At 50.9% G+C, this 218926-nt stretch overlaps 6 protein-coding genes across 14 annotated transcripts; 4 read left to right on the forward strand and 2 right to left on the reverse strand.

Moving 5' to 3' along the window:
* The first annotated feature begins 13063 nt into the window (after positions 1-13063).
* SYT2 (synaptotagmin 2) lies at positions 13064-18353 on the forward strand. The gene is made up of 8 exons (XM_041422582.1): positions 13064-13229; positions 13369-13538; positions 14855-14971; positions 15194-15361; positions 15496-15663; positions 16078-16195; positions 17378-17511; positions 18147-18353. The coding sequence occupies exons 1-8, from the start codon at positions 13064-13066 to the stop codon at positions 18351-18353; spliced, it is 1248 nt and encodes a 415-aa protein (XP_041278516.1).
* A 4720-nt stretch (positions 18354-23073) lies between these two features.
* Positions 23074-157160, reverse strand: PPP1R12B (protein phosphatase 1 regulatory subunit 12B). 8 transcript variants are annotated; one of them, XM_041422565.1, is made up of 26 exons: positions 156788-157160; positions 122713-122843; positions 121107-121225; positions 118100-118259; positions 114190-114334; positions 111809-111883; positions 109041-109120; positions 108321-108460; positions 103223-103332; positions 98179-98376; positions 97339-97421; positions 95093-95218; positions 89557-89742; positions 88848-89033; positions 75547-75637; positions 74412-74564; positions 73505-73688; positions 72856-72968; positions 71527-71571; positions 38852-38862; positions 38236-38389; positions 37557-37661; positions 37238-37291; positions 35828-35878; positions 29938-30118; positions 23074-26174 (listed from the first exon to the last, which is right to left on the reverse strand). In XM_041422565.1, the coding sequence occupies exons 1-25, from the start codon at positions 157073-157075 to the stop codon at positions 29984-29986; spliced, it is 3123 nt and encodes a 1040-aa protein (XP_041278499.1). In that variant the 5' UTR covers positions 157076-157160; the 3' UTR covers positions 23074-26174; positions 29938-29983. The 8 variants fall into 8 exon arrangements, with proteins under 8 accessions (XP_041278499.1, XP_041278498.1, XP_041278502.1 ...); XM_041422564.1 differs by having other exon boundaries at positions 38236-38383; positions 38846-38862; XM_041422568.1 differs by lacking the exon at positions 29938-30118 and adding an exon at positions 35454-35494 and having other exon boundaries at positions 38236-38383; positions 38846-38862.
* A 5118-nt stretch (positions 157161-162278) lies between these two features.
* Positions 162279-175914, reverse strand: LOC121345519 (serine/threonine-protein phosphatase 4 regulatory subunit 3B-like). The gene is given in 12 exon segments (XM_041422532.1): positions 162279-164277; positions 164604-164773; positions 164934-165031; positions 165033-165200; positions 166300-166310; positions 166398-166529; positions 166723-166839; positions 168121-168234; positions 168771-168848; positions 169963-170518; positions 170602-170645; positions 175834-175914. Coding segments are annotated over 12 exon segments (1713 nt in total). The 3' UTR covers positions 162279-164133.
* A 1673-nt stretch (positions 175915-177587) lies between these two features.
* CSRP1 (cysteine and glycine rich protein 1) lies at positions 177588-192066 on the forward strand. The gene is made up of 6 exons (XM_041422737.1): positions 177588-177742; positions 184496-184608; positions 188853-189021; positions 189370-189496; positions 191291-191384; positions 191669-192066. The coding sequence occupies exons 2-6, from the start codon at positions 184497-184499 to the stop codon at positions 191743-191745; spliced, it is 579 nt and encodes a 192-aa protein (XP_041278671.1). The 5' UTR covers positions 177588-177742; position 184496; the 3' UTR covers positions 191746-192066.
* Positions 192067-193627: 1561 nt separating this feature from the next.
* On the forward strand, positions 193628-198785 carry PHLDA3 (pleckstrin homology like domain family A member 3). Of its 2 annotated transcripts, none has more exons than XM_041422753.1 (2): positions 193628-197740; positions 198133-198785. In XM_041422753.1, exons 1-2 carry the CDS (start codon positions 197417-197419, stop codon positions 198445-198447), a joined length of 639 nt encoding a protein of 212 aa, XP_041278687.1. In that variant the 5' UTR covers positions 193628-197416; the 3' UTR covers positions 198448-198785. The 2 variants fall into 2 exon arrangements, with proteins under 2 accessions (XP_041278687.1, XP_041278688.1); XM_041422754.1 differs by having other exon boundaries at positions 193628-197768; positions 198133-198388.
* A 7642-nt stretch (positions 198786-206427) lies between these two features.
* On the forward strand, positions 206428-213529 carry TNNI1 (troponin I1, slow skeletal type). Its single transcript, XM_041422690.1, has 9 exons — positions 206428-206465; positions 208932-208960; positions 209686-209689; positions 209788-209829; positions 210528-210659; positions 210743-210832; positions 211300-211476; positions 212774-212884; positions 213182-213529. Exons 2-8 carry the CDS (start codon positions 208950-208952, stop codon positions 212879-212881), a joined length of 564 nt encoding a protein of 187 aa, XP_041278624.1. The 5' UTR covers positions 206428-206465; positions 208932-208949; the 3' UTR covers positions 212882-212884; positions 213182-213529.
* The last annotated feature ends 5397 nt before the right edge of the window (positions 213530-218926 follow it).

Consider the following 218926-nt stretch of genomic DNA (forward strand, 5'->3'; position numbering starts at 1 on the left):
TGCTCCCCTCAGCCTAGTTTTAAAGAGTGATCCCAAAGGAGCTCTGCAAATTGCGCAGGGGACAGGCAGCGTTGCAAGGTGACTGTGGCACAGAGAGGGGGGACACAAGTCTGTGTCACCCATTGCTTCGTGGTCTTCAGCTGTATCAGTGCCTCTGTATTTCTCTCTGCACGGGCGCTCCTTGGCGCAGCGCTCTTCTGTCCTCTGAGAGAGAGCGGCCGGGGTGCTGCGGGGTGTCACCCACTGCAGAGTGTCCGACAGCACAGCCTCTTGCGCTGTGGAGCTGCAGGGCGCTGCTGGACTCCCCGCCTGCTCCTCTGCTGCAGCAAAACTTCAGTCCTGAGCGCAGGCTGGCGGTACGCGAGCTGCTGCTGCAGCGGTGTTACTCCTGCACGCACCGAGAGGCAGCGCAGCCACCGGCAGGAGTCCCCAGCCTGCTGCATTATTGCTCGCTAGCACAGTGCCTCGGCCGCACGCTGCCGAGGGCTGCCGGACCCCCGGGGCACCCCTGGGGCATCCCCGGGGCTCTTCGCCCTTGCTGCCTGCGGGTGCTTTTGGCCGCAGGATTTGGGTGGGAGAAAGTGCGGTTTGCGGTGGTCTGTGTGCAGGTGGAGTGTGACATCGAGGGGGAGGTGATACACCCAAGGTCATCGAGGCCAGCAGTGGCAGCAGGAGTCGCCTGTGCTGCTCGAGAACAGCACAACCCAGCGAAGCACCCCAGTGCCCCCAAACCTGAGCGCCTCTCAGAGTGATGCTGTGTCTCCTCCTTGCTTATGGGTGTAGTGCAGGAATGGGTCTGACCTTGCCCGATCCCCTGGCACCTTGCCCGGCCTCCCCTGGTGAGCACCCCTGCCCTGCTTGCTGGGAGCCAGCCTGAAGCCCTGGTGCCCCCGATTCTGCAGGGCGAGGACATGTCCCTTGCTGCCTGTGAGCCAGGCGGTGGCAGTGGCACTGAGCACCACCAGTGGCACTGAGTGCTGGCTCTGCACCCTACTGCCCACAGCACCCACGGTCCCAGAGGAGGGAGGACACACAAATAGAGTCATATAGACCCTCTATATACATGTACATGGATATATATTATATATCGATGGCAGGGGGATTTCCAAAACTAGCCACTGTGGTGTTTGCCTCCGACTGCTCCCATGGGAGCTGCCTCCTGCTCCATAAGCCCCAGGGATGGTCACTGGGCTGGAGCTAGAGGCCACGAAGTGAGCTGGGACTCCCACTCCCCCGCAGGTCCTTCCTCCAGTTCACCATGGTTTTGGCAAAGTCCCAGCTCTGGGAACCGGATGACTGCGGCTCCTCATTACGACTGGAATTTCTCCTTCCCCAGGCTGCGCAGAGAGCTGCGAGCTGGCAGCCGTGATGTCCTCCAGCAGGATCAATGCCCAGTGTACAGATGGGACCCAGTGCCCACTGGTTTAAAATCCTGTATTTTTTAATTCCCTACTCCCGGCAGTGCAGCTCGGCACTGTGCCCGGCCGTGCTCCTCCTCAGCCTGGTGGCCCCAGCCCCTTCCCTGTGCCAGTTATCTGGAGCCGCTGGGAAGTGCAATCGGCAAAAAGCTTTTGCCCTTGGCTGCGGTCGGCCTTTCCCTCCTGGATGATCAGCCGGCTCTTCCCCGGCTCATGTCCTCAGCTCAGCTCCTGCGTGAGCCTGCGCTCCCCAAAGCGCTCTTTGATTATTAGCCCTAATAATTGTGTTATCGCATTGACTGAACTGTTTCAGATGCCAAAGCTAATTTTGCTTTTCATGCCTTCCTTCATCAGTAATGGGATTTTGATAACATCACGCATCCAAAAGTATTGGATAAACTTGGCATAATTCCCCATTTATTAATTAAACCGTAAATTAGGCAGCGTGCGTCTGGAATCTGAATGCCCCAAACTGGTGTAATCCTGCTGCTGGGGATGGTGCTGGCCCTTTCCTGTCAGCCCTGGGGTGTGGGATCCTGGCGTCTCCTCCTGAGTTTGGGGGCTGCCACATCCCAGTGGGACCACCTGCTCCATTGCTTCCTGCGTGCTGGAAGTTGTGATGTTTCATCAGATCTGGTGTTTGGAGTAGGAGTTGTGTTGTCCCTGAATTTAGCTGCTGGTCAGCAGTCAGAGTCTGGCAGGGCTCCCTGTTCCCCCTGGGGTGATTCTGCTGGTGCTGGTGCTTTGGGAGGGGTGACTGCAGCCAGCTCTGGCAGTACATGTGGCAGTGCTGGGCTGTGTCAAATTCCTGCCATCTGGAGCCACATCCCATTCTCCCACACAGGAAGTTGTCTGACTGTTGCACTAAACCCATCCCCACTGGCTGGCTGTGCCCCCATTGGCCTGGAAGGTACTTCTGGCACTGACAGGGTGTCCTTCTCCTTGTGCATCTTAAGGAAAGTTGGTGTGTTTTAATTAATCTGGGGTGTTTTCTGCTCCCCAGCTTTTCCCAGCCCTGCAGGGTGCAGTAGATGTGGACTGTGGGCTTGTGCATCCCTGGGGATATGGGGAGACCAGGAGTAAAGTGGGTGCTTGTGGCACAAGATGTAGGTGGGTGCTGTGGGATGAGATGGGGTAGTCCAAGCCCTGAGTCTGGACTGAGCTGGAGGTGGCCTAGGGGGACTGTCCTGCTGCCAGGCACCAGGGGAGCTGTTTGGGGCCAGGCTGAAGCCATGGGCATTGGGAGTGCCTGTGAGCAGCAGACAGTGTGACATGCCTGTGTGCCAGGCTGGTTTGGGATCAGCAGAGCTGATCTGGTATCTGACATTCTGGCAGTGCTGGCATGGGATGAGGCATCCCCGACTGCTGTGAGCCTCATGTGGTGCCTCACACCACAGCAATTCCACCAAAACACCATGGAGCCTCCAAACTGCTCAGCATCATCCCAGGGAGATGCCTCCTACCTTCTCCTGCAGGACACAGGGTGTCCCTGGGGGCGTGCTGGGACTGAGGGCTGCTGCTTCTGGGGAACCCCAAGTGGCACCCCATCTCCCACTGGCCTCCAGCAGAGGATTCAAGGAAGAGAACAACCCCGAATTTCAGAGCCATGTGTGGATTTACAAGCTCCCTGTGGGCTCTGCTGCTGTATTTCTCTTTTCCCGGGGCAGTCCCAGGGTTTTCTCCTGGAGCTGAGGCCTGGCAGAGCTGGGTTAGTGCCTGGGATGAAGGTGCTGGCTTGTGCCCACTGTGCCCATGCAGCATTGGTGGCACCACTGCCAGCAGCTTGGCACAGCCCCTGCCGGGTTCTGCAGTGAGCTGTGTGGGGCTGTGCCAGCTCAGGCACTGCTCTGTGCCACGGGAGAGCCGAGCAGAGACCTCCTGGTGGGGTAGTGTGGGCCTGGCCATGGGGAACCCTTGGAAAGGATGGTGACCACCAACACCAGATCAGGAACCAGGGTGCTTTGCATCTGGGCTCTTCAGGTTTTTCCGGGGAGGAACAACCTTCTCCAGGATGCACTGGTGAAGCAGCTCCTCTGTGCAGCCCTCAAAGTGTGTGCTGTTGTGCTTGTGCTGACAAAACACTTGGAGTCACACAGGGATGCAGTTCAGAGGGGCCAGGCAGGGACAGACAACCCCCCTGTGGTGTTCAGGGCTGTGCTCATCACCCCAGCTGCGCTCCCAGCTCTCCCAGTGACATTTCTCCGTCTGCGCAAGGTTTATTCATGGAACTCAGTCCTGTGTCCTGGCCTTGGTGGGGCTTTGTGCCACAACAAAATCCCCTGGGCTGCTGTGGTGGTGTGTCCTTGCTGATCCCATTATTGTGCTTCCTCCATTCCCTTTGCCACCCCAAATGCCACAAGGCTGGAAGACCCTGGGGACACAGAGCTCTACTCTGCCTCTGGGCTCTCCATGCCTTGGAGCTGGGAAGCAGCACCAGCATTGCTCCCACAGGCATCCAGTCCTGGGGGACTGAGCCCAGGCTGACAGGGAGGAGGGGAATGAGCATTGCTGGGAGCTCCCCAGGGATGGGAGATGGTTTCCTGGATTCTAACACCAGCCCATCAAGACCTCGTGCTTGGCTGGGAGCTGTGGAGATTTCCCTGGAGCCTCCCCCTGGAAACGGCCCCTCGTGGCTTGTGTCTGGGTTCAGCCCATGCTCTGAGCTGGGGAGCAGCACAGGGTGTGCACTCCCTGCTCCTGTCTGGGATCGATCCACCGCGTCTCAGCTTGCGCCTGGAGCTGCTTCTGGCTCTTCCCCAGGAGCTGACCTGGCTCCTTTTCTCTCCTCCCATGCTGATCTGGAGCCATCAGCGTGGCACGGAGCCATGGCTGGGAGTGCTGGCAGTGTGGCTGTGGTGCCAGCAGCATGATGCCCACCCGGGAGGGCAGAACTTGGAACTCCTGGCTGTGTGGTGGCTTCCAAGTGCCAGGGCAGCTCAGCCCATCACCATCTGGTGCCCTATTTAGCTGCTCTCGTGTTGCCTTCAGAGCAAGACACTGCTGCCATGGCATCACAGTGCTGGGGAGTGGGCTGGGCTCTGGCAGCACCTGGAACCTATTTGTTGGGAGGCTTCTTTGGCCATTCATGGCTCTGTCTGCCAAGGGTGGACTGCGTGTGCTGCCTGGGGTTGGGTGAGCCTGGTGGTTTGCTGTGGCAGTGGTCAGTGCCATATGGGATGTTCCACATGCCCTGCTGTCCTTGGCAGCAGCTGTGTCCCCACAGCTCAGGAAGTGGTGTCCAGCATCCCCAGCTGCCTTTTCTACCTGTGCCATGGTGGCACATGGCATGAGCCAAAACCCTCTGGAGGAAGTGCTGGTGGTGAATGGTGCCTGCAGCCCCTGCAGCATTCCTGTGGGATGAGAGAGCAGTGCAGCAGTGATGGGAGACACTGGGAAGCAGAGAGCCACAGTGGAGAGAGGGACAAGGTGCTCATTGGTCCCTTTGCTGTTGGCACCTGAATTTCAGGTGGCAGTGCCTGCCCTAGCTCTGCAGGAGCCCTGGCACCAGTCCCAGCTCAGCTCCCTTCTGCCCTTCCTTTCTGGGGCAGCTGCAAACCAGAGCCAGGGCCTGATCCCTCTACAAGAAGTGGGCTTTGGGGGGATCAGCACTTCTGGGTGCCAGGCAGGGCTGAGTGCCCAGCACTGGGTCCTTCTCTCCTCTCATGTGGGCGCTGGTGTTGTGGGCTGTCACTGCCCTCGTCCCCCATTTCTCCTTGTTGCTGTTCTGATTTTAGAGGCAAAGGCACAGAAAATCCCTGAGCTATCTCACTGGGCACCCTGGCACTGGTGGGTGCCAGCAGTGGTCCCCATGCAGGGAGGTGTCCCTGGGTAGGGACAAACCTGAGTCACAATGCTTTGGGGGACCGTGCCATTGCTGAAAAGCTCCCCAGTACCTGGTAGGTGTTGGCTGGGGGATTGCTTTGCAGAAGGAGATGCACAGGAGCAAGCAGGGCAGGGTGGGATCATCTCTTCCCCACATTAAATTTTAGGTGTCCATCCAGAGGGAGACTTCTGGCAGCAGAAGCTGATGGTTTGGCTTGGGAACACCAGAAGCCATCAATCTGGAACCCAGATGATGGACAAAGGCTGCCTTAAGGCTGCATTTTCTGCTAGACCTTGCTTGGTTTTGCTGTGAGTAACACAGATCCTCTCTCATAGGCAAGCACTGGCTGTGAAACCACCATCAGTTTTAAATTTTTTATTTTACAAGCTCGCCCTCATGAGCTGGGGCTGTTTTCTTTCTTGAGGCCAGGGGCTCCATGATGAAGAGCTCAGATTCCAGCTGTGAGGCAGTGAGGCAGCAGCTCATCAGCTGGGCAGTGTGGTGCCCTCCTTGGATTACTCATCCCTGGGGAAGAGCCTGTGGCTGGGGCTGCTGAACCCCAGCAAGTCGTTAGTTTTAATTAGGGAGCTGGCGGGTGAAGAGGCCATGAGTGGAGTGTGCCCTGGTGGGAGGAGGGTGCTAGCCAGCTCTGGTCCCACCCAGAGATGCTGCTGGAGCCTGCAGGATGGGGAAGCAGTACTGGGGGTCCCAGTGAGGTCTGGTGGCTGTCACTGGCCCACTCAGAGATGGGGGAAGGCTGAGCTTCAGCCCTGCTCTGGGATTTCCTCTCAGGACGCTGCTTCCCATGCTGTGCCTCAGTTTCCCTTGGAGTGTGGGGATGTCTGGCCAGCAGCGCCTGCTCCTACATGGGTTTGGGGACAGGAACACGTGTCCCTGAGAGGGTGATGTTTCAGCAGCTCAGGTCCTCTGGTGCCACTTGCTACTGGAGTATCCTCCCCCCATCACACCCCCCAGCTGTAGGAATACCCTCCCCTGAGAAATGTGGAGCTGGGGGAGCAGAGACTCCCCTTGCCCTCAGCAGAGTGGATCAGGGTGGGAATGTGGGAGGATCCTGGGGGAAAGTGCTCCCCAAGCCCTGGGATCTGCTCCACCATCCTGGCTGCTGAGGGTCTCATCTGGCACTGCTGATGCAGCTGCTGTAGTGTTGTGCTGGAGCTGGGGAAGGGGAGCAGGGATGAGATTCTACTGTTTTGCTCTGTTGCAGAGTCCCTTTGCACCAGGGTCCTGCAGCATCTCCCCACCCAGCTCCCCCTCCCCTCCTTCCTCCCTGATCCTTTGGTATGGTGCCTTCACACATCCCTTGCCAGGAGTTCTCTGTTAATTAAATGACCATTAGAAGCCAAGTCATGTTTTTGCCTTAATTAGAGTCTCCTGTCTCACCACTGTGAGCTGAAACTCTGGCCCAGCATGTCCCTTCTGTGTCCCACTGTGGGCTGACGGGAGCGCTGGGGAGCCAGGGCCGCCGTGCCCGGCCGAGGGATGCCCAGGCATTGTGCCAGTGCCTCCCCAGAGATGGGATCTCCCCCTCCAGCTCCTGACCCCAGAAGCAAAACATCTGTTGGCATCAAAATCCAGATGGGGCACTGCCAAGTATCTCAGCTGTAGTCTGGAATCTCTGCTTGGCCCCGGGCTGCGCTGCAGGATTGTGTGGGCTCTGTAGGGCTCAGGCTTCCCGCTGGCATCGGGGTGGGAGAGGTCTTCCCTTGAAACTGGCTCGGGATTTTCATTCATGGTCATCCAAGCCCAAGCCCTGGCACATGGCAGCACAGTTTTGGGGTCAGCTTCTCGTTTGTAGAGGTCTGGGGGGTTCCCACATCCCTGTCCCATCAGGACAGCTCAGACCTGGCTTTGCCATCCCCTAAAGGAGCAATAACTCATCCCTCCGGCCCACGGCCGCCCTTCGTTAGCTAACGAGCCTCCTCCAGATCGGGGTCTCCCTGGGACACTTCATCCCTCCGGGCTGGGGGGGCCGGAGCTGGGACCCCCTGTACCTGCCCGCCCACACCCAGCCCATGCTCAGTCAGCGCCGGCTGCTGCTAATTGCTGCCTCAGCCTCATTAATCTTCACTGCTGCTGTTCCTGCTCTCCATCATCCCCGCGGCCTTCACCTTCCTGGAGGGGAGAGGTTCCTGCTGCTGGAGCGGGGAGGTTCCTTCTGCCCCTGCAGAGGAGCAGCTGGATTCCCCAAAAGCCCTCACCCTGACGGGGACTGAGCTCACTGTGCTGCCGTGTCCAGGGACATCCCGGTCCTTCTGTGCATCCCCAAATTCTCACCCCGGGTCTGGTCCTTTGCAGAACATCCTGGCTGACGAGAAGTCCTCAAAGCCCCCCAGCCAGTGAATCCCCCCTCCATCCTTCCCCATCCCACCCAGACAGGGAGCTGCTGCTGGGCCAGTGGATACCCCTGATGGGACTAGCTCTGGAGAAAACCCAAATCCCCTTTTTTGTGCCAGGTGCTGCAGCAGCGTAGGTGGGGGGTGGTCTCTGGGATGGAGTCCTTGATGGAGGAGGAGGAGGGATGAAGGGCTCAGGAAGAGGATTTTTCAGTGTCTAAACTGCTTTTCTGTACACAAGGGATGCCCTGGGGATGGATGGGGATGGGATCGCTGGCTCCAGCCTGGGATTTACATCCCGCCAGACCTTGGGGTGGTGCCGGCAACAGAATGCAGCAAATGGAATGGGAGGGGGACACCCCACCCCCTCTGCTCCCTAAAGTCAGCGATGGAGCCAGGGGGGTTTGAAGGGCTGCTTTGGAGCTCAGTGCAGTTTCTCGGGGTTCAGTATCAGCTTTACCAGGGGGAGGAGGGATGGACACCTGGGGCGAGTCTGGGGGCTGAGCCTGGAGGGAGCTCACTGGATACAGCCCCGGGGGGCTCCTAGGCCAGATGTTTGCAGCTGGGGGACACTGCCTGAGGGGTACAGGGTAACACAGTGTGGGGTGCAGCAGGGTTTTAGGGGCTCTGAGGGTGGTGCAGCATGCAGGTGCAGGCATGAAGTGGGGCTGGGGTGACAGATTAGGGGGTCTGGGAACTGCTGCAGGCACAGGATATGGGATGTCCTTGGGGGGGGGGTGCTGCAGTGGTGGATTTGGGGTGCTGCACTGAGGGATGCAGGATGAGGCATTGGGGGCTGCAGGGGGGTGCAGTAGGGGAGAAATGCACCGTGAGGGTGACGGGTTTGGTGGGATTCAAGGTTACACACTTTTAGGGCTGGAGCAACACGGAGCAAGATAAAGCACTGTGGGGGCAGAGGTGGCAGCTGGGGGGCTGTGGGGACCCCCACACGGCAGGGGCAGTGTAAGGGAGGTGCACGGGTGATGTGCCACCCTCCCCACCCTCTGCCCCTGCGGGGTCTCTGCAGCAGCTGCCGAGCTGAAGCCTCTCCTGCTCCATGGGGAGCTCCTGGTGGGGTTTTTTTTTGTGGGAGGAGGGGTGCAGTGGGTCCTACCATTCCCATTAACCTCATCTGATGGGTGCTGCACCCCACGGAGGGGCAGGGGGATCCCCAGGGACCAGCAAGGCAGCAAGGGGTCCCTTCCTAGCCAGAATTTATTCACGATGCCATAACCCACGCTTGTTCTTCGCGCAAGGACTGATAGAAATGGTTAATTATAACCCTCATATTTTCTTTATGTCCCTAACCTGCGATCTCGCCGGGGGGTGACGGGAGCAGTGGGGGTTGGCGGGGAACAACTCCAAACCAGGCAGGAAAAAAGAGGAAACTTGAAGAACGGCAGCGAGTGCTCGGCAGGGGCAGCCCAGCAGGGTTTGGGTGCGGTGGCGATTGCGGGGGCCGAGCTCCCTTCCCACCCGCACCGCCGGCCGCTCGGCTCCTCGCCAGCGGCTGCCGCAACTTGCAAAGAGGAGGGAAAAAAAATTGCAAAAGGAATGAGAGGAAAAAAAAAAAAAAAAAAAAAAAAAGAAGCAGGCAGCGGAGCCGGAGCAGGACTGCAATGCAGTGCCGCAGCCGTGCCCGCACGGCCCCCGCCCGCTGCCGGGGAAGGGGCTGGGGCTGGGACAGCGGCTGGCACCGAGAATCCGCGCCCTGGGTGCACTCAGCTCTGCCCCCACAGCTGAGGGGATGGGCTGCCCGCCTGTGCCTGCTGGGGACACGGGGTGTGCCCGGGGACACCCAGTGAGGCGGTGGCACAGCGGGGACTGGGCCCCGGAGGTGAGGGGACATCCCCAAAGTCACACTGCCCCAAAATCACACTGCCCCACTGCTCTCCGTGCCCCACAGAGTGCCCCGCTCCCTGCCCTCCCCGGCTGCCCGTGGCACTGCCCCGCCCTGCCCGCGCAGGAGGCAGACCAAAGCCCGGTGCCCTGGCCTGAGGGCAGGATCAGCCCCGTCCCCATGGCAGGGCCTGTAGGGCGCTCGGCTGGGGGGACAGCAGCAACAGCGGCGCCATTGGTTGGCTCCCCGCAGGCGCCGTCCGGGCCTCAGTTTCCCCCGGGCCTCAGCTCTGCCAGGGGCCGGTGAGCACCACAAGGGAGCAATTAGTGATGCTAATTAGGTTGCCCGGTTCAAAAGCAACCCCTCCAGCGAGGCCTGGTGCTGCCTGCAGCCGCCAGCCCCGCGGAGGCCCCCCAGCAGCCCCCGAAGCAGCAGTTCCCTGGCCAAGTGTCTGTGCTGCATCTCTGCCCCACAGCCCCCTGGCACCCCGCTCCTGCCCGCTGGCACTCGGGGCTGGGCGGGTGTGTGCCAGCCTTGCACGGACTGCGGGCACTGCCTCGCAGGTTGGGGGCACGCACAGCCACGGCTGGCTGCTGGCAGAGCCACACGGGCCCTGCTCGGGCGGACAAAACACAGCCCGGGCAGGGGTGCACAGCCCCGGGGAGAGCCCCGGGGAGAGCCCCGGGCACTCACTGCCTGTGTGTGCACTCACACACAGCCCGGGCACGCACTGCCTGTGGGCTCACACACAGCCCGGGCACACACTGCCTGTGGGCTCACACACAGCCCGGGCACTCACTGCCTGTGGGCTCACACACAGCCTGGGCACACACACACAGCCCCGGGCAGGTGTGCTCGCACCTGTGCATGGCCACGGGCACATGCCCAGGCATAAACATTCACACACACACGCAATGCACAAGTATTTACATACCCTGTGCACGTTCACACACACACACACACACACACGCGCGCATGCATTCATACCCAGTGCATATTTACACACACACACACATTTCATACGCTGTGCACAGTTACACACACGCACATGCACAGATTTCATACCCTGTGCACATTTACACACACCCACACACACACACACATTCATACTCTGTGCACACAATTTGCACAAGTGTTCTCACCTTCACACACTTGCATGTCCCATGCACTCCTGCTTGCACAAGTGCACGGACACGCTTGCACCTCCATTTCCACCCGTGTGCAGACACGCACAGACACTCTCCGTGCACATGCACGGCCCTTGCACACTGACGCCCACCCCAGCTCGCTCACAGGTGCACAGACACCCCCGGCACGCCTGCCTCTGCCCGTGCCCACCTGTGGTACTCGGGCGGCAGGGTGTGCCCGCTGCGGGCGCTGGGCACTCCCCGCTGTACCGCCATCCCTGCTGGATGGTGCTGCAGGAGCAGCACTGAGATCATCATCTCGCGTCCTGGATCGCAGCGGGGCTCTCCTGCCCCCCGGCAGTGCTGGCATCAGCGCCCGAGGACTGGGAGGACAGGTGGCTCAGCCAGGTGCCCCCTCTGGGTGCTGCCCACCTTGTGTGGCAGCTTTGGGTGCAGAGCGGGTGCCTTGGGGTGTGCTGTGGTGGGGTGCAGCTCTGGGGTCCCCACCTCCTGTTTTCTGGGGAGCTTGCAGGGGGTCAGTGGCCTGGAGCCCACACCCTTTGTCCCTGGGTGCAGGGCACAGCCAGGACCCCTGCTCCAGACCAAAGGGGCAGGATCCAGCACTCGGAGGTTACCTGCAGCAGCCTTTGGTTTCCAAATCCTGTCTCTCCTCCCACCCACCCTGGTGCACATGGGTAGTGATGGGGACAAACCTCTCAAGTGATGGGGACAGACCCAGACACACATCCAGGTCTCCTCAGCTGCTGGAAGCTTTGGGGAACCTTTGAGGCCCTCAAGATCAAATAACCCTCAGCTGGGAAGGGGTTAAATGCAGCAGCTCCTGGTTTATCCCAGGAAGGATGTGGGCTTGTAGGGAACCTCCAGCATCCTGCTCCAGTACCCCAGTGCCAGCTTTCAGGGCTAGGTGATGCTGATGCTGGTGTTTGGGCTGTGACAGCCCCTCGGTGGGGTGGGAAGGTGGCTGTGGCCAAGGGTGACAAAGCTGCAGGCTTGAAGCAGGGACTTTGTCTAGGTGGGAGTCACATAATCACATTTTGTTGTGTGAAGGGCTGCCTCTGCCTCATGGGGGGCCCCCCTAGACCCCCACACCACATTCCCCCAGGAGCAGTGGTGCAGGAAGAAGGTGTCCAGGTGTGGAGCCACACTCTGGGTAATTCAGAGCTTGGTTCACCTGTGAGGTGGCTGGAGACACATGGCAGTGTCAGTTTGGGGCAGCAACATCCCCAGGTCTCTCTGGCTGCCTTTTTTGAGGTGAGAGCACTCCTTTCTGAGTTCTGCAGGAAAGGCAGAGGAGCACCTGGCCCCAGGGGATTATGCGCTGGCCGAGAGGCTTCTTGAGGGTGAGGAGGAAAGAAGAGATGCAAGGAAGGGGGTGCACTCAACCACAGCTCACCTGCCCCCAGAAACTCCTTCCTGGGTTATCTGTGATCCTGCTCGTCTCTGCTTCCCCTGCTGGAGAGCCTGGTGCTCTCCTTAACCCCACTGGCAATGTGCATTCCCTGGCATTCTTCCCTGCTTTGGTCTTCTCTTGCAAGTTGCTTTCTCATGGGGTTGTGGGGGTACTTTGTACAAGGTTTGCCTGCTGGAGTCAAAGCCACGTTTACAAGATGATGGCTGTCCCCATCCTTGGCGGGTGCTCAGACCCAGCTGGGCTGGGGAGGGGGTGCAGAGCGTGTTGGGCTGTTTTGGAGGCTGTGACCTGAACACCTTCCCTGGCTCCATGGAGGAGCAGAGCTGGCCAGGGGAGCCCTTTGGGGTTGGGAGGTGTGGCACCCAAGACGTGGTACCTGTGACATGTGAGTTGACCCATTGACCTGCACACTGACCCTGCCACTGCTGTGTGGAGCCAGCTCTTCCCTGCTTCCATCCATCCTCAAAATGTGCCCTGCCAAAGCTCTCTGGGGGCTGGAAGAAGAGCAGTGTGTTACTGCTGTTCCCAGACTTGGAAGCTGCCCTGGGGCTGGGAGCAAGTCCTGAGGGTGCCACACCAGTGCTGGGTCCCCGTGGGTGCCTCATGCCTGGGGTCCCTGCCTGAGAAGAGGAGGAGATGGGAGGGCTGGATTTGTCCCAGCTGACCTCATTCTTCTCTCCTGGGGATGCAAACCCCCTCCCCTCATCCCAAGGGGCCTTGCAGCTGAACTCCTCCCAGGAGTGTCCCCATTGTCCCCAAGAGGCTCGGAGCTGGCATCATCATTGATGCAAGGCTGGGTGATGCTCCCAGTGGCTTTGGAGATGTCAAGGACCAGGAAACCCAGGGGCGGACCAGGAAACCCAGGGGCCAGCTGGGCTTCCCGTGGCTTGTGAGGGATCCGGGTGGCCTCTCACAGACATTGGGTCTGTGCCCCTCTAGCAGAAGATGAGGTGTTGTGGTGCAGCCCTGCTGCCCACGCAGGTGCTGTCCTGGGGACACTGGGGAGCAGTGGGGCAGCAGGGAGCTGTGTGACCCACCATGATATGTTCCAGGGAGCCCCTGACCCACCATGACGTTCAAGCAAGCATCCATGATGGCCCCAGAGGCCACGGCCAGCACGCTGCCCATGAGCACGATGGAAAACTCCACTGAGGCTGCGGGGCCGGGCGAGAGCAAGGAGGACATGTTCACCAAGCTGAGGGACAAGTTCATGAATGAGCTCAACAAGATCCCCTGTAAGTAGCTCCTTTCCCAGGTGTTACCCTCCTGATGACCTCCCCACCACACTGGTCCCAGTACAACCTGTGGAACGAGGTTTTTGGGTGGCTGGGAGGAAGCTACAGGGCTGACCACGACACTGGCTTTTACCCACAGTGCCACCCTGGGCCCTCATCGCCATCGCGGTCGTGGCTGGACTCCTCATCCTCACCTGTTGCTTCTGCATCTGCAAGAAGTGCTGCTGCAAGAAGAAGAAGAACAAGAAGGAGAAGGGCAAAGGCATGAAGAATGCCATGAACATGAAGGACATGAAGTCAGGCAACCAGGTGATGTCCTCCTGGGCTGCTTGGCCAACAGCCCCTCTGGCTGAGTTATGGACTGTGTCAGGGCACCCATAGATCAGGCAGCAGATTGGGATGGAGCCACCAGGACCCTGGGATGGGACAGTGGAGCCAGGACCTGAGACAGCAGCACTGTCCTCTTCCAGTGTCTGGTGGCCCAGATGGACCAGGCTCAAGCTGGCCTGGACCTGCCAATGCTTCACCTGAGCCAGGAAATGTTGATTTAATCCTATCTCCCTCTGGGTCAGACTCATTTCTCTGAGCCTTTAGCTGAGAGGGGAGGCCCACCAGGCCAAAACACCGGGCACTTTGGGATCCCCAAAACGTCTGAGGTGAAGTGGCAGGTGCTGGTAACTCATCCTGGTGGCCAGCCCAAGGCAGGCTTTGGTACCCACAGGCTTGGGGCCACCCCAGCCATTTCAATGGCCTTGACCCATGGCCATTTGGAGGGGGTGGGGGAATTTGGGTATCTGTGCCTTCTCTTCAGAGCCATGTGGGCACCATGGGCATGCAGACAGGGCTGGAGCAGGAGAGGGGGCAGGTGTGAGGTGGGATTCCCCACTGGAGAGCGGGGGCTGCGTCCTGTGGGGCTCTGCAGGTGGTACAAGCCCTGATGCCCCACCCTGCCACGGTCCCTCAGTGTCTGTGTAACGTGTCTCTCTTTGCCCACGGTGCCCTCGCTGTCCTGCCCTGGCTGCCTCTCTGCTTGGGGACACCCTCCACGTAAGTGGCACCATGAGCCTCCTTCTCCATCATCTGCTTCCTGGGTGGGATGGGGGACTGGGGACACGTCAAAGAGGGGGCAAGGAGCTGGGACTCCCACCCCCTGGACTGTGCTTGGAGAGGCAGGAAGAGGGGTGGATTTCCTGGGGACAATCTATTTCTGAGCCTACAAAGCCTGGAAATGGCCCTGATAAGCCCTTAGCTCTGGCTGTAGTGCTCCTCCAAGCACGGGCTGGGGGGCACAGGACCCACCACCTGCAAGCACCAAACCTCTCTCCACTGCAGTCAATTCCTTGTCCTGGCACCCCTGGCAGCCCCCCTGTCATTTTGGCTGGACCAGCAGTGGGGCTCCCTGGAAGCTGCGTGGCTGTGGCACAGCCAGTGCCTCCCCCAGCCTGCTCTGTCCGTGCTTCACGTCCCCAGCACGTGGGTCTCCTTTCCTCTGGTGGGGAGAACCTGGGTGTTGAGATGCCAGGAGGGTTGGGGTGCTGAGGTCCCCAGAGCTTTGGGGCTGGGGCTGCTGGGCTGTGACCGTTCTGCTGAGCTGGACACCTTGGCTGCTGTTGCAGGACCAACAGGACGATGATGATGCAGAGACGGGTCTGACAGAGGGGGAAGGTGAGGAAGAGGAGAAGGAGCCAGAGAACCTGGGCAAGCTGCAGTTCTCACTGGACTATGATTTCCAGGCAAACCAGGTGATGGAGGGGCTGGGGCTCAGCTGAGGAGTGGGGTTTGCCCGGGGTGGGAGTTGAGAGGAGGACAGGTCTCTGTGCTGGACCTGGGAGGCACAAGAGGGAAGGAGGAGCTAGGTGGGTGCTGTCATAGGAAGTCCTGCCCCATGCTGGACTGGAGATGAGCCCTTGGCAGCTGCACTGCATGGCTGGGCTGTCTCACTGAGGACTCCTCTGCCCTTCCAGCTCACAGTGGGGATCCTCCAAGCTGCCGAACTGCCAGCTTTGGACATGGGTGGCACCTCAGACCCCTATGTCAAGGTGTTCCTGCTCCCTGACAAAAAGAAAAAGTATGAGACCAAAGTGCAGAAGAAGACCCTCAACCCTGCCTTCAATGAGACCTTCACTTTCAAGGTGAGCCCCTGCATCCATAACACTCCACTCCTTCCACCTGGCTGTAGCAGTCCCGTGTGCTGACTCTCCTTTCCAGGAGCAGGTGTCCTGGCTCAGGGTCTCTCTTGCAGCCTGGTTGTTGTCCCTTTGTGCAGGTGCCCTACCAGGAGCTGGGTGGGAAGACGCTGGTGATGGCCATCTACGACTTCGATCGCTTCTCCAAGCACGACATCATCGGTGAGGTGAAGGTGCCCATGAACACAGTGGACCTGGGCCAGCCCATCGAGGAGTGGCGGGACCTGCAGAGCGGCGAGAAGGAGGAGGTGAGGGCCAGCCTGCAGCCAGCTGAACCCCTGGCTGGGGGCCTGGGCTGGGGGCTGGCCATGGGGTGAGCTCTGCTTTAAGGGCCATCCCACAGCTCAGGGTCCTGATCACGGTGGGGTCCCACCAGGGCACCATGAACATCCTGGCAGTCATTACTGGGATCTAACCTGTTGTTCCTCTGTGTGAAAATGTTTCTATAACAAAAAAATCAAGACTATAAAATATCTCGAGTGCTGTGCTGGGCCTAGCTTGTCCTGGACCCAGTGATCAAACTCTTGTGTTGATGCATGGGGTGCCAGCTTGTGCCTGGACTGAGCAGGGTTTGGGGAGACCTGCATGTGTGATTGTGTCCAACCACTGGAGTCCCAGGCACTGGAAAGGCTTTGATCTCCCCTCCTTGGTCTGCTTGGCAGCCAGAGAAGCTGGGAGATATCTGCATCTCCCTCCGGTACGTGCCCACGGCTGGGAAGCTCACTGTCTGCATCCTGGAAGCCAAGAACCTGAAGAAGATGGATGTTGGGGGCCTCTCAGGTGGGTGTCACTCAGAGGCAGCCTCCCCCTGCCCTGCTGGGGGCTCTCAGCATCCTCTGTGGGAAAGGACTCTGGGGCCACCTGTCTGGCAGAGCTTGGGAAAACCCCCAGTGCCTCCTCATGCCTCGGAGGCAGCCCCAGGTCTGGCTGGGGGGTGAGGGGAGATGGGTATGGGATGCATCCCCAACTCTTGGGAAGGACCCTTCAAATTTGGTCCCCCAGTATGCTGCAGGACCTGGGTGGTGAAAATGCTCCTCTGCCATTTGCTCCTGGTTCTGCTCCTCTTTGACCTCGTGTTGACAGCATGTTTTGAGCTTGAAGTGTTTTCCCAGTCCCATCCTGGGACTGAGCTCTGTGCCCAGGGGTCCTCAGCTCTCTCCAGATGTGCTTCAACCACGACAAGAGCAGTACCTGCATGGCTGGAAGGATGCAGCTTTATTGTGGGCTTTCCAGCTCCAGAAACAGGGGTCAGGCCAAAACCCTCCCAATGCCACTCACCTGACAGGCCAGTTGTCACTCTACTGTCCCCTGCCTTCCCCTGCTGTGTCCACAGCACAGAATCCCAGAATCGTTACTGTTGGGAAAGACCTCCAGGACCATCAAGTTCAACTTGTGCCTGGTCCCCACCTTTTCACCCAAACCAGAGCACTGAGTGCCATGTCCAGGCATTGCTTGGACAGCTCCAAGGATGGGGACTCCACAACCTCTCTGGGCAGTTCCAATGCCTGACCATCTTATCCATAAACAAAGTCTTGATGTCCAACCTGAACCTCCCCTGTCTCAGCTTGAGGCTGTTTCCTCTTTTCCTGTCCCTTGTTCCATGGGAGCAGAGCCTGATCCCCCCTGGCTTCCCCCTCCTGTCAGGGAGCTGTGGAGAATGAGAAGGTCCCCCTGAGCCTCCTTTTCTCCAGCCTGAGCTCCCTAGCTCCTTCAGCCTCTCCTCACTCTCCTTGACTCTCCAGATCCTTCCCCAGCTCTGCTGAATGCAGAAGAGCTCCATCCCTTGGCCGGCTCCCACAAATCTCCAGCCCAACTGTTTTGTCTTTGGCATCCATCCACAAACCTCAGACTGTCTCAGGGCAGTCTCTCCCTCACCCTGAGCTACCTCCTGGAACCAGGAGGTATCCCAGGGGTATCCCCAGGGCACCTCAGCCCTGGCTAATGCCACATCTTGACCCCCAGATCCCTACGTGAAGATCCACCTGCTGCAGAATGGCAAGAGGTTGAAGAAGAAGAAGACCACAGTCAAGAAGAAGACCCTGAACCCCTACTTCAATGAGTCCTTCAGCTTTGAGATCCCCTTTGAGCAGATACAGGTTTGTCTGATGACTCCTCTGGGATGGAAGATGTCCTAAAGCTGCCTGAGCCCTCATCCCAGCCTTCCCATCAGCCTGAGCTGCTCCTGTTGAGCTCCTGGTCTGGTTACCCAGGAGATTCCTCCAGTCTCATCTGGGGCTGGGGCTGATGCTGAGGGCAGCTGGTGTGGGGGCAGAGGTGGGAGGCTGGGCAGTGCCCATGGGAGATGAACCCCAACCCAGATCACAGCTGAAATAGGGCTTTCCTCTGCTCCCGATCCTACAGTGCTCACCCTAAGCATAACAGGGTGGTCCTGGGGGCATTTTGGACTCTTGGCCACTGCCCTCTTCCCGTCCATGTCCTGTGCAAGTCCCCGCACATGCCCCTTGCCCCTGCCCAGTAGCCCACAACTCTTACCCAGCCACACACCACACCTTGGTGATCCTTCCCAGGTGAATCAGCTCAGGATGAGCTGGGACCCCACTGAGCTCTGCACTCCGCAGAGAAGGACATGAAGGAAGCAGGGAGGAGGCCCTGCCCCAAAATGGGACACAGTGGGGCTCATCCTTGGGGGATCCCTGGGGCACCCTGGCACTGTGGACCTGTCATGGCCACTGCACCTTTCCACCCCTCTAAAAAAGTTTTCCTCCTTTAGAAAGTGCAAGTGGTCATCACAGTGCTGGACTACGACAAGCTGGGGAAGAACGAAGCCATCGGCAAGATCTTCACGGGCTTGAACTCCACCGGCACGGAGCTGCGGCACTGGTCCGACATGCTGGCCAACCCGCGGCGGCCCATCGCCCAGTGGCACTCGCTGAAGCCAGAGGAAGAAGTAGATGCAGCTCTCGGGAAGAACAAATAGGCAGCTCTGCCGGCCGGCGCGGCGCTGCGGACAGTTGACCCAGAGCTACTGATACCTCAGTTCTGCAACCTTCCTTTTGGTTTTTGTTCTAAGCTGAAATGCCCTTCGATGCCTCTGGAAGGGTATCCAGGCAGTCCCAATAGCTTCCAGGGGAAGAGGTTAAAGACATGGATGGTTCTTTTTGTTCTTCAGCATCGCTCCCTTCTGCTGCATGTCCCATTGCCTCTGCTCGCCATCCCTTCCCAGTGCAAAGCCAGCGGCATGCCTGGGACCTTCCCTGGCAGCTGTGTCACCAGCCTGCAGCATTGCTGCCACCATCCTGCCCTTGGGATCACGTGGGGAACTGTGGAACGTTGCATGGAGGTGATGCACTGGAGCCTGATGGTGCGAGATGACCAGATCCACTGTGCTTGGTTGGGGCATGACCAGCAGTGAGACAGAAAAATGGTGCAGAACACCCTCTGAAGAGATCTGGGTGCCTCCCCCGGCCCTCCCCAAGGAAGGCTGAGTGCCCCTGGCCAGCTCCAGGTTTGGGTTCTCTGAGGAGAGGCTTGCAGGGGCTGTGGATCCTGCTGGGGTGGTGGGGTACCAAGCCCTCAGTGTTGCAGCAGGAGCTGTGGAGGCCAGTGTGGGCACAAGGATCCTCAGGAGGGCTGCTCCAAGGAGACACAGGGGGAAATGTGGATGCACCAGCAGCACTGTGTGGATCACCACCAGCAGCAGCACCACGACCTCAGAGGGGCAGCGCTGGGTGATTTGCATCTGTGTCCCACCATGCTTGGTGAATCCCATAGATCAAAATGCTTCCACAAGGCAGGTTTACAATGAGAGGTCTCCAGATGTGATGGGGGCAACCCCCCAGAGCTGCAGCAGGTGTCTCCCCAGAGACCGTCCATCGCATGTCCCATCATTGCTGTGGGCACCTCAGCCTCAGGACAGCCAGGGGGCCATGGGGAGCTCCAGCCCCACTACCTGCTGCAGGTGGGGATGGCAAGAGCAAGCCTGGGGCCAACAAGGGACCAAAGCCCCTGACCCCCATGAGCTGTTACTCCCCACCAGGCCATTGGCTGTTAAACCCACCGCGTCCTGCTCCCCTTGAGGGTATAAGCCATATCCATGACCCTGACAGTGGCTAAGAGCTTCTCTAGGCTACTTCTCCCACTGTCCCAGAAAAGCCCCTGAGCCAGAAAGCCAACACAGTTCTCTGCAGCTGGGAGAGGGTCCAGCAGCCCTGCCCAGTTCAGTCCAGTCTGTACTGGAGCACTGATGTTAGCTCATGTCCCTGTCCCAGCTCCAGCTCCACAGCAGCCTCACACTCTGCTCCCTTTGGCTTCCCTGGACTCAGTGTGGGGGTTCCAGCACCACAGCAGTGAAGGGTTGAGCCCCAGGGATGTGCTGGCACTGGGGACGCTGCTCTGGGCATTCAACACCTGGGCTGGGACCCTGGTCCAGGGACACAGTGCCAAAACTGAGCTCATCCCAGTGCTGTCGAATGCTTTAGCAGCTCCCACAACTCTGACTTCCCAAAGGGCATCCTGGCCCTCTCCAGAGGTGGGGTGATGATGGGAAACTTGGTGGCAGTCACCGGGTTTGAAACTTGGCTCAGGGGGTTCAAATGGACATGGGGACCAGCCCCTGTCCCTGGAGGGCTGTGCAGCTCTGGGACAGGTCCCCAGGGCAGGCCATCTCCATCCGTGGGAGGTTTGGGGCTCGGATGGCCGAGCTGCAGTGTGGGAAGGGGATGTTGGACAGGGACCTCTAATGACCACCTCCACCACCACTGCGGCTGCGCTTGGCCCATGCCCTGGTGAAGGTGGCACCGGGGCCATGATGGGTCTGCAGGGGTCATCCAGCCAGTGGTCTCTCAGGGCCATCTCCAGCTTTAATTAGTCCCTTTTCCTAATGAATGTGTCAGTGTCAACGGAAGCGGGGGTCCTGCCCTGCCCTGTAGCCAAAGGGAGAAGAAGTCTTTGTATGCTTTTAATAATGGGGAGCTGGAGGGGGGCCGATGCCCCATGGTCAGGAGCACTGGTAGGACTCAGTCTCATTTTGGGGTCCATCCAGGTGTCGGGGGCAGGGGGGTGTGGGGTGTGTGGGGGCATTTGCCTTCCATGGGTTAAAAGAAGAGGAATTAGAAAAAGCACTGAAATTCTACTGTTTGCAGCCAGCGAGTGTGCATGGCCCCGCAGCCTTCCCAGGGAAGCAGGTGGAGGTGTGTACACCTGCACATCTGCACACCTGCATATCTGCACATCTGCACACCTGCACATCACACCTGCACACCCCAGATGCACCCCCTCCTGTGTGCTCCCCTCCACCCCTCTGCCCCCAGACCCACCGCATCGGCCGGGGTCTGGGGATCCAGGCCAGGAGTGGCGATCCCACCTGGCTGCTTTCCATTCAGACTCTTTAAGCCTTGGAGGGGGAAGACTGTGACTTTAATACATGATTTAATTTTTTTTTTAAATAAAAAAGGGAAAACCAACCAACATCCTGAAGCCATCTGCGCTGCCTCTGACCCGCCCCTTAGCTGTGTGTAGGTAAATTATATGGAGACATAGCTGTATATACCACGAGCAGTGCATGTGACGCAGCCACGTAGCAGTAGCAGCATGGCCCCAGCCCGGCGGCTGCCACCCTCCTGGCACTGCCGTCCCCATCTCCGGCCTCCCGCCAGGGAGGAGGCGGCCACTACCAAAACCCATCGCTGAGAGCTCTCCACCGCCCTGATTTTTTTCCCCCCAATTAAAATGAAAATCCCCAATTCAATCATATAAAAGAAAATAATGCCAAGAAGCAAAGCATGCCAAGCCCGACCCGCCAGCGGAGAGTGAGCTATCACCGACGCGGCCGTGGTGTCCATGTGTGTCGTGTTCCTGTGTCTTGTCGCGTTTGTCCCATGGCCGGGTAGCAGCTACATCGTGGCTTCGGTGTCCTGTGTCGCGTTGGTGCGTTTCACTGTCAGAGCAACTTTAGAAGCCATATTAGAGCACGGTGCACCGGGACCCCACGGGGACAGGCCCACGGTGAGCCGTGACCCCCTTCCCCCCATGTGTCCACGTCCCCCCGGTTTCGTGGGGCTCAGGCTGCCAGGAGCCACAGCGGCCACCGCCCTGCTGGCCTTGGCTGCCGCTGTCACGCCAGGTGAGGGGACGGGACAACGCTGGGCACAGATGTTGGGGTCGACCTGCTGGTGGTGAAAAGGCTTTTTGGAGCAATTTGGGTTATTTCTGCCATGTCCAGTCGGTGGTTTCTGTTTCGGGGATGAGAGCTGGCACTTCCCTCTCCTGGTGGCACCGTGGAGCAAACCCATCTGTGTCACAGAGATGCTCCCGGGGTTAAGGAAGTGAATCCACGAGCCTTGGCAACAGGCTCGGGTTCCTTTTTTCTCCCGATCTGGGATGGAGGAGCCAGCTCCTTTGGGAGTCGCAGGCTTGGCCACTCTTGGAGCTGCAGTGCCGGCCCCGCTCGGACCGTCCCAGCCCCGCAGCGCTCGGCTCCGGCGGAAGCTGCTTTTAATGCCCCTTCCCCTCGTGTGGACTCTGTTGTTCCGTCTCTGATTGTTTGATGGTTATTTTGTAATTATTTACGTCTCCTTATTAAAGAAACGAGCTGAAAGGAGCCGATTCCCTTCTGGTCTTGCTGCTGGGGCTCATGGGGCATCCGTGGTGAGGGGCAAGAGCCAGGGCAGTGAGCCCAGGGATGATGGAGGGATGCAGGTGTGGGTGGAACCCCACAAGGGCCCAGGTTCCCCAAAACACGGAATCATGAAATCACTGAGGTTGGAAAGGCCCTCTAAGATCGTGGAGTTCAACTGCTAACCCAGCACTGCCACATTTACCACTGAATCATGTCCCAGGTGTCACATTCACACACCATTTGAACACTTCCAGAGATGGCAACTTCACTGCTGCCCTGGGCAGTTCTGCCACTGCCTGACAACCTTTTCAGGAAAGAACTTCTCCCCAGTCTCCAACCTAAACCTTCCCTGGCACAACTTGAGGCCATTTCATCTTGTCCTGTCCCTGTTCCCTGGAGCAGAGCCCGACATCACCCAGCTGTCCCCTCCTGTCAGGAGCTGTGCAGAGCCACAAGGTCCCCCTGAGCCTCCTTTTCTCCAGGCTGAGGCCCTCAGCTCCCTCTGACTTGTGCTCTGGGCAGCCTTGAACCCCAGATGAGCAAGGCTGGACCAGACCTGGGGCACAGGTGGGAAATACCAAAGGTCCCCACAGAATTCTTCACGCCCAGCACACTGAGTCTGGTCCACAGTCACATCCTGCTCCACCAACCCTAAGGGAAGAACTCAACCTGCACCAACCACCTCTGAAGACTGCAACATGTGGAGGTTCCAGCAGCCTCACCTGAGACAGAGGTTCCCAGATGTGACACCACCTCCTGCCCGTGCCACACTTCGTGCTGACCAAACTTCTGAGCAGAGCAAAAACAGGGCTTGCAACCAGACTGGGAAATGGGCCAGTGTGGTGCTGAGGAAGTGATGGGACCCTCTCCTGTTTTATCTTCCCACTGGTGGGTGCTTTTCAGGGATGTCCATCCCAGTTCCTTCATTTCAGCTTCCCCTAAAAAGGTACCTGTTTTGTAGCTGCAAAACTTTTGTGCTTTTATGGATGATGGATATTGTTATGCCATGAGAATTTTGGGAGAAACGGAATTTTAGCACAGACAACTTGTAATTCCAGAAAGATGGAAGCAAAGTCAATGCTTCTATTTTATCAACTCTTACTTTATTCATTTATAAATACTGTTGTGTTTACAAGCATCATAGCTGTGAATATTATTCCCAAACTTTCAAACACATAATACTTATAATACTATATAACAACAACCAGTAAAACAAATCATTCATCTCAGGGTTTGAAAGGCCACTCAAAAGTTGCATAAAAATACATTCTCTCCCCATCTCATCAGCCAGTCCTGCTTCTCCAAGGAGTTTATTTACATAGAGCCATCACCAAACTTGCAGCCACAACAGGTGGGTTCATCCCAAGCAATAAAAATTAACTCACCCCAAGCAATTGCTTAGGAAAAAAAGCTCATGTTCCCCAAGGGAGACCACGTCTGGCAAATGCTCTGGTTCCAAGAGGGATCAATTTTAAAAACCTATTTGCTCTGCACCTTGTGCCAAGCACAGGGTTTGAGGTGTCCTTTTGTCACCTCCTCAGTGCACTGGTTATGTCAGGCATGAAGTGAGACAAAAAAAATCCATTCTCAAGAATTTGATTAGCAGTTGCGCCGTCACCACGAGACGCTCACAGCTTTGGCTGATCAGGGACACTGAGCTGTGGGGGCTCAGAGAATCCAGTGCTAAGCAGACACTTCAGCTAAAGTGGTTTGGCTTTGCAAGGTGCCACTCAGAAGGAGCCTCCCGCAGCCTTTCCACTCTGCTCCTTGGGAGAAGGCGCAGTGAGTGTCCTGGTAAGAAGGGGCAAAACATCAGTGTGGGATGGATTTGTCAGATTGGGTTGAACCCTCTCCCTAAAACAGACATCAGGCTTCTTCCTGCTGCCAGGAACCTGCCTGTGGGAAGGACAGGATCTTGATTCTGAACTCTCCTCCTGATCCTGCCGGGATGCACGGCCCGAGGCGCTGGCCCAGCTGGGGAGTGTCCCCTCCTCCACGCGGCACAGAAGGGACAGGGCTCCTGATCCCCGATCTCCTGACCAGAGCTGAGCCCGAGGCTGAAGCGAGGAGCGGTCACCAAGAGAGAAAACATCAAGAACGGCAGAAATACTCACAGAAAGAGTGCACCAAGAGGGAGCGGCGTGCAGGGGAAGCATTGACTGGATCTCAAGACTTAAAGCTGTTAAATAGAGCAGGGTTAAAATCAAGGAATATAAAAAGGATGCCTGGCTTAGGCAGTGCTCTGCAGAAACCCTGATGCCTTTACCAGCTTTGGTGTCTTCCTCCCAAAGCTCAGCAGCAGAGGCAGGGTCTCAGTACCAGGAGAAACGGTGCCTCAGCTGCACAAATGGCTCCACCAGCTGAAGAGCAACTTGTGGTCAGAGCTGCCTGGGGAGACCTGGCAGCTCCAGGAAGAGCAAGAGAGGTGGAAACAGGCAGGACAGGGAGGGGAAGGGAGGAAAATGGAGAATTTGAAAGGGGAGGGGGAGGGAAGAGAAGAAAACAGAGATGCTTTCTGAGGCAGTAACCAGCAAAAGGTTTGAAAAAGCCCAGGATTGCCTGATAGAGATAAGTTTTACCCTGCTGAGCAAGCTCAAGTATTCTGCTCATGTTCAAGTATCTCATCTCTCTGGTACTGGAGAGTTCCCCCAGCCAGAGCCAGCAGAGCTGCTCAGGAACATGGTTGAGCTGCTCCATGGCCACCTCCAGGTTCAGTGACCAAGAACTGCTGCCCTTGGCCAGAGAGAGAATGGGGAGTTGAAGGACAAAGGAGATGAAAGGACATGGAAGGATGTAGGAGATGGAGATGGGAGAATGTTTTGGATGCAGCTGGATGTCTGAGAGGGAAGGTACTGTTTGAGAGGAGCCAATGTCTAAATGCCCGTGGGAGAGAACAATTCCAAACTGTTTCGAGTGCATGTGTATTGAAGAGGAGTATTTCTGGGGTTTTCCTTCAAGGTCAAAGCTTATCAGAAGTTTCTGACAGGTCAGAAGACTTTCATCATGGTGATTCAGTTACCAGCAGCTCCTTGTCCCTCTGACACTGACACACCGACTTCTCCAAGGTGTGTAGGACAGGATGCTGGCATTCTCTGTCTACAAATCCTACTGCAAATCAAAGGGAGGGTACCTGAAATACCAGCCAGGCTCTGCTATGGGGCTCTGCCTTCAGGGAGGCAGCAGGAGAATGTCCCAGATGGCTTTTGGGAAGGGGAGGCTGGTTTCTGGCATTGGCACAGCTCCCTGCAAGGTGATTGATGCTCACACACAGGTGAGAGCAGCAGAGGCTCTGTAGGGGTTCAAGTTTGTCCTTCACAAAGCTCAGCAAGTGCCTGGGATATATCCTGTCCCAAGGAACAAGTGGCCAGGTGGCAACTGTATGCTACCAACCACAGAGACAGGAGCCCTGGAAGGACACATGACACAGGATCACCCAGGCTGTGGGGGAAAGGGAGGGTGAGGGATAAGGGTCTGACACCAAGTGTCAGCACTGATGTTCCTGTACAGGTTCAAAATCTTATCTAAAGTAGAAGACTCAGTCTATTGGGGCAAGAGGAGAAGGTGTCTGTGCAAAACAGCTCATCAGCCTGTGACAAACGTGAGCTCTGGTGGCTTTCACAGCATCACATTTAACCAGAGTCCCACATCTCAGTGGGCTGATGTGCATCCTCAGAGTCCCAGTCCATGTGCACACTTCCCACCTGTAAAGGGGTTGGATATGCTGGGTTAGTTCTTCAGATGTCACTTTTTACAGTAGGAGCTTCCCATTCCAGGTCAGAGTCCAAAACCAAACACTGAGCTTTTGGAAGAAGTTTTGGCAGCTCAAACCCAGTCCTCACATTTCTCCCTTGAATAAAATGTCCGAGATACCACAACATGCATAAATTAAAAAAAAAAAAAATGGCAGGGGATGTGTTGGGGGGAAACAGGGATAGAAAGGGAATGTACAGCAAAGGGCAGGGCAAGGCAGGTGTGACATTGATCCCACGGCTGAAACACTTGCTGTACGTGATGGGAAGGAAGGGGGTAGGGCTCGGTGGGGGGTTGGCAGCTGGTGTAGGACACCCCTCCTTGTCCCTCCTTTGCTCTGGATTCCTATTTGGAGAGTTTGCTGATGACACGAATGAGGGCTCCGTTCTCATCCTTCAGCCTTTGGTTGTCCGACTTCAGCTCTGTCAAAATCTGTGGAGAGACAAAGACCAGGTGGGATCAGAGGGGCTCGGGGGGCCAGAGGGGACACTGCATCCCCTCCCCCAGCACACCTCCGTGGCTCTGCAGCATCTCCAGAGCTTTTACAAGCTGGCTGCCAGGCGTGAGGGGTGAGAGGGGCCTCGAGCACAGCACTGACAGGGAGCCCCGAGCCAGGCAGCCCTGGTGCGAAGCAAGGCCACAGCCCCAGCAGCAGGTCAGGACCAGACCAGCAGGGCAGGAACCATTTCTGACCTGTTTCATCCCAAACCTCTGCCCAGAGGCTAAATACAGCTCAGCAAACAAGTAAAGCTGGTTTTTCTGATATGCTTTTTTCATTTTTCCAGACTAGAAGGGAAACAAAAGGTCTGGAATCTTCATTTAGGACTGGACCTTGCAAAATCTCTTTAGAATACCCACAAATCTCCTTGGGACCCTGAAGATGTGTAATACAGTCACAAGTGCTGAGGCCAGAGGACTGGCAGAACACACTGACACTGGAGGTGCCTCCTGGGTGCTCACCTGAGGTTGCAACAGACAAAAGCCTTTGGAAACAGAGAAGAGATAGCTTCAACAAGACCCTTCCAGCATTTCCCATTGGCATAAACACTGCTGGCTTCCTGTGTGCAGTCAGTGACCTTCCCTGGACTGTTCCCGACCTCTGGCACCAGAGGGAGACCCCTGCTCCTGCCGGGGGTGTGACACACAAGGGGCACTCCCAGCACAGCTGCCAGCAGATCACAGAGTGACCAGCCCCAAGCCTGCAGGGCACTCAGGGCAGAGTGGGATCACACATATGGCACCTGTATGAGCTCAGCCGTGACTTCTGTCTGCCAAGGTGCATCTTGGAGGAATTCCCTCAAATTAAAAGTCTGCATTAAATCTTCTCCTTCCTCCTAACCTGGTGTTTCAGCTTTGACCACAAAGTTCAGCCCCCCTCCATCTTCAGTCCCTCCATGATGACCAGCTCTGAGTGTGGGCAGCTCCTGGGGCAGTTCCAGCTCCCACCAGAGCAATTCCCTTCTTCCATGGTTGGACCAAGCCATGGTGGGCCCCAGCACACCCAAGTCCATCCCTGTGGGCACTGCTGGTGGATGTTTCAGGTGAGAGGTTTTTTAGAGAGGGAGAAGGGGCTGGTGCAGCATGGTGGGATATTGTGGGAAGGGTAAATCCATGTGCTGGGCTGGCCAGAGCTCCAGCCCGTGATGCTGAGTGTGCCTGCCTGGACCCAGTGCTGGTGTGACAGGTGCACCACCATGGCTGGGCTGTCACCAGAACAGCACTCATGGCTCCTTGTGCCATTTCTCATGGCCAAAGAAGAGGCATTGCCATCACCATCACCAAAGTGATCAGCAGCTCAGAGATGCAGCAGAGCTCTTGATATCTCTGCGCTCCTCTGTTTCCCCCTGAGCTTCACCTCCCACTCACACCAGTGCCTCCCAGTGCCCTGCAAGAGCCCCAGCACCCACTGGGCAGTCCTGTCAGACCCCTGCCACTGCCTGGGGTGGCTCTGCAGTGCCCACTGCTGTGACAATAGGCGTGTGAAGTCCTGACACTCGTTTTGGTGGAGAGAACCTGTCACAGTTCCCAGAAACGATGCAAGAGAGAACCACTCCAGTCCCAGGGCTCAGCTGGAGCCTGACAGGGTTGTGCCTCACGGGGGGCTTCGTGCGACCTTGTCACTTATTTGAAAATGAAGGAGTGTAGGTACACGTGCAATAAGTGCCTCTGGACACGTTTCCTGGTCATAACCCAGCTCCACCAGTGCTCAGTGAGGCTTCCTGAAAGCTGCACATCAGCCTCAGACAATACAAGCCCAGGCGTTCTCCCTTTGAAGCAGAGTAGTCTCCAGTCAGGTGAAATGAGCCCCATGGGAACAGGCTGCAAGGGCTGGAAGTTCCTAGCAGCTTTGCAGAAGTCCCACAGGAAAGGTGAGCAGGGATGTGCCCAGCCCCAGGGAATGGCAGGGCTTGCCTTGATGCAGTCGGTGTCACCTCGGTTTGGGCTGGAGGCTGCTGGAGCAGCAGGGCTGTGTCACCTGGGGCACTGCAGTGCACGGCTCCTCAGAAACCACGGGCATTCAGAAAATGAGGCTCACTGAAAAGCACTGCTGCCAGAGCATGGTACTTCTGGCAGAGCTTAAACCAGTGACACCACTGCACAGCTGTGATGTCCACAGCCACCACTGAGGCAGAGTTTACACATACCAGCAACATCCTGTGTTAGACCTACTAAAGGAGTTGAAAATGAATCAGCAGAGCTCACAGACCATGGCTCTGGGCACGGGCAGGGAACTGCAAACCTGTAAGTGAGGAGGGAAGCATGAGCCTCAGCCAGAGCAGAGGGGGATGGAAGGACAGAGGTAACATGGGCACGTCCTGGGAGGAGGAGAGGTGACTTTCAGGTTGTGAAACATCAGTTCTTTGTCTGGAAATAATTTTGCCCAATTTTCCCTCTCAGATCTCAAAGCATGTGGGGAAGGAGAATGACTTAAACTCATGGTTTATGAGAAGAAATGAGGCAGGGTCAGGTTGGAGGATAGTTCCACAGATTAAAACCAGAAAGGCTGTGAGATCATTTCACCTGACCATCTGCACAATCCAGGGCACACAATGTAACACCCGACTCTCCTGGCCCTTGTGGCACACATGTGGACTTGAGCTGAGACTCCTGGAAAGGGGAAGCCACAATTCCCCTGATTAGTTTGTTTCTATGGTTAATCAGCCTTGATATAATTTGTGTGCTAAAAATAGGTTTTTTTATTCTGTGGTGCCACTTCTAGCCCACAGGAGCACACGACTTCTTGTGTCTCAAGGGATATGAATATCCCTACTAACCTGCAAAGGACAGGTAGGCCCCCAAGAAAGGAGCATTTACAGCTTTATTTTAGCATTGAACCAATGAAGTAGCAGGAAGAGATGTAATTTAACTGTGTGATGTGTGAAGGCAAAGCTTAGGGAAGACTCATCCTTGGGTTTCCACCATTAAATGTCCTGGATTTAAAACAGAAGATGAAAACACAGGCAGCTCCTGCTGCATCCCCCACCCTGCACCAGCCCACAGGAGGCAGGGGGATGCTGAGCCTGTGGACTCATACTCAAAAATTTCAATTTAAAATAAGGAAAGGACCTTGTCTTTTTTGTTTAAGTGACCAAGAAAACCTGCTGAGGACAGTTCACTTTGTAGTTTTTCTAAAAATACCCTTTCTGTCTAAAATGTTCACTTTTCACAACATCCCTGAAAATTTCCTGACTTTGGATAATCTGATTTGCTGAGTGCCAGCTTCTCCCTGAACTAAATCCAATTAAAAATAATTATATTATAAGCAGACATGTAGCATAAACCACCTATTTTCAAGTGTCCAAGGCCAGGCTAGACAGGGCTTGGAGCGACCTGGTCTAGTGGAAGGTGTCCCTGCCCGTGGTAGGGGGTGAAATGAGATGAACTTTAACACCCCTTCCAACACAAACCATTCTGTGGGTCTGTTTCAAGGCAAAGTACCAGGCAAGGAGCTGCTGACACTGCCAAGCCACCCCAAAGCCATTCCCCAATGCTAAGCTGGCAAGGGCAGCAGCATCTGCCAAGCAGAGCAAGAGCCAGGGGTGAGCAGAGCTCCAGCAAAGCCCTGCCCTGGCAGCAGCACCATGCTCTTGGAATTCAGAGATCCTTTGCCACAAGCTTTTGAGCCAGAAGCTTCACCAGACACCCTGGAGAGCAGAGGCGAGCGGGAAGCGCCCGGCCAGGAGCGGAGACCTGCCTGGAAGAGTGGAAGAGGGAGGCAAGATGAGCCGGAGGGAAAGCAGCTACAGCTCCTCTGATTCCGAGGGCTTGGAGGGCAGAGAAAGTCTGGCTACGACCCGGGTCAGAGCCCTGTTCTCAGCCAGCAGTTGCTCATTCATCTGCCTCAGAGTGTGAATCTGTTTGAGCTGGTGGAGATTCTGCAGAGTGAGAGGAGTGGACAGAGAAATACAGAGAGAACATCATAGAAACGAATGGGCACAGAAATGGGAGTTTAGTCCATAGGCAGTGAAAGAAAAAAGAGAATAAAAGAAATTAGTAGCAGTGAGTGCTGGATGGGGAAAGCCTGACAACACACCAAGGATATTTTGGGAATCAGCCCTTTCTCCAGGGACCCAAAGTCTTAAAAAAGGTCAAATACAGGGATTTCTTACTACAAAGCAGGATTGTATTCTAGTTTACCCAGACAGCACAGGGACTTGGGAACTGCTGTGAGACCTATCATCAGTGACTTAACACCTAGACAGGCTCTGAAAGCACTGCTGGGAACTCAGAATTTCTTCAAAACTCCTTTTCTTCATGTATCTCTAAAAGCCAAAGCATCTGTTTGGAGCAAAGAGGAATCAGAGCTTCCTGGAAGATCCCAAAGACTGAAGCACCTGAAAGTGTCACTGTCCCACAGCAGATCACCAAGACAGGTACTGTGTCTGCTTGCATCTCTCATCCTGGGTCTGCTCAGGCTCAGTCCTGCCAAAACCTCCGGGGTTTGGTTTCTCATCCCTGCCCAGATTCAACGCTTCTCTGTCTCAGGGCTCAATTTATCTCAGACCTTCAGAGGGGACAAGTCTGAACCTTAAACTGCATATTTTAGGAAGAGCAGTCTGAATGAGAGCATCTCCCACAGTGGGGATGTGCCAGGAGGGCAATCCTGGTGACAAAGGCAATGAGGGGCACAGGACAGTACAGAGATCAAGGAGATCAAGCCCCACACTGGGGCTTGCACAGGAACAAACTGGGCATGGGTACAAATTGTGCATGGGTACAAACTGGGGCTTGCACAAGTACAAACTGGGCACAGGTACAAACTAGACATGGGTACAAACTGGGGCTTGCACAGGTACAGCAACAACGGGAGGTTGGGAACAGAAGAGCCACAAGGAAGCAGAACAGGGAAATGGTACAAGCCATGCAGACACTCCAGTGCCACAAGCATGACACTGTTCCCAGCAATGGCAAGGTGAATTCACGTGCTGGACATTTTCACCACTGTGGGTCCAGAAGATGCCAAGAGCTGCAGAGCTGCTTCCTGAGCAGCATCCCTGCCCCCTTCCTCCTGAGAGGTTGGGCAGCTGGGCCACAAGAAAACAAGAACCCCTCCTGAGCAAGAACCCATCCTGCATGATGGAGGGAGCCCCAACACTGGGCAGAGGCAGACAGGAAACATCCACAAGAAGAGTTGTAAATTCAAGTGACAAAATGCCAGTCCAAAACCAAAGCAGTCCCACAAAGCACCGTATTCCTCCCCATGTCCACTTAGTGGCAGGAGAAGACAGAGGGAAGGGTCTATGGGGAAGAGGGTTCCTTTCTACATTTTCATTAGCAGAAAGCACTCAAAGGGAAGTGCTGTCTGTCCTGAACAAGGAGCACCATGAAAGAATCTACTGTGACACAAAGACAGTGACTGTCCATCCAGCCTGCACTACTCAGGTTGCCCAGAGAAGCTGTGGCTGCCCCATCCCTGGCAGTGTCCAAGGCCAGGTTGGACAGGGCTTGGAGCAACCTGGGATGGTGGAAGGTGTCTCTGCCCATCTCGAGAGGCGGAATAAGAAGGGCACCTTCAAACCCAAACCAGTCTGGGATTCTGTATGACCCAGAGCTGACTGCAGCTGGCAAGGAATCTCCTGTGTCTCAGGACATTTTGTCCAAGGACTCATTCCTGTACAACACTGAAGCACTTTGTACCCCAACCATCAGCTCCGTTCTTAGCTCCCCAAAAGCACTACATTTACTCTCCATGACAGAACGAAGACACCTCTTTGGAAAGCTTTGCCAAACGAAGGTAAGCAAGACAGGAAGGCAGGGAGGCAGCAGAGGATGGGGTTTGAGCCCCTGAGATTATCAAACTGACAGAGCAGCTCCTGGGACACACAAAGACAGTTCTGACACTGGATAATCAACAGATCCCAAGACAGAGCTACACCAAACTGCAGGAAAGCTGCAGTGACACTTCGGCAGTGAGATCCCTGCTCACCATATCCCATCCATCCATCCATCCATCCATCCATCCATCCATCCATCCATCCATCCCTTCACAGCCCAAGATTCACTGGCTGGCACTGTGCTTATTGAGGATAGACAGACATGGCACAGCTGTCCTGTGATACATCACAGCAGGAGCTGCTGGAAGATGGTTGTACTGGAATAGTCACTTCTTTTGATGGCACCAAAAATGGTTGAGGATACTTGGTCTGTCCACCCTGGAGAAGAGGAGCCTGAGGTCAGAACTCAGTGGGGGCTGCAGCTCCTCCCGAGGGGCAGCTCCGATTTCTGCTCTCTGTGAGCAGGGACAGGACCCCAGGGATGGGCTGGAGCTGTGTCAGGGGAGATTCAGACAGGATATCAGGAAAGGCTCTTTCCCCAGAGGGTGCTGGGCACTGCTCAGGCTCCCCAGGGAATGATCATAGTCCCAAGGCTGTCAGAGCTTCAGCAGTGTTTGGACAGTGCTCTCAGGGAGGCACAGGGTGGGATTGTTGGGGTGTCTGACCAGGCCAGCAGTTGGACTGTGGGTCCTTTTCATTTCAGGATATTCCATGATTTTATGATACACAGATAATAAAGACCCTCTGTTTTATAACACAGCTCACACCTGGCAGAAAGCATCTAACATACATAGTAGGGGCATTGTGCTATGTGAGGTGGAAAGGACTATGATCATTTCAGAGACCACCTTTGTTTTTCCACACCAGCACAGCACAGAACCTCAGCATGGTCCCATCGCCCGGGCCAGCCTCCACATGCTGCACAGCCCACAGAAAGGATAATTTATGTAAACATGTGTGTGTGCTGCAGGTAGGCCAGGCTCCTGTTTATGCACCAAATCCAGCAAAAGCTGGGAAGCTGGGACTGAAGCCAAGGGCAAAGAGCAGGATCTGGATGATACCGCTGTGATTGCTTATCACTCTGCTTGATACTTGGCTTAGCAAAAGCAGGTTTCTCAGTTCTCTGGACCTGCCTTCAATTAACAGATTTTGTGCCTGCAACACTAAATAAAAATGCCCAGAGCCTGCACGATGGCTGAAGCCAGGAGCTGCATCACTGCTACGGAATAAAGGAGCTTCTGTGACCTTCAAGAACAATTGCTGTATTAAGTTGGGACCTCGGGCACTTGGCATTGAATTCAGCTCAGTGCAAATGTTAATTTTCTTTCTCCTGCCTCGGCCAAGGTTCTGGATCTCCAGTTGAATTGTGCAGTCACTCAGGGAAATGCTGCACTGCTCTGTCAACTCTGCAAGAGCAGGTCTGAGGAGCAGCTCTGAGGAGCAGCTCTGTGGCTGCCTCCTTGAAGTTATCAAGCCTGTCTTGCTCCTCTTCACTTCTCTATGGCTTTGGTAGAAGGGGACACACTCCAGACAGGAACAAAGCTCATTCCCTCAAACACAGCCTGAAGTACTGCACGTTTCTGTCACCTCTGTCTCCTCTTCCTCCGAAGTCAGCTGCAAGGAGAGGACAGCCCTGGCCAGGACATCTCATGTGCACAACTGGACAGACACCACTGGATCCAACAGCTGGATGTGAGTCTTGCTGGATTCAAAGATTAGTGTGAAGAATTCCTAAAAACAACCTGAGACCTAATCACCTGAGAGGTTTGGTTGCTTCTACTTGCTGCTTTCCACATTAAAGGAAATTGGTGGATTTGTCTTTTCCTTCACAATTCCTTACTTATTCCTTCTGACTGCACAACAGCTACTCAGGTAGTGCAAGGAGCAAGAATGAAAGTCCAGCCAGAATTAGTAGATTTTCCTGGCTCAACTCCCACACTAGTGACTAACAGGGATGCTCTGCAGAGGTTATCTCCCTCCAGGCAAACACAGCAGGGCTGTTTCTCCCACTTCAAGGCACCATGAAAGTGGACACAATAGTTTCCTTTTGTAAAGGTCCAATTCCTTCTTTCTTAAGAGATTTTATATTCCTTTTTTTGGAGTAGATGTCAAACAAAGACATGTCACAGTGCCCTCAGGTACTCACTACATGCTTAAGGTTTTGCAAAAACTAGTAAAAATGGTAGCACCTCAGAAGAGAGATTTTCCAAATTCTTGTCTATTTGTTCTATTAACAAAAGGCCACTTTGGTTGTCCCACACAGCAAGAACAGGCAGAGAGCAGAGTCAGCACCTCTCAAGGACCTGAAGCTCATTTTCAGCTGGACCACAGGTTCCTTCAGCTCATGTCTCTCGAGGCAGTGTGAGAACATGTCCAACCTCCAGCAGCGCTTCTCCTTCTGCACTCCCTTGGCTTCCATGGCTCTGCAGCTCCAGACCACCTGAACTGGAGGTGCTCTGGCTGTGTCCAACAGACCCTACAGGCACCTTCCCTCATTAAGTGCTTTCCAGAGCACTATGCTTCCAAACTGAGGCCACTAGAGGCCACCACCTTGTCTTCTTACTCCATGGGCTGAAGTTGCAGGTTTGTGATCTGCAGAGCTGAAGGACCAACACAGCCTGCTCATGCCTGTATCTCTCTTGAAGACCACAATTCTGTAATTACAGGGAAGTCTCTGTGCAGTTAAAGCTTCCTACCTGCTCACTGAACAAAGAGTTTGGAATTTAGACATATTCAATCCTTTCTCCTTCTCCTCCTGGCTCACACATCCACACTTATTTTCCCCTCTCTGAGAGAACAAGAGCCTTTATAGCAAGAATCCACCATATCACTGTGCTACTCATCCGCAGCAGAAGATGCAGCACAAGCCTTTCAAAGCTATGTGCTTGGTAGAAACAAAAACTTCAAATAGAAACAGAGCTGGAACCTCCTCCAGGGTGGCAGGAAGTCGTTTCTGTCAGCACGTGGTGCAGGGAGAGCTCTCAGGTGGGTCCTTCCTTCTGAGAGCAGCTTGGTCCCACCTGCTCGTGTTGAAAGGGAAGGAAAGCACGGGGCAGAGCAAAGGGGACACTCTGTGAACACGAGCACTGACATTCAGCAGAAAGAACGTGATGCAGCACTGCCCAGCCGGGTGAGGCTTTAGGGGTGTGAGGGCAGCCACACGCTGCCGGGCCCTGCAGGGCTCCCCTCACAGACACAGCTGTCCTGAAGCCACACCATGGGAGCAAGGACGTGCTGGAACACCGGTGGCCATGGCTCGTGACAGCAAGCCATGCTGCACATCCCATCGGGAAGCAAATTCCTCTTTGCTGGAATTCTCCCAGGCTGCCGTGGCCTCCCAGTGACATGCTTTGGGAAGGGAGTATAGGAACACAACCACTCTGTGCTTTATCCTGGCCAGTGTGCGTGAGCTCAAAAGCCAGCTTTGTCTTCTTACCCATCCGGAGAGAACCTCAGGGGCTTAACTTGGGCTGCAGACTAGTCAGAGCACAGGGGGTCAGCACACTGGAACTCAGCGATGCCACAAAAAGTTAGTTTGGGAAGGCATTTAAGGAGAACAGCTTTCACCATTCTCGGATCAAACAGCAGAACAAATCAAACATTGGAGCAATCAGATGAATGAGAACTAGGACAGTTTATTAGCATTTCATGTTTGGAGAACAGGGCCATTAAAGCAAGATCTGACTGCAGAAAGGAAAATGAGATCCTTCCCACGGACACCTTTAACATCCTCCTCCTGGGTGACAATCCCCAAAGACATCAATACAAAGCATATAAAATGGAATAGACACAGTGAAGATTATTTCTTACCTTCATTTCCTCTTCCATTTCAGAGAGTTTCCGCTCCAGGGCTCGCTTCTCCTGTTTACAAGGATTCATGACAAAGAAGGTCACAAGGATTTGGAAGAAAAATTTACAGTATATTTTCTTTTAAAGGAAAATAGGAGTCTTGTGTTTCTGTGGCAGCATTCCCTGAAGAGGGGAATGCAAAGCAGAGGTTACAACCAGGAGCTGATCAGATGGGAGAGGGCAGCTGGCAAACCAGCAGGGATATAACCTGGGCCTGTTTGGGCAGATCACAAGCTCTATTCATATCCCTAATGACATTATTCCCCATTTTCAGTGATCCCAGTTCTCAGGAGCTGCTGATGAAATGTGATTTTGAGCTCTGTAGGTGAAGCCATGGATTTACTTATACTCCACTAAAGGTGGCAATGAGAAAAGTCCCTGAGCCACTCAAACAGGAAACAGAACAAGGAAATTCCCTGCCTGGAAATCCTGTTTCTCACAGATAATCCAGGGCTGCAAAGCTGACTGCTTTCAGTGCATTTCAGAAAGTGAGGATTAGACTGTGCTGTGTGAGTGGCCTCAGCTACACCTGTGCCAAGGTGGGGAGAAGTGGACTCCTTCAGTGACTTTCCCAACATGAAGGGGCTCAAACTACTCCAGGGACATGCTCTGAGAAGGGGGAAGTGGAAAATATGCATCAAGAACAAGATTTACACTCTCTGCCCTGCTCCTTTGCCCTATGCAAAGAGCCATGAGGCCAGGAGAGTGAGGAAAAGGCAGCTTCTGAGTGTGCTGTGGATCATGAGTTCTGGGTCACTTTTTGCCCACAGCATGGTTCATCCAGGGATTCATCAATGCAAAATGCATGAGCCATCCTGGAAACAGTTAATACATCTTCACTGAAAACAGCTGGACATGTTTTTACTTTCTAACCCATAGAATTTGTGGCTGTTGTGATCCTAATTCAACAGAAGTTATACAGGATGTTGCCCTGACTTCAACAAGGCAAAGTTCAAGGTCCTGTCCCTGGGTTGAGGCAATCCTTGGTATCAACCCAGGCTGGGGAAAGAAGGGATTGAGAGCAGCCCTTCCAGGATTTTGCCTTGTTCCCCCACCACCCCAAACCAGTCTTTATTTGTAAGGATCAATAATGTTTTAAAGCATAATGGACCAACAGTCTCTCAATGTGATACAGTCCGTTGGTCCTCAGCTGCTTAGAACCAAAGAGAGGAATCAGAATGAAGCTGATGTGCAAAGAGAGCAGCAGAGTCTCAGGCCCTGCAAAGGTCAGAACACAATTATCATTGTGCACTGCTCCTCAAGGCAAAAATACAACTTATCTTTTAATTAACACTTCCCTTCTAGACATGACTGCCCTGCACAGCAACACGAGGCACAGGCTGTGACTCAGAAGAAAGCAGAGACACGTACCCTCTTCTCCATCTCCAGCATGCTGGACCGGTCAGAAGTTTTCTCCTGTTTCTGCTATGGAAATTAAAAATAGAAAGTGATTAAATCTGAGAGCACTCACAGAGTGCTGCACAAAGGCCAAGGCAGCCTACAGATGCTCTTGCTTGGGATGCAATATCTTGATTTACAAAATTACTTTCTTATTTCTGTTTCCTCTATGGCACCTTCCCTCCCAGGAACATCCTTTCAGGAGCTTCCCTCCCTTTCCCATTCAGGAACAAGTTTGGTTTGTCATGGCCAGTTCTCAGTTTCTCCAGTCAGGTCCTGGATTTTCCCTTACCTGGGCTGCTTTTTCCAACTTTGCTTTGATATCAGCCAGCTCAAGCTGGGCTTCTTGCAGCTTTGACTTCAGCTTTTGATTTTCAGACAGGGCACTCTCGTATAACTGAAATGCAAAACAAGATATCGATTAACCAGGTTGCTCCTGGTTAATTAACCCCATCCTTCCATGCTGCTCTGAGCAGACATGTGCCCTCAGCACTGAGCTGAGGGGTTCACTTTGCTCTCACACATCAGCAGATGAGAAGGGAAAACAAAACCAAATTGGATGCTTTACTTATGTTTTCATAACTCATTAAGCTGTTGAATTTTGTAGGGAGTTTAAACACAGCCAAGAGGGGACAGTTTTAATTTAGGTAATGCCTCACTCACAGGGTGGTCAAACCCTAGCACAGGTTGCCCAGAGAAGCTGTGGCTGCCTCATCCCTGGAAATGTCCAGGTCCAGACTGGACAGGACTTGGAGCAACCTGGGATAGTGCAAAGTGTCCCTGCCCGTGACAGGGGTGGAATGGGATGAGCTTTAAGGTCCCTTCCAACCCAAACCATTGGATTCTTTGAAACAGAGAAAATGAACATCAACATCTTCTCTTTCTTCCCACTGATTCTTGGGGCCGGTTTCTGCAGCAACAGGCAGGTTCTGCAGTGTGTGCAACGACAAGAATCAGTTTAAAACCCCTACTTTCTTGTAGTCCCTGTTGCTCTCCTCCTCTGCGCGGCTGCTGAGGGCGGCGAGCCGGTTCTCCCTGCGGCTGTAGGCACTGGAGCGGCCGGAGGCGCGGTCGCTGTAGGACGAGTCACTCGGGGTGGGGTTCGTAGCTGCTTCCAACCTGGAACAGGAGCAAGATCCAGCACTGTGGAGCTGCGGTAACTTGGAGCAGCCAGCAGAGAGCCCAGCTGGATGGGACTGGAGGGTGTGGCAGACCCAGCTGAGCCAGGGCTCTGGGGTCTATGGGAGCACCCTCCACTTGGCCCTGGGGATCGCTGCCCAGAGCCTGGCAGCCACCACCACCACAACAACTGGAAAAAATCCCAGGGTACCAGCCCAGCCTCCCATGGGCACTGACTTCCCACAAACCTCTCATCTCCATGGTGGGAACCAGCTCCATTTCTAAGAAGGCACTGAGGTAAGTAATTTGGGGAGTGAAGAATAGAAGCAAACAGGTGCCCAGCTAAGCTCAGGAAAGGACCAAATAGCCAGTACCAGACTGGATCTGAAGCACAGGGAATCCCCAAAGGCATACAAAAACATGCTGCCAATAAATATTACACAGAAAAAAAAAAATTCTTACCTGGAAAGTCTTTCATGCTGAAGGGAAAAAAAAAAAAGAAAGAAAGCAAAAGGTAATTAATAATGAGAATTAATAATTCAATACAAAAACTGCAGAGCTTCCAGGTAGCAGCAATTTCCCACCTCAGATACCAGCACCAGCTCATGCCAGGCTACACAGAAATTTCCAGGCTCAAATAGGGAATCTCCAATCTTTGCCTGAATCTTCAACTGCTTCAGCTCCTCTGAAGCACTTATTTCACTCACCTAAGAAATCCTGAACCTTGCTGTTCAAATGCTCATTTCCAGAACTGAAATGCCTTCCTTGAATCCAAACTAATCTATTGTTTCCCTTTTCCAGTGAAGTTATTCTTCCTGACTACGATCACTGTGCTGTGTGATGTGGGTGAGGGGATTAACAGACACAGGGATCTCCCAGTGTTTGTGCTGAACTTGAGAAAATCACAAACACTCTTCTCTCCATGGGCAAGCAGCTCCCCATGGAGAAAAGCTTCACGGTGGCAGACAGAGACACAACAGCAGCTGCAGGAGGGAGGGAGAAGACCCTTACACCAGGGTGTTTGGAGCCTCTGTTGGGTTCTTCCTTCCCCATCAACACCCAAACCTCTGCTGTGCTGTCCTTGGCTGCCTTTGGACATTGGGGGCTGGAATGTCCAGAGAGGTGAATGGAGCTGGGGAAGGGGCTCAGATGTACAAGGGAGGACCTGGCTCTGGGCCCAGGGAACAAGGAATAGGACACAAAGAAAGGCCTCAAGTTATGTCAGGGGAGGTTCAGGCTAGGTGCATATCAGGGAAAATTTCCTCCTTGAAAGGGTGGTCAGGCCCTGGCACAGGTTGCCCAGGGCAGTGGTGGTCACACTCCCTGGAAATATTCAAAAAATGTACAGATGTAACACCTGGGGACATGGTTTAATGGTGAACATGGCAACACTGGGGGAAAGTTTGGGCTCAATGATCTTAGAGGGCTTCTCCAACTTAATAATTCCGTGATTCTATGAACATCCTACAAAGGCTTGATGTGGTGAACAACCATTTCAATGAAATTTTCTGTATTGAACAGTTCCTCCCTACAGTTGCATAAATCCAGTGGTGACAGCATCACTATCCTGCAGGACATGCCACACTGACAGTCACCTCCTCCATGAGGTTTCTGTCTGACAGACATTTACTCAAATTCCAGGTGCATTCCAACTCTTTATGGTCCCTTGAACTGGAAGTTGAGCCCAGCATTCCTCTGCTGGTTTATCAGTAGCATCATTGTTCTGAGTGAGCACAAACCTCCCACAGGCACTTCCATCCAGCCAATTCCCTCGGCTCTTTTTAAAAGAGTCAACACAAAGGACATCACAGAGCAGAGGAGAGGTCAGGCTTTTTGTGCCCAGACATCTTGCACTGCTTGTGCTGTCAGCTACACCAGTAAATCCAGTGCTAAGGCCTTACTGGGAGGCAGATTTGCTGCTTCTCTGGCACCCTGGTGCTTGAAGACTTCAGACCACCCGCTCTCACCTGGCACCCAGACAGTGCCTCTGATCCTGGGCAGGGATCTGGGAGTACACTCCATGGAGGGTGGGATGAAGTCACCCACTACACGGAGGACAGTGGACAAGTGACCCAGCCAGCCCTCCACTCCAAGCCACAGGAGCAGGGGGCAGTCCCAGAGCATCCTGCCCCGTGCTCAGCCCTGCCTGCTGCTTGCCAGGACATGGCAATCCATTACCTGCACCTGGCTGCTGAGTTTTTTAATTCATCCCAGCCTAATGTGACCCTCATTTGGCATCCTGATTGAGGACAGGAAGGTGCCTAGGGAGTCTGCAATGCAGCACAGCCTCTGACACGCTGTGCTGTGTCAGAAAATGAACGGCCTGGACCCTGCACGTGGAGCCTCGAGGATGGACCACAGCTCAGACAAAGCTGCTACCTGCAGAGATCAAAAGGACAAACAAACCCTGCTATGAATTAGCACATTCTCCCTCCAGCTGTGCTCACAGGGCCATCCTCAGCCAGGCTCTTGGGCAGGTCTAGTGCCAGCCTGTCTTAGGTTGCAAGATGCAGCTAGGGGTGTGTATTCTATCCCCATCTGTCAGAGCTGGGGCAGTTCTCTTCTGTTCATTGGGCAATTTTCTTTATCCCTTCCATAACCAATCCTCCCTCCAGGAGATCTCTGCTGCTCATGGCCACTGAGGGTCACTGCAGGGCTGATCAAATTCCATCATCCCATTGGGAGATGCTCTGCCCAGGGGAGGAGCCAAGCATTCCTACCTGGATACAATCTGAGCCTGGAACAGCACAGCAGCCTTTGCCCACTGCATTCCCAGAGGAGCAGCTTTCTTCTGCCCTGCATTCCCAGAGGGAGAGCAGGTCATCTCCAGCAGCCCTGGAGCTTCAGAGGAAAACTGCAGCCTTGTGCAGGATCCCTGCTCCAGCAGAAGCACAGCTGGCACTGCAGGAGGGCTGAGCCCCCATGGGATGGGACTGTGCCACCACCCTGACCCACAGCGGGTCAGGTCATATTCTGACTCTGTCAGTGGAGTTTTTTTTGTACTATTGCATTTGTGTTTTAATTTTCCTATTAAAGAACTGTTATTCCTGCTCCCATATCTTTGCCTGAGAGCCTCTTAGTTTCAAAATTATAACAATTCAGAGGGAGGGGCTTTATATTTTCCATTTCACAGGAGGCTCCTGCCTTCCTTAGCAGACACCTGGCTTTTCAAACCAAGACATAGCCCCTGTAGACACCACAACCAAAGCTCCAGGAGGCCCTGAGCCACAGCAGTGGGTCCAGCCTGGTACTATTTTATTTGCTCTAATAAAATCTCTTTCTTCTTTTCATGTTACAGGTGACAAACCTCCCAGAGAAGATAACAGATGCATTTCCACAACAGCTAAGCCCTACTGCCCCTCCACAAGCCATGTTGGATGCTGTCCAGGAAGCATCTCATGCCACTCAATGCCTGGCAGCTGCCTGATGTTGTGACAGGGACACAGCCCTCTTGTCAAAAGACCTGGCTCAGGCCATGCTCTGTATGGAACCTGAAGGTAGCAAGTTGGGACAGTTTCTGTACAGATGGCCTCCAGCAGATGGCTGTTAGAAAGAGACCATAAATCCAACCACATCCTGGGCTCATGCAGGGGAGGGGGAGATTCTGCCCCTGTGCCCTGCTCAGCTGAGACCCCACCTGCAGAGCTGCCCCAGCCCTGGGCTTCCAGCTCAGGAAGGATGTGGAGCTGCTAGAGCAAGCCCAGAGGAAGTCACGGAGATGCTCCAAGGCCTAGAGCCCCTCTGCTCTGGAGCCACGCTGGGAGAGCTGGGGGTGTTCACCTGGAGAAAAGAAGGCCCTAGGGAGACATTAGAGTCCCTCCTGTGATTGAAGGGGCTTCAGGAGAGCTGGAGAGTGACTTTGGACAAGGATCTGGAGTGATGGAACAAGGGAGAATGGCTTATCACTGGCAGAGGGCAGGGTTACTTGTGACAGCAGGAAGAAATCCTTCCCTGTGAGGGTGGTGAGGTCCTGGCACAGTTTGCTCAGAGAAACTGGGCACAGCTGCCCCTGGATTGCTGGAAGTGTCCAAGGCCAGGCTGGACAGGGCTTGGAGCAACCTGGGCTAGTGGAAGGTGACCCTGCCCATAGCAGAGGGTGGGACTGGACGACCTTTGATGGTCCCTTCCCATGCAAACCAGTCTGGGATTCTAGGATTCTACAAAGGATTTCCCAACTTCAGCCACACACATGCTGGTCTCTCTCTTTGTTGGCTGAGCTTTCAACATTTGTTTCCTAAACCCCTCGGCAACCTGACATCTCCTTTTGAATCCTGGCCCAATGACCCAACCTCGCCTGAAGGGAGAAGGAAGAGAAGGGAATTACAGTGATGAACAAGGCTCTTGTCGAAAGTTATTTGCGCACTTTATGCTAATCCCCTTCAGTGATGACTTTTGATATGATGACAAATGGCTGGGCAACTAATCCACTCCTTAGCAAGCCTGAATTTACTTCAGCAAATGCACCTGCTAATGGATTTGAACAGTGCTGGGAAACACCACGTGGCTGGGCAAGGTGACACGGAATCCAGGCAATGAACCCAGGCAGGTCCCCGAGCCAGCCAGGGCACTTGCAGCAAGAGGAAAAACCACTTCTGTCCTTTTTCCATCTAAGAAATGAGAATTTCCATATGCAGGGGGAGCAGGGGCATGCTTCCACAAAGGAAGGTTGGGGTAAGAAAGGAATCACCTTAAGCATACACAGCAAAAAGGGGGGAAACCCCTGAGGTTTACTGTATTTATGACTTTCCTGTGATGGATACAGCAATGGATTGGTTCAGACTGTGACTGTCTGTATGAGTTTAAAGAAAAGCAAAGTGCCAGATGAGAGGAGAAGCATTCCTGCTGCTGTCAGCATTGAGCAGAGCCACCCTGCAGTAACCTGGAATCATGGAATGACAGCACCATTAAGGTAGAAAAAGCCTTCTGAGAGAAGAACGATGAAGCTGGGGAAGGGTCTGGAGCACCAGGAGTGGCTGAGGGAGCTGGAAAGGGGCTCAGCCTGGAGAAAAGGAGGCTTGGGGGGACCTTCTGGGTCTGCACAACTCCTGACAGGAGGGGACAGCCAGGGGGGGTCGGGCTCTGCTCCCAGGGAACAGGGAGAGGAGGAGAGGAAACAGCCTCAAGGGGAGGGTCAGGTTGGATAACAGGGAAAATTTCTTCTGTGAAGGGCTGGTCAGGCCCTGGCAGAGCTGCCCAGGGCAGTGGTGGGGTCAACATCCCTGGAAGTCTTTAAAAAACATGTGGATGTGGCAAGTGGGACATGGGCTAGCAGTGAACATGGCAGTGTTCACTCAGTGATCTTAGAGGGCTTTTCCAACCTGTGACTCTGTGATTCTATGATTCTATGGAACACTGGAGGAGGTGCTTAACTGAGACATCCCTGCCATTTGTTCAAAGAGAGACAAACATCTTCAGAGGCCACTGGGATGTCACACTGGAGACAGTTTCAGCAGAAAACAGCTCCTTTCCTGCTCACTTCTGCCCAGTGTTTGACCATGGCATCTTTGGAACCCTCTCCATGTGCTTCCAGCTGCACCTGCTCCAACAGAGCAGCCCCCACTGGCCCTGCCTGCACTGCCCTGTCCTGTCCAACAGCCACCAAATATCACTGGAATTCCAGCACTGGCTGGCTCCCTGTGCTGCCCATGGCAGTGAGGAAGGAGGTCGTTTGTTCAGAGACACCATCCCAGAGCTGGAAATTCCAAGGTGAGAGTGAGAAGGTGAAGGACAAAACTCTTCTTCCTTCATTGCTGGGAAGAGAAGTTGGGAGTGAACAGAGGGAATGAAGAGCTGAGGCATCACACGTGCACTTGACTGAGCTGGTGCAAGAAGGGTCTTTTCCTTCCTGACTTTCCTGAAGGGAATTGTTAGGGTTTGTGAGAGGATGCTGAGAAATTATGACTCCAGTCATTATCAACAAATGCACTGGAAGCTTCTTCCTTTCCCTGGCAAATTTGGAGCAGCACTGCAGTTTTGCCCAGATTAATTTATTTCCCTTGGGATCAAAATTCAACTAAAAACATCAAGAGCCAGGGAAGCATCGAGTGGTGAAATTATCCTTCCATAATCTAAACAGGGTCAGAGCGCTGCAGGGGTTGGGGTGGGGGGAACACGGGGGGCTGGAGGCGGCTGCCCTGGTTCAGAATTCAGCACAGCAGCCGAGCTGAGCCCTGCTGCTGCTGCTGCCCAGACACCCAAGGGGGTGACTTCTGCAGGAAAACTAAAAAGCACAGAGCACTTGCAGACATGCTCACAAGCTTCTGGTAATCCTCAGGTCTTAGAGCTCTCACCAGAGAGATCTCATCACCTTCCCTCCCATTCATCTCACGGCGGGCAGTACATCCAGGTAGTGCTGAAGTGGTGGAGGACACTGAAGGGGTTCAGCCCATTTTGCCAGCTCAGAGATCATCCAACTCAGGTGGGCTGGAAAATCATCAGGATCTGAGATGGGACCCAAGGAAAAGGGCAAAGAACACCACAGAATCATGGAATCAAAGGACGGTTTGGGTTGGAAGGGACCTTAACGCTCATCCAGTTCCACCCCTTGCCATGGGCAGGGACACTTTGCACTATCCCAGGTAGCTCCAAGCCCTGCCCAACCTGGCCTTGGGCACTTTCAGAGATTCTCAGGGTGCTCACTCTCAGGGAAAAGACACAGCTGGGTACCAACTGTGGCTCCACCTACCCAGAGTGCTGGGATGATGCCTTTTGCCAGGAATACCATCCAGGCCTGATTTTAAAAATGTACTTGGACTGTGGAGGGCAGGAGCCTTCCCTCAAAACCAGAAAATTTTGCAGCTGTTGCGAGCTCAGTGATGAATAATTTAAACCAAATTCCTCATGGAAGGTTTCAATAAAATACAGCCCTGAACTGCAGTGACAAAAGGGGGATTGGCTGTTGCTTTCGCCAAGGCAGAAACTGCCCTAATTGCTTCCAGTTGCATTCTGTGGCTGAGGTTGGAGCCAGTGAAGGCACAATTCCCTGCTATTTACATTTTTTCAAGAAAAAAGAGAAAAAAAAAAACAAACAAGGAAGAAAAGAGAAAAAAATAGATGCTTTGGGAACATTTTATGCTTCTTTATCTCCAACTGGCCAATGTCAGGACAGAGTACACTATTTTAAGAGAGTTGTCAAGGAATTTATTCTGGTGTGTTTTGTCTCAGAAATCCTGACCAATGCCTACGATTAATTAACCACCATGTAATGAGACCCAGGGGCACAGCTCTAGCTCTGTCCTCCTGTAAGCAACTGGAGAAGTTTTAGAAACCCCTCAAATTTTATTCTTGTGCTGGCAAATATCCTCTTGATGTGCTGTGTTTATTTTAGAAATTAAATGTAAAATAAAGCCAGCTGGTTTTGGGGTTCTTTCCCTTTTATAAGCAAAGTCACTATGTTCCTGCAGTTACGTAGCTCAGCTGCTCCTACACGAGCTCCAGTGTTGGGCCAGGCTGATGTGTGTTCCAAAGGACAATGGATTGGTTCAGACTGTGCTCTTAGGAGCATCGAATCCTGAGCTGGAAGGGCTCCATGAGGATCGAGCCCACCTCGTGGACCTGCACAGACACCCCAACAATCCCATCCTGGCATCCCTGGCAGTGCTGTCCAAACACTCCTGGAGCTCTGGCAGCCTCGGGGCAGTGCCCAGCACCTTTCCCTGATCTCCAGCCTGAGCCTCCCCTGGCCCAGCTCCAGCTGCTCCCTCAGGTCCTGTCCCTGTCACACAGAGCAGAGGTCGGAGCTGCCCCTCATGAGGAGCTGCAGCCCCAGTGGGGTCTGACCTCAACCCCAGGGTGAACAGACCAAGCGCCCTCAGCAGCTCCTCGTGTGGCCCCTCCAGACCCTTCCCTATTTCTGTGTCCCTCTTTTGGACACTCTCCAATAACTTCAGATCCTTCGTACATTGCAGTGCCCGAAAGTGTCCCCTGGACTTGAGGTGAGTCCATGCCAAGGCAGAGCAGGACACGGCTGAGGGCAGGGATCCCCCAGGAGCCAGTGCAGCCAGAGCTGAGCTGGAAGGAAGAGAAGCCAGGAGGAGGCTGCCTGGGACACCTCAGACCATCCCCAGTGGGTACAAGTCAGGTCGGTGCTCCCCTCCAGCTGCATTTGTCATTCCAGTCAGGAATGGCTGGGATCAAGTTTAGTTTTTCAGTGGGCGCAGAATAATTCGAAGGTCTGGCTGAACTCTACTTTTGAGAGTTATTTTGAGGTCATTGCCTCCCTCAGTAAGCTGCTCCTCTGACCTGATAGCTGTGGTTTGTGCAGCATCCTGTTAGCTCCACTGGCGTGATGGATGTGCTGCTTCCAGCTCCAGCCTGCAATCGTGCAAATGCAAGGATTCCAAAATCCCGTGGAAATGATTAATAATCCAATGCAGCCAAACCACCTCCATGTAACCTCCAACTCCCCAAAGCCTGATGCAAAATATGTTTTCTCAAACTATAAATCAATAAACTTTGCTTAAGAAAAACTGCTATTACTGAAGCATAACATTAAAAGCTTCTCCAAGATGGAATAGTGGCTTTGGCAGCTGGCTGCAGCAGATCCCATAATTTTCAGTACAAACAGCATGTATTTAATCAGAAACAAACATCCAGGGCTGTGAGGGACTGATGGCCACATCTCCTGCCATCCCAAACAAACTGCAGTCGGATGCTGGTCTGTGTCATGTGTGCCATGGCCAGCCTGTGGCTCTGTGCTCCAAAACTCTCTCATGGACCATGGGCTTTCCAGCAGCTGCAGTTTATTCCCAATGTCTCTTGGGGATAAAACTCACCATGTAAAACATCAGGCTGGATAGTATTTTAATTTAGGAAAGGCCATAATTCTGAAACCCAGGGTTCATTGCCCTTTTTCCCTTTTTTTCTAAGGGATCAAATTTTATTGGTGAAAAATTTAATTTCACAAAGCGACGTGATCTTAGACAAAACTCTCCAGACGTGTGGAAATAAAAACCAAGCAGCCAAGTGACATGAGAGGAAAAGATTTCTACTCCTAATTTCTTCCAGATGAGAATGCCACAGGTCTGCAGGAACCCCTTCCCTGCCCTGCAAAAACTCTGGCAGGATGTTCTCAGATGTTTCATTAGGGACTTAAATACCTCTTGAACCAGCAGTGAGGGTGAGAGCTGCCAAGAACCAACCGGCAACTTTTCAGTGTGAAGTTCACTCCAAAATCCAGTGAACAGCTCCTGAGCCAGCAGCCACATTCCCACAACAGCACTGTGGGCACAGGCAGCACGTGGCAGTGAGACTGGAATCATGGAATCACAGAACTCTGAAGACTGGAAAAGCCCTCTAAGACCATCAAGCCCAAATGCTACCCCACACTGCCATGTTCACCACTAACTCATGTCCCCAGGTGTGATATTCCAGGTGCCACATACACATGTTTTTTGAACAGTTCCTGGGATGGTGACTCCATCTCTGCCCAGGGCAGCCTGAGCCAGTGCCTGAGCACCTTTTCATGGAAGAAGTTTTCCTCAATATCCAACCTGAACCTCCCTCGGCACAACTTGAGGCCATTTCCTCTTGTCCTTTGCTTTTCACCTGGGAGAAGAGAATGATGCCCACCCAGCAGTGCTGGGTCAATGTTTGGACTCAGTGATCTTACAATGCTTTTCCAACCTTAATGATTCCATGATTATATGATTCTATGCACCACCTCCCATGAATAGCACAAGTAGAGCAGCCAGTACACAGGGAAATGGATGAAATGGGCTCTGTCTCTCTTCCAGCCCTATTTTTGATGGGTTTGTGTTCATTTCATGAAAAACACAACTCTAGTGGGCTCCTGCAGCGAAGCAGACACTGGTTTCCAGCTCAGCAGGATGAAGTGGTTTGCTGCTCACAGAAGTTCCACCCACTCTCCTCATCACTCCTGTGGCTGCTCATTCCCATCCTGCAGCACTTCCCCCTCTCTCTGTCCCTGGTTTTGTGGCTGTACCATTAACTGACCCAAATTAAGGGCATTGTATTCCTACTCCTCCCTTCATCCCTTTTAAAGTCTCAACTGATTCCCAGCTCCGGTGGAACCTCAAGCTGCCCCTGACCTTGTGACCTCCTGCAATGAGCCATGGTTTCCAGGCTGAGCTATCTTGAGGGATTGCTCTCCAACTGCTTAACCAGCTTTTGCAAAGGCAACACCTCTGACCAGGCAGCTGAGGGTCAAACGGGAGCTTTAAATGAGGCTGAAGTGTTAGATCAGGTTCTTTCCAAATCATCCATGACCACTCAGAGCCTTTAGTTAACAGACTCCCTGCTCCAGCTTTGGCTTGGATCAGTTCTGCTGCTCGGGAGGGAGGGAGGAGAGCTGAAGGAACTTCAGCCTCAGGGACAGAAGCTCTTCAGCCTACAGGTCACAGCACATGCCCCGACCCATCTTGTTTATTCATGCACATGCAGGAGCATCGTCTGGCCACTGAGTCACAGCAGGGAACATCTCATGGGTGGTGCCCTGGGAATTACCACAAGTTCCTGGTATGCTTCCAGATATGGACATTTACAGAGAAGAACTCAAAAAAAAAAAACCCCAAGGACAAACAATGCAGAAGGATTTCATCCCGATACCCATCTGGGAAACACGCTGCTTGAGGAATAACCAGAGACAGAACAAAGCAGGGTGCTGGAGAACCCAGACAAAGGTTAATTGTCTGAAAGTTCAAGTTTCAGTATCCCACATTTTTTGTTGGCTGCTGGGGGAGAAGGGAATAATTTCCACAAACAGTGCGTAACTAGCCAGCAATCCAGAAATTAGACAGAAACTGTCATGAGACAACTTATTTGATCCTGTTTCAATTTATGCGGCATCACTTTTATCACAACCCAACGGGTCCAAACCACTAAATGGAAACCCAGGAATGTAAAGGTTTCTGGAAAAATATTTCCGTAACACTTTCTGTTCTCTAATACACTGGCAGTGGCAGCACAGCAAGCTAAATGATTCATAGCAGAAAACCCCATGTGAGAATAAACCTGTGACCAGGAATATCTGAAACGGATGGAACCTGTTGCAAAAACACCACAGAGCAAAAACTGACCAACACATTTATATTCCAAACTCAAGGAAGGCTGTAATCCTATCAGGCATTTCTAATGACCTCCCAGCACTCTGGGACATTGACTTTTTACATGGGCAAGTGAGGGGACAATTTCAAAGTAAGAGAGGAAAGATGTACATCAGATATCAGGAAGATATTCTTCCTTCTCCATCCCTGGAAGTGTCCAAGGACAGGCTGGACGTGGCTTGGAGCAACCTGGTCTAGTGGAAGGTGTCCCTGCCCATGGCAAGGGTGTGATGAGATGAGCTTTAAGGTCCCTTCCAACCAAATAATTCTGGGATTCTGTGATTCTGTGACCACTTAAACATTAACACCAACCCTGTCAGTATGATTTGCATGCTGATGGCTGATGAAGCTCAGCCACTCACATTTTTGTGCATTAGCTTTTCTTTTTGCTGCAAGATTCGCTTTGCCTTCCCGCCGTACATGTGCACAGACCGTAGCCAGCCTTGGTGCATTTGCTGCCATGGCAATCAGTGCTCAGAGCCCTGCTCAGAGCACCACGGGCTCAGGCTCGTGTGGGGGCTCGTTAACAGGCGGAGATTTGGGAACGGCTGCTTTTTATACTCAAGTATTACTATCAAGTGACTTGCTGCAAACATACAGCCCATAAAAGGTGATGCTCCTACATCCCATATTTCACCCAGCACGGCTCCTTCAGAGGCTCCAATGAAAGGCAGAATAAAATAAATCAGTGCAGACCACTGCGTACACTTAGAGCTTTATTGCTGAGCTCTTCCTGATAAAATTCAGCTGGAAAGCTCAGGTTATGTATTCTGAAGGTGGCTTAACAAGGGAGCAGTCTAACATCAGAGAGAAGAGCCTTGCAGTGAAACTGTGAGCATGGACAGGACAAGGAGAATTATGCAGAATCTCTTGAGGAGTGAGTATCAACCATCAAGCAGCTACTGCACAACTGGGCCAAGCAGAGAAGGGACAGAGAGCAGCCCTGGGGAGGAGGACATGGGGGTGTTGGTGGATGAGAAGCTCAGCGTGCCCCAGCCCCGTGCTCTGGCAGCCCAGAACCCCCCTGTGCTGGGCTGATCCCCAGTGTGGGCAGCAGGGCAGGGGGGGATTCTGCCCCTGTGCCCTGCTCAGCTGAGACCCCACCTGCAGAGCTGCCCCAGCCCTGGGCTTCCAGCTCAGGAAGGATGTGGAGCTGCTGGAGCGAGCCCAGAGGAGAACACAGAGCTGCTCTGAGGGCTGGAGCCCCCCTCTGCTCTGGAGCCAGGCTGGGAGAGCTGGGATGTCCAGCCTGGAGAAGGATCCAGGGAGTCCTAGAGCCCTTTCCAGAGCCTAAAGGGGCTCCAACAGATCTGGAGAGGGACTTTGGACAAGTGCCTGGAGTGACAGGACAAGGAGGGAATGGCTTCCCACTGCCAGAGGGCAGGGTTAGATGGGATATTGGGAAGGAATTTTTGGCTGTGAGGGTGAGCAGGCCCTGGCACAGGTTGCCCAGAACAGCTGTAGCTGCCCCTGGATCGCTGGAAGTGTCCAAGGCCAGGCTGGACAAGGCCTATCTGGGCTAGTAGAAGTTGTCCCTGCCCATGGGACAACATGGGCTTTAAGATTTCTTCCAACCCAAACCATTCTGGGAATCTAAGTGATGGCAGCCACACAGATGCAGCCACTACTGAAACAGCACATACACCGATGACAATTTTAAATTTTGATGGTCTTTCTGACAGCAAAACATATCAGCTAATAAATCAAGAAGGAGCAGTTTATAAAAAGGGGAAGGTTTGACAAACAGGTGCAAAACAAATAAAAAGCTGCAATTGGAATCTCTGCATAAAGTTAGAAGTATGCATTCTCCTTAAATTTTGTTTTCCCTCCTAACCAATAGCCCATAGAGAAGCACAAAGGTTACAAAGTATCACAACAAACAGGTGGATAAGCCTAAACACAAAGTACATGGTACTCCTTCCCTATGAAAAAAATGACCAGCCCAGCAGTAATAGGAATTAAAAAAAAAAATCACTCCTTGACTTCACTCTCACTCTTCTAGTCCTGTCATTTATTTGCTTAAATGCACACAACAGGTTTCATGCCACTGGATGCCTATTACATTCTTGGAAGTGAATACTATTTTTTTCAGGAGGAGAAACCTCAAGCTAAATCACTATGGTGCAAAACACGATGACAAGGCACCCACTGCCAAACACTTGTGCCAAATAACGGGACCATCTGAATTGATTTCCAAGGGGTTTGAGTTTCCTCTTTTGAGGAACATCCTCATTAAAGCAACATTTACCCTGGGGGATTTAAAAGGATTTGTGTATTTTAGCTTGTGGCAGTCCCAGGGCTATGGGACAGTGCTGACCGGGCACAGGGACCCCATCCCACTGTCACAAGAATCTCCTGTGCAGGGATATTCCCTTTCTTATGGATTGCACGAGTTCACTGCCAAGTGCCCCCTTCCTTAGCTGTGCATCTGGGGACTTCCCATCTGTCAAAGGAGGAAAAACCCCAGGCAATATTACCCTAACTCCTAAGGAGGAGCATTCCAAGCAGCAGTGCAAGTGCAGAGGGAACGCCACAGGAAACTGCTTGGCAAATGACACGTAATGTAGCTTTTGGCACTGATACCGTGACGAGTCAAACCTCCTTTGCTTTGCCTGGCTCTCCAAGAGTTTTCTCCCTGTGTGCACCATGTGTGAGGCTCCTGCCTGCTCGTGTGTGCTCACACCCCTGCTCAGCTGGGAGTGTTTAGAGCCCACAGCTCTGCTGGTGTCAATGGACTGGATGGAAAGATAAGAGACTCCAAGATATCACATTCCTACCCGGTTTATGAAGGGTGGTGGCTCCTCATGGCACAGGCCTGTTACTGTGGGCATGGGGGAGTGGGTGAGGATGAATAAACACATGGAACAAACCCAGAGTAAACCAAACTCCCTTCTCTTGCTCATGGCAAAATTACATTGTCTTGGAGAAAGAGTTAACTCAGATCCTTATTTTAGCCCGAAGACAATGCTTCCCTAATCAGCCTTCAAGGCATGGGCTATTTCCATAACCCAGATAGCACCAGGGCTTTTTCCTACACTGACTGAGTCGATGCTGCTGTATTCCCCACCTGGTTTTCCCTACAGATGCTGTGGAGTCACAGCTGGCACTGCCTTACCACTGCAAGGATCTCCATGCTCATGTGCTGGTTTTCATCAAAACCTCACTAACAAAAACCTCACTCTTCTCCAGACCCTCTCATTCCCACCTGAGAACTCCCACCCACTTCTCCAATACTCAGAGCTCCCCAGGAGCCTGCAAATCTCACTGCGGTGATGGAGAAACGAGCACCACCTCTACCCACCTGGGAGTTCCCACCTGAGAGTTCCCAGCACTTTCTCCAACACCCACGGACCCTCAGGAGTACTGCAGTCCCCCCATGGCTCTGGACAGAGAAACCAGCCCCTCCTGTCAGTCTGCTCCAGGCACAGCTCAGGGCTCTTGTGAGATGTTTGTCACTCACTTGTATGCCCAGATGCATAAGAGGGAGGAATGAGTCAGTCTGAACATGTCTGACCTTAAAAACTTGGGGTTTGAAAGAAATGAAACCGTTTCCAGCACACTGGGATGGTTCCCCACCTGTTACCAGGCTGGTGATCAACAGAGCACCCTTTAGGGACGAGTGGTAAGCACAGTGCTTGAACTGATGAGGGAAGCCCATCCAAGCCCACGGGGGATGGTTTTAGATTATCTGAACCATCCCAAAGACACTCCAGCTGCAGAAGGATGAAACCATCTGCTCCTGATTACAGTTAACAGCCCAGGGCAACCAGCAGCCACAGAAGCCTCAAGGCTGAAGTTCTCTAGGTCAGGAATTGCTTCCATTAATGCCACAGCAGTGGATTAAAACTCAAATATTTTGGGCAATACTTTTTCCAGACTAAGATCTGTCCCTTCCAACAGAGCAGGCAATGCATATCTGATTTGAGCAAATACCAGTGCTGGAATTAATTTAATGCTCCCATCTAAAATTAGCCCGGCTGTTAAAAACTAATTCCTCCAGGCTTTGACTCCAGCATGATAATATTTCTTGATGGTGAAGAGGCTGCCTGTACAATGATATGGACCCAGAGGGTTTGTGACAGCTTCTCCCATGACTCTGGAGCTATCAGCAGTACTGCTGGGAAGCATTCCCAACTTTCCAACACCTTGGGAGAGGAGGATACCAGCTCTGGTTTGGGGAGTATAGGGAGTACCTTGACTTGCCTCCTGCTACAGGTGGTCTTATTCAATTTTTTTGTGGTGTTGAAATTATTAAACTGCAGCACAGGCCAGCTCAGCCCCAGGGGTGAAAGCTGAACACAAACCTTGTTTCACCAGCGATATCAAAGTGTTTATGAAAAAAGTGCAGTTTAACAAGCTGGTCAGGTTCTGCCTCGTTTTTACCAGGAAGGTTTTCATCCAGCAACAGCCTACCAGGAGAGCCATGTTCCAGGACAGGTGGAAACTACCATCCCAGCAATTCCCTACACCACTAACACAGCTAATCCCAGTGCAGGGACTCTGGCAGCTGGTTAAAACCTGTTGCTGCAGAGGCACCATCCCAAGTTTCATTTAAACCATCCTCTTTCCAAAGGAAACCACAGGCACAGGTCTCCAAGGGTAAGACAACAAACCGCCACCACTGGGCTCTGCTCAGAGCATGTGCTGAGCAGGGTAATACAGAAAGGAAAAAGCTGCTTACTCTGAGCGTCTTTGCGATCGGGGAAGGAGAGGACGGGGGAGAGTCTGACTGAGCCTTCCTGCTGCGAGTATATTCCTTACTCCTGGTGAACAGGGACGACATGGCCTCGCGGGCTGGCTGTGAGAAGCAACACCAGTCTTGCTCTCCTGTCGCTCTACGGTGCTGGGCAGGTCCTTCTTCCAAGGTCAGAACAAACTAATTAAACTATTCACAGCTCTGGTAATTAAACCCTCCTGTTTAGGGTGTATAATTTTAGGCATTAATCTGCTGCAGGAAGACCTGAGGCTCCACAAGGTTTCTTGTCCGAGCAGAAGCAGAGAAGGTGTCAAGGACTCGCTGTGCTCCAGTGCCGGGTGCTGCTCTGTGCCAGCCTCACTGCCTGGGCCCCGTCCCGACTTCTCCGCAAAAGGACATTTCCCCTCGTCCAGAGCGTGCCACAGGCCCAGAGGGATCAACCTCTCCCCAGAAGTGCAGGAGGCAGAAACTCCCGGCTCAAGGAGAGAGCTGAAAACTGGCTGGGTATATCTAGACACGAAGCTTTTGCCAAAAAAAGCTAAAAAAAGGAAAGGAAAAGCAAACCCTGATTTACTCCGGAGCGCGGCCGCAAGCTCTGCCCCTGCTGCATGGAGCTGCACGTTTTAAGTGAAACACAAAAGCATTAATCAGGAACAAACGCTGGTTTGGAAAGGGGCAGTCCAGCTGAAGTTGAGTTTTGTTCCATTCTCCTCCTCCACCTCCTCCTCCTCCCCCCTCCGGCGCCCTTACCCACGCACAGGCTTCTCCCGTCCCTCCCGCTGCCTTCTGACATTCTGACATTCCAGATCCTGACTCGCTCCAAGAGGAATGCTGGAGGGCAGCCAGCAGCAGCGATTCACTTTCAGCTTGGGATTTGGGCTGCCAAATTGGGTTTGGGATTGGTTTTGGGATTTGGGCAGGAAAAAAAAGGAAAAAAAATGGAGAGAAGAGAAAATCCCTCCCAAGCTTCTGAGGCCTGGTGACCTGTGAGTGGGATGCTGGAGGTGAGCTCTCAGCACTTTGCAGAGGCTAAATTCCAGAAGTTGTGTGTGGCTGCAACAAAGGGAGATGATTTAAAGGCCATGGAGCAGCTTGTGCCATGAAAGGGAGGACACACTTGGACAGCACAACAAGATTTTTGTTTGCTCATAAGCCTGTTTGAGCTGTGGAAGGGCGGCACAGAGCTTGTGTAATGTCCACTGGTTCAAGGGAGCGTCTGGAATCAAGGACGAGGGAGAGCACCTCGGATGAAAGGACAGAGGGTGTGGAGAGCACGTACCTCTCCCAAACTCCCCTCTCTCTGCCAAGCTCTGTTGCTGCCCAAGCTCAGTGGAAGTGGCGAGATGGCTCCCTGTGAAGGTGAGCGTGTGTCCCCCACGTCCCACTGCAATAGGCCCGTGGGATGTTTGTTTGAAAAATGCCTCAAACAGCTCACACAACCACAGAGAATCACAGAATGGTTGGGGTTGGAAGGCACCTCTGGAGATGACCCAGTCCAACTCCCCTGTCAAGGCAGGGTCACTTAGAGCAGGTGTCTGTCCTGCCATTGCATCAGCAGCATCTGTCCTGCTTCAGCTTCACATCTGCTTAATATCAAACATTTCCTACCAAGTTCCGGTTGGAAGGGGCTTGGAGCAACCTGGGATAGTGCAAGATGTCCCTACACATGGCAGTGGAATGGAGTGAGATGAGCTTTAAGGTCTCTTCCAATTCAAACTGTTCTGTGAAATGCAGAATAGTATCTATATTAAAATATTTTAAGACTCTTTTCCCACTCTGTGTTGCTCTGAAATCTTGTTCCTTTTTGCACCCTGCTTGGCACCTGAGTAATTTAACTGGCACAGAGCTGGGGAAGGGACTTGGAATAGCAGCTCCAGTAATTCTTCCTGCCATCCAGCATCTTCACTTTTCAGGGGCAAAGCAGCATCACTGTGTAACCAGGGAAAGCAGGAGGTGGGGCTGCCAGATTTTCCTGCTCTGAGAAAGTCACAGTGATATCAGGTTTCTCGATACCTCTTCACAAGGAATGAGGAGACTAATCATCCACTGACTGCAGGAGGGGGGAAAAGGGGTTTGGAGAGGTCCAATTCTGCCTGGTAATATCTCTGCATTCCCCTTTCAAGGTAAGGAAATGAAGTCCAGACACACGAGAAGGCAGTGACAGGCACCCCGCTGCTCCAGAGGGCTGGGGCAGGGCCTTGATCTTCCCAGCCTGCATCTGCTGCAGTGTACCTCCAGGTACAGGGGTACCTGGAGCCCAACTCTGCTCTACAACAAGGTAATCCAGACGCTTCAGAGGCGTATTTATAGACCCTGCACACAGGGTGATCCTTTCACACCAGACTCAGTTTCTGGAGTTTCAAAACAGTGTAAGCGAAACTGGGCGAACGAGCTGGTGGTGCACTGGAGTGTCCCAATCCCAGCTCCAGGGCTGACAAAGCACAGTTTAATCACCAAGGTGGAGCTACACAGCTCTAAATTGCAGTGTTTGGCTTCCCCTCTCATCCAGTCCCAAACAAACCTCTCTCACATCTCTCCACAGTAATGTTTCTGCTGAGGAGGGGCAGGAAAGCTCCAAAAGCAACATTTTGGTACAGAACTCACAGCCCAAATCCAAAATACACCCTGAGCCATTCCACACTAATTATTTAGTGACCCAGTGTAGATCTCACACAGACTGATTAATACAGCTTGGTGGACAGTAACTCAATTTAGAGAGAAGGGGAGGCTTGATTAACCAGGACACATACAGCAGCAAGAGATGCAATATGGCAAAACACACCAGGTTTCAGCATTATTCCAACAAATGCCTGATTTAGGGGTTTCTTCCTGCTGGTTTGTACAGCTTACTTTCAAGTAGTCCCCAGTGGAATTATGAAACATGACTCTCCTTCACAGTGCTGCTATTCCTCACAGCCTCAGCTCTGTCACGTTCAAGGTCATTGTTTAGATCTGACTGTTCCTGTCTGTTCAGGAGATTCCTCAGTCAGTACCAGGCTGGTCCATGCTTTAACTGTGGTGCTGTGTACTTTATAAGGAATATTTATACAACTTTCAGAAAGACATGCACAAAAATCATCTTCCATGACCATTTCCACAACCAATGCACACAATCCCTGTCTGAATGTTGACCTCATGCTCTGGCCTATTTCTGGGCAAAATCACCTTGAAGTTTCTTCTCACCTTGGACTATAGCAGCACAACTATACCACAGTATTGTGTCTTTCCCATATCCATATGAAAGAGTGTTTTCCTGTAGTTAGAGCTGTGGTCTTGGCTATGATCACTTTTCATACACCTTCACCCAAAAACTGGTCAGGTTTTTGGCCCAGAGGGTGCTGGAGGCACTGACCAGGCTTCCCAGGGAACTGTCCCAGCCCCGAGGCTGCCAGAGCTCCAGGAATGTTTGGACAGCACTGCCAGGGATGCCCAGGGTGGGATTGTTGGGGTGTCTGTGCAGGGCCAGGGGTTGGACTTGATGGACCTTGTGGGTCCCTTCCAGCTCAGCAGATTCTGCTACTTCCTTTTCCATTCAGATGTCTGTCCTCTCCCTTCCTTTGGTGATGATGCCTGTGTTTGTACTCCATTTTCAGAATTAGTTAGACAGGAGAACTCATATGCAGGAAAATGATGTATCAGAAATAGGATAAAACCCTGAGCTGAATATTTGAGAGGAAAATACACACACCCTTTTTATGCGTGTTGAAAATCTTCACCTACAGAACATCATGCTGGTAAGTCAGCAGTGCTGCAACATTCCAACCTGCAGCAGACAAAAATGGGAAACAAATCTGGGAGTTAAAGCCAGAGCTGCAGTGATGCTCAGGGGTGATACAAGCCCACGGCACATTCCCTGAGTGCAGAGGAGGAGAAGCCCTCTTGGGAGACCAGAATTCTAATACAACTTGAAGAATGAGAGTAGTTGGTATTTTTGGAACAAATTATCCCAAAACGATCTCCTGAAAGTCCTAGCTGTCATTTTTCACACCAGATTTACCACGTACCTCACTGAATTCCTTTCCATCCAGCTGAGTTCCTTCATCTGCAGCCAAGCCTCCTCTATCTCCCAGTGCAGGCACGTCCCAGGGAGCACAGTGGTGTCTCCAGCTGCACAGGGCTCAGCTGGGGCAAACACAGACTGGGCCCACACAACAGCAGGACCTTCTCAGCACTGTGACCTTCCCCCAGGGCCTCCCTGCCTACATCTGCTAAATTAATCACAGCCAGGGACCCCCCTGCCCCAGCACACAACCCTGTGATCTCCGAGCAGGGGGAAGGTCTCTGGCACCATCTTGTCCTTGGCCAAGCAGGGCTCCTCTGGGTACCACTGGGCACTCCTAGGGACCATTCCCAACAGGCATCCTGGACACTGAGCTGGAGGGAGGGAGGGAGGATTCAGTCACATGGATGAGCCTTCCTTCCCAGCTGGCCTCAGGGCTAGCAGCAGGTTGAGATGGCACTGTGGTACTGTGCCTTTGAGGATGGGTTCTCAACACTGGCCCAGTCCCTGCTGTGACCCCCTCCTGTGCTGGGCCAAGTGATGCAAGAACATGGGGGGGCACAGCTACCTGTGAATTACAATCCAACTGGAGGAGCAGAACAGGGAGAGGCAGGCACCAGGCTTCATGTTTTTCTTTGAATCTGTCACAGAATCATCAAGGCTGGAAAAAATCTTTAAGGTTAAGTCCAATCACTCCCCCATGCACTGTCATGTTTACCATGAAACCATGTCCCCAAGTGCCACATCCACACATATTTTGAACATTTCCAGGAATGCTGATTCTACCATTGCCCTTGGAAGTCTATGCCAGGGTCTGACCATCCCTCCAGGGAAGAAATTTCCCCCAGTATCCAGCCTGAACCTCCCCTGGCCCAGCCTGAGGCTGTTCCCTCTCCTCCTGTTCCCAGGGAGCAGAGCCTGACCCCCACCTGGCTGCCCCTCCTGTCAGGAGTTGTGCAGAGCCAGAAGGTCCCCCCTGAGCCTCCTTTTCTCCAGGCTGAGCCCCCCCAGCCTATCACTGAGCCCACTTTGCTCACTTTTCTAGGAGAAGCAGAGAACCTCCATAATTGCTCCATGCCACTCCAGACACTTCTGATAGCTGCTGGCACCTCCTTCTGCAGAGTTCAGCTGTTTGCTCTTCAAGTAAACAACTCTTCCCAATCCTCCCCTTCTGGGTTTCCCACTGCAGGAGCAGAATGTGCTGTTTGTCTGTAGAGTTATGTGCTGGTCCAGGGTATCACTGAAATCTATAATTTTATGCAGTACCTAAATCAACTGTAAAACTGCATTTATTCTCATGACACTTCTTTGAAGAAATGGAACAAAATAATCTGGCAGTTGTTTCCAAAAGTTAGGCTACAAAGTCATTATAAGTCCAGAAAATAATGTTTCTAGGTATAAAGCAGTTCTGTAAAATATCCAGAAAAAAAAGAGAACCTTGGAATGGTTTGGGTTGGAAAGGACCTTAAAGCTCATCTTGTGTCAAGCCCTGACATGGTCAGGGTCACCTTCCACCAGACTGCTCCAGTCTGGGCTTGAACACTTCCAGGGATGAGGCAGCCACAGCTTCTCTGGGCAGCCTGTGCAGGAAACTCAGTTTAAACATAAAAAAAACCATTTATCATCGAGCTACCCTCATGGATTCTAGAGAACAGAGTCAAAATTTTGATTTCCCACTGCTTCTATGTCACTGGACTGGCCCACCAAACTGAAATCCAAAGCGCCACAATCCTGCACCTCCCCTTTGCAACAGTGTTTATATTAGGGGCAAAGATTAATAATCCTGTGATTGGCATCACCACGGGATGTCCTATATGGGTGGACATCCCACTTCAGCCCAAAACAACAGCCATTCTTTGAGTCCCCCTTTGTGCCTATGTCTGCTTTGGTCCTGGAACTTACACTTGTCTCCCACTACATCCAGACCAGACCAAGAGCTGTCATCTGCAAAGGACAAGCTGTGACCAGCCCGAAAGTGGCTCCAACAGCCAGGAACAGTTCTGGCTGAACACACAGGGCTCCAGAGCCAGAGAAAGGGTTACACCCAGGGGGCCATTGCACCAGGGAACCAGTCACTGCTTTCTCCACAAGGGATCTTGCAGTAAAATGTCCCTATCCTATCCTATCCTATCCTATCCTATCCTATCCTATCCTATCCTATCCTATCCTATCCTATCCTATCCTATCCTATCCCATCCCATCCCATCCCATCCCATCACTAGGGAAAGGAGTTCACCTGGAAAGAAAAGGCTAAGCCTTGTTAAGCCTCCTGCTCTCACCTCTTTATTTACTGCACCCATCGCATTCTGTGCAAAGAAATTCTGCTGGTTCTGGAGAGAAACTTCTCATTCTGGTGGATAATGAGTGAATTTGGAACTGGTGGCACAGACACTGTCCCAGGGGATGTGACCAACAGCCAATCTTCAAAAGTGATCATAGAACCCAGAAAATCACAGCGTTGTTAAGTTTGGAAAATATCACAAGTCTTCTCACCTGTTCTGTGTTCTGGGTGGTGTTTGTGGTTTTCTTCCTGAAAAGGACTTTCTGATTTGGTTATTGAGATGCTTACGGAGCAGGAGAAGGACTGGACTCCAGCTCAGGGTTTGATGGCACTTGGTTGGTTGTTTTTTGTGTTTAATTGGTCTTTTTCAACCTAAAAAATGTAGTAACTCAGCTCCACTCTTACCCTCTGCATTGCTTATTAACAGTCACGTTCTCATGACACTAGGTAACCTGAGCAGGTAATTTTGACCAAGTATGTCTTTGTACAGTGACAGAACTAAAACTGGCTCCAAAATACAGATTTTTGTTCCTGGGGTATAGTCATGGGCAGCTGAAGAGCTGCTGGATTACAGAAATTAATGTGCTATACAGCAAGTATAGCCAAGGAACTGTGTGTATAGAAGAGGCAAGGAACTGTCTGTATATAGCTATATAAACACATATGTATGAGTTCCTTTAGCAGTAACAAGGCCAACACCTATTACCTTTAAAATAAGTTATTAAAGCATTACTTGTACTCTAGTCTACTATTTGTACTTCTGGGCATTTGATTTAGCTTATTTAATGGAACTTTGTATAGCAAGATTTAATAATTCAAATTATTAATATTATTATTATTATTACTACTGCTACTGCTGTACAAAAATTGTACATGATATATAAACCCTACTGTAAATAAATGACTTTTAAATCAACCTCAAGCTTCACCAGGGTCAAATGGAGCTTGCAGGGTTTATTTAGCACTGCAGAAGGCAGGCAGGGTTATGCTGGGCTGCAGGACTGGAGCAAAATAACATAGCCAGGCAGTAGCTGTTCTGTAAATGGGATGTGCAGGCTCTGCTGGAGTTTTCCATAAATGGAATCTGAATCAGAGGAGGGAACACTTCCATCTGCAGAGCCCAGGATTCCCAGGAGCAGATCTGCTGGGGTGCCACATAGATAGGGAGCAGAAGGAAAGGGTCTTCCTTCCTCTCCTCCAGACACACACAACAGCTGGGAGTCTATAACTGCATCTATAGCATTATTCTTCTCCCACTTTTTATTCCCATCTCAAAATTTATCACAAAAAAGCTGGAAGCACCATGCCTTAGGCATACCTGGATTAGCACTGAGCAGCACATGCAGATCATTTAGTGGGGGCTGAGAATAGACATTTTAAATATAAAATTTCAGAGTTTTTTTCTTTTTCCTTTCTTATAACTAGAGGTAATAAAGAGCAAAGGTGAAGACAGTTCAAAAAGCAGCACTCTCAGCAGAGAAACATCATTTTAGCACCTCCAAGTGCCCCATTCTGCATGCAGGAGAGACATCTTCCAGCAGTTCTGTGGAGCAAAGTTGAGTTTTTGGAAGAAGAGGTAAGGTGTCTTAGACACTTAAATCCAGCAGGCACAGCAGGATGAGAAGCTGGGATGTTCACTGACCCCTATGGGGACATCCCAAACTTCAGAGGGAGAGAACTGAATCTAAAGCAAAGGCTGCAGAGAGGGAGATGGTTTCACTGTCTTGAGTTCATCATCATTTGAAGATAAAGCTCAGGACAAGCCCAGTAAACCAATCTACATCTGCACTTCTACAGCAAAGGCAGAGGGAACCTGAGACAGAGCTTGGAGGGGGCAGTTCGAGAGCATCAAAGGCAGAAATGCTTCTGAGAGAGCCAACATGTTCACGTTCCCTCTCTGAATGTGTCATTAAACTGTATTTCATAGAATCACAGAATATCCTGAGTCAGAAGGGACCCACAGGTACCATCCAGTCCAACCCCTGCCCTGCACAGACACCCCAACAATCCCACCCTGGGCATCCCTGGCAGTGCTGTCCAAACACTGCTGGAGCTCTGGCAGCCTCGGGGCCGTGCCCATTCCCTGGGGAGCCTGGGCAGTGCCCAGCACCCTCTGGGGGAAGAACCTTTCCCTGATATCCAGCCTGACCTGCCCTGACACAGGCTGATGGTGAGAGGTTACAGAAATGCGTGGCCACAGTGGCAATAACCAGAAACAAGAAACTAGCACCACAAAGGGCTCCTGTTGAAGGCGACAGATGTGTGAGCTTTGCAAAATAGAAATGTCTCTAAGATTACAGACAGGATCCTGTTCAGGCTGTAAATGTAGCCATGGGCACAAGCCCTGAGGCAACCCCAGCACTGCCTATTGTCATGTCATAATCCTGGCCAGGTCTGTACACCAGAGACTGGTCCGGTGGCCATGGAGAGGTTGCTTCATGTCCACCCAAAACCTGGCTCTTTCCTGAACTCAGTACCGTGCTTCGTTCGAAAAAAGCATCACAAGAAAATCAGAGAATCACAGGTTCAAGGATTGTTGGAGAAACCTATGAGCCCAACTGTTCCCCCACCACTGCCATGTTTACCACTAAACCACGTCCCAAGTGCTACATCCACATGTTTTTTGAACACTCCCAGGGATGGTGACCCCACCACTGCCCTTGGCAGCCTGACCAGCCCTTCAGGGAAGTAATTTTTCCTAATAAGCAACCTGAACTTCCCCTGTCTCAACGTGATGCCATTCCCTCTTGTCCTGTTCCCTGGGAGCAGAGCCCAACTGCCCCTGGCTGCCCCTCCTGTCAGGGAGTTGTGCAGAGCCAGAAGGTCACCCCTGAGCCTCTTTTTCTCCAGGCTGAGCCTCTCCAGCACCCTCAGCTGCTCCTCATCAGAACTGTGCTCCAGACTCTTCTCCATCTCTGTTGCCCTTCTCTGGACAGGCTTCAGCAAATCCAGAGAGATGCTTTGCTCTGTCCACTCACAAGTCCAGTTTGAGCACTGCTCATGCAAAAAATCAATTGATTTAATCCAGTTCCAACCATTAAAGGATAAAGTAGTGTTGGAACATAATATTTTCCAGGGGAAGCTGTCTGGCAGTTGCACTCAGCAAGTTTCCTGACAGGTTCCCTCTACCCACCCAGGTTTCTTACAAGGAGGAACACAACAATTTGCACAGCTATGAACAGGCCATGCCAGAGAAGCTGAGAAAGCAAACAGAAGTACAAGAACCAGATGGAAACAGCTATTTCAAGCTAAGGGACTTTCCAAAATATGACATAGAGAAATAAAAATCTCAGGGCCCTCACAATAGTCACAATCCATTCTGTCTTTATCTACATTGATCAGATTCTCAGCATCCAGCACAGCCTCTCCATGGCTGTAAAACCTGTGTGCCAGCTCAGCTGTGGAAGTGAATGGCTGACACACAACAATATCCCAGTGTCACTGGCCAGGCAAATCTGTAACTTCAACACACTGTCACCTAACTGTGCTTCAGGCCTATTTCTGACCATCCCTCAGCAGCAGCACATTGTGGTGCAGAGGGTTAGGTCCCCTGCCAAGGACGAAATCTAAGATCAATGAAAAGTCAACCTATGTGGTAGAACAGCCACTCAAACCCACCGACAACAGTGCCTAGCACTGGGTACCTGGTAGGTACCTGCTATAGGATCACAAATGGCCTGGGAAGGGACCTTTGAAGGGACCTTAAAGCTCATCCTGTTCCACCCCCCACCACGAGCAGGGACACCTTCATCTGTCCCAGGCTGCTCCAAGCCCCATCCAGCCTGGCCTTGGACACTTCCAGGGATCCAGGGACAGCCACAGCTTCTCTGGGCACCCTGTGCCAGGGCCTGCCCACCCTCACAAGGGAGGATTTCTTCCAAATACCTGACATAAACCTCTCTTCTGACAGTGGGAAGCTGTTTCACCTTGTTCTGTCACTACATGCTCTTGTAAAAAGTCTTTCTCCATCTTTCTTATAGGTTCCATATAATGAGCAATTAACTAGAGCAGGTGGGAAATTCCTGCCAGAAGGAGTTTCGCAGCTTAAGGATTCAACATCTTGACACATCAAACAATGAAGCAGCTTATGCCACATAATGTTACTTTTCATAGGGCAAGTCCATGTCCAAGAGCAGAAAACTAACAATGACTTTCCAAACATGAGGCTTTTTCTGAAGAGAGACATGTGGGAGGATATAAACTCCGAACAAAAAGTGACCTTTTAGAGACACAAGGGACAAACCACATCACCACTTATATCACAGCAACATACCATTTTTCCTAGAGTGGTTGTTTCCAAATGATATATTATTGCCAGAGAATCTGACTCCAATTTTCCAAACAAATTTAGATTACTCCTAAGTTCTCTGCTGGCCATGAAGCAATACAGCTTCTGCTTTTCATTCCTTCTGAACACGTCTGGGAGATAAATAATTGTCTATATAAATGTGTGATGGCACCAGCCTGCACAGGATGGCAGGAGACGAGGACAATCAGCTTCTGGCTTTGCCAGAGAGAAGCAGCCATAGAATACTGGAATCACAGAATGGTTTGGGTTGGAAGGGACCTTAAAGCTCATCACATTTCACCCCTGCCATGGGCAGTGACACCTCTCACTTGCCCAGGTTGCTCCAAGCCCCATCCAGCCTGGCCTTGGACACTTCCAGGGATCCAGGGGCAGCCACAGCTGCTCTGGGGACTCTGTGCCAGGGCCTGCCCACCCTCACAGCCAAAAATTCCTTCCCAATATCCCATCTAACCCTGCCCTCTGCCAGTGGGAAACCATTCCCTCCTTGTCCTGTCATGCTATGCCTCCTCCAAAGTCCCTCTCCACCTCTCCTGGAGTCCCTTTAGGCACTGGAAGGGGCTCTGAGGTCTCCCTGGAGCCTTCTCTTCTCCAGGTGAACACCCCCTGCTCTCCCAGCCTGGCTCCAGAGTGGAGAGGCTCCAGCCCTCAGAGCAGCTCCATGGGCTCCTCTGGACTCATTCCAGCAGTTCCACATCCTTCCTGTGCTGAGACCCCAGAACTGGATGCAGATTCTCATACTGGGGAGAAGGGCCAGAGATTAGAGCCTGAGCATGGCACATCCCAATTCCATGTGCTGCAGCCCCCTCCCACTGCCCCCAATCCCCTTCTCCAAGGTAGACACCTGTGTCACCACGACACAGCTCACCCAGATATCTACTGCTCTAGGCAGGAATTTTAATTCAGCAGATCACATTTTTTGGAGGATGACTTCAGTCATGTCAGGAGAGACATCCTCCCCCAGCCCACTGGATGACTGACACTGAGGTAGGATCATCAGCTCCCAGAGGGGCCCAGAACCTGCTCCAAGCAGTTCAGCAGTCAGATACATTTCTCCTTTCCATAGTTTTGAACATGTCACAAGGAGACAGATTTTGACAGTTTCCCACAAAAAGTGATGGGATGCTCTGTTACATGTATAAGCACAACCATATACTGTTAACCTTCAAAAAGTAAAAAATTACAAACATAAATAGACATAAAACAATAGTGAGATTTATTCTGTCTCTAGGATGTGGGGCAGGAGCAATGCTGCTCCTCAGGCTAGTGGGTCTGGGCTAACATTCACCCTGGAGTGAGCACTCCCATTTCCTGGAGTGCCTGTGCTGTGTCCACACAGCACTGGAGAGAAGCACACACGTGTCATGGATCCTGCTGCCACCCTGTCCATCACACTGCTCCCAGCTCCTTCGGGGAAGAAAGCAGGAGAATCCCGAGACCCTGTGCAATAGCTGCCATGGGCGCAAAGGAAAAGGAGCCTGGGGTGAAGTGGGATCATCTGAACTGACTGCTCAGGCCTCCCAGCAATGCCACCAGCAGCCAAGGGAGCTGGGGGTGGCTGCTGCAGGGCCAACCCCAGCCCCACGGCTGCAGGGGAATGACTTCCCAACAACTGAGAAAGATCAGTCACCTCACACTGCACCAGAAGTCTGACAGCAATCTACTAATCAAGATGCTACAACATAAAGTTACCTTAAATAGTTACGAGTTTGTGACCTTGGGAATCACTCCTGGAGGACTGGCTGTTTTGCTTCATCTTCCCAGGACTCATAGATTGGATTTTAGCTGGTTTTGTGTTACCCATCCCCATCACTGCTTCACATTACACCTTCCTAATTCAGCAACTTGGTGAGTTAGAGGAATGCACCTGAAGGCATTTAGCTGTAACCCTGTAGTCACATAACCCACTTGGGTCACTTGGCTTTAGGCACAAACAATGTTTTCCCAGAGCTGTGAACTGGAGCTCAGAGCCAGGCTGAGGAGTGAAGCGCTGTACCAATGCGGAGCGCAGCCACCCAGGCTGATGTCCTTCTCCACATACTGAGGTTAAGAAAAACCAACACAAGCACATCAGGCTGGAGATTCACAGGACAAATCCTCTGTGCAGATATGAAGCATTTTTGTAGGAATATTTGCAGAATTAATTTTAATTTCTCTGCTGTCTGCCCCGTTCACCTTCCAGAGAAGCCAGGGCACTCTGAACACGATGAGGATGTTCTTCACCACATTCAAGCTCTATGGCAAAGCCTCAGTTCATGCTCCTTCCTACAGCACTTTGCTGCTATTTCATATTGCTATACATATTAAAGATCTTTCCTTGAAGCATACACAGCCTATTAGAGCAATTTGTTTATAAACAGGACTAAACAGAGCCAATCTCTCCCAGCCTTATGTTACACAGAATTAAATGCTCTCTAATTTAACTACATGATGCAAATGACGCATGGTGCCATCTACGTGCCCTTGGACAGGAGCCAGATGGTTTCCTTCCCACATCACACCACATCTCTTCTAGAAATAAACATTCAAGGGTAAAACCAGGGGAAAAGACTCATATCCTCAATCCCCAGAAAAGACCCTGGGCCAGCAGCAATGAAGCATAGGACGAGCACCACCATACAGCACTGTCCGCATTGAAAGGATTTTAGTTTCTTATCAGCTGGCCAGAAGCTCACCTATTTTGCTCCTTTTCCTGGTCAACTTTCCCTTGTATCCCAGCAAAACAGCTCAGCTCTTGCAGACATACCTTACCATATTAGGCAATGTGAGCCCTGAAAGAGGAGGACTCTGAGCCTTCCTTGGCTTCCAAACACAGTCCACAGGCACAGGGTTGGCTGCATGACACAGGGAAAAGGGCAGTAACGACTGGGGACTCCCAGGGCTCACAATAAACCCAGTGTGGCCACAACAGGACATTCACAAAACACTTAACAAAAGCTATTCCTGATCTTCTAGTTATTCATCACATCCATCTTTCACAAAAAGGCAAACAGCATGGTGACACAAGCTGAACTGAAGCCTCTGTGGAAGGATAAAGTGGCACTAAAAACAAAAATATAGGTGAAAAATAGGACACATCAAAATCAGGACTCCCAGGTCATAGCTCTGAATCAGCAATAACATTAAGACATTGAATTGAACTTGTGGAATTAAGTTTAGAAATTCAGCCCTTCTAAGACAGAGATTTAATTTATACTGGTGTCTAGTTGCATCTGGTGATTTCATGGTAACAGTACAAGTAGGCAGAACACTTATTTACAAACCAGAGTGAGCCTGGTTCATTCCATAAATCAAAGCTCAGGGAGACAGGAATGGAGCCTATTTAATCCACTTACTGCAATTGTAATTCACAATCAAACGTTTCACTGCTATTCCTCCATAAAACTTAATTCCATTAGTGTGTCTGGGGTTTATACTGGGCTATACAGACTGTCCTGAAGGCAGTTCATGACAACAGACATTTTGTTTGATACTTTTACTGCTCAGAAATTGTGATTTTATGAACATAACGCTCAGTGTCTTCCTCTGAATTTAAAGTTTTCCTTTGACAAACTCTTCTGTGGGTGAGGAGCATCTGTAATGCTCCAGCACAGAACTGCAAGGAAAAACAATCCTTTAAATGATTATAAACATTTTCTACTTGTTCCCTATGTTCTGTCATTTAAAATATACTTTTTCTTCAAAATTTGTTCCTAATTGTCTCTGCTGTGCAATAGTAATAGCAGAAGTTTCCCAGAGAAGCTGTGGCTGCCCCATCCCTGAAGTGTCCAAGGCCAGGTTGAATGGGGCTTAGAGCAACCTGGAGGAGTCGGGGTATATGACTGCATGGGGTGGAACTGGATGGGCTTTAAGGTCCCTTCCAACCCAAACCACTCTGTAATAGATTCTATTATTTTAAGTCAGGGTCAAGTCAAAGCCAGCAGAGTCAGGGATAACGAAAACCTGCTCTGAAATGGAACACTGGAACATTCTCTTTAGTCTTCATCATTATCCTCCTGCTGCATCCCAGACTAGCCCATTGATCCCTACCCACACTGACTCTGCTGCATGTGTCCTCACTGGCCTCACCAAGACTGGAATTCCCACTGGTATTCCACAGCCATTGGCTTGAGGGAACAGGGAAGGTTTCCCAGCTCCAGCCTCCCCCCAGCTCAGTCTGGGTACAACACAAGCATTCAACTCTCCCAGTTTTTATTTTCTGAGAAACAGAGACAAGATTGTGGCCAAGCTTCTCCCCCACCTCTGCTCTGAGCTCAGGTCTCCCCAGACCACACAAAAACTCCTTCCTTTGCAGCTCCTTCCCACTGGAATCACGGAAAAACTTCTCCTAAAGCTGCATCCCCAGAGGCTGTTTCCAGCTGAAGTCCTTGTACCCTTGAACATTTATTCCACAATAAAACTTTGTCTGCTCTTCCAACTTTCCACAGTGCATCCAGGCAGTCTGTGTCCCAAGGAGGCAGCTGGGGTGGGAGCAGAACAAATGGAGGACACTGACACATCCCACTATGAGACCTCTTAGCTGCCTAAACCTCAGCCAAAGCGTCTGGGCTGGTTTCCCACTCTGGTGCTCATGAGCTCAGTCAAAATAATTCATCCACTTCTGAGAATTAGAACAACATGTATTTGCTCCTTTTGTTCCTTCTCAAAACTGCCTTTACCTTTCCTGTGCTAGTCTCCAGCACTGCAGAGCTTGGAGGAGGGATTTCAAGCAAGTCCTGTTTTCTGGCTTCCATGAAAATCATCCTGGTATCAGCCAAGATATAAACACTGGAAGAAAAATGTAACCGTTCCCACAAAATCAGATTCTTTGGGGTTCTGCTACTAACATGGGACACTCCAGACTGTTCAAGTTCACAGCCTGGTGACATTGGGCAACTGCCATTCTAGAACTATAGTTACTGAAGAATTAATGATTATTAACTGTACTTTCTTATTGGCACTAGAACTGAAAACAGAGAGCTGTTCCATGATTCCTGCCAAACTGATGGCCAGTTAGGACAGAAATCTGATTTGGATCTCAAATTAACCAGGGAAGACTGACCAAGTGACATGATGCTGGAGGCATGCATTCAAGAAAATAAACTGGGAACTGGATAAAAAAAGAGGACTGGGAAAATGGGAATAACAGCTCTAGCAGAGTGGGAGGAGAATCTAACCCAGGTTGAAGGTACGTTGGGTGCATAAGAAACCATGGTACTGGTGCCCTAAAGCACCTGCACAAAGGGGATGATGGAACTGAAGGGAAGTTGCTCTGCTTTTAGATGGATCCCACAAGAAAATCATGTGAAGTGTTAGACAAAAGGAATCCTTGCTGTTAATTTGGGGAAAACCAGCATTATTAATTGTAAGAGACTGGGTGACCTTGAATTTTTGGGCAGCTGGATTCTCCCAAAGTGCAGCTTGTCCATTTACATGAGCATTGAGGACGGTGCTCAATAAAATCTTCAGCAATTTTAGAACTAGACTCCAGGAAGCCTCCAAACCTGCAGCCTCAGCTACTCCTTTGTCTTAATTTAGGTAATCTGGGACAACTTCCCAGAAGAACAAGACATTCCCAGCAAGTCCCAAACATGCCTGCTGGAAACAAGGTGTCCCTATTATGATTATTACTCTTACACATTACAAAACTCCCCTCCTTCAGTCTTACTGTGAGGCAGCAGAAATGTCAAAACAATTTTAATGACGATAAATGGCCAAATCTTTGCTGCAGGGTTCAGTGAAGACTTCAGGAAGCTCTGCACTGTGATGAGCAGAAACTCCTGGGGGAAGAGCTGGCCTCCTTGAAGCAGGTGATGCTTCTGTGAGCAGGAATATCTCACATTTCAAGTGGAGTAAAGTGCAAAGTAAGCATTGGGAAAGCAACGGCTGGCATGGAAAGATAAGGACATACTAAACGCCATCCCAGCACCACGTGAGTCTCTGGCCCCAGCAAGGCTTTGCCGCATTCTGGCTGAATATTGCAAGAATGAAAACAAAAACGGAGTCTGAAGAGTGTTATCGCCAATTTTCAGCAAAGAACCAGTTAATTCCAACTAAATGATGCTTCAATCACTCTACTGCATTGCAAAGTATAGGGAAAGGCTCCCCCAGGTTCAATGTTTCCCAGCAAAAATGAAACATCCCACAAGCAGGCTGACCCCTAGGCAACCTTACATTTGCTATTTCTCTCAGGTCTTCCACATTGCACTGTAATAGCTTGGAAATATATTAAGCTTTGACATTGTCAGAGTCAGTCATGTTGTCAGGCTCAAATGTGTTTCAGACAAAGACAAACAAAACCAAAGGAAACTAAGGTGATTTGGAAAGACTCAGTAATTATTATAAAATGAAAGAAAGGACCTCAAAGGATGAGACTATTGCAAGAACAGGGCAACACTGAACAACCTCTGCCGTGCTGCTTGCAAAGGCCATTTTCCGCAAGAAAAGAAATCCATGAGACAGAAGAGCAGATTTCAGAAATACAAAACATCCTGTCCAAAACAGCAGTGATTCCAAGATCCAAGATCACGCCTTCCCCAGGACACACGGGATCCCACTGTCCTGGCAGTGCAGCCCCACCACTGCATTCCCTCCAGGCTCCACCACCCCTGTGCAGCTCTCCAGGAGAACATTGAACTCAGGCCACTCTGCGGATAAACCTCATATTTCAGAAGAGAAATCAGTAAGGAAATTGCTGCTTGGAACTATCTGCCAGTTCATACTCCTGAGCAGAGCCTGAACTCTCTTTTAGACAAGAGTAAAAGCCACCAACACCCAAGAGTGACACATCAGTGATTCAGATACATGGTCTCACTTACCCGAGTTTCCTTCACTTCCTCATTTCCATCAACTTCATCTTCATCCTAGGAGGAAAGGCAAACAATAAAATTAGGCAGCTCTGGAGACAACAAAACTTTATCCCAAGAAGATAATGTATTGTTTATAGAATCACAGAATCATTAAGGTTGGAAAAGACCTCCAAGACCAACAAGTCCAACACTTGACCGAACACACCATGTCAACTCCACCACAGCACAAAGTGCCATATCTATGTGTTTTTTGAACCCTACCAGGAATGGTGACTCCACCACTGCTCTGGGCAGCCTGTGCCAGTCCCTAACCACCCTTTCAGTGAAAAAATTATTTGATGCTAATGCTAGGAAAACTTCTGTCAAAAGAAATGCCTGTCCAAATGCTTTTGGCTAATTATCAGATCAGGTTTGGTGTCCTAATGGCCATTTAGAGGATCTTGGTATTGAGGACAGAATTACTCTCTTGAGATGGCTCCTGCCATTCCAGTGTTTCTGAGGAGCTGAAAGGAAGTCCCTAATACACTGAGGAAAAAATACTTGGAAAAACTGCACATCTGAAATACTGTCATAATATTGACTTCCAAAAGTATCTCCAGTTCAGTTAGACTCTAGGTGGAAAGACTCATCATCCCAGGTATCTTGCACTTGCATAGCCTCTCTAAGCCACTGCCCTTTGTAACTGCTCCAGGATTTCATGGAGCAAATGTGAACTACCATGGCATCCCGGCTGACTCTGGACTCAACTCATTAACCATGATTTCATAATTCTTACTCTCTCCTGGAAAAGGTGATCTGTTTTCCTAGCTGAGGCTCTAGCCAAAGTTTGGAGGGTTGGATCCCTTCCCTCAGACTGAAGAAATCCTCTGAAACCAGGACTAAGAGAAATGACCATGACACACACAGCTCTTCTGCACTTATGCTGTGAGTGTTCCCTGGTGCTGGGAGGGGACCCAAACATGAGTTTTCTTCCTATTGTCTTTCTTTCAGGGGGCTTAAAGAGCAGACGAATTTGGGCTTGAAGAAAGCTGAAAATACTCCAGTTGGCTTGTGACCTCCTCCAAAGGAATTAGACTTTGAATCTCTCCTCTCCCATGCGGGCCCTTTCCCAGTCCTGCAGGGTTCCCATGATATGGCTCAGGAACAGGCTGCCCAGAGCCTGCTGCTCAGTCTGACACAGGCCAAACAGGGCGTGAGACCTTTGGATATGCCAGTCTAGAAGACAGCTGCAGAGGGAAGAACTAAGGGGAAATCAATGGACTGGGAAGAAAATCATGAAGCTTGGAATTGGAAGAAAATTCACCCTGGAGTTTGTCTTTCTAAGGAACTCAAACTTACATCTTGTGTTGAGAAGATGATGCCAGTGCCTCTCCGTCTCTCTTTTGGCCGTCGCCGCTCTCGGATCGACTGTTTGTTCAGGGATTTGTCGTCTGAATCCTGATCTTCACACTCTGGCCAAGCAAAGAAAGACTGCTTTGGTTTCAGTGATTTACATCTGTGCTTTTGCTAAGGTTCTGGGGTTCTTTTCAAGCTGACCAAGGTCATCTTGCCTTGTGTTATATTACAAAGAATGAAACCGAATGAAATGGAATCTCAGTGTCCTACTACAGCTGGATACTCACACTCCTTCCTTCATCAGAGCCAGGGAAGTCACCCCAGCTGCCAGTTCTCCCCAGGTCATCCTGATTTACTCCTGTTCTGAGGACAACCTGTACTAGGGGAACCTCTTTCCCCAGCTCTAATAGCTAAATGCTCCATGATCACTGTCTCATTTATTTATCCAAAATTAAAAATATCCTTTTATCCCTTTGTTACAAGCAATAGGAATTTGTTTAACTTCATTTAAACAAGTAACATTTGTTTTGTGACGTGGCAGCTTCCCTCAGAGTAACAAGTAAACGTGTTCTCTCCATCTGTACACACTGGAAGTTCTAATCCACAACAAAACCCTTGAGCTTTGTCTGTTCTTCACTCTCCTGGTACCTACCATTTTTCTCCATCTCTGTGCCTGCCGCTCTGAAATCTGCTGGATTCACAGAGTCCAGCCCTAGATATTTATTTGTTCGAGTCAGGTATGAGCTTGTATAGAGCAGAGGTGCTGCTGTGGAAGGAGACACAGGTGTCGTGGGTTTGTCGGGCTGTGCGGGGCCCCTCAATCGCCGATAGACGGTCTAGAAACAAAGAGCCATGACAGAAAAATAGTACAATGACAAGGAAGTACCAGATTTTGGATTTCAGGGAATGCAGTAATTTTTCAGAGTGCAATGTTCTCCTCACTGCTGCTGGAAGTGATCACCTGCACTTGCTAGATCAGGTCCATTCTATCAGATAAGGATGGATTTAAAGTCATTGCACAGCTACAGTGTAAAAGCACCCTCCACAGCTGGGAGATCTGGGATCAATCCCTTTGTCCCTACAGCTCATGGCAGGAGACACAAGTTACCTAACAGAAAGATATGATTTAGAGGGGAAAAAAACAGAGGTGGTGGCAGGGTCAGAAAACTGGTCTCTCCAGCTTTCCATTACACACTGAACATCTGTGGAAAAACATGAACACAAAGCCTCTGCCTAGACTGCGCAGCAGGATGGATTCAGGCCACATTTCTATCATTAGCCTTCTCATTACACTTTCTGGGATTTACACCATTTTATTTTCTGGCAAGAGACAGAAAGGTGAAATTCCCAGAGGAAAGCAAAGGCAGAGCTAAGCTCCAGCACTTCCACATGCACCTCCCTCACGCTGAACTGCTGCTCGTCAGTCAGCAGCGCCTCTTTCCAGCTAGCCTGTCGCCCTCAGAATAAAAAGATAACTGCCTTTGAATATCTCCTGATGTCAGCTCTCCTAAATGGGTTTGCCAGCTCTCAGGAAAGGGGTACAGAGGCAGAAGGATCACCTCGTCGTCCGTGCTCCGTCCCCACCGCGCGCGGCTCTCCGGCCTGTCGCCGCTGTCCTCGGCTCTGTCCCCCTGCGGCTCCTGCGCCTGGCGCTCCACCCGCGACCGGCTGAACGTGCGCTCGGCCTCCTGCAGGTCCGTCAGGGTCACTCCCTGCAGGGAAACACCAGCCTTCCATTCATGCACAGAATCATAGAACCCCACACTGGTTTGGCTTGGAAGGGACCTTAAAGCCCATCTCACCTCACCCCCACCAAGAGCAGGGACACCTTCCACTAGGCAAGGGTGCTCCCAGCCCCATCCAGCCTGGCCTTGGACACTTCCAGGGATCCAGGGGCAGCCACAGCTTCTCTGGGCACCCTGTGCTAGGGCCTGCCCACCCTAATAGCTAAGAATTCCTTCCCAATATCCCATCTAACCCTGGCAATCGGAAGCTATTCCCCCTTGTCCTGTCCCTCCAGGCCCTTGTTCAAAATCCTTCTCCAGCTCTATTGGAGCCCCTTTAGGCACTGGAAGGGGCTCTAAAGTCTCCTTGGAGACTTCTCCAGCCTGAAATTACATTTTCAGTCTTCCATGTCAGTTTAAAATGCCACAGACTCACATCTGGTCAGGCTCATGTTTCATCCCTATGGTAAGAGAAAGGGAAGAATTCTGTTGCCTTTACTGTATTTCTCAGCCTACTGACATAATCACTGACTCAAAGCAACCCAAATATATGTGATCACACTACAAACTAAGAGGCAGGCACATTGCAGAAAGCAAAGCTTGAAAATCTATCTCATGTATGTCTGTGGGAGGGTTTTCTAATAACTGCTTGAAGGAAATTTTGCCAGAACCTCTCCAAAACAGTGTGAGTGCAGACAAGTCCCTTGTCCTAAGAAATAACGTAACAGAAAAGAAAATCCTGCCTCTTTACAGAATCATGGAATGGTTTGGATTAGAAGGGACCTTAAAGTCCATCTCATTCCACCCGCTGCCATGGGCAGGGACTCCCCCCGCTATCCCAGGTTGCTCCAAGCCCTGTCCAACCTGGCCTTGGACACTGCCAGGGATGGGGCAGTCACAGCTTTTCTGGGCAACCAATTAACCAGCTCTCTTCATCCTACACATGAATGTGAACATTTCCATTCTTTACCTGGGTAGACCTGCGAGTCTGCCGGGCCTGTCTGGATCGTGCCTTCCTCAGTGATTCTGCTTCCTCATCCCGCACCGGAGTCAGATATGACCTGGAAAAAAAAGAAGGTGCAGAAGAGGTTAAAGTAAAAGCAGATGATCTGCCTTCCTGTCTCTGTAGACTCCTGAGCTATTATTCTCCTTCTCATGGACAAAAATTAATTTTAGCTCCATCTGCTATTGCTGTTTCTTTGGGACAACTTCCCCATGAGCACACAATACACACGTGTTCACAGCACCTTCTCCCCAGAGCCTCTCAATAAACCCTTTAGTGTTGGACATGTTCTGTTAAAAAGGTGCACCTATTCTCTAGATTATTTGCTCCATTCCAAATCATTGCATCATTAGGAAAAGAACCCCACTCCTCATAAACACCCTCTCACTCAGACAAAAATCTCAGAACAGAAATCCTGCACTGGTGCATTCCTCAGACCCTTCTTCCTGTCATTATAGTCACGATCATATTCCTGCAATCTGCTGCCTTCATCAATATGAAACCCATCACACCAGGAGCTACTGAACTGCAGGCATCACAGAGACACACGCCTTGGAAAGAGCCATGGAAATAAAGAAATGACCTTCACACTCTGTGTAAACCAAGATCCTTCACACTGAAAAACCCACCGTTAAACACAGACTTGTGCACAACTAGATTTCATCAAAGCTGGGAGAATTCGAAAGAATTATTCACATGAAAATACATGAACTGCAGCCTCTGCCCTGGCATTCACTGGGAGGAACTGGTGAGGAATGGAGCAGTGCTTTGAGTCAAGGAGTGCACAGCAGTAAATGATTTCCATGCTGGAGGAGAGGCTTCACTCTTATGAACAGTTAATTAAACTTCGCTCTTCAGCCTGGTTAATATGGAATGATTATTCACACTGTCCCTCTGTACAGGGATGAGGGTGCTGGAATGCTCTTTGCAGATCTATCACTGTCAGGTTAACACTGTACCAGAGATCTGCATGTGTGCAAAGGCCAGTGAGCTAAGCGAGGGATGAAGGTGAATACACTTATTTTGTCCTTGGACTCTTTTCCTGGTTTTAGTCCACCACCTTCATGGGAAAGGTAATGGGCTGAAGAGGATTTGCATCTGATCCAGTATGTTGACATTTATTAGAAAGTTCACTACACTGCTGCACTGTGACAAAACCACAGAGAATCCGGAAATTTGGATCATTCTACAATAATCTGCCATGGTGGGTTTATCCACCTCCAGGACCTGTGTTCAGTGCTGGTTCAGCTGTGTAGGAAAACAGCCTGGCTTCCAGAGAAGAATCCCCTTTACAGGCTTTCTTGGCTTGCAGGAGGTACAGTCACTTCCCAGCTCCTTGGATGTTGTGGGGCTCATGTGAGAGCTTCTCACTTAAAAGTGGTGCAAGGATTGACCTGATATATAATGTGCTGAACATCCCTGATCTCCAGAGGCCAAGGCAAGTGCAAAGGATTGAGTCTGTGCCAGGGATGCTGCACTGGAGACTCCTGCAGGGGCAGGCACTGATCTCTGCTCTCTGTGACCAGGCACAGGACCCAAAGGAATGACATGAAGCTGTGTCAGGGGAGGGTTAGGCTGGGTATTGTGAAAAAGATTCTTGCCCCAGGGGCACTGCCCAGGCTCCCCAGGGAATGGGCACGGCCCCGAGGCTGCCAGAGCTCCAGGAGCATTTGGACAATGCTCTCAGGGACAGAGTTGGATAGTTGGGGTGGCTGTGTATGGCCAGGGGCTGGACTCAATGATCCCTGAAATTCTTTCCCACTCAGGAGATTCCATGATTCTTTGAACTGTGCCCTGGGAGCTGCCTGCAATGGAGACAAGGGCTTGCAGAGCTGCACTCCCAGGGTGTGATTTATCACCTTCACAAGGAGCCTCCAGCACAACCCATGTGCATGCACTGCAGAGGAGCTCATTTCTTCCCATTGATTATCCAGACAGACACATGAGCTGTGATGGATATGCCAACACGGGAAGCGCCTACACTTCAGAGGGATGACTGTCTCTCAAGGATCTGCTGTTTCATGAACAAAAAAAGCTGCTGTTTGATGAGTGAAAGCTGTGCAACTCCTAATTTTGCAGAGCAGGAGCTCTCCTGCTCTCTCTGCTGCAGTGTGTGCACTGTCCAGGTAATGGCACATTAAGGAAACAATAAGCGTTTTCTGCAGCTTTTGACACAAGCAGAATCACTGCTGTTTGCCCAGCAGTCAGAAGCAATAAGCCACCTACAGGAAGAAGGCATTTGCAAAATATACTGCAAATGAAGTTCAGAGCAGTAGTAAAATAATATAAATTCCTGAAATGTATAAACCAAGTAAATTTGTAGCTCAGTACAGCAGGCACTTTGCTGCAATGGCTTCGACTCACTGGAATTTAAATCAGTGGAATTTACTCTGCAATGAGGATGCAGGTATATAGGAGCTACAGGTATAGAGAGGACAAAACAGGTTTTCAAATGAGTTTCAGGAATGGTTTGGCAAATCCATGGGGACCAGGTCAGCCCCAGGCGTGGGGAGGGGCTCTGCAGAAGGGGCAGCCCAGGCACTTGCAGGAGGCTGCTGGATTTCCTTGGGGCAGTTCAGCCACAGCTTTGCTTTGGGTATGGCAAGAGAAAAACCATTTTGGGTCTTTCACCCCATCATCCTCTCAGGCTTTTTCCCCTCTGCTCCCCCAGAATTTATATAAAAATACAGACATCTTACAGCATCATTAGCCATTCTGGGAGTCCAACCTGTAAGAGGAACTTGATGTTCAGCTGAGCACATCCTGCAGGTCATCATGGCTCAGCCTGGGCCACAGCCGCAATCATTCACCAACTTTTGGGTTCTTTCCACTTACACAATTCATCACTTCCTGGAGCTCACCCAAAGCCATTTACAGCATGAGATAACTGAATTTTCTGAGGCAAGTCAGCAGAACCACTGCACAGTGACAGAGCTGGTTTCTGCAAGGGAGCAGTCACAGCCCGCTCTAGGCACCAAAGGAGGGGCTCTGCTGTCAGTACCTGTAACTGCACACAGCAGCCTGGCAATGCAGGCCCAGGTGTGTCCTGCTTGGGACCCTGTGTGCTTTGCTTTTTAATTTTGGGGGAAGGCAGAGAAAAGACAGATTTTACAATGTGTCACTTTGCTTACAAACTGAATTTTGAGAGACCTGAGTGTGCTAAATGGGCTGGAAGAGAGAGAACAAATGCACAGGAAGGAGACGGCGAGTCGGATGCAGCTCAGGGCTGGGCTGGGCTGGATGGCACAGGCAGGGCAGCACGCTGCTCTCCAAAGCAGAAACACTGCAGAGCACACTGCAGGCTGCAGGGCACAAGCACCAAATGGGGTGTGAGGCAGCCTCTGAACAAGCCACGGAGTTTTTAATTATGTTTTAAAGGAACATGCTGCTGCCTCAAGTGCAGAGCCTGTGTCACCCTCTTAATTCAAGCAAATATCTCAGGGTCAAAGCAGATCTTCAAAGGAAAGGCCCGATGTGTTGTGTTTCCTTGCAATAAGCTTTCTCTGAGAAATACTTGCAATAAGAGCAGCCATCACACCAAGCTCAAGGCATGTATAAAGCAGAACAGATTTTTACCAGAGTTTTGGCTGTAAGTTCAAGGAGAAGAAAAGAAATTGTTCAAGATGTGTATACGAGAGCTAGCAAAACCACTGCAGAGGTTTACAACTCCCACAGACAGAGAAAAGTGTGTCCTGCTGCCCTGAGAGATCTACAGGCTTCTGGTTTGTGTATTACCCAGGAAAAAATTTGGTAACTGACTGATGAACTTGGCTCCTACTTAATTCTGCCTATTTTCAAGAAAACACCTATTTTCATCTGTCAACTCTTGCATCAAGGATAGTGTAAAACTCAAATGGATCCCAACTACTCATCACCACACCAAGGCAAAAGGAGCTGCAATACAATTCTAACCGAAGGGGAGATTCAACTCAGGAAATAGGAAGGCTGGATATACAGGCTAGTAAACCAGGAATACAGGAGCAAATCTGTATGTTAGAAAATGCTGGCCAGAAGGAAAGAAAATACTGTGAGGAGAAACACCTCCCAAGTCAAGGGTTAATGATGCAGAAAAGAGAGGTACAATGCCCCGTTGGTTGGTGCATGGGTAACAAGAACAGAAGATTGGTTTCTCCAAGAAACACACAGTCTTATGACAATCCTTTTTATGACACTGGTCTCCATCCTGCCATCCTGAACTCCTTCAGGCACTCAGAGCTTTAAATGTTTCTGGCAAACCATTCACCACCATGGAGTCCTTTGGCAGAACATCACCAAGTCCCAGAGGGAACAGCAAGAATGTGCAAAACCTGGAGTTTTACATCACTTACATGTGGCAGAGCAGCTGTGGCTGCCCCATCCCTGGAAGTGTTCAAGGCCAGGCTGGACAGGGCTTGGAGTCACCTGGTCTAGTGGAAGGTGTCCCTGCCCATGGCAGGGGATGGAATTAGATGAGCTGTAAGTTCCCTTCCAAACCAAACCTTCCTGGCATTCTACGAACACCTGGGAACAAATTTGGAAGTTAAACATTCACCAAGTTCTACAGCTACTCTCTTCTCAGAATTTCTTCAAGGAATTTTGTTCTGCTGTCAGGACTGAAAATTGAGATACACCCCCAAAACAAGCTGCATTGGGCCATGACAGGTTCCCTCAATCCCTGTTAGGTCTTTCTCCAATAAATCCAGGTCCTGCAGCCAGCACAGTAAGAACATGAACTGCACACAGTAACTGGTTCATCATCACAGTTTTCCCCAGTCTCTGGAAATGAGAGTCTGCTGGTCATGAACTGGAGCTGGGCTTGATGGGGCTTTTCTGACGTAAAGCTCTTCCTAGGCCCTCTCCAAATCCTCTCACCTCTTTCTAGCTTAGAAGTGACTCTGAACTACACACATTAGACTAGAACCAACAGTGACAGTCTTCTTGGAAGCCAGGACAGACTTTTGGCTCTTCCAAATCCAGGTAACACAGGTAAGGGGAGCCAGGCACAGGTTTGGCTCCCTGTCCACAAGGAGGTGTGTTCACCACATGGAAAGCTGTGTGGCTACTCAGACTTAAAATGTCTGAAATTTCTCTTCTTAAGAAGAGTATAGTATCCCTATTCCAAATATGGAGTGATTTAAAAAGTCTTCGTCACACATATATCTATTTCTCAGGCATACACACACACACATATATATGTTTATATATACATGTATGTATATTTAAAAACTCACATGCACTGCGAAAAAAGGAAGATTTAAAAAAAAATGTCAGCAAAAGCCTCAAGTACAGATACTGTTCTCCTGAAACAACTGGAAAAGTACAGCATCCCAGCAATGCATTCCTACAAACTGGAGAGCTGCCATTAGCAAATAACTGTCCGTAAGCTGGAGGAGGGAGGAGAAGCAAGTGCAAGTTCTGCAGGCAACAATGCTGACAGCAGTTCCCAAAATACAATTCCTTAAGTTAGAAAATGAACTATGTCCCCAGAAGCAAGTCAATCATTGGCAGCTACATGGAAACAGTCAGAAAAAGAAACTTTCGTGCTCTCTTATCCAAACAACAGGTTTTGGTTCTTCCCTGAATTTATCCCTGTGCTGACAAGTTCTGCCCATCAGCCCACTGCAACTGGAAATAGTCATTAGAGAAACTGCCAGAAGCTGGATGTGCTCTGAGAGACCCTTCCAGGCAGGAGAGAAGGACAACACATCAGACTGTGAGTGCTGGAGCTTGCAATGAGGGGGGAGACAGCCTGACAATGCCGAGTTATTAAATAAGCTGAAGACAGAAGGATAACAAGATCATGGTCCTAAAGCCTTTCACAGCTGGCTCAAAAAGGCTTGGCTGAGAATTCCCCATTTTCAGGCTTTTGCTGCTGGGAGCTGTTGTGTTTCAATCTGGACAATGAATTCTCAGCTCCTGCAAGTTTCAGTGTCTGAAACTTTGGTTACAGGTTGATTAGCAGGTTCACTAGCAGCAGATTAACTTCTTTATTTCCCACAGCTCTGCTTTGCTCAACATATTCAGGTGCTGATCTAAGAGTTTAAGAGACTTGTGATCTTTGCTGCTTGTTAATCACAACAACCAGCTCCCTTTATACCTGCAGAACTCCTCTTTCCATGGGACATTTACAATGGGGTGAGGTTAAATGTACAACAGCTGAGGCTACAAGAACATTTCCCACCAGGGAGTTCAGGATAATTTTGGTCCTTTCCCATGCCCAGTCCCTGGAAGTGTGCAAGGCCAGGCTGGATGGGGCTTGAAGCCACCTGTTCTAGTGGAAGGCATCCCTGCCCATGGCAGGAGTGGGATGACATGAGCAGTAAGATCCTGACCAACCTCCCAACCCAAACCAAAGCATTCCACGGTTCCATGTTCAGTTCTGTGTGTGCCCCTCAGACTGCAGAGCTGCTCCTTTTGTGCCGTGTCCCCACGGCAGCTCCTTGTGCTTCCCTGGCAGCCTGGATGGCTCCAATACGAGGTGAGGAGTGCTCAGGTTGCAGATCCAGCTGGGAACACAGCCCTGCAATCCCTCTGCCAGAGGAATGAAATACAGCATTGGTACTCCTGAGAGCTCACCAAGTTTGGGGCTGGAGGAGTCAGCACATGCATGAGGATCTTTTAATAATCTATGTAATCCCTTCACATTAATTAATGTCACTCAGCATTATGGTGAAGAGTGAAAAGGCAACAAATATCACAGTGATTACATTCCCTAAACTGGCTGCAGTAAACGCTGCTGTGAACTCCAATGTTTAAACTTCTGCCAGAAGAGGAGAACACTTACTTTTCTAAAAACCAAGAACAATCCAGGAATTATTTCTGTAAGAGAAAAGCAAAGAGTGCTGCAACCCCAGAGCAGAGACAGCCAACAACACCTGAACTGACAGTATGACCCTGTCACTGAATGGGTCAGCTGTGACCATCACAAGCACAAAGCTTACCAGGATGGAATATTTTGGAATTGTTTGTGTTCAGCACAGGACTTCAGGTGTCAATACACAGCACTGAGTGGGTTATCACCGCGATAGGGAACAAGGTGCACCGTCTGCAGTTCTCAGGAGCTGCATCCTTGCATTAAAAATCTGCTGCAGGAACTGGAACAGGATGGAACTTCCTGACACTGACAGAGGAAACCAATGTCCTGCCTCTGCCAGCATCCCTCCCATTTGCAACTGAACCAATACAATTTGACGTTTTAACAACTTTAAGCAGACCTGTTAGAGCTTTCCCAAAAGCTAGTTTGCAGTCTGAAACAGGAAATCTTCCAGGGCAGAAAATCCCTGGGGAAACAAAAAAAAATTAACTTGGCAAAACTCTGAGTATTTGGGAAGTTGTCTTCTGCAACTAAAAAATAAAGCAAAAACAAAACTTGACGGTGATCAAATTCAGCTGCTGAGCCAAATAAGCCCGAGGAGCGATGTTCGCCTGCCAGTGCATCCCAGCAGCCTTCCACTGCCACCTTGTGGGAGCAGGAGATGCTTGAGCAGCTCCAAGCAACAGGATCACAGATCAGCCTCAGCTGAATTATGCAAAATATCACTGAATATTAATAATGTATCAAAGATTTCCATTTCCTACTGAGTTCACATAGCAATTTCTTAGCCAGTAGCTTTAGTTCAATTTCCAGTGTCCATTATTCTCAGGTACAGAAGATTAAGTCTGCACAAAAACTTTTCAAATAGAAATGCCAGGGAGGTTACTGGCTTCTTTGGCTCCTCCAGCTGTCACATCTCCAGGTCAATACCATGGAGCAGAGAATTTAACAGACTAGCTGATTTAGTGCTGAACTAGCTCTCAGCTTTAGTGACACACAGGATCTCTACAAATATTTCAGGTACATCCTTGGCTTTAACAGCCATTTTGGGCACAGAGAAGTAGCTGAATTTGTCAAAGTTAGTAAAGCCCAGCCCCTAAACATCCAGGCAGTGGCACTGGGATGGTACCAGAGCCAGAAGGTGCCATTTTTGCTGTTAGACCGAGGGTGAAGCACGTGCAGCAGGGCAGTGGTTCCCATTAGTAAGCCAAGAGGAACTGCACACACACTGGGCATGGACAGGGCTGGGGAAAAGGCAGTTTTACCTGCTGCTTGCTCCACGCTGCCAAGCTGCAGTTCTTTTACAATGCTTAGCTCAAGTGGTCCCTGCTTCCTTTCCTTGACTATTCCTGAAGGATCTTGCATGGATTCCTGCTTTTGTTAGCAGGCCAACCTACAGCCTGGGCTCCCCCGCCCAAAGCAAATGCCAAAATATCCTCCCCCCTTCCCCTGAGGCCGGGGTGGATAAAGCCCTGCTGGCTGAGCATGCAGCACACACCTGCTCGCCGCCCCTGCAGGAAACCGCACTGACCCCGGCCCACACCTCGACCTTACTCAAAATAAAAATGCAGCTTGATTTCTGATCCAGCAGGAGCAATCTCGCCTCTTCCCAACATGGACAATCCCAGGCCAGCAGAATTCCTGCCCTCCCACGTCAGCCCATTTCAAAGGCTGCACCAGCAGCCTTTGAAAAAAGGGACAACTTTATCTGAAAGTGATTAAGTGCAGAGACAGAGGCAGGGAAATGCTGTCACAGCAGGTGCCAGATGATCGTTCAGCTCATCACAGGAGACAGAAACCTCTTAACTTCTTGTTGTCCACTGTGTAGTGTGGACAAGAATCCTTCCCTTGCCTTGTAGCAGCTCCTTGCATGAGCATCCCACTGCTCTGCTTCCCCACGGACCTTTCCCAGGAGATTAAGACCACTCAGCTTTACATCAGTCAGTGATAAGGATTACAGAGTCAAATGCTATTAAAAATATGGCAGCAGCGAGCTATTGTTTGCAGCCCTTTCTGCCAGCTCCTCACAAGCAACATTTAAATACTCCTTGAATGCAAATCTTATAGTTTAACTTTCACAGAGATCAGGGTCCTTTATTCTATTTGTCAGATCATAAGGGTTAAGGGACATATCAGGTGACACATCCATGCTCTTCCTAGAGGAGACATAATCAGAATGCCCACAGGACAAGAACCACGAGGAAAAGGACTGGCCAAAAATTGTTCATCTAACAGTACTGGTGGAGGAGGATTCAGTTATTAATATATTAATAATATATGCTACTATAATTAGCAGCTGGATCCTTAGAATGAAAAATAAATTCCTCTTGGGAATGAAGCAGGAAACAGAAGTGTTTGTCAAACACAGTTACCTGGCATGTCAGTGAATTTCCTTCAGCTGAAAAGTATTTCTAGGGGAGTATTTAGAGGGCAAGAAGGCATGCGCTGAGCAGAGCCACCAGCCCCAAAGCTGCCCAGAAAACCAGTCCACCTCACTCCTACTCTGGATTTGTCATGGAATCCTGGAGTGGTTTGGTTTGGAAGGGACCTTAAAGCTTATCTAGTTCCACACCCTGCCATGGGCAGGAGCAGCTTCCACTAGACCAGGTTGCTCCAAGCCCTGTCCAGCGTGGCCTTGAACACTTCCAGGGATTGGACAGTTACGTGAGAAACTGGTCAGAATAAATTAAAAAGTAAGGAGAGAGAGGAGTTTCCTGTCTCAAAATGTATGTCTGATGGCAAGTGCTGGAACCACCCTGCTGGAACCTTCCTGAGGAACAGGAAGAACACACACAATGGCAGAATTAATTTGTATAAACCAAGTGGTGGTGGTGGTGGTGGGGGGGAAATCCTAATTCTTGGCAAACCAGGAGAGATTTCAAATTCAAGAGTCCTTTAAAACTGGCCACATAACTGAGAGCAGACTTGCCTTTCAGAAGTTTTCAGGGAAAGCATGTCTCACCCCACATGCCAGCTGTGAGCTACATGGTCACATTTCCAGCTGTTCTGGGAAGTAAAAGTTCCATAAGAAGAGTACGAAAAGCTTAAGCCAGATCTCCCAGACTTTTTCCAGCACAGATATCTCATGGCTCAAGTGACATTCCAGTCTAGCAGGATCTCCTGCAGCCCCTTTCTAAACCCAGGGGATACAGCTCCAAGCAGGCCAGACCTGTGACACCAGGAATACTCTGCAGTGCACAACTGTCAGGAGAAGCCGTGACCAGAACCCTGCAATGAATCTGCACAGACAGGATGCAGAGAACTTGGGTAGGAAGCTTTTGGTGGCACTAGAGGCCGCTGTCACCCTGGATGAAGGTGGATAATCCAGCACTGGGCTACAACCAACAGGAACCCCCATTCTCCACCATCTACGGGCACCCAGCAGAAATGAGGAAGCTATTAGTTCTGCCCTAGGAAGAACCGGGTTTGTGTGAGGTACTGCAGGCACAACACCCACACAGCTGACATCCACCCCAGCAGAGCCAGGGCTGTTTGAGTTCAGTGGACAAACACACTGACAACGGGAGACAATTTGCTTTTGGCAGGAGATCATCCAAATGGCCAGACTGCACTGATCATCAGCAGCTCCAAAATACCCAGGAAAAAAACCCAAAAGAAACTGCCTGGCACAAGCACTGGCTGTGGGAGATGGCATTTTTCCAGCTTACAGCATTAGCACACTGCAGTGCTGCAGAGGAGCACTGGGAGGCTGGGACGTGCAGCAGGACACACAGAACACAGGTGGCAGTGTCAGGAGGCTGGGATGTGCAGCAGGACACAGAGAAGGCTGGGATGTGCAGCAGGACACACAGAACACAGGTGGCAGTGTCAGGAGGCTGGGATGTGCAGCAGGGCACACAGAACACAGGTGGCAGTGTCAGGAGGCTGGGATGTGCAGCAGGACACACAGAACACAGGTGGCAGTGTCAGGAGGCTGGGATGTGCAGCAGGACACACAGAACACAGGTGGCAGTGTCAGGAGGCTGGGATGTGCAGCAGGACACACAGAACACAGGTGGCAGCAGCTGAGCCCCAGCTCTGACCGGGCACAGTCCAGCCGGCACCATGTGGCGTCACACGCCCCAAATGGATCTCTGCTCCATTGCCCTTCTGCTGTTTGTTCTTTCCTCCCCCCTGTAATTTACACTATTTCCCAGCATTTACTGGAGCCTGACCAATTCAGCTGGAAAACAAGGAGCAGGTGATCACCATGGGTCAAACTGTGGTGGGACAGGTTAAGGCTTATTGGCCACCACAGGATGCAAACCAGCACTCCAGAGCACTATGCCAGTCGATCATTCAGAGTCCTGAGCAGTCTCTTCTGCTTTAAGCTTTTGGCTTCACACAGATAATTTTAAGGCCACAAGTTCGGAGATATCCCTGTGATCTAAAATTAGATGATCAGCCTGTTTATGTTTTTGTTGCTAAGAGCAAGCTGGTGCTTTGGAAACACCGAAGCAGCCCAAGCACTCCTGCAACAGCTGCCACTGGGAACTGAAATCCATACAGCACTGCCCTGACAACTGTTTGCCATTTGCCTTTTTATTTTACTGGAATTGGTCTCCTTCCCTAATAAGCTTTTCCTGTTTAGGTGACTTCGCCTGTCTCCCTGGGTCCATGTGTCCTAGTTCCAATGTGCAGGTAGCTCCCAGTCACTTTATCCCACTGTGAGGACATACATTCATCAGTAAGGTTTCCTCCCCCATGAGCACAATGTATAATTTCTGGGCTTTTTTTCTCTCAGTAGTTTGAAAGCATCAATTAAAGGTGGGAGGAATTTTCTGGTGTTTTCTCTTTACATTACCATAATTCACAGGAGATGGTTCTCTAATAAAAATGCAGGAGACAAAGAGATCTTCTGTATTATTTATAGAAACAGATTTGGCAGTAAATGCCAATGCAGTAATATTAATGGATGCTTTTTTGGACATCTACAAGTAACTATCCCAGTCCAGTTCTTTGTCTGCAGACAGTGCCAGAAGTCTGGGGGACTATGAGCAGTCCAGTTTTGCAGTGAAAAACCTGCTTCTGCAACTTGATTCTGGGCTTGCCAAAATGGAGAGACCATAGTGAAAGGTCTTTAGTGAGAACTGAGAGCACAATACTCACTCTGTCCTCTTGCACAACCCCACTGGGCACTGGTAGTATCTTTTGGCAGCTCATCTCGATTCAATTGTAAATGACCCCAAGCCAAGTGACCTCCAGCAATGCAATAGGAGCACACAGAGGCACTTCCAGGGTTAACCCCAGTGTTTTCACACCAAAAATACCCTGCAGTGGCTAGTGCAAACTGTCCCTGCACACAAAGCTGATGTTTTGATACCTTCCAAGCGCTCCCTGTGCAAGCTCTGGGAAAAAAAAAAATCCCAAGCAGCATTACAAGTTTGAGTATTTTCCAACAGCACAGCCCACCTTGCTTGGATGTGCTGCAAGTGAAGCTGAGCAGCAGCTCAGCCCCACCACCACCTTTAGTCCTGCAGGCTGATAATGGCCGTTATTAATTTTGCCATTCTTCAGCCTCAGACCATTTAAGATGTGTCAGAGTACTATCTGCACTCAGGAAGGGTTGTATTTCAATAAGTCACTATGACAGTTTGGAAGAATCCAAGCACTGGGTACTCTGCATGAACTCACTGCTGGTTAGAAACACCCAGTTCATCGCTGCATTTTATTTTTTACTATTTGCTTTCACTGATGCCATTAGAAGAGACAGGTTTTGGAAAAGTTAACCTGTTTGCAGGAAGAATATATGGATCATTTAATATTCTGTAATTAATGCACAGGGTAGAGCTCCTTTGAAAAGAGCTCTGCCTCCCCAGGTTTGTATTTCCCCAGTCTTAAAATAACACCACGTGATAAGAAAGAGATACCACCAGCTGGAGTCAGAGTCATTCCCACTGCTGCTACTGCTGGAACGGCCTCAGCTGCACATGGCAGCCTCCTACCTCTGGCTTTTCCAGTCAATCAAAGCCATACCTGCTGCTGGAGTCCATCTCCTACTGTGTAACACACCTACACGCCCCAGGAATGTTTGTTTTCTCCCACTAACTGTAAAGGGAATCTGGGGGACCTTTGCAGCATAGACATCTCCATCAGGGCATAAGTAAACACAGCCGAGCTGAATCACAGGGACAGATTTTATCTGAATGTATCTCAGTGCAATGGTCTTTTTAGGATGGGATTCATTTTACCCACTGCGAGTCTTGCTCTGCTGTGTGTCCCTGCAAACACACTGGGATGGGCTGAGATTAGCACTGAAGAAAAAGGCTGAGATGCTGAAGAGACATGTAGAAAATTAGGAAACTAAATTTAACCTACAAGCCAGTGACCATTCAGTTCAAAACCTTCAGAGAGGGTAGGGACAGCAGCCTGGGAACTTCATGGAACACCTAAAAACCAGTTCTTACGCCCCCGCCATCACCACCACGTGAGAGCTGCCCACGCAGAGGGCCACCAGAGCCCACTCCTCACTGACCTTCTGCGCTCCCTGGCCTCCTCAGCCGAGAGGTCCTTCCCCGGGGCGGAGGCAGCCCCGGCATTCCCGGTGCCGTTGGCAGCGCCGAGCACAGCATGGTTTGTGATTACACCTAGAGGGGTGCTGGCACAGCTGCCCTCTGTGTTTTTCTCTACAGCAGAATCAGTTTGTTGCCTGAAAGGGGCTCTGAAATAGAGAAGACATATGGAAAGCAAAGCAAGTGAACTCCAGTGCTGACCAAGTCCAACCTCCTTGACAGAGCATGGACAGCTCGTCCTCCTCACTTGACAGTCATGTGTTTGTAGAGAACAGCCACAGCAAAATCAATTTTACAAAACTTGGAGAAGAATGACCATGAGGAATTAATAGCCTTCACATCCCTGTCAGTAGCAAAAATGATCAGAAAAATGTACCTGGTGAAAAAGAAGAAGAAAGGAACTCCAAGAGCTCCACTGAGCACCTGAGGGCAGCCTGAGCACGCGCTGTGTCACAGGGACAGAGGGTACAAGGGACACACTGTGGGCTGTCACCTGCCTGCCAGTCACATCCACCACTGGGACTGTCCAACACCACCATCCTGGGATTGCTTATCATTCTGGGATTGCTTATCAGCACGTCCCATGTGGAAGCACACATCCAATCCCTAATTCACTCCAGGACTTCCAACCGAAACGCTGACTTTTGGAGCATTGTCTCTGGGAGCCATTACCTGGTGCTGTGGCGGGCTGAAGCAGGAGTGTTCACACCGAGAGATGTGGGGCAGCAAGAGACAGGTTGCCACGGGGTGCCCGGGGAGGTAGATGAGCCAATGGCAGTGGGTGAGGTAGCTAGAGATGGACTGCGACTGGCTGAAATGTAGGGACTGCTCAGGTCACTACTTCTACCAAATGAAGCACTGTAAAACATCACAAAATCACGTCCTTCAGAGCACAGTAAATATTCAACAGCACATGCCACAGCTGGGCTGGCAGCTGGGAAGGGAGCAGGTACCACAGGGCAGCAAAACATGTGCGAGGAGATCAGAGAGCAGTAGAGCTGTCACTGGTTGCCCACACAGGCCAGTGCCAGCAGAGTCCTGCTTAGCTAAGCCCAGCTCAGTTCCAGCAAGAGAATAATGGCATAGGGGTGAGCTGGGGAGGATCAGGGAAAGAAAAAACCCTGCTGCAGTGAAAGTAGGGTATATGGAGCACTCTGTGCCCTGGGGAAAGGCAGGTGCAAGGATGAGGATGTTTAAAGCAGGAGAGGAGAGTGACATAAGCTGGTCTGGCTGCATCACCCCGAGAATGTCCAGGACTTCCAGTTTTAAGAACTTATTTCCAGTGGCTTAAAGTTTTGGCAAAGATGATCAGTTCAGGCTTTAATTTTCTTTAAGATATGTTTGGCACAAACTGTATTTCTGGATAATAGCTAGCACAGCTGTCCAAAAATATTCAAGATTGAGAAAGGGAAATAATATTTTGCCAGTTTAAAGCAAGTCCTGAAAACCAATCTTACTGAAAAGCTGTGTTTGTGTTCATATTTTGGAGAAGATGAAGGAGGAAACAAAAAGGGCTCTTATACAAGGATAGACCCTTTCACTTTTTCAAAGAAAATCCAGCCTAAGGGGAGAGAAAATCCACCCTAATGGGACAGAAAATCCATTCTAGTGGGAAAAGCTGCATATCTCTGAAAACAGACTTGATGAAGTCTGGCAGAACCTCCTTCTCACAAATGTCCAAGCCCTGCACACAAGCTGCTCACTGCCTGCACAGAGCAATCCAGTGGCTCCTAGGCCCTGCCACACCTTTCCCAGCATCTGGCATGCCTGGTTGCTACTGGTCAGACTGGACTGTCTGAAGGATCAAAGGCTAGGAAGGCTGGAAGGCTGGCTCTCACCTTCTGCATCCTAATGGCTCCCATGGCAGGGCACATGGACCAAAGTGGTTACACAGGAATAAAAGCTGACCTAGAGCAAAGAAGCAGGCCAGGACAGAGCTGCAGGTTTTAGGGAAAGCCAGGGACAACAGAATGAAACTGGAAGTCAGCTCTAGAGTAAGAATCCAGAGAGCAGCCTGAGGCTGAAATAACACTGGGAAGGGGCAGAACCGTAGCCAAGGACAGGAGGCCAGAGAAAGGATCCAGTCCTGTTCACCCAGGCACCCAATTTACAAGCCAGTTTTATATGCCAAGGCCCCCAGCAACCCCAGCATGACCAGCTGGTCCCTGGAGAGCCAAACGGGACAACAGAGCATCCTGGAAGGCCTCCACAGGGAAGAACCTCCCATTTGGGCTCCTCAGGTGATGGCTGCCTGCCATACCCAGGTCACACAGGAACAAGCAAGTCATTGTCAGCAGGTAGCAACCTCTGCCAGACCCTAAACAGAGCTTTCTCTGGAATGCTAGCCCTGCCTGGAGCATGCAGGAGCAGGAAGTCCCTCCCTTCTTGGCTCTCTGCTCCAGAGGGAAAAGCCAAGCCCTGGAGATGGGCTGGGAGGAGGGTGGGAGTGGGAAGAGGAGCCTGGCTGGGTGGGCGTGTGGAGCAAGCGGTCGTGGAGTCGCATAAATGAGTGTTGTGAGGAGAGGAGGGCAGTGGAGCCTGTGTCTGGGGAGGGAAGGAGAGGATCAGCAGGGGAAAAGGTGATGGCAGCCCTGAGGGAACAGAGTTGATGTGGCACCATCCTAGGAGAGCCCAAGGCAGAGAGGCTGGGGCACAAGGGTGGCTGCAAGAGAGAGAAGGAACTTGGTCAGGAAGGGAGGATGCAGGAGGATTACCAAAAAGCCTTGACAAGGATTCTTTTTCAGAAGGGAAAAGCAATGGGTGAGGAGGATGGAAGCAGCACCAGGTGCCTGGGAGAGCAGTGATGTGGGGGACAAGAGGAAAGGAGGAGGGGGAATGGAAGAAGAGGACACAGGGATGGCATTACGCCAGCTCTAACACACAAGGGCAGAGAAACGTGGTGCTGGGGCACCAGGCACACACTCCTGCTCCAAAGGGAGCCAAGGCACTGCCATCTCTGTGGGAATCCACCTCCCAGCCTGTCCTGCATGGGTGGCACTGCACAGTGTGAGGAGCACTCCAAGGCATTTACTCCATTGTTCACATTTGATCTGAACTGGACCAGAAAACTGCAATATAAAGGTTAGCCAGGGAATCCTGTTAATTAACAGCTGTGTCCATAGGAGTCTGTGCAAGGGAGGACTATGAAATTATGCTGAATAATTCAACACCAGAAATAAAAAAATGCTGTGACATGACACACTGCTCCTCATTCTCTAACATTATCACAACAGAACCATCAGGGAATGAGCCATGAAATGTAAAGCAACATTTCAAAGCAATAAAAAAACACTTCTGACTTTAAGAAATACTTTAAAGGCATTAAAAACTTTTACTTAAGAACCTTCACACTCCTAAAAAGCTTCCACATGTGGTAATAAAAAAGGTTTGCACAAAGCACATAACTGTTTTTTTTAAACACACTGCCATGAGGTATTGCAGAGATCAAACTAGGATTTGGGTATGGAAGTTGGCTGCAGTGGTGGCTACTAAGAACAATGGTTAAATATAACCCCTGGCTCCTAAATTCCTGATTGCTGGAAGCAAGGAGAGTGTGGGAGGTAGCAAACTGCTCTGAAGTTATCCAGGCTTTTGCAAGTTCTCCTTCAAAACCAGCTGCTGTCAGAAACAGTCTGGGCTGCAGGGACTGCTGTCCTGGCTCACTGCAATGGCTTTTATGTTACCAGAACCAGCAAGGAGGTATTTGCATAAATGTGAAATGAAGGAGAAACTGTGGCTGAAGGATTTCATTCCAGGGTGAGCCCTTCCTGGGAGGCAGCACTTCTGGCTGATGTCTGAGGCAGGATGCTGAACTAATCCAACCTGCTATGCCAGTTTTCCTCCACATCCTTTCATTCACAGTCAAAGTGACCTGGATTTTTGAAGGCCAGTACGCACTAAAATGGACACCAGGATATTAGAGCAGGGTTCTGTAGATTTCTGGGCTAGTGGCACACGCAGAGAAAGCAGGACAACTGCCAGTACCATGAGAGAGAGAGCATCAATATATGCTTCAACTAAAGCTGAAAAACATTTGTAACATTGCTACAAGATATTTTGTTCCCAGAAAAAGAAAAACCCAGCTCTTCCCCCTCTTAAGATGATCTGCTGCTGTTGTTCATTCTATGTTTGGGGCATCATGAAGAACATAACTAGGGGTTAGCAGGAATATTGGGAAGGAATTGTTCCCTGTGAGGGTGGTGAGGCCCTGGCACAGATTGCCAGAGAAGCTGTGGCTGCCTCATGTCTGGAATTGTTCAAGGCCAGGTTTGTGGAAGGTGTGCCTGCCCATAGCAGGGGGTGGAAGGAGATAGGATTTAAGGTCCCTTCCAACCCAAACCAGACTGTGATCTTTATGGAGATTAGGCAAATGCTGAGGCAGAGGGGAGCTGCAGATGTATACAGTCATCCCTTCAGTGACATCCAAGCATGTCATATTCCCTTGAATTCTTCCTCTCTAAGACAAAGCTTTCACCTTTTGGAGTTGGGTTGAGAGTTTTGCTAATACTTGGAAATGACAAAATGCTTATGTCCTTTCTTCCATCTTAGGGGTGGATGCACAAGGCTGGAGAAATCAAAAGTTCAATACAATTGTATTCAATTTCTCTGTGCTCTCCTACACAAAACTATATGGGACAAAGTTCTAATTGATTATGGTTTTACTGTTTGTATATGAAATGCAAACTCATTGATCTCTCCTTTAAAAGCACATTTATTCCTACCTGATAAAGCTATTCTCTGTACCTGCATGTGAGCCAGTCATTCTCTTATGAAAGGTCAGAATTCAGCCTTTGTGACAAGAACTCAGTATTAGTGACCTCCCAATGCAGCCTAAACCTTCCCCACTCCCTGTACAGTGTAACCAAGGAAATACAGTGAGTGTGTGCAGTGCAACACTAAATCTGGTGCAGGATTAGCTGGGATAAACCAGCAATGTTTGTAAGATTGCCTGGGGGTGACTGGGCTGTCCCTCAGCTCAGGGAGCAGCACAGGTGTGCCAGCTGCAAGGGACAAAAAAGTTTTCCAATGTAATCAGCTGCAGCTTGTCAGACCAGCTTCAGAGAGAGACAAGCCACGGAGGCTGGGCTGTCATCACATCCCAGGATAGCTGTGAAGTCACCAGAATGGAGCAGCAGAGCAGAAGCTTCTGCTTGAAGGGGCTGCTTCACCTTTTGTGGCAATGGATCTGTACATGCTCAGCAACTGGCCACACTCCTCCTTGAGCACCACTTACCTCTACATAAACACAGCATAAACACTGGAACAAATTGCCTCTTCCCAAGTATCTCAAGCAATTGTTCTGACTTCAGGACAGTTATTTAGTTGAGGGTGTAGAATCTTGTGAATCTCAATCTAAAAACTTAAGCTATTGCTGCTGTTTTCCTTAAGCAGAAACACAGTGGCTTTGCAGTGTGACATGGTTACTACAGGCTGTTTTGATGGTCTTCAGTATGGGCTGAAATAAAGGTGAGGTGCTGGCACTATTGGCCTCAGCAGAGCAGGGCATTGCTTCAGCTCACTCAGAGAGAGCTGTTAGGTGGCACCTCAAGGACACCGAGGCTCTGCCTCCCAAGGGGGTCCATGACACTGCAGTTACAGGAGTTCTGCCTGGAATTGCCTTCCTGGCTTCTTCCTGGCTCCTTTACCAATAATCAGCCTCTACAACTTCACACACACTGTGAACAAACTGCTTCCTTACTGCCTTACAAAACGATGGTGGAAGAATCAATTTTACTCCTTAGCAAGTGCTATACATCATGCATAAGATCACTGCCACTTTCTGATAATACTATAAACATGGACTAATATAAACCAAAATTAGAGACAAGCTATAACTTACTCACCAAGAGCTATCTGAACAATGCTTTTGGATTCTTATTACATTAATCTGTTTTTATGATCAATTTTGGTTTTAATCTCTAACCATAACACCAGCATTAAACAGAGAAAACTTTGCATTTGAATTATGTGAAGGAGAGTATTTAAATTCAGTCCAGCAATTTGCAAATTAATTAAAAATTATAGCCTTTAAAAACACTATTTAGCATGACAAACACCAAAAATCTTTTCTTTCCTGCTCTCAGCCGAAGATGGTCCCAAGGCCAGTTACAAGATGCAGGAGGCAACAAGCAGGAGGCTGAGGTGTGGGAGGCATGCTAAGAGTGGTTCTGACTGCCTGAGAACCCATGGAAGACAGACCTGGACATACCTTTTCAAGTAGGTGGATACATAGGTAGTGGGTGCAGCAGAGTGGGGAGCCTCGTTTCCCTTTGGCTCATCCCTCCAGGGCTGCCGCGTGTAGGAGCCGCTCCGCACCAGGTTCACAGCAGATTCCCTGCAGCAGGACACAGCACAGGCTTTGCTTAGAAAAACCTCTGCTTTTGGTTCTTTCACAGTTTCACAACACAGATCCTTCCCTTACACCTACGTGCTTCATTGTTCAGGTGACACAGCTCAGAGAAACACCTGCTCTGGCCTTAACATCAGCTCCTGCTCTTGCCAGCTCACTGAAGAACCACAGATGATGTAATGTTTTGGATAAAGAGGAACAAGATCCTTTTTAGTCAGAAAATTGCAAATGAAATTCAGATTGTCCATAAAAGTTATTTAACATATTAAATAGTGTAATTTAATATTCCCACTGTTGTTTGTATCAAACAACAAAGTATAAATGGGCAGATATTTGAACTACAGGGAGACTTTTATTCTTCAAGGTATCCAGGCAAAGACAAAAGCAATTCAGCCCAGCAGAGCCTTTCACAAAATCAATAGGCTTGGAAAAGTCCTCTAAGATCATTGAGTCCAACAATTAACCCAGCATTACCAGGTCAACCACAAAATCATGAAGCAGAAAACAACAAACAAAATATTTACAGTATCTAAAGCTACTTGACAAGTTATCAAGAAATTCCTAGTAGTCCTGTTTACCCTGGTTATCTGAAAACAGGGCTCTTTCCCTAATGCTAATGCACACTCTGGCAGTGTATCCTGCTCTCTGCTGGTGCTGGAAAGGACCTGGAGCTTGCAATGCAGCACTAATCCATTCCCCTATCAGCATGCAATTATTTCTCATTTCCAGTTGTCATGCCTAGACTGATGATCTCTCAAGACACCTGTGGGTTCCAGAAAGGAAAACCCAAATGTTTTGAAAGAAAAGAATATTGGGAAAAAATCTGTACTACACAGCATGCCTGGGCACCATCTGCTCCTGAAGGCCAGTACTCCTCAGCCAGTCCCAACTCCACCCAGAAAAGGGCACTCGTCAGCTCCTACGGTGGGATGTGCTACTCGATAGCAACCTCTGCCAAACCTTCTTGAGCTGATCAACAGCCACAAATTGTCTGCAAAGCTCTGGATCTCAGAGACTGCCTGAGAGTGAACAAGAACACAGCGGGGAGGTTCCAGCAAAAGATCAGTAAAGATTCTCAAGCTGTGCTGAAATTCTCTCAGGGTGTCATCTGCCACAGCTCCTGCCCAACAAGTACAGTTCACAGCCACTGCTCTGCATGTGCCTTTCCTCCTCTGTTGGGGAAGTAGCTGGAATTGAGGCTAAGGTCAAATTTTACTCCTTCCAGTACAAACTGAATCACAGAATAGCCACGTTTGGAAGGGACCTTAAAGCTCATCCTGTCCTACTACCTGCCCAGGCAAGGACACCATCCACTTGCCCAGGTTGCTCCAAGTCCCATCCAACCCGGCCTTGGACACTTCCAGGCTTGGGGCAGCCACAGCTGCTCTGGGCAACCTGTGCCAGGGCCTGCCCACCCTCACAGCCAAGAATTCCTTCTCGTTATCCCATCTAACCCTGCCCTGTGGCAGTGGGAAGCCATTCCCCCGTGTTCTGTCACTCCAGGACCTTGTCCAAAGTTCCTCTCCAGCTCTCTAGGAGCCGCTTTAGGCTCTGGAAGGCCCCTGAAGAAGCTGCTAGTAGAGACCAGCTCCTCAAATACATCTGGAACTCCTGGACATACACACACCATTTACACCATGGTTAGGACCAGGGGCATTTACACACACCGACTGTAAAAACAGCCATGCAATGAAACAGTTCCTACATGGGAGAGTTCACAAGCTCCAGTGAATCTCAAGTGACAGAGGTGTGAACAAAGGGATTGAAGGTGACTGCTGAGCAAGTGACAACTACAAGTGCAGGTGGCAGCTACAAAATGAGGCACTTGCATATTAAAAGGAAAAAGGATCCATAAATCTGGTTGCCTGAATGGAGCCTGTGCCTGTGTGAGTACAGGGGTGGAGGAACCAGTCTGCTGATTCCTGCTCACCTAAATGAAAACCAACGTACCAGAACTTTTATACACAGAGCTGGCTCTTGATGTTGTGAATTCCTGTGTACTTGAGACTGCTGAGAAAATATACAGAGCATGACTACAGAAAAATTATATTCCAGAAGTACTATTGACAGGATGGAAGCTGAGCATTAACTTCAGCCAGTCTCACCTGTTTTCTTTTTCTTCTGTATCACTCGTACTGCTCAGTCTTCTGGGGACTATGGTGGCAAGATAACTCTTGTTGTCTCTGTCCTGGTGAAGCAAAAGAGGAACTTCAGCTACACATCTCTTACCCTTCCAGCACGTTCAGTGGTAAATAAATTAATGTTCAAATTTCTTCAACTAAGAAAGCATTGTTCTACCAGCTGGTTTAAAGCAACTTCTTGCTTCTCTTATATTGCTTAAAGCAACACACCACAGCATAGAAATATAATTTCTGAAAGGGATTTCCTGACGACCATGGCAGTGAATAAAAGCATCTTCTAACTTAGAGAATAACTTGTCAATCACAGAATCAGATAACTGGTTTGGGTTGGAAGTGATCTTTAGTCCACTAGACCGAGCTCCATCCAAGCCTTGAACACCTCCAGGGATGAGGCATCTACCCATGGGCAGAAAAGTTACAGTTACTGAATATGTGAGATGGGATTTACAAACGCAGCTGGTAGATAGAGGAGGAATCCATATAAATGATGGGGAAGGAGAATCTCCACTGCAGGTATGTGCTGTTGTCTGGATTTTCTGGTGAAGAACAGGCTGTGCCAGACTGGCAGCCCCTGTTCAGTGGCAGCCCGGTCCAAAATGAGTAGGAATTAGGCCAAAGGGGCATCGAACTCCAGTTCTGGAGAAACAACTGACAGGAGGAAAATATTTTTCAAGAGAAAACGAAGGTAAGAATGAAAGAGACCATTTGTTATGGACACAAACCCCAGCAACAACTCAAAGGGAAAGGAGTTTACACCTGTGGGGTAAAGTGGATACACTGAAATATCCTTGCTGAAAGCCAAACCTTTTCCTTGTTGTCCAACAGTGCAGATATCCGAGGGCTGGACGAGGAGCGATAGATAGAAGAAGTTTTATCCCTCTGTGCCTCACGAGTGGCAGCGACTTCACTCAACATGTTGTGGCTGCCAGTCTTCCTCAGGCCCAGCCGCCACGACGAAGGAGACTCGTCCTTCTGCTCGTCTGACTTGCTGAGCCAACTGAACTGTGGAGAAGAAAATGGCACATTTGGAGAAAGGAAGAGCACTGCAAGGCCCACTCTAAGTTCAGAAAGTGTTTCAAAAAGCCCCAGTTTTTGCTGGGCTAGACTTGTAAGATAGAATGACTTATTTCCTGCTTAACTTTAATTACAGGACAGAGCTCAAGGTGAACTCACAGGGATGCAAACTGCTGTAGTGCCTCATCCCCAAGGACAGATGAAAGGAATCTTCTGTCACTGTGTAGGTCTCTGCCTACACAATGCCCTCCTCCAGCTTTGAGGAAAGAATATAAGGAACACTGAAGCTTTTATTATCACCCATTTAGGAAGGGCAAATTATTCAGTGAAGGCAGAATACAAAAAACAAATACTCAGGTCTTACGGAACTAGCTGCAAATAAACCCCTTACACCAGTGGAGTCCAGAAGAAGCCATTGAGATCACCAGGGAGCTGTAGCCAACAACACTGTAAAGGAAGAAACTGAGGAAACCTGGATTGTTCAGCATGGAAAAGAGAAGGCAAAGATAGGATTTAGTTGCTCTGCTACTTAGGGGTGGGTTTACAGAGGACATGGAACCAGACTTCTCTACAATCTATAGTGAAAGGAGGAGAACAGACAAGTTTCCACTTGGGAAATCCCAGCTGACATGGAGACATAACTCCTGGCAGAATCAAAGCTGCACTGGGACAGAGAGTAAAGGAGTAGAGCATCTCCATCCACAGAGACCTTTTAATCTCAGCTGAGCTCAGGTAGGATAAAGCAACATGACATGAGCTTAATCCTGCTTTGAGCAGGACGTTGGACTTAGCCTCACTAAGGCCCCTTCCATGGGCAGATAACTGTGCACAGCACACGGGCCTTTGTGCTTTTTGTTACATGAGGCACTTCTGACCTGCATATATTAGTCCTTGAAGACACAACTGCTTAAATGTACGACTTTAGCTACGGTGATCAAGTCTTTCAAAAGGCTGCACACTGCCGTTCAAGAATGGGAGCCTGAGCACCACAAGAGATACTTGTGCAGGGCTAAGCACCAAGTTGTACAGGAAATAAAGCAAACAAATTATTAGGAATTTTTGGAAAAGTACAGAATACAAAACGCACAACCACTGTGGCTCTGTATTACTGCAGAGTACAATCACACCTTTGGTACCACACACAGCTCAGGGTTCAGCTGCAGTTGTCAAGAAGGGAAGAGTTCAGGGAAAGGCAGCAAGAATGAGCAGAGCAAGAGAGGTTTTGCATGAGGAAATATTTAGTATATCAGTAGTCTCCAGGCTGAGATATGACCAAGGCACATGAAACCCACAGCGGCACACAGAAGGGTGAGTAAGGAACAATTATTCCTTGGTCCTTCCCATAAAGGAACGAGGGACAGCAAACAAATTCAGTGTGTGGTTGGTTAATGGGACAGGGAGCTTTGTAGAGTTTTTAACTAAGCTGAAGGATTCTTTTTACCACTGACATTAGAGGAACCCAGTCAAAAAGTGACTGCATAAAGTAAAAGTCCAGCAGGGACTACTGAAGACAAAAAATACACCAGGTTCAGCGAGTTCCTGAAATGCCAATTGCTGGACTGTGGGAGGGAATTCCTGCAAGACTGTGTTCTCTAGTAGCTTCTGATGGTCACTGTTGGGCAGGACACTGGGCAGACAAGACTTTTGATCAAAGCTGAACTAAGCATTATTATACCATATTCTGTCTGACACAAACCATCTGACACCATTCAGAATAAATGGAACTACTGGAGAGCTCTGCCCCCAGACTCACTGTCTGAAGACTGCCAAGCTGAAATTATCCCTTCAGTATTTGAGCAATGTTTTCAGCTTGTGTCATTTCAATGCAGATGCAAAGAGTTAATCTGTACTCCACCATTTCCAGCACTGCCAGTCTACTGAGCTACACAGCTCAAACATTTTCATGTAGTTTTGATGCTTTCCTCAGAGAATGCTCAAAACCACAGCAAAAGCTGCCATCTATAAATTCTGAACACAGGAACAGCACATACTAATAACTCCCCTAATAGAGGGCAACACAGTCTAAAGCACAGCCTGTCAAAGAGAACTACAGAGAAATCAAACAGGTAAGAGAAGGTATAAAGAAGCTGATCTTAAGTGACTGAGGTCAAATCCATAATTTCTCCCCTCACAGGCCAGCTTCTTCACTCTAACACCCTTATTCTGCATTAAACAGCTCAAAGGAGTGAGAGACCAAACTTCTGCAGCTGGGAAAAGGTTAACTGAAGTACTCACACTTCCCAGCACCCTTCTACCTCTAACAGTTCCCCTCTAAGCCAGCCTGAGCTGAACAATGCCAGAGGAGCTCTCTTTCATTTGATCTTGGTTACACTCTGTTAAATTTGAAAAATAAAACATTGTGACTAAGCAAGAAACACTTTCTCTCGACAAGCACCTAGCGCTTCAGCCCTGGGCCAGGTGTCTGTGTTGTTTTCTCCATAGTATGGTGCAAAAAGAAAGCAGCAGCACACAACAGGAGTCCTGTGCAGAGCAGAGTCTCCTGGTGCCATCTAGCTCAGTGATCTGAGAGCTGGAGGATTCACATAAGATTTCAGTGACCACTTCACCTTTCAAAGCTTTTATAGCCCAGCTGGCCAGTCACATGCAAACTGTCCTCTGCTTGCTGGGCAGTAACATCACACCACTGACTCAACTGGCTTTGGCAAGTCAGAGGCACTTTGGATGATGGTGCTGAACTCACCACTGGCACACAGGCAGAAATCAGCTCTGGTGACAGATCTGCTGAGAAGATATTGGCACCAGCCCCCTCAGAACTGACAGCATGCAGAGCAAGTGCAGTAGGCTGGCTTTCTTCACCACAATTGGCTTTGGAGGGTCAGAGATTCAAGAGGAACCATATTGTCCCTACACTGCTGTTAACACACATCTTTATCAGAATTTCATACTACCAGGCTTTTCTAAATTCAAGTCTTAAAGTCCTCTGAAGACTGGTTTCAGAGCACCCATCTCCCAGTTAACACCTTCTGCTTCTGAGCACTACTGGAGTCCCCACTGATTCCAAATTCACTTACTCTTCTGGCAGATGCAGTGAAGGAGTTGGGCTCGGGTGGTGGCATTTGCTCAGTGATGCTGGGCCTGGATTCACGGCTGGAGTGGTTGGCAAAGGGCTCTTCCTTTCTCTCTACAATTTTAAACAAGAAGAGAAACCAAATGTTTCAGTATTGCACTTCTGAGGCCCTTCTTTACACAGAGTGTGGTCTGCACTCCAGTTCAGTGCTGTGTGACCTCCTTGGACCACAGAAATGTCAGTGCCGTCTGCACTGTCAGATGTCAGGGCTTTCTGCAAGGAGCTTCCCACTTCCTGAAGAATAGGATAGACACATTTGCCAGGCAAAGCTTTTGTACTTTATCCTCACAGACAAGCAAAATCTTTGCAGAAAGCTCCATGAAGAGGACACACAGGTTTTTTGTTTTTCACAATTTTGTTTTCTGTCTGGGAATTTCTTCCTGGGATGAAAAGGGGCACATGCTGTTCCTCCTTCCTGAACCACAAGCATGGTACAGCCCACAGCCCTGAGTGCACAGTGCTGGGTTTCACTGCACAGTTCTCTGCACTTGCCTGTGCTGCTGGGCAGAATTTCTGGTCTTCTGCAGCAAAATCCATTTTTTTACAGGAAGCCAGGACTACTGCCCAACAAAAACCCTTACTTGGGCTCCAAGCAAGCCAAGCAACCCTTGTCCAAGCTCACAGCTGGCTCCCTGCTTGTTAGATAAGAGCAGCTGTCCAGTATCACATTTGTTTTTTGTATCTATGCACATGCTTGACAGAAGAACATTCACCAGACATTACCAGGCGGAGAGTAAGCAAAAAGTGTGACTCAGGCAGTAGGTTCACTTGACAGGAGAGCACAGGCTGGAGACAGACTATTCATCATAAACCCAGGCATATGGAACCTGCCTGAGAAATGATGTACCTACACGCACCAATCAAAGCTTTCCTTATAGCTATGAGTGCTCACAAAATCATGGCTTGGAAAAAAGAAAGCAATTTTAAGCATAAGCACCCAAACAGTCCCAGCAAATAACCTATGTGCAGGGAATACATATCTGCTGTTACAAATTTGGAGCTGTTTGGGATGGAGCATCTGGGAGGATAGCACCTTGGAGCATGAAGATCAATCTTTCTCTAACAAATATTCTCGGTACTAGAAAAATAAGGATTCAAAGGACACAAAAACCAGAAAAGAGCAAGCCAAGAGAAACATTTTAAAATAACAGGAAGTTATCAGGATTGACAGAGCCTGAAAAAAAGAAAGCAGCAGCACACAACAGGAGTCCTGTGCAGAGCAGAGTCTCCTGGTGCCATCTAGCTCAGTGATCTGAGAGCTGGAGGATTCACATAAGATTTCAGTGACCACTTCACCTTTCAAAGCTTTTATAGCCCAGCAAACTATCCTCTGCTTGCTGGGCAGTAACATCACACCACTGACTCAACTGGCTTTGGCAAGTCAGAGGCACTTTGGATGATGGTGCTGAACTCACCACTGGCACACAGGCAGAAATCAGCTCTGGTGACAGATCTGCTGAGAAGATATTGGTACCAGCCCCCTCAGAACTGACAGCATGCAGAGCAAGTGCAGTAGGCTGGCTTTCTTCACCACAATTGGCTTTGGAGGGTCAGAGATTCAAGAGGAACCATATTGTCCCTACACTGCTGTTAACACACATCTTTATCAGAATTTCATACTACCAGGCTTTTCTAAATTCAAGTCTTAAAGTCCTCTGAAGACTGGTTTCAGAGCACCCATCTCCCAGTTAACACCTTCTGCTTCTGAGCACTATTGGAGTCCCCACTGATTCCAAATTCACTTACTCTTCTGGCAGATGCAGTGAAGGAGTTGGGCTCGGGTGGTGGCATTTGCTCAGTGATGCTGGGCCTGGATTCACGGCTGGAGTGGTTGGCAAAGGGCTCTTCCTTTCTCTCTACAATTTTAAACAAGAAGAGAAACCAAATGTTTCAGTATTGCACTTCTGAGGCCCTTCTTTACACAGAGTGTGGTCTGCACTCCAGTTCAGTGCTGTGTGACCTCCTTGGACCACAGAAATGTCAGTGCCGTCTGCACTGTCAGATGTCAGGGCTTTCTGCAAGGAGCTTCCCACTTCCTGAAGAATAGGATAGACACATTTGCCAGGCAAAGCTTTTGTACTTTATCCTCACAGACAAGCAAAATCTTTGCAGAAAGCTCCATGAAGAGGACACACAGGTTTTTTGTTTTTCACAATTTTGTTTTCTGTCTGGGAATTTCTTCCTGGGATGAAAAGGGGCACATGCTGTTCCTCCTTCCTGAACCACAAGCATGGTACAGCCCACAGCCCTGAGTGCACAGTGCTGGGTTTCACTGCACAGTTCTCTGCACTTGCCTGTGCTGCTGGGCAGAATTTCTGGTCTTCTGCAGCAAAATCCATTTTTTTACAGGAAGCCAGGACTACTGCCCAACAAAAACCCTTACTTGGGCTCCAAGCAAGCCAAGCAACCCTTGTCCAAGCTCACAGCTGGCTCCCTGCTTGTTAGATAAGAGCAGCTGTCCAGTATCACATTTGTTTTTTGTATCTATGCACATGCTTGACAGAAGAACATTCACCAGACATTACCAGGCGGAGAGTAAGCAAAAAGTGTGACTCAGGCAGTAGGTTCACTTGACAGGAGAGCACAGGCTGGAGACAGACTATTCATCATAAACCCAGGCATATGGAACCTGCCTGAGAAATGATGTACCTACACGCACCAATCAAAGCTTTCCTTATAGCTATGAGTGCTCACAAAATCATGGCTTGGAAAAAAGAAAGCAATTTTAAGCATAAGCACCCAAACAGTCCCAGCAAATAACCTATGTGCAGGGAATACATATCTGCTGTTACAAATTTGGAGCTGTTTGGGATGGAGCATCTGGGAGGATAGCACCTTGGAGCATGAAGATCAATCTTTCTCTAACAAATATTCTCGGTACTAGAAAAATAAGGATTCAAAGGACACAAAAACCAGAAAAGAGCAAGCCAAGAGAAACATTTTAAAATAACAGGAAGTTATCAGGATTGACAGAGCCTGAACTAAAGAGACAAAGACAGAATCATGGAATCTCCTGAGTTGAAAGGGACACATAAGGATCATCCAATCCAACCCCTGCCCTGCACAGACACCCCAACAATCCCACCCTGAGCATCCCTGGCAATGCTGTCCAAACTCTCCTGGAGCTCTGACAGCCTCGGGGCCGTGCCCCTTCCCTGGGCAGTGCCCAGCACCCTCTGGGGGAAGAACCTTTCCCTGATATTCAGCCTAACATCCCCTGACACAGCTCCAGCTGTTCCTGTGAGTCTGCAGAAGAATGGATTCTCAGCCGCTTTTCCCTCTCTGTGAAGCAGTAGATTTCTGCTCTGGAGCAGAGCTTTCACCCACCCCTGGGGAAGGGGCAATGGGTCCCTCATTCCTCCCTGCAGGCCCAGCCTGCCACACTGAGCATCCAAGCCCACGGAAATGCCCATTTGCTGCCAGATGCTCATTGTTGTAACTGCTCTGTAAAACACAGAGCACTGCAGGAAGGGAAGGTGGCAGCAGCTTTCCAGGCTGGGCTGGATGGGCACTGGGAGCCTGTTCTGGAAGTTTATAGCACACAGGACAGCTTTTAAGGTCAAGCCTAATTAGAAGGGCACAGGCTAAAGTGGTAATGACAGGCTGGGAAGGACTAACTGTGAGCAATGTGACTGGAACATTCTGGATATCTTCTGTGACTGCAGAAGAGTGACAAGCAGAGGGGCTCTGTGCTGGCAGGGCTGGCTTTGGGCAGGATCCCACATTTTATTCTACCAAAATCTCAGTAATAAACATTAAGAATTCCAGACAAGATAAACTGGAGAGGATTAGTTCAATCTCCTCAAAACAAATTTGGTAAGAGTAAAAATTTAGGTTTATAATTCCTTTTCTGTAAGGGTTTTTGGATAAGTGTTTTTGTTTGATTGGTTTCTAAACAAAACATTAAAAGCTTCCTTGGCCTGCTTTAATTCCCAATAATTGCATATTGTAATAGTTCCCAGCACAGATAATCACCACAGAATTTTATACTGATCTTTCTCTTGTTTACAAGAGGTCAATGCCAAATTAATTGTCTTCAAAATTAATAAAGTGGCATGAATGCCCTTAGTTTCCTTCATCTGAAGAACAAAAATTCCTTACAGATTATAAGAAGCATACTACTCTGAAGCCTTCCAACAATTTCATTGCTTCCCTCATCCAATTTCTTCCTCCCAGAGTCTCTGCAAATTCAACAAATTAATCGCAACCTGAGACTCTTCAAAACACACCTCAAAATAAACTTGTGTGTTACACTGCCAGCTTCTACATGTCCTGCTTTATGCTCAGCTACCAAAGGGGTTGGAATTTTTAGGTTTAAAAAGACCACTCAGAATTTTTTTTTTCATCTGGACTTCGAACACTTTAGAACAACAGTCATAACCTCTGTGTCCAGCACAGCTCAGAATGATAAAGGTATGGGAATATTACAGAAAATGAAGAGGAATAAGGGAATAATATTCATGTTTTCATACCCCTGCCTCCTGTACAATGCAAGCATGTAAAATGTTGACCAAATAAACACAGAACCACAGAATTCCAGACTGGTTTGAACTGAAAGCAACCTTAAAGCCCATCTCATTCCACTCACTGCCCCGGGCAGGAACACTTTAATCTATCCCAGGTTGCTCCAGCCTGGCCTTGGCCATTTCCTGGGATTCAGGGGCAGCCACAGCTTCTCTGGGCAACCCCAGGGCCTCCCCACCCTCACAGGGAGGAATTTTTTCCTATTATCCTATCTAAACCTACTCTCTGTCAGTTTGAAGCCATTCCCCTTTGTCTTGTCACTCCAGGCCCTTGAAAGCAGTCTCTCTTCATCTTCCTTGCAGGCTCCCTTCAGGTCCTGGGAAGTCACAATGAGGTCACCCCAAAGCTTCCTCTCTCCAGGCTGAGGAATCTCAATTCTCCCAGCATTTCCTCACAGCAGAGCTGCTGCATCCCTCTGATCCCCCTGGTGCCTCCTCTGGGCTCACTCCAGCAGCTCCACATCCCTCCTGAGCTGGAAGCCCAGGGCTGGGGCAGCTCTGCAGGTGGGGTCTCAGCTGAGCAGGGCACAGGGGCAGAATCCCCCCCGCTCTGCTGCCCACACTGGGGGATCAGCCCAGAACACCACTGTCTGTCTTTGAAATCAGTAATACTGTGACATTTATTATTTTTAGTACCAAAATGAAAAATCCTACTTCTCTTTGGAGGCCCCCTACAATGTGGGCTGATGCTGTTACCTTCCAGAATCTTTCTTTAAAAAGAGTACCAAAGATGTGACCCTCCACTCACATATGCAGCAAGTGATAGCTGTGTGTCCATCCAGCTGGCCAAGTCCACACTCATTTTACCAGAGATTTCAGAAGTTTACAAGGTGGGGTTTAAATTCTGATGGAAATTTCTCAAAGGACCCAATAATCTTCCCAGGAAAGGAGAGTAGAGCTAACACAGCCTGAAGCTGAATCACTACCTGAATACTTGTTGTCTCTCATTTCTATTAGCTTCAGTGGTTTAACATATACTCCTATAATGTGCTTTGCTCAGTGAATTAATGCAATAAAAAGACCTGGTCTGGCTTTAAACAAAATTTAATGCTGAGTGCTGTAGACCTTTCCTTGCTGAAGGATCTTAGGCTGTTCCTGACTCAGTTAAACCCCACACAGCTCCAGGTCTTAGAGATGTGCAAACATCTGAGTTGTTTTGGTCAAACTACCACCATGTTTACAAGGATTACAAACACTAGCACCCAGCTAGACAGGTATAATTTATATTTATATAAATATGCATATAACCAGCGTTAAGCCCTGATTTATGGAGAAAATATATGTGACCTGTACTGTGTGTCTCTTTCCACCACTGACATGTCCACTAGAATTGCTTGATTCAAAAGCCCCAAGATCATTTCCTTGTGCTACTGCCATGCCCACCCAGCTGGTGCAGCAGTAGCTCTGAAGAGCCCAGCCAGGATTTCCAACTCCTCCCACCCTGCCCCAACAGCATTAACTGATACAATCCTAACACTGGTGACAATTTCACTGGCACAGAAGCACAACAAAACTTTAAAATACACTTCTCCTCAGGACCTATTTCTTAGAATATTGGATATAGACCAAATAAGTTGATGTTAAAAGTAGTTTAACCATTAAACACATCATAGTCCAAGATCCATCTGTGTTTGCAGAATATTAAGTACAAATAAGTCTTGGCTTACTGTACAATTAAGTATCTGTATTTAAACCTTCTGTGCTGCACATATACACTTTTGAAACTAATTAAGGTAGCCAAAGAAATTATGCAAAAGGAATGGGAGTAAGATGCCAGCAATATACTATAATGTAAATGCTACTGCGATTCTGTGTACTTAATTCTTATTTTCCACTATCTTTTGCAATCATTAATTCATCACAGCCTAGAAAAGAGGAGTTCCTCACCTCTATAATCAGTCAGAACAGCTTCAGCCCTTCATTTCAGACTGATCCAAACACAGACTATTGTCTTCCTACAACTGCACCTGCTTCCCTACCATCCTGAAGGATTCTTGAACTGGGTCAACAAGAAAAACACCCTGTTTGAGAACAAGCTATGGACAGTGTGTTATTTTCAATACATGTGAGCTGGAAGTTGGAATTAAAATAGGATCTGAAGGATTTTTAAAAATAATTATGCTGACCTGCGAGTCAGCATTTGAATCAACTTTTTTAGCACAGTAGCTCCCGGTTTCTCCAAATTCTGTACATATAGACTGGAAGTAAAACTTTCAGCATGTCCTTAACAACTAATTATATAATTAGTTAACAACAACAACAACATTAATAATGGTAATAGCTAGGCTAGTTATTAAATCCAATGCTGTACTAAGTCTTACCTGACTCCTTTTCAGCGTCCGATTCTGAAACTTCATCTTCAGCTTCTTCCTCTTCAGAACTAGAACTGCTCGAGTCCTTGTTCTCTTCCTCAGTTTCCACGGACTTCAACGTGTCTTCCTCATAAAGAATCTTCTCTTTGCTGCAAAATAGGAAATTTTTAGGACTAGGCAAGCAAGTTATCTGAGTTCTACCTCTCAGGAAGACATAGACACTATTTACTATATACAGAAGAAGCAAAGGATAAAATGCATCTACAGACTGAACACTCCAGCACTTCTATCATGGTCAATTTGCCATGGATTCCACCGCCAGTCTCACATCTTCTCACATTTTTGCAAGCATTTTTCCATCCACAAAATTGTGATCTCTCCTTTTCTAGGGCCACACAACGCAGCAGCTGGGCTGTAGGGCTTTGTGCAACAAAAAGGTGCAGTTCTCAGCCCAAAGATCTGATTGATCCCCAGCCAGAGCAGGAGCTGCAGAACCAAACACCAGCCCAAGCCCTCGTTCCACCACTCACTGGGTATGTTAAGACACAACACAAACTATATTTGACACAACTAAAACTGTATTTGAGAGTGTTCAAATTAAAAAAAAAAAATGCATGAAATAAACAGCAGTGAATTGTTTTTGACCCAGCTGAGGCCAGCTGGCTGTGAGAGATGAAGCTGCTCTCCCATTACTTTTTGGGTCTTTTCAACTAAGAGGGAGAGACTTACTTGGTGAAGAGTCTGTTTTGAGGCTTCCCATTCATGTCAGCTTCAATCAGCTTATTCCTTGTCTCCTTCTCACTCCGCAGCTGGTCAAAAGTCCAGGAAGATGGGAGAGAGAGAATGAGGACAGACATTAACCAGCCCTGTCAGCACAACCCAGTGAGCACCACAGCACAAGGTCAGCCCGGCCTCGTTAGACCAAACCACTGCACATTTGTGTAAGATGCCACTTGAACAGCAGCACATTGCCACGGCACTGTGAGCCTTGGACTGGAGCTCCACCAGGCACAGCACCCAGCATGTCCTTGGAATGCAGCTGCCATTTAACAAAAACTTCAAAGGCACCGGCAGCTGCCTCTGCCATGACCAGGGATGAACCTTGACTGCTGCCCAGAGAGGTTGTGGGCTCCCCCATCCCTGGAAGTGTCCAAAGCAGGTTGGATGGGGCTTGGAGCAACCTGGGATCGTGGGAGGTGTCCCTGCCCACAGCAGGGAGTGGAATGGGATGAGCTTTAAGGCTGCTTCCAGCCCAAACCATTCTGGGATTCCCCTGGAGGTCTGTGCATGTGTGTGCGCCCATGAAATCAGGCTAGATTCAGCAAAAAAACTGATGCCTTTTTGGCTGTTATTTACTTGCTGTCAGAGAAAAGCATTCAAGTCTGCCCTGTACAGGCAACCAGGGAACTCCTATGAGGATGGATCACTTCTTAAATCTCTCAAATGCACAAAGTGACTGCATGGGAATACCTGGGATCACACAAAAATGGAAAGATTTTGTCTAGAGAGCTGCAATATTAATTTTACCACTATCAGTGACAAAACAGTACCCAAAAATTGTTTTAGTACCTTCCAGAAGAACAGGAACAGCTGAGGCAGAAGTAGGGAGGCAGTTAGGGGTTCAATTTAAGGCTGACTCTGCTGTATCATGGCTCATGGTTATTCTTTTTCTTCTGACAGCAGTTGACACCAGGAAAAGGAAGTAAAAGCACTGTAAACTCTGAATCATAGAATCCCAGAATTATTTGGGTTGGAAAGGACCTTAAAGCTCATTCCCCTGCCATGGCAGGGACACCTTCCACTGTCCCAGTAGCTCCAAGCCCCGACCAGCCTGGCCTTGGACACTTCCAGGGATGGGGCAACCACAGCTGCTCTGGGCACCCTGTGAAGTGGGAAAAGCTGCATGGATTCCAGTGAAGAGCAAAAATCTGTGCTACAACATTGTTAAACTGACCAAACTGCTGGAGCACAGCAAAGGGAAGAGCAGGAAACAGCCTGCTTCATTCACAGTTAATTCAGTAACAGGGAAAAAAAATCCAAACCCAAACCAAATTAATTGCTTCCAGCATACAAAAATCCCCCCTGCTTTCCAGTAATGGCAGCAAATCTTTCAGCAAGGGTGGCACAGTGTTCTGCCTTAGACTGAAAAACATATCTGATTTGAAAGCCATTTTGGAAGAGAAATAACATCTTGGAACTGCCTGCTTTATCCTTAACAAATACAAGTTTCTGATTTTAAGTGATAAAAGTGGTACATGATAAACACATGATAAACTGGCTTTTTCACTAAAAAAACATATCCACTAAAAAAAAGTGTAATAAAATCCAGATTCTTCTGCCCAGCCTGAATAAATGGAGAAGGCCTTTACATAGTGCTTCTATATAGAGAACAGGGGGGTTGTAGCCCCTGCAAAGCATCCCTAAAAATGGGTGAGCAATCACCCAAAAAATTCTTCTTTTTCTTTTCCTTTAAGAAGTTCAGTTATCCGCAAAATCCTGGGTAGTGAAAGAGAGGGGAATCCAAAATACAACCCTGATAGTATTTATCAACACCTCATTTAGGGACAAGCTGATTAATTTTTAAGAAGTTCCTGTGAATACTAAGGCTGCTATTTGAGGATGGCAGCAGCTGTGTTGTGATCAGAGCTGGAGTTCTAACCACCCACACTGTCAGTTCCTGAAAATCCATTCCTGGGTTTATCAGCAGTGTTCCCATTCTGTCTGTTTCTGAACCCAATGTTTTAAGTGATACTTACAGATTTTTAATTCTTTTTGAAAGAAGGTTAGCTTGTGTTTTGGAAGCACCCAAATGAGATAACTGAGTAGACCAGATGAAATAGGAAAAAACTCAATCCAAATCCAACTTTCTAGCATGACAACTGCCCTTACTTTGAACAAGATATGTTTTGCTTTCCTTTTTTTATGTCAACTTTTGGCTTATAATCCCTTCCAATCTCTTCCACTGCATTATGAAATGGCAATTTAATATAATTTTGAAACCACCCATTTTTTTCAATCCAGAATTTCCTGAAGTTTATACTTTTTCTTCCTCAATCCAAAGCCTCCCTATTGTAAGAAAGGCAGACATAGCAACAGATCTATTTCTCAACACTGACAGTACAGTGTACTTCCCTGGATGCAAACACAAAGCTGACTTGGGTAATCACTCATTAGGAACAGAGCACTTTGATGCTAGAGAGCCTGCCAGCCAACAAAGCAACTGCAGGACAATAACAATTACAAAGATGAACACAAATTCCTTACCAGTTTCCATAATTCTGCATGCCATCATATTACTGACCTCCTTGCTGCTGTCATCCAGTTATTTAGATTTCTAGCTATTGAAAATATTGCTGTGATTAAATATTGCAAATGAGTAACTAAAGAAAAGAGCTAGGCCTCAGCTTCCTGCATCTGTTGGCACCATGTCTTGGAGAACACCTGTGTGTGAAAAGGTAATTGGAGAGGTAATTGGAAAACGATCTCCAGAAACTCACCACAGTCTGTTTCTTCTGCAACATTTCTAAATGCTCCACAAGTCCCTCATCAGCAACATCAAAGGGCGTCTGGCCCTGGTGCAAAGAGAGAACACAAGAGGATATCTGAGATGGCACACTGGTAATATTCCAAGAAGTCCTATTTACCAGTGCATATGCTCCACATCCTCCCTCCCCAAATGGTGAGTGACACTGTTTCACTCCAGAGCAAGGAAACTCATGTGACAGTGATCATGGAATCACAGAACCATTTTGGCTGGAGAAGACCTCTAAGATCATGTTTATGTTCAGTGAGCAGCTTTTACCAGGGCAGTGCAGGTCCCTGGCTGCTGCTGCTCAAATCCAACAGCCAGGACTATGCTTGAGTTTCCAAGTTTCTAAAAAGAACACTGTTGTATTGAGAGGGAATGTGATCAACCTCTTCTTATGTTGGATATCAGGGAAAGGTTCTTCCCCCAGAGGGTGCTGGGCACTGCCCAGGCTCCCTGGGGAATGGGCATGGCCACTCCCTGAGGAGTGTTTGGACAATGTTCCCAGGGATTACCAGGGTGGGATTGTTGGGGTGTCTGAGCAGGGCCGGGGGTTGGACTGGATGATCTTTGTGGGTCCTTTCCAGTTCATTATATTCCTGATTCTGTGTTACTTTACCATCTTGTATTTAAACGTTCTGAAAGGCTGCCAGCAAACCAAAAAATTTGGGATCCATTTCCACGTCCATGGGCATGTATAAAATAAAACAAACCAGAAAAAGTACTCTAGTGTACAAACCAAGAAATTGGTTACATTTTCACCAAACTAAAGCTCTAAATGCCATTAACAACCTGAAACCATATGGCTACACGTCAAAAAATAAAAGGAGGCCTTGTCCATCTGACCCAACAAGGAGACAATTCTAGACTGGAAGGAGTGAGTAACACAATAAATACAACTGTGGCTGTTCCAAGTATGGCATGACACAAGACCCCATATGCATCCTGAACACTTTGGAAAAGCACCTGATGGCATTTAAACAGAAAAGATTCCCCACATTTTGGGTGCCAAAGAGCTCACCAGGCTGAAAGGGTTCCTCGTGGGGCATTTGAGTTCCAGCAGTTTCCAGCACAGCTGGATGCACTTGAACACACATGGCCCTCTCTTATCACATCCTCCTGCCTGCCTCCATCCCCTGGTGCTCCTCCAAGCACATTCAGCCTTCCCTCCTCCCCCAGAGGCAGCCACAGCACACCCGGTCCAGTGGGAAGCAGCTCACAGACCAGTGTGGACATCCCAGCAGGGACGGGAACACCAAGAGCAGCCCTGGACAAGCCTTGAAAATGCAAGGGCTCTTCAAGGAAAAACCTCCAACTGTTAGAAAGGAAAGGTTTTTGCTCCTTTTCTTCCATCCTATTTTTCTTTGCTTATGTCTCACAAATCTTACATTTCCTTTCTTATCACCAATACATAGAAGAGGGAGGATTTAAAACTGCCAGTTTCTCATGGGTTCACTTGTTTTCAGTGCCTTCAGTACCTTAATATTAGTATATTATTCTGCACTCCAAGATTGTTTCTTTGCTGTCATTTGATTTCTCAGGGTTACACTAACTCAGGATGGCACAGATCAGCTCCTATCCCTTCTTGCAAGTTCAGTGTTAATCAGGTCACATTTGCCATAATATTTGAAACCTTTTCTGTCTTCTGCCAGTCAAGATTCTTCATGTACTGATGTATTTAAATTATCCAGTGCACAAGCAAGGAGGACTGCTATGACTTTGTCATGCAGGTGGATCATGATGTTGGATCTCCTATGAGACCCCACCTGGACCTCTGTGTCCAGCTCTGGAGCTCCTATCTCAGGACAGACATGGACCTGCTGGAAAGAATCGAGAGGGGCCCACTAAACTGACCACAGGGCTGGAGCCCCTCTGCTCTGGAGCCAGGCTGGGGGAGATGGGGGTGTTCACCTGGAGAAAAGACAGCTCCAGGGAGAACTCAGAGCCCCTTCCAGTGCCTAAAGGGGCTCCAAGAGAGTTGCAGAGGACTTTGGACAAGGGCCTGGAGGGACAGGACAAGGGGGAATGGCTTCCCACTGCCAGAGGGCAGGGAGAGATGCAATATTGGGAAGGAAATTTTGGCTGTGAAGGTGGTGAGGTCCTGGCACAGGTTGCTCAGAGAAGCTGCTGCTCCCCCATCCCTGCAGGTGTCCAAGGCCAGGCTGGATGGGGCTCGGAGCAACCTGGGCTAGTGGAAGGTGTCCCTGCCCATGGCAGGGGGTGGGATGAGATGAGCTTTAAGGTTCCTCTGAATACAAACCAGTCTGGGGTTCTATGATTCCATGATCAAGCAGAAGGCAATAGTTACTATTAATGTGGCTATAGAATACCCTGCATTAGTTGTGTACTGACCAGCTTGTTCCTGATGTCCATGTCACACAGAGCCTCAGCCAGGATGGAACATGCTTCCTTCACTCCCCAGTGAGCAGCAGCATGGAGTGGAGTCCAGCCATCATTGTCCTGGACGTTCAAATTAAACCCAGCCTGGATCAGGAGCCTGAGGAAAGCAGCAGGATTGATCTCTGCCCATTGGGAATGACTTCCTGACACCGCAGTTTCCCCTGTTAGGCACCAAGTGGGCAGCCTGGCTCCCTAACAGTCAGGAGCTTCTGGACTTGTTTATTAACCAAAGCAACATCCCACCTGATGTGCTCAAAACTGTAATGGAAAGGGCAATGAACTTCAATGTAAAACCTGCTGGAACACGGCAAACTGATAAGGTTCCCTTTCAGCATGTCCTGAACTGGGAGAACACCTTGACTTCTCATCTGGCATTGGTGACCCAGTCTGAACTCCTGCTCCAGCAGAGGAGAGAGTCTGGACTGGCTCAGTTGCATCCCTGCACTGTCATCCCTGTGCTAGGGAGCCAAGCACAGCACCTGCCAGGAGAGGGACATTTGGGAACTGGAGCTCGAGCTTGGCTCCCCGAGAGCACAAGGCCACAGTGGGGGGTGGCCCCCAAAGAGACCAACAGGACTGCCAGGGAAGCACCAGTGACAGAGGTAAAATCTGTTTCTAAACAACCCTCATTTGGATTAAACAACCCCAAATGCATTTTTTCAGAGTAGCTCTTGGACAATTCAAGCAAATCTCCACAAGTGAACTTGCCTGGGATCTCCTTTCCTTACCCTCACTGCTGTGCTCCTTCCACCCTCCCTTCTCCATCAGAGGAGAACACTGGTGTTTCACAGCACCTGGAGCTTGAATATTTAATACCAAAACAAACACAAAAGGTTTGGGGTAGTCTGGAGCTCCAGAGCCATGCGCACACTGATGTGGCAGTAATCAGGCAAGAGCACTGAGCAGCTCCTGTATCAAAACTATTATCCAAACTGCTTAAATAGTGAATAACATCCTATGGAAATTCTGCAAGTCTGATAAAACTGCTCCTGAAAATTTCCATTGCAAGAAATTCCCCCATGCAAAGCCACCACTGCACAGCATGAGGGAAATCCAGCAGGACCCCCAACATGGCACCAATAGCTTGGAAACTCCTGCAGCTTTACACCAATGTGCTACTGTGCTAAATAAAACACAGTCACAGCAGAGCAGCTGTGGGCTTCTCTGTGAAAGAAATTGTAAATTAGGTGCTGAGTTTCTGTTGATTTTCCAGTTGGCAGAAGGGAGAAACAGAGCTGCTAAGAGACTCAAGGTCACAGACAAATTCCATGTGTCATTTAGAGTTAGCTGGCTCCTGGCTGTCAGCCCCTTTGGTTTAAGTCACTAGAGCTCTGGATTTGAACTTCAGCACAGCCATCATATACACAAGAGTGAAACAATGTCAGCTTGCTATGCGATGTGTTTATCATTACAACAATTAATGCCAAGTAGAGGCTGTCCAGAACTAAGTCATCCTGCACACAATGAACTTCATCAAGAGCACTGGATACACAACCCTCTCCTGACAGTGAGGGGACCAACACCTTAAATTCAGAGATACTACATTTCTATTCACATGTGCTGTGTCAGATTGCTGGTCTTGGGCATGGTACAGGCACAGACAGCTCATCACTCAATTATAAATTCTAATGACTGAATACAAATCAGAAACACAAAGTACAATAAAATGCTTGAGCTTGATATGAAACAGCTCTTCGACATCAAGTCATGTCACTTAAAATTATGAAACTTAGGATCGAGATAGATGAACACTTCCAGAATGGATTTTAACAGAGGCAATAGAGTAAGCTTGTGTGTTGGTTACACACAGCCTGGCTTTTGGTAGCAGGCAGGCCACAGAGGTGGTTTCTGTGAGAAGTTGCTGGAAGCTTCTACCATGTCTGGCAGAGCCACTCCCTGATGGCTCTGAAGATGGACACGCTGCTGGCCAAAGCTGGGCCAATTAGAGAGGTTGGTGACACCTCTGTGACAATAGATTTAAGAAGAAAATAAAACAAAGTGGGCATGCACAGTTTTTTTCTTGTCACAGAAGAGGAGGTGAGAACATGTGAGGGAAACAACATGGAGACACCAAGAAGAATGAGGGGGAGGAGGTGCTCCAGGCACCAGAACCAAGATTCCTCTGCAGGCTGTGGTGATGACCATGGTGAAGCAGCTGTGCCCCTGCAGCCCATGGGGATCCACAAGGGATACAGAGATCCATGGACAGCCCAGGGGATCCACGGGGGATGCAGAGATCCACCCACAGCCCATGGGGGAGGTGCTCACACTGCAGAGGGTGGATGCCTGGAGGAGGCTGTGATCCAGTGGAAGACCCTGTGGAGAGAGGGGTCCCTGTTTCCAGGCTGGAGCAGCCTGTCCTTGGAGGACTGCACCCCGTGGAAGAGACACCTATGCTGCAGCGGTTTTGGGAGGACTGTGAGCCTGTGGGGGGAATTCATGTTGCAGCGGTTTTGGGAGGACTGCTGCTTGTGAGAGTGAACCCACACAGGAGAAGTTCACAGAGAACTGTCTCCCGTGGGAGTGACCCCATGGTCTCACAAGTGACCCCAAGGTCTCACTTCCTCTCCCAGAGCAGTGAAGAAAATCTCGGTGCTGGACTGACCCAAACCCCCACACCCTGTCTCCCCTCCCTGTGCTGTCAGTGGGAAGGAGGGAGGGGCTGAGGGTAAAAGGTGTTTTAAAGGCTTATTTTACTTCTCATTATCCTCCTCTGATTCTGTTAGTAATAAATTCACTTTGCAACTTTAAGCTGAGCCTGTTTTGCCCTTGAAGGGTTTTCTCTGGTCTTTATCTCACCTCAGGAACCCTTTGTTAATTTTTTGCTCTGCTCTGCCCAGCTGTGGGAGGGGAGGGTGAGTGAGTGGGTGCCTGGCATTGGGCAGTGTCAAACTACGACACTTTATAAAGAATATTTACAAGTGCATGTAGTAACAACGCAAACGGGAATTCACATGGATAGAGGGCAGGATTAGATTAGATATGAGGTAAAAAATCCTCCCTATGAGGGTGGGCAGGCCCTGGCACACGGTGCCCAGAGAAGCTGTGGCTGTCCCTGGATCCCTGGAAGTGTCCAAGACCAGGTTGGACAGGGCTTGGAGCAACCTGGGATAGATGAAGGTGTCCCTGCCCAAGGCACGGGGTGGGACAAGACAAGCTTTAGGGTTCCTCCCAGCCCAACCCAGTCTGGGATTCCATAAGCTCTACGTTCATGGGCAGCTCCAGCCACACATAAAGAGCAGAGAAGAAAGCTTTATTGGTGGAAAGCTTAATTTGACATTACCTGTAGCAATATTAATGTTTTTTACCAGGAAATGCTACACTGGGCAGGTTTATGGACATAATAATCTTGTTGGTGCCAGGACAGCAGAGCTGTCAGGTGCTGGAATCCCTCTGTCACTGCAGGAGCAATAGCATGAAGGGGCATAGGACAGTGAGACAGGGGTGGACACTGCACTTTCCCACAAGACTGGTCATGTTTGTGACTGTCATGCAGTATGTACTGTCACTTTGTATGTCAACATTATACTTTTATCCCCTAATACTGTTTAACTTGCTAGTCCTGAAGCCATTACTCTAACTGTGAAAATCATACCTTGTGATTAGAAAAATTAGAGACCTCCTAATTTATGCCTCATTCTTCAAAAAGCTTTCATTACTCCAAAAAAGCCTGGAGGTATGAAAGGGAATCCTCCAGTCCCTGTGTATTTCTGGGTGAACCACTGTGGTTGTACACATAAAACCACGGAGCCTTTTGAGAAACAGCAGCCTGACAATTTCAGTATGGAATAAATTTCTCTGAATGTAAAGCAAGATGTCTTCAGCCTCAATTTAATGCATCATCCCTGGAAGGAGCTCCTACCTCATGACTTCAGAATATCCCTTGGCTGCAGCCACATGAAGAGCTGTGGCTCCTGTCCGAGGCTGCTTTATATCCTCAATTCTCCCACTGTTCAGCCATTGCCGGGCATCCTGGAGCATCTGCTGCTCCTCTTCTTTCCTTGACAGCTCTAGATCTACACCTAAGGGGGTGAAGCACAGAACAAAAGACAAACAAGAGTTGAAAGCTCTGAAGTACTTGTTACACTTAACCTATGGTCCATTTGCTATAAAATATTAGTAAACTATTTCTTCCACAAACATTGTAAACTATTTCTTCCACAAAACAATCAGCAAAAGCCTCTTCTGTGTCATTGATAGAGACTTCAAAAACTGCCTAAGTTAAAAATTTTGAAAGCTGAACCAGTGGTTGCAATCCAGTCCAATTAACTAAAAGCTCAAATGTGCATTAAGGGTAGAAGGACTGAGTTCTTGGCTGTATCCCAGACTGAAATAACAAAGTCACGAACAACAGCTGAACTGACTCACTGGACCTGCAGCGAGGGTATAATCTACAGGGAAGGTCTGAGGACCCTCAGATGTCTCCTGCAAGAGCACGGTGATGCCAGCTCTTTGCTCACTGCGTATTCAGGACACTGCATATGACACACAGAGGAACCTGCACTGCTCCAGAGGCATCCATGACAGGCATGCTGAGAGAAGCACTGAGTTATCCCACCGAGCAGCATACCCCCAGATTCTGACAAAACACAATTTGAAATAATTTTGGCATTAGAAGGCCAGAAGATATCTATGGCAATGGCCTAAGTGACTGCTTAGGGGCAGGTGGGGTGTGGAGAGGCAGGGGGATGATGTGGACAGGGAGGTGTGCCTGGCTGACAGACTCATTAAACCAATGAGAGGCAAAACTCCACTTGTTTTCCTAATTGGAGTTTTCACAGCAATGAGATCATAGAAGGACAATGTATCAATCACAAGTATTGATACCAATCCAAACAAGATTAATCAGAACAGAACTCTCCAACTCAGGAAAACATAAAAACTAGAAGATGACAAATCTCAAAAATCAAGAAGGGGCCTGAAGAGCAAGTGTTCCTATGGATTAATACTTTCAGTACAAGAATGACATGACTGCCAATTAAATTACGTTTAAAACAGAACCAAGGAAAACACTTAACTCAGAGTCTGAGCTGTGAGACCCACTGCTGCAGGATTTTGCAAAGATCAGAAATAAACTGGCTTCAGACCAAGGACTAGACAAGTTTGTAGCTATTACACACAATTCCTGAACATGTTGGAGTTCCCAAGGAGGGCTACACGAGCTCGGGAAACAGAAAATCACGGGGCACTCACAAATACACAGAAAGCCAATTTGGTTCAGGAATTTCTGGAGGCATAATAGCTGGAGGCTGGGAGGGCAATTGTACACACTTGAGCTGTTGTTACAGTCTGCAGCAGGCATCTGAACACAGCCCCTGCTGAGGACAGGCTGTGGAGCTTGGACAGATGCTTATTTAAAGTTCAACCCCATTTCCTCCAGCAATATGATCCTTTAAACTGTGAAATGGGAATCTTCATCTGGAGACAGATGGTTGTTTCAGGGTATCTTAGCAGGATGCCACTAATATGGTGAGGCAATGCAAGCAGAATCCCAAAAAGTGTCAGGCAAAATACTTGCAGGTAAGGCAGAACCACTGCCTCAATGTCCTGCAAGATTTCAACCACATTATTGTCATTCAAAGAACCTGAAGGTGCACAAGTCCATAGAACCTGGTGAGAGGCATCCATGGGGCCCAAGGGAGCTGGTAGAGGAAGTATCTAAGTCACTCTTGTATTTGAGAAGTTGTGGCAGTCTGGTGAACTTCTCATGGACTGGAAAATGGAAAACAGCACCCATTTTTAAACAGGGATAAGAGAAAGACCTGGGGCACTACAGGCCAACTGGCCTCTCCTCTGTGCATAGCAGGATCATGGAGCAGATCCTCCTGGAAACTATGCTAAGGCCCATGGAAAATAAGGAGGTGATTGGTGACAGCGAACCTGGCTTCTCTGAGGGCAAACTGTGCCTGACAAATTTGGTGGCCCAGGAACATTAACACAGGTGATAAAGCACCGAGGGACTGATTCCTTCCTTAAAAATAAAGTCACCACCATGTGTCAAAATATATCTGACAGAGGGACTGGATTCAATCCAGCACACAAGCAACCCCCCCAAACCTGCAGGAATAAAATAATCCAGACCAGAGTCTTTGGGGGTCTGTAGCCCAAACACACACTCCAAGGAGAGTAACTTCAAAGCCAGATGAACCAGCTCAGACACGAATGCAGCTGAGCTCTGACTATGTCCAAGGATAGAAGCTCCAGGAATTCCTTGGGTTCCTTTTCCAACACTGTTGATGAAATTCATAGACATGATTTAAACTTCTCACACACACATGCAGACATTCAACCACTCCCAAATGAATTCCATGAGTATGAAGAAAATTTTAGCCTGATAAAGTAATTCTTTATTTTAACATCAGTCCAAAACTATTCTTCAGCCAGGGATGTTTGTGCAGGGACAGCCTGGAGAGCAGCCCCTCTCAGCCAGGCACACCTGATGAGAAAAGGGATATGGCAGAAGAAATCTAGGGAAAGATGAGGATAAAGCATGACACTTCCAGGCCTGGAATATTCATTTCCTGGTCCCTGCCTGTGGCAGTCCCATAAATCTCAACTAGGTTTTATCAGGCCTTAGTGAAACATGACCTTTCATTTATATCAGAGGTCAGAACTAAATCTCACTTTAAAAGTAACTAGATCTGATGAATCAGATTTCAGGACTGTGGTGCTGTGCTTTGAAGAATCCCAAGGACAGAGACCACAAACCTCCTGCATCTGCTCCACTGTCCTGATAGCAAAGCAAAATTTGCCTGCTGCTTCCTGGGCCAGATCTCAGATCTCTTCACCAACACACAGCAAGGCAGCAGAATTCTCATACAGAAACGCTTAGGGGTCCCAACTCTCACCTATTCAAGCCCTTCCTTTACCTTGTTTCTTGACTTGCTCCAGAAGCAGGTCCTTCATGGCCGCCTCCTCGGCGATGTCGGACGGGACCTCCCCCTCGCTGTTCACAGCAGCCACGTTGGCCCCGTGGCTGATCAGGTACCTGCAGTGGGGACACCAGGCCAGCACGTCACACCTCTGTGCTTGGCACCAGAGCAAGGACACAGGCAACCAAACAGCACCACAAAGTATTTGTCTTTCTCATGCAAGTTAAATTACCAAATGAGGACCTTATTCTTAGCCAATTTCTAGACTAAAAATGTTCATTGTAAGTGCAAGGTCCTTGCTCAGGAGCTCAGAGTTTTTCTTTCTCCATACTTAAACACCCCTATTATTACATTAATCTGGTTGATTATCTTTTTTTTTATTTAAGAAAAGGAAATTTTACTAATTTTTAAAAAGCCTTATCAAGTATCATCAACTTTTAAATTTATCCTCTTATAACTTTACAAAAAGTTCATTGAAGAACAACAGACATCTTCTTTGGCTTGTACATCTTTTAATGAGTAGAATTCTGAGAAGTAAAAGAAGATCTGTTTAAGCACACAAATATAGGAGGGTGAGGTTACCTGGTTTTATAATTTATTCTCAATTCATTTAAGAAATAGTTATCTTAATTAAAATTTTGGAAACTTTCTGGTAGCCGTGGTGGACTAAATATATAAGCACAGTATGACTGGCAAAGAATAAAGGATTGGTGTTCAGCCTGAAGAAAAGGAGCTCAGGGGGGACCTTCTTGCTCTGCACAACTCCCTGACGGAAGGGTGCAGCCAGGTAGGGGCCGGGCTCTGCTCCCAGGGAACAAGGAACAGGACAAGAGGAAATGACCTCAAGCTGTACCAGGGAAGAGTTAGGTTGGAGATTAGGGGAAATTTCTTTTAAGAAATAGTGGTCAGGCCCTGGCATAGCTGCCCAGGGCAGTGGTGGAATCACCATCCCTGGGAGTGTTCAAAAAAGGAGTGGATGTGGCACTTGAGGTTTAGTGGTGAACATATTGGTGGTGCTGGATTGACAGCTGAACTTGAAAGTCCCCACTTAACCACAGCACTGCTCACACCAGTTTGTCTGTGGTAAGGAAATGTACTCGTGGAATCTCAGTCTGGTTTGTGTCAGAAGGGACCTTAAAGCCCATCCAGTCCCACCCCTGCCATGGGCAGAGACACCTTCACTATCCCAGGCTGGTCCAAGTCCCATCCAACCTGGCCTTGGACACTTCCAGGCACGGGGCAGCCACAGCTTCCCTGGGCAGCCTGTGCCAGGGCCTCACCACCCTCACAGGGAGGAGCTCCTTCACTACACATCCCTCTAGCAGCTCTTCCATTTTCCTTTTTCTTGGCATTTTAGCTAAAGTATCTAATGAATCATAAGACAGTCTCATGGCAAGAGAAAAAGGCAACCAGTTGAAGGCTTCACCTTAATCCTCAGAAGTTCAGAATTCAATACCAAGAGAAAAGCACCTATTTTCAGCATTGCTTTCCAAAGCACTGTACAAGGCTTAGAGTATTCATCACCTGTGTAGCTGCTCTGAATAGACAGGCACAGGGAAGTGTTAAATAGATAAACACCCGGAACAGCCCCAGACTCACTCACTCTGCTATGTTCAGGTAGCCACACGATGCCACGGCATGAAGAGGGGTCCAGCCCTCGTTGTCTTGCTGGTTCACATTGGCTCCATTTTCCACTAGGAACTTCACCATGTCCAGGTTCTCATCAATACAGGCCTGAGGGAGGATGGGAGGGGATGTCCGGGGGAAGAAGGATTGAAGGGAAAAGGAAGAGAGAGAAAAAAAAATTGTGTTGGTGTTAAATCAAACGTACAACCTCGTTGGCAGTTTACTGGCAGCAGGCAATATCTGGGTTGAACTTCCCATGCTGTGAGCAATCACACCTTAAAGCTTAAGGTAACTTCAATCTGTCAATGAAAACAAATTCCAAAACTTTCAAAAATTAACTGTAACCCAGAGTTCCCAGATGGACAATCTCTGAATTTGCTCAAACTTCACTTTTCACCAGTGATCTCCTTCCGCTCTCCCACAGTGGGGACGCTGAAATGATGGATCTGTGGTAGTTTTAGGTACAGCATCATATCCCTCTAAGCAAGGCAGGCTGTGTATTTACTGAGATTATACTGGTCCTCAAAATGTCAGTGAATAAAGGTTGTAACAGTGAACACAATGAGGCCTCACTAGGGGCAGGGACGAGAAGGGAAAGCAGCAGCTCCAGGAGCCAGACTAAAGCAGCTCAGTTACAGAGATAATCATTACAAAAGCAGAGTTCTAGGGAACTCAATAACTTCTTTATTCAGCAGTATCTCTTTGTTTTCCTAACACAGGAAACTTTCCCTGTTTGTTCTACAGCCCCATGAGCTACTGAAGAGAATGACAGCCCTTGATTAGCTGCTGTAGTCATTCCTGAGCCTGCATTTACAGAGAGCTCCCTGCTTTGAAGTTGCCAGAAGAAAACCTAGCTTGATTTTCAAGTCTCAGCAGTTCTGTTGGGTGGAATTCCTCCTTCCTCAAATTCCTGTCTCCAGCACTCTCTGTGTTACATTTACAGCTCACTGGAAGCTGCTATTCAAGGATGAGCTGGCAACTTAATACACACATCCCAATGCGTGTGCCTCTGCTGGGAAGCACAGGGCATGACCAGGAGGTGCAAGGACTGTTTTTACTACATGTCCATCCCCAGGCAGAAACACAGCTCCTCATCACTAGAGAGGGAAACAGCTTGTCCAGGATTCCTCCAAAATCCCAACCTTTGATCCTTTTGCACAGCTTGATGTGGGCACACCTATTGTTTACAGCAGTCAGGTGACTCCCAGATGATCCATCTAAAACAAGCAGCACTGACTATCCATCCATTGCTGTCCCAGCAAGGAAAAAAAAATGAGGAAATCCTCTCAAACCAATATCCACACACCCCAAAAATAAACAATCCTGGTTTATCCACACATTCTTCTGTGCTGCATTGCTCATGTCAAAGGAGAGGCATGTCCTGGACCAGGATAACCAGCTCTTGTTATTTTAACTGCAAAGAGAGTTGGACTGGATAATTCTTGTGGATGTTTTCCAACTCAGGACACTCTAGGATTCTCAAATCCAGAACTGCTACTTAGGACACCATCACTCCTCCATTTGCTTGGTTCACAAGCAGCTATGCACAAGCCCAGCTTTGAAACCTCCAACGAAGCACATTCCAGAGAACTAACCTCTAGTGCAGGTACTTGGCAAGCATGAGACAACACAGAGAACATCCACAGCACTGGGAAAGGATGCCCCAGGAGCAGGCTCAAGTCCCAACTGAGCCCGTGCTGAAGCATCAGTGTGTTTCCTGGCCCTGCTTTAGACTGGTTTACCTGAACTGTGGCCAGAAAAGCACAAGCAGAAATCTAGAAATCGTTTACTTCAGGGGCTGCTCCAAACCCATAATGGCTGAGCCCAGTCTGGACTGGCTCCATCCCCTCTGCTCAGTCCATCTACAACCTCCCACCCTCAGGACCAAAACAGTTTTGTCCTGTAAACCCTGCTCTGAGAGGCTTCTCTTAGATTATTTCAAGAAGTAAAATTGGAAAAAAAACCCCGACACAAACAAAAAATCTTGAGGACTAAAGAACACCATAAGGTTGGAGGAGCCCCAGGTTCAAGTATGATGGGGCAGGACATGGTTACATCTTAGCAATGTGCAAACCAGGTTCTACCACCAGCTTCAGGAGCAAGGGTTTGGTCTTCTTTTATCTGGTCCAACCCCCTGCTAAAAGCACAGCTAAATCTTGTTAGATCACAAGACTCAGGGCCTGCTTCACTTCAGTCTGCTGGGATGGAGACTCCCTATCCCCGTGCTTCACCATCCTCTCTGTGGGTAATTCTTCTCACAATCTAATCAGGATTTTCCTTGCAATCTGTTCCTTTTTCTTCAGCAACACAGATCCAGCGTCCAAGTCTCAGCAGGTGATGAGGGCAGGAAATGCAAGTAAAATATTCCTACTGTCCAGGAGAACTCCAGCGTGCCCAATGTGCATCTGGTTAATTTTAAGACACACTGTAGAAAGGATAAGCATCTGATTTCCATAATCCCACAAACGACACAAACATACCTATTAATGTCTTCTGTCTGTACCAACGCACTGAAATGCAGCAGGAAGGCAAAGGACGTGATGCACGCAGAGGTGGGCATGGAAACACATGAATCTATAATAATCCCTCTTCAGCTCAAGGAGAAATCCTGTGAGAATTCAAGCCTGATCCTGCAAAGCTCAGATCCAATCTCTGTTTTACTGTCACTTTTATTTATTGTGATTTACTTCAAGCTTTCCCCCAACATACTTCAAATAAACTGCACTTAACATCTTCCTGATGAGTTATTTACATTTTGACCTGGGAATACCACCAGTGTTGACTTCATCTAAAAGCATATTGCTCTGGAAATAGCCAGGAAAGGTTCACCCACGCAGTGTTTTTCTTTTGGGCACAATCCCTTCTGGCTGCCCACAGCGCTGGAGCCTCACAGAGGAATTTTATCAGCCAAGGCAGCAAGGTGGATGGATGGTTCCTGCCTGTGCACACTCACTACTCTGCTGGGTTTGTTCAAGTGTTACCTGTAGCTCGAGTGTGAATCTAAATTTAGACTGAAGAATGTCTCTAGAGCATGAGCTTTGTACATATTTGAGAGAGAATTTTATTTACATTGTTTATCAAATACACCCACTACATCTGCACAGCCTGGGAACCAGCCAAGGAAAAAGCATGGTTCTTGCCCAAGCCACTGGATAAACTGAACTCTAAAGTTAAATGCCTGTGTAAATGCATAAAAGAGCCCTATCACTCTTTTAAATTTCTTCTTTATTGGCCTTGCTGTTGTGCTGTGCCCACCCTGCCTGGCTCTGATGCATTATCCTGCATGCTAGAACCAGCAGGATAATGGGATCAATCCCCACCTGCTCCTACATGGAAATCTGCAGTGATTTGCCTCTCCTGGCTCCTGCAGAGAGCTGTCGATGATGAAGAGTCAGGGCTCTGTGGGTGCTGACAGCTCCCAAGGGAGCCAGGACCAATCAACACTTGCTGTCTGCACTTACCACCAAGAGAAAGCCAAGTGTAAAGGTCTCCACCGCTATCCTTAATGGAGCAGGAGAATATTCTTTAGTACATAAGAGAAATAACCCTCCTCCATTCTTCTGTAGTTCATGAAAAGCTGCTGTTCAATGTGTGTGATCAAGGAAAAGCTGCTGTTCCACGAATGTGATCCTGCCATGGAACACTGCCTGGCAAATACTGATTTTAGTATGAGCTGATGACACACAGGAGACAGAGTACAGTAACATGAACAGTTTTTTAAGTGACAGGTATGCCCATGCCTACCTCAAATACCAAAATACAAGATTTTTTTGCATTGTTGTATCATTACATACAACTAATTACATTGGCTGAGATTTGAAAAAGTGAGGTGGAAAAGGAGTTTCCAAAACCAACATCAGACAAAAAAGTACTGAGTAACTCCTGCTCAGCTCTGAAAATCTCATCATGGTGTCAGGTAAGAAACTATCAGGCAAGGGATTATTTACCTAATTTTTTAGTCAAACACTCTAAAAGAACACATTTCTTAACATGGTATATATGATATGATATGATATGATATGATAAACACAAATCAGAGCAAGAATTATGAGGTCAACAACTTGGATAATGAGTAAAATTGGTAACTTCTAAAGACCTTCTGAACTTCAAGAACTTTAGAAAGCCTTTAAAAATGTTACAAGAGATTAAATGGCAACTTTTAGGGGTTGCAATGTATTTCTGTGTGTACTTTTACAGTATCAACTGATTAACACTGATGTTATCAAGGAATTCATACTTGCACATACATTAATGTATTAATCATTTCATATATGTCACCATTTAACCAAGATACACAGTAAAGAACAAAATTTTCACTGTTTAGAAGTACTTAGGGTATACATTTGTCCACCTAAAATTTTTCAGAGGCCTGACTGCTGAAACCCCTTCAGCACACCTCTGCTGTGTGTTTCCTTGTGCAAATCTACTGAAATTAAGCACTGTGAGCCAGCCTGTAGGAAAAACAGCCTTCCAGGGGTTCAGGGGTACAGCTCACCTTCAGGCTGACCAACTGGGTTACCTGAGGTTACTGGAGGAAGGAGAAGAGGACAAAGAGGAAGTAAAGGGGTAGATATGTCCTCCTTTAAGTACTACTAATCCTCCAACAGATTTAGGAGAGTGGATAAGTTTAGTAACCCGAGAGGATCTATTGCTATGCAGAGTTCTCCTCTCTTATTCGATCCGTCATTCCTCAGGAGCATGGTAAGGACCACGACCTCAGGGAGCAGAGTCACAAAGCAGACACCTGCCCTCAGCCCCCAAAGAGAGGGGAGACAGTCAAAAAGAGTTGGTTGAGAAGTAATGTTGCCTTTTTGGTGTGTAGTTTCCCCATGTGAGGAAACACTCCCTCTCTTCAACTGCCCTTGGAAAGGGATAGGTTTAATTCTTTCCATTTCAGGCCTTGCTAACCCTCAGCTGCTCAGTTCACACGTAGGAGAGGCTAAAAGCAAGGTTAACTACAAAGCATAGCAGTTTTGTCTTTAAATTTTTAATTCCTTCTTTATCCTCTGCCTCTGTACAAGCTCTAACACAACCTTCAGGGTGATGTGACAGGGTGGGAGTACAGGGTGAGTATCTCTCCCTCTCATCGTGGATCTTCAGCAGGCTAATCTCTTACCACCCCTGTATTTTTCTTGGCAGTTGATAAGCTTCAAGGGCTTCTGGAATGGTACTAATGTATTACAGTTTTAGCAGTCCTTGATGCAAACCACATCCAATGCCCAGAATTACCCACTCAACACGCAAAGAAAAGTTGGCTCATAGGATTTAAATCCCAGGCATCGCTGGGCAAGTCTCCATCCCCAGCTCATGGTGTTCCTCCAGCTCCTGGCAGGAGACCAGCATTTAGCAGTTTTTCCATAGGGAGGAAGTGCTCAGTTTCTAAAATTTGCAGATATGGCATATTAGCTTACCCCCTTCACAGAGAACAGGTGGAGCCCTTTCCAGCCAGGGACGCTCACTGCAGATTTGAGCTTGCCAGGAGCTGTTGCCAAGGCATTCTTCTTCCGAGCATGAAGTTTACATTACAGTAAGGAAACGGGGACACCAGGAAATGGGACAGAACAACTTGGCTTGTCTGGCAAGGCTTGTCCAGCAACCAGACAAAATCTGATCTTATCTTGAATGAAACCTCATTATTACAATGGTGTTGTGTTTGTTCTTTCCTCTGAGCACCCAGAACGCACAAGCACCACTGAGCCCTGATGAGTATCTGCTCCAGCTGCCTGCCACAGGTTTGGTTTGCGTATCTCCTGAGCATCCCCTGGTTCTGAGACTGGAAGATCAGGGAGGAAAAGGAGACAGATGGGATGAGACTGAGGGTTCAGAGGACTGGGAATCAAGCTCCAAGAAGGTGTGAACAGTGCGACACTGCTCACTTTCTAGGGGTGCAACACATTTAGCAAAGCCAAAGCCTAGGACTGGTGTTACATTTCACTACATACTAGATACACATTAGGATAGCAGTGAGGAGAACACCTAAACCACCTCACAAACTCCTAAGAAATTGCTTGGGATCAGCTGAGAAAAAAAAAAAAACAAACCCAAACTTTTTCACCTCCACAAGGAGAAAAGTGCTTACAAACCCAGGAGAACACAGATGCCAGGCAGTAACTGCACATCCGCAGTGCTGTCACAGGCACCCACATGGAGGTGGTTGTTTTCTCCACAACTTGCCCAATTGTTGGTGATTTAACATAAATACCAGAATAACATTCAGCGCAGCTGTTTGCAGGAAGAACAATTCTGGCCAGGATGTCAGTGAGAGCCACTCAGCAACAGGGCCACATCCTGCCCTGTGCCTGCATAAGGTGCTGGCCCTGCCAACAGCAGCACCTGTAACAAGGGGGAGCCTGGCTGGGAGCACACAGCTCTGCTCCCTGCAGCCCCTCTGAGCCAACAGTCAGTTTACAAATAATATGTCATATCTGCCAGTGTCATATGATCATGGGATAATGCAGCATGTAGACGCTTGGCATCAGCCAGCCAGGAAACCTGTAATAACTGCTGTGGGCTAACTTTGGCTGTATTTAATGCCCTGGTGCTCCCGATGTGGTTGACTGGGATTTGAGAGAGAGAAGTCATGCACTTGCTCCAGGCACAAGGAAAACGCAGGAAGGGGAAAGCAGAAAGAGCTGCATGCTTGGCTGCTGTGTTACGTGTTTCCACTATGAATACCCAGTCTTGTGAGAGAACCCAATCTCGGTGACTTCTCTGTGCACAGCGTGAAAACCTCGTAATTCTACCCTGTCAGACCCTGGGGTAGCAATCCCCATGCTTCCCACATGGAGATCATACTTGGCAGTTCCACTTGTCACACAGAAATGTGATAGGTAAACTGCCTGCTGAGGAACATGCTGGCTTTTGAAACGGAGTATGAGCTGCCAGGCTAGGAGAGGCCATGCTTCAGCACTTCTTGATTACTCCAGGAAATACCCACCTCCAGAGCCTCCCAGCACTATGGTACCTCTTGCCCTGTGCAAAATGCTGCTGTTGCTAAATCAGATTGCTCATGAAACCCCCATTATTAATTCTTCTACAAGACTCTCCTCCAATCTAGAAATCAAGAGTTGAACCACGGTGACACACCCAGCCCTTCCCTGACATGGTTTGCTTCCCTCTGTTCCACCACCAAATTTCTCTAACTCTTGAGTCCTCTGAGATTCTTCCACACAACCACATATCCATCATCCTTGCAATGATCTTCAGGACTTTTCTCCACACATCTGTGTGCCCAGAAGGCCACTCCATCCTTCCATCTGGTGAAACCACATACAATTCAGAGAGACCCTCAAAGCAGGGACCATCTGCTACTGCTTGAAGAGTGCCCGGCTCTCAACACACCCAGTGCCAGTCAGGTACAGAACAGCAACACACAGAATCACAGCTGGGAAGTACCTCTGGAGACTCCTAACCTAGTGCCTCCAGTGTCAGCAAGGAATTCTCCTCACCCTTCTGAGCTGTGGATTTCCGTGAGGATGATCATACGCATGTGCATATATGTTCATATAGACATACACAGACACATTTATTCCTTGAATATTCAGGGAACTTTATAATTGTGGGGAAGGACTAGGAGACACAGATTTGTGCAGCCATTCTGATCCAGACTTGATTCACCTCCACAGCTTTGATGCTTTATGTGCCCAAGCCTCTGGCTTTTGCCTCCTAAATTATGTCCTCATGCTGAAAACCTGACGTAGACTCATTTGAGTGACAGAGGCTGCACCACCCGGGAGCTACAAAAAATCCTGCATCAGACAAGGGGTGAAAAAAGTTGGTTTTGTTTAAACAAACCAAGGGGAGACAGCACACTCAAATTATTAAAAGTTTTGCTCTGTACTAAGCAAAGTGTCAGACTGAATACAGGCCATCAAAAGCAGCAGTCTACAAGCAGAATTATTTCTGAGTTCACGTAAGTCTGAATTCAGCCCAAGATCACCATAAGACCCCAGCAAGTTCAAGCCCAGCTTGCTATGGGGTTCCTCCTTCCCAGCCACGTGCTCCCACACCTTGCCTTGCACAGGATCAGTTTCATGCACATTTTCAAAATGTGCCCAGAGGGCGTCGCCTGCCCGAGCTGGGTGGGATGTGCCTGTCCTTTCCCACTGCCTGCAGACCAGCACAGACCCAGCAACACCAGGTGAGCTCAGCCCCACCCTCCAGGACAGACCAGCAGCCACAGGACAACCCTCCTCAAGCCAAGATCTACCAGGTCACTCCTTAATCTGAGCTTTGAGAGGTTTTCTTCATAACAACATTTTCTACAGGATTGGTGTAACGAGACCACTTTGAAGTTATGGAAATGGTTAAAGGGTTCCTGCAAACAAGAGGCCAACGCTGACACCAGCAGCACCATTAACTGTTACACACAGGGCTTGAAGCACTGGCAGGGCAATTCAGTCATGCTGTCACAGCACAGCCAAAGGGATTAAATGACAAGACTCACTTCTCGACTGTTCTCCTGTCATAAGTCTAAAATACATGGAACAAGGTTAGCCAGGAGATAGAGGGAGTCCATGTTCCAGCAAATGCAAGGCAAGAGTAAATATGTGATGTCAACACACACCTCAAAACCACAAACAAAGGCAGGGCTGATGACAGCTGAACAGCATCAGGGTTAAATCTGGGAGCACAGAGAGAGGAGTTCACAGAAAACAAAGGGAAAAGCGCTCCCAAAATAGCCTGGCAACTGTCAGCACTCGGACTGTCGGCACTGGAAGCTATGACCTTGCCATGGTGTCCCATGATCACAGCTCTGCTCTTAAGGGGCTTCTGTCAGAACCAGCACTGCCCAAAAATTCCACCTCCAAGTGATCCCCATATCTCAGGCAGCACAGATTACACTCACCAGTGATTTGGGCAACAACAAACAGCTCGTACTGCTGCTCCTACGACACCACAGAGCTTTTGCACCTTCTCTCTCCTCAGCCTTGGCTTTTGCATGTACTCATGCCTTGACACCCTGCACAGGCACTTCTGTACTACCAACCCAAAGCATTTATGCTTTAAAATTCTTGTCAAATCCAATTCTGAAACAACCACATTAGAACCAGGAGAAAGAGGTAAATTCTGCTTTGAAAAGAACAGAGGAAAGGGAGCAAAATGAGATAAAAAGATTAATTTTCTAGTCTGATTAATTAGCTATGGAGGTTCATTGCTTTAACAGCAGTTGAGTCATACTTCTCATGTAAGCAGGAAGAGAAATATATAGATTATGTCAGATTTTTCCATTGGAAAAAGCCCCACACACGAAGAGAAGTACTCAGCAGTATCCACGTCAGTCATCAAAAGAAACCAACAACAAATCTCTTACAATGATTAGCACAACAAAAAACCCAGCAGAGCACATGGGAAGAGAGGAATACGTGCAAAGGCATAATTATGCCATGAACGTAGCATTTCCAAGATGAAATAGCAGCATGAAATGTCAGGTGGAGAAGTGCTTTGAATAGAAGCCACATTTTGAAACTATTTTGAAACTCCCCACACCTTCATATATGTACTGGGGCCATCAACTTATTTACAGGGAGTTAGATGTAAATACCTGCTGCACTAAAGCAGAGATGGCTTGGCTAAATGTCTGTGGAATTCTTTCCAGCTGCCAGGACTCCTGGATGTGCTGCAGAGATGGTGCTGCCAGTGAGTGCTGAAGCACCACACTCCGCCTGTCCCCGCCTGGGCAGGACCTGCCCTCACCCGGGCAGCCCTCAGAATGCCGAAGCTTCCAGCTCGGCTTCTGTGAAGAAACAGGAGCCACCGCGGGAAGGAGAGAGAAGGTCAGCTGCACACTCACACTGTGTTACTGAAAGGGGAGGGAAATGGGAAAGAAAGCTAAATTGCTTTGCTTTTACTCTTCTAGGATGACAGGCACAGGCACACAGGATTGCCAGCTCTTTGCCTCTCCTTGAACATTGCTAATCAAAGAGCATTTTGGCAAACCTACGAAGATCAGCATGGACCACACAGACATGGATTCACGACGCAAAGAGCCCCAGGGACCAGGGAATGGTCACAGCCCCAGGGCTGCCAGAGCTCAAGGAGGGGTTGGACAATGCTCTCAGACACAGGGTAAGATTGCTGGGGTATCTGTGCAGGGCCAGGAGTTAGATTCCATGATCTCTTCCAAACAAGGACGTTTTATGGTCTTATGAACCCCTCCAGCCTCACAATATTTGTGCTCCCATTTGTCCAGCAACTTGCACTGAATTCACCTCTCATCCAAACAGGGCCCCAGACACTGATTTTCCACTTCCACAGTGCTCCTCCTCTGCAGCCGATTGACTGGTTTGCCATTTGTGTTTACAGCCCACAACACAGCTCTAAACCAGCACCAGGCCACGTGGGACTGACTTCAAAATTCACTCTAGATCATCATTTTACTCCCTTCCTTTTCATCATCATCATCATCCCATTAGGTCTAGCATGATTTTTAATATCCATTATTTCAACACCACAGCCTAATGCTTGGTACCATCTGAGAAGAGCTTGAAATGAGTCCAGTACGTGATCAACTGCCAACACTAAAAATAAAGTCTTTCTGTCACTAAAAAGCAGGGACTGCCAGTTTTCTATTGGTGTGGAACAGCACTGGCTTTTCAAGTCTCACCAGTTTAGTCATTCTGACCACTAAGTATGTAATTTCTCTCCCCCTCAGCCAGCACTCCCTGGCACTCGATCAAGACAGTCTATATAAAACCTTGCCTTTAAATTACTGAAATTTTCATTCCTGCCCAAAATAACTATGTTTTGTAATTAGAAAACTCACAAGCATCTCAATCCTGTGTGGAAAATGGAAATTTAGGTACTGCAGATTTGCTTAGCGAAGAAATGTTCAACTAACAATCCTTTGTCCTGACAGGAGCTCCACCAAAGGCTACACTGCTCTATTTAATGCGGTTCCTAAAGACTTCATTTTCACAACACAAGCAAATATAGATATGGTTCTGCCATCATCTCTACAACACAAACATATCCTAAACTTCCAAGATGAAGTCTTAGACCAGCTTCAGCCAAACCAAGGTGGGGTCCTGCTGGCCAGGGCTGACACTCGCCCCAATGTCCTTCAGGGCCACTGGTGATGGCTAAACAGCACGGTATGGCCAATGCCAAATGGGGATTCTCCTGGTGAATAATGGGAGGAAAAAAATGTAAAATCACTTTGTGGTTCACTTTGAAAGGTGGCTCCACTCACACCACACCTGCAGGAAGGGCAAGGCAGGGTTGGAAGGCCAGGCAGGGCCCCTCTGCTCTGGCAGAGAATCCTCTACAGGAAGAGCCTCTCCAGGTCTTCTCCTACCCCAGCAGAGACATGGAAAAACAGCTGCAAATGATTTTAGCTACAACTTGGCAAACTAAAGGTGAGATTTGTGTTGCCTAACTATAGACCTCAAAGGCAGACAGAAAAATCTCTGTGGATCACTCCAGGCTTTCTTTAGTCTCTGCTGTGACAGGATTTTGCAGCAGGCTCTGCTGAAGCCAGGGCTGCCCTCATATACCTAATACCTTGCCATATACCTCTCCCCCAGCAAGGGCACTGACACTCATTTGATATCCCACTGAACAGATCCAGGAGCTAAACTGGCTCACAGTGGGACCAGACAAGCACCTGCACTGGTGTCAAAGGCACATGACAGGAGCAGCAGGAAGGGCAGGACTGAGATAGTCTTAAGCTGCCACATAATACCTTGCTTATGTCAAGACAGACAGCTCATGCTGCCTACAGCCCAGGGAAAAATGGATTTTTCAACACAGAAAGCATTCAAGTCCCTCCAGGGCCAGTACTGCTTTCACAGAAGCCAGCTCTACCGTACAGACATCAAAGTTCACGTACGAGAAGTTTCATGAACCCCACCAAATGCCAAAAGTGCTGAATTAGCACTAAGTGACTAGAAACCAGTGGCTGTGAGCAGAAACCCCTCAACACAACTACAGGTGAAGAGCAAGAGGAGATTCTTTGGAGGGATTAATTGTCAGTTTATTCACAAACAGACTCTCAGGCCCTTGATTTCCATGCACATTCCCATCTTGCTGCCACATCAAGTTTTGTTTCAAGATCTGAATTTTATCTTTGTGGCCAGAAAAAAGAAGGTGGTATATAAAGAGAAAAACATACAGTCAGTAATTCTATTTATTAATTTTCCTTTCCAGTCTGGCAGCATGCAGAAAAGTTTAAATTTGCTACTTTGCAGTTATATATTCAGTGGCTAAAACCTCTCTAAGGATCAGTCCAGGTGCTCCTAGAGGCAAAAATCATCCCAAGACAGACATGTGGCAGCTTGCTTGGGCATTTTCCAGTCCCGTGCCACTCAAAGCTTTCTCAGTCAAGCAAAAAAGGGGTTTTTCTGTTCCTGCCCACACCTGAACAAGAACCTGGCATCCACCATGGCTCAACTGCCACAGCCACTATTCCCAGCAGGAAAAGGCTCCACATCAATCAGAGGACACAGAATTTTCTCTGAAGCATAACAAATTATGGAGCTGACAAAGAGAGGGCTGGATAAAGAAATCTTTCTAAAAATAAAGTGATTCCACACTATTCCTGAAAGGCCCACAGCCACGATTTTGCAGCATTTCCATTTCTAGTGCCATCACTGGGATTTACAACATCACTTATCACAGTGCAGCTTTAAGGAAATGCTTTCCTTTAAATGCTGCTGAAACCTTGATATAATCAGATATTACAGCAGAAGTTAAGGTAGGTATTTTCCCAAAACAAATAAACCTATCTAAACACAGCAATTTAAGCCTGGACTACAGCTGGCACTTTTAGTGTAGCAGGTAAAGGAAAACACAGGAGTTCATGGTCCTATGACAGAGTCTGCACGTCCCATCACAGAATCCCAGACTGGTCTGGGTTTGAAAGGAACTTAGAAGCTCTGAAGTCTCTCTGCTCTGATGCCAGGCTGGGAGAGCTGGGGGTGTTCAGCCTGGAGAAGAGAAGGCTCTGGGGAGACCTAAGAGCCTCTTCCAGTGCCTAAAGTGGCTCCACGAGAGGCATGGGCAGGGACACCTTCCACTTGCCCAGGCTGCTCCAAGCCCCATCCAACCTGGCCTTGGACACTTCCAGGGGTCGAGGGACAGCCACAGCTGCGCTGGGCAACCTGTGCCAGAGCCTCCCCACCCACACAGCCAAGAATTCCTTCCCCATACCCCATCTATCCATACCTTCTGGCAGTGGGAAGCCATTCCCGTGTCCTGACATTTCAGGCCCTTGTTCAAAGTCCCTCTCCAGCTCTGTTGGAGCTCCTTTAGGCACTGTAAGGGCCCCTAGAGTCTCTTATCCTTCTCCAAGCTGAACCCCCCCAGCTCCCCCAACCTGGCTCCAGAGCAGAGGTAAATTTTTTTCAAGAACTCCCAATACTAGAAAAATACATGTTTGAGGATCCAATTTGTATGAGTTTTCAAATGCCAACCACACTTTCAGGCAGAGCTCATTTGCACTTGCCTTTATTCACAGGAAAAAAAGAAAAAAAGAAATCAATTGACACTCTTAGGGCTGCTGGGTCACAGCAAAGTGTCTTTGAGTTTTTTGTTTTTGTGGGAAACAAACTAAAGCAAATCTCAGCACAGCCACCAGTAACAAAATCCTTCACTGCTTGTTTCTGAGCACATTCCATTCCTGCTGCCATCAGCAGTCCAAAGAAAGGGCAGGGAACTCCATTCTGGTGATGTCTGTGGAAAAGAGAGGTGGTGGCCAACATGGTACAGAGAGCACCGAGCTGTTAATGACCCGTGGAATAAGGTCACTGCAGAGGGAGAGGAACTGCTTGACTACCCTGTGAGACTCTCACAGGGTAGCTGAGTGTGCCAAGGATGCGGCCACGCACTACCCCTTGTCAGAGCATGACATCAGATATCTTGGTAGTTTGAAAGATGGACACAGCTAAGGTGTCAGCTTTCCCCAGTGGCATGAATCACATTTCAAATCTAATCAGAAACTGTGGTCTCTGTGATCTAAGAAACACAGACCTGATACAAACTTCAATGTGCTCCTCAGAGTAACATAAACCCAGTTCTTGCCTCAGTGCTGCGTACATGCCTGCGTGGCTGAGGTCCTGGCAGCCTGCTGTGAACTCTGCCTGAGTGCCCCAACAGGACTTCCAGTGTCACACAGATGGCAGAGGCTGAAAAAAGGTCACAGCCAGAAATGGTGAGAGCAATGAATGCATCCAGTAAAGGGAGGACTGGCAGCAAACTCCCCACCTCTGTAATCACCAGGAGCACCAGCCAGGCAGCTGCCTGGGCTTACGGGTGAACTACAGCCCTTACTCATCCCTGAAGTAAATCAAAACCTGGTGGAAAGTTCAGCTGGAGGATGGTGAATTCTCTGTTTATTGCACTGTGTCTCCTAAGCATGAGTCTGCCCTGCAAGTGGGTGGCACAGGAAGTCTTCAGGAACAGAGTACTACAACCTGGATGGTGAACAGGAGAATTAAGGAGAGGGCGAGGTTTGTCAACAAAGCCCAACCGCCAGAGGCATGGAACAACCTCTTGTCTGAGTGGATCACCCCAGTCCAGACAAGGCCACCAAGTTAATCAGCTTGGTGGGATGGATGCACCTCTCCTACGAGGAAAGGCTGAGGGAATTGGGATTGTTCAGGCTGGAAAAGAGAAGGCTTCAGAGGGACCTAATTGTTGCCTTCCAGTGCCTTAGAGAAATTTAAAGGAAAGATGGGACAAGACTATTTACAAGAGCATGTAGTGACATGACAAGGGAGAATGGGTTCAAATTGAAAGAGGGCAGCTTTAGATTAGATCTTAAGGAAAAATTATCTACAGTGAGGGAGGTGAGGCCCTGGAACAGGTAGCCCAGGGAAGTTGTGGATGCCCCACCCTAGGGCTGTTCAAGGCCAGGCTGCATGAAGTTCTGCAAAACCTGGTCTAGTTGAAGGTGCCGCTGCCCATGGCAGTGGGGCTGGAACTAGATGGGTCTTCAAGGTCTCCTTCCAGCCCAAACAATTCTATGATTCTATGGTTTCTGCTGAAGAGTAGAGACACAAAGAACATCACACAGGAAGATTTTCAGAGGGATCAAAATGCAGCCCCATCTCTGTGCCAGCTGTGAAGGAAGAGCTCAAAGAAAGAAGCAGTGAAATGATCCTTGGGAGAGCAAACCTGTGTTTCTCTCAGTGCAACATGACTGCAGATCCCCAAGACCTGGTTGCAGGCTGAGTTCCCAGCTTGAAGCAAAAGCAAGGCCATGAGCAGGTGGATTTCAGGCACAAGTCTGGGCAGGTGGTGATGGCCATGGGGTGCAGGTGAGTTCCCTGCTGCAGGCATGGCAGGTGCACAGCCAGGGGAGGCTCCAGAAACTCAATGGCTTGGAAGTGGAGCTGGATAACAGGACTGCTTGGGCAGAGGGACTGCTTGGGCAGCACTCCCGGAAACCACGTCAAGGCTACATCTATCAGAATCATGGAATCTTCTGAGCAGGAAGGGACCCACAAAGACCATCCAGTCCAACCCCTACCCCTGCACAGACACCCCAACAATCCCACCCTGGGCATCCCTGGCAGCGCTGTCCAAACACTCCTGAAGCTCAGGCAGCCTCAGGGCCGTGCCCATTCCCTGGGGAGTCTGGGCAGTGCCCAGCACCCTCTGGGGGAAGAACCTTTCCTGAAATCCAGCCTGACTCTCCTCTGGTGTGGCACCAGACAAATGGATAAACAGCAAGTGTGTCACTAAATGACTAAGAAGATGGAAAGAAAGTCACTGGTAAGTGAAGAAACTCCTGGAATGGAGAAAGGGAAAGATTTCACCAAACCCAAGAACCACCAACCTGCTGGGGTCACATTAGTGGATGGCACAATGTAGAAGAGCAGGTGTAAAAGAAATAATTGTATTTTGCAAAATATCCACCAAGGCTTTTACAGAGGGAAGTCATGTGACAGAAAGCCACTGGAGTCTTTTGAAAGGTAAATAAGCATGAAGAAAAGGAAGGTCCAGATGTTACATGACATTTACCTCAGATACATGATGTGATTTTTTGGGTTGTCCTGTGCAGAGGACTGTGCTTGTGGACTTGATGACCCTTGTGTGTCCCTTCCAACTCCAGAGATTCTAGGAGATTTTCTAAAGGATTCTCAACAGGCCCCTCACTGCAGCTCCTGAAGCCACTGAGTTTCCCAGGTAAGATGGAAGATTCTTGCACAACTAAATGTATTTTCCTGATGAGGAGACCAGAATATGAGGCAAATCTTCCTGGAGAGCTCTACAGAAAGTTCTCTCCCAGGGTCTGTGCCACCAAATGTGCCACATAAAGGACACAGAGGAGGTGATCAGTGAGGTGAAATTTGCTGGTGAAACTATTCAAGGGGTAAAGCAAAGGACAAACTTGAAAAATCTTACAATACTGAGCAACTACTGATAAAACAGCAGATGAAATGCAGCGCAGATCACTGCAGAGTGAATCACAGGCACAAAATACACCCAACAAAACATACCAAAATGAAAGGCTCTGAGCTTATTACTGAGTTCAGGGAAAAGCTCTTAGGATTATAACAAATAGCTGTAGGAAAATATCAGCTCCAAGCTCAGAAATCAAAGCAAATTCTAGAAATTACTTGGAGCAGAACGAAACAAACCATAAAATATCATTAGGCCTCTCTATAATGCAAGAGATTTTCCATATCATATGAAATTCTAGTCTCCATAACTGAAAAAGATACATGATATGAATAGGACATGAATGAGAAAAAGCTCAGCTAAAAAAATGAAAAAACCAAACAAAACAAGAAACAAAACTCACTTCCAAAAAACCCAAACAATTTACCCCATTTTCCAATAGCATTTCTTAAGGATTTTTGTGGCATCACAGATTTGGTTTATCTATTTCTAGGGTACCACAGAAATAAACTCCTTGGATAAAACAAACTGGCTGAAGGAGAATTCAGAAAGATGAAAACAGAACAAACTGTAAAACGTTGGGGAAACCAGGACATTTGCTCCACATTTGCTCCCCAACCCACTGCAGCCACACAGCAGGGATGGGGCTGGGGAGGGAATGCACAGCCTGCAGTTCCCTGAGCCTGTGGGAACACTCCTCCAAAGGTCCCACCAGCACAGACTAACGAGGCCCAGCTCTGTCCCCCCTGCTCAGCAAACAGAGAATCAGAGATCACGTTTTACTGGTGCGAGATGAAACCAAAGCAGAGAAGGTGGAGAGCTCCAGAGAGCAGAGCCCAGACTCTCATAAACAGTCTTACAATGAAGCAAAATAGGAATATTCCTACATTTAGGTGGGAGAATCTAAAGGCAAAAGAAGCACATAAAGGACACAGCACTGGGGAATCACTGAGGAGGCCAGAGCAGCCCCAGCACTGCTGTGCTGCAGCACTCGCTGGCCCTGACAGCTCCCACGCTGCTTCCTGGGGGTCTCTGTCTTCCACCACAGCACTCACCAGTATGTTGTTACAGCATCAGTGACTGATAGCACTTTTTTCATCCAGCATTTCTATGCGCTCCTCTCTGTTCCCAGTGGGTGACTGAGGACTGGCTGAATGACTCAGAGGGGTGCCCCATGGCTCCAGCTGAGCCTGCCATGCACTGGGGCTTCTCGCCTCCTGTGCAAGGTGCAGACGAGTGCTTTGTGATGATGTTTAGGAAGGGGATAATCAACTGTCTCCTGAGAGAAGCTCTGATAAACCTGGTCATGTCTCAGTACAGAGGACTGAACCAGAAGGGTTTCTGTGACCTCTTCCAGCCATGTCTGGAACTCTCCAACAGCAACCACCTGCCCTCACCACTGAGACATCTCAGTTTGGTTTGTGGGCAAACAGCAAAAGGCCAAACACATGGCAGCAGAAGAAGTGCAGCTTTCAGCATCCTACCACAGAACGAAAATTACCCAAGCACTGCTCCAAGAAGCCAAAGCATTAGGAAACAAGTTAACCAAACTGAAGAAGAGCTGAATGGTTAGGAACTGAGACCAGGCCAGCACAACACATCAGCAGGACAGGGGTTGGCTTCTTCTCCCAGGCTACAAGGGACAGGACAAGAGGGAACAGCCTCAAGCTGTACTAGGGGAGGTTCAGGTTGGACATCAGGAAGAACTTCTCCACAGAAAAGGTGGTCAGGCATTGGAAGGGGCTTCCCAAGGAGGTGGTGGAGTCCCCATCTCTGGAGATGTTTAAGGACCAACTGGACAAGGCACTCAGTGCTCAGGTCTGGCTGACAAGACGGTTGGTCAAAGGTTGGACATGATGATCTTGGAGATCTTTTTCAAACTTAATGGTTCCATGACTCTATGTTTAAAATAAATAAATTATAAAAAGAAGCCAATAGCTTTGTGAACAATAAGTATCACCCAATCTCCAGGACTCTGAAGGTTTGTTTCATCACAACACTGTAATTTAAAAGATGTGGCAGTTCTTGCTTAGGCCAGGGCTTAAAATGAAATTCCAAGCACAGTTTGCAGGAAGCTGAGTGTGCTGTCAGCATATGGATCCCCTCCAAGGACTACAATCAGTGTTTTATTCCTTGTTCACTTTCTGCAACATTGAACAATTTTCTTACAGATTAACAGCAACTAAACTAAATGGAAAAGAATGGATTTTGAGGACTGAGTTGTAGACTGTAGACAAGCCAATACTTGGAGTAACTGTAAGACAGGATTTGGCCTTAAGCACAAGGCTCCTTCTACAGCAGCTATTAATATAAGGGAACAAAAATAACTCCTGCAATATGCTCTGAAGTTCAAACCCTGGCTCTGCTGCTGTACTGGCTGGCACAGCCCTGAAGTCTCTCATCAAGAGACAGACACATTTACCACTTATCTTTTTCAGCATGAGGGAATGCTTGTTCAGAATGACTCAAGTGATATTCATTTAAAAGACAAACCATTTAGGGCTCTGAAGGTCAAATTCTGTTTATCAATCACCCAAGAATGGAAAGAAAAGCCAGTGCAGATGATAAAGAAAGAAGAAATCCATCCCTTGCATGAAAACCTGGACACCTTGTTCAGTCAGATGTATCAGTTCAGCCTACTATGAGCCAGGAAGAGAAAAATGCTCAAAACCTCCTGGATTAGCAAGATGATATCCCACACATATACGTATTCTTTCTAGTTTACAGGACATTATGAAATATAATTGTCACACCACTGCAGCAAGTTACCAAAAAATTCAATAAAATTGCCCACTAAGCACAAAGCAGAACTGCCACAATTTCTGCAGGATAGTATTATGAGCCCTCTAAAAAGCACCGGATTTTAATTTTGAAAATTTTGCTGTAACATTTGAGTAGATTTTTGGCCTTACTAGTTTTCCCCAATCTTATTTTCTCTTCTTGACTCTCACCTGCAATAAGTGTTTTTTTAATTGCTTTTTGTATCTTCCATCCATCCTAGAGCTTGGCAATCCAGAGCTTAACTTACACAGTTAGAATTGTGCCCACTATGCAGATTCTGAACACACTGAAGCTTTTGGCATGAGCTGTGTCCTAAAGCAATTAGTTCCACAGCTGAATTTTACACTGGATGAGAAAAGTATTTGTTTTAAAACTCTGATGTCCTTAAATCCTTCCTTGTAGGAAAAACGGAACATCCCTAATGCCATTTTACACATAATTTTGGAAAACCTTATCCTATCTGTGCTTGTGGCTTTCTGTCAGTCAGAAGGAGTCACAAAGTTTTGCTCTTTCCTGGTATAGAACCCAATCCATGACTTTGATCCCTTTGATGTCATTTCCCATCTCTTTCCCTTAACTCTTCCCTTTTATTTTTTTTTTTTGAGATGGTAGAAAGAGAACTGCACATACACACATGAGCACAATACAAGCTTTTCCAGCCTGTGACAGCTGGATTGGAAGCCACTGTTTCCCCAGAAACATTACTCCCCATTTACAGACCAAATTTTGCCAGCCATTTTATCAGTGAATTGGCCAATATAGACACCCTTCAGGGCCAGCTCACACTTCACTATCTTGACTGTGTAGGAGACTCTGCAAACTGTAACCTTGCTCTATTCCCTTTCCTGTCTCACATACAGGTATGCAGAGCAGCACAGACTCCAGAGGAGATGCACAGGATAACTCTCCTTCCTCCTGAAAACCGACCCTTTATTGTAAGCCTTTGTTTTCTCCCTTTCAGACAGTAATTAATAAGATCTCTTTATTTCACAACAGCTTTGTTTCTTAGAGCTTCCACAGAGGGATATTGTCGAAACCCAAACACACCATCTCCACCAGATTTCTCCTCTCCACATGCTTGTTGCCTGTTTTGGGTTCATCACTTCCCAGCTTCCTCTTGGAACTTGCTTGTGAAACTGTCACTTCCCGCTGACATCCCCTGGTAGCTGCTTTAAATGACACATCATACACAATGGACAATAGCTCAGTGACTTCATGTGTGAGTTCCAACTGATGCTGAAGACCTGATACTTTTAATTTGTCTGAGCAGTTCTGGAACCTGTTCTGTCAATACTACAGCTTGGGAAAGCTCAGAAAGCTGATTTTAATTTTTTAGGTTAAGAGATCTTTGCATGGGAAAGACTGACAGCACTACCAGCACTACCGGGAGCCCTGGTATCACTGAGAAAACACTACAAAACTATTCAGCACACAATGCCAAAAGTGGGACAGATTTGTCATTTGAAACTATTTTGCTGAACCGTATCCAAGACTCAGATTCTCCCAATACACTCAAAAAAACCCCCCCAAAAACAGACACTGTGTGCTCCCTGAATAGAGCATGTACCTATTATAGTGATTTATGATAGAAAAGAGAATGCACACAGGCCACAACATATAAAAGATGATATGTCACAAAGAACAATACATCATTCTTTCCATTTTGAAATAATTAGGATTTAAATTCTTCTAGATCATCACTTTTCTATTTTCTTCATTGGAAGTCCTGTTTCATAGATCCAGTACGTAGATGTTTGCAGAAGTACTATTTGTCTGCAGCAAATATGCTCATCCTCACGTACCCACCTCTCCCCTTACACCCCACCCTCCAGATCCACGTGTATGGGAGCAGGGAAGGGGTGCAAACCCCAGGAGAGGTGTGGGTGATCTAACCTGAAATTTGCAAAGTTCATGCCCAGCGCCTTTGCACAGAGGGCTGACACACCAACACCTGAGTACCTCTGTCTACAGCAGTACTTTGGGTGCAGCTCAGACCGCACTGGGGATCGCAGAATCACAGGATGCGTGCGGTTGGAAAGGACATCAGTGGCTCATCTGGTCCCACCCCCTGCTCAGGCAGTCATCCCAGAGCACATGGGCCAGGATTATTAGACCTAGCATGGGTCTAAGATATCCCCAGTGAGGGGGACTCGACACCCTCTCTGGTCAGCCTGTTCATGGCTCAGTCACTGCATAGGGAAGAAGTTCTGCCTCATATCCAGGTGGAACTTCCTGGGCATCAGCCCTTGTCCATTCTCTGGTGCCAGTGCTGGGTCCCAGGGAGCAGAGCCTAGGCCCTGCTCTGACCCTCCCTGCAGACACTGACAGGAATGAGATCCCATCTCAGTTGTCTCCTCTCAAAGCTGAACAGCCCCAGGTCCCTCAGCCTTTCCTTGGCAGGGGGATGCTCCAGGCCCTTGCTCATCTCCACAGCCTCCGCTGGCCTCGCTCCAGGACCCTCCTGAGGAGGGGGGAAGTCCTGTCCTGAGGAGTCTAGACCTGGATGCAGCACCCCAGATGTACCTCAACCAGGGCTGGGCAGAGGGGCAGGATCCCTCCCTGATTCCTGCTGGGAACGCTCATCCCAATGCACTCCAGGATACCACTGGCCTTCTTGGCCCCCAGGGCACCTGGATGAAAAGTGGACCTCTGAGGACCTGGCAGGAACTCAACTGCCTTTCAGCTTTTCACTGAATTAATGAGATGAAGTTACTAGAGGGTCTGGGAAACAAATGGCAGTTCAAGTAGTAGTTGCCGACCAGTGGTAGGCAAGTGACATAGGTCCTGCCACAAGCTCAACAGCTCCAGGGAAGTCTGAAGCCCCAGAGCAGCACTTTGGTCCAGAAAGCACCTGGGCAGCCCTGGAGTAGCACCTGGGGATGCAGAGCAGCCAACACATGGTGGAACTGCCCAGGAACAGCAAACAAATAGTTCCACCCAGGACTACCCAAAGGAACACAGAGCCACAAGCTGTCAAACAGGGCTGTTATCCTCACTGGTTCCTTCCCCTCCTAGCCAGAGGTTATTCCACTTAGTCCCAGAGAGGGACTGCAGCTGCCAAGCCCTGCTCTCCCCTAACTGCCCTGCTTGCTGGTCTCCAAACCACAGGTGCCACTGACTCCCACCCACCAGCCCAGTTTCCTCACCTGCTGGCAGAAGCAAGGCTTTGCCTGCACAAAGCTTTGGCACTCAAAGCTACTCAAATCCAGCCCCCCACGGTGGCATATGTGTCAGCTGGGCACATGGGACTGACTTGTGCCAAGCTCATGGAATGCTGAGGTTAAGCAAGTGGGACTGAGACATTCTTTTAGCAAGGACCAAGCTGAGCCTGCTGACTTAAGGCTGTTCAGTCTTGAGCACCTATTGCTCACAGTGCATCCTCCCAGAGCCCAGCCCCTACCTGGTGCCTCCTGCACTCCCTTCCCATATTCAGACAACACTGAGCAACACTTAATATCTGAAGTGCAGCAGTGATTAAATTGGTAGCTGGACTGAGAGTAGAAAGGACTCCACTAAAGTGGGCTCAGGAACCAAAAATGCCTGTTCAGCTTTATAGCATTTCCTACAGTGTCAGCACACTGTAGCAGTAAGAAGCATTCCTCAGCAACTGGAAGGAATTACTAAGCCCATTAATAAAATTAAGACAGCCAAGTTCTATAAGAGAATACATCCAACCTTAGGAGCCACTGGTGTCTGTGCTGCAGGATGGGGAAGAAACATTTACCAAAGTGGTAGCAGAAAACAGAAATCTACAGTCATCATCTCTCTTGGGAGACATGACGTAGCAGCACTTCTGATTGTGTGTCTGCCCCTGAAGAACAGAGGTCACAACATGCCTTAGAACTGAATTGCTGCTGACAGACAAGCCATTTGGAACTGATGGTGAAGTCACTGTGCAAGTTTGCACCAAAAAGTGGGGAAGGCACAGGTATGACACAACAGCAACTGCTCACTGGCTGTGTTCCTGCAGGACTGCATGCTGAAGAATGAGGAGACAAGTCAAGTGGAAAGAACATCTCCTATTTCCCTCCTGGCAGGGACTTCACCATGAAACTTACATTTTGTAGGGGGGGGGGGGGGGGGGGGGGGGAGAGGCAGGGCAGGACTGGTGAAGGGGAAAATCAGGGAGATAAGGAAATCAGGAAAATGCCCTACAAATGGTTTGTTTGTGCTCACAGGAGTATTCCAACCCTACAAATGTCCAAGGCCAGGTTGGACAGGGCTTTGAACAACCTGGTTTAGTGGAAAATGTCCCTGCCATAGCTGGAACAAGACCATCTTTAAGGGCTGCTCCAACCCAAACCATTCCATAGTTTTGTGATTCTAGGAATGTCTTACAGTCACTGCAAAGAGTCAGAGGCAAGTATAGCTGAAGCTTCCTGCAGGCCCACAACTCCAGCAGCACTCCAGACACAGCCCTGATCCAACAAGATGGACACGTGCTCGAGGGAATGGACAAAGTGCAGGAAGCACAGACTTGTCCTGTTAGCTCCAATGTACAGCATCAGAGCCCCGACCAGGGAAGGAGGGTGAAAGAATGACCATGGACCACTTTTGAGACCAGGTGGGAAGCAGACACGGCTTTAGAGGGAGCTGACTGATGTCACTGCAAATCACTGTCAACTTTCAAATGTCATGGTGACAAAGGGAGACTTGATGACATGCAAACATCACCCCACCATGTCAGAAGGATCCAGGGAACATCAGACATCTCAGTCTCACCATAGCCCCTGGAAAGGCTGTGTAATAAATCTTCCTGAAAGCTATTTCCAGCAGGAGGTGGAACAGCCAGCATGGATTTACCAGTGGCAAATCTTGCCTAACTTGATTGCCCTCCAAGCTGCTTGTGTGGAAGATGGGAGAGCAAGTGTGGTACACCTCTGACACCATCTCTGCCAGTGTTTTCAACAGGCAGGAGATGGATTGCAGAAGCAGATGACTGATGTTGGTGAGAATATCAGGCACATAAGCTGTACAAAGTCCAGCCAGCAGCTGATTACCAGCAGCATCCCTCAGGACTAATATGGGTTCAATACAAATCCATGTCTTCATTAACAAACTCGATTAACACCAATTAGGGGACAGAGAACACTCTCACCAAGTCTGCAGATGATATCAAACTTCTGGCATGGCTGGGGCAGGAGAGCCTTCTCAGAGGGACCTACATAAACTGGACAAAGGGACTGATGGAGGGTTTATGAACAGAGGCACACAGTGTCCTGCCCCGGGACAGAACAAGCTCTTGCACCAGCACAGACTGGGGCAGCTGGCTGTAAAGCAGCTCTGCAGCAAACAACCTGCCAAGCTCTCAGGGAGAACAAAGGGACAGAGGCCAGCCAGCCACAATAAACTGCTTCTACAGACCATTCATACAACTGTCTGGAAGACTCTGCAACTCAGCAGAGACTTTCTGCCTCTTAGAAGCCTTTGAGAGAGTTCCTTTGAATACAACGTCTACCTTTCAAAGCTTTGCAGAGTACAGAGAATCCCCTAAAAGGGTATGATGAGAACACCAGCCCACACTAAGTCAAGCTGGCTGAAGCACGGAGCAGATCAGTCGGCTTCCTGAGAACACAGGGAAGGAGCATGAAGCCAGGCAAGAACTGAAAGCCAGCATTAAGTGATGGATCCAGCTTTGAAGGTTTAACCCAGTCACGGTCTCGTTTGGAAGCAAGTCAGCAGCTCTTTCTATCTCTGTTCTAGAGAGCTATTTCAGCCCAGAACTCATAATTCTGCTTAAATATTTGCTGCAGACTCTTTCAAAGCACATCTTGCATAAAAAATGGAAGATGATCTGGTAATAGGCTAGAACGTAGCATGTCACTGCCATCAAGTTGCTTTGAAAGCATCTTGGCCAGCAGAATATTTTTTGGTAACACAAATGATCACACACAACACAATCAACACAAATGTTGATTAAGACAACGTCAGTCATGCCAACGTCACTTGTGATATTCATTAAAAGGCTCAAGTAAGGGCCTAGGGTTCACTATCACAGAAACTACTACTGGCATGTTCACAGCACTTGAAAAAAAAATTAAATCACACAGTTGGCAAGCGTGAAGTGTATCACAGGTGCAGTCAGACTCCTACCCAGGCTCAGGATGTGCACCTCTTCCTGCACATGTATTTTTTCTGCTAATGTAACCAGTTGCTCAGATTTAGGTGCTATACACAAAAACACCAAAGCTGTCTACGCTGAGTGTGTCCTCTCACTTACAGAAACCACAGAGCAAATGGGGTAGAAAAAATGGCTTGTTAGATAAAAATTTAGAACATTTCATCCTCCAGTACCACAACAGTATGTAAGATAAATATTCTGATTATTTCTGTTGGCACAGGCAGGGTCTCTGCTAAAGATGTAACTCAGAGCAATGATATAAATATATACATGCACATATATATTTGGGTATACCAAAACAATTAAAGCAAGCCACAGCACTCACAGCCAGCTGGGTGAGAGCTCCCCTGTTCCACCGATCTTCTGCAGGACAGGGGAAATCTCTATTTACATGACTCACCTGAAGTATCAAATTGTCAGAGATCACAGAACCCCAGGCTGGTTTGGGTTTGAAAGGAACTTAAAGTTCATCCAGTTCCATTCCCTGCCATGGGCAGGGACACCTTCCATCAGGTGGCTCCAAGCCCTGTCCAACCTGGCCATGGACACTTCCAGGAGTGGGGCAACCACAGCTTCTTGGGGCAGCCTGTGCCAAGGCCTCCCCACCTTCACAGGGAAGACTTTTTTTCCCAATATCCAATCTAAACCTCTTCCCTTTTAGCTTAAAACTGTTTCCAGCTGTCCTATTGCTACCTGCCTGTGTAAAAAGCCACTTTTTAAATAAAGTTCCTGCTTTTTATAATTGTCACTTGAGATAATTCATAACTAATAGCTGCTTTGGGTAAGGCTGACAATCCATATGAATTGAAATCCTGGAAGATGATGCTTCATACTTTGACTTCAGAATAAAACCAGCAGCACTTCTGGATGCTTCAATTCAAGCACAAAGCCCATGTGCTGAATTGGGAGCAGCTCCCTATGCAGGCCCTACCAGCTTCATGCTAGTTTACATTCCTCTGGGTGATGCTACTCTATTTACAGGTCCAAACTAAACAGACATTAGCCAGGTACAGGCAGAGCCCACACACAGTCACCTCTCTGCTAGAGCCCCTCACTAAGCCAGCACTTGTGTTTAGACAAGCCTGGACTAGGACTTGCTGCTATCCCACCATTTCAGATGTAAAAACCCATCAGTCTTTGATACAAAATCACATTAACTGATACAGCAGGGAATGACGAATTATAAATAGGAGGTGGCTTCAGAGAGATTCCAGAAATGGATGATGAGCAATCACTGTGGCAAATCAATGCTCTGGCTCAGGAGATCAGACAGGGACCAGGTTTAGTTTTACCCTGAAAAGGCAGTGACACATAAAAAGCTAATGGCAGGTGGTCACTCTGCATTCTGTACATCTCACAAAGATTTATGAGCAAGGCTGAATGCTGGAAAAGCAATGCTGAAGCTGCTTGTGTCCCTCTGCAAGGTCAGCTTATTGTATTATAGAAACATTTCCAGTGAAACTCCTAGAAGTTAAGAGTGGTCTGTTTTGTCCAGCCACAGGAAACAAGCTACAAAAATCCAAAACAAATCAGCATTAAAGAAAAATAAATCATACCATTTACTCTTAAAGAGTGAATTTTCAGTTGTTTTGGTTGTTTTCAGAGCAGCAAAGACTATATTTAAAGACTATAGAGTTTAAAGCTGGAAGGAGACTGATTTTTCCAAAATTTGTTTAACAGGAAAATATTTAACAAGAGAACACAGATTTATTCTCTAAAATACTGATCACCTGTAAGCACTGCACATTACAGTTATTATGAATGAAAACTGACATGAAAAATTACATAGGTGTCTAAATCAGGAATTCAGATGTCCTTGACTGTCAACAGCTTGATGCGAAAAGAGAAACCTGACTCCCTGGATCTGGCGTTGGCAATGTGTCGTATTGTGCTCATTAGCTTGGAAATGCAGAAAAGCAAATTTCCTCTGAAAAACATCTGAAAAATTAGGTTATTTAAGAAAGGTCGTGTTTCACTACAGTGAGAGGGGGTACATCTCAGGAGTGGATGGAAGAAATAAAATTTGGCTCCCTGAAGCTGTGCAGGTTGGAGCTTCATCTCACAGCCATACTCTGGGTTGCACTGCTTCCATTTTAAGTTCACAGCACCTTGAAACATCTCTGCACAGGCCCAGACAGACTATACTCACCATGAGCTTGTTCTTAAGTCCATTCATGCTCAAGTGAGCCCCATGAAAATAGGCACTTACATCGCCACTCAGTTGTTCCTTCATATAATCACAAACTGGAGTGGGTTGGAAGGGACCTTAAAGTCCATCTCACTGAATGCCCTGCCATGGACAGGAGCACCTTCCACTAGACCAGGCTGCTCAAAGTCCTGTCCAATCCGGTCTCAAAATTTTTAGCAAGTGAAGTTTTCCTGCTAAGGCACATGGCCCAGCTCCTCAGGCAAGCTGCACCTTTCCTCCCCGTGCAGATCAGTTTGCTGCAGCCCAAGAAAGGAGATTGCAGGGACAGCTGTGGCACCTCCCTTTGGAAGGACAGCTGAAAATAAACTGCAGACTCTGATCCCAGGATTTATACTGGGCACTCTCACCGTGCTGGGGCCATACCATCATCACTAGGTCAAAAGGTTCACTCAGCTGGGGATCCTGTCACTGCATAGCAGGGGCTGCCATTCCCCTGAAAGGCTCTGGGTTTCTCCTTCATTCTTTACCCCAGCCCTCTGCACAAACACATTTTTTTAAAAACTATGTTTCAGAATATTTAATGCTCCACCTGCCCTCATTTGTATTCAAAAGTTAGAAAGAATAAAATATCAATTTATACAACCACTTACATAATATTCCACTCTCCCAACGTTCTTAAAACTGATTGCTCTAATATGCATAGTCTGACAGGCCTTTTTGACTTATGGTATATAATAATCCTCAACTGGGAGCCAGCATACCAATTCAGAAGTCCTATATTTTAATATTAGTCAGTTAATATTATCTCAGTATATTACACAGCACAGCACTTGTGATGTCTCACAACCCCACAGTACCTAGTCTGAATTCTAAATCTCTAAAACTGTATGAAATAGAAAAATATCCCAGCCCAAACACTCCCCATTAAAATAAGCAAAAGACATTATAAATTGCAAAAAATAATGCCAGGATGATGGGAGCTTCATCTAGGTTACAGCTGAGAGTTCTGCACATAAATGTACTGAATGTTTGAGCAGAAACACTGAACATTTCCAGCCATGCCAGCAGGAGCTGAAGTACCCTGTGCTGCTGGAGCAGGGACTGTCCAGGCACTGCATTCATTGCTAATTCCTGCATTTCTGCTGAGCTGGCTTTCAATCTTATCAAGGCATGTTGATTCAGACAAGTATGCAGCATGGAAAACTTGTCTCCATCTCTGATGCAGGCTCAAGAATTTCATCTGCACAAGTCAGAAAGCTTTCAGCACACATTAGGCATAACAAGCTTTCCCTAAAATACCTTTGCTTTCCAAATGAGCTTTCCACATGAGGCCAGAACTCCAGACTGCCCAGCAGCTCTAGTGGAGATGAGAACTTTTCCACAGGCAGCACTAAGGGACCAGGGTCAGCACTTGCAGCTGCTGCCATGAAGGAAGTTGTTGCTGAAAATCCCACCGGCTCCCTTGCTTAGTGTTTATGGGGAGCAGCAGAGCCTGACGCATGGAACCACTGGTAGGATAAACAAAGGCTGAGGAAGGAAGCAATGAAGATGCACATTTCCCCTCCCAAATACCCATGTACTTACTAAAATGCAGTTTCCTCCCAGGCACCCAGTATTGAGTAAATGATGTGGTTGTCTTCGGTTTCCAGAAGCCAAACCAACCAGTGGAAAGTGCCCCAAACCAAACCAGGGGAAGGTTTTCCTGCCCTGCTGCCAGGAGCAGCAGCTGTCCCAGGCTCTAACTGCAGCTCAAGGTTAGTTTGTGTAGTCTACAGTTAATTCTGCCCACTCAGGAGATTGCTTGGAAATAGAGATGCAAGGGAAAGACAATTGAACCCTTGATGAAAACATCAAGGCAAAACTGGGACTGAGTAAGACAAAAGGAAGAAAATAAAAGCATGAGGTTGATAAAACAGCACTTCAGATTTTAACTATTTTGTTTCATAAATTCCTTGTGTATTGTAGGCATTTTCCAAGCTTTCTCACTTTATTCTGAGCCCTGTGGGATGGTACATGCTACTAAATTCCCATTTATAACTGGAACCAAAAACCCCATTACACTCACCCCAGCGATAAACCCTGTTTTTGACAGTGGTGTATTTCACTTTGACAAGCAGTGTTACATGCAGCACAAGAAGATTGCAACTTTTATTTTTCCTGGCAGAAGAACACCTTCAGAAAGGAACTCTGCACAGCACAGTGGAAAAGGTATGACTCTCCCTAGATAACCTTCTATTCCAGGAATGAATGTATTTTTAGGCAATGCAGCCACCCAATCTTAAAAAATGCAGCCTGATTTATGATGCTATCATCACCAACTTAAAGATCAGAAGCTGAACTACCTTAAAACACAGCTGTGATGCCCCAAAGATGGGGCACCTGAACATTCATTCCAGAGTTATTAAGCCACTGTAAGTTGTGTTACCTCCTCACCTTTCAAGGCACAGACTGGCTGCCGCCTTTGCATGATTAAGAAATTTTGTGTCCAGAGAAGGGAAGGGAGCTGAGGAATGGGCTGGAGCACCAGGAGCAGCTGAGGGAGCTGGGAAAGGGCTCAGCCTGGAGAAAAGGAGGTTCAGGGGGGACCTTCTGACTCTGCACAACTCCTGACAGGAGGGGGCATCTGGGGGAGGTTGGGCTGTGCTCCCAGGGAACAAGGACAGGAGGAGAGAGAACAGCCTCCTGGGGGAGGTTGGGCTCTGCTCCCAGGGAACAAGGACAGGAGGAGAGAGAACAGCCTCAAGCTGTGCCAGGGGAGGTTTAGGTATCTTATGGAAAAGTCCTTGCCAAAAGGGTGGTCAGGCCCTGGCAAAGGTTGCCCAGTGACATAATGGAGTCACCATCCCTGAAAGTGTTCTGTAAGTGTGTAGTTGTGGCACCTAGGGATATGGAGGAGTGCTGAACATGGAAGTGGTGGGGGGAATCCCCCTTTCCTCCTTCCCCCCTCAGTCTCCAGATTTTGTTCCAATGTTAGCACCTCAGTGACTCTTCCAAGTCTCCAGACTGCTGTGATGGGCAGAGTGCTCTCTAATATCTCTGTCTGGTTTCTGGACTGTCCAAAAATTCTGCTGCTTCCTGCTTTGTTATGGCTGCACACAACCTGTATGAGAAAATTGCAAACTTGCTGAGCAGCAACTGAAAATTGCCCAAACCTTTTGACACAGATGCCACCTTATAAAGCTCTGAGGAGCAACCAGACATGCCTGCAGTTTTATAGCTCTGGCTCAGAAGGAGGAATAACAAACTGAGAACAACAAACAGCCTCCACCTAACCCAGAGTTACCGCACAAAGTACCTGACTATTCAGGAAGCAGCTCCTGAATTATCACAGGCACCCAGCACCTGAAAACAAAGTCAACAGCAAGCACCAAGGTACTGCAGAGTACTGTAAATGACACAGGAGTTATTTCATGAGCAACTCACTTCTCCTTGGAACAGGCCAAAGGGAAACAGAGAGTAAATCATCAAAGGGCAGACAGAGGATAAACAATCTTTGCTGCCATCCTTTGTGAACCAGTCCTTGAAGACAAACAAGCATTGCTATTATTACATTGGGAAATGCTCTCCCAACCAGAAGCAGCAGAATGTTTTTCCCTTAAGACTCAATTTTCATATGAGTTTACTCTTTGGTTTAATCTGTCACCTGGGAGACAGAGGAGCAGTTTATACCCATTTCCCATCACCTGCAAACACTAGAGAAGTTCAACTGCTACCAATAGCTCATTTCACCAACAGGTAGCAGTTTTCTTGATGATTTCTAAATGTTCACTCACATTTAACTTATATCTCCCTTTCCATTCTGCATTAGACACAAAACCATTGTCAAAAATAATTCAGTGAATATAATTAAGTTAATAATTGAAAATACAGGACTGATGTTCCTCCAGCAACGTTCTGCAGGCACTGAGGTAGACAAAGTACAGTTGAAGCCACCCTACAGGTTCCAGACACGCTCTGTAGTGCAGGTCTGTGTGGCACCTGATGCTTCCAAAGAGGGCAGTGACACAGGCTGCAGGCTCAGAAACATCACTTGTAATTTAAAAGGTTATTTTCAAAATATAGCTTTGTGGCTATAAATAGCCAAGCCAGCTCCTCACACAGCAAGTACACAATGGGTCTTAGCCACAGTGGCCCAGATACCAGAGCAAGTGTAATTTTACCTTTGTGAACACACACAATATTTGGGGCCACCCTGCACTTCAAACAAACTAACCTGATTTGTAAGATTGGTCTTAGGCTTTGTGGGAGCAGCTGCCGACTCTGACAAATTAAGTCAATTGACTTGGTTAACCCTTCCATTACCTAAAAATACCTGATAGCTCATCCAGAGCAAGTCTCATGTATTAAATTCTTTAACCAAAGAAAAATATTTTACCTGATCTTTCTGTCAATAAAGACAGCTCTTTTCAATGTGTAGGATTTCCTTCTACATTGAGTGGCCATTTGGTTGCACAGGTATTAAACAAGGGCAGACTGTCACTACCATCTGCCCTGTAATGTAACATTGTGTTTCTAGTACTAAGAGAAGTTATTTAAATATCCTCACATGTACTACATCATTCCAGCTGTCAACCAGTGCTCTGGGGATCCCCAACCTAACTGGCCTTGGCTGATGCTTTACCATAGGCAGCATTATTCTCCAAGCAACGAGAAAACAAATCTATTTTGGAGAGGATCAGAGAAAGGAACTCATAACCTCCCTGACCATGCTAATAAACATTTTCATCTGATAGAGATTTACAGACTCAGGATACACATGCACAGCAAAACCTTTAACAAAACAGTGTTTGTTCCATTTGGATGTGCAAGAACATCTCGTCACTCCTCAGCAAAACTGTTATTACATCCATGGGATGTTGGAACAAAGTTTTTATTCCAATCACAGTAAGGTCACCCTCCCTTTCTGTCAAGTTTATGAAGAAACACTTCACGTAAGCAGCTGGCTGGTACTGCCAGCATCTGCTCCAAGGCTCACTCATCCAAGCTGTTCCAAGTATCAAGCCCTAGGTGTTACTGGTCAGTGTCACCTGATACTGTGCTCCTAAGGCACATATGATACAATTCTGTATCCTTTACGTATACAGAATTCAATTTGCAGCCTGCCTGTCAATAGATGGCCTGCCACGGTCTCCAAGAGTGTGACCTTGCTGAGCTCACTGCCTGCCATCAGAGGCCAGCACACTTCACCAGACACCTCACAGTACCCACAGCAGCAGGAGAGCCAGGCCCTCCTGAGGGGATGACAATCCATCCTGGCTGGAAACCCCTCATCCCATCTCTACCATATACCCACCTTAAATTCGACCTTCTTGGCTGTCAAAATGCTTTGAATAATCAGCTTTTCAGTGGCTGGTTTTTACCAGTGTCCACAGGACTACTTATTTACCTGATAATAAATGTACACGTGCTGTACTGGAGGCTACTAACGCAGGGCAATTTATTTGCTATTGCTACACCAAACTCCACAAATAACCAAGAAAAAGGCCTGTCCATTACAAAGGTCACTGCTTTGCCAGCTGAAGTCTTATCCAACCTGACAGTCTGTAAGCTTGCATGCTCTTTACTTCACTACTTATTTTTGGAAGGCTAAACCAAAATGAATACATCTCCCTGCCCCTCGCTCCCTGACAGGCGGGAGCCAGCAAAGCCCCTGAACCACCCTGTACATGTCCCAAATGCTTCCGTAACTTCACCCCAGCAAAGAAGAAATCCTGATTAACTCAAGAACTATCCTGCTATTTGTGATGTTAACACATTATTCTTGACAAACACATTAGTTCCAGATGTTATTCCTGAACTGTGCTTTTTTCCCCACTCCTGTTGCTACACTACATGCTTAATCTACACTATCTTGAGCTAAGAACATTTTTTTTGTAAAGCTGGCCTGGATCCAAATCAGATTCATTTCACTGACCAGATGCACCAATCTGGGACACTGATTTCACACGCCCTGCTAAATCCTCAATCAGTCTTGGACAGCAACAGGTTTTCCAATATTCTGCAGAGGCAATTTTGCACGTTCCCCTGCATTACTACTCATTTATAGAAGAGCAGCAAAAGCTACGGATGGAACACAGCACATGTTTCTTGACAGCCAAGGCTTTACCGCTCTGCAGCCAATTCCTGCAACCACTTTGTACCATCTTCACATTTGGAGGAGTATTAATAGAATCTATGTTGCTTATCGGCCATGCGGCCACTCTATGCTCCCTGCCAAGGAGCAGTTTGGGGAGTTTCAAAGCAACTCTGATAAAACACAACACACGAATTAGCCAGACACCCCTGATCTTGCAAAATTCACACTCCTCCCAGGAAATCTTCCCGGCACTTCAGCAGACCCCCATCACATCCTAAGTTTTCAAAAAAATAATAAATTGGCTGCCTGGTCAGGCCCGCAGCCCTGCAAACCCCCCGCTTTATTTTGCTAATTATCCTACTTAATAACCCTGTGAAAAGTTGGTACATCCCACTGCCCGGCTGGAGCCACCTCGGTCTGTTCTCTGACACGGGGCGACCGCGGCGCACGGGGCTCGGACCAACGCGTACTGAACCCTTTGTTTACCAACACCCCGGCCGGGGCTGCAGGTACCGCTGTGCCCCCCGGCCCGGTGCTGACCGAGGGCTCACCCAGCCGGGCCGCCTCCCCGGCCCCGGTACCTGGTGCAGGGCTGTCAGCCCGTCCACATTGGTGGTGTTGATGAGGGCGCCGCGGCCCAGCAGCCTCTTCACCTCCTCGGTGTCGCCGCTGGAGCAGGCGGCCAGGAACACGGCACCCTCCTCGAAGCGGACGCGGGACCCCCCCGCGCCGCGGTGCCGGCCACGGCCGCCCCCCGCCGCCACCGGCTCCTGCTCGGTCAGGGAGCCCTTCCAGCGCCGCAGCTGCTCGGCCCGCCGCAGCCGTGCCGACTCGGCCCGCTTCCCGCCCAGGTGCTCCGGCTCGGACATCGCCGCCGCCGCTCTGAGGGCCGCGCGGGGCCGCGCCGCGCTCAACCCGGAGCGGGGCGCAGCGCCCCCGCCGCCATCTTCGCTACGCCCCATTTCGGCTCCCGGCGGCCCCCGCGCTGCGCCGCACCTGGGCGCGACCGGGACTACAACTCCCGGCGGCCCTCGCGCGCGGTCGGGCGCCATTGCTGTGGCTTTCTTGGGTCCCGCCCTCCCCGGAGTCACAGAACCCCGGCACCGCTGAGGGTGGGAAGGACCTGCGGGATCATCGGATTCAGCCTGTGCCCGATCGCCACCTGGTCACCCAGCCCAGAGAACTGAGTGCCACGTCCAGTCGTCCCTTAGACGTCGTGCCTTCAGGGATGGAGACTCCACCACTGCCCTGGCCTGCCCCTTCCAACGCCTGACCGCTCTTCGGGGAAGAAATTCTTTCTAATATCCAACCGAATCTTTCCCCTGGCACAGCTTGATGCCGTTTCCTCCTGTCCTGTCCCTGTTCCCAGGGAGCAGAGCCCGACTCCTCCAGGCTGCCCCCTCCTGTCAGGAGTTGTGCAGAGCCAGAAATTCCCCCTGAGCCTCCTCCAGGCTGAGCGCCTTCCTAGCTCCCTCAGCGCTCCTGGTGCTCCAGACCTTCCACAGCTCCGTTCTCTTCTCTGGAGCCTCGGGATAAACGTCCCGCTGCCGTCGGGATGACAGAGGGGTGCGGAGCTCCCAGAGCGGCTCGGTTCAGCAGCTGCCAGTCACAAAAGTGGCTGATTTTATTGAGGAAGTGCCGGAACCTGTAGATTTGCAAGCAAGAACTAAGCAATAATCATCAGTAGGTCCGTGAAAACTCTCTAACCCTAGCACAAGGAACATTAAAAAAAAAAAAAAAAAAAAAAAAAAAAAAGGTATGGAATTCTGAAAGCTTCATGAAACCAAATTCATCCTCCTTGAAAAGCTCAGAAGGCAAGAAGGCTTCTCAGAACTTTGTGCAACTCTTCCGCCACACTAATACAGGATTTGTCCAAGGTTACAGACATTAGAGAAGAAATATTACAAGAATTTTTGATTTTCTGGGCATTTAAAGATGTATTTAAAGAATCCTTGGGGAAAATAGCGGGGGACAAACATGCGTGATCCATATATTTAGTATTTCAATGTCTGGTTTGCCCGGGTTAACCCCGAGCCCGGGCGTCCCCGGGAGGCGAGCGGGACCTGCGGGGCTCCCTCCGGCACAGCGCCCCCGGCCGCTCCCTTCGGGCCGGACCTGCTGCTCGCTCAAGGCTTGGCATGAGACCTTTGCCTTGGCTTCGTTGCGCCTTCCCCGAGCCCCCTCTCGTGGCTGCGCGTCCGTCCCGTCCCGCTGAGCATCACACAGCAGCTCAAGTGTTCTCGGTGAAGGGCTGCCCCTCTCCGTCAGGTTGCTCTGCGGTACTCAGCTGCCGAACGGATGATTTGCCTCAAATTGTTCACTGGAGGAATCTCAGGACGGCTGCGCTGCTGAATGATCAGTGACAAGTCCCCCAGAGTAGATGGCATTTGCTCGTTAGCCTTAAAACAACTCCAGCAGTTTTCAGCAAGGTTCCAGGGGAACCCCCCAGGAGCTGTGGAGCCGAGTATCTGATATCCCCAGCGTGCAAATTATCATGACTCACTCTAATGAATAGTTAGGAGCCACAGGGCTGTTCAATATTCGTAGAAAGGCCAGATAATTGTTGGCATGCCAATATAAAATCACAAACATGGAGTTTGAATTGCTAGAACAGAAATGGTTCAGATCAGAGCAACGAGGACGAGGGCTTCAGGTGACAGAGTTCTGCGTGGAGCTCCTGTCAGTGGGGACAGTAAGGAGAGCGGCTGTTGAAAAGGAGGAGTCAGCAAGGATTCTTTTTGATAGATTTGTCGGACAAAAATAAAGCGCAAATGCAACAATATTATATCTGAGAACCGTTTATTGATGAAAAAGGGTAAGCGTTCTTACCCTTAAAGTGGGATAGGAAAAAAAGAGCAGAGAGGGAAGACGAGAGACAGAGAAGGAAAGAGAAGACAGGGACAGCGTCACCACAAGAGCCCCGGCTGTGTGTCAGCCTGGCTTGGCAGACCGAGCGTGTGTGCTGCGAGCCGCGGCGCGTCTGCGTGGCCGCCGAGGCGGGCTGGGCGCGATTTCCAAACAGCAGCGCGCTGCGCCCCTTCCTTCCTTCGCGGCCAGCGCGCTGCCGTGGCCGCGGGCGCGGCCCTGGAACAGCCGCGCGTTCTCCGGTCGGGGCGCGGCGGCTGCGGGCCGGGAGCTGCGGGAACACGGCAGCGGCGGCTGAGCGCAGACGGCGCCCGCTCCGTCGGGAGAGGAGCGGAACGCTGGGTCGTCGGGGCGGCGAGCCGCCTCGCGGGACCGGCCACGCAGGGCAGGACGGGGCACACAGGGAAACAGGAGCGCAGGGAGGAACAGGCGAGCGGAGAGGCGGCCGAGCGGACCCTACGGGCGAGACCCAAGGTACCCAAAGGAAACGGCTCCCGGTGTGTCGCAGCTAGCTGCTGCTGCCATGTGCTAACGCTCCCCCCGCAGCCCGCGTTGGCGGGCATTTGCCCTACGGGCCAGGGCGTGGAGGGCCCACTCACAGCCCGATCATGGAGACTTTTTCTGCTCTGCTTGCCTCCAGGTGAAGCCTTCTGGGGACAGGGCTGTCAGTACATCTGCAACCTCTATAAGAGTATATCATATGCTGAGGCATAAATAAAAATCAGATTGGTCCCTCTCAGGTGGGTGTGCAAGCAACAGGACAAATTATTTACAGTAAGTCAATACCAAATAATTCTCCTTGGCTGAAAAAGACTTTCAGCTGTGGGTTGTTGCAGGCTGGGCTCTCTGCACACACTCCTGGGGAGCAGGAGATGGGTTGTAGGGTGGGTGATCACCTTCCCATGCTTCATATGATAGAATGATGGAATCCCAGAATGGTTTGATTTGGAAGGAATCTTAAAGCTTGTTTCATTCCACCCCCTGCCATGTGTAGGGGACACCTTCCACTAGACCAAGCTGCTCCAAGCCCCATGCAGCCTGGCTGGATGAACACTTGAACACTTTCACAGATGGAGCAGCCACAGCTTCTCTGGGCAACCTGTGCTAGGGCCTCACCACCCTTACAGGGAGGAATTTATTCCCAATATTCAAACTAAAATCTTTCCTCTTACAGTTTAAAACTGTTCCCCCTTGTCCCATCACTCCAGGACCTCGTAAATAGTCTCCCTTCATCTTCCTTGTTGGTTCTGTTCAAGTACTGGAAGGTTGCAATTAGGTCACCACAAGGCTTTTGCTATTCCTGTCTGAACAACACCAATTCTCTCAGCCTTTCCTTAATTCTGTAAGTCATCTCTGTGGCCTCCTCTGGGCTTGCTGCAACGGCTTTGTTAAAAACAAGAGCACGCTCCTGGTACTAAAGTGATTTCAGCATTTATTATAATAAAAAGGCCTAAGCAGGGGGGCCTGCGGGCCGGGCAGGAGCAATCCCGTCGAGGATGCTGCGGCACCGGTGCTGGGGCTGCTTCAGCACCAATGTCCCCGATGTTCCAGGTGGAGCAGCACGGGTGTAGTGGGTCAGAATCCCCCTTTTTATCCTGCTTTTTGTCCCTCTGGATTGGTTTCTGTTTGGATCTTTCATTTGCATGAAGGTTTAAGGCGCTTGATTGGCCCATGACAGTTCTGTCCAGGCTGGCTCGTTTCGGCGGGGGGTGGTGCACTTAGGTGTAATATGGTGCGTTGAGTACTGTATTTCTTACAACTACCCCTTTGTTGTGTTGTATTTTTTTTTGGTTTTTAGTTATGCTAAGTTGTATATTGTAAGTTGGTTTGTTCCACTCACCCCTTTAGTTATGCAGTGGTTCTACCCAGGTTGCCTCCTCCCCTGCAATCCTTGTCAGTCTTTCTGTCTAACCCTGGTTGCCCAGTTAGGAATGTTTCTTTTGTTTTGTCTAACCCTGGTTGCCCCAGTTAGGAACGTTTCTTTTGTTTTGTCTAACCCTGATTGCCCAAGTTACGAATGTACCTTTTGTTTTGTCTAACCCCGTGCCCTGTCCCTCACTCACTACCCATCCTCTCCATCCAGAATCTTCTCTGCGGGGCATCGAGTGATTGGTTTAGGGGCTGAGGCCCCTCCCCTAGTCACTCCCCATTGGTCCCTCAGCAGTGTCCATCTTTCTTTTTCCACTCCGCCCTGCTCCTCCATTGGTTGGAAGGCAGACTCCACCCCTGTTACCCCCCCCTTTGTAATTTGCTGTAAGCCTTTTCCCACTGTCTTCAGCTTCTGGACTCCCTGGACTTTTTGTCTTCGTGCTCCTCCCAATAAACCCTGTTTCACCAGAAGTCAGGGCCTGCTTTCTTCACTCCTGTCGGCATCGGCCCAGAGTCCTTCAAGGCATTCATGCCTAAGGCTCTCTCCTTGCAAGCGCAAGTGAGGAGAGTGCACTCCTCGCTGTGGCTCTTGTGCCAAAGAGCTGGCTTGGGGCAGCCCTCAAGGAGGGCTGTTGGATGCACGTGGCCGCACCCCTTTAAACCCCTTTTACCGTAACCAAACTAACAGTACGTGCTTAACAACTATCAACTATTTTACAGTAGTTTCTTACCTGTTTTTAACAGCTTCATGTTCTTCCTGTGCTAGGCCCCAGGGTGGGAAGCATCTCTGCAGGTGAGGTCTCACTTGAGTGGGTCAGAGGGGCAGAATTCCCCCCTGCCCTGGTGCCCACGCTGGGGGATCAGCCCAGCACACGAAGGTTCTGGGTGCCTGCACATGTGGATGGGCCATGTCCACCTCTCAACCACGAGGCATCCACAAGTCCCTCCCCTCAGGACTGTTCTTGATGCCTTCATCCCCCAGCCTGTCTCTTCCCAGCAGGATTGGTTCTTCCTGAGGATGAGCATGCTGGGTCTGTGCTGGAGCAGGCCGACAGCTGCTGAGCTTTTCCCCTCTTGCTTCCAGAATGGAATTCCTTGGGACTGGAAGTCAGGCTGGCATGAGCCAGAGCCCTGGCCCGAAGCCGTGGGCACGGCCACACTGGTGTCTTTGGGTTCATCTTTGGGTTCTGGGAGCCCCTTCCCTGCCTGAGCCTTAGGATCAGGAGAGAGCCCACCCTGGTTGCAGAGCCAAAAAGAGCAGGCTCCTGTGAAAACTTGCCTGGCTGGGCCTGTCAGCCATTTGAAACCAGGCCTTTACTTGTCGTGACAGGAACTTGGCCCTGGTGTAGTTGTGGAGATTTCTGCCTCTTCCCAGGACTCCTGGACATCAGAGTGAGCTACCAAATGCCAAGAAGTTCTGCACAGCCACATCTCGGGAGAACTGGCTATGAACCACACCAACAGCCATCCCCAAAGCCCTGCAGTCTGTGCCATTGTTTCTGGTTTTTGTGAAAGATACAGCACATTGGAGTCAAGCTGTCATGTCCATATGAAGGCAAGATTATATCATTTGACAGACATTTGGGGCAGTTTCCCAGCCTGTAGGTCCAAGTTTGCTATAAACACAACTTGAAGCAAAAGGAATTGCATTAAATGCCAAGCTGGGGCTGTCCGCAACAACTGAAGATTCCTAGAAATCTTTTGGAATCCTATCCTGGTTTGGCATGAGGAGACTAGAAATGAGACCAGGAGAGGTCCCCCTTTCCCCGTGGCATTCCATGACTGACTGCACTGTCCAAGAACTCCCACGAAACCAGGCAAACATGCTCATTGGAATTTCATAGAACACTTCCCAATAACATGTATCAGTAATACATCTTCTGCAATTACAGAGTCCAATGTCAATTCCTGAATTTTACAGCTCAACCTTAATCTGTTAATCTTAACACCTATTTTTGAACAAGCTCAGACAATTTTATTGGGAACTTGAACAGAAAACAAACTTCTCCTTCTTGAACAAACTCTACCAACTTGTCTATTTACAGAAAACAGCAAATCTTTTAACAATCAAGAGCTAAACCCAATACAAACTAAAATTATTTAACATCCAACAGTTCTTAGTCTGAAAACCCCAAAATGTGTGTTTCCTTCCTTAGGCCAGATGCAGTCTTTTCTTTGGAACTGCTTCCTGTTGATCATCAGCAGACTCCACTGGTTGAGGTCTCTGCCAAATAGAGAAAAGAAAAAAGGAAATTCTCCTGTTGAAAGAATACTTAGAAAGGTGCAATTTTTGTACACTGAAATGCCATCTCTGTCCATGCCCCAGCCAGACCAGCCAGTGGGCAGGGCAAGAGCCAAGGAGTGGGCCCAGTTCAGGGATGCCAAAGATGCAAGACCAGACTGTGCCCCCAGGTCAGCAGTAGACTCCAGGGCCAGCCCATCCTTTCTTCAGGCTTCCCCCTCAGCAGTCAGGCTGTCCCTGGGCAGGGCTTGGGTGACTTGAGCCCTAACTGCAAGCCCCCCTGCAAGCCCCAGGCTGTTGCTGCCCGTGCTGCCCCTGGCGTGACGGCTCTGCTGTCCCTGGCCAGGGCAGCAGCTGGGCCCAGCTCTCCCACCTTGGGGGCCCTCAGCAGCGCCTGCAGGGCTGCCTTTTGTGAAGAGGAGCCCTTGAAGCTCGCTGGTGCTGCCTGAGCTGCCCACCCTTGGGCTGCATTGAAGCTCATTTTTTCTTTCTGCTCTGAGGCTCTTACACTTCTGCCCGAGAGGAATGGGACTCTGCAGAGACAGGCCAAGTGACTCCAGCTTTGCTGCTGCTTCCAACTCAGCCAGGATCAGCAATGACTTGCAGAGTTTGGAGGGAGTGTGGCCCATTTGGGAAGGCAATCCAGCTCCATGGGCACTTGTGTCCTCCCTGTAAGACTAGCAGGCACTAGCTGAGGCCCAGGCAGGCTGAATCCTCCCTCGCAGGGACAGAACAAGATTCTGCTCTGGGGAAGCTCAGGGCTTTCGGAGAGGAGCAAGAGCAGCTCTACTCCAGAGGCGGCTTTCCTTTCATCCTTTCATTCTTGCTCCAGAAGGAAAGCCAAGGCCAGTGCCAGCCACCTGCTCCTGCTGCCCTCTGGCAAAGAGAAAATCAAGGGGCAGCCCTGCCATAAGGCAGTCCCTGCCAGGCTCCCAGCACAGAGATTGGGGCCTACCTGTGCACACTCTGCATTTGTTGGTGCTTGTCTCTCTCATATTTCCTTTCCAATCCCTGGAATGTCTGCACGTAGGTGATGCACTCCAGTACAGGATAGAAGTTCTCAATGACGTGGGCAACCAGGGACTTACAGTCTTCCTGTGGAGGAACAAAACACGGTCTCAAGTCTCCAGTGGTCACAGGCCAAAGTTCAGAAAGCTTCCAAGTTTCCTTTGCAAAGGAACAGATTTCTTGGCCAGAGCCAAAACACTTTTGTCTGGAGCAATTGTGAAGCAATTCAGATTGATCCCGAAGGCAAGAGCTGAAATCGGGAAAGAAGGATTCCTCTTCCCATGGCAAAGGACACCAGAGTCAGTCGTGTCCGAGGCTGCTTGTGACACTTGCATTGAAGCGGGAGGCTGCACTGGTCCTGTTGAGCTGAGAGGCCACGGCCGTGTCTGAGCTGGAGCTGCTGCTGAACTCACCAGTCTGAGGAATTCAAAGAGCTCCAGCACAGCCCAGTGGAGCAGGTTGGATGTAGCTCCACCGTCCAGCAGATCCTGCACAAGGGGTGCCAAGAGGTTTCCCTGAGTGATGGAACGGGTATAAAGCTCATCCTTCAGGGCAACGATCTTCCTCAGGAAGTGCAGAACATCTTTGTGAAGAGAGAAATGCAAGGATTCCAGAGACACAGGCCAGGGCTGCAGTCCAAAAGTTCATTCCTATCCCTTCCTATGAATCTTGAGTGTCTCCTGGAACACCTTCCACCCAGGACATGCTAAGCTTGGAAGAAGAAAATGCCAAAGATTACTCACTCAAGGCCAGAAATGTGTGTTGGGAATTGATCAAGAGCATGACTCTTCTTAGCAAATCCCAGTGGAGGATGTAACCCCTTATGTGCTCCTTGTGCTGTCACACAAAAACTCAACAGCTCCAAAATTAAGAGTAGGAGTTGTGCCGTTTGATAATCATCTACGGGAAAAGTAATGCCTTCAATGAGCAACAAAGAAAAAAAAAAGGAATGTCCTGTGCCATCCACCCAGCTCAAGTGCTCCTGCACTTGCTGACATGGTTTTAGTGGACTTCAGCTTTCCTGGGTTGCTTTAGGAGGCAGAACTTTGGGGGAGAACAAAAGAACCCACACAGTGGTGACTTTTTTGGCCCTTGAAGCAAATCTTAGAAAAGATACAAGTCCAACTCCTCCACCATGAACAACCCTCCTCCAGGAGGTCCATCTGCCACAAAGCACAGCCTGAAGCCATTTCAGGGAGGGGCAAGTAGGGGCTGAAAAGTGCTGCCTGCAGAAGCCCTGTCCTTGGGGAGCAGCCATTTTTCTCAGGTGCATTCCCAGTTGGCCTGACCAGCTGATTGCTGGGAGCACCCCTGTTAGTTCCTTCCAGACACTACAAGCCTCCAAGGGGGAAAACAAGGAAAAAATCCTCATTTGCTATTTCCCAGCAATGTTGCTGCATTGGCCAGAAGCGGTGCAATCAGAACGGGAGGACAGTGGGCATAGAAGGAATTGAAAAATCCAAGTATTTTGGATACCTAAAGGAGAAAATGCCTTCATTAAATCTTGGCCTTGGCAAAGACCTTTCCAATCAGAAAGTGCAGTATGAGCAGAAACGGCCTACAAAGAATTCCCCTGGCTCCGACAGCTTTGCCTGTATCTTTCTGGTGGGGTCTGGAGCATTCAGGTGTCCCTACACAAAGTACCATTTCTTTCTTTGGGAGGAAATCTGATGGACATCCAGCCCACCCTGCTATCCCCAAGAGAATCCCCACCAGAGATACTAATCTCTCATGGCAATCCATCCGTGACTCCCAAGGCTTGGCCAAGTGTCCTTCAAATTCTCTCCAAGGATTCATTTCATCATGACAGCCTGCCTACCTTTTCCCAGGTATTCCTGTCCCTTCCAGGGTATGAACCTGTGGATTGGGGGTGCCAGGGCCTCTCTTGGACTCTGCTGCTGCTGGATGTCTCCCGCAGGCAGCAGGAGCTCTGGCTAGACTGTGTCCCTGTGTCCCTGAAGCGCTGCTTGGGGCAACGACTGCGGGCACAGTGCCCCAGACATAGCCCTGGCCTCAGCCAAAGGTTCTGGAAACTTCATCTGCCTTGGAGCTTCTTGCCATTTAAGCTCAGAGCACGCAGTGCAGTGGAGCACTAAGCCCAAGCACAACCTGTTTGGATGCTGTTTCCACAGGAAGAGCACTCAGGAAGATCAGAGTTTCCCTGGGCTGAGACAGTCCCATGTCTTCAGCCCTTTGCATTCCCTTACCTCAGCTGTGGTCAGCAGATTCTCTGGATCAAGCAGAGTCTGCAACAGCTCCATGACCTGATCAGCTCTTCCAAATGCAATAGCATGATGGCATAACATCTGCTGCATGAGCGCACAGATGAGGTCGGTACCCTGCAAAAAACACAGACAAAGAAAGCCCTAAATAATTACAGTGCATTGGGTTTCCTGGTTTCTACCAGTTTGGTTTGTTTCTTTTAATAAAAATTAAAATTAAATATAAAAATTGGCATTTTGTTTGGCTGGTTTGTTTCCCATTTGCCCTTGGACTGGACTATCCAAGCACCTCCAAACCACTTTTACTTACATGGTCCCTTTGCTGGGCCTCTTGCATGACAAATTCTTGGACCAGGAATGGACAAAAGTCGACAAGATAAGACAAGATATCTGTGGCAGCAGATGCCACTTGCAGATCATCCATTCCCTAAGAAAAAAACAGATTAATTTGGTAGGGTAAATCAGGTTTGCTGTTTCTCATCAGCTAAAGCTGCAAAGAAAAGGGAGTGAAAGGTTTTGGGTAGGTTTCATTGCCAAGTTTCTCCGAGAAACGCAGTAATATAGTTCAGAGAAGCAACAATAAACCAGCAACCTCTTTTGCCCACTCTCTGCCTCCTTTACAAGGGACTCAAGGCTTTCTGTGAATCCATGAGTCCTCATTTAAGCAGGAACCCTTCCCATCGTGCCACTTCCTGGCTGGAAGAGCTGAGACACTGATCTTCTGTACCTGTTAACTACAACTGATTCCTTTTGTATCAATGGACCAATTGTACAAATCAGTCTGTCTCATTCTTCTCCTCACTTCTTCTCATCCAAATGGATTGTAAGCCAGACTAAACAACTCCAGTCCCTGTCTTGTTGTGGGGGTAAGTTAAAGGTGGTTAAGCTTAAGTTTGCCAAGGAAAGTTTGTGATGGGCCTTCCTTTGCCTGGATGTTGTTAAAAACTTGGCAAGTGTCTCATTCTGCCTTCATGTCCTCAAGCTTACAAGTCAAAGGTTGTTCTTGAACTTGCTGGGAATGTTAGTGTTTCTCCCACACAGGGCTGTGAGGGCTCAAACAACCTTCCCCTAAAGCTGATGAGTTGAGCAGGGCAGAACAGATGTTTTGCTGGCAGTGCTGTGCCCTGCTCAGTTCCCAGGTTGTTCCTGCAGCAGAGAAAGCCCCTGGAATCTGGTGTTTGTGAGGAACAGCAGCACTGAGCCTGGATTGCAATGGTCAGGTGGCAAGAGCTGCCCCAGCCAAAGGAGGGACAAAATTCTGGTTTCCCACTGCTGCTCAGGACAGAGAAATCTGCTGCTGCCAGGAGGACAGGATCTACTGGGAAGGAATGAGCCAACAGCTCCAGAGGAGCTAAAAAGACTTCTCTGGCCCTGGTCCAAGCACAAGCACAGCAGCCCTGGGGAAACAACACCAATGCAGCTGCCCAGACAAAGAGTCTTTTTCCATCTTAACTCTGCCTTGTCCTAAGGACTGCACTGAGCACAGAACTTGCCCATGGTGCAGTCACAAGAATCAGGGCAACCCAGGCAGGTGCTTGCAAGAGCTGAGAGAGCTTTGGCACTGGGGCTGATGCAATCCACTTCCACTCTCAGCAGAGCCAAGGTGTGCAAGCAGAGGGACACACACGTGCTCAGCAGGTCCAACAAGTGTGCCAGTGGCTCTGGCCTTTCCTGCTTTAAGGAAGAGCAGCTGGAAGTTTTCACTTACCAGCAGAATTTCAAGAGCAGGAAGAAGTCCCAGCTTGGCCAAGCTTTGTAAAAATGCCCCTCCCTTCTGGTGAAACATGAGGGAAAAGGCACAGAAGTCCTTCAGAAAGTTCACCTGTTGCATTGGAAAAAGAATTTCCGGTGTCTTGGAGTAAGACAGCTCTCTGAAAGGAGGAAAGTGTTACAATTTCTAGCAGAGTTGGGATGCTGGTTGGACCTTCCTAGAGAGTGGTCTTCTTCTCGCAGTGTCTTCTCCAAGCTTTGCCAACACCAACAAAGCAAAGCCATGGAAAGGAAGCACACAGAGAAAGAAGAAATCTGTCACTTGGCCTTAACCTCAGAAAGACAGTGATACAGAAATAAAGTTCTCTGGGATGCTGAAACATTCTGGGAAGAAAGCAGAGCTTGAAGTCGAGCATGTCAGCTCCGTGCTGGTCCTTTCTACACAAGGAAATCCTGATTTACAACAAAGACATCAGAGCTTACATTGCCAGAAATATTTCTTTAAGTGAGGACTGAAATGGAGATTGAGCTGCACTGGCAAGGATTCCTGGATTTCAGAAAGGCCTCAAGGACTGCAGAAGACCTCAAGAGCAGTTTCCCTTTCTCTGCTTCCTCCCTCTCTTTTCAAGCCCGTGAGCTCTGACTCACCAGTTCCCATCGCTGGTGGTCACCTGTAGCTCCATCTGCTAACTGGGCCAGAACTTCTGACCAAAATTTCTGGTCTTTCTGCGGAACACAAAAAAGGAACACAACTGACACGGGCCCTCTGGAAAGGCAGAACTTCCATCTTGAAAGGATTCCACACTTCCTCAAGCCCAACTCCATTCACTGTAGCCCAACAAAGGCCAATGCCAGAGTACACAGATCCTGTAGGATCCTTCCTTCCCAGGGCATTGTTTCAGCAGTGTCTGTGTGCAGCAGAAGCAGAGGCAGAAGGCGAGAGCCACAGAGGAAGCTGAGCTCAGGGGAGGCTCCCAAAAAGTGCAGCTCCCAAGAGCCAGCTGAGACACAGTTTGTCCCATGTGGCACCTGCCCCGTTCCCCCTGCCCTGAGAACATCCCACAGGGATCCCTTTCCCTCTTGTGCCGCTGCAACCCTGCAAAGCATCTTTTCAGGCTCCCCAGACAAGGTGGAGCAGATGAACAGGTTCCCAGCTGGCTGCAGCCATGGCCTGGTTGCCTTCCCTCACATTCAAACCAGCTCCCCCCTTGCAGATGATCTGCTCTGCATTTCTGCCCCAGCCTTGGCTTGATACAGTCACAGCCTCTCCTCCCAAGAAACACTTCAGGACCTCTAGGACAGAGCTCCCTTCTGGCCACGAATTTCAGTTCTCCCATTGCTTTAAGCCTCCAGAGGGACAAGAAAACCAGGCTGAACAAAGTCACCATCATCATCATCTCTCAAGGCTTTAGACGCTTTCTCCCCTCTCTGTCCCCGCATTTCTCGTCACTTCTTCCCGTGGGAAGCAGCGCTGGCAGTGTTCTCCCTGAGCCTGCTCTTTGGCATCTCAGGTTCAGAATGAGTTCCACAGACATTACACCTGGCCCTGAGAGGGAATCCCAAAAGCTCCTTGTTCCCCAGCTCCCCCCACAAACCAGCTCCAAAGCAGTCTGTTGCTTGGCCATCAAAGCGAAGAACTTGAGACTCTTGACAGCCCATTCAGGAATCTCTAGATCCTTCCCCGAGCTCTTCCCTTTCTAAACTACAGAATCCAAGGGAGGAGAAAGAAGGGGGATCATTCCCATCATGTGCTCGTGACAGCATGTCTGAGGAACAGTGAGCCCTTGGCAACTCCAGCTGCAGGTCCCGAGCCATTAAGAGCAGGTCAGAAGGCACTTACCTCCAAGACATGGAAGATCTCTTTTTTGCAGCTGATGAAGGAGGTGAGGCTGGGCAGAGAACCCTCTCCCAGCCCAGCTGCCTTGGGCAAGATGACAGCCTTAATATACTGTGCCCAGTAGATCTGGTGGAATTTTTGCCGGAGCTCAGGGTCTCGCATGGGAAGAAGCTCCTTCAGCTTGGTTGTTCGCTGCAGGAGCTGCAGGTGCCATTTGGGCTGTGCCAAAGAGGGGCCATACTCAAGGAATTTGACCACATCCATGATACACTCCTGGAACAGTATCACCTCCAGCAGAGCTGCTTGGTCAAGCCGCAGAATTCCTTGCATAATGGCTGACAAATGCTGCAAGGCCTGTCTGAGCTGTAACCCCTTGCAGATTTGGAAAAGCTTTAAGAGTTTGGGAATGTAGCCTTCCTTCTGCAAGGCCAGTGCCAGCTTTTCCCTATGGCTGGCTGAGGAGAGAGCAGAGGTGATCAGCTCATCAACCTCTACCAGTCTGTGGGTCTTGCAGGGCTGATCCCAGAGCCAAATTCTTGCCTTGAAGTGTGGCTGGGCACTGGGCCAGGTTGCCCAGAGAGGTTGTGGACTTACCAGGCCAGGAGGTGTGCAGTGGGTTGACCCTGACTGGATACCAGGTACCAGACCAGGTACCACCAGAGCAGCTCTGTCCCTGCCTGGTGCACCTGGACAGGGCAGAAAAAATAGAACCAAGGGTCCCTGGGTTGAGATAAGGACAGGGAGAGATCCCTCCCCCTTCAGCATCATGGGCAAAACTGCCTCAGTTTTTGGATATCGATTGAACTGACTACACCATCATCAGGGCAGGATCATGAGAAACCAAACAAATCTCACAGTCACTTTTCCCCCAGCCCTCCCTCCTTCCCAAAGTCTCCCTCATCCCCCTCCAGTGGCACAGGGAGATGGGAATTTGGGTTTTGGTCAGTTCATCCCACATTGTTGCTGCTGCTGCTCAGGGAGAGGAGTCAGAGTCCTTGCCCTGCTCCAGCATGGGGTCCCTGCCACGGGAGACTGTTCTCCAGGAACTTCTCCAACTGGAGTCCATCCTACAGGAAACAGCTCCAAATGGGTTACTCTTCCTCAGATCAGTCCTTCAGGCCCTCCTGCTCCAGCCTGGGTCCCCCATGGGCTCCGAAGGCCTTGCAGCAAACCTGCTTCAGCATGCAGGGCTCCTCTCTGCATGGCTCCATGGGCCCCTGCCAGGACCTTGCACAGCAGGGGCTTCCCAGGGGCTCAAGCCTCTCTCAGGCACCCCCCTGCTCCAGGGGCTGCAGGTGGATCTCTGTCCCCTGTGCCCTCCATGGGCTGCAGGGGCACAGCTGCCTCTGCATGGGCCATGCCATGGGCAGCAGGGAAATCTGGACCTGGTGGAGTTTGTCCCAAATTTCTGCACAGCTGCTTTCTCTGGAAAACTCTGCACTAAATCCCATCAGTCAGGGATTCACAAGGCAGGGCTTGGCCCTAAGTAAGCCCCCTGCCCACAGGCTGTTACTGCCCGTGCACCAGTACCCACAAGTCCTTCCCCTCAGTGAACACCACTGGTTTGCTTGAGGTCTAAACAATATTTTTGATGTCTTGATTAGTTTTGGTCACTGCTTTGGGCACCTTTGGTCCCATCTCAGCGCCCCAGGTCACTCTTTGGCTGGACCTTCAAGTGTGAGCATTCCTGATTGTTAAAAATGGCCAGATAATATTGGCTTTCACATTTATCTATTAGCTTTTGCATGTTGTTATTGACCATAAGTATTTAGATATGGTACAAATTATAACTTTTTTAGCTGCTTGTTAATATAATATAATTCATCAGCATATGTACTGTATTGCTCATGGAAATAGTAGTGTAATGAATATGATATCTATGGTATCGCTTATAGAAATAGTAGTGTCATGAACGTGTTGTAGTATAGACCTTAGCAAAACATAAGATGTGAAAAGGCTTTTGTGTAACTAAGAACAGTGCAAGGCCATCCACTGACTCACCACGCAAGTGATAACAGTGACACAAGACACAGCACCTGAGGAGCCTGGGGAAGAGCTTGGTAACTCCTCTTATCAGAAAAGTGTGAAACAACAGGGATGAAATTACAGGAAGGAATAAAATTTATTGACTTGATCTCAGAATGTCATGCAGATGAGTCAGGATGGGAAACCTAAACATGAAGAGCTCCTGCAACATCAGAAGCTCTTGGGAATATTTAAATAACGTACAAGCTAATGAATATGCAGGTAACCCCAGCAATGTAACCTTCTGTAGAGAACATGATTTTAAGTTTTTGCCAAATAGCCAAAGGCATGCTCTTTGGCTATTTGTCAAAAGCACCCCAGCACTGGGAATATTGTCCTTTTTTATCCTGTTATCCTACTATTGTCCTTTTTTACCCTATTATTAAACTCTTAAATATTCTAAAGAGTGAACTGTTTTTCACACCGAGTGCCCCCTGAGGCAGAGCCCAGCCGGTTTCAGCTGCCCTGTGCAGATATTGCTGTGCTGAGCAGGCTCTGAAGCCGAGCAGGCCCTTCACTCCTTCGGGAAATGAGCCTGCCCAGGGTGAAACTGCCCGGTAGAATCAGGCCTGGCTGGGGGAGCTGAGCCATGCAGAGCAGAGGGTGCCAGCCCTTCTCAATGCCACATCATGCTGTGGTACAACTCGAGCTAGCTTGGGAGCCGTGGCACTGCCTGCTGTGCCTCAGGGAATGGTGGAATCACAGGCCCTTGCTGCTGGAAAAGCTCCCCGAGACCATCGAGTCCAACCATTCCTCCAGAGCTGCCACGCTCAGCACTAACCCATGTCCCCGAGTGCTACACCCACATCTGTCACGTGAAAAGGGATTTTCTATACTGTTAGTGTAGGGAGAGTTACTTGACCTTTGGTGTTTAATTTGTCTCGGTGCCCCAGGAGAGCCGAGCCCTTGTGCCCGAGCAGTCTGTCAGTGTCCTGTCAAGGGGAGCCTCCCCTGGCCATCCTGCTGGATCCTGGTGGTGCCACTGACCTGCTCCAGCATAAGGGAGAGCCCTCAGCAGCTCTTCCCACTTTCTGACTCCGCAGGGGCCCTTCCTTTTTACTGAGTATATTCCCTGCTGCTGGTGACAGCTGGTGCTGGGGAAGGACTCACCCTCAGAGTTCACAGAATAACTCCCTTTACTGATATAAAACTGTGACAGATTGTAGTTCGAGAATTGTCCGTGATAGTACCTGTCAGTGATAGGATTTGTCACTGATAGGATCTGACTGCATAAACGTGTTCAAAGCAATCCCCAGACAAGATCTAATCCCCAGTTAAAGCATTCAATGTGCACAGAGTGCAGTTCTTACCCAACAGGTCCTGAAGGGAAAGAAGGCAGGTTCACCTGTTGACTGAGCCCAGCAGTAACTATGGAGTCTTCCCTCAGTTTCACCCCCCCATTCTCAACAGTTTATTCCTGTTTAGGTGGAACTTAAGTGACATAAGTCATGCAGGCCTTTATGTGTAAAATTCTTTTGCTTTGCTTTGCTTTGAAAGATAGTCACAAAAACCACCCCAGTGAGGGATGGTCACACTTTGGGGAGGGTACCTTTGGGATGGAGGGGTGTGTTAATGATACAATTAGACTTTAATGAACCACATTTATCAGAGGAGAGCATTTTCACCCCAGCTGTTGGCTCGGAAGCAGGACATTTCCTCCTCCCTGACGTGGCTGGCAGGTGCTGAGCAGTTTCCCAGCTGCAAAGCACCATCGAGTTTTTTCTAATATCCAACCTGAACCTTCCCTGGGGAAACTTGAGATCACTTCCTCTTATCCTGTCCCTTGTTCCCTGGAAGAAGAGACTGACCCTCCCCTGGCTATAAGTCCCTGCACAGAAAACTCCTGCTCTCCTGCATCCCTGGGCTCTGCTGGGTGCTGTTGGAGAGATGGGAAGGCTGCAGCAGGTGAGAGGCAGAGGAACAGCCCCAGGCAGCCGCAGGTTACAGAGCCTAAGAGACACCACTCTGCCACTGGGGAGACACTGGGAGGTGAGCTGGGATGGCTCTGGGCTCTCTGCACTCCCTGAAGGTGCCGAGAGTGTCTCTCTGCCTCACAATGCATCCTGTGCCAGTGCTGGAAGAGGCCAGGCCTGGGCCCTGCTCCCTCTGCAATGGGGTTCTTCACTAGCCTGCTCCCCTTCAGGCCTCCTCAGAGCAAAGACCAGAGATGGCGTTTCCAGCAGTAGAATTGGGGGATACAGGGATCCTTTCTGAAGCTGACAGGCAGCTTTTAATCCACTTGCTCTGCTTCCTCTGGAGAAAAGAAATAGGAGTAGGAGAACCTCTGAAACCTGGCAGCCCCTGCCTTGCTCCTATGGGATGGAGGGAGGCTGGAGGAGGCAGGTCTGCCCAAGTCTGCTGCAGGTTGGCATCTGCAGCACCATCTCCTGCACCCTGGCTTAGACACAGCCTCTGAGCCATCTGGCAGAGGCTTCCCAGCCCCCAGGGAAAGGATGCTCATTCCCAAATGCTGCGGTGACATCAGCTCTGGGATATGTCTAATGCTCTACAAGGCCTCACGGATCCCTGTGGGAGATCCCTGGCCACCAGGAGCAGCTGCAGGTGGTGATGTTTAGGTTGACAGGTGCTTAACATGAGTGGTCAGTGTGCCCAAGTGGGCAAGGAGACCAGTGACATCCTGGCTTGTACCAGCCATGGTGTAGCCAGCAGGACCAGTGCCCATCCCTCTGTGCTGGCACTGCAGAGGCACCTCTAGTCCTGGGGGCAGTTCGGGGGCCCTTATGGCAAGAGAGACACTGAGGGGCTGGAGCATGTCCAGGGAAGGGAACAGAGCTGGGGAAGGGGCTGGAGCACCAGGAGCGACTGGGGGAGCTGGGGGGGATCAGTTCTGAAATATGAGTCTCCTCGAGCCAGGTCTCATGAGCTCTTGGAGATCTGTTTCACACCCAAGGATAGCTCAGCTACCTTAGAAGGCATAAAATCAGTAGGATGGCTTCTGTGGTAGTGAAGGAAACAAAAAGGTTTTAATAAAAGGCAAAATAACAAACTCTATACAGAGAAAAACCCATCCAGGTGCAAGAGGCCCTCCTGCCCCTGGAAAAACACCTCACAAAAGCCATTAGTTTCTTTGTTCTCTTCTTTTTCTTTGCTCAGGCGGGACTTTTTGACTTCTGTCCAATTAGCTATCCTTAAGTGTGAGGTGAAGTCCCCCAGGTCCTATGAGATGCCTTTTCACCTAATTGAGGAGAGAAACTTCTGGGCTTATTTCCTTTTTAAGGGGACAAAGGATAGTTTTGTCACTCTGTCAACAGAGGGCACATTCCTATACAGCTTGAAGGAAAAGGAGGCTCAGGGGGAACCTTCTCATTTTCTACAACTCCCCAACAGGCAGCTGGAACCAGGTGGAGGTCTGGCTCTTCTCCCAAGTGGGAGGCAACGGGACAAGAGGAAATGGCCTCCAGTTGTGCCAGGAATTTCTTAGCCCAGAGTTCACAGCAAAATTCCTGTGGGATCTGGTGCCAAAGCTTTCCAGGTCCAAAGGAAGCAGCTCCCTGCTGCCCTTCCAGTCCTCCTCCCTTCCTGCCAATTTCAGTTGCACAATCCCAGCAGCTCCAGCAGCCTGGGCTCCCCAGCTCCTGCCAGCAGAAGTCCTGCCCCCTGCCTCGGGAGAGGAGTGGGAGGAAGGGTCCCTAAGCCCCAGAGAGCGGCCATCAGGCTCCTCGTGTCAGCTGCCTGTTCTTCAGTACCCTCTTCCATTTGTCAAGGAGAAAAAGGCCAGCCCAGGCCAGAGAAATTCAATGGGAGCCTTTGCCTCGCCTCCCTCAGCAATCCTGTCCATGGCCACTGCCATCAGGAGCACTGGAGTATTCAGCTTCTCTCCAGCCTCACCTGCTGCAAGGGCTGCCAGATCCTCATGGAGTACAGACGCCCCAGGGGCTCCCAGGGCAGCAGCTCAGGGTGGGAAGCCATTTAGCCTCCAGTAAAACGGTTCCATTCTCCTGACTTCCCCTCCAGGAGCTTCCTGTGCAGCTGCTCCTGGAAGTGGCAGCCTTTTGCTGACCTCCAGGTCCAGGGAACAGAACACTGATGGATGGAATCTTCTTGGAATCTTCCAGGGCACTAAAAATGCCTAAGAAAGGGAAGATCCTTTCCTTGTCTGGTGCCACCTGACTGCTGACCCTGTGTGGGTTTGCTGAGATCAGGTAGGGTGTCCCACTCCCATCCCTGCCCTCCTCCACAGGCTCAGGGGGAGTGCCACAGGGGGACAGATTCAGGACACTGTTTCCCAAGGGGACGGAGAACGGGAGTTCACACCCCAGCAAGCTGCAAATCCAACAGGGATGAGCACGTGAGGGGACAGCCAAACTCCAGCTGGGATGTGGGGTCCTGCCAGGGTTCTGAGCACAGAGCAGCAACCAGAAAGAGCATTCAGGGTGGCTCAGGCTGCAGGGCCTACACATGGATCACCCTTGGCCTTTCAGGGTGTAAACAGCATCCCCTGGAGCCTTGGAATTGTTCATCACAAGGTCCTGGGCCTTCCTGGGCTCCTGTACTGCCCTGGCATAGAAACATGCAGGAAAAGGGAAAAGCAGCTTTGCAGCCCTGCAGCCACACTTTCTGTAGGCTGTTCTGGGAGTGTTTGGACTCAGAGGGACACATGTGAGGGTACAGAGGGTGTGGGACATCAGGGAAGGGCACCAGTGTCTCTGCTCCTGCACCGCTTTGGCCTCTTTGCTTCTCAGAGCTCTCCCTTCACAGGGAGCCAGACTCCCACCTGTCCTCCAGCTGTGCTGGGAGTGTTTCCCAACACCTCTGCAGCCTTTCCCATGCAGTTTGGGGCTGTGCATTTTTCTCCACCCCATGTGTCTGCACCCAGAGCAGCACTGTTGTGGTGGGTTCCCATGGGAGCCATTCCCAGAAAGTCTCTCCTCATCCCCTGCTCTGCAATTTGTTATGAGAGACTCATAATCCCAGCCTAGGCTGGGTTGGAAGAGACCTCAAAGCCCATGTTGTCCCACCTGTCCTGCCAGGGACACCTTCCACTACCCCAGGTTATTCCAAGCCCCATCCAACCTAGCCTTTGACACTTCCAGGGATGGGGCAGCCACAGCTGCTCTGGGCAACCTGTGTCAGGGCATTACCACCCATATTGTAAAACAATTCTTGCTGAAATCTTATAAACTCCTTTTTATCTGTGGAAAAGTTACAATAAGGCCTCCCTGGAGAATCCTCTTCTCCACATAAACACCCCCAGCTCTCCCAGAGGGGCTCCAGAGCAGAGGGGGGCTCCGGCCCTCAGAGCAGCTCTGTGGTCTCCTCTGGGCTCGCTCCAGCAGCTCCACATCCTTCCTGAGCTGGAAGCCCACAGTCCTGCAACGTCTATTTTAATTTAGAGGAAAACGTTCAGCAGAACAAAATAGCGCCGAAACATCTGGGAAGTGCTCCCTCCGCCTGGGAAGCAGCCTGGGGCTCTTATGGCCCCGGAGGATCCTTCCCCTGGTGGTGGGATGCGGCTCCCGGGCAGCGTCAGGAGGTGCCGGGGCTGTCCGGCCGTGCGGCCCCCCCCAGCCCGTGACATCAGTGCCGCCGCCGCCCCGCGACCCGCCCTGCCCCGCCAGCGACAAAAGCGCCGAGCGGCGCCGGCCCCAGCGCGGCACCGACACCGACAGCGGCACCGACACCGAGCCCCACACCGACCCCGGCTTTGACACCGACCCCGACGCCGGCACCGACCCCGGATTTGACACCGACGCCGGATTTAACACCGACCCCGACACCGTCCCCCGCCCGGCCGCAGGTGGGTGCTGGACGGAGGCGGCCGCCGGGTCCCGCCGAGCGCAGCGGAGCCGCCTCCCCTCCCGTGCCCGGGGCTGCCGCTCCGCCAGCCCGGAGCTGCCTCTATCCCTCCTCCATCCCCTGAGGATGCCCCATCCGCGCCGCCCCCGGCCCGGCGGGCCGCAGCGGGGGAGACGCGGGGCTGGGGAGGGGCACGGCCCCGCCGTGTGCCCGCGGGGTGGGCACGGGAGCGGTGGGACCCCCTGAGGCCGCTCCCGGTGCCGGAGCAGCCGCGCACATGGCGGGATGCGGAAGCCAAAGCTCTTGCATCAGATCGACTGAACTCTGAAGCTAATTTCCAGGGAGCCCGGGGCAGATCAGTGTGGGCTCAGGTCGGTTCGCAGAGGAGATTTGCAGTGTTGGGCACCAGGCTGGGCACGGGCTCGAGCACAGCTCCAGGTGCTGCTTTTCAACCTCAGAGCCCTCAGCCCGTGGGAGGCGGTTCAGGAGCACTGGGCAAAAGCACCGGATTCTACCAAGTCCCTGCATCAAATCTTCTGTCTCTCCCTGCCTGAGAAAGGGCCAGTGCTAAAATAGTGTGAGGGGTGAGGCTGCTCCTCCTGGCTCTACAGCTTGGGGAAGGGTGAGAGGAGAGGCCCTGCAAGGAGCAACTGTGGTCATTTGGTCTGTTCCTGCTGGAGCAGAGGAGTCTGAGGTCAGAGCTCCCTGGGGTCTGCAGCTTCCTCCCGAGGGGCAGCAGGGGGACAGCTCCGATTTCTGCTCTCTGTGAGATGGGACAGGACCCCAGGGATGGGCTGGATCTGTGTCAGGGGAGATTTAGGCTGGATATCAGGGAAGGGTTCTTCCCCCAGAGGGTGCTGGGCACTGCCCAGGCTCCCCAGGGAATGGGCACGGCCCCGAGGCTGTCAGAGCTCCAGGAGTGTTTGGACAGCGCTGCCAGGGATGCCCAGGGTGGGATTGTTGGGGTGTCTGTGCAGCGGCAGGGGTTGGATGTGATACTTGTGGATCAATTCCAGCTCAGGATGTTCAGTTATTCTGCTGGGGGTGAGGCTGGCAAAGTGGGCTCTGGGGAGGATTCAGCCCTTCCCAAGGAGCTCAGGGCCGCTGCTGCACAGACAGCTCAGGGCTGTGCTGCTCCAGTGGGTCACGGGCTCTGTGCCAGCCTCTGCTGTCCCCTGGATCAGGAGCTCTCCAGGCAGGATGGCAGTGTCTGGGAGCTGCCTGAGAGCATCTGAGCTCAGCTCCCTGCTCCTGCAAGGCAGCACCAAGCGGGGAGGATGTGACCAACTGGGGCATTTCAGGGCTTGGGGAAGCCCAAGTGGGCTCAGTCCAGTGATGGATCTTGATCCCTGTGGGAGTCAGGAGCTTTTCTTAGCACCCCTGAAAATGCTGTTGCTTTTGTTCTGGATCAAGTTGGGATTTTCATGGAGGACCCTGCTTCCAAGGAGACACAGTCTTAAGCTGTGCCAAGAGGTTGGATATTAGGAAAAAGTTTTTTATGATCAAGTAGTGGAATGGCCTGCCATTCCAGGGAGTCACCATCCCTGGATGTGTTTAAAAAGAGACTGGATGTGGCACTCAGTGCCATGGTTTAGTTGAGGTGTTGGGGCTGGGTTGGACTCGATGATCTTGAAGGTCTCTTCCAACCGGAATGATTCTGTGAATTCTGTGAATTCTTTGTAAGCCAAGCTTGGGAGCTGTGTGCACAGGCAGAGGCCCGTGGCTGCGCCAGTGGCTCAGCTCTGTGCTGGCCTCTCTCAGGCCCCTGCTCTGCAAAGCCAGCCTGAGGCTGCCTTGGTGGCAGAATCATTTGATTGCTGCTGGAGTCAAGCCTGACTGCTCTTGGAGTCATAGAGTAGATGAGCCACATGTGAGCATCACTCTCGAGCTCAGAGTCTCTTGACTTCCTTTCCTCCTATCCCAGCAAAGCCCTCAGAGGTGTCTGATGTGATCCAGCTGCATCTCTTGGGGCAGTTCTGTGATTTCTCCCTGGTAATTCCCAGTGGTTTTCCATGTCTTTGAGCTCACCAGCCTCAGGTCCCCATTCTCTTGCTCACCAGTTCAACATCACTGGGTCACACATGACCTTCATTTATCCTTGTTTACACTGTTGGTGGTCCAGAGTCTGCTCACATCACTGCTCCTGCCAGCTCATGACACAGCAGGGGACAAGGGGACAGTTCTAGCTTTCCCCTTGTGGAGCTATTCCCACCTGTGCCCAGGTGATGGGGAAGCTGCTCTGTGACAGTTCCTGTGTGCCTGGGGCAGAGTCCCCCATGGGTCTGACTGCAGGTCCCGATGCTGAACCCCTGGTGCCATGTCCCAGGGCTTTCCCAGGGGATGTTCCCTGGTCTGTCCCTGGGAGCTGGTTCCTCTCTGCCCACCTCTCATCTGTGTGGGACCCTCTTGCTTCACATTTCTGCCTACTTTATGGCCATGCCAGCTGCTCTCTAAACTGGAAGGCACTACTCAGATCCCTGGGTTTGGGGCTCCTGCTGTGGCTTCCTCCCCTTTGACTCTTCCCTTTGCCAGGGCATGGATTAATTCTGCCTGGACTGCTGTGAACGTGCTTAGGAGTGAATTTGTGCAGCACTGATGGTGCTCTTCTGTCATTCACTTGTTTTAATGCTCTCATTTGGAAAAAAGGAACTTTTTGTATGGGTAAGTATGAGTCTGCTGTTCCTCCAAACACAAAGTGATTGCTCTGCAATTAACTACTCTAGGATTTTAGCAGGGCACAGACACGGGAAGAGGCTGTTTTGCTATTGCAGAAGGTTGGATGGTTGAGCTGACATCTTGGTGGCTGCAGGGATGTTCCTCAGAGGACAGCTAGGACCTGCCTTACCCTGGGTACTTCCATGGCTGTGGAGCTGCATCCACACAGCCACAGGCGCTGCTCCAGCTGCAGCAGTTCCCACCCAGCTGCTCTCAGGATGGCAGGGTGGAGGGTGTCAGCTTTGAGGGCAGTGACAGGAGCACGCTGACCTTTCAACCCACTTGAAAAAGAGGATGACTGTGTTTCTGCTGCCTGCTGGCTGCATCAGCCCACTGCTTCCTCTTACAGCCAGTGATCACATCCCAGAGCACCGGTACATACTGGTTCCATACTGGTTTATGCCTGGTTGTTACGCTGCTCCCAGACTGGTACAACACAGCACCTCTGAAATGTACGTGAGTCTGAGCCCGGATTTCATAGAGCCACAGACAGGGCAGGGTTGGAAGGACCTCGAAGGTTACCCAGTGCCACCCCCTGCCATAGGCAGGGGCCACTTCCACTACCTCTGATTGCTCCAAGCTCCGTCCAAGCTGGTCTTTGCTGGAGAGCTGGACTGCTGCAACATGAGACTCTGGACCTAGGGTTAATCTCCAGCAAGTGTCAGCCTTAGGTGGTTCTACACAAGCCTCCCCTTGTCTGTGCTCCCCACAGTGCAGCTGCTGCTAAAGGATGGGATCTTGGTTTGGAGGCCTCTTTCCTTATCTGTGGTGGATAGTGGAGTGGTTCCAGGGCCAAGCCCTGCTTGGCACTGGGAGTGGTGTTTGTAGGGCTCTGGATATGTTTGTTGGGAGTTGTGGAGCTGCAGGAGGAAGGAGAATAATCTTGGGTTTTTTTGGCAGCCTCTTGCCTGTGCTCAGTGAGGTCATTGGCTGTAGGATTGTCACCTCCTGTTCCTCATTTTGGATGGCGCCCAGAGTGACTTGGAGAAGTGTGACTGTGGTCACCAAGTGTTGCAATTGGGCAAAATATGCAAAGTATTCTGAAAATAAGGATGAAGGGATTGTAAACACTCTGACATATCTTAAGTGGCCATTACTTAGGGAATTGGGAGGATGGATCTGTCTGAATGGCAGTTGTGAGGACTTGGCTGGTCAGGTACATGTGCCCAAAGCAGGGTTTTCCTACTCCTTTTTTTGCTGCTGATGAAAGCCTGTAGCACAAATTTGGTCTCTGTGTGGCTTGCTGGGCCCACAGCATGTGGTGGGGCATGTTATGGACTAACAGGGAATTCACAGTAATTTAAATCTTATCTTAGGTTTTCTCTGTGTCTGGCTGTGAGCCCTCACATGGATCCCCCAGGACAAAATAATTTCCATGGTCTCTCCCCTCAGAAAATCAATTCTGGTGTGTGCCAGGAGGTTTTGCTGGGATGTGGTTTTGCTGGGGCTGTGTTTGTGCTTCATGGTGAGAGTCACCTGCTCAAATCACCTGGCATAATTTAAACTGAGTGGAGGCACCTACACCCTTCCCATGGTGGATTGAGGAAAATCAGCAGCAGCAAAAGGGCTGGGACTCCTCTTGTGGCAAATGCCAGGTGAGGTTCACACAGAAGCAGTTTTTCTCCTCCCTTAGGCTTCCAGGCAGCTCAGGAGAAGGTGTCCTCACTGCTGATCTCTTGGTTTGAGCAGGGTAGCCCTGATGTTCAGGACAAACAAAACCTCTTCCTTCACTGCTGCTGCTCAGAGGGGAACAAAATGTGCTGTGGAGGCAAGGGGCAGCAGCTGGTCCCAAACCACGGGATGCACTTGTGGAGTCCTCTGGAGCAGGGAGGGCTGGCAAGAGGCTGCCCCCAAAACCAGGGCTGAGGAATCCCAGAGATGGGGTCTGCCAGCTGTGGTGGTTGGAAAGGGGTGGGGGACCTAGAAGAATTGTAGCCAGGGATGTGTCATGTCTGACGTGGGATCTGGCACAGGGGCTGCAGGGGCTGGTGGGCTCCCATGCCATGCAGGGCTCAGGGGGTGCTGCTGGATGTTTCTGCCCTCCAAGGAAACTCCTGAAACGGATAATGCCGTCCTCCTGATGGAGGGGAAAGAACAGGCTCTGAAGAGAAACAGCCTGTGTCCTTTTAAGGCAATCCAAAGGCTGGGACTGGAAGAATGAGGCTGAAAGGGAGGGGTTTGGCACAGTGGGAAGGAAGCTCAGCCTGCAGGGCCTTTCCAAAAGAGACTTCCCAGCTGCTGTGATCACACCCCAAACACAGCACACAGCATCCCGGGAGACAGCACAGCCCCTCCAGCCCCTGCTCCTCCCCTTCTCTGTCCGTCTGTCCTGCACTGAGACCCTCTAGGCATCTGGGAGATGTGGCCAGGACAAAGTGGGGTCAGCAAGTCAGTTCTGACCCCTTCCCTGGTAACCAGGGCTGGGATCAGTTTCCCTTTTCCTGACCAAATACTCTGACACAGGGAAGATCTTGACTTCCCCATGGCCTGGGAGGTGCAGGGATCTAGCTGTGCTGCTGTGCCCTTCATGATTCCCCATCTCTGTTGATGCTTGTACCGCCCCCAGTCCTGCTGGGTTTAGCACCCACCTCCCCAGCTGGGAGAGCCACTGGGATTGGAGGCCCAGGGATGGGGCTTCAGCTACCTGAGGTGACCCAGGATCTGCTGCATGGTGGGGGTTCCAAGGCTTCTGGTGTGCCCCAGCAGACCCAGGTCCCTTCCTCATCTCCACGCAGCTGAACTTAGGGAGGTGACAAGATCCTACACACCTGGCAGATCTTGTACTCTGAAAATGGGGTTTGGTTTTGGGGACCCCTGCCCTGCTTTAGATGTTCAGGGGTCAGGAAGCACATGGTGACTTCTGCTGCCTGTCCCCAGATGGGAGCAGGCTGGGGAATTACAGAGGTATTGATGGAAAGAGGCCCCTGGAGACCTCTTCAGCTGTAGCTTGTGCCTATTGACCTTGTTTGTAGAGGCCATTTGGGCCATTGGACCCCTCCAAAAAGTGTTTTATTGTCCTTGTAGCAACCCCTGCTGTTTGATCCTCCTTAGCTTTCACTTGGCCACACTCAATTAGCCTGGTTCCCTCAGAATCTCCTTGCAGGACTTTGTTGTGTGAATGTCTCAGTTTATGTTGACCTGGTCTTCACCAGTGTCAAGGCCCCTCTGGGCTGGAGCTCTGCTGCTCGGGTAACCAACTCACAGTATTTTGGGGTTATCTGCAAATCTAGGGGCCTCTTGATGGCATCTCATCAGACACAGTTTAAGAATGAGAAGAGAAATAGAAGCATTTATAGCCTGCTGAGGAGCTAGATGGTGGCTTAGGCTGGTGCTCAGGTCTTTGCCCTGCACTCACTTCTTGATTTCAGATTCTCCAGGCTCCATGACTGCCTGCAGTTCTGGAGGAGACTGAGACCCCAGAGCACAGGGAGTGCCTGGGAGGGGCTGGTCACACAGCAGCTGATGGTGCTGTGGGACATGTGCCAGAGCCTGGGGTTCAGTGGTGTCAGGGGTCAGCTCGTGCCCTCGGGCAGCCCTTACTGTCCCCTGCCCTGCCGTGCCTGAGATGGAAAAGTTGGTCAGGGAGGAGAAGCTGGGACTGTGTCCAGGGCTGTGGCAGCTGTCCAGCACCAAGGCTCAGTCACAGTCACCCTGACCATGGCATGGGGTGGCAGGAGGGCTGTGACCTGAGGAGGTGCCTGGGTAACTCTGTGGGTGCTCTCTCCCAGCATTGTGCTGCTTCCTCCCTTTTCCTGGCACTGAGGAGCTGTGAGGTCTCACGGCTGCAAGAGAGGGATTTCTCCTGCTCCTGGCAGACAGGACCAGGGGTCTCTGGGAGGCACGGGCACTGCTATCTGCTGGGTCCCTGAGTTCTAATGATTCTGCTTGTTGCAGCCCTGCAGTCTGTGTGTGCAAACACTGTGGCTGCTCTCTGCACGTGTGGATGTGGGAAAGCTGCGGAGCTCCGGGGCCTGTTCTGGCTGCCCCATGCCGGCCCCTCAGAGCCCTGCCCTGTCCCTGACTCTGCTTTCCCCTGCAGGATGCCAAACTGGGGAGGAGGGAAGAAGTGTGGGGTGTGCCAGAAGGCCGTGTACTTCGCTGAGGAGGTGCAGTGCGAAGGCAACAGCTTCCACAAGTCCTGCTTTTTGTGCAGTGAGTACCACCCCTTCCCTCACCCCCTCTCTGCTTCCTGGGCAAGGGCTCCTCAGGATCTCTCCAAACCCCAGCATGGCAGGGGCACAGATCATCCCAGGACACGTTGGCTGCCCAGGTTGTCGCGGCTGACCTCAGCCAGCACCCACGCAAAGACTTAGTCCATCCCTCCTCCAGGGAAAGGCCAGGCTGGGTCCTCTGCTCTGTGTCCAGATGTTAAGCATGAGACAGGGCCTCTCCCAGCAGTGGTGGCAGGAGGTGCCACATCCCATACAATGCTTGGAGGTGGGGCTGGCTTTAGCCTTCCCAGTGGCTTTGCCACACTAAAAGGTGGTTGAGCCTGGGGAGCTGGCATCGAATCTCCTCATGCCTGAAGGGATGATGGGAAGGAGATGTGGTCCTGTCCTGGCCCTTGTGCTGATGGAAAGTCTCCTGAGAAGTGCTGAAGCATCACCCCCACCCTGTCTGCAGATCCACTCTTACTGAGGGTGTCTCTGGTGTATGTTTGGACCCAAGTGTCACCTCTGGGGAAGGACAGCAGAACAGAATCTGGCTGCAAGTGATCCAGTGCCAAGCTCCCTTCCTCTGCCCCCTCTGCAGAGTCCTACAAATACTGCTGGGATCCTGCTGCAAGTCCCCAGACACCCTTCCCTGCCTTTGGGGATCCCAGGGCCGGTGGTGTTACAGCGCTGAGAGCAGCTCCTTAAACCTGGGGAATCCAGAGGGGCTGTAAGATGTTTGATTAATAAGATGAGCAGTGTCAGATGAGCAGTACCTCTGCCTGTGTGGTACCAGATTACTGTCCTCTGTGCCTGGAGACTGTCACATATCAGAACCAGTTATTCTCCTGTGCCTACAGGAGATGGGGCATGGAGCAGCCTGGTCTAGTGGAAGGTGTCCCTGCCCATGACAGGGGTAGGACAAGATGAGTTTTAAGCTCCCTTCCCACCCAAACCTCTCTGGAATTTTGTGGACAGGAGCACACACATTGCCTGTGTCTGCTGATGGCTCCTCGAGACGTTGCATCTGCCACAGAGCAGCAGAAGTGCATCTCCAGGGTGGCCTTGCAGCAGGGCCCCACAGAGGTTTCATGTTTCCCCAGCTGGTCCCAGTCTCACCATCCTGTCACAGCAATGAGCGCAGTTGGGATCTCAGCTGGTCCCAGTGCCCTGGTCCCAGTCTCACCATCCTGTCACAGCAATGAGCGCAGTTGGGATCTTTTCCATAGGGACAGCAAGCACAGGTGGATCTGGAAACAAGGCACACTCTGGAACTGATCTCTTCTAGCAGGAAAACTCCAGAGGCATCATGGAATGATCCCTGTGATGTGCCTGTGTCCACCTGGCCTGCCTGGGGCACAGCACATACAGCTGGCTCCAGATGGGACAGGGCAGAGGGAGGCTGCTGCTGGGTCTGTGCTCCCTGCAGAGACCCAGCCAGGAGCTCCCATTTGTGGGAGTTTCCAGGCTGCAAACTTGCTTCAGCTGGTAGGGCTCAGCAGGGGAGTTGTTGAGGCTTTTCCTGGGCAGGATGAGGGTGACAGGCTGGGTTTGTATGGCAGCTGCTCTGCAGAAGGAAGTCCTGTTTATTCTTTGGCCTCAGATAAGGAGGGTGGGGAATGTTGCTCTCACCCCTTGTGCACACAGCTGGTTTGCCAGAGAAAGCTGCTGCCATGGGATGCTGGCATTCAGAGAGCAGGGCAGGGCTCCAGGAGCCACGAAATGAGGCTAAAGGCATTTCTTCCAGGAGGGAACACACAGCCAGAGTGGGGAAGAAGGTCCCCTGTGTGTGATCATGGAAACAAGTGCCCAGGGAGTGGTCCTGGGCTCAGGGCTGCTGTCCCTGCGCTTTGCAGGCATTTGTTATGCCACTCCACATGTACCCAGCAGCTCTGCCTGTCCTGGCTGTGGCTCCCCTGTCAGGCTGTGGCTCATGTGCCAGCCCACCCTGCTGCCCACTGTTCCCAGTCCGTGCCACAGGCTGTGGGTGGTGCTCCCGAGCTCCTGCATTCCCAACCTGTTCCCCAGTGCTGCATGTAGGTCCCATCAAGGAACTTGAAACTATTATCTTTAGGGAGAATAACAAATACTTCAACCAGATCTGCCAAAAACATCATCTAAAAGGAGCCAAGCCTACCACAGTGCATTAGAGCTCAGGGAGCAACTTGGTGATTGACTCCTGGCTGTGATCCAGCTGTCTGGGTAGTGCAGCAGAAATGAGCTGGAATGAGCCCCATGGCCTTGGAAAGCAGAGGCAGCTCTTGTCTAATTGTTTTGCCGAGCAGCTCAGCTGCTCTTAGAAAAACAAAGGGTCCTTAACTCCTGAGTGCTGTGCACTGGAATTCCTGCAATGCACAAACCCGGGGGCTGGGTAAAATTTTTTTCTGTTGCCTCTCAAAGCTCTCTGAGTACAGATGAGGGACTGTGAAAAGTTGGGCTGAAGCTCTAAATCCATCCATATCCCACCAAGACCATTCACTGCTGCCCCAGGACAAAGCTCACGAAAAACCCTTTGAAATACCAGTGAAAGTGCCCAAATTCCTTTCTGATGGTCTGGCTGAGCAGTGTCACTCCAGGGCAATGGAGAGACCCCAGGAGCAGCTTTGGAACCAGTTATCTGCTCTGGTCTCTCCCAGCTGGGATCTGTTCTCCATCCCCAGCTCCTGCTGTGGTGGGAGCATGTAGCCAGGAGAGGACTCAGCCAGAGCCTCCTTAGATGGCAGGAGATGCTTCCCTTTCCTCCTCCTTGTCCCAGCAGAGGCACACAGGGTTCTCCTGGCTGTATTTAGTCATGGAAGGGCTGCCTTCTGCCCCTGCTCTGTTTGTGCTGCTCCAAGGGGAGAACTCTGCTCTGTTTGCATTCCTGTGATATTGGGAAAGGCCAAGAAACTGCTCTGCTGGCCAAGAAGCTGCTGGAAGCCTCGACATTTAAGGCGTGGAAAGCAGGATGGGGAAGCTGTGGCAGCTGCAGCCGGATCTGTTTGGGGCTGGCTGCCAGCGCTGCAGACTCTGCCCTAGGAGTGGGATCCTGCACGGGGCACGTGGGCACTGGGCATCACCTGGAGTTTGGGTGCTGGTGGCCTCCTGCTGGCTGGGCAGAGCATCTCAGGGAGGGCTGGGAAGGAACGGGGCAGCTGGGGCAAGAGCTGGTGCTTCCAGGACCTTATGGGGGTTTATAAAAGAGAGGGAGAGTGACTTTATACACAGGCAGATAATGACTGGGTAATGGGGGATGTTTTAAAACTTAATGAGAAGCAATCTAGATTAGATATAAGGAAGAAAGTTAGATTAGATATAAGGAAGTAACTCTTTACTCAGAGGGTGGTGGAGCATTGCTTCCCAGAGAAGCTGTGGCTGATCCATCCTTGGAAGTGTTCAACACCAGGTTGGACAGGGCTTGCAACAACCTGGGATAGTGGAAAGTATCCATGGCAGAGGGCTGAAATCGGATAATCTGAATTGAAGGTCCCTTCAAACCCAAACCAGTTTGTGATTCTATGGAAACCTAAAAATGAAGAGCAGGTCTGAGCCCAGCACCAAGCTCAAGCTCTGGGTGAGCTCAGCATGCCCCCTGAGCCTGGCTGCCATCTCCTCCTGTCCCATCTTACATCCCACATTGACCCCTCAGGGGCTCAAACACCGGCTGAGTTAGTGTTCCTCACCTGAGACCCCCCCATGCACACCCCCAAACCCAGGGCTGAGGTGTCAGGTGAGCCTTTGAGCTCTGGAGAGGTGACTGTGCCCTTGCAGTGCCTTGAGTGTGGCAATGGCCACAGGGCTGCTCATGGATGGCTCTTGGTCCATCCAAACACCAGGAAAACCACATTTGCTCACGTTTCCTTGCCCCAAGTGCTTCCTGCTATGGATTTGCAGTGAACAAGGTGCGGGGCCAGGACATCTATCCCCAGGCCTGAGACTCCTGCAGTGATTCATAGGGAAAATTCACCCCCTGGTTTAAGTGCAGCTGCAGGAGAGCAGCACCCAGAGGGTTAAGACAGCTTTCCTTCCCTTCCCTTGGTATCACCCTGTTGGCTTTGGTGGTTGCTTCCTTTTAAAGCCAGACACTGCTCTTGTTGTGATCCTTATCTGCCTGGTTTGCATGTGCTCCCTGCAGCTGGATGCTGCTGAGGCTTTCCCTGCTCCTTGAAAGCTGAGCTCTGCTGTCCCTGTGAGGGCTTGTTTTCCCCAGCTAATTAGTGAGCCCTGGTGGAGCAGGCTGATGCCACACCCTCCCCTCTGTTCTAGTGGTCTGTAAGAAGAATTTGGACAGCACCACTGTGGCCGTGCACGGTGAGGAGATCTACTGCAAGTCCTGCTACGGGAAGAAGTACGGCCCCAAGGGCTACGGCTACGGGCAGGGAGCAGGGACCCTGAGCACGGACAAGGGCGAGTCCCTGGGAATCAAATATGAAGAGTGAGTTTGAGCCTTGTTTTTGGCACTTGGGGCTGTGGGCACCTTCTCCCCACACCTGTCCTGGGGTGCTTGGCTGTGGTGCAGCCTGTGCTGTGCTCCCAGCAGTGTCCATGGGCTGCCTGGCCCCTCTGCCCTTCCAGGGAATCCCACTGAACCCTGTTTGGCGGGTGGGATGGGATGGGACATGTCCCCATTGCATGAGCACACTGCCCACCCCCTCCCAGGCTGAACTTTCCATGGAGCTCACTGTTCTGAAGTTCCCTTAAAAACTGGGCTGGGATTTGGAATCCCGTAGTTCTTCCCTGCTCCACCTTGCATCCCTGACTGTGAGCTCCCTGCCACCCACAGGGGCCAGCCCCACCGACCCCTGAACCCCAATGCAGCCAGGATGGCCCAGAAGGTGGGAGGAGCTGACGGGTGCCCCCGCTGTGGCCAGGCCGTGTACGCGGCTGAGAAGGTCATTGGAGCTGGGAAGGTAAGAGGGGATGGTGGGCACGGGGCACAGGGTGCTGCATGGCAGGGACACCTTTGGAGAGGGTCTGGACCTGCCCTCAGCCAGGGCTGGGCTTGGGTCCAATGGCCATGTTCACCTGGAAGCCTGACACCAAAGGGAAATCTTGGCATGTCTGGAAGCCAGGTTGTGCAGGCTGCAGCGCTCTCACAGACTTGTAGATGGGGGAGAAAGACATGTTATCTTAAATATTTATGGCCCTGGTCAGCAGAGGCCACAGTGGACATCCTGCTGTGGATGTGCTGGGAGGGTGAGCAGTGACATGTGCCATGGCCAGTGTCCCTGTTAACTGAAAAGTGCCTCTTTGTCCCCTCTGTGCCACAGGCCAGGACGCTGTGGCCAGGATTTGGGGAAGGCAATGAATTCCAGTGGTCAGCACTGGCCACAGGTTGGGCAGGGTGCTGGAGCTGTGGGCATGGGTTTGGTGAATGTTCCTGGGGCTGTTCTGGTGGTGGCTGAGTCAGCTCAGGGTTTTGTGTGGAGGTCACTATCACAGCCCTGGCACTCCCTGTGCCAAGGTCATTCCTTCACCAGGGTTCTTTGCACCCTGAGCTGTGACCGTGTCCCAGCCCAGCTCCTGTGCAAGGCCTGGGGACCCCTTCTGCCCTGCCAGCCCTGGGACCCCAGATGAGGTCCCTGCCTGGAGCTGCCCTCCCCATGAGGTCAGGCACATGCAGAGCTTGTCAGGGACACCAGGCCAGGCTGCTGGCCTTTGTGCCATGGGGACAGGGTGGCCATGCTGGGACAGCCTCACTAGTGATGAGGTTTCACTCCCTGACCTGGCTGGGCTCTGTCGTCCTGGGGCTTTGTGCTTGTCCTGTGTCCCCAGAACAAGGAGAGGGGTCAACAGAAAGGGCCCCTCAGCATCATCACCCCCCAGCTGGCTTGTGATGGACACGTTGAGGGTGAGCCCAGGGTCAGAAGCTGAATTTACCCTTAAAACCATGATCTGGGCTTCCTGGTCAGCTTCTGGTCCCAATGTTTACTGAGAACCGAAGTTGGTGAAGCAATTACTTTAAAGTAGACCCAGAGAGGATTCCAGAACATGTATTTCATGTGCTAATGTTTGCTGGATGACTCCATCCAATACCTCCTCCTCCAGCCTGTGAATTTCACATTTTCTTCCAAAAAAGGTTTCATGTTTTCCCAAGTGTTTGTTTAAATTCCTCGGTGAGCAGCTTTGGCTACTTAAGGTCTGCCTGAAGGCTGTGAGCTCATTTATCTCCAGGGGACTGCTGGAACCATGGGGGGTTATTTTTAAACACTGTCTAGTTTTGGCATTTTTCCTCTCTGTTTGCTGCCTTCCTTGGAGCTGTTGTTGTGTGGGGCAGTTGTCCCATCCCTGCTGCCACCCAGTCGTGGGTCTCAGCTGGATGATGGGGGTTTCTTATCTCGCTGGTTAAGAAAGGGCAGTCCCCAAAGAGGGGGGGATTTCTCCTTACAAATTATTGCAGAAATTACTGCACAAATGACTTAGAGTGTCAGCAAAAGGTCTCCAAAACAAGATGAGCACAGGAGCAATGCCCACACCTGATGTTTCACACAGAATCACAGAATTTCTAGGTTGGAAGAGGCCTTTAAGATCCTCTCTGTATTTTCCCTGTGGGGCTGGGAGTGCTTTCCAGGGAAAAGCTTTTATCCCGTTCAGAGCTCTTTGCCAGCCCCTTTGGATCAGAAGTAGAGCAGGGAGCCTGGTTGGTACCAGAGCCTGGCTGTCCTGTCCCTGGGGTCTGACCGGGCTCTGCTCCTGTCCCACAGTCCTGGCACAAGTCCTGCTTCCGCTGTGCCAAGTGTGGCAAAAGCTTGGAGTCCACCACCCTGGCAGACAAAGATGGGGAGATCTACTGCAAAGGTGAGCCCCACCTTCCCTGCTGGCTTGTCCTGGGTTCTGAGGGGTGGGAGTGAAGATCCCTGTGCAGGGACCCGGAGGGGTTGAAGCTGGGGAAGGGGTGGCCCAGCAGCTGCTTTCAGGGACGGACTGTGCCAGCCACAGAGCTGGAGAATTTCCTGCTGCGCCAGGGCCTCTGTTTGCCCAACAAATCTGGCAAACCTTGTCCTGTCCAGGCAGGGTGTGCCCCTTGGGCAGGACCCGCTCCTGTGCCAGCCTCACCTGTGTCTCCCTTCCGTCCTCTGCAGGTTGTTACGCCAAGAACTTCGGTCCCAAGGGCTTTGGCTTCGGGCAGGGCGCCGGGGCACTGATCCACTCACAGTGAGCCCCAGGGCTGAGCCTGCGCTCGCCCGGGGCTCGTCCTGTGCCGCCCGCCCGCCCCACGCCGCAGCGAGTGCCCCACTGTCACCCCCAGCCACCGCTGCTTTGCAGCACCAGCCCCTCCTGCCCTGCCCCGGCGCTCCCCAGAGCCAGGGGGTCCCAGCATTGTCCCTGTGGGGTCCTGCTGGGGCAGGTGGCACAGGGGGGCCGCTCCCTCCCACTGCAGAGAGGCCCCGGTGCCCAAGTCCTGCTCCGCGTTGCCCGTCCCGCCGGCCGCGTGCTCAGCGTGACACCGAGCAAGCAATAAAACATCAGAGACATCAGAGCTCACCGGGCCTGGCCCTGCCGCTGACTCCTGTCTGGGGCTGAGGGAGGGCACCGGGTGCCCGGGGCTGGGGAAGTGTCTGCAGTCCTGGCTTGGAATTAAAGCCCAATGGCGGGAATGTGTCGGTGCAGTTTGACGCGGCCCAGCTGTGGCCAGCTGAGCTCTGCAGCTCGGCTGGGATGGGCTCCCCCTCTGCTCCCACCAAGAATCACCATGGAATGCTTTGGATTGGAGGAGACCCTAAAGCTCATCCTGTTCCACCTTCCACTAGCCCAGGATGCTCCAAGCGCTGTCATTGAAGACTTCCAGGAATGGGGATAACTATTCCAAAAGCAGAGGTTGATGCTGGGAGGCCAGGGACAGCCCTTCTGGGGTGTGCTCACGTTCTCAAAACCCCTATCAGTGCTTTTAGGTGGCACCTCTCCAAGCAGGCGTGCCCAGCAGTGCCAAGTAATTAACAGCTTTTCACCTACTCCCTGCTTTTTTAGCAGCTTGTGGATCATTAAGCCTCTAGTTTGGCAGCTGCCCAGGTTTAATTGGTTTCCATCTAAACTCTTCACTCCATTTCTGTGATTCTCCTGTTAGACTGGTGGGACAGACTCGGATCAGCCTCGCTGCAGCTTAGGGACTCCACAGACAATTGAGTTCTGGGGCTTTTAAAGTTATAAACATTGTGGTTGAGCAAATGAGATGGGGTGTGTTCTGAGAAGCACAACAGAGGCAGAAATCCTTTTTTTGAGGCAGGACTGGGGCTCCTTTATCAGCCTCAGTGCTTTCTCCTGTTCATCACACCCTCAGTTTTGCATGGTGTTTATGGAGAGGGGGAGTTGAGTCTTCACCATCTCCGAAAGCTTCCCCCCTCTAGATTCTAGCAGGACCCCCTGGTCTGGGCTGTGTGGTGGCCGGGATGAGGAGTCTGGTGGCCCAGGCTCTGGTAGGTCTGGGAGCTGCTGCACAGCAGGCTCAGCTACCAGCCTGGTGTGGAGACCCAAACCTGCCTGCCTCGCTTGGCAGAGGCCCTGCTGCTCCACCACGGAGGTGTGGCGGGGAGGGGGCTGGTTCTGGAAGCTCCTGCAGAGATGGGGGGTCAGGAAGCTGCTGCAGAGGTGTGAGGTGGGGCTGCTGCAGGGATGGAGGGGTCAGGAAGCCACTGCCTTCTCTGTGAGCATGCAGGGGATGCTGTGCTGCTGCTGTGACATCTCAGCTGGATGTGCCCCAGATGGGATCGTGCCCAGGCAGTGCTGGTTGGTCAGTAAAGCTACAATGATTATTTAGTCCCTTCCTCATGCAGCTGTAGAGATTCTGTCAGAAAGGGGGGAGGAGCAGGAGCCCCTCTGCTCTGGAGCCAGGCTGGCAGAGCTGGGGATGTCACCTGGAGAAATCTCCAGGGAGACCTCAGAGCCCCTTCTAGTGCCTAAAGGGGCTCCAGGAGAGCTGGAGAGGGACTTAAGACAAGGGCCTGGAGGGACAGGACAAGGGGGATTGACTTCCCACTGGCAGAGGGCAGGGTTAGATGGGATATTGGGAAGGAATTCTTGGCTGTGAGGGTGCTGAGGCCCTGGCACAAGGCCCAGAGAAGCTGTGGCTGCCTCTGGATCCCTGGAAGTGTCCAAGGCCAGGCTGGACAGGGCTTGGAGCAACCTGGGCTAGTGGAAGGTGTCCCTCCGCGTGGCAGAGGGTGGAACTGGGTGGTTCTTAACCTTTCAACCCAAACCAGTTGGTGGTTCTATGAGATAGTGACATTTCACACGGGATGGACCCCAGAGAGGCCAATACTACTGGAAGCCTGGTCAAAGCCAGGAGAAAATGCTGGATTTGTTTTTGGAGGGCCATGGAAAGATGTAGGTTAGAAAGGACCAGCAGAAGCCTTGACTGCAATGTCCTGCTTAAGGCAGGGTTCCAAAGGTCAGGTTGATCAGAGCATTTTGTGTCCACTCAGGTACAGGAACCCTCTGAGGATGGAGGTCCCACCACTGTGGATCTTGTCACAGCATTGTGCCACACAACCTTGAAAGGGTTGTTTCATCACTGAAAGGATGGTCAGGCCCTGGCACAGCTGCCCAGGGCAGGGGTGGAGTCACCATCCCTGGGGGTGTTCAAAAGACCTGTGGGATGTGGCATGTGGGGACCTGGGTTAGTGGTGATCGTGGCACTGCTGGAGGAGTGGTTGGAATGGATGATCTTGTGACCTGGGAGGGCTTTTCCAACATTAATGGTTCTGTGAATCCCTGGTTGTCCTGTTGTGCCCCTGTGCCTGGTGTCTTGTGTCCTTTTGCCAGGCAGGGTCCTGTCTCCACAACCTTTCTATAGACAGTGGAAAATTGAAGTTCAGCCTCCCCAAGTCCTCTTTTCTCCTGCCTAGTGGGTCTCTGCTGAGCTCCCAGCCCCAAAGGTCCTAGGTAAACTATGTCCCACGACAGGGACTGTGCCCTGAGGGTTTGCCCTGGGTGCCACACACCTGCTGACCCTGCACTGGTCACTCAGAGTGGCTTAGAGAGTGACAGAAACCACCATGGGGACACCAGGATGGGATCACGGGGGCTGCACATCCCAACAGAGGCATGAGGGGGGCTGGAGGAGGTGGTGGGACATGGTCCAGGAGAAGCAGCGTGGGACTGGAGGTGTTTTTGGGCATCTCCTGCCCAAGTTGCAGTGGGACAGCTCCATCCATGCTACCCTCTGCTGATCAGCGAGCATGGCAGGGCCCAGCCGGCTGTGTCTGCTCACCTGTGCCCAGGTGTTGTCCAGCTGCCCCTTGAGGCAGCAGAGCCACGCTGTGCCCGGCAGCTCCCACCCTTGGGGGGCTGCAGCCTGGGAAAGGGGCTGTGGCACCCAAACCTGCCCTGAAGGGACAAACCAGGGACTGGCTTGTGGCCAAGCACCCTGGAGCCTCCTGGTGATGCCTCCACTTGAGGGGTCAGACTGGAGCCTCCAAGCCCTATGGCCAGCGGGGCTGTGGGAGGGGATGTCACCCTGTCACCCAGCTCTGTGGGGATGTCACATTGGGGCAGGGCTGAGCCCGGCAGCCCTGTGATCTGCCCTGAAGGCCCTGTGTGGATGGGATGAGCCATGGGCAGCCCATGGAGTAGAGCCCTTGGCTCACCCACAGCCTGGCACAGCAAGTCCTGCAGGGTTTGCTGCAGGGCAGGAGGTGCCATGTCCCCAGGGCAGCGAGGTAGGGTGAGAGCCCTGCTCCTGGTGTGTCTGGGAATGGACAGCTGGGGTGACAGGAGTGGAGAAGGATGTTGTCAAAGTTCCTTCACACCCAGGGCTGTGGGACCATCACCTTCCCTTGGTGGGTGGTGCCTGGAGAAGCAGTGACTGCAGTGAGCAGAGGGGTGGGGGTCTCAGGTAGGGGTTGGTAGCCCTTGGCTCTCCCCCAGGCTGTGAGGATGGAGCTGTAACTGGATAGTGAGCCAGAACTGCCCACGCACATCCCAGCTTACCAGAACAGTGACAGTCTCAAAACTACTCCCCCCCGAGCTCCCAGGGCTCGGCATCCCTGGAGCTGAGCGTTACCGGTGTGTGGGAAATCAGCCTTGGTGGGGGAACCCACGCTGCTCTGCTCCTTCCGAAGCGCTGGGGTGCTCAGGGTGACCTCCGGGGCCGCCTGACGTCAGGAGCCCGGGTCTCCCGGGACACCCGGGATCTCTGCCAGCGTGGCGAGGCTGGCCCCAGGGAGCACGAACCAGTTCCTGGCTCTGCCAGCCGCCCTGCCCTCTTAATGAGGGATAATGAGGTGCATCTCATCAGCGCTGCAGACTTGCCCCCTGGCCACGGCGGCTGCCGGCAAAGCCCCCGGCAGGGCCCGGCAGTGATGGAGGGGCTGGGGCAGGAGGGGACCCCAGCCGGGGGCTCTGCGGGGCTGGGGTCCGCGAGGGGTGCATGAGCAGGGTGGGCGCTGGGACAGCGACTGCGTGCCAGGGAGCCAGGGGCTGATCCAGCCCCCGTCAGTGACCCCGGCACAATCCCGGGGGGATTTCTTCCCATTGCAGACCTCACCCGGGTGAAGGACCCACTCTCTCAGCGTTTGCAGGGGCACATTCAGCTGCCCAGCCATCTGTGACCGTCACCCGCCCTGGCAGCCCGGGGCCCGCACAAGTGCCCAGATGTGCCCCTCGGCAGCCCGGCCCGGCCTGGGGAACCCTCGGTGCCAGGCGCTGGCACAGGAACAGACGGTGCTGCGGTGGCCGGGAACGAGACGGGCTGGAAGGGAGACGGTGTTTGGCTGCAGGGAGGGGAGGATCAGGCAGGAGGACCGGGCTGCGCTGCCCCGGCCCCGCTCCACGGCTCCTTCCCCCTGTACAGGTCACACGGGGCTGGGCAATGCTGCTCCTTGCTGTGGGACAGCCTGGGGGCTTCAAACCCCCGTCTCAGGGCCTTTGAGGGATGGGAGCTCTGTGTACTGAGGGGTGGCCCAGCACCCTTGGGTGAGTGGCTGGGGGGGTGGGTGGCTGTCAGGAGTTGTCCCCATTGCTGCTGTCTGTTCTCTGCTTTTGTCTCTCCTCCTGGGCTGCACTTGGGGTCCCCAGAGCTGTGCCTGGCTGGTGCTGCAGGCACAGCCTACTGTCCCAGCTGGCATTGCACCCCACTGCACCCTTGCACTGCAGCCCATTGTGCCTTCTTGGCTGGCACTGCAACCCCAGCCCCCCTTGCCCAGTGGCACTGCACTCTCTAGCCCTGCCTGGCTACATAGAGCCCCTTGCCCAGCTGGCCCTGTGTCCCACAGCCCACTGTCCCCAGCAGCACTGCACCCTATAGCCCTGTGCCCCCAACAGCTGGTGCTGCACCCCCCAAGAGCTGCTCTTGCACCTCCAACATCTGTTCCTGCACCCCGGGCTGTCGTGCAGAAGTCCCCAAGCCCTGCCCCATCCCACACCCTGCACCGCTGCCATGCAGCCCCATCCCACACCCTGCCCGTTCACACGAAGGTCCTGAGGCTGCGCCTGCCCTCGGGCACCCCAAAAGCTCCTCCCGGGTGAAGCGGGGCTGCGCCGGGCCTGGTCGGGCTTCGCCTGGGCGTGAAGGGAGCCTGAGAGCAGGAGGGGCCAGGCGAGGCGGCAGGAATGCGAGTGGGAGAGCGGCCGGGCAAGTAGCGACAGCTCCTGCGAGCGCGGATCCCACACGCGGCTCGGGCAGGGAGCGGAGCCCGGCACGGGGCTGGCGGCCGGAATGGGGCACCCCGCGGCTCACCCCCTCTGAGAGCCGGAGCGCAGGGCGGCGAGTCCCCGGCGGCAGCACGGCCACCGCGGGTCCCGGCCCCGGGGAGCTCGGCTGGAATTCCCCCGGCGGGTAATGCCCGGCTGGGCCGGCGCAGGGTGCTGAGGATCCCGGGGGCCGAGCAGCAGTGATGACCCCCGAGAAGGTGCTGAGGGAGGGGGTGCTGGAGAAGCGGAGCGGGGGGCTGCTGCAGCTCTGGAAGAAGAAGCGGTGCCTGCTGACGGAGAAGGGGCTGCAGCTCTTTGAGCCCAAGGGCTCGCGGCGCAAGGAGCTGAGCTTCGCCCGCATGAAGGCCGTGGAGTGCGTGGAGTGGAAGGAGCGGCACATTTACTTCACGGTGGTGATGGACGACAGCCTCGAGATCGACTTCCGCTGCGCCCAGGAGGACCCGGGCTGGAACGCTGAGATCACCATGGGGCTCGTGCGCTTCAAGAACCAGCAGGCGATGCAGGAGGTGCGCGCCCGGCACAGCTGCCGAGCAGGTACCGCAGTCACCGCGGCTCAGGGAGCAGGACCCGGCCCAGGATGAGGTCCCTGGCCACAGGTTCCCCTCCCTCAGTGGTCTGGGGAATCACGAAGGGGGTCCCGTGGACTGGGGTGGGTCTGCAGGTTGATGTTCCCGTGTGCCCCTGCACTGGCTGGGACGCCCCATGGGTTTGGTCTCTCTGTATTCCTGGACAGGGACTTTCTAACATCCTCCCTCTGTCTGGGGTGGCCTGGGGGATACAGGGCTCTTTGCTATCCTGCACGTGGGGTGGGGTGGGGATGGTGTCTGGCCCTAGTCCCTTCACGATGCCCCATGTCCCAGCGCTGGCCGAGTGGGTGACAGGAGCCTTCTCTCTGCAGTGGTGCAGCTGGACACAGCCCCGGTGGGACAGCCCAGGGAATCGCAGCTTCCCAGGAGTCGGATGGAGATGGCCCTCAGCTCGGCGGGTGCTGGGGAGAACGGGATCCCTGCGGGCAAGTGAGGTCGCCGCTGCGCAGCCCGGGGATGAGGACAGTGGCCCCGGGGAGGCCGGTGCTGGCGCTGGCTCCCCCCTTGCCGGGGCAGGACAGAGGCACCACAAGAGCTGGGCTGGCACAGCCACCTCCCCTTGGCACAGCCGGCCAGAGGACATCAGCAGGGCCATCACCTGGCACTTCAGACAAGGCAGGAGGTGACATCCCTGCCTGGGGTCCCACCACCCTTCATTCAGCTAAAGTGTGCAGGACCTTGGTGCACTGGTGGGGACCCCAGGCCTCTCCTGCAGGACAGGGGATGGATGAGGCAGTGCCCGAAGGATCTGTGCCACAGGGAGCTCTGCCTGTGTGACAGTGACACTGGGACAGATGGATGTGGCTGGGTCCCAGTTTTAAAAAGGGGCTGGAAAGCTGCTGCTGCAGCAAGGACCCCTCAGTAGGGCACTGAAACAATGGTTTGGTGACACAGTCGTGCTACTTGTCTCACCCTGGGATATTCTTGGGATGTTGGGGAATGCTGGGTATCCCAATTCCGTGTACCAAAACACTTAACAGGACTTTCAGCTTCTTACCCTGGTGTTGCTTCGATTTGCTTGTCTCACCCTGGGATGTCCTTGGGATGTTGGGGAATGCTGGGGGATCCCAATTCCATGTACCAAAACACTTAACAGGACTTTCAGCTTCTTACCCTGGTGTTGCTTCGATTTGTGGGACCCCACAGGGCACGGGAGAGCACAGATCCTGCACAGAGCTTTGCTAGTCATGATCCCTAAACCAGCATCCCCGTCGGGCTCCAAAGCCCCGCACTAGCACCCCGAGGCTCCCTGATCAGCAGTCCCGCTGTGCCCGTGTCCCCAGGGATTCCCACGGTGGTTTGGGTGCCGGTGACGCGGGAGCAGCGCTGTGGCTGTGCAGCGGGGAGGGATGGCCCTGCCCCGACAGGCAGCGCAGACAGCAGCGCCCGGAGCCAGCAGCGCGCTCCGCAAGCCGGAGCCTGAGCCCAGCCCGGGGCCGGAGGCGCTGCGGATCCTGCTGCAGATTTCCCGGCCGCGTGGGAACCACGGAGCGCGGTGTCCTTATTGCCCGGGCCAGGCAGCCTGCACCCCAGCCTGCACCCCAGCCTGTACCCCTGCACCCCAGCCTGCACCCCAGTCTGCAACCCTGCACCCCAGCCTGCACCCCAGCCTGTACCCCAGCCTGTATCCCAGTCTGCACCCCTCTACCCCAGTCTGCACCCCAGCCTGCACCCCAGTCTGTACTCCAGTCTGTACCCCTGCACCCCAGCCTGTACCCCTGCACCCCAGCCTGCACCCCAGTCTGCAACCCTGCACCCCAGCCTGCACCCCAGCCTGCACCCCAGCCTGTATCCCAGTCTGCACCCCTCTACCCCAGTCTGCACCCCAGCCTGCACCCCAGTCTGTACTCCAGTCTGTACCCCTGCACCCCAGCCTGTACCCCTGCACCCCAGCCTGCCCCCGCGGGGTCCTGTCCCCATGCTGGGGCAGCACTGGGTGGCTTTGGGGACGGTGGCACGGCCGGAGCCTGCTCACTGTGCAGGGCCAGGCTCACGCTGGCTCTGCAGGAACAGGCACTGGGGGGGTTCCACTCCTTGGCCAGCCAATCCCCCGAGCTGCATTTACCGAGACCTCCCGGGCTGGGGTGCAGAGGGGCGGGGGCCAGGCCGGGGGCTGGGAGCCGGACCCAAGCACTGCATAGATGGAGCTCTGCACCATCCCAGCGTCATGAAGGGACACAGGGGGCTCCAGGGATGGTGGGACCCTCCACAGGACATGCTTCAGGTGTGGTGCCCTCTGTGGACAAGCCCCAGACCAGGCCCAGGGGTTCTCAAAGTTACCAGTTTTATTCACTGTGACTCCTTTTTGTCAATTTTTCTACTCTCTTGCCCCCTGTAAATAGATATTTTCTGTTTTCCAACTGCCAGCAAGGAACTGTCAGAGAAAATTATCAAGGAGGGTGTGTAAGCAGCAGCCCTGGCCGTGGTACATCCCTGGGCACTGATGATGCCGCAGAGAGGCCACGGTACCCCAGAGCTGCGGAGAAATTCAGGCAGTCAATGCAGAGAGGGGACAATAAGAGAACACAAATCCCTGTGTCAGCATTTCAGGCCCAGGCACAGGGGGAAGGCAAGCTTTTCCATCCTCATCCTGAGCCCTTCATTCAGGCCAACACACATCCCGGCTCCCTGCCTGAACCCCATAGCCCCAGGGACTTTAGATCTCCCCAAGCCTCCAGGTTTGGGATTTTCTTTGAGCAGCACCCACACCTGACCCATCCTCTGTGGGTGGATTGGAATCCACCAGGCTGACCCTGGAGCAGGGGCTGGGGTCAAAGCCCAGCCAGCAGCGTGGGGGTGGAAGGTGTTTTGGCTTCATCTCCCCTGGGAGGGCTGAATGTCTCTGCAGAGGAAAAGTCACCCGGAGACTGAAAAACAAATAAAGAGCCCAGAGAGCTGGCCAGGGAGTGGAGTAGGGCCAGGGCCAGAGGCTGCAGCATCCCCAGCACCAGGGATGTGTGTGGCAGCCTGGAAAGCAGGAGAGGATCCATGGGAAGCATTTCTAATGCCCCTGGAGGTGGGGAAACTGAGGCACAATAGGGGGATGCAGAGTGGTTTGTGGCCCCTCAGCCCCTCCAGCACACAGGCTCCCGTGGCCAGACCTCCCAGGCCTCCAGGCACAGGAGAGAGGTGCCCCGGAGCACCCGGAGTTCAAAGGCAGGAGCCTGAAAATCTGGCTCTTCTGCTCCCAGCCCATGGTGCCCCTGTTCCAGCATCCCTCCCCACTGCTGAGGCTGCTCTGGGGGGGTTGCCCTGTGCTCCCCACCCTGGGCAGGGGCTCTGCCAGCACCCACAGGCACTGGCACCCTCCCTGCAGCACCATGGGGGTGCAATGGGTGCAGAAGACAGGAGTTTTTTCCATCTGATGACATCCCAGGTCTGGCTTTGGGATCAGTTTGGGGCTGGCTGGACACCCTGAGTGCCAGGGAGGGCAGTGGGGTCACAGTGCTGGGACAGGGAGGTGCAGCCTGATGGTGCCAATTCTTTTGTCACGTGGGATCTCCTCCATCACCAAGTGCCCTGCAGAGAGCCTGGCACTGCCCCGCTTCTCCTGGGATCATCCCTGAGCTTGTGGGTGGCTCTTCTTTAGATAAAAATGAAAAAAAAAAAAAATCCCAGCTGTAGCAAGTAGCATTCTGCTTTTTGGCTTTAGGTCAACTGTCCAACTTCCTCCAGATGTTCCTAAAATTATTTCATTGTTGGCCATCCTTAATTACAATTCCTAAATCACTGGATTTTGGTTTGGGACACGCTGCTTGCCCAGAGCTCTGCTGTCTGTGTGTCCATGCTGCAGGGAGCAGAGGCTGGGATGTCCCCAGCACTGCTGTGGGGAGCTCGGCCATCTCCACTGAATCCTCCTGCACTGGAGTGTAGGAGGAAATATCTGTCCTTGCACCACAGCCCCTGGGGTGCTGAGGGGTCAGGGCAGGGGCTGCAGGGCCTGCACATTCATTCCCCAGCCACAGGGTCCTGCTGCAGTGTCTTGGACTCGGTGTCCCGGGGGTTCAGAGCTGTGGCTGTGACTTTCCCCAGCAGTAGAGCTGAGGTTGTGGGAGCCCAGGAAGGGCAAGGACTCACCAGGAAGAAACAAAACGAGGGCCCAGACGTTGCTGGAGCTGCAGGGGGAACAACCAGCACATACCAGCACCTGTCTGTCCCCCACTGTCCCTGAGTAGGAGCCACTGAGCGGCTCTGGGGGTGGGGGTGGCCAGCCCAGACCAAAGTGGATACTGAGATGTGTCTCAGAGACAGAGATAAAAATCTGAAAATACTCTGACAATGTCCAAAAACTCTCTCGGGGTCCCTGCCTGGGCCAGAAATTTTGGGTTATTTGGAATAGTCTTTTTTTTTTTTTTTTTAATGTAGAATATTTTGCCTTAGGCTGGAAACCAGCCCGGACTTTGTGATACTCAAACTGATGTCGCTGCTGCCATGGCTGCCACTGGCACAGAACAGCCCAAATCCCTGTCCTGGTGAGAAGAGTCCACAGGATCAGCACTGGGAAGGTTTCATTTGTCACTGGCACAGCCATTGGAAGTTTAAAGTCTTCAGCGTGTGGCTCCTTTTCAATAATGTCCTTCCACTATCCCAAAGTAGGTAATTCCTGCTCATTTAACAAAGCCTTTTCCATGTGCCAGAAGCACGAGGCAGGAGCCTGTGCTGTTCCTAAAGGGCTCCTTGGCTTTTGGGGAACCCTCCTCAGCTTTGGCACTTTCTGAAAACATTTCAGGCCTTCCCAAAGTATTCAAGCAGAGAAAAACAAACTGTCCATGATATTTCTAGACGTGGGAGGTGTTTCTTGCATTTAGGGATAATTGTCCTGCTTTGGCATCCAGCCCCAGAGCTGCCTCCAATGGATTTGCCCTCTGTAGCCAAGTGGGGAGGGTGAGTCCCATGCCCAGGGATGGAGGGGCTGGCATGGGCACCCTCCTGAGCTGCACCAGGCCCAAGGGAGTCTCCAGAGCTTGGGGTTCCCAGAATGGGGGCTGGGACAGGAGGAGGACATGGAGCAGCACATCCCAATGGGATGAGTAGCCTCTGCCCTGCCAGGCAGTGGGCAATGGGGATGCCCTGGTGGGGCTGATGCAATGGGGTCAAGATCAGTGGGGCAGATGAGCTGGGAGAGGTCTCTCAGCCCCTGGGGAATATTTGGGGTCTGGCCTGGGGCTGTGCTGGTTCCCAGGCCAGGCTGTGATGATTATCCAAATTCTGCCCCCTTTCCATCTTGGGGCATCCCTCGGGTTTGGTGGGATTTGTTCACAGATGCAGCAGGGTGAAGAAATTCTCCCCAGGGCTGCAGGAGGCATTGGCTCTTAGAGAAGCATCCCAGGAGCTTCCACTGCACTGTCACCAATCCACAGAGCAGGGGCGACTGGCTGGGTTCCTCTGGCAGCTCAGGAGGGCTGATATCTGCTGGATGGTCTGCAGGAGAAACACCATAGGGCACCACTTCTCAGGACAAGTCCCATGGCCCTTCACCACTTCACTGCCACCTGACCCTGCAGCCTTGCTTAGGGGGTGACCTCACTGTCCCCTGGTCCCTGAGCTGTCCCACAGAAGGAAAACCTTCTCCCACACCATGGTGAGTCTGTGGGGCATCATCTATCCCAGTCCTGTGACAAGCTGGTGCAGCTGGGGGTCTCCTGTCACCCCCCAGTGCTGGACTGTGAGCGTGGCAATGAAGATGAGTCCCAAAGGACACCAGAGGCTCAGCTGTCATTTCTAAGTCTGTCCTGGATGCTCTGGGAGCTGTTGACTTTGTGAATTCCATCAGGGTTGATGGAACGAGGATGGTGGCTGGGAGAGGATGAGGACAGGATGGGTGGGAAGGTTCCAGAGGAACCCTCCAGCATTGATTCAAGTCCATTTCTTCAGGGAGATTGGATTCATTTGGGGCAGATGAACTGCTCACAGGAGTCAGGTACCTTTGCATTTGGAGTCCCAAGACCTTGAGGAGCCAGGGACCATTGGGCAGCTCTGGCAGCCCCTACTATGGGTGTGGGACTGATGCACCAACACCCTCCAGGGACTTGGAAACTCCAGAGGGGAAAATGCCCCATCCTCTAAACACATGTCAGGGGGCCCACCTGTAAGAGACTAAACACAGATGACCTGTAGATCTCAAGGACATTCAGGGACAAGCAGCTGTCCCTGGGGACCTGCTCCTGGCTGGGTCTGACCTCCCCATACAGCTCTCTGGGAATTTTCTGCTGGCATCCATCTCCTTGGTGGCAGCCCATGAAGGAACCCTTCCCTTCAACCAGTGGCTCCCAGTAATAGGGGAATATTTTATTTGTAGCAGCAGCAGCAACAGCAGCAGCACATGGACAGATCACAGAATCATGGAATAGTCTGAGTTGGAAGGGACCCACAAGGATCATTGAGTCTAAAGTGAATGGGGATCAAACCCGTGATCTGGGTGTTATCAGCACCCAGCTCTGACCAGCAGAGCCAATCCCAGATATATTTGTATTATTTTGCTCTGAAATTGCCCTCAGCTGCTTTACCCTGTAGATTTCCAGCCTGATCCTTCCCACCCCCAGCAGCTCAGAGTGGTGTCCAGGTGGCACCTGATAAAACAACCAACCTAGAGGCAGCTCCCTATGGAGGGATGGGGACTCAGAACGTGCCCTCTGTGCCAGCTGGGGAGGAGGGATGGGACATCTCGGTCCCCTGCCAGTCCCTCTGTGCAGCCCCCATGGCAGAGCCGGGGCCCATGGAAAAAAACCCAAATCTAGGAGTCCCATTGCCCCATCCCTCTCCTGCCCTTTCCTCCTCTCATTCCGGGTCCCAGCAGAGGATGAAACCTGAGACTGGAGCAGATGGCATCCGAAGCAGCCCCCGCCCCATCCCCGGAGCTGCGGGAATGCAGCGCCGTTGTCACAGGCTAATTTTGGCTCCTCTGTGCTCCGAAAACAATTCCAAGGCATCCGGGAGGAAAGATGCTGGAGGCCTGGCCCCGAGGGGGCTTTTCCTTATAAAGGTCTAACGGGGCTGGTTAAAGCCTCCTCCTCCTGCTCGAAGGGGCAGCAGATCCTCTGCGCTGGCGTTTGGAGCCAGGAAAGGGTTCTTGCAGGGGTCCCGGGGATGGGCTGGATGCAGGGGGGTTTCTCTCCTGCCCACTGGGACTTGCTTGGTGCAATTCACACGAGGATGGCACTGCCACTGCCACTGCTACTGTCAGCGATCTCCCAGCAGCTCCTGCTGGTGTCCAGGCAGGGGGAAGGAGCCGGGAAGGCTCTGCAGGATGGGGGCTGCCTGTGCTCCCCACCATGGGAGCTGCCCCAATCCTGCAGCTGTGTGTCCCTCCTGGCTATAAAAGCCCCAGGATTAACATGCCAGGCATTGTCCCTGCTGGGCCCCACACTGGGAATTGTTTGCTCCTAAATTTGTCCCTAAAAATATCCCGAGGAACAGGTGTTGCCTGCCCTGCAGCCCTTGTCATGCAAAGGGACATTGGGCAAGGGGCTTTGTGGGGAGCAGTGGGGACAGACAGCAGCTTTTTCACTGCTTTTCCTGGGGAAAACCTCAGGGCCTGTGAGGGCCTGGGGGCTGCTTGAGCATGCCAAGCTGCAGTGCTGTGCTGGGGGAGTGGGGCTGGTCCTTGTCCTTAGAGAGGGAACCGTGCCCTCCTTGGTCCCCACCCACCTGGCCTGAAGTGTGACCCCACATTTGCTGGCTTACACCATCACCCCTCAGCGGTGCAGTCTGGCCTGCTGAGGTTCCCTGTCCTGCTCTGGTGCCTCTGGTGGCTCCCAGGAGTTCCCTGGGCCAGCACTGTCCTGTGTGTGCCCCATCGTGCAGGGCTCAGCACGGCAGCAGCTCCCAGGCTATTCACATCCCCTGCCTTTTCCAGCATCTCTGGAGCCCTGTCACACCAGACACACACAGAGGTGTGACAGACAAACACAGGGCAGAGGTGCCAGGAGGATCCAGCCCATCCCCACGGCATCACCAGCACTGGTCAGCCTGGGCATGTCTGTGTGACCCCAAAAACCCCCATGTGAGTGGGTGCTGTCTGAGCTGGGGCATTCCAGTGCCCAAAGGGGCTCCAAGAGAGCTGGGGAGGGACTGGATAAGGGCCTGGAGGGACAGGACAAGGGGAATGGCTTCCCACTGCCAGAGGCAGGGATAGATGGGATAGTGGGGAGAAATTCTTCCCTAGGAAAGTGCTGAGGCTGTGGCACAGGGTGCCCAGGATGCACAGGACTGCCCCATGCCTGGAAATGTCCAAGGCTGGGTTGGACAGGGCTTGGAGCAACCTGGCATAGTGGAAGGTGGCCTGCCCATGGCAGGACTGGATGATTTTAAGGTCTCTTCCCACCCAAACCAGCCCAGGATGCTTCCCATGCAAACAGCCCTGGAATTCTCTGAACCAAAGGGGGGTTGTGGGTGCCCTGGGACACAAGCGCAGTGACACACGGGTGACCTGTGTGTGTCCCTGTGTTCCAGGCAGGGCCCCAGGTGTGAGCAGCAGTCCCAGCACTCCCGGGGCTTGCAGCAGATGCCTGCAGAGGAGGGGATTTGTGCTATTTTTACCGACCACTTGCAGGCAGGGCTGGGATTCAATACCCCCGCTCAGCCCCAGCCCCGGCAGAGCGCGGCTGTCCCCAGGCCAGGCGTCACCTCCCTCCTGCACAGCCAGGTAAGGCACTGCCACTGCCCTCTGTCCCCTCCGGGTGTGCAGGTGCTGAGATGGGCACGAGACCCCCAGCACTCGCATGTGACACAGGGGAACCCCCAGCACGAGAATCTGCCTGAATTTCATCCCTCTCTGAGGTGGATCAGACATTTCCTCTGCTCTTGGAGAGAGGATTGGTGAGGCTGCAATGGGGACAAAGACTTTGAGCTGATATTTGCCTGTTTTTTCCCAAACCGTGGCAAACAGGACTGTTTGAGGAGCACTTGCTGGCTGTTCCAGCCTGGCTCACCAGTGGGAGGCTCAGGGTGGGAGCAGAGTGTGGAGTCGTGGTAGCTGGGAGAGTGCTTATGGTTTGTCTCCAGCCTCCTGGGATAGGGATGTCAGGATTGACTGTTGGTTGGGTTTATGGGATTATTTCTTTTAAGGATTTCCATGATCCACTGGTTCAATAAGCCTTACAAGATTTTCACAGCTGGGAAAGTGCAAATATTACAGAATTAGCTTGCCCAGATCCTCTCATCCCCATCAGGGAGCCAAGTCTCTTATAGATGCTCCAGATCCAGCTGGAGTCCAAAAGTCCTGGCACTGGGGATTGCTGGGGATGTCCCACTGGCACAGCTGAGTCCCTGCAGTTGTTTGGGGAGCCAATTTAGGACCATTTGGCCCTAAAATGTGACTGACCTTGGTAGAGGTCGTGAGCTGGAGGTGTGGTGTGGACCCCACCCCAAGGAATGCCAGGCTCTGCTCCAGCGGGGGACAATGGAAACGCTGAGGCTGCTCCCAGCCCTCTCAGCTCCAGGGAAAGAAAGGCTCCTCTGCCACCCCCAAAATAAACTTGGGGGCGGCAGCTGGGACCCAGCCTGCTCAAGGCACCAGTGCTGCCTGGTGTCCTCTGGGATGTTTGTCACAGCACCAAAAACTTCCACAAAAGCAGGAAACTGAATGTCTGATGTGGTTTGAGGACAAAGAAATTTCTGTTCTTGGGATTTTTCCTTGTAAATCTGGGGATCTGGATTGGGAGGCTCTAGGGAAGATGATTCCTGTCAGGATTTGGTTACATTCCCCCCCATCCCCCAAACTTCATTTATTCAGGACATGTCTGGCTGAGCTGTGGGGGCATGGGGATGGAACAGGGACAAGGGGACAGAGCCAGGAAGTGCCTTGAGATTTGCTTGGCACAAGCTCCACACAAACCTGTGAGCAGCTGTTTGAGACCAGCTTTTCATTTCCCCCAGCATGAATCCTTGGGGTCTAAAAGAGTTTCCAAATATCAGGGGATGCAAAAGGATCAAGGCAAAAAATCACAGCTTGTCCATTTCACTCCCAAGGAAAAGCACTAAACCCATGCCTGGAAAATGCTGTTTGAGGGGGGGAAAAAATTAAAAGGATTGGTGAAATACCCCACATTTTTCTGCTGCTTGGGCTCACAGGGTCCCCAGCTGCTCAGCACAGGAGGGGACAGTGGGGTCAGAGCAGGGCCAGGGGAGCAGCATGGGCTGGGGCAGCTGCCAGGGCTTGGGATCATCAGGCAAATGTAAAATAGGAAACCCTGAGTGTTTCACCTGGAATGTGACTGCTGAAGGAACCTGCTCAGCTGTGGGGTCTGACTTAGAGAATGGTTTGGGTTGGGAGGGACCTTAAAGCCCATCCAGTCCCACCCTCTGCCATGGGCAGGGACACCTTCCACTATCCCAGGTTGCTCCAAGCCCTGTCCAGCCTGGCCTTGGACACTTCCACGGATCCAGGGGCAGCCACAGCTGCTCTGGGCACCCTGTGCCAGGGTCTCACAGCCAAGAATTCCTTCCCACTATCCCATCTAACCCTGCCATCTGGCAGTGATAAGCCGTTCCCCCTTGTCCTGTCCTTCCATCCCCTGTCCAAAGTCCCTCTCTAGCTCCCCTGGAGCCCCTTTGGGCACTGGAAGGGGCTCTCAGGTCTCCGTGGATCCTCTATTTCTCCAGATGGGCACCCCCAGCCCTCAGCCCGGTTCCAGAGCAGAGTTGTTGCCCTTTGCTCCGGCACTCCCTGGGTGGGTTTTTGCTCTCCCATCCCTGCCGTTGCCTACCGGAGCTGCAGGACAGGACTCCATGAGCCGACACAGTGGGGGAACCCCCAAGGCACCCCCATTTCTCCTGAGATTTCCAGCCTCCATGCCTTGCCCCGAGCTGGGGCGGGAGACGCAGCCGGCGGGGGAACAGCTCGGAGCTTGGGAAAAGCCCCGAGGAGCCGGAGCCCGAGCCCTGCAGGGCCGGCTGGCGGCACGCTGCAGCTTGCCCGAGATGCGGGCAGGTTCTCCCGGAGCCCGGCGGCTCGTCCCGCGTTCCCCCGGGGATGGAGGCTGCGGAGCCGCTTCCCTCCGCCGACAGCGCGGGGCAGCACCGCACCTCGGCATCGCTCCCTCGCTGCCTTCTGCCTCTGTGCATTTGGGATTTGCACCTTTGTTTCAGCCGCTTTCCCTCTCTTTGGCAGGGAGCAGCACACGCCGCGATGCCCGAGCCGTGAGTAGCTGCGGTGCCTCGGAGCCCAGAAAGCCTCACCCGGCTGCGCTTGTCCCTTTGGGGAGGATCCGCTGGGAGACCCTGCCCTGCCCCAGACATCTGTGCCATTCCCCTTGCAAAAACTGTCTTTAAATGCAAATTGCTTGCTCTTTCAATGTCCCAGTTCAAACCTCGGGGCTTTCCCAGATCCAGAAATGCAGATGGGGGGGGGGGGGGGGGGGGCAGCACCTCTGGATTTGCCGTGAGGCTCTCTGCAGCACATTGCACAAACACAACACATTCCCTGGTGAGCAGAGAGGGGAGGAACTCCCTGTAAAGCTTTCCTGGAGCAACGACCTGGGGATGTCCCAACGCTGTGAACCTGAGCAGCATCCAAGCATCCCGACCCAGCTGAAGTGGGAGTGGGAGAATGAGGGTGTCTGAATCACAGGGACTGAGCTGGGGTTGGCATGATGGGCACAGTGCCAGCTCACTTGTTACACCTGAGTGATATTTTGGCTTTCTTAGCTGTGGCCCTGAGCTCCCACTGCATTTCCAGAGGGCACCTTCACCTCAGACCTGGCTCACGTGCCGGTGGCAGCTGTGAGATACAGAAATAAGGAACCAACTGCAACCACACGAGATGCATTCCTTGACTGTCCCCTCTTTTTTGTTCTCATTCCTTGATGCCCTGTTCTCTTCTCTTGTTTTTTTCTGCTCCTCCCTGGCTGTTCCCCTGCCTGCAGGGAGGTAAGTGCCTTTCCCTTTGGGAGAGACCTTGGTGCTGCTCTGCGTTTGCTGCACATTTGTTTTCAAAGGGTGTTTTCCTTCCCTCCCCTTTCCCCTAGAGAAAATCCAAGATCACAGCCTCACGCAAACTCTTGTTGAAGGTGAGTCCCGAGGGCTGGAAACTCCCTGGGGTTTGTCTTGCTGGGGGAAAGGAGCCGGGTTGCAGCACGTGGTCGGTGGGACAGGGGCGAGGAAAGCTCAGGGATGGGCTGTGCAGAGCAGCTCCCACCCCACCTTTCTCTTCTCACTCATGTGGGATTTGTGGTCCAAACAAACCTCCCCTTCACTGAGGTGGGGAGAGACCCCCACACCTTCAGCTCTGAAGCCTCAGCCTGTTTGTGCTCCAGCACAAGACTGGGAGCTCCCCAGGCTCTGGCTTGGGATAAACATTGCCTGCCCCAGCAGAGCCGACGTCAGCAGCCAGCGGGATCACGGCCCAGCAGAGCCCCACAGCCCAGAGCCCCACAGCCCCACGGCCCCATGACCCCACAGCCCCAGAGCCGGACAGCCCCATGGCCCCAGAGTCCCACAGCCCCGCAGCCTCACAGCCTCACAGCCCTATGGCCCCACGGCCTCAGAGCCCCATGGCCCCACAGCCCCATGGCCCCACAGCCCCAGGGCCCCACAGCCCCGTGCCCGCCTGCCCCACCCAGCTGTGGGGAGGCTTTGATGTATGTTTGGGGACAGCAGAGAAGGGGTGGCACATGAGTCCGTCCCATCCTACAGACCTTGTGTGAGTGGCTCAGGGGAAACAAGGGCCTGTGCACTTCACACTTCTGCCATTTCCTCATGCTCACAGAGTTTGATGCTGGCCAAAGCCAAGGAGGAGTGGGATCAGGAGATCGTGGACAAGCAGGCAGAGAAGGAGAGGTACCTGTCTGAGCGGGTCACTCCACTGCACACCAGCGGGCTCTCCTTGAGCCAGCTCCAGGTACTGCTCAGCCCGAGGCTGGAGTGAGCTCCTTGGGAGCGTGAGGGGCCTCGCTCAGCGCTCTCCTGTTTTCTTGGCCCCAGGACCTGTGCAGGGAGCTGCACGAGAAGGTGGAGATTGTGGATGAGGAGAGATATGACATTGAAGCGAAATGCAACCATAACACCCGGGAGGTAGGAGGGAGGACGGGCTGGTTCCTTCTGGAAACTCCCTCCCAGTGGCAGCTCTGGCCTCAGTGGGGATGTGTCATGGACCAGGCTGAGCTGGGATGTGGGACAGGCACCAGGGTTTTCTCAGGGCTGGTGGTTGCTCTGCAAGGCACCACTCAGAGCAAGGTTCATCCCTGCCCAAGGGAACTCAAACTGTCCTCGGGGTCCACAGAGAGGTTCCTCACTCTCCTGGTCACCCCTGTGGGTCTGAGAGCTTCTCATGGTACAGCTGCACCTGAGCAGGCTGGGCCCAGCCCATGGCCCAGCTCTGAGCCTGGCTGGGCAGAGCCTTGGTGGGGGTGGTCCCACAGGGGAGGTGCAGATCCCTCTGGGGCTCGGTGCTGGCAGAGCCTACTGCTTCCCACAGGGGCTCCTCGTGCAAGGCAGCCAAGCAGTGACCTCCCACTTCTGCTCCTCCCCTGCCCCTGCAGATTAAAGATCTGAAAATCAAAGTTCTTGATCTCCGAGGGAAGTTCAAGCGCCCTCCCTTGCGCCGGGTTCGTGTCTCGGCCGATGCCATGCTCAGGGCTCTGCTGGGCTCCAAGCACAAAGTGTCCATGGATCTTAGGGCCAACCTGAAGTCTGTCAAGAAGGAGGACACAGAGAAGGTGGGTGACTGCTCTGGAGGCTGGAGATGGACACATTTCCTAGGAGTGCCCTTGCCCTTCTCCAGGGCACCCTGTGTTCACCCCTGCCAGCCTTGGAAAGAGCCTTGTGAAGCCATTCCCATTGTGGGATCTTGTAGGACCATGTAGGACCAGTTTGACTGGGCCAGGCCAGGTGGATGGTAACGTGAGATTTAGGGCTGTGTCTGTGCTGCTCTTCCCTGCCAGAGTGTGTGGGGGTCTCTCACCTGGGCCCCCTCAGCACCACGGCTGAGCTGCACATGCAGAGTCTGATCTTTGATCCTGTAGGAAACCACGAGAGCTCCTGTTGGGCACAATCACACCCAGAAATCTCCCAGGGAACTCCCAGACCCAGATTAGATAAGACAGAGCAGCCCAGCAGTTGGCCTGAGATAAATGGCCCAGTTCCCACCTGCTTGGCAGAGGTGTGAGAAGGGAAAGTCTCATTGCCAGCAATGCCCAAACCTGCCTGGGGTGTGCAGGTGCTGCAGCACGAGGAGCTGTGATCCTCCCCAGGCACAGCTGGGGATCCCCTCTCCCCACTTCTCCAGCTTGTTCCAGCTCAGTTGATTGAATGAGAATTGGATGAGTAGAATTGGATAAGAATCTCAATTTTCAGCTGTTTTTCATTTGTCCCCCCATTGTGGGCTTTTCCAGCCCTTTGGACAGAAAACTGTGCTTACAGCCCTGGGCACCAGGTGGAGAACACATCTGGGTTTGTTCTAGATGTGGTGAGATGGTTTTGGGGCACAGCTTGTAATCTATGAATGCTGGGGTGGGGCAGAGCAGACACCTGGGCTCCCAAAGCTGCTGTCACCTGGCCAGAGTTGCTGTCACCTCCCCTTCTGCTCTGGAAGTGTCTGCCAGGCTCCCACTGTCACACCAACAATCCCAGTCCCCACCAAAGGCTCAGAGAAGGTGGAGGTGGGAGGGCAATGCAGAAAGTGTTTTTACTTCAGTAAGGACATTTGCCCCACTGTGCTGCTGGTAACCCAAAGTCCCACGTGGTTTCTTCCTCCTATAGAAACCTTTCTGGGATTATTGAGCCTTCTGGTGCATGAATACAGCTTGGCCAGGCTTTGGGGAGGGCAGTATCCACATGGATCCACACCTCCCTGTGGAGATCAGGCTGCTGTTTGCCACCTCCTTGTGCAGGGACACATGGCAGAGAGACAGGGACTTTGCCAGGGGCAGCTGTGTCCCACAGCTGAGGGCTCAGTGCAGGGGAGGGATGGGGCAGGGCTGCCAGAGCCTCATCTCCAGCCCTGTCCCTCGGCAGGAACGCCCTGTGGAAGTGGGCGACTGGCGCAAGAACGTGGAAGCCATGTCAGGCATGGAGGGGAGGAAGAAGATGTTCGACGCTGCCAAGTCCCCCACGGGGCAGTGAGAGGTAGGCTGGGCCCTGATCCCCCTGTGCTCCCTCAGCCTTCTGGGCTGGGCTTGGAGAGATGCAGAAATGTCCCCACTCCCTCCAGAAAAAGGCAACCCGTCCCCATGTGCCACCCCACACCTGGCTGGGGGTCTGTCCCACACCTCCCTGCCATGGGGTGCCTGCCAGCCCCCCTCCTTTTCTCCTGGGTGTTCCCCTTTGGGTGTGCTGCCTGTGCCACCCTCATCCCGTAGGCATTGCTGGCACCACCCACAGCCAAAGCTGCCCTTCTGCCCCTCTGCTGTTTCTTTCCCACAGGAGCCCTGGGAAGAAGACGGTCCCCATCCCTGCTGCCAGCCTGCCCTCGCTACTCCCCTGTCCCTTTGTGCCCTTTTCCAAATTCCCACTGAGCTGAAACACAAGGACAACGGTGTGGAAAGGAGACCTGAGCTTCTTCCTTCCAGCAGTGCCCTCAGCCTTGCTCCTGCACAGCATCCCTGTTCCAGCAGCCACACAGGCCGTGCTGTCCCCCAGGGCCACTGCCACCCACCCCCTCCCAGCCCTGCAGAGACGCCCCAGAGGCAGCAGCTGCCCCCCGTGGCCCATGCCTGGTGGCACCCCGAGAGGTCCCTGGCAGCCAGACGTGCATTAAAGGACTGTCCTGGGCCAAGGCTGCGTGGACTCCTCACTGGGGAACTCTGCCCAGGGCCAGGGCCAGGTCACCCTGCAATGTCCCCATGCTGGCACTCAGACACCACACCCTGGGCTCACACAGGCTTTGGGCTCGTTCCTTCCAGCCCTGGGTTGCTCCTCATATCCCACCAGCTCTGCTGAGCCCCCTGGCCCCGGTCAGGGCCACCCCTGCTGGGCCTCAGGGGTGCAGCAGCTTCCCAAGCACCAGGCTGGGGGAACAGAGCTGCCTGTTCTCCATCCCCACTCCTCTGGTTTTGGAAAAGCCTTCAGAGCTCCAGACACCAACTCCCCACCAGCTGCCCACCACAAGCACTGCAGCTGTGGCGATTGGAGCAGCCCCATTTCAAGACTTAATTCCAGAGATGAATCCATATTTCAGGCCAAACATCCCATGCTTCCCCCCCAGCCCAACCATTTCTGTGTCACAGCCCCCCAGACTGCAGCTGGTCTGTGAAAGCAGCTGGGAATGTGCCAGCTCGTTCTGGAGCAGGGCTGGACGGGTGAATTAATGAGAATTCAGACTACTGGGGTCTCCTGGCTGGGGGCACTGCAGGAGATGCTCAGCCCACATGCAGAGCAGCTCTTGGTAGTTACAGCAGTGCCTTGTCTGTGTTCCCAGGGTGTCCAGAGGAATTGCAGCATCCACAGATTCACACCCACACCACACTGGGGTGTGCTGCAGCACCCCCCATCCCTTTGGAGTGAGCCTGTAAAGTGCAGAAAATGCCATAAAGTGGGAGCAAAAAGCAGGTCCCAGACAGGGCTGGAAGGAAGAAAAGAAATCAAAAAGCATGCGGGCTCCAAGAGAGATCAACCTTCCCAGGAAAACACTGCATTTCCAAAGCAAGGGATGGGAAAGGATGGCCCCATGCAGATGGCTCCTGCAGGACTTCCACAGCACACTCATGGCTGGCAGAGGGAGTGAGGGAGAGGCTTCGGGAGGTGGGTTTGGGTTTGTCTGCAGGACAGCTGAATTCCTCTGGCATCACATCCCTTCCTTTGGCCAGTTCAGGGATCCTCAGCCACTCTGCTCACTGTCCCTGGGCACAGAGGGTGAGGGAGGACACTACTGGGGACACTTCTCTAGCCCAGCCACCAGCACTCAAGGCTGCCACAGCACCCTGCAGCTACTTCATGGAGGATTCATAACTCATATGCAAACTCTTCCCCAAATTAGGAATGGAGCAGAGGAGGCTGACACTGGAAAATCTGCTCCTTTGGCTCAGTTTTTGGGATGCTCAGTCCTTGTTCTTCCACCTGACCCTTCACCCCCTCAGCATCCTCCTGTAGGACTGGGGCAGTTGCATGGCACACAGAGCCTTTCCCACCCATTTTTTATCTTTTCAAGCTTAATTTGGCCAAGCTGCTGTAGCCTAGCAGGGTGCCAGGACTCCTTTGTCCTCATCCAGGCACCCCAGGACAGGTTCCAGGCAGGCCCAGCCCTGGGAAGTGTCTCTGTCACGGCCAACACTGGTGTCTCAGCTCCCAGGGGTGCGTGGTGAGACCGCAGGGTCTGCCATGGCCCAGCCTGCCCACTCTGGAGGCAGAAGGTTTTGGAGCAGCTCTCCCCTCCAAGCTCAGGGCCCAGGCAGGAGCAGTGCCGAGGTCTGAGATCCTGGGATGTCTCCAGGAATCCCCAGAGGGAACTCACACAGGTCCTGGCAGAGGAAGAAAGATGTGCAGGGAGAGTTAATAACTGTGACCTGACCGACTGGTAGAGCTGGAAAATGCAAGAGAGGTTTCATGGAAACAAAGCCTTCTTCAGGCCTGGAACAGAAGCAGAAAACGGCACAGCGGGGCTGAGTACAGTTCTCTGAGCTTAATACAATTATACTAATTTAGTAATTAAAAAACAGGGGTGGAGTTTGCGGGGTTGGGGAGGGATGGAAGGGAGATGAAAGGCCACAGGGGTGCTGGGTGCTGGGTGCTGTGCAGCTGTGCAGGCCCAGGTCAATGCTGGCACTCAGGCTATCCCTGTCCCTGTGTCTGTCCCCGTGCCTGTGCCCATCCCTGCCCTCGGATCCTGCTCACCCAAAACTGCTGCAGAGCCAAACCTAGGGGCTCCCCAGGGTGAATCTGCAGCCCCAAAGGCAGCCAGGTGTGCTCAGCAAGGTCCCAGGGCCCACATGCCCTTGTCATGGGCTACAGGTGGCTTCCTGAGGCTACCTTGTGTTTTAGATTGAGTGGGGAGAGAAAAACGTACCCCAAAACTTTTCCCTCTACAGGATTCCCTACTTTTTCAAGGTGTAATGCTCTCCAGTCACTGGGTCCCATTTTCATCCCTCTCTGGTGGAAAACTACACTGACTGCCATGGGAAAACAAAGTTCTACAGATTTCAGTTCTATTAGGAACACAGAAAAAGTGCGGGGCAAAAAATCTCTTTTAGTGGGACTGAATCTCCAGGGGAAGATGGGACAGTCAGCTCTGAGCTCTCCTGGTTGGATCAGGGACTGATCCAAGTCCTCCTGTCCATCTCTGCTCTGGAGCTGCTCCTGTGGCCTTGGGCCAGCTGGGTCCCAGTGCTCCCATGGCAAAGGGGAAGGCTGAGCCTTCCACCCAGGTTTGCAGCTGGCTTCCCTCACCCCACAGCTCTGCAGAGCCACGGTTGTTTCCCTCCCAGGTGACAACCTCTGTTTCTGCTCACCGAATTAGAAAGGAACCCTCCAGTACATTTTTTACTGAAAATTCAGCCCAAATGGGAGAGTTCACAAGGCTGTTCTCAGGAACAGAGACTGATGCTGGTGGAGTCACTGGTGTCTCTGTCTAGAAGAACTGGAAGTCAGCCCTTCTCCTCAAGCTGAGCAGAGCCCAGTCCCCACTGTCCTGCGCTTTTCTCCACTGCAGCCTAGACTCCCAAAAGAAAGCAAAGCAATGCACTAGAATCTTGAAAATTACACAAATTTCAAATTAAATTGGATAGAAGGAAAAAAAAAATATAATCAAGACAGTATGGACTTCTGAAAACATCCCTCCTTGCTGGTTGTAACGTGGTCCCTTCCAAGTTACAGGGGCTGTGTGACCTCCTTGCTGATCAGTCATGCTCAGAGACACCTGAATTGTGCCCAAATATTTCCCTGAATATTTGCAGCTCAGCTGGAGGCTGGTGCTGCAAAGGGAGGATGGGAGAAAGGTCAGTGGTGATGGGAAGGGAGTGAAGTTTATTCCACAGCCTCTGCAGGTGACTGCAGCATCTTGCCCTGCACAGGGCTGGCACAGGCTGCAGTCCCTGAGGTGGGGGTGAAACATCACCCTGGGACCCCTGAGGGCTCTGGGTGCAGGACCAGACCCCATGGAAGGGCCACGGCACAACCCCTGGTCCTGTATGACCCCTGTGGTAAAAACCAGGAAGGAATTTTTCCTTCTGGATCCCCCAGGCTCAGGTGCTGCAGCTCCAGGGAGGAGCAGGGTTCAGGGTCAGCAGGCATATTCCCCTTGTCCAGCTGCCCTTGCTGGGCCTGAGCCCTGTCCCTCACTGCTCACGGACTCCTCAGGAATCACAACCAATTCAGGGGTGCCCAGGGACAGGACAAGCAATGAACAATGGCCACAAACTCAAACAAGAAGTTCAATCTCAACATGAGGAACAACTTCATTCCTACGAGGGTGCAGAGCCCTGGAGCAGCTACCCAAGGAGGGCCTGGAGTGTCCCTCTCTGGAGACATCCCAAAGCCACCTGGATATATCCCTGTATCCCCTGCTCCAGGTGACCCTGCCTGGGCAGGGGTTGGACTGGCTGATCCCCAGAGGTCCCTTCCACCCCAGCCACCCTGGGATTCTGTCGCTTCAGCACCTGAGAAATCTGCATTGATGTCACTTTTGGGGATGTCCTTGTTTGCCATTGTTAGATCTGGAGTGTCACAGGGTAGCTGGGGCCAGGCAGTTCAAACAATAGATAATTCCTTTCCTAGGAATATTTCCTTTCCTAGAAAAGGCCATGGTTCAGTTTCTGAGCAAACACCAATTCCAGACCCTTCTCCAGAGCTCTCTCTGTACCGTCACACATGTCTCCAAAAGCTGAATATATTTTAGGGGGAAGGAGAGCCCTGGACCATTCCAGGGCCTGCAGAGCACCATCCCAGGGATGGAGGGAGACCTCCAGCTCCTCCCAGAGCTTTTAAATGCTGGTGTGACCTCTGGGAGTTGTGGCACCACTGCAGTGTTGGGATGGAACTAAGGCAGTGTTGGGATGGAGCTGAGCAGGAGTGAAAACCCCTTTTCCTGGCCATGGAGCCCCATGGCCCAGCTCAGGAGGGAAGCCTGGGAAGAAAATACTGCTCCACCATGGCAGAGCAACAGGGATGAGCCTCAGGAGATAGGGAGGAGCTGAGCCGTGGCTGAGGCTGAGGGACCAGCACAGCACAAGGGATGGAGGTGGAGGGTTCAGAGCTGGGTCCCAGGAGAAGCTGAGGAATGCCATAATGACACACATTTGTGCAAACTGGGAGCTCTCCACCACTCTGCAGCCAAAGAAACAGGCTCTGCACTGTGATGAGACACAGGACACTGTTCCCAAGGGAAAAACCAGCCCTGTTGAAACTGGTCTAGCTCCTTAGAGGGTATTAATGAGTTCTGCTGATCATACCAGGGGAAGCTCTGGGCTCCTCCTCAGGCAGGTGCAGCTCCCCTGGGCAGAGCAGAGGAGAAGGTTTGGCCCTGGAGCTTCTCTGCTCACATCCTGCAGTTCTGCTCCCTCGGCCATGAGCACAGAGCCTTCCCCTCAGGGTTATGGATCTGGAACAGCAGATGGGACAGCCTGGTGAATGGAGAGTCTCTGGACAAACATCAGATTGGTTCTTTGGGCATCCCTTCCCTCACAGACTCATCTCTGCCTGATTTCATCACCCTCAGCTCTGAGGACCTGCAGCTTGGGCTGTGCTTTGAGGATGAGCTCAGGATGGCCTAAATAACTTTGCTAAGGGAAATCCGGTCTGACACAGTGACTGTTGTTTGTTGAAGGCATGGATAAGGGTGACCTGGGACACAAGCATTTTCCTGGGATTCCAGAAACAAAGACCTTTAGGTCAAGCACAGCTCAAAGGGAAAGTCCAAACAGCTAAATAATCAACCAGCAGAGAGGAAACAGTAGTGAGATAACAAACTGCTGATAATTCCTGTGATTTTGTCACAGCAGAGGGGAAGACTGGTGATGCAGACTGAAAGATCTGGCAGCACTTGGAGTTTGGGAATAAAGTGGCAAAGGAGGTTTAGAGGGGTATGAAGTGACACATGGGAAAAATCCCGCATGACTCCATCAATGAGATGAGGGGCTCTGGACCTTGGCTTTACCTCCTTGGGAGTGCAATTTTAGGGTTATGGTGGACATGAAAAGACGTGAGGAACATCAGGGAAAGCAGGAGCTCCATGGCAGC

The sequence above is a fragment of the Onychostruthus taczanowskii genome, unplaced genomic scaffold (assembly GCF_017590055.1).
Source record: "Onychostruthus taczanowskii isolate IOZ18803 unplaced genomic scaffold, ASM1759005v1 scaffold74, whole genome shotgun sequence".
NCBI classification, from domain to species: domain Eukaryota; kingdom Metazoa; phylum Chordata; class Aves; order Passeriformes; family Passeridae; genus Onychostruthus; species Onychostruthus taczanowskii.

Coding starts and splice junctions, on each gene's coding strand:
- SYT2 (XM_041422582.1), top strand. CDS start 13,064: ATGACGTTCAAGCAAGCATCCATGATGGCCCCAGAGGCCACGGCCAGC. Junction 15,664..16,077: donor AGAGCGGCGAGAAGGAGGAG/GTGAGGGCCAGC, acceptor TCTGCTTGGCAG/CCAGAGAAGCTGGGAGATAT. Junction 16,196..17,377: donor GGATGTTGGGGGCCTCTCAG/GTGGGTGTCACT, acceptor CTTGACCCCCAG/ATCCCTACGTGAAGATCCAC.
- PPP1R12B (XM_041422565.1), bottom strand. CDS start 157,075: ATGTCCGAGCCGGAGCACCTGGGCGGGAAGCGGGCCGAGTCGGCACGG. Junction 97,422..98,178: donor TGTTGGACAACAAGGAAAAG/GTTTGGCTTTCA, acceptor TTGCTTCACCAG/GACAGAGACAACAAGAGTTA. Junction 73,689..74,411: donor GACGGAGCACGGACGACGAG/GTGATCCTTCTG, acceptor CTTTGTTTCTAG/ACCGTCTATCGGCGATTGAG.
- CSRP1 (XM_041422737.1), top strand. CDS start 184,497: ATGCCAAACTGGGGAGGAGGGAAGAAGTGTGGGGTGTGCCAGAAGGCC. Junction 184,609..188,852: donor CAAGTCCTGCTTTTTGTGCA/GTGAGTACCACC, acceptor CCTCTGTTCTAG/TGGTCTGTAAGAAGAATTTG. Junction 189,022..189,369: donor CTGGGAATCAAATATGAAGA/GTGAGTTTGAGC, acceptor TGCCACCCACAG/GGGCCAGCCCCACCGACCCC.
- PHLDA3 (XM_041422753.1), top strand. CDS start 197,417: ATGACCCCCGAGAAGGTGCTGAGGGAGGGGGTGCTGGAGAAGCGGAGC. Junction 197,741..198,132: donor ACCAGCAGGCGATGCAGGAG/GTGCGCGCCCGG, acceptor TTCTCTCTGCAG/TGGTGCAGCTGGACACAGCC.
- TNNI1 (XM_041422690.1), top strand. Junction 210,833..211,299: donor GCAACCATAACACCCGGGAG/GTAGGAGGGAGG, acceptor CTGCCCCTGCAG/ATTAAAGATCTGAAAATCAA. Junction 211,477..212,773: donor AGAAGGAGGACACAGAGAAG/GTGGGTGACTGC, acceptor GTCCCTCGGCAG/GAACGCCCTGTGGAAGTGGG.